This window comes from Sceloporus occidentalis, unplaced genomic scaffold (genome assembly GCF_023333645.1).
Source record: "Sceloporus occidentalis isolate IW3139 unplaced genomic scaffold, rSceOcc1.0.p SCAF_8, whole genome shotgun sequence".
NCBI classification, from domain to species: Eukaryota; Metazoa; Chordata; class Lepidosauria; order Squamata; family Phrynosomatidae; genus Sceloporus; species Sceloporus occidentalis.
The window spans coordinates 34,244,028-34,457,643 of record NW_028316988.1 but is presented as its reverse complement, the minus strand read 5'-3'; the positions used below and the strand labels follow the sequence as shown (position 1 = coordinate 34,457,643).

General features: G+C 43.9%; 3 protein-coding genes across 15 annotated transcripts; 1 reads left to right on the top strand and 2 right to left on the bottom strand.

The window, feature by feature from the left end:
- Positions 1–8,629: 8,629 nt before the first annotated feature.
- LOC149308651 (dedicator of cytokinesis protein 11-like) lies at positions 8,630–76,131 on the bottom strand. 4 transcript variants are annotated; one of them, XM_089536224.1, is made up of 55 exons: positions 76,003–76,131; positions 63,994–64,110; positions 63,044–63,133; positions 62,183–62,265; positions 61,367–61,436; positions 58,641–58,736; positions 57,694–57,828; positions 56,588–56,765; positions 55,585–55,664; positions 54,203–54,286; positions 52,755–52,895; positions 51,254–51,454; positions 49,819–49,941; positions 49,064–49,146; positions 48,237–48,359; positions 47,815–47,891; positions 47,508–47,698; positions 46,589–46,654; positions 46,265–46,357; positions 45,244–45,367; positions 44,848–44,969; positions 43,783–43,869; positions 42,769–42,858; positions 42,410–42,528; positions 41,970–42,039; positions 41,719–41,844; positions 40,907–40,978; positions 40,039–40,185; positions 39,546–39,629; positions 38,965–39,076; positions 37,685–37,723; positions 36,471–36,649; positions 34,792–34,908; positions 34,151–34,226; positions 33,611–33,720; positions 32,919–33,030; positions 32,249–32,315; positions 31,579–31,626; positions 30,991–31,133; positions 29,884–29,993; positions 28,781–28,918; positions 25,970–26,152; positions 24,769–24,882; positions 22,840–23,055; positions 22,271–22,328; positions 21,164–21,270; positions 20,473–20,595; positions 19,945–20,058; positions 18,858–19,004; positions 16,669–16,879; positions 14,731–14,921; positions 13,355–13,455; positions 12,719–12,857; positions 9,172–9,189; positions 8,987–9,073 (listed from the first exon to the last, which is right to left on the bottom strand). In XM_089536224.1, the coding sequence occupies exons 1-54, from the start codon at positions 76,117–76,119 to the stop codon at positions 9,184–9,186; spliced, it is 6,150 nt and encodes a 2,049-aa protein (XP_089392350.1). In that variant the 5' UTR covers positions 76,120–76,131; the 3' UTR covers positions 8,987–9,073; positions 9,172–9,183. The 4 variants fall into 4 exon arrangements, with proteins under 4 accessions (XP_089392347.1, XP_089392348.1, XP_089392350.1 ...); XM_089536221.1 differs by lacking the exon at positions 9,172–9,189 and having other exon boundaries at positions 8,630–9,073; XM_089536222.1 differs by lacking the exons at positions 9,172–9,189; positions 37,685–37,723 and having other exon boundaries at positions 8,630–9,073.
- Positions 76,132–78,647: 2,516 nt separating this feature from the next.
- On the bottom strand, positions 78,648–100,937 carry WDR44 (WD repeat domain 44). 3 transcript variants are annotated; one of them, XM_089536227.1, is made up of 21 exons: positions 100,783–100,937; positions 94,232–94,265; positions 92,418–92,492; positions 91,049–91,712; positions 90,742–90,869; positions 89,940–90,035; positions 89,214–89,350; positions 88,441–88,524; positions 86,824–86,930; positions 86,001–86,152; positions 85,728–85,866; positions 85,560–85,624; positions 84,257–84,370; positions 83,658–83,780; positions 82,826–83,017; positions 82,073–82,174; positions 81,338–81,453; positions 80,995–81,122; positions 80,555–80,686; positions 79,771–79,874; positions 78,648–78,805 (listed from the first exon to the last, which is right to left on the bottom strand). In XM_089536227.1, the coding sequence occupies exons 1-20, from the start codon at positions 100,860–100,862 to the stop codon at positions 79,780–79,782; spliced, it is 2,763 nt and encodes a 920-aa protein (XP_089392353.1). In that variant the 5' UTR covers positions 100,863–100,937; the 3' UTR covers positions 78,648–78,805; positions 79,771–79,779. The 3 variants fall into 3 exon arrangements, with proteins under 3 accessions (XP_089392353.1, XP_089392352.1, XP_089392354.1); XM_089536226.1 differs by lacking the exon at positions 78,648–78,805 and having other exon boundaries at positions 78,869–79,874; XM_089536228.1 differs by lacking the exons at positions 78,648–78,805; positions 79,771–79,874 and having other exon boundaries at positions 80,600–80,686; positions 80,950–81,122.
- A 3,024-nt stretch (positions 100,938–103,961) lies between these two features.
- On the top strand, positions 103,962–163,095 carry LOC149308649 (kelch-like protein 13). 8 transcript variants are annotated; one of them, XM_089536216.1, is made up of 11 exons: positions 103,962–104,116; positions 108,833–108,891; positions 113,776–113,847; positions 124,500–124,544; positions 125,208–125,321; positions 140,546–140,687; positions 144,161–144,293; positions 144,530–144,726; positions 152,641–153,436; positions 158,746–158,859; positions 161,344–163,095. In XM_089536216.1, the coding sequence occupies exons 2-11, from the start codon at positions 108,872–108,874 to the stop codon at positions 161,829–161,831; spliced, it is 2,121 nt and encodes a 706-aa protein (XP_089392342.1). In that variant the 5' UTR covers positions 103,962–104,116; positions 108,833–108,871; the 3' UTR covers positions 161,832–163,095. The 8 variants fall into 8 exon arrangements, with proteins under 8 accessions (XP_089392342.1, XP_089392345.1, XP_089392346.1 ...); XM_089536213.1 differs by lacking the exon at positions 103,962–104,116 and adding an exon at positions 107,680–107,768; XM_089536214.1 differs by lacking the exons at positions 103,962–104,116; positions 113,776–113,847 and adding an exon at positions 107,680–107,768.
- Positions 163,096–213,616: the final 50,521 nt, after the last annotated feature.

Sequence of the window (213,616 nt, the reverse complement as noted above, 5' to 3'; positions counted from 1 at the left end):
TGTGTGTGTGTGTCTCTCTCTCTCTCTCTCTCTCTCTCTGTGTATTTATATACACACAGACACACATATACATACAGTACACATGTTTTGACTCAAGGTTTTTAGATCCTAAGTCAAAACATCAGTCATATATATGTGTGTGTGTGTGTGTGTGTGTGTCTCTCTCTCTCTCTCTCTCTCTCTGTGTATTTATATACACACAGACACACATATACATACAGTACACATGTTTTGACTCAAGGTTTTTAGATCCTAAGTCAAAACATCAGTCATATATATGTGTGTGTGTGTGTATCTCCATGATGTTTTTGACTGTCCTCAGATCTATTTGACCCTGAGTCAAAATACCACACACACACATATATAAACATATACAGACAGACAGACACACATACATATATATCTCCATGATGTTTTGACTAAGTGTCTTCCAATGTATTGGACTCTGAGTCAAAATACCACACACACACATATAGATTGATAGACACACACACACACATATATGTGATGTTTTGACTTAGGGTCCTTAGATCTATTGGATCCTGAGTCAAAACGTCTCTCTCTCTCTCTCTCTCTCTCTCACACACACACACACATATCTCCATGATGTTTTGACTAAGTGTCCTCAGATCTATTGGATCCTGAGTCAAAACATCATATATATCTCCCGATACACACACACATATATATCCATTATGTTTGACTCAGGGTCCTTAGTTGTATATTAGGAGAAACGTGTAGATATGGAAACCAAGCATAAATGCCTGGGTCTTCTAAGGGAAAGTAAATGTGCCATAATAATGCCATATGAACATCCAAACTACTACTTCTGCACCATAAACCAATACTCTAAGTACTATCCCTGGTGCAGCCTCCTATTTGCTTGGAAGAAGAAGCCAAACTGGAGGTTTTCTGGACAGGAAATGCCTCATCATCATCCTCCTCCTCCCAGTTGCCTCACTTTGGAGCTGCTTGCTTCATCTCTGGCGGTGATGGAGTTCAAGATCGTTAAAGTTCAGCTACATTTAGCTTGGAACAAGGGCCTGTTGCGAGTCATTTTTATTGGTTATAAATCCTTCCATCCCATCCAAGGATTTTGGGGTTGTGTCCCATAAAGTCAGCGTAAGCCTGGGGATCAATATCAGTTTGTGTAGCTCTTGCATCTGTTCTTGGTGATTGGAAACACAACGGCTTGGACAGGTCTAACTTTGGTGCTCAGCTGTGTATCTTTACACTTTAAGGTCTTCTCTTTAAGCTCTTTCCATTCCTAGCCTTCTGGTTTCTTGACTGCAATCTCTGTTCTGATTAACGTTTGACCCAAGATGTAGGGACTCACTTTTATTTTTGTATTGTCCTACATTTTTCTTGAACCCCCCTACATTTTGCGACACTTTGTCCTCTTTTGCGGTCAGGACATCTGGTCATCCTGGATTTTGTGGGTTTTCTTTAACCTTCTCCATCAGAGAGCTCTGGTGCCACAACGAACTACAGATCCCAGGATTTTATAGGATGGAGCTATGGCAAATCTGCAGCGCTATATAAATAAAGCATAATACAGTAATAATATGGCAGTTAAAGCGAAGTCAAGCTGCATGAATTCTGCAGTGCAGATGCAGCCTAGGTTAACAATAATATCAACAACATAGTAATTGCCAATTGCCAAAGCTCCACAAAAATAAAAACCCCACACTTTTTCCGTAAACCTTTCTTGAGTCTTTGCATAAACTGCAAAATGTGCAGCTAATCCTCCTCCACTTTGGCGCTGGTCTTGAACCCGGGTCAGCTGCACCATGATCAGCCTATCTGAAACCCACAACTCTAGAAATCGCCAAAGCCCTTTGCCCACAACGTTCCTCTGCAACCCCAAGAAAAAAACCACAGGTTTCGGAACATGTCGACATAGGCACTTTGCACAGAGAGCTTTCCAAAGATGGAGCTATGACAAACGAACAGCATGAAGGCTCCTTCGGTTTCATTCAGTTCCACTGAGTTTTGTTTCAGAAACAACTCCTGATACGAAGGCTTATCTGCTCATCGTTGATTTTATGACTGTATATTTCCTGGCGTATTATTTGTATTAATTTACACTTTAATAGTATTGTTTTAACTTTGATATAGTAATACTTTATTAATTTTGTAATCTTGTTTGTGGTTTTAGATGGTGTGCCATAGGTAGGCTTTTTGTTTCCGTTTTGGATGGTTGTTTTCTCTCCTCTGTAAAGCACTATGTAAAGCCTATGGCGCTATACAAAGAGACATAATAATAATAATAATAATAATAATAATAATAATAATAATAATAATGTCAGAGCTTCATTAAGACACGCTGCACAAATTTAAGAGGCCTTATAGGATTACAAGAAACCCTTTGAAAAGTTTGGGGAATCACTGGTCTAAAGCTGCTTCATGCACAAAGCTCCATCTATCTCCACCTCTGCTTGCTCTGAAATTTATGTCCTTGCTTGGAAGATATATAAGGGAGAAAAGGAATTGCTTAAGACTCTTAGACTTGGCAGCCTTAAACTCATGCTGAGAGTTTTGCAATTTAATGGAGTTAAGCCTGCGCAGCGTACGTGTCTTTTTGCCAACCGCCAGGATTCGGTCAGGAGCATTAACCCCTGGATACAGTCTAAATAATTCTGGTTTTGGTCTAAATAATTCCATCGCAAGGAACGGGAGGGGATTTTTTTTGTTATCTTTTGAAGGAAGAAAAAAACACAATCCCTTGTTGGGAAAGGAAAGTCACAATCTGCATTTCCAGCTCCGCCAAAACAATCTGTGTGTGGGCAACGAAGCAATTGTGTTGTTCTTTTTAGGGTCATTCTTTGAAAGATAACCTAAAAGGAAGACAGCAGTTTCCTTTTGCTGCTTAATTTTCAGTTAAGAAAGATTTATTTTGTTTTATTTTCTGTTTGGCAGTTTAGTTATTTTTACAGTTAAAAAAGGGTCATTTTCCCCCCATTGCCCAGGCGAATGACCCAAGGGTTAGGCAAATGTGAAACTGGGAGAGTTTGATAACATACGTCCTGCACAGCGTTCCAAAGAATTAAGAAATCTATGGGGAAATATTTGCTTTTAAAAGGAAAATGGGGGCCCATGCACACTGCACCACTACAGCACTATTATGCCATTTTAGATTGCCGGTGCGATGCAGCGGTTTGAACGCTGGACCTGGGTTCGAGTCCCAGCTCAGCCATGAAACCCTCTGAATGATCTTAAGCCAGTTGCATACTCTCTGCCTCAGGGGAAGGCAATGGCAACCCTCCTTTGAACAAATCTTGCCAAGAAGACCCCATGAAAGGGGTATGCTACATAATATTAGCAGAAGACATTGAGGAATTGGAAGAGTTCATAAGGAAGGTGAAAGAGGAAAGTGCAAAGGCAGGTCTGATGCTGAACATAAAGAAAACAAAAACAGTGACCACAGAAGAAATGCACAAATTCAATCTAGACAACGAGGAAATTGAATAAAAAATTCCCATATCTAGGATCAAACAGTGACCAGACCAGAAACTGCAGTCAAGAAATAAAAAGAAAGCTAGGAATGGGAAGAAGGGCAGCTATGAAAGAACTGGAAAAGATACTGAAGAGCAAAGACACACAACGGAGCACTAAAGTCAGAATCCTCCAGGCCATTGTATTCCCCATCATCCCCATTTACGGATGCAAGAGCTGGACAGTGAAGGAAGCAGACAGAAAGAAAACCAACTCCTTTGAAATGTGGGGCTGGAGAAGAGTCCTTAGGATGATCCCATGGAGAGCCAAGAAGACAAACCAATGGGTTCTTGGACAGATAGGACCAAGGCTCTCCTTGGAAGCAAATATGGTCAAGTTGAGACAATCGTACTTTGGCCACTTCATGAGAAGCATGGATCCCTAGGAAAAACAATAACGTTAGGAAAGGTAGAAGAAAGAGAGGAAGGCCACAAAGCAGGTGGATAGACTCAATTGGGGGTTTGGGCAAGGGCTTGCAGGATCTGGGCAAGGCAATGGAGGAGATGGCTTGAGTCAAGACTGACTCAAAGGCAGCTAACAACAACAAAGTACCAATTCTTCTCTGCCCCCAGCTCTACTCTCAAGTGAATGCACATAGCAATGGGTGGTTCAGACCTTGGGGGACATCTGCGCTGTCGGAATAACTGAGTTTCACACCATTTTAACTGCCATGGCCCCATCCTACAGAATCCTGAGACTGGTAGTTTTGCAAGGCACCAACACTCTTGTAAGACTACAAATCCCAAGGTTTGATAGGACAGAGCTACAGCACTTCAGAGTGGTATCAAACTGCATTGCTTCCACAGCATAGGTGCACCCCTGCCCTGGATCCTCTCACTTTGAATAAACCCAGCTTGAAGGGTAAGCCAGCAATTCTGCTAATCTCATTGATTCGGCAGCTGTATGCCAGCAGGGACTAGAAATTGGATTTCGGCCCAAGGTTTTAAGGCAGTCTTTGGTTTTGGTTGAGTTTATTTTCCCCTTTCTCTGTTTGAAATGTCAGTGTTAAGTCTGTGTCAGCCTTTCCCACATTCTGATAGAAAAGCATGGGAAAAGCTAAAAGGGGCGAAGCATGGAGACACTTGGATGAAAACATGCTTGACCTGACCCAACTTTCTGACATTTTCAGCCACTTTAAAGAAACGAATCTTATTCCCAGAAGCCTCCTTCTCATCCGCTCTTCTTTTTCCTCTACAGAATCCTAATCTAAGTCCCCTTTCTCTGCTGTTTTTCCAACCCTCCTCCCCAGTTTCCCTTCTCACCCCATAGCTTTATGGAAAGACTTCATTTCTTTATCTAGTAGTCTGGCTAAACAGGATGCTAGCAGCCACTGAAAAATGGGCATCGTATTGAATCCAGTTTTGCTTTACTGGTCCCAAAGAAATACTTGTCCCCTGATATCCCCAAGCTAGCATGCAAATGGTTATCGGGCAATGCAAATGCCCTTTGAGAAAAATAGGAAAATAAATTAACAAACAAGAACGGAATTGTTATACATGAGAACCAGTGTGATGTATTGATTTGAACATTGGATTATGACTCTGGAGATCGGGATTCGAATCCCAGCTTGGCCATGAAAACCCACCGACAGTGAAAGACTTAGGTAAGTCATTGCTGTTTGGGAATCGAATTCTCGTCTCCAGAGTCATAGGGGATTTGCAAAGAAGGAGACTCAAACCACTACACCACAATACCCTTATCTAAATTGCAAAGACCAAAGATTCTGCCGGATGCAGCCATGGGTTAAAATGCAAGCATCACCCTCTAACTGTGTCTCATGTGAAAGTGTCTTAAGAGAGGTACAGACCTTACCCAAGCATAGGTCAGAACCTGCCCTTGTTTCCCTCCTGTGTTTGTATTGTCTTTTGGAAGAACACACAGATCTCCTTCACAAAACAGGCGAGGACAAGCTTTTGCTGGAACGCTATAGGAAAACACGCAGGAACAGGACAAACAGGCCTACGTCAAGCTTGGCAAAAGCATCCTCCTCTTGACACTCATCCCAAATCAACTCAAAGACATAGCCGTGCCAGTCTGTAGGATCAGTTATGTAGAGGGATCATGCAGCACCTTTGGGAATCACTGAAAGAAAGAAGTTTGGCATGAGCTTTCCTAGGCTTAAGTCTACTTCCTCAGATGCATTTATGTAATGTAATGTAATGTAATGTCCAAATGTATGTAGAGAGATCTTGCAGCACCTTTGAGACTCAATGAAAGAAAGAGGTTGGTGGCATGAGCTTTCCTAGGCTTAAGTCTACTTCCTCAGATGCATCAAGATCTCTCTACGTATTCATCCCAAATGAAGCCTTGCATGGCCCAGAGGTACAGTATATCACAGAATCATAGTGTTGGAAGAGACCCCAAGGGTCTTCCCATCCAACTCCCTGCCATCACCATCAAAGCATTCCAGACAGATGTCCATCCAACCTGTTTGAAAGCCTCCGAAGAAGGAGAATCCATCACCCTCCAAAGTGGCATCTTCCACCATCAAACAGCTCTTGCCATCAGGAGGTTCTTCCTAACGTTTAGGTGGAACCACTTTTTGCATCCATTGCTCCATTTGTGTCCTATTCTCTGGAGCAGCAGAAAACATGCTTGTGCCATCTTCAGTATGACGTCCTATCAAATGATTAAACAGGGCTTTCATATCACCTGAGATATATGGTCTTGAGCCATAGTCCAACACTGAAACCACTGCCCCATGTTGGCTTTCACTCAACTGCTAATCCCAAGATTTCATGGAGCGGAATCATAGCCATTGAAGTGGAATTGTAGTGCTATAACTTTGTAGTGTGAAAGTGCGCCAGGTTTTCAGCCTCTCCCCATAAGTACTTTGCCTATGTATATATACCCTCTTTACTTTATTATTAAGTTTAGAAACATAAGCAGGGTACCTTCATGCAAAAGGTGATGAGATTTGCATAAAGGCTGGCTGTGGGGTTTTTCTTCTCTTTCAGTTGTTGTTCCAAGGCTCATTATTCAAATAAAGGTGGAGAGGAACTGCACTTCCTGCTAGAAATGAATCAGTTCCTTTTATAATAACCTTCTTCTTCAAAGAAGGAGAAAAAATCCCAAGTACAAAATACCTTGTCAAAAAACAGGCAAGCGGTTAAAAACAGGTCGCTTCAGCCGGACGTCTTCATCGCGAAGGAGGACGAGGCGCTGCAAAACGTAGGAGAATGGAGAAAAATGTCAGACATTCCCAAAGAAAAGCCAAAGCACTCATAGAAACACAAATTCATTTCATGTTGTTTATGTGCAGCTATGTTGCATATACTGCATTTTATGATGTGCTCAGCTGTATTTTTCGGATGGAGTTATCTTTGGAGTTTATCACACTGGGGCTGATTTCAGAATTAAAGAGAGATCAAAGCGCATTTATACACATGCAAATGAAGTGAAAAGGGCGAGTAATTGCGCGAATGATTATCACATGCAATTGCGCAAATGCATTGCCGCTGAAATCCCGAAAGTAAAAAGATGCACATTAATGCTTCGTGACCTTAATGGCAGGTTTTGCACAACGTCGTGTGAAATCTTTTCAAGTAATTACACATTTTTTCCCCAGGATATTCACGGGATAAACTCCGGATCTCCTTCGTGTGATAGACTCCATTGTTCAAATGCCTTGTTGTTTTGCAATAGAGTTCTATAACTCTGAGCCAAACAAATGCTTAAAATTATACTTTGCTGGCAATAAACCCTTGACTGAATCTGCATTGAAGTTATTCCTTTCCTTTGTCCATTGTGCTGAAATTAAAGGGAAAACCCTTTCCACATCTGCATTGTGTCCTCAACCATTTCTCTTTTCTTCCTCCAAGCAACAAATGTGCCCCAAGCTCTGGGTGCGAGTCCTGTCTGCTGCTACTGGTCCTAGGGAAAAAAAGAACTTTAGAAGGGCCTTATCCCTCTATTTGCAACCAGAAAGTAGACCCATTTCTTGAAGTGGAACAGCAAACATGCTATGATTGATTGGGCTTCTTAGGCTGCATCTGCACTGCAGATTTAATCCAGGTTGACACCACTTTAACTGCCCTGGTGCAATACTATGGAATCCTGGGAATTGTAGTTTGTTGTGGCACCAGAGGTCTCTGACAAGAAAAGTCTCACAAAACTATACTTCCCATAGCACTGAGCCAGGGCAGTTAAAAGTGGCATCAACCTGGATTATTTCTGCAGTATAGGTGCAGCCTGTGCCATGCTCAAAATGGAGGACGCTTTGGAACTCCTCCTGGACGGAAGGTGGACATGTAGGACAGGTCCTGGAAAAGGAGGACCTGTTTGGTCACCCTGCATTTCAGTAGATTTAAGAGACATCTGGATTTATTTAAAAATTGCACCCGCTAACAATGTGGGGACTCTTTCCCAAGTTCTGGATGCATCCAAACCTAGCTAGAGATCAGATGCTTTAAGGAAACCATCAACTAAACCCACATTTAATTTCCATCAGTGCATGTAAATACAACCGCAGCTACTATCACTTTTTAGGACTTTATGGAAAACATGTAGAGTTCTATCCCCAATGCACTGAATTGTTCTTTGTCCTTCTCTCTCCCAAAGCCCATGGAAAGCAAACTAGGCAGAAGAAGCAAAGATAGGCAAATCTGGAAACAGGGGAAAGATATATACATATCCCCCCTGTAGTAAGAAAACTTTTTCTTTGGGCCAAACAAATTACACAATATACGTGTCGCAAGCTTTCAAAGCTCCACTGGCTTCTTCTTCATCAGCTTTCGCCTTCAAAAGCTTGCAACATGGAGCTCCAAAAGCTTGCAACATGTATATTGTACAATTTGTTTGGCCCAAAGGAAAAGTAGTTTTCTCAATAACCGATCCTTTTGGAAAGGCGGGATATAAATAAAATCTATTATTATTATTATATTGTGTATTTCAGTTGTCTCAGTAAAGGTATGCCTGTTCGGTGGATTTTGGCTATTATAGGATTTGCTATATAGGCAATAATACCCCTGGATACTCTTTCTACTTTACCTTTGTTGGTGGAAAACATAGAGATGGGACGAAAAGAGAGACAGACGGTCTCTAACTTCTGTTTTTTATGTTGTGCATCATGCACACATGTGCATACACACACACACACATACACATATACAAACTACAGCTTATTTACAACATGTAAAAAGAAAACATTTTTACACTTTATTATATTCCATTGTACAATTTTACACGGTACCATTGTCAAGCTCGGTCTTCAGTACTGTGGCTGGATAAATGCTTTTGGCGTCTTGTATATATTTGACAATGCAATGGAAAGGAAAGGGGACAATATATATATATACATATATAAGGCAGGGAGCTTTTTCCTGGCTGCTCAGTGGCTCTGCTTTGGAAATAAAGGAAAATACGGAGTGCATTGCATTGCTAGTTTGAAGGATAATATCATTCAGTTCCAAGTATTCCTGAGAAAGTCCTGCAAAATGTCAGCCGTTGCTCCCTGCTTTTAAAGGTCCGGTGTAGATCTCAGTGAGCCATAGCCGTCTCCCGAAGTCCCGCTGATGGCACAAAACACGTGCAAAGTGTTGTGCATCCACGAGGAATGGATGGTATCTTCCTGGTATATCTGAAGAAACCAAAAGCCAAGTTAGAAACGCCTGCCACGAGTCTCAGGATCAACAAGTTATTTCGACAACGTGAAAAGGAAATGTAGCGTGGCGTTACCTAACCTGGTCTTCAAAGCTGTTATTTTTTGCAAAGGCAGCATTTTAAAAAGAAAGGAAGAGACAAAGAAAAGGGGAAAGAGGAGTTATTCGGCAACCACAACACACACACACACAAATATGTACTATCTAGCTTTAAGAGTACATGAGGATTGCATTGACTTTCCAAAATTTTGGAGATGAAAACTGGGATCATGCAAGTGGCCAAGCAACACCAGAGTGTGGTCAAATTGGCAAATGTTATTCAATGAGGAAGAATACACAAAGTATTAGAGTTTGCAGCGGTTTGCTTTTGCGTGAGTCTACAAGGAAGGGCAAAATTCGTTCCCCTCGTCTGCTTTGGTATTCTAGGGGTCGTAATTGTAAGAATTAAGATTTTTGAGCTTTGGGAGGAGGAACGCATGCACCAATTGTGTCCAAGGAATGTTGCCATTTTATGGCTCTAATCCATTATTAAACTCAAGGGCTCAATGTTTATTTTTTTAAGGATAAAGAAAGCACTGTTAGATAATATATCTCCTTTGCCATCGATATTCAATAGGCTATAAATCAAGAGGTCCCAGAGGAATTCTTTGGTGCTCTGGTTCTTGCAAAAAGCTCCCTGCTATCCAAACAAGCGCAAACTTTACACACTCCAGAAGTGTTATTTGGAAGACGACTGTAAGCTGAAGAGCCAACTCAAGATGAACAGAAGCTGGTTTTTTTCTGGGGGAAAGATTTATGTTTCTGCTGCAAGTGCTTAGCAATGGTAAAACAATATTCATTAAGTGACCAGTCCTCCAAAAGGAATGGGACAAAATATAGGCGCTGACCAAGCAGGGGACTACAATTGTGTTGACCAGGGTTGGAATCCTTGCTCTGCCATAGAAATGCATTGGGTGACTTTGGGCAAGTCACATATTCTCAGCCTCAGAGGAAGGCAAGGGCAAACCTCCTCTGCACAAACCTTGCCAAGAAAACCCCAAGTTCATCTTAGGGCCGCCATAAATCGGAAACCGACTTGAAGGCTTTAATATCTTACATTTAATGTCCTCATTTGAAGCCATGATGTCTGGTCACCCTGAATCTGTGCAAAACATAGCAATGGGCTCTTGAGGATGTTTATTAAATAGAATAGGCCACCGTTCAGAAAATGCTGGACTTCATTTGGAAACTATGTTTTATGATTATACTATATATTGTAAAAATAAAGTCTTTTAAAAAAGAAAATGCTGGACTGCAACTTCCACCATCCCCTGGCCATTAACTGTGCCTGAAGAGAGATGATAAGAATTGAAGGAAGGAGCACTGAAGTACAGTTGTGAGTCACTTCAGGGATAACTCAGACCCACCTGAAATGAATTGGATTTTGCAGCCGAGCGGCTTTAGTTTCTGCATGGCAATCCCCATCTGTGGCTTTGTTTTCTCTGGGGGGGCTTGGAACCGCAAATAGCTCCAGGAAGGTACTGCCCCAGAGTTCCTGTTTTGCAAGCACAGCTCAAAGCAAGAACGCTGCATAGATCTCCTTTGGCACACGCCAAATTCAGGCTTTTGCAGATGGGGGAGTTTTGTGGGTTATACATGGAGTAGCTAGTAGGTGACTCTTATTATAAGGGACTGTTGTTGTTGCGTGTCTTCAAGTCGTTTCCAAATTATGGCAACCCTAAGGCAAACCTATCATGAGGTGTTTTTTTGTGTGCAAGATTTCTTAGTAAGTTTGCCTTTGCTTCCCCTCTCTGCGACTGACAGAGTGCGTCTTGCCCAAGATCACCGACTGGGTTTCCATGGCTGAATAGGCTATTGTTATAATTCTTAATTATGTGTATACAGTTTATATTTAATTACTTTGAAACAGAACTACATTTAATCACATTTCTGAATGCAAGTAAAATGATCAGGTCTCACTGTATTTTCCTAACCTGGCCAGCTAACAGCCCAGGATAAGAAGTAAAGAGAAAGACAAGTTTGGGGTTTTTTTTTTGGTTTTTTTTTTTTTTTTTTTTGCATTTTTGGCAAATAACAGAGTCCCTATTTGAATAATAACTGAATGGCAGACAGCTGATCCAGTCACCTGTATGCAAACCAAACAGCCAGACAGGTGAGGATGAACTATGAACGTGCTGCTTTGCAGTGTCTTCGAATTAAAGGAATTGGAGGTCTGGACAGGAGTGGAGGCCCTCCAGGTTTTAGTTTGAATTTTACAGGAAAAGAACAGACTTATATTTGTTTTAATCTTGTCTGAAAGGGACGTTGGTGCACAAGATACAATACAGTAGACCTCAACAAGGGTCACACTCTGGTTCTTTAATCTCCAAAACCCTGGAGACAAGAGTCAGACACAGTCTTTTTTTGGGGGGGATTGCAATCCCAGAATCCCCCAAGTGGCATGGCCATGTCCAGCTCTGGATAGTGGGAGATGACTATCAGTTGCACGGATTACAAAACAAGTGTATATCCCAAACAGGTAGGTGTCTGACCCAGTTCTCTGCACTTGTTCCTTGCTCATAGAATGGGGTGCCAGTGATCTCCCAGTTATCTCCTACCCATCTACTTGGTAGAGACCACAAAGGGGATTTCTCAGCTCCATTTGCAAGTGGCATAACATGGGCATTAGTGGGCACATGGATGATTTGGTGGGTCAGCATTAACAGAGCATACCAACAAGTGCCTCTCCTTTTCTCCCTACAACTCCCCCATAGCTTTGGGAAGGAGGTTTCTGAGGGGGCTCAAACAGCCATGGGGAATGCCTTCACCACTGCAGGGAAAATAGGTGCATTCAAGGGCTGGTTTCAGAATGGCTTACACCAACCCTTTCTCTCATGCTCACTTGCAGATGGAGCCCAACTTAGAATGGAAAGTTCTCACTTTGCAGTATGCATAATGTTCTCAGCATCCATGTGCCCACCAATGCCCAGGTTATGCCACTTGCAAACGGAGCCAAGAAATCCCCTTTGTGGCCTCTACCTTGATAGTGAAATGCAACTGGGAAGTTCAGGGGAGAAATTGGTTGCTAACTACCTCTATGCCCCATAGTTGCTTCACTAGAGAGAACATCATCCTCTGAAATCTGGTTCTGCTCCTGCATCGGTTTGGTTTTAGCCAACTTAAAATAAAATGCAAGCTAACCATGACTTGCCTCCTGGATCCTCTTGCTTCTGTCACCCTCAGCTTCAAGAAACCTTTATAAACTTGTGCAATGGCATCTGCCCACATCCTTCCTTCCTTCCCTGCCCTTCACCGCTACTTTCCGGCTCTCTTATCTCAGGCCAGAATTGGGAAAATGGCCTGGCCTTCCAAAAACTGTCAAGAGTGCAACTTCCACCAGCCTTCGCCAGACGATCCAAAGGCAAGGCAAGATAGGAGTTGTCACTTACACCCTCCTTAAGGGTCGCTTATTTCTGCCTCTTCTTTACTGGATTGTGCCAATGTTTCCTTGACAACTCTGAAAGCCGTCCCGATGGCACAGTGTCAATGCCACTATCTCTGAACAACAACCGAAGTCAAGGATTCTGGTCCTTTTTCCGAGTAATGTTTGGAGAGGCTTTGTTTGCCTTTGGATCATCCTGTACCTGTTCGTGGATGATGTCGGAAAGCTCTTTCGCCATGTCCCTGAAGTTGGACTTCAGCTCTTCGTGGTACTCTGCCTGGTCCTCTTTGATCAGCCGTTCGTTGAGCTCTAAGGCAATGCCACAGGCCTGGATAAACTTCCTGGAGAGGAAAGGAGGAGGACATGAGATAGATAGGGTCTGCCGTGCATCTGGCAGCTCTGTCCCTAGAAAGACTGAAATGACCTATAACATCTTTGGTCCAGAGGCCCATTCATACGACACAATGGACTATACCCTTATTCTGTAAACTGTCTTGAACCCTCCATTTTGGGAGAAACACAAGATTAGGGATGCAAAGGGATCACGTAGCACTTTTGAGACTAAATGAGTGAAAGAAGTTGGAGCATAAACTTTTGTAGGCATGGTCTACTTCCTCAGACACATGGAGTTAGGTGAAAGAAGTCGTAGCATAAAAGTGAAAACGAAGGCTTTCGTGGCCAGCATCCATAGTTTATTGTGGGTTTTTTGGGGCTCTGTGACCATCAGTTTATTCCTGATGTTTCTCCAGCATCTGTGGCTGGCATCTTCAGAGAATGCTGAAGATGCCAGCCACAAAGGCTGGCAAAACATAATAATAATGATAATGATAATACTTACCGGAACATTTCTTTCAATTCGTTCACCTTCTTGGCAGGATATTTGCTGGAATGCTTGTCGTCGAGGAATGCCCGGGCGTAGGCCAGAGGGCCAGCATTGACCTAAATGGCGGCAGGAAAAAGTGTTAGCCAAGGAAGAGGAGTACGACAGAAGAAAAACCCTGACGCGGGATCACAGCAAAGCCCTAGGCTGCTGCCACACTGCAGGAATAAAGCAGTTTGACACCAGTTTGACTGCAAATTATGGGAGTTGTAGTTCTGTGAGATATTTAACCTCCCCTGTCAGACAGCTCTGGTGCCCCACCACATTACAAATCCCAGAATTCCATAGTTCAGTTTGGTCACTGAAACCAAACTGGTGTCAAACTGCTTCATTTCCATTAGCCTAGTGGCCAAGTATATAACTCTGGAAAGCCAACCAAGAAAGGGTTTCACTCCATATAAAGCAGTTTCCTAGGCTCTTAAGGCAAGGGTGGCCAGCTGTTTTTGGGGGGTATCCCAGATCATTCCCTCCTTTTACCAATTTGGCAGAGTCAGTCCCAATTAGTTTTCAGTTGTCCCATTCTTTCATCTGCTTTTCCAATGGCCTAGTTGCTTTCTCCACCTCCAACTTTCCCCTCTGGCTTATTTCCATTGCTGCAAACACAGCTCAGAGTCAAAAGTAGTTTGCACTCTATGAACTCAACCAGAGGAACTGATCCTTATTTATTTTTTTTCTACATTATTTCTGCCCCTGACACCAAACTTTCTATTAAAGAAGTCCATGCCCAGGAAACTCATTTACTTCATTAAGTGAACTGTGACTGTATTTCTTGCACAGAAAATATTTCTTTCTAAAACGAAACCTGAGTGTGAATTTTGCACAGGCTGAATATCCCACTCCAGCATTTTCTGTGCAGAAAAAATAACATTTCTGCTTCCTATGCAGAAAATGCAGCTTTGTATTCATCATCATCACCATCATCATCATTACAACTATCATCCCACTTGTGGATTTCATTCAGAGCAAGTACTGAACTATGAATAATGAACAAAGAATGAAATCCCTAGGGGCAGCTGGTGCTCCTGTTTCAGTGGAGCGATGAATCCAGTCCAGATTTTCGTTTGACCTTTTTGGAAAATCTTCTCACAATAGGACGAAAATAGCTAAAATTGCTTCCTTTGAGCATGAATCATAACTCTAACAGGCAGAAAAGAGCCTCATAGACCCATGGAACAACTCCAACAACCTCATTGTTGCAAAATCTGGCAGGCTCAGCTCCATCTGCAAAGCCCAACCTGGCTAGTTAATGATTCCCAGAAAGCAAATTTGTCCCTGGGCAGGCGATATGTTTATTCCAGAAGTGAAAGGAGGATGCCACGGCTGGCGACACTTACTTGCACCGAAACGGAGCCCTGCAGCTTCAGCTGGAGTTGGATCATGTCCACATCGGGCGATGCGCAGACTTGCTGCAACTCAGCTGTTTTGGCTTTAATTTCGTCAGACGCCACGTCGATAGGCTTCAGGTTGACCTGTTGCTCGTAGCTGACGGGAATCCTCTTTTTGACATACGGGAAAGAGTTGGACGCTAGCAATAAAGAGGAGGAAAATGAATTGGCTGCCTGCCCTGGGATGGTCAGACTTGTTCGGCTCAGCTCAAAATAGATGAACCCATGAGAGTCTGCTTCATTTATTTATTCAGGGTTGGTTTTATTTTATTTTTTAAAAAAGGGTGGGGGCAAGGATGTCTATTAATTCCATATGGTTTCCAGCTGGGAACTCAGAGAAGCCAGCAGCATAAACATAACATAGGATTAAAACACTGGAAAGCATTACAGCTATGCAGTTAAAACACACACACACAAAATTAGAGGAATCCGGACAATCTTACTCATCGTAGCAGTAAAAATAAACTGAAAGGGAAGTAGTAGAAGCAAAAGCAGTAAAAATAAAATACAATAACGAGAAAATCTCCATAGGCTCAATCTATCCCAGTCAGAGCTTGGAAAAGTTACTTCTTTGGATAACTCTCAGAATCCTACAGCCAGAAAGATGGGGGATTTTGGCAGTTACAGTCCAAAAAGTAATTTCTCCAGGCTCTGATCCCAGCTTTCCAACAACCTAGTGCTCTCCAGACACAATGGAGCGCAACTCAGTCATGCTATCTGGGGCTAATGGGAGTTGCAGTTCAACTGCTATTTTTGTAGCCTCTGGGGAGAGAAGAGAAGCCAGCATCTGCCAGACTTAATTTCTTCTGCCATTCCTATCCCCTTTTCCCTTATGTGTCATAACAACAACAACAACAACAACTTTATTTACATCCCGCCTACTCTGATTAGGATCGAGGCAGCTTATATGTCTTCTTTAGACTGTAACCCTGAGGACAGAGTATTATCAAACTGTGGATTTGTAAGCCACTTGGACTCTCAATAAACGTATCTAGATAGCACCAATCTATACAAAGGGATCTTGTAATGCACATTTTTACATTCTGAATTTTAAATGACAGATTTTATATGTGGATTGTTTTATTAGGTGTACATCTTATTTGTCCTTTTAAACTGATGTGAGTTTTAACTGTTGCTGTTGTCCCTCGCCTCAATCCATGGGGAGAGGTGAATAATAATAATAATAATAATAATAATAATAATAATGCACACTTGCTGCAGCTATCTGTTTTGGCTTTAATTTCATCAGACATCACATAAATTGGCTTCATGTTGACCTGTTGCTTATAACTGATGGGAATCCTTTTTGACATCATTATCCCCACCATCATTACCATTACCATTACAGTTGGCCCTTCCCTTACATGGGGGATCCGTTCCAGCCCTCGCCGTGTAAGGGAAATACCGCGTAAAGTCAAGCCCCATTAGAAACAATGCGGCTCGTCCCCACGGTGCACACTTGGCGCACACTCCACTGTTTCTTCCAGGGCGTGGGAGAAGCCTTTCCGGTGCGGCTTCCAGCATATGCTGGAAGCCATGTATAGTGTGCCCATGTATGATGCGGGTGCACTGTGTTATTACTGATTAAAAATCTTTGGGCACTTAGCATGCACCCTAACTGTATGCTACTTTTTTGTGAACTGCACTTTACGTATTAACGTTACAGCAAGGAGACCCATCAACATAATGGGCCTCTGCTTTGTTCCCTAGAAATGTCCTCCATGGCCTTTGCTCTTTCTGTCCGCTTCTCCTTTGATTGATTGATTTTTTTATCAATACCATCAGCTGGTCTGCTCTGCCATCACAGCAGGGCTTTGTATTCCTGCATGCTTTCCCTTCCCCTTTGCTCTGGCCTTCCTCCCTGCTAACTGGAGGGACCAAACTCACTGGTGAGGATCATCCTCCTCTTGCACTGCTCTTCCACGCTCCCGTGTTTCTTCCCGGACAACGTGTACGGTGTCTCGAAGACAAACCGGTTGATATTGTGGCTCCTTTCGAAATCTGTCTTCCTCTCGGAGAGCTCCTTCTCGTCAAAGTAAGGCTTCAGGTAGGTCACTTGGATGTGCGCGTATTTGGGATCCAAGTCTTTGAGGTTCACCTGGAGGAAGCAATGGAAACTGGTAACAGGGAAGAAGTGTCCCAAACACAGTCCAGGCAACCAGCCAAAGTCTGATGGCTACACAGGTGACAGAGACTAACTAAGGAGCAAGCAAAGGCATAGAGAAGTTTATAGTTCAGCACTTACTTTACTCTAGTAAACACAAGCCTTAAGTCCCCAAAAGAGTTCATGCCCAAACTTCAAGTTCAGGAGAGTTCAGCAACATCCAAGTCAGGTACACAGCATCCAAAGTCAACAAACACAGTCCAGGTTGAGCACAGAGTTCAGGAACACAACAAGGAGCCAGGGATGCCAGTTTCTGACAACTCCTGGAGGTCAGGGCTGGTTATTCATAGAATTGCAGAATCATAGAGCTGGAAGAGATGCCAAGGGCCATCCACTCCAACTCTCTTTGGCCATGAAGGCAGTCTCCATCAAAGCATCATCCAGCCTCTGTTTAAAAACTCCCAAAGAAGGAGACTCCACCACTCTCCAAGGCAGTGTCTTCCAGTGCTGAACAACTCTTACTGTCAGGAAATTCTTCCTAATGTTGAGGTGGATTCTCAAATGATTTATAGATCAGCAGCTCATTGCAGTTGCTACTGAATTAACTGCTGCTTCCTATAAATCCTCTAAGACCTCTTCAAGCTCTCCTTTTGTGTCACCATTCGGCAAAGCTAGGTAGGGGTAAGTGGCCTTCTGTATCTGAATGGATAGGACTCTCTGCCAGAGCTGGACCTTTACTCTGGTCTGTCTATGACAGTGGTCCCCAAACCGTGCCCTTCAAGAGATTTTGGACTTCAGCTCCCAGAAGCCTCTGCCATGTTGGCCAGTAGATTCTGGGAGCGGAAGTCCAAAAACACTTAAAAAGCAGAGTTTGGGGACCACTGGTCTATGAGATATCTGGCTGAAGAACCTGCTCCTCATCTGGTTCAGCAGAAGGTCCCAGTATGTCCACTGTTTCAGTCTCTGCTCAGAGTCCATGTCCATGTTTTAGAACCAGGGCATGACAAAGAACATACTGGCCTTGTGACTTGTGGCATTACATTCTGCAATACTTGCTGAATTGAACACTATTTGTGTCTTAATATTTGCATTAAAATGTGCGATGCAAGGCCAGAAAGTGTTCTGTCTATTTGATCTTTATGAAACAAATTGCAGTGGTGGCCACTGGCTTCCAAGTCAAGGAAGCAGTGAATCCTATTGAGGGGTTAATAAGGCTTTAGCGGAGTTGTCCATAGTACTGGATGTCAACCCCAAATAGCCTTGGCACATTGGACAGCTCCTTTAAAGCTGAAAGCTGGAGTAGATCATGTCCCATTGAAGAGGCAGAGGGAACTGCCCTTTGAACAGTACTACAGGTTGGATCCCTGACTATGTGTGAAAAGCAGAACAGAGGAAAAGGAGAGAAGGTAAGGCTGTCCTATCAGATACCTTCAACATATTAAAATACATTCATCTATTAGTTTGGCAACCAAAATGGAAATCATAAGAAAACTGGAGTCTGGAGAATGGAAAGGTCCCTTGATGCATCATGGAAGAAGCTTTCAAGTGGTCTCCGGAGAGTTCAAAATATTTTTGTTTGCTCATGCAAGGCTTGCATGCCCAAGTTCTTTCATTTCACATGGATGTTAGGCTTCAATAAAGAGGTTGCTGTGTGGAATTCTTCTTCTTTTTTGTGGTGTAGGAACCTATCCCGATTCTTTCCATGCTATTTCTGCCGCTGATACCAAACTTCCTCTTCAAGAAGTAGTTTCTCAGAAAAAAAACATCCACTTTATTGAGGTATACCTATAAGTTACTTTTAAAACAAATAATAGAGTTATTTTTTTAAAAAAGTAGAAAAAGTAACTTTCAAAAATCTGGATTAGAGAAATAGCTATTCGGACAGTATCTCCATTCTTTCTTGAAATGCCTCTTCCTACATTTGCTGGAAATGAAAGCGGAAAGAAGGGAGCAGTATGTCTTTTAATGTCACCTTATTTGAATCCTGGATGATTTTGACGTTCTCGGCTCCAAATTTTTCCCCGTAAAGTTTCAGCAGCCGGAAGGAGATCTCCGAAAGGCCTGTGAGTTTGGGCTCCTTGTAGATATACTCTTTGCCATCCTCTTCTTCAAAAAACATCTGTTGTGGATCAGAAACGCACAACAAATGCAAACATGACCCAGCTGCCACACTGCAGAATTGATGCAAGTCAACATTGTTTTAAAAGTCAGAATTAATGCTGTTTGACGCTGCTTTAACTGGCATGGCTCCATCCTGTGAAATCCTGGGATTTGTAGTTTGTGGTGGCACCAGAGCTGTCTCTGCCAGAGAAGGCGAAATATCTCACAGAACAACAAATCCCAGAATTTCATAGCATTGAGCCGTGGCAAAATGGTGTCAAGCTGCATCAATTCTGCAGTGTAGATGCAGCCTTAGAAAGGGTTAGAAGTGGAACTGGGTTTCAGATGGGGAAGTCCCTTGAGCATTTGTCTTCTAGCAAATAATCTCATAACATTTTGACGGCAGACATGGATTCGTTTTAGCATGCGCTTTCATGGATTACAACCCCCTGTTCCAAATACATGGGATCAGATCCTAGGGCCAATGTGGCCAAGGGTCAATTTTTCACCTCTACCCTAAAATCATAAGTGACACAATGTCTCTTCCAGTTTCATTTCTTGCTTACATTTGGATTTGTTTCGCTTTGGGAGTTTAGGGACAGGGAACAGAAGGGTGGAAGCAAAACAGCTGTATTTTGCAACAGTTTTTAGTTGGTTTTTAAAAATAACCTAAGGGTGAGAAAAAAAATCTCACCAGAGAATTGCTTATAAAATTTTGGGGACTTTGGGGGAAATCCTGGAGAGTTTCAGAGGGTGCAAAGAAGGATTAGGGGTCCACATAATGTCCCATGAACCACACTTTCTCCTATTTATAGTGGTGGACCCCGGCACAAACTGGGGGGACGGCAGAAGCCACTTCCGAGCTGTTTGCAAACACATTCAGCCCTCTGCATCCATGGATTCAGCATCCACGGATTCAAACCCTCCTCTCCCATTACAAAATACTCCTGTGCGCTTACCTGCCCATAAAAAGCAACCCGAAAATAGGTGCCCAGCAGCCTTTTTTTGTTCTGCATCACTTCTAGGACTTTGGTGTAAGCTCCGTGGAGCGTTCTGTACATCTGGGTCAGTTTCTGGAGAAAAAACATACAGAGAGGAATGGGAAATATTTCAAAACAACCTCAACTTCCATTATAAAATGCAAGCCTCCTCTAAAGGACCTGTCGTCACAAACTGCAATCCGTCTGTTGACTCAACTTTTAGGGCATGGTTTCTAGACCCTTCCACCATTTTGATCACCCTCCTCTGGACATGCTCCATCTTATCCACATCCTTCTTCAATTGTGGTGCCCAGAACTGGACACAATATTCCAGGTAAAGACTGATCAAAGCAAATAGGCGCTACTGCTTCCTCTTATACCAAGTCTGACCTTTAAAGACAGACCTTTGGTAAACCTGTCAGATAGGGACTATCATCTACCATTGTTAGCTAATTCAGATCCTACATTTTCCTTGGGGTGCGATTAGGCCGGTTTCAGAGCCACTACCTCAAACTCGCGGCGCTTTTCGTAGATCGGGATGATCAGCTTGGAAATCTCTGCTATGGTTTCGTAACGCTCTGCTTTCCAAAGGCCTTCAACGCACTGTTCCAACAACTCCACCAGGACCTCCTGAAGAAGAGAAGGAGGAAAAAAAGAAAAGGAGGTGAAGGGAGCTTTGAAGGGATATTTACCAATGCAGAAGACAAGGGATAAGTAGGTCAGACCACTCCTTTGTTTGGGAAAAACCCATGTTGGTTGCATCCAAGAACTTCTCAAGGCTTCTTGGCACACTGCACATATTGTAACACTGGTTCACACCCCAGTCTCATGCGGATGCTTTTGGCTAGTTTATCATCTCTCCTTTCTGGTTCCCAGCTTGCATGGACCTTATTCCAAAACTCCATCCATCATTCATGTGGTCATCCATCCACCTTGGCTTTTGGCAACGTCTTTCCTCCTATCTTTGTCCTTCTATGTACTTAGCTAAAGCTGAACTTTAGAAAACCTTTGCATTTCTATAGCTCTTCATAAACTCTATCATCAGAGTGTATATTTCTTTAGACCAGTCTGGGAGAACACACTGACACAATGGTAATTCGACTGGGATTGCCTCTGTTTGTGGGGTTTTGCAAAATATTTGCTCTGAAGGAGTTGCATTCATAGATCTGAGGTTTACGAATCAACCCATCTCCTTTACCTCACTGTAATGGACATCCATCATCCCAGCGTCTTCTTTCATGGCTCCCTCTTCGTCAATGTTGGGTGTAATTTTCTTGAAAGAGGAGCATCCAGCAGGAAATAATTCTGTGCAATGAGAAAAGGTGTACCCTTGAAGATTAGTCCAAAGAAGAACAAGCTAGGAGAGGATGCAACTCTTTGCTTTTGCCTGAGCCTCCTGGGAAAAGAAAGGTTCTTTTCCCTTTCTTCCTTTCCCTTCTGGTGGGTTAACTGAGTGCAAACCACTTTTGCATTTCGAACTCAGTTTTTAGCAACTGAAGCAAACAGAAGATAAAGGGGGAAAGTGGAAGGAGGAGAGAGAAACTGGGACATTTGAAAAGCAACATTTTCAGAGATGAGACTATACATCATGTTTCTCTTGTTCTGCTTTGGAGGATGCGAGTTCTGCTGTTGGCTTTGCCAGGCTGGAGACAATCCCTGGGAATCTCATTTTGTTCCGCCGCAGCAAAAAGCCACAAACCACAGAGTTTGTTCCTCCTTCTATCCCAAGTCCATTGCAAGCTTGGCCAGGTCACCTTCCCTTGGTCAGGGTCCCACTTCTCTCTTTTAAATATCAAAATGTGTATATTTGGATTTGTAAACCCCCGCTCCCGTTGCAAACAGGAACAAAGAGCAGAAACAGTGTTCAGAAAGCAGAAGTACCAAAGCAAAGTATTAAGCCAGCCTCCCCCATCCTGGTGCCCTCCTTTGGGATTACAACTCTCATAAACCCTAACCACTGGCCATGTTGGCTTGAGCTGATGGGAGCTATAGTTCTAATTTCCAGGAAACATCAGGAAAAGGAAGGCTGTATAGTTCTCACAGGTTGGTCCTTCAAAATTTTGGACTTCAGTGTCCAGAAGCCACTGGTTAAGGATTATGGAAGTCCAAAACATCTGGAGGATCAAAGTTAGGGAAATGCTGCTTATTAGGATGCAAAAGCATGGGTCCAGGGAGTGTACATCTGGCCCATGGGCCACACTTTCCTCTGCCGCAAACTCACAACCACACAACATAATAATTGTCCTGGATCGTGAGATGTGTTTTCCCCATCCCACACCTTCTTCTGCGCATAAAACACACTTACTTTTCCGATGAAGAAACTCTGCCACCAGCGCTGCTATGTGGACGTAGCACATAGCTGCCTACAAAACAAGGCCAGAGTATTTAGTGCCGGACACAAATAAAGGCTGAATCTTCCTTATCCAGAAATTCCAACATCTGAAAATATCCCCAAACCTTTTTCATGACAGTTTCGCTTTCTGATGGTTCAGTGTACACAATATTTCATGCACAACAATATTAAAATACCATTGTGCATAGAATTGCCTTCAGGATACATTTATATGAAACAGAAATGAATTTATAGTGTTCAGAGTTCAGAGTCCCATCTCCAAGATCTATCATTATGTCTAAGACAGTGGTTCCCAAACTTTGGTGCTCTAGGGGTTTTTCTTTTTGGACTTAAGCTCCCAGAAACCCTAGCCAGCTTGACCAGAAATTCTGGGAGATGAAGTCTAAAATATCTGGATTACTGATATATGCCAAAACATGAAAAAAAAATCCAAAATCCAAATCACTTCTAGTCCCAAGCACTCAACCTGTCCCACTTCTCTCTTCCCTCCTCCTTCCCTCTGGTCCAGCCGAGGCCATCACCTCAGAGAAGTCTCCATTCTTGACATGGATCTTGGCCATGCTGTCCAGCCACGTCTTCCTTAGCTCCGGCGTACTGGCGTAGGACTTGGCCAAGCTGTACTGGAGGTCCACCAACATCTCCGGGTCCTTCTCATGCTCCTTCATCTGTGCTGTGGCCATCAAGACCGTCCGGATCTTCTTGGTCAAGTCTTTGACTTCGGAAGGAAAAGCGGTCGCCTGCCACACAAGAAGGCGAGCCAAGGTTGGAAACACAAATGGAAGCATGAAGGACCTGTTGTCAGGCTTCCCAAGGTTTTAACTTGAACTCAAAACAGGAGCAGCTATGTGCTGAGGGTCAGTTTTGGCTTCTCAGTTGGTCACACCAGCAAGCCTGATAATGTCCACAAGTGATGCTTTGGGCAATCATGGGTGCATCCACATCTGCAGAATTTAGCAGCTTGACACTACTTTAATTGCCATGGCTGTATGGTATAGGATCTTGGAAATTATAGTCCAGTGAAGTATTTGGCAATTTCTCATGTACTCCCCCAAATTACAGCATTAGACCTCTTTGGCAGACAATTCTAAGTATCTCACGAAATCTAGGGATCTGGAGTCTAGTGTTCTGCAGTTTCCTTCTCTATTACAGCATTAGACTCTTTGGCACTAAGTCTGAAGGACCTCATGAAACTATCAATCCCAGGTCCCTAGCATGGAGCCATGGCAGTTCAAGTGATGACAAAGTGCTATAACCATGCCATGGAAACCTTGTTATTGTTGTGTGCCTTCAAGTCACTGCTTACTTATGGCGACCCTAAGGCAACCCTATCATGGGGTTTTCTTGGCAGCATTTGTTCGGAGGTGGTTGATTGACTGATTGAAAATGGCTAAAAATTCTCAGGGGTCCATTATTCTTGCCAACAGACTCTTCCCAAATGTTGAGAGTCTGTTGGAAAGACCTTATGAAATCTGAGATTCACAAGGAAATGAATTTTGCACCAGAGACCAAACTAGATAGCGAACAGCAAAGCAAGGTGTGAGTCAGGACATACAGCATGCAAGAAGACATCGTCTCCTTATGCCAACGCTGCAGGCCAACACACCGGAATGGCCAGCATGAAAGCAAACAAGCAGGCAGGAAATTGCTTTTTTTCCTCTTTAAAGCAAAAAGGGAAAGCAAGGTTTTAAAAAGGAAATACCAGCGGTTGTTGCTTCCGTACACACAGAGTCCCTTTGCTAAAACACAGAGCTCAAGGTAACAGCTGAGTCTGCATTCATGCTCAAAACTAGGGATGGAAAAGAATATTTGCAGTCATTTGTTCTCAAGTTGCAAAACCACTTTCCCACAGCTGGGAGACTCTGCTGGAAAGAATGATCCATGGGCAAGAACAGGGGTAGGCAACCTTTTTGGGCCGGGGGCTGGGTTGCTGTCCCTCAGGCGACTGGGGGGGCCGAAGCCCTCCGGGGGCGGGGCCGCATGCCGGGGGTGGAGCTTCCACCCTCCGGGGCAGGGCCACATGCCGGGGGTGGAGCTTCCACCCTCCGCGGGCGGGGCCACGTGCCAGGGGTGGAGTTTCACCCTCTGGGGGCCAGGCCTCCCTATCTTTGCAGGCCCCTGACGGGGCCCCAGGCCCTGTCAGAGGCCGGCAAAAAAGCCTCTTGGAGGACCCCAGTGACGGCACCGGGCCATGGAGCCGTGGCACTTAAAGCTGTGTCAAACAGCATTATTCCTGCACTGCAGATGAAGCCTGGGTTACAGACTCTGTGCCAAAAGACTGGGTTCCAGGACTGAAACACCTCTCCTAAATTTGAGTCATTGGCAGAGCTTGCAGCTCACATATTTACCGTATGTGGCTTTGGCCTCACCTACTACTCAAGGGCTTCCCTCAAATATAATTTAGCCCTTGGCTTTCAGAGATGTTCCCCATCCTTTTATTAAACCAAACCTACCTTCACCGGCCGGTCGCTATTGGCAAAGTTATTGATAATTGACAGAGATTCCTGGAATCTCGAACCGCCGCTAAGTGCCACATCAGCAATCAGCTGGCTTACAGCAATAATGATCTAGGGAGAAAAGTGGGATATAAGTGCAATAAGTAAAGAGATCAATCCATCAGAGAATCAGATGGTTTTGGTATTGTTTCCAAACGATGAGTCGAAACCTGTATTCCTTAGTGCTTAAAACACCAACAAATGCTCATTTGAGTCCCTTGGGTTACATAGAATGACAGAATGATGCTTTCAAAGCAAGGTGTGCAATTTCTGTGTGAAAATCCAGGTCTCTCCAAAACTTTGGTGCTGAGAGCAATAGTGTGCTGCAAGATAAGCTCTTCACTAGTGTTACAATCTACACCAAAGAAGTATTTCATGTCTTTTTCTGAAGACACAAAGCATCACCTGCCAATCAATTATTTCCATCCAGACTATCCCATTTTTTATTAGGTTGCAAAATTTATTTATTTCTCCCACATGGAAATGTCTGCAATTTTTGGTATTACCGTTTTCCTAATTTGCACATTCATTTAGCACAACATATACTATACCAATGTGTGTTTCACTGCATCCTTTTTCAATTATGCACATTTTATGTCTTATTCCCAAGAAGTGCACCAGAAGTCTTGCAAATGCAAGACTTGGGGTCAAATCCCCAATTAGCCATAATACTTTTTGGGGGGCTTTGGTTCAGCACTGTCAAAGGATTGTTGTGAGGAAGGAAAAACCCATCCTATCCAACACCTTCACAGAGAAAAACCACAGTTTAAATGTAATTTAAAAAGAAAAATAAACCAGCTCTCCTTCCCCAAAGAAACAATGAATATCCTTCCAGCACATTTATCTCTTTTTAATTACATGCAGACATAATTATTTCTTTAGAGCATTTGATTTAAAAACATTGCTCGCTTGCCCTTTTGTTCTAAAGCAAGGGAGCAAACAGAGCATTTGCGGAAGCTAAGGCGCACAAAAAAGGAAAATACAGAAACCTCCAAACACAACAAAAGGAAGGAAATAGCCAACATCTTTTTTGTACGAAGTCTCTCTAAAAAGACTCTGCAAAGGAGTTGCAAGAAACATCACCCTGCTTTCTCAATTCCTTGGAAAGAGGGTTTGCTTCCGTCTCCCCCATTGCAAACCCACTTCCCCTTTTACTTACCTGGAGGTGTGTTCGTAAAAAGGTTTTCCGCTTGGTAAACTCAAAGTTGTTCCTCATGAGGAGGTAGAGGAGCGCAGAGGCTTCGTTTCGCGTGGAGCTGAGTTTGGAGGTGCAACACTTGAGGACCTCGTAGCAAAAGGTGGCACACATATTCACCCGGCCCTTGAAGAAAGCCGAAGGGAACTGGACACAAATGGGATGGCGGGGGTTAGAGACAAACACGTGTTTGCATGCATCACTTTTCTACCTGTAGAAAGAGGGCCTTTAGTTTATGGTGGATTTTTTGGGCTATGTGGCTATGTTCTAGAAGAGTTTATTCTTGACATTTCGCCAGCATGTGTATCTGCATCTGTATCAGGTATAAACTTTTCTAGAACATGGCCACATAACCCAAAAAACCCACCAAAAACTATGGAAGCCAGCCATCAAAGCCTTCGAGGGGCCATCATCACGGCCTCCAATTCTTCCAATCCTGATCAATCCTCTGCCTTCCCACTTTCCCAGCAGTTTTTCAAAACGTCCCAGTTTCTTTTTCTTCTGCCTGCTTTCCTCCTTCTTCCTCAGCACACTTCAGCCGCTGCAAACTGAGTTCAAAGTTTTATTGTTTTTTAATTTAGATTTTATTATACGCATTATATGTAAATTTTACTTTGTGTATTATCTGTTTTTACAGTTTTGTATTTTAATTGCACAACTTTTTTAATTTTGTATAGTCTGAAGTTGAGTCTCAAGTCCTTGCAAGGTAGTCTCAAGTCTGGGGGCCAACTTTTAATGCAGGATGCATTTCATTAGGCAATAGGCTTCAGGTGAGAGTTAAGGTCTGCTCAGAAGCCTGTCCCTGTTGCACATCACAGGATTCTTTTAAAGCCTATCTTTCCATGGCAAGCCCATTGCCTAATGCATTTGCCGTTCTCTTCCAAGAAATGCAGCCCTAGGGATGGGTCCTGCCTGCTGTTTTAAAGGGAATGGCACCAGCAAGTCAGTCACTAAAAGTATATCAGTCTCAAGTCAAGCCATAGTGTCACTTTTGCCAAGTCAAGTCCAAATCAAGCCATTGAAGCAGCTTAAGTCTAACTTAAGTCTGAATCAATTGGCTCATGTCTACATCACTGCTACTTAGCCAAGCCTTAGACAATTAACTGATTGTGGCACAAATGGCACTGTGCTTTTATCTTCATTACAATGTTGGGGTCAGAGCCTCTTCCTTGGGGACGTAATGCCCTCACTGGGCCCGCTTTCCCCAGAACTGCCTATATCACAGATGTGGAGACTGGGATGAAAAAAGAGAAAGAGAAACTGGCGGGTGAAGATTTGTGTTGCAGGAGAAATGTAAATCTGCCAGCGTTCCCTGAAATCATGTTTTGGGTTTGTTTGTTGTTTTAAACAAAAAAAAGTTGCGGTTGCTATTTGGAAGGAAAAGTGATTGGCAAGGGATCAGGCCAGTGTCATGCTCACATTGTGGGTCAAATTTCTTATCAGTTTCCTGTGAAAACCCACTCCCTTCTCCACCACAAGTTGTTATTTTCTTCGCCCCGGTCCCATTTGGACTTAGCAACAACTCTGGAGCACAAACAAAAAGTGAGAAACCTAGGCACCCTAGATGGGATTTATGAGCAAGAAGACAATCCAAATTAGCAGCTCTGGACTGAAGCCCAGGCAACGGCTTTCCTTCCAAATACAAGTGGAAATGTTAAGCTATCTCCTCCCGCCCAACCTCTGTAAAAAATATACATAATTAACATATATATCTGTCACTAGGTTACATGTCTTGGCTTTGGATAATGTTGGCATGCTTAGGCTTCATTTTCACCCACCCCACCCTCCAGCTAACAGTCATATGCTCCAGCTAACAAAAGTGTTTGCTAGAGAATACACATTCCCAGCATGAGGTCTTTCCCTCGGAGCATTGAAACTGGCCACAGAGTTGGAGGTGGAGATGTTGTCCTAGATATGCCTTTGCTGCCTTCCTCCAGGAGAGCTCTTCCGATGCTCCTAAGTGTACTCTGCCTACAGTGACACCACCATCCCCACACATGGAATGGTTCTATAATAAAGGCCGTATCCGATATTCTACATTGGCTATCTAGTTACATGTGCATAACTAAGCAACATCTACTGGCCCTAACACCCCTCTAGTCCAACTTAAGAGCCAGCAGCTACATCAGTAAAGGACATTTCCAATCAAGGTGCAAAGAGGGTGACAATCAGGGAGTGAGGAGAATGACCTATCCAATCAGGGTGCAAAGAGGGCGACCTTTCCAATAAGGGTGCAAGGAAGGTGACCTTTCCAACCAGGTTGCAAGGAAGGTGACCTTTTGAATCAGGGTGCAATGAGGGTGACATTTCCAACCAGGGTGCAAAGAGGGTGACCTTTTGAATCAGGGTGCAAGGAGGGTGACATTTCCAGCATCTTCTGACCAGCAAGCAAGGCTCTTGGTGAGGAATTGTGACCTTACATTTGAAGAAATGTGATCTTCCTTGAACCTTGTTCGGCAGCCAGCTGCGGGCTGTTAAAGTGGCCTGGGCACTTTAGTATTACATAGTCTTACAGTTTAGACTATTTAGGCTGGTGGCACACTGCAGAATTAAAGCAGCGCTTTAACTTCCATGGCTCGGTGCTTTGGATTCTGGGATCTGTAGTTTGGTGGAGGCATCAGAGCCATGCTGGCTTCGGGATTCTGGAAGTTGTAGTCCTAACCCCCCATCCCAGGTTTCCCAAGCTATGGTTGCTTGTTCTGAGTTTCCCAGACATATCAGAATATAACCATCAATTACATAATGGGATGGAAATTATTAAAATTGACCTTCTACCTTGTTGATGAATGATCGCAGCGATGCAAAGACATGCTTGAGGGCCGCTTCTGACTGTCCGTTTCTGAGAAAGGCAAGATGGATATCGAAAACCTTCTTCATCAGAGGATTGTGTCCGTCGTTGTTCAAGAGCTGGTTCTGGAGAAGGAGGGAGATGGTTGACTTTGGAAAGGCCAGGTATTATCCAAGGGGAAAAAAAGGATTAGCTTATCTACTCCTGAAAATAGGATAACATTTTCTACACTAGGCAAAGAAAACCCCAGATTTTGGTTGCCTGTTGACAACGCAGGACTCAATAATCACACAAGAGGAGAAACCAAAATATCTGTTCTCCAGCCATTGATTTTTTTCTCATATTTTGCATGGCCTGCTATGCATGGCACTGGGCAGGAAGAAGGGCGACTCTTCTTTGAATCTTGGCTTGTACTGCAAAATCGCAGGAGGTAGAAAAGGTGCCAGATCTTAGGATGCTAAACAAAAAAATTATTTTCTAAAACACCAGGCTTTTTAGGAAATAAAAGACCACCTGTTTTAGCATCCTCAGACACATCTCCTTTTTCTTTTGTGGAACCTGAGTCCAAACCGGAGGGTTATTGTTCAGACTTTAATTGAACTAAATTCTGTCTCATTATGGATTGCTTCCAATGTGCATTCACCATTTTGTCAGCTCCCCTACACAGTAACATATCAGCATCTCTTACTTGATGTGGACGTTCGGCAGCTGCCCAGTTCTAATTCCTGCAGACGTAAGTCCACTTAAGAAGATGTATGTCCCCAAAAGGAGTCTATCTAGAGTTCCCTGGTTGTGCTCACTTTGTACTTTTCTCTTGGCTTCTTACAGCACATTAGGGCTTGCAGATCTATCAACTGTCCTGACCCACTTTTCTTCAGTTCTAGCCCAGGGGACGTCTGTTTTGTTTTGCAGAATTTTGTGGTTAGTACAACTGATAGAACTACGAGTCCCGCTGGCCCCTAAGCAGCCAAAAGGACGGTGCAAAAATGAGACTTAGGACAGAATCTGGGAACGAAAAGACCCAGTGACGCCCAACAGCAAAGACAGGTCTGCTTAATAGAATTGACACTTGGATCACCCAAAGGTTTACCTTGAAGCACTGGGTGAAGAACGAAATGGTGTCCAGGACCGTCAGAGAAACTTCGGTCGCCGTGTTGCCCTCCAGCAAAGCCTGGTGCAAGATGTCCGCTTCGGATGAACCTGGGAGGAAAGAGATGCACAAAAATGGACACACTAGGATCACGGCTCAGTATTTACGCTGCACCAATCTAGCGGACAATGATAAATTATCTAAGTAAAGGGAAAAAACTCAGGATTCTTCAGTAGCATTTTTGCTGGTAACAGTTTCATCTGTCAGAAAGAAACACATCTCAGTGCTATATTGGATTCTACAATACTACAAATATGTGTATTTTATGTAATGATTGTGTTTTAACTATGTTGTGACCCGCCTTGAACCATGAGGAGAGGCGGGTAAGAAATAAAATTATTATTATTATTGCTATATTTCATTTATTATAGCAAATAGTCAGCAAAATAATAAAACAAATACAAACATTAGAAGACTGTTGACTGGGTATAATACATACATTTTAATTAACAGTGATGAAGTTACTTTGGGAGAAATTTGTGTGAGCTTATCAGCCTTTCTTCACGACTGTAATTTTTTTAAAAAAACTTCCAAAGTCATGCATTACTAACATTTTACTGATTTGTGTTGCTAATTTCATAATATTCACTGAAAAGATCAATGCTAATGCATTGATTTATGGATGAATATTAGCATCTCAGCTTCAGGACTAATACTGACCAAGTTTCTTGAAATGTAAAAATACTGAAAAGGGACATCCAAAACTAGGTCCAAAATCACACACTGCAGAAATAAATCAGTTTGAGACTGCTTTAACTTCCCTGGCTCAATGGTAAGGAATTCTGGGACCTGTACATTTGTGAGACATCAAGCCTTCTCTGTCTGAGAGCTCTGGTGCCACAATAAACTACAATTCCCAGGATTCCCCTAGCACTGAGCCAAGGCAGTTGAAGTGGTCTCAAACTGGATTATTCTGCAGTGTGTTTTGGACCCTAGTAACAGAAATGCAGCTTTTGTGATGTGCAAGGCGCCAGCAGAAACATCAGGAACCTTCTGGAAATGCAAGAAGAGTCTGTGCTGCAATGCCTACATTGTTTTGCTCCTTACTGTGATTCAATGTGAATGAGCTATCCAAGCTCCCCAAGTGTTGAAGCCGGGCCTGGATGGTTCCTGCCCTACTCCGCAGGGCTGGCATTGTCTGGGATTTCCGGTCAACGCCCATATGCTTTGAGAGCCAAGCATCGTGGACCCTGGGGAGCAAAGAGGAGGCAATGAAGAAGGAGCAGAGACTTTATAAGCATTGGAAGATGTCTTCTGCTGAGTTAGACCAGTGATATGCCATCCTATACATTAAGGTGAACACCTGCAGATGTTCTGGGGTCCCACCAGTTGTGTTTCCTACCATCTCTGGTTATACCCAGCAAGCAGGCGTTTTGGATTATCACCTGGGAGCATGAATCTCCATTTCTTCACTTTAATGCTTTTTTGCAAGTGTTTCTGGGCCAGTCCAATTCCTACTCCTGCTATGTACTTGTGTGAACTCATCCTATGAGTATAGGACCTCATTGCAGCCAAAATAGCTCTCCATCCATACACAAGTAGTAGGGGAATACCACCACCACCACCACCATTATTATATTTATTTGTATCCCCCTTTCCTCCCAGTTTTGCTTTATCATTTGTTATGAGCCATACCTGGCGATGTTTCTTTTCCCGACATATCTAAAGTGAAATAGACAGACTCTGGAACAAAAGAGAGAGATTGAGAGAAATCAGTGTAATGCAATAAGTGTCAAGCAAACACCTGCACTACAAATTTAAAGAATATGTTATTATTTGTATTAGTATTACTCCTATTACGAATATTAGTAGTATTAGTATTATATTAATTTATATCCCACATTCTCCCCAAAATTGGGACTCAAAGTGGCCAATCCAGGTGGATTTCAGCATCCTCTTCCTTCTGGTAGTTCCTTTATGAAACCTGGCAGCCTCTCACAGCTACTTTGCAATTTTCTTTTTTAAAATGTGAGTAAGTGTCCATAAGTCTCCTGTGTATCAAAGCTTGGAAAAACAACTCTCCAGATCACAGCTCCCATAATGCTGTATTCAGCATGGCCAGTGGCTATGTTGGCTGGGGGATTCTGGGAGCGGTAGTCCAAAACAGCAATTTCCCCAAACTCTGGTATTGCTTGGATTGGTTCACTGATTCCAAGACTGGGCCGTTTGCATCCTATTAATTCCACGATGGCATCTTGAAATCACAGAGTTTGATCATCCAGAGTGGAATTCTGTCTCCTAGGAATATCCAGTTTCCCCTCTAAATAAACATATAATAATAATAATAAATAATAATAAATCTTACTCTAGGAGAGCAAGGACGTTCATGAGATCCTGGGGCGATATTTTGTTCCAGTAGGTCAACAGCGTATCTGAGATTGGAAAAAAACACACAACACAGCTTGATTTCCTTCTGAGAATCATAGCATCACAGAGTTGGAAGGGATCACAAAGGCTATGCAGTCCAAATCCTTGCCGTGCAGGAATCGACAGTTAAAGCATCCCAAAAGACGGACATCCAACTTCTTATCTGAAAGCCTCCAGCAGAGAAGAGTCTACTGCTTTTTGAAAGAATCAATTCTATTGCCAAACAACTCTTGGTCCCATCTAATGAGAAAGGTCATCCTACTCCCAATGCTTGAAGACCTTAGGTTTTGTAATTCAGCTCAACTCAGCAGCAGCAACTGTCTTCTGTGTCAGTGGGGTGGTGAACTTATTTTGGGTTTTGGTCCAAACTTTAGAGCAGGAGTGGGCAACTATGTGAGGAACAGAGGTCAATTTCCCCCATTTTTCTGAGCCTAAAATCACATAAAATGTGGTCCAAATGCTCTGGGCACAAGGTCAGAAAAACAACCCTAGGGCTTCATGCTGTCCACAGCCCACACTGTGCCTATCTCTGGAGGATGAGGAAGAAAAGGAGGAGATGACAACGACCATGAGAAATCATATTTTAGGGGCATGCCAATGGGACTGACCTTCTGAAATCATTTTGATGATATAAAGATAGCAGATAAGGAGACTCCGGATCTCGTAGGGGTCCAGCCGTCCGAACTGGGAGATGCTACTCCGCGTGGAGCCCCTCCGTATCTGTTTCAAATAACACATGCCCAAGAGACGGGCTGGTAAGAAAAGATGTTCCAGAAGTCTAACCATGCTGAGATATCGAAACATAGGTTGTGGCTGAAGTCATGAGGGTCCCATATGGGGCAAGTGATATTTTTTGAAGGCCCCATAACTCCTTTGCTGAGACATTTGCTATAAGAGGAGGAATTGCAAACAGCAACCCATCTGCTCATCTACCTAAGTCAACAAGCAGATCACTTAAAACCAGTTATTTTGGCACATGAGGATGAAGAAACACCCAAACATATTTTCCCCTTTCTAGAAAAAAATACATGAATACAACATTTATAAAGTAACATTTGCTGCCCTTTCATAATACCCCAAATCTACTGCCTGGGGCAGTTGATTCAATCTGCTATACTCTTGTTGAAGAACACCAAAGCCTTCCTGATATTTTGGGGGTTTCCAAAAGGTATCACCCCAGTTTCATTTCTGCTTTTAAATGCATGGACCACACAGCACTTTTGGTCTTTCATTAAGGATCTAGCCAGGTGTGACAAAGTCTGTTATCTGAATGCTTTGGAGATGGAAAGGATGTTCTTACGTTTTCAGCACTGCTTTGGTCAGGAGACGTTCCTCCTCCTTCGGAGCAGAGGGAGCCTTTGGAGTCCTCTCTCTTGATGGAGAGGCCATTTTGCAGAGGGGTGCCATAAACTACAATAAAATCAGGATGGGATTTACCTAGGGTTCCCAGGAGTCAGGTTTTGTACAGGATTATCCAGTATTTGGGGTCATAAATCAAGGTGAACCAAATGCCATATTTAAGAGTGGGCACCTGCCAAGCCAGTGAGGTATAATGCTTGGTATTGGATGATGATGATGATTTATGGGATTTATATCCCGCCTTTCCCCAAAAAGGGTATTCAAAGTATTTTACAATAATTTTAAAAAATAGACCTGAAACATTAATTAAAGCGGTGCCAAACTGCATTATTTCTGCTGTGCAGATGGAGCCTATGGCTCATATTGGACCCAGATTAATCCTTCCTCCCAAACCAAGCAACTTACTCAAGTGGGCAAAAATGACATCTCTACTCCGACGGACCAGAATCAAAATGATCTGAACCAACATCAGGTTGCTTACGTGAGTCTTTATCAGCAAGGAGGCTGGACCTGTTCGAAGGTGATGTGAAATTGCACATGAATTCTTCTCGGGATGCCTGGAAAAGGGGAAAGAGAAGAAAGAAAAGAGTTTGGAAGAGGAAGAAGAGACCTGTGGGTGTCATACCTGTGGGTAACTCTCATTTATACTCATTGGACCCTAGAATCCTAGGGTTGGAAGAGATCTCAAATGGTCATCCAATCCAATCCCATTCTACAATGCAGTAAAACATAGAACCCTAGAGTTGGAAGAGAGCCCAAGGGATCATCCAATCCAACCCCCTTCTGCCATGCAGGAAGACATAGAGTCCTAGAAAAAACTCCAAGGGCCATCCATTCCAACCCCATTCTGCCATTCAGGAAGACAATATCTAAGTCCTCTCTGGGACAGATGGCCATCCAGCCTTTCTTTTAAAATCTCCAAAGCTGGAGATTCCACAACCCTCCGAGGCAGCAGCGCCTTCCACTGTTGAACATCTCTTACAGTCAGGAAGCTCGGGTGCCGCATCAAACTACAGTTACCAGAATTCCCTAGCATTGAGTACTGGTGTCAAACCAGATTATTTCTGCAGCCTACGTTTCCTATCTGGGAAAGACGAAAACAACGTCTCCAAGATGACTCACAGAAGTGGACATGGCGCTGCAAGAGTACAAAGTGTCCCGGCCGGCCAAGCGCTGGATGTTCTCCAAAAGGAGTCCGACCAGAGGCAAATACAGCTGAGCAATTTTGGCTTGCTGGTTCTGTAAGAGAAAGAGTGAAAGGAATGAAAATAATAATGGAAGAGACAGGAGCCAAGGTTTTAAAAGGGGAACGGTTGAGAGCCAAACCAGACATGTGATTTCATAGCTCTTCAGTGCAGTTTCCTTTTGGGAAGCAGGTTGAGAATGGATGGCATGAAGCCTTCCATATGTTGTTGTTGTTGGATTGCAACTCCCAGAATCCCTTGCCATTAGTTAGCATAGGCAGTCCAGCAACATCTGGAAGGCTATATGATTCCCCTCCATGGATTTATGGAGAGAGAAAAAATGCAATCTTTCTTCCAAGCAAAAATCCTAAAGAAAACACTATGTATAGCACCTTTGAGAATAAAATAAAGAGGTTGGCAACATGAGCTTTCGTAGACTTCAGTCTACCTCCTAAGGAAAACACTTCCTCTAAATCTCTTAATCTTAATTAATTAAGATTAATTAATTATTACTTATTTAATTAATTGTTACCCTTTTTTAAAAGATGTGAACCAGTTTTCTGGGTGCATACAGAAATGCTTTTACTTGAGTCCCTATACTGGGAGAAAGGAGGTATATAAATAAATAAAATCAAAACATAAATCAAAATAAAAGACTGCATTTTAGCTCCTTTTAATCCCTTCCTCCCTTAAATGGATGCTTCCCATTTGTTTTCATTGCTAAGGGCCAAGCTGGCTGTTGACTTTGCATCAGATAAAGGCATTTTCCTATTTATCATGAATCATAATAATGTTCTTGGAGGCCTCGCTATTTTCCTTTCCCTGTCCAGGCTGCTTGCAAAGATGGTCAACAAGTGGCATGACTAAAGGGTGGCCACCTTGGCACATATTGGGCAGACATTAAAAGCTCTATTCCCAAAATAATGGGGATGAAGCCAGTAAGGAACTGGTGGCTAGGAAGAGGCATGAACTGGTTGATCAGTCATCCATTTGGAGCATGAAAAGTCCTCCATTTGGAGTATGACTATGTAGCATGAATTTGCATTTATGCAAGGTGACCAAAAACATCCTCCTTTTCTAGGACACATCCTCCATTTCAACCTTCTGTCCACGAAGATTTGCAAAATGTCTTCCATCTGGAGCATGACTAAGAAGCATGAATTTACATTTATATAGGGTAACTGGGCATCCTCCTTTTTCCAGGACACATCCTTCATTTCAACCTTCCAAAATGTCCTGCATTTGGAGAATGAACATGAATTTCCATTTATACAAGGTGACCATACGTCCTCCTTTTTCAGGACATGTCTTCCATTTCAACCTTCTGCACAGGAGGAATTAAAAATGTCCTCCATTTTGAGCATGCCTGAGTAGCATGGATTTGCATTTATACAGAGTGAGCAGGCATCCTCCTTTTCCAGGAGACCAGAGCTCTCTGACAGACAAGGCTAAAATATCTCAGCAAACTAAATATCAGAATTCCCTAGCATTGAGCCATGGCAGTTAAAGCAGTGCTGAACTGCATTATTTCTGCAGTGCGGATGCAGCCTTAGAGGCAGAGACAGAGGGCAACCAGGATGACTATAAGGAATAAAACATTGCCTGAAATTGCTATACCTTATGCTGGTATCTGTTGTCAAAAGCGTGTTTTATTAGAAGACTCTTCAAGATGCTGATGGCCAGGAACCGGACGTCGTAGTTGTCCTGAAGGGCAACCAAGGTCTCTCTCAGGAGCAAGCCCACCAAGAAATGGTGGCGACAATATTCGTCCGACAAGCTGTACTCCAGATTCGTGTCTGCAACAAAAAATACATATAAAATATATCCACTGATAAATGCAATGCATAAAGGGGATTTGGGGATCATGCTGTGTTTGATGGAGCTTCCCTGGTTCTTTTATGTTACTCCCAAAGCCTGAAGATAATTTTATACAATTTTTTTTAATGATTTCTGTGCATGAAACAAAGTTTGGGTACATGAGAAAACAAAGGTGTCACTATCTCAGCCACCCATGAAGAAAGCTTTCTTGGGTTTTTAAGTCTTTTGGATTTCCAGATAAGGGAGACTCAACCTGTATAAATATTTGATAAGCCCCCTTGAGTCCCAGTATTGGAAAAGGCTGGGGTTTAAATCAATACAAAATTTATCAACAGCAACAACAGCCACTGCCTGGAAGAGGTGATTCTTGGGTTTTTATTTCCTTCTTGCTAGTAAAAAGACACAACCATGAGGCTGGACGATGAAAGGCCTTCAAAAACAATCTGCAAAGAGCATCTCTGTGAGGCTCCAGGGCTAAATTTTGCAAACTCTGACGCTAAAGCAATACCCAAATTGGACCACTGAACCCCAAGTCAAATGAATTTTCCTTGCAACTTCTTTCACTGAAGCATGGGTTATCTTTGTCCAATCTGAATATTTACAGCCACTGTTTAAAACAACAGCATTGGTCCACTCACAGTTAATCTCTTTTGTAAGACTAACCCAACTGTGATTCATCTAAGCACTCTCCGCCAACTAGCTTTAGGGAGCAATTTATGGAAAGCAGAGACTTGCAGCTGTCTTTGCACCAGATGTTCAAGCTCAGCATTCCCCCTTCATGTCAGCAAAAGCAGAAAGCAGCGGCTGATAATGTATGTTAGTTGATCCACAAAGTAAATCTCCTAAGTTTTTAATAGGGAAGAGGGTGTTGGATGTTGCTAACAAATTGATCTGTTGAGGAAGCATGGATGCATGGCATTCAGTGAAAATCTACCGGGTGCAGAAATGAGCCAATTTGAGGTTGAGGTTGATTTGGCACAAAGCGGTCCAACTAATTCCCCCGCTTGACCTACCGACTGAAGTGAACAGATCCAGAGCCAGGGAAAAGAAATCTAATTAGTGTGCAAAAGGGAAACAAAAAAGGAATAAATAATCTCTTTCTCTCTGTGTGTGTCAATATATGTGTTTGTGTTCCACCAGTTTAAGTTAACATGCAAAAATACATACACTCATAGGTTAGCACCTTCTTGGTCATTTCGCTGTCTATAATAAACAATTACACAACTGTAAATGCTTTCTCAAAATTTGCGCAAGCAAGCATCTGACATGTGCTTCTGCAACACTTTTTTCCTGTTGTGCAATGACATTTGGATAACGGTTGTGCCAGTATAAGTATGTTCTCAGACATTGTGCAAGAATGTATAAAGTAATTCCTTGTGCAACACCTTTTTTTCCTGGCTATGAAATAGTTAGATAACCAAGGGCAGTTAGGTAACCAAGGGTTGTGTTAGTGGAAGTATCTTCTTGGATGTAGGGCAAGAAGCTGTTCGATATCTCTTTGTGCCACGCTTTTTTCCACAGCTGTTTAACGGTTAATTGGATAACTGAGGATTGCACTGTTGCATCTTCTCAGATGTTGCACAAAGGTGTTGTAATCAATAATTCCTTCTGCGACACTTTTTCCTGGCTGTGCAATGGCAGTTGTGTCAGTGTGTCTTCTCAGATGTTGTGCAAGGATACCTTTTTGTGCAACACTTTTTTGCACGGTTGTCCAACAACAGTTGGATACCTATGGGTTGTGCCAATGTCAAAATCTTCTCGCACATTGTGCGAACATGTATGAAGTAACTCCTTGTGCAACACTTTTTTTCCTGGCTGTGCAATGGCAGTTGGATAACCAAGGATCGTGCAAATATAAATATTTTCTGGGATTTTGTACAAGGAGCTGTTCAGTACTTCCTTGTGCAACACTTTTTTCCACAACTGTGCAATGGCATCTGGATAAACAGTGTAACTACTTTCTGGAGGCTGGATCAGAAGTGAATCAGGACATAGAGACTTGAATCCTATTGTTAGCCCCAAAAGGAGTAAACCCACTGAGTCAATAAGATTTACATAAGTGCTGATGCATCATTCAACAATCACTGCAATGGTCCAGTTTATATGGGACTAAACAAGAGGATTAAGAACAGAAAGAGAAAATTGTAACACTGGTCATATGTCTTTGAAAGACTTCTTTAGCATCAATATTCTGGTTATCTGTGAGCAGGTCTGTTAATGGCCTCTGAAGCCTTAAAATAAGATATTATGAATAAATCATCATAAATTGTAAGCTGGCAGACAGGGAACATACCTTGGACCCTCTGAAGTTTCGGTTTGGCAAAGGTCATTGGCAAATTCAATGGGATGTAGTGCTCATGGTTACAAACTGTTTGCAGAAACTCAAACTTGTATTCCACCAACAGCTGGATGTGAAAGAAAGGGAGGAAAAAACCACAAGCAACATTTACACAGAGTTAACAGATCCCTCGAGTATAAACAAATATTAAATACCAAAGTCAGAGATGTTCACTGCATGCTCTATTTTTTATTTCTGTGCAATGATATGAAAGATAGATAGTAAAGAAAATAACAGAAATCAACTCATATGGCTCTCCATAGAAGCCAAAATGACTAAACTGTACAACTTTAGCTATATCATGAGACAAAATGGTTCAATGAAAAAGACAATAAAGCTTTGCAGGCAGAAGGTAGCAAGAAAAGAGGAAGACTGCATTATAGGAATCAAAAAGTTTGCAAGACCTGAGTAGGGTCTTGTTCATGACCGGGTGACTTGGAGGTCTCTTATTCAAAGGGCCAAAGCCAATTGGACAGAAAATAATCCCAAAACAGATTTTGTACCCCCATCACAGCTTCCAACGATCTAAGGATTACCTTGGGGTCTTTGGGGCTGAATCCAGAAATGTAGTCATTGATCAAGTTGAAGATATACCCTCGGTCCATGAAGGTCAGACATCGCTGTAAGAAGCATTGGAAAGAAATTGAACATGCTCCTTGGAAGATGCAAATTCTCCTCCTGCTGTAAGGCGGCTGATAGGATGTGACTTGCCAAAAGTTATCCAATGGGTTTCATGGCTGAGCAGAGAATGGTCTCCAGAGTCATAGTCGAACACTCAAACCACTAAGCCATGCTGGCTCACTTACAATAATAACAATAATAATAATAATAATAATAATAATAATAATAATAATAATAATGGGATTTGTAGTTTTGTGAGGCACCAAAAGTCTTTGGCAGAGGAGGACAAAGCCCTACAAACCCCAGGATTACACAGAATGGAGCTACGGCTCTTGAAGTGGTGTCAGGCTGCATTATTTCTACAGTGTAAATGCACTCCAAGCTGATTTTAAAGATAACATAACATACCTTCAGGAAACTGGCCAAGCTGAAATTGACGTTTCTGGACTCCTCCGGGATTTCGCTGTAGCGAATGTTGACATGAGGGATGATGGAAAGGAGGAGAGAGTGTAACGCGTGGTTGTAGGAGTCAGGAAATCGCTGAACCCTGGGGAGCTGAAAGAAGAAAGTGTGAACTGGAGCCAGAAATCACAAAGCATCACTGGGACAATGCCAGGACTTTTGCAATGGCGCATCCCTCTGAAAGTGTGCTACTACTGACGGTCACGCCATTGTTCCAAAAATTAAGATGAACTAGCAATGAACCTTTCTCACCCTTGTTATGGGGAAACAAAGGGGTTTATCACACTGGGGCTAATTTCGGCATTAAGAGAGATTAGAGAGCATTTAAAGCATCCCGCAAATAAAGCGAAAATGGTGAGTAATTTCGCGAAGGGTTATCACACGCAATTGCACAAACAAAGTGATATCTGAAATGTACTGTCGCTGAAATCCCAAAAGTAAAAAAGATCCACATTGATGCTTCTTTGTGACCACTTTAATGGTGGGTTTTGTGTGACGCCATGTGCAATTGTTTTTTGTAATCACGTGATTTTTCCAGGATATTTGCGGGATAAACTCCTGATCTCCTTCATGTGACAAACTCCAAAGACAAGGCCCACCTTAAATTTCTGTAGGTGAATCTGAGCTCCCATCTCTGAAATTTAAGGTGGGCCTTGTCTTTGTTTCCCCATAACAAGGGTGAGAACGTCTCATTGCAACTTCACCTGACAATCTGAATTTTATGAACGATGCTATGACAAATGCTACCTTCTGAGCCTGCAATAACCAGAATTGTACCAGAATTTTACCCAGAAAAATCTGCTTTTGTCCTTACCTTAATCTTGTTCTCCTCCAGGAGGTACATGGCCATTGACTTAGCCAGGGCTTCAAAGAAAAACCACGAATACTGGAAGAGATTAGTAGAAACAAAGTCATACGCTACAACAAGAAGAAGATATCCTGCAGACATGTTTGGTGGATTTGTCATGGAGGGGTGAATCCACAATCGGTGTTATGGTAGACCCCAATTGGATACCTAGAGATCTCCTGGACAACTCAATGCCTGTAAAACTAAAAAGTGGATTCTCCACTCCTCTAAAGCCATCAACCATCCTTGAAATCATGGCTACTCCCATTTTACAGGAGGCAAACTGAGATGCAGAGGTTTAGCCATGGTCATGTAACAGAGCTGCATCTGGTATTATTAATTTTGCAGTAAGGATGAACTTCTCATAACCAACCCCCATCCCCAAAACACAAAGAACTTTGGGAGGAACTCTGTTTTATTAATGGATATCAGCACAAATTACTATGGGACTCGTTTGGCTAGGGCTGTATCTCTGTGGCACAATAAGTGCAGTTTGGCACTGCTTTAACTACCGTGGCTCAATGCTATGGAATTCTGGGATGTGTAGTTTTGTGAGCTTCTCTATCGGAGAATTTTGGTGCCGCAACGAACTATGGAACCCATAGGATGGAGCCATGGAAGTTAAAGTGGTGTTAAACTGCATTAATTCTGCAGTGTGGCAGCAGCCGAGGTGGAGTTCTATAATGTGTTGCCTTCTTTGTACTGTTAACAGTTGAATGTTGGTGATCCAAGAAAATTAGTCAAAGACTAAAAATAATCCCCTCTTTGTCCTGCCTGACCTTCAGCATCTTATTGATGGCCAAGAAATCTGCAGATTGCTTGAGAATGGTTGTCATTGCAAGAGCCAAGATTTCATGAGTTGTCTTGTTCTGGGGCACGGTGGGCTTCTCCGGTCGGAAGCAATACTGCAAAACAAAGAAGGATGGGGGGCACATTTTCTATCACCCTTGGTTGGGTGGGTGGGGGGGTCCTCCAAGTCACAGAGAAGAAGGTTTTGAGATGCGAGACCCATCCACCCAACCCTGCTCACCTTGATGAAAGACCGCAAGTCGTGGTCAAGGCCTTCCTCGTGACATCTGGATACAATATGGAGGATAACCCTGTGCAACAAGAGAAGTGGGACTGATTGTACCCCAAGGACCAGGGGGTTGGAAAAGTTCCTTTTTTGGGACTGTGATTCCCAGAATCCCCTAGCCAGAATGGGCAGTGGTGCCATGAACACCTCCATTCCAGGTTAGGCCAACTTGTAATGGACATTGTTGACTCGATGTCTGGGGAGATAGACTAGATTTCAGGGGTGGGAATGCTGGGTGTTGTGAAGACCCCATTGGAAAAAGACATTTTAGTCTGGGTTTATTATCTGAAAAGCTGCATTCTCTCATAGTTACTAATTCATTAACAATCTTATTATTAATTAAGATAGTTGATGAGCCCTTTGATAGGTGACTCAGATGTGGCCGAAAAACTTACATGGTACAGTTGACAGCAATTTCCTCCTCTTGCGTCTGGTGGGTGAGGACTCTAAATAGCTGCGTGAGAATCACTGGCAAAAATTGGATCATTACTTGGATCTCCATGGCATGCAAACACTGAAACACATAGGTACAACAAAATCCATTTTGAGGTTGGAAAGGTACTGATGACAGGAAAAGGGGTGTTCGACCTTCTCCCCCCAGAACCCAAGATATGTTGAGAGACTACCACTTTCCCCTTCCACCAGTGAGCCATTGGATGCCAAGCAGTTGCCCAATGACACAGGCGCTGCCATTAGTCAAAGTACGCTTGGGTGGGCTATAAAAACAGGTGACCGAAAAGCCAGTGTCACTCACCTTTAAATGTTTCACAAGTTCCCCTGGGACTTCTTTGGCACCTGCCTGGATCGTCTGGCAATACTGGAAGAACTTATGGAGGTGGAGATCCTGAAAAGAACAGAGAAACGCAATGTATGAGCCTTTACTAATAATCTAAGCTAATAATCCATCAAAATTCCATACGTCCAAAGCTCTATGCATCCCACCTAGAGCCTTGGGGAGAGGCAGGTAAGAAATAAATTATTGTTATTATAACAACAACAACAACAATAATAAATCATCCAGGTTTTAGCCTGAACCAGGGTCCATTTTGACCCTGCACCAATCCAGAAGGTATACTGGTGCCCAAGTCACTGTCCTTTGGACACAATTCAAGATGGATGTTGATAAGCTGGAGCATCTCCAGAGGAAGGTGACCAAAATGGTGAAAGGTCTGGAAGCCACCAAGCCCTTTGAGGAGCACTTGAGGGAGCTGGGGAGGTTTAGTATGCAGAAGACAAGGTTAAGAGGGGACATCATGGCCCTGTTTAAATATTTGAAAGGGTGTCATACTGAGGATGGAGCAAGCTTGTTTTCTGCTGCTTCAGAGACTGGGACGAGGAGTGATGGGTTCAAGCTGTAGGAAAAGAGATGCCACCTGAACATTGGGAAGAACTTCTTGATGGTAAGGGCTGTTCAGGAGTGGAACATGATGCCTTGGAGGGTGATAAAGTCTCCTCTTTGGGGCTTTTTAAACAGAGTCTGGATGGCCATTTGTCAGGAGGGCTTAGATCGTGTATTCCTGCATGGCAAAGGGTTAGATTGGATGTCCCTTGGGGTCTCTTCCAATTCTATGATGCTATGACCAATGCAGTAAAGAATGCTACTATTACTTCCCTTAATCTAGACACTACACTCCTATTCACGAATACCGATCTTTGATATTCAGAGATAAATTAACTTTGAAGTTCCACTTTCCCCCTCTGATGAACAGAGTTTGACAGATTTGTTTTGTTCAAATATTTTTGGAAGTCAAGGCTGAGTCCTACTTACTTGAGTGTAAATCGTGGACTCCAGATGGAGTTTGACCTTAAGGAGAGATTTTGCCCCATCGACCCACTTGATGTCAACATTTGGTTGCTGCAAAAGGAGACCAAAAAAACGCATGTTTTTGAAATGCCCTCATTCAACGAAAGTGGCCCAACATCACAAAGCAAACTTGGCCCATTCTAGGATTAAAAGAGTCTTATGCAACACACTTGAAAGCAGAAATCTGCATGCACAGAAGACAGACCGAGAAAAGAAGTAGGTGATGGATACAAAGCTGACCGAACCCTCAATCAGCAGCTTAAAAACAGCAGTGTGTGACTTCCATCTATAACAGAGATTTCAGTTCTGAAAAGTGTATACTGTAAACCTGTTCATGAACCTCTTGAAGCTCATTCAGTCATGAATAGTCCCACAGATGACCAAATAAGCCACCATTCCTTTACTGCATTTCTGGACCCTTTCTCTCCTGATCCACTTATTAACTCCAGTTTTGGAGGTGCAACTGGGGAAATAACCCAGGGACGAGCCATGGTTCTGGCTTAAAACGTCACAGCAAAGCATAATTTAAACAAGGCAGAGTTCGTAAGCCAACACCAAACCATGGGTTGCAACTGGACTTTGCCACTAGCTAGCAAACCATTGTTTATTTGCAGAGATGGACAACAACCCAGAGTCCAACAAACCACAACTTCTTTGCAGGTCTGCAAGTATTTGCAAAGAATGACAAAATCCCAACGCCCCAAAACTCTGAAGTCAAGAAGGCGGCTGAACATGTGCAACCAGAAACATGACAAAATTAATGACTTCCCCACGTCTTCACTTCAGCCGGTGTGCAGAGATTGGACTTTCGCATCATTTGCAAAATATGTGTGCATCTTTGTGCATTCACACCCACAAACTGCAAATATAATGAAGTCCAAAATCATGCTCAAAAAGAAATGCATGACAGTGGATGAGCTGCACATCACCATAGTTCCTGAACAGCTCAATATAATGAGTGAATGGAAAATGCAGAGCATTGACATGGAATCCATTTGTGCCTCCAAATTCGTATATTAGTCTCCTTGCCTTTCGTGCCTCATTCTCCCCGACGTTCAGGTAGCCAGCAGGCAAATTGGCAGAAACAGGGAGGTGTTGTTCAGAGGTAAGGATCCGACCGTCCTTCAGCAAAGGAAGCCAAGAAAATCCCACTGAGGAGACAACAACGCACAGAGGAGAATGAGTAAGATTTTGGGGTTCTGGGTAGGATCATAAGGCAATGGTGATTTCAGGGAAACTCAAGGGACTTTGTCCAAGCACTTAAGATCTTATTATGTCTTGGCAGGAGCAGCTGGTGGGTTTTACATCACTGGGGCTGCAAATCTCTTCCAACCTTTAGTGGGAACTTTGAAGGAGATAACAAAGGTGCCCAACCCATTTCAGGACCTGTACAGATCAGTGTCTGGATTCAAGAGGCGAGCGTACCTGTCGTCTCGACGGTGTCCTGTTTTTTCGCCGTCCCCTTTGTGCTAATTTCACAGCTGACATGATAGAAGGTGAAAAGCAAATGATGCTTTTGATGGAGGTGGATTGGAAGCTCAATTTTAATCTACAATGACAGCATGAGAGATGGGTGCGGCATTTGCGTTTGCTGAAATGCACATTAAGCCATGCATTTTTAATATCTATATATATCTATATATTTATATAGATGGTGCTGGGGAAGACCAACACTGCTTTGGAGTCATGATCTCTGCTGACTGGCACCATTCCTTAAGTTCATAAACTCACTTTCTGTCCAATATCCAATCCAAACCAAATTCCCTTGGTCTTACCCCACATTGACTTGGCTTCTTGCTCTTATATCCCAGCTATCCTTTGCCTGTTACCTTCATTATAGCAGTTTAATTCCATTTTAAGTATCTTGACAAAATCCTGGGTTTTTGTAGTCCAGTGAGGCAGAAAAGCAATTGTGGCTGGAAAACTACCAATCCCAGGATCCCATAGGCTGTTGCCATGGCAGTTAAAGTGGAATCAAACTGCTATAATTCTGCAGTGCAGATCCCCCCCATCAGTACCTTAAACAAGTAAAAACAAGACTGCTTAAAAGCATTTACACCAGTTAAAGTCATGCATACATGGAGACTGGGATTGAACTAATTGGGTCCCAAAAGTTTTAAAGAAGAACTATGGCACCACCCTATTCCTATGAATGACTTCCATCTCTTATATCTGTATCTACTGTCATCCCTCCACATCTGTGGCTTTGACTTTTGCACCTTTGATTATTCACGGATAGGATTAATATGTTTATTATTACTTCAATAGGATTTGTAAATGGAACAAATTGCAGAATGGCAGCTCCGACAGTTATTTTATAGACTGACCCCGAAAGCAAATGCCCACATGTTGCTAGTTTTAGGTGCTGGATTATCACATCCAATGAAGCCACATTTAAATCTAAACTTTCAGATACAATGAATTAGAGCGTCTTAGTTGTCCTTACCTCGTCATAAAACTCTGGGTTCTGATTGTGATGTGACACGCAAGCAAAGGCACTCCAGGTCAAAAGCGGACCCCCAGGCTTTCCATAGAAGCACTGCAAGAGATAACATGAGATAACAGACCCATTGGGACCAAGGAAAAGGACAGTGTTGTGCAATAGTTGTGACAGGCTGCCACTCACACAACTCCCCAAGGTGTGTATGAGCATGCAATGGAAAAATCAGATGCACCCATGTCGCATTAACCAGGTACTTTCTTCCAAAGGAAGTCTTCTTCTAAGCCTTTGCCCAAGACCTCAATCCATGGATGCAGTTTGGGAATCTACCTTTAAAGCTTTGGCGTCCCCTTCATCAGAGTCTTTGAATTCAACGCGGATGGCGATGTTCCTCGCCTGGAATGGCAAAAAGAAGTTGGGGAGAAAGTTTGGACCCTGAACCAGGCCACATACTCTCAGCTCTAGAGAAAGGCCATAGCAAAACATCTCCGAATAATAATAACAATAATAATAAATCTTGCCAAGAGGACCCTTAGGCATGGTTACTATAAATCAGAGTTAACTTGGAGTCTAATTTAATACCCTCTTTGTTACCATTGAGAGCCAGCTTAGCACAGTGGTTTGAATGTTGGACTATGACTCTGGAGACCAGGGTTTGAATTCCTGTAATCCCCTCTGAAGAAACTTGCCAAGAAAACCCATATTAAGACAAGAGTGACTTGAGCCAAAACCATGCATAGGTTGAAATATAAAATATTAAATTAGCATCGATAAAAACAGCCAGGGTATTAAAAGCCATTGGACAGAGCTAATTGTTGCACAAGTGAAGATGTCATAGTCTTAATGCATTTTAACAGCAGAGCCACAAAACTAATTTTTATATCTTTGCAAATATAGTGGACCCTTCACACACACACACACACACACACACACACACACTCAGGGTTTGGTTCCAGGACCTGCATGAATACCAAAATCCATGGATGTTCAAGTACCATTAAATACAATGGTGTAGCAAAATGGTGTCCCATATATAAAATGGCAAAACCTCATATTTAAGCTGGGGATGGTTATGTCCGTGGATAAAGAACCGGTAAATATGGAGGGAAGACTCTAGCCTTTAGTTTTCCAGGAGCGGAAACAAGACTTTCCAGCATCCTTAGTACAATGACATTTTGCTACTGGTTTCGCAGTGGACCTCCTTAGACAAACACACACTCCTCTAGCAATGGAGTCTTTTCAAACTCACCTTGGCAAAGGTTTTCTGGCTGTCGTACTTTAAGTGCAAAGGGTAGATGTAGAGCTGGTTCTTGTAGATGGCGAAGGGGTGAGAGTACTTTGCAATGTCTGGGACAAACTCTTCCACCTCGACGGCAATGTCAGCCCCTTGGTCCTGCTTCTCGAAGGGTTTGATGGGAATATAAGAGGATGTGACACAATCTGGAGGAAAAGCAAAGGGCAGGGAAGCATGCAATCATCATACAATGCAACAAGTTTGAAAATGTAACACAGAAACCATGGTTTAGTTTGTAACTTTTAAAGTCCCAATCTCTTACTTGAGAAATCCAAGGGAACACACTGCAATGTAATATTTAACTGGCCAGGTATCACTTGCAGCTTGGTCTTTTCTGGTCTATATAAATAAGAAGCAAAATGACAAATTTTATTTAACTATTTAACTGTATCCCTCCTTTCCTCTGGCATGAGACCCAAGGCGGGTTATATTTAAAACAAAATATAACAGGGGGGAAATCATATTGTGCAGAAGCTGAGATCCACTGCTTTGGGCCGCTGTCCACTTGTAAAGTGTTGAAAGATGGGAAGATGTTGCTTCAGCCACGAATATCTTCAAAATCCTAATGTTTAGTGCACTTGCGTTAAAGAATTCAGCTGAGTTGGCTGCAAATAATGGGGAAAACATTTTTTCCAGGCTCAAGGATCATGACATTTTCCACCTTTGCCTTTCCAGAGGACTTACTTCTTATACTCTGCCAAGAGCTTGAGAAGATCCTCTGTTGAGAGTCTGCTACTGTCCTGCTTATAAAGAGGAGAGAATTTCCCATCTAGATCCAATGTGCCTTGACAGTCTTTGAAGACTGGTCTAGAGAGAAAGAAAGGAGATTATTATTGTAGGGGAGAAAGGAGCCAAGATCTCAAATAGCATCCTTAAAGTTCAAACTAAACCCCAGAGTGGACTCACTGTCCTACTGACATGGAAGCCACTGAATAGTATTGGTGCTGATAAAGGAAAAATGGATCCCCCCTATCCACACTGCAGAAATAATCCGGTTTGACACCACTTTAACTGTCATGGTTCAATGCTATGAGGTCCTGGGAACTGCAGTTTGTTTGGGCACCAGAGCTCTCTGACAGAGAGGGCTAAATACCTAAATACCAAACTGGAATAATTCTGCAATGTGTTTTGGACCTGAGTCTGCACATCTTTAGCAATCCTCATGAGTAATAATGATTTTTTTCCGCATGCTTCTAAGCTACTGAGAATTATTCAATATTATTCAACAGCAGGTAATTTTGCAAATCACAGAACCAGAAAAACTGCATGCAACCCCACAAGCTCCTCCTCCCCAAAAGAGAACCTTTGAGTGACACGGTCTGAAGTATGGGGTCAACTGTGCCCCTCCGTCTCTCCTTCCCAATGGGATCCCCTTAAATCCCATTGCTTTGTGGCAATGTCTCTCCGTGTGATGGATGCCTTGGCCTTGCTTTTATAGCCGCGTTGTCTGGCTAGATTGCATGCACAGCAAAGAAAGCGAAGTGGGCCAACAGCATCCAAAAAGCACTCACCGGGCGGCCCAAGCAAATGGCATCCTGTACTGTCCGAGGCGGCTGCACACCACTTTGGCAAGCTTGTGGACCTTCTGTGCTGTCTGCAAGGCAGAAAACAAGATGCCCATGGATTGACCCAGTCTAGATTTCCCAAGAGAGCAGAAGATCTAGCTAGCAAGGACCAGAAGAGACCAGAGTATCTAGCTAGCAAGGACCAGAAGAGAGCAGAAAATCTTGATAGCAAGGACCAGAAGAGACCAGAAGATTTAGCAAGCAAGGACCAGAAGGGACCAAAGGATCTAGCTAGCAAGGACCAGAGGAGACCAGAAGGCTCTCCACTGATCCAGAATAACATCTGAAACCAAGGAAAACATTGCACAAAAACTGGAAGTCAAAACAAGGGTACATCTAAACTAGGTTCAATATGATGCTCACCTATGGTGAGCACATAATTTCTTCCAGGTGAACTGACAGCACCTGGTGGTCCTTCCATGAACCTCTTTGGAAACACCATCACTACCTAGCATCCAGATATCATGGAAAACATTTTTGGATGCATTTTTGAGCTGTTCCCATTCTTCAAAGGTATGCATTCTTTGATGCATACAAAATGTACCAAAATTTTCGCAAACACACACATTCTCAAGGTGTTTTGCCCTGCAATGAATCTCGGAACACGCAAAATGGGTAATGTTGGCATGGGATTTTGAAACCATCCAAATTCTTTCCCTATCCCTAGTGATCTAGTTGCAACATGCCGTAACGTGGCCTACCTTCATGGGGTCAGAGTTCTTGATGTAAGGCTCCACGCAATGTGTGATGCTCCCTTGAAGGACCTTCTCCACCCGGGCGACGAGGAATATTTCCGGGTGAGGGTTTGTAACGGAGAAGACCCCCTTCGCGTAAAAGAGGAGCAGAGCGTCAGAACCTACAAAGCACATCGAAGGGGACTCAGGCACAAGGGAGCCTGCGCGAATCTGATAAAGGCGGGCATGAGAGAGCGAGGAAGTAACTTGATTTCCCCAATGAACTACTTTGGTACGTAGTTACTTTTTGTAATGAGTTGGAATATAAGCTTCTTTAAGAAGTCTGTAACACCCATGGCTGCCATTCGCTTCCTTCAATGGAAATAGCCTATTACTAATTCCTGACTTGGTCTGAAGAACAGGAAAGAAGAAATATTGGTCACACAGGTGGATCTCTCATATTGCATCTGGGAAGGACCTAAATTACAATGTCTTTTGCTTATTTCTCCAAAATCTCAACATGCAATATTTGAACTGGCCACCTGGGGGAGATAGAGACCATTCCCTTCATTTTTCAATGGCAAAAGGGTAACAATAATGCTAACTTCTTAGCAATGTGCAAATTCAGGAAATGACCTTTCTGGGCTGCAGGAACCATGAAATGATCTCATAGATGATCAGGGCAATGAGGAAAGTAACAAACTCCTCTTAAAATATAACATTCCAAGCTCTGAGATGAAATCTCTTCTGTGAGCCACTTTTGGGATTGAAATGAGAGTATTTTGGTAAAAAGACTCAGGTGGATGGCAAGTAGTCCAAGGCTGGGATTCAGAGGAACCACCCTGAAATGGGATTTGTTTCACAGCCTATTGCCCTTTTACTTGTTTAACCTTTATATATATATATATATATATATATATATATAAGTATAAGCATAACCACATAAACTTGTTAAACCTAATCTAAACACAAAATACATAAAAGAACTACAAACCCAACTAAACAACAAAACTAACACAAAGAATACCAGCACTATTGACTTCCCACCCCAAAAACTTATGGTTATAATCCACTATTGCTAGAGTTCTTTTATATGATATTATATTTATACATATAAACTCTAATTGACAAAACCCAAAACAGATGTATAGCACCAGTGGGGTTGCAAAAAGGTAATAAACAATATATGAGAGTCAGTGCTGTGTAGTGGTTTGAATGTTGGATTAAGAGTCTGGAGAGTAGGGTTCGAAACCCTTCTGTGAGATGAAAATCCATCTTTGGTGAATCTCACTCTCCCAGACTCAGAGGATGGCAATGGCAAACCCCTTCCAAAGAAATGTGCCAAGTAAACCCTGTGATAGAGTTGCCAAAAGTTGGAAAGGACTTGAAGGCAATGTCACACCAATAAACAGTTCCAGACCTTTCTTAAAATGGTTCCAAGATTTCTCTTTAATCCGCTTACTTGCTTTACGTAGCGCAAACGGGACTCCGTGATCCGGTCAAGGAAGTGGTTGTTTAGGGAATTGCCTCCGGGTTCCTGAGCCGAGAAATCGGGCAGCATCTCTCGGACAGGCGAGGGGTTCAAGTCGACGTGGAAGTCTGCCGAAATCTTGCAACAGCTTTTCAGATCGAATAGGGCAAGGCTGAGAAAAAATGGCTCCACCTGAATGACGCAAGGAAGGCATTTTTAAATTGACCTTTTTTGGTATAATAATGCGTTGTTAGTTAACTGCTGAAGGACCACCTCTTCTTACATTGCCTTTCCCCAATCTTATGCCCAGCAGATAGGTTACGACTGCAAATCCCCAAACCCCTCATCCAGCATAAAGTTACTGAAACACATCTGGAAGGCACTGTCATGCCCTGCTTCCGGAACATGGTTATGGACTCTGACCAGTGACTGAAGTAGTGGACATACTCAGACCTTCTGCTGAACCAGATCAGGAGGACGTTCTGGAGCTCATAGACCACCAGCCCCAAACTCTGCTCTTTAAGGGATTTTGGACTTCAGCTCCCAGAATCCCAGACTACTGGCCAACATGGTCAGCAGACTTCTGGGAGCTGAAGTCCAAAATCTCTTAAAGAGCAAAATTTGGGGACCATTGCCCCCAAAGGATTGCACTGCTGCACCCTTTCACTAGCTAGGGATGACTAAGATACTTCAGGTGACCAAGAAGAAGGGATGTCACTAGGGGAGTGTGGGGAGTGCAAGACCCAAGACTCTGGGTTTGAAAGGCCTGATGGCCAAGCAGGAAAAAGGCTTCCTGGCAAGACTCCTCGTTGCATGTCAAGAGGTGCCCAATGTGCACCATGGGTCCCATGCACATCGAGGTCTGTAATGCATTGGTCCTTTTATCTCAATTACTTCCTTCCTCTGCTACGTACAGTGATCCCTTCACATTAGGTGAAGTTAGGGGTGAAAGACCCTTGTAAATGTGAAAAAAATGCAAATTTAGAAAAAAAACACTATTCTTTTTATCCAAGAGAACACATTTCTAGGAATCTTCCAGTGTTACTTTGTGGTGAACACCCACCAGAAGTTGATCACAGAATCATGTTGGAGGACCTACGAATGCCTAGAGAAGTGTTATCCCTAAGAACGTCATGGTTCTCCAGCACAACTCTATGGTCAATGTCCAGCAGAATTGCCCTGGAGGACTTAGAGTTTCCTAGAGAGGACACATGGATCAAAACTGCAAATAATCAGATCTGCAAAAGTCAAAGCTGCAAATGCGGAGGGCCAATTGTAGTTACATAACAGCAGTCCTCAACTGGAGACGGACCTTGTGCATCTTCACAAATCTATTTCCTGCAGACGCAAGTCCTCTTACAAGCATGCAACACCCCAACAGGATTCTGGACTTTGTGCATATTTTTTACATCCTTTGATATGGCTGGTTTTGCAGATTTTCAAAGAATGTAAAAATCCCAAGGTGTCCCAAAGATGGCAACCTGGAACGTACATTTGTCAGCAGGTCCTTAGTTTGGTCATTCAGTTGTGCAACGAGGTTGAAAGTCAAGGTGTGACAGTTCACCAGGAAACGCTGGCTGCATTTTTCCTCAAACGGTTTCACGTCCGGCTCTATTCCAGAGAAATCGAGCCTCTAAGAAAGAAAAAGAATGACTGTTTATAGAAAGAAAAATGCTATAAATGTTTCTCAAACACTCATCTCCCTTCAATGTTGAGGTATGACGAAAGAAACCTTTGCAATGTGGTTTGATACTGTCTTCGTAATCTGAATCCGTCAGGATGCTCTATCAACCGTTTTGCGTTCTTCCAATGGAAAGAGAGAAAAATTTAAAGCATGTAATAATAATTTTAAAAAACCCTCAATATTTTCAGAAGAGGAAGTGTTGGGAAATAAATACAGGAACTGCTCTGGTTCTCCTCCTCTTGGCACAAAAACAAACAACCTCCGAGGGGAATTACAAACTGTGTATAAACTCACAACATGAATCTATTTTGCGTCGTTGGCTAAGAGGGAAAGTGTTTTAACTCCAAGAACTAACAGAAATGTTAGGGTTTTTTAACACGATGTTTTTAACTATAATTTTTAACACTATGCAGTTATAGCAGTTTGATCCAACTTTAACAGTTATGGTTGCCTCCCAATGGAATCATGGGGTTTGCAGTTTGTTGAGGAACTTACCCTATATACTCAACTATAAGTCAACCTCATATATAAGTTGTTAAGGGCAGATTTTGGGGCCAAAATTATGGATTTTGATATGACCCGTGGATAAGTCGAGGGTAAAACTTAGGCACATATAATGAAGGATGTCAATGACAAAGCAAAGGAAAACAATGCCAACGAACTTACAAAATTTCAGCAGAGATAACTATTTGTTCTCATGCTAAAGACTGGATGGATGAGAGAGTAGAAGGGGGTCAGTACTTCCAGGGCAGATTAAACTTGTCTTTCACCAGAGGATGGTTTTGTGTGTGTGTGTGTGTGTGTGTGTGTATTCATTTTGGGCCATATATTGATTCCCTTCCCCACAAATGACTAGCATTTTTCCCCAAGACAAAACAAAGGGAGAAAAGCAGCATTTTTCTTTTTAAGTAATGTATAGTGGAGTCTTCTTCTTTGGAGGTCTTTAAGCAGAGGCTGGATGGCCTTCTGTCAATGGGGATGCTTTGATTGAGATTCCCTGCATGGCAGAATGGGGCTGGACTGGATGGCCCTTGGGGTCTCTTCCAACTCTATGATTTTATAATTCTTTCTGTCTCCCTCCGCATCCCTTTCCCCCCCTTTTGCGCTATGTCCTTTCAACTATGGTGCCAGGTAGTGGCTCATTTCTGATATTTGGAAGCTGCTCTAGAAGTCTTTCGTTTGGTGACAATGTGGCAAAGCACACTACTTTTAAGTCATATGTCATTATAGGTCCATGTTTTGGAGCTCAAAGGTACCTGCACTTCCGGATCGAAAGAGAAGAGGTTCTGCCTCCCGTCATTTCTGCTGAGCTTGTTCAGCTGCTCCGTTTCCCTTCCATACTGAAACACAAAAAGAAAAAAGACTTGGCTCAGCGGAAGGCCAAAGGAAGGACAGTCCCTGACACTAGCAAAAAAATGTATTTTTGCAGGGGCTTTTTCTGGAAGCCAAGCAAGCACAGAATAAAGAGAAAGGAAACCAAAGGACTTTACTCTCTCTGCAAACTCTTAAAATGAAATTGGAGCAACTGGAGTGACCCCAGGTTGGAAATTCCCAAGTGGTAGATACAACCATTTTGAGGGGAAATGTCAATGGGACAATGCAAAGGCTGCTTGCATTTGAGGCTTCAAGAAGATGGTGGACAACCTTCTCCAATGGCTTCCAGATGTTTGGAGATGCCAACCCACTCCATTCAAACCTTCCTGACAACTTTGGCTTCCTTATGACCCATGTACCTATCATTTACACGTGAGGAGCTATGGGTCTCACTTTGTTGCGTTAGCATGCTGCACCGATCAATTTCCATCAGAAGTCATGTTAGAGGAATTAGAAAATGCCTAGAGAGAACTCTTCTCTAGGCATTTGTAGGTCCTCCAGCACAACTCTATAGTTAATTCTGCCAGAAAATGCCTAGATAGAAGACTTTGTCATTCATTTTAAGTAAAAGAAATAGCATTCCAGAATATACATAAATTTCATATTACATGCAGGGTCCTGGAACAGACCCCTTGCATAATATGCAGTTCAACTGTAATAAATGGGAATGTAATTTAAAATCTGACTCAAGTTCCCTTTGATTTAATTAATCTCCTCTGATTAGGATTAATAATTGAACTTTGATGACATCACCCAGAATCCCCTAGCCAGCATGACCAGTATCCATACTGGCTGGGGATAATGGGAACCACCATCTCAAAACAGTAACCTTTTAATGGTTTTTAGGCTGGTCTGGTTTTCTATGATTTTTTTCCCCCTTCCTGCTTCGAACTGACATTTCTAAACTGATGATTTTATCAGCTGTCTTGGAAAACATTTGTTTTAAAATCCAGAATTTAAGAGGGCAAGATAAAAATCTGTAAAAATTAAAAATGGCTGCTGTTTACAAGCACTGCTCCCAGCTTTCCATAGTAGCAGCATTTGCTTTCACTTAGAAATGGAAAGATTTGGAAGTGATGCTGGCAAGCGAAACAGAAGCAATCCGCCTGTTTCTCTGCATTGCTCCTGAATGGTATCTGGGTGAAAATGCAAAGGATGGACTTCCAAAACTGAGGCCCGGGGCTTGTTCCAAACCTTTCGCCTTCCCCAACCCTGTTCTCCCAGCTTCTCCGTGTCTGGCAGGGGCTCCAGACACCAAGACTACCTTCATGAGCTCCGGATGCATGCTTCGCTCCAAGCTCTCCAGGATGTTCTCCGACTTTCCCTGGCTGACGGTTTCGTCATCTGCAAAGTCACAAAAAGCAGATGTTGCAGCAGAGGAACCCAGCCAGCCCTTTCGGGTGAGGCTGTTCCCAGGAGCAGGGGAGGAAAGCAGGCTCCGTTCCCAAACATTGCACTGGAAAATTGGATGGGAATGGCTGGAACCGGGCCAAGCGTTTTCAGCCCAACCAGTGGGGGTCACGTCCCTGTCTCTGTTCTCTCTCGCACAGACAAATGCAGGGACACAGAATCAGCTTTCCCTCCAGTGATGCTGTTTCTCTGCTAAGTTTTGCAAGGCAGAGGGAACAACAATGCACCACTCCAAGGGAAAGAGCGGAGAAGGTGCATTTTTACATTTCTCATTTCAAGTCTAAGTAATGGGAAAAATTGGTGTAGTGATCGGAGCGTTGGACTAGGACTCTGGAGACCAGGGTTCGAATCCCAGCTCAGCCAAGGAAGCTCACTGGATGATCTTGGGCATAACAACAATTGCGCTGTATTTGCATGAAGAAACAAATCACCTTGATCTGAGCAGGAGACACATTACATGTTGCTGTGATTGGTTATTTATGTAGCAACATCGTGGTATGCCGGTATGGTGTAGTGGTCTGAGCATTGGACTGTGACTCTGGAGACCAGGGTTCGAACCCCAGCTTAGCCATGTAAACCCACTGGGGTGGCCTTGGGCAAGTCATACTCGCTCAGCCTCAGAGGATGGCAATGGCAAATCCCCTTGTAAGAAACTTGCCAAGTAAACCCCATGATAGGGTTGCTTTAGGGTCACCATACATTGAAAATGACTTGAAGGCACACAACAAGAATACGCATTTTCCAAGGTAGTCCTCATGCATGAAAATCTATCTTCCAGATGCTACAAGACATGGTTTTCTCAAGAAAGGAAGATTTATTTGCAATGGGGTTTTGCTGTATGGGTCCCCAAAGCTAACCTGGCAGGGCTTCCACCGCCTCCTTTTTCTCCTGCACCAGGCTCTCCGTATTGATCTGGATGATCTTCCGCAAAGTCCCCAACCATTCCTCCATCTCTGGTTCACTTTCGGCCGCCAGGTAGTGGCTGTACTTGTCCAGCATCTTGAGCTCAAAGGCGTTGCGCCGCATCTTCGGACACTGCAGAAAGAAACGCAAAACCAAGCAAAGCAAAAGCCAAGGTTCCTTCTGGAAGCCGGGAAGAGACACTGCAAAATTGCAAAATAAAGACATGGCCCTCATCCAACAAGTTAAGAGAAATATCTTGACCTTGGCTTGGCTTGAAGTCAGACAGCTCCATCCAGAACTCAAAGCAGATCTCTTTAAAAGACAGATCTACCCAGAACTCAGAGGGAATCTGTTAAAAGAAAAGTCTACCCAAAACTCATCTCTCAAAAAGAGATCTATTCAGAAACCAGAGGGAATGTGTTAAAAGGCAGAACTACTCATGGCTTGAGAGTAGATCAAAGGTGCATCTGTAATGCAGAAATAATGCAGTTTGACACCACTTTAATTGCCATAGCTCCATCCTATGAAATCCTGGAATTTGTAGTTTTGCAAGGTCTTTGGCCCTCTCTGTCCGAAGAGTGCCGTTGCCTCAAAAAACTACAAACCCCAGGATTCTATAGCATTGAGCCATGGCAGTTAAAGTGGCATCAAACTGCATTATTGCTACAGTGAAGATGCATCCTAAATTAAAACAGGTCTGCCTATAATCCAGAGCAGATCAATATATAGGCAAAGGGGGAGAAAATATAACATTTTTGGACAATGACTTCCGGAATTTTTCCCAGGTTGGGGGATTCTGGAAATTATATTTTCCCCAAAGATATATTTTCCAAAGGTTTGGTATTGACTGAGCATTAATTTGTAATCTAACTCTACAGATCTGATATGGGAAACATCAGAAGAAAGAAACAGGAGCAGATCCTTTCGGACGTGCCGCTACCTTCGGTTATTTTAATTGGCTTTCACAAATTTGTTCTAATGTGCTTTTATATTGTGAGCTGCCTTGGGTCCCTTTTGGGGAGAAAGGCGGCATAGAAATAAGATAAAATAAAGCAAATACCTGGACCACATCGATGCACGAATCCAAGAAGATACAGCCTTTGGATTCCTTGGAGGTCTTTTCATCTTTGTAGGAATTGAGGATATAAGAGCCGTCCGGAAGCTGTGTGAGATAAAAATACCTTCTCTTGAAGACCTGCAAAAAAGGATAAGCAAAAAAGCAACTTCAATAGTAGAAGATAAAATTTGCTCCTTTGACCTTACTTCACCAATTATAATGCATTCAGCTCCTTGATGTTTAGGAGCATCTCAGCCCTCTTGTAGTCTTTATTCATAATCATAAACCAAATCAATGTTAAAATTCTATTATCATTGGATTTTATTACTGTTATATAAGATTTATGGTTGTTGGGGAGGGAGAGGATGGTGGGATTATTTTTTTTTTATATTGTATGCATTTTATTTTATTATTATTGTAAGCTGCCTTGATCTACTGAAATAAAATATCATCATCATCATCATCCAATAATCATCATCATAAACCAATAATCATAATCCTAAACCAAATGACTTAAAAAAACCCCCATGATTTAAAGCAGCCAACAATGATCAAAAGTAAGGGATAGGTGATTTAATATGGGGAGATATAGCAGATTTAATATGAGGATAGGAATGTGAGCATTCATGTCAATGAGATGCTGAATTAGAATTAAAGAGAGAGAAATGTCTCACTGTCCCTAGATTGTGAATACAAACCCATTACTGCTCCTTGTCCACCAGCATGGTGCAATGGTTGGACTATGATGCTGGGACATCAGGGTTCGAATCCTCACTCGGCCATGCAAGGCCTATGGGAGACCTTAGGCAAGTTCCTCATCCTCAGAGGAAGGCCATGATGGCAAACCCATTCCCAAGAAACGTGCCAAGAAAACCCAATGATATGTTCACTATAGGGTCACCATGGGTCTGCCAGTCTTGCGCATCAGACACTTAGGAGAAGCATCTCACCTTCATGCTCACTGTGATGGTGCTGTTGACGTTGGCCTTGTAAAGCCATCCCTGTTTGATCACGCCGCCCTTCTGAGAACACAAAGACGAGGAATCCTGGCAGGAGGAGACACAAAAATCGTTACTGCTATTCAAAGAGGTTTTAAAAACACACAGCAAACCTCCCTCCCATTGCCTTTCTTTTAAAAATTGCATTAATGCACAGGGCGACACTAATGTAGTGCTAAATCAGAAAACCAAGCAGCAAAATGCAGTCCAGACGTTGCAGCCATAAGCTTTGAGAATAATTGCAAGGAAGTTGCTTTGGGTTGAACTTATACGTCAAATTGTATTTAATGGGACTTGAGCATCCACAAATTTTGGTATCCAAGCAGGATCCTTGAACCAAATCCCAGTGGATAAGAAGGACCCACTATATATTTATTTGTGTGTGTATGGCTGTTGTTGTTGTTGTTGTTGTTGTTATTATTATTATTATTATTGCTATTGCTAACACTGATCAGGCCTGGCTGCTTTAAACCAGGTCGGTTTAAACCAAATGACTTTAAAAAACGATTATTCATATATAGATATATATGTGTGTGTGCGTGCGCGTGCATGCAAAAAATCATGGGGTTTTTAAAAGTCATTTCCATACATATATATATATATATATGCATATGAATAATCATAATCATCATAATCATAAACCAAATGACATTAAAAAAACATGATTTAAAGCAGTCAATCAAAAGTAGAGGATAGGTGATTTAATATGGGGAGATATAGTAGATTTAATATGGGGAGAGGAATTTCAGCATTGTTAGTGGGAGTTGTTCCATGTCAATAAAATGGTGAATTTAGTCCAGATTTTAATCCAGGATTTGTAGGAGCTTTTCAGGATGCTGAACCCTTTCCAAATTTTAGCAAACACTGAGCCCATCCAGAACTATGATGCTCCTGGGAATTAGTATTTCAAACTGAGCAAACCCCAGATACTCTCATGGTACATGTTTCCTTGGTAATGTCTTCCATCCTGTTTGTTTCTGTTCCTTTCGCCAGAGATGCAACCCAGTGCTGCTGCTTCTCCATCAAAGGAGCCGGCAAACCGTACAAATTGGCATTTGGTCGCACAAAAGAAATGTTGTGTGTTATAAAAGCTACAAAGGCCAAGGAAGGCGACCCAATCACCAGATGCTCTTCTTAATTCTGGTTATTCCATGCTTCCAATGTGGGAAGCACCTTGTTCCCAACAACTGCATGGCCATGCAGTCTGCATGCGTATGGAAGGGCTGTGCTTGTGTCTATGCACAAACACAAACACAGACACACATTGATCTTTGCTTTTGCTTCTGCATATATTATTATTATTATTATTATTATTATTATTATTATTTTCTTATATCCCGCCTTTCTCCCAGCATAGGGACTCCAAAGGCATCCTTTGTATGATGCTATGTGAACTCACTGTGTGCAAAGTATCATGAAAACCCCCAAAACCTTTGATTTAAAAGATTCATGATTCACTGAAAAGATCTACAATTTGTGTGACCAAATTGTCAATTTGATGCCAGCCAGTTGAACAGACTGGGAATACACATTTTCAGTGCAGCAGAGAAATCCCAGACTAAATTCTGGCTAACTGGCACACAATACTTATACTTAAAACACAATTAAAATACAGTAACAGCGTCCCTATTCTCTCTTCCTTTCCCCTTCATCTCTTCAGTCTAGATGGAGCTAGCTATTAAATTTGGACTAAGCATGGAAACACTTATTCCCACAACTGGGTTTGTTTGTTTAGACTCTTAACTAGTCTGAACTTTAAAAGAGCTGCGCAAAGGTGGGACGCATTGCTGAAGAAACCGGCTAAGGCTATCTATGCAAAACAACTGCCTGTGAATTTTGCAGAGAATGGCCCCATACAGACAGGCCAATATAAAGCTGCTTCTGGTCACTTGGAGGTATGCTGTTTAAATTATGCATGTGTCCTAAGAGTCCAGAAGCCACGCCAAAGCCATGATCCATTCCTAAGGACTGGAGCGCAGCTTTGGCGCAGCTTCCAGACTCTCAGGTTGCATGCATCATTTAAACAGCATACCTCCAAAGTGACTGGAAGCAGCTTTATTTTGGCCTGTCTGTATGGGGCCAATAAGTTCCAAATCTTATCAAGTCCAAGATTCTTCTCATCAAAGTTTCTCAACGCTTGAGAACCATGGTTTCTAATGCAGAGATGGAAGTTACATGGGCCTCCCGAAGTTGCTGCAAGTTCAAGTCCTTGCAGCCCTTAGCTGGGAAAGCCAAAAGTGAGGAATGCTGGGGGTTGCAATCCAACAACATCTGGAGCACTACACAATTGTTTTTGTGGGTTTTTTGGGCTATGTGGCCATGTTCTAGAAGAGTTTCTTCCTGTCGTTTCGTCAGCATCTGTGGCTGGCATCTTCAGAGAAGTCCTTTCCAGGCAAGCATTCTCTGAAAATGCCGGCCACAGATGCTGGCGAAACGTCAGAAAGAAACTCTTCTAGAACATGGCCACATAGCCCAAAAAACCCACAAAAAACAATGGATGCCGGCCATGAAAGCCTTCGACTTCACACTACACAAGTATTTCAATGACCTGCAGGACAAATGTGCGGAAAAACAAGTGGGAGGCAAGGTGCGACACATGGGCACACTTGGTGCATGTGCCCAAGCAGAGATGTCACAACTGAGTGTGTTGCAATAGGCAAAAATCTCCTCCTCCTCACCTCGTCTTTTTCAAAGTCTTCGTCGATTTCGAACACGTGGCTTGGGATCTTGTCCGGCCGGAAGGATTTGCTGAGGAAAGCACATGACGGTCATTTAACTTGATTTATTCTAAAGAAGCAGAATAGTACCTGAGAGCATTTGGCACAAGATAACTGAATAATGAATGCATCCAAGAAAGTGCATCTAGAGACTGCTGTGGACAAAGAGGAGCAGCTCATTCACAGAGATGCAGCAATTGCTGAATTATTTGATTTTTAACCAAATATTGGAACCGTATCTGGAAGATACATAACCAGTGTAGCTCCTGACTCAGTTATGTAAAACCCACTGAGTGACTTTGGGTGAGTCACATACTCTCAGCCTCAGATAGCAATGACAAACCCTCTCTGATGAAACTCGCCAATAAAACCCTGTGATAGGTTTGCCTTAGGGTCGACTTGATGGCACACAACAACAACATTTTGCAAGATGTTACCAAACACAACGTTTTAAATTTTTTATATATGATCATCTTTTTGCAACAGGCTGCTTCTTTGACATTGCAAAAAGATTCTTAAGGCTGTAGTTATCCAGACTTCCCATAGAAAGAATCTTTATTTGTCTCTAATTCTAAGATCCCTTTAGTGATGCCATGCCCCAAAATAGTAGCCAAGACCTCAGTAGACAAATGCATTCTGAATTATTACAATGGTTTGTCTCTGTGAAGGGGAGGCTGACTGAACTGTATTCTAGGAACTTGTTGAGACGGCTTCAGAGGCACCCATCTTCTCCCCAAGAAAGAGAGAGAAAAGAGAGGGACGGGGAGAAGCTCTTACCAAGGCAACATGCGGAAATCCCCGGAGTAGTCCTCATATTTGTAGTTCACGATGTTCCAGTCTGAGCTGTAGCTCTTAATGCACTGAAAATGAAATTAAAATGCAGCTCTGTAAAGATGCTGCAGTGGCCCTGAGTTTGCAAGACCTGGGCTGCTAATAACACCATTTTTTTTGGAGATCTCTCATCCATAGGAATAACAACTCTTCCCATTGATATCCCCTGATTACATTTTCATAGAGCCATTGTGGCATAGCGGTTTAAGTGTTGGAATAGGACTCTGGAGACTAGGGTTCGAATCTCCCCTTGGCCATGGAAATCCATTGTCGCACTCTTTCAGCCTCAGAGGATGGCAATGGCAAACCCCCTCTGAACAAATCTTGCCAAGAAAAACCCATGATAGGGCCACCTTAAGTCAGAAACGACTTGAAGGCACACAATGACAACAAAAAACCTTCATACTACGCAGGAATTTTAAACTGTGAGATACACATTTTGCAAATTCAGAAATGCATAAATGCAAAATCAGATACAGGAAAACTGTACGTTGCATCCTCTGTATTTTGCATCATTTAATCTTTACCTTTAGCTCAATGCATTTAATCCCTAGCAGGTCTGAACACCTTTAAAGCCACTGTCAGTCTAAGAAAACAGTCTAAGGGATGTGCGAACTGTGGCCTTCTGGATGTTGTTGGACTGCATGTCCCATCAGCTCTTGCTCAGCATTTTCCAAGAATTAGGGATGCTGGGAGTTGCAACCCAACAAGGTTCAGAGGAATGCACAATTTCCGTTCTTGGTTGAAAAAGGAAAAAGAGGGGGAACTAGCCATCCTCAGAATATCCCAAGGAGGAAGGTTTATTACCTCTTGGACAAAGAGACTCTGGGCCTTTTTCAGAGCATCTTCTGGCACAGAAGACTGGACCGTCCTCCTTTGGCGATGAACGACCGAGACCTTGAAGGGGAGAGAAAACAACCAAGGAATTACAAAATTTGGATATCAGGTCCTGAAGGGACTCAGCACTGAGCAGCCCTGGTCCTGGAAACCGAAGCAAATATCTCATCTCCATCTTCAAACCAAAGCAAATATCTCATCTTCATCTTCAAACCAAAGCAAATATTTCATCTTCATTTTCAAATCAAAGCAAATATCTCATCTTCATTTTCAAATCAAAGCAAATATCTCATCTTCATTTTCAAATCAAAGCAAATATCTCATCTTCATTTTCAAATCAAAGCAAATATCTCATCTTCATTTTCAAACCAAAGCAAATATCTCATCTTCATTTTCAAATCAAAGCAAATATTTCATCTCCATTTTCAAATCAAAGCAAATATTTCATCTCCATCTTCAAATCACAGCAGGTATTTCATCTTCATCTTCAAATCACAGCAAATATCTTCATCTTCAAATCAAAGCAAATATTTCATCTTCAAATCAAAGCAGGTATTTCATCTTCATATTCAAATCACAGCAAATATCTCATCTTCATCTTCAAATCAAAGCAAATATTTCATCTTCATCTTCAAATCACAGCAAATAACTCATCTTCATATATGTGCATACAAAACATAAATGAATCTTGTGTTTAGAAAGACTTGAGTCCCGTCTCCAAGATACCTCATTAGGTGTATGCAAATATTACAAAATCTAAGCAACAACAACAATAATAACAATAATAATCCCAATTACTTCTGGTCCCAAGCATTTCAGATGAGGGAGACCCAACCTGTAATTGATTGATTGATTGATTGTATGGGCTCTAAATGTGTCTCTAAGTACCCGAAACAAAAAGGTAGCAAAATGATACTCACGGAGGCGTCTTCCATGGGGAACATGAGCAGATCCCGAAGGGGATCGCTGTAAATCTGCGCCTTCCTCTGGGAGATGACATTCTCGTAGTCCAAGGGTTCGATCACCTTCGTCTTCTCCTGGTGGGAGAACAATGCAAAACACAAGCAGGTAAAAAGAGGAAAGGTTTGCAAAGAATCAGGTTGCTTTCCTGTTCGAACATCCCAAACTTACAGAAACTGTCTTGTTGTTAACTGCCCTCGAGTCGATCGCGACTCATGGCGGCCCGATGGATGAGACAACAATCCTGGTCTAGCGATAGTCTGAGACTTACAATCACAATGCAAGCTATATATAATGCTCCCCTGCAATCATGTTACTCGCGGACTTCGGATCCATGTCCCTTGCTTATGTGCAAGGGACGAACGGAGGGAGAATGAATGGGGCGTGCGTCCGTGCCTATATTCAATCCAATGGGGCTTGGAATATGGGTGAAACTCTGTTTTTGTGAGGGGGTCTGGAATAGATCTCCTGTGAAAATGGAGGAGCAACTATAAGTACAATACAGTACAGTAAGATATATATAGTGGACCCTCACCGTACGCGGGGGATCCATTCTGGACCCCCCCCCATGTAAAGCGAATTCCGCCTATGCTTGAGCCCCATTCACTTGAATGGGGCTCGTGTGTGCGGTGGCACGCACGCACCCCATTCATCTGAATGGGACGTGCCGCCCCTTGCGCCCTATGCGCTCCCGCACGGCTTGAACACATAAGCTCAAAGCCGCGTATAATGTGGCCGCACTATATATATATGAGTTAAAGTATAGTACTTACATTGACCCATGGATAAGTCGACCCAGGTTTTTGGGTCAACGTTTTAACAAAAATTTCTAGACTTGTACATCGGTATATACGGTCGTAAGACATACTAATAACAGAAATATAATAAGGCATGTAGAGAAAATACTAAGATTCATAATAAACCTATGTAAAAGGGGTTTTTAAGGCTGAACCCTCATCTCTAGAGTCCTAGTCCAACACTCAACCAATCGCACCAACAAGGAATGATATAAATATGCACCTGGAAGTTTCTTCTGCCCAGATCAAGGTGGTTTGTTTCTCCATGCAAAGGTAACTCAATCATTACTTTAAAACACACACACACACACACACACACACACAATATGAACATATTGTTCATTTTCTGAATTGTGCCAACCCTTTGCCATTGCATGCAAGCAGCAGGAAAGAACAGTTTTGATCTAACTGCACCAGAAAGAGCTTAGTTACTCCTTCAGCTTTTTCTCTTATTTGACGAAATGGGCATTCTTAGGATTTTTGGAGATTATGAACCTGGAGAACGGAACGGATTTGCAAGTCCAATTAAGAGCCTGGGCTGTGGTTACCGAAGCAGTGGCCCTATGAGCAGTTGCAAGCCCCTCTGACCTTGTTTCTCCTGGTAACTTTTGCAAAGGGAGAGCAGAATTAAGGGAGTCACACACAGGGAATAAAAACCTTGGCATGGTCATGCCCCATTGCAAATGTCACCACAGTCGGTCCTTTGTATGGCTGAATCAGGATTCGAACCCTGGTTTCCAAAGTCATAATCCAACATTCAAACTGCTACATCATGCAGCATCTCAAACAGCTTGGACCTGATTTTGGAAAGACCTAGAATTTGGAAAGCGGGGTGTATGTGTGTATATGTAAGGTGACAAAGGAGTGGGTTCCTCTGCTTTGTTTTTGCAGCTGCGGTTGCTTCTTTGCAAGGCCCTCTGGGAGCTTCAGTGTTCATTTTTCTCACCCAAAGAGATCCAATCAAGCTCACTATTGCATTTAAATGAAGCTCCAGAAATCAGCACAAAGAAGGTGGGAGGAGAGAGAGCAAAAGAAGAGAGAGGCCATATGGCGGAAATGCTATGCGCCAATCTGCCACTGAGCATTGCAAAGAGGAAGCGGGTGCCACCGAAATGTTCTCTAGGTCTCTGGGGACAGGTTTCAAAACCAGGCACCCATGTTGCTTAGCCATTGCCGCTCTACCTGGAGTCTTTCTTGTCTTTGCTTTTCCCTCCCTCTCCCTTCCTAACATCTCTACACAATAAAAAATTTCTTGCCAAGGAATCCCTATTTTTCTTAGATCCAGCAGTGTCTCTGGGAGACCAGGGTTCAAATCCTTGCTCGGCCATGGAAACCCATTGGGTACCTTTGGGCAAGTCATGCTCGCTCAGCCTCAGAGAAAGGCTCCTCTGAAGAGACAGCGTGGTGTAGTGGTTTCGGGATTAAGACTCTGGAGAGTCCAGGGTTCAAATCCCTGCTCAGCCATGGAAAACCATGGGCAACCTTAAGAGAGTCACACTCTCTCAGCCTTTGAGGAAGGCAATGGCAAACCACTTCTAAATAAATCCTGCCAAGATGGTCTCACGGTCCATGGCAAGAACAGCCATTAGGTGAAATGATTTCCCCCTCGGTCTCTTCTCTTCGCCCTCTTTGCTTAATCCACAAAAGCAATTTCATCTCCCATGGCTGGAAGGAAGGCTGGTGTCTCAGTGCCTGGGGCTGTTAAGATCAAAATCCTTCTCCTTAATTAGCCTTTGCAGCATTACGGTAATGAAGGGGGCCAGCAAAAAGCCAAGAAGAAGGGCCAAGTAATTGCACTTAAGTGGAGCTCAAGATCTATTGCAGCTCCATAAAAAGCTTTCCTGCAAAGAAGGAAATGTGCTTTAGACACCAGTCATGGATGCACTGCAAAGCTGTCCAGTTGTGGTGGGTCTGGAGAGGGCCACATTTCTGTTTCTGGAGGCCACAAAGATTGCCAAAAACACCTCCCCCAAATGAAACCAGAAGCAGCCAGAAATCCAATTTTGATTTTGGAGGGGAAACCCCACAATTATACCTATGCCAAAATATTCTATCCCTCGCCTCATTCATTAATGAAAATGGGGACTGTAGTCAAGAAATCTGAAGATGACTAGGAAAGGCAGCTGTGAAGGAACTAGATAAGAACCTCAACTGTAAAGAATACCAAAGTGAGGATAATTCATGCCAACGTATTCCCAGTTTCCACGCATGGTTGGGATGAAGAAAGTTTGTTGTTGTCGTGTGCCTTCAAGTCATTTCCAACTTATGGTGACCCAAGAAGACAAAATGACTAAACTGAGGCTGTCGTACTTCGGATGTATCATGAGAAGACATGACTTGCAAGGAAAGACAATGATGCTCAGTAAAGTGGGAAGCATCAGGAAAAGAGGAAGACTGTATTACAGATGGATCGACTCAAATTAAGGAAGAAGCCCGGGCTGCCCTGAGTTTGCAAGACCTGAGCAGTTGAGGAGAAGGGGACTTGGGGGTCTCTCATTCACATTGGATGGCCCTCGGGGGTCTCTTCCAACTCTATGATCCTATGATAAGTAGATTCTATGATAAGTAGGCGTCGATTTGACTACAAGTGACGTCAAACCACAAATGTATGAATGCATCTGTTCTCTATTTAGCATTGGGAAATTTCCCAGCCCATATCTGGTGAGGAGAGGACCAAGGAACCATTCATCTCCATTTTAGCAGCTGATCCTTTTCCAGGAAAAGGTGCCACCCAGCTCTCCAAATGCATCTGGCATCTCAGTCAAGTGCATTTAGTCGGTAACGGGAAAGCAATTTATTCCTGGCCGTCTCTGTATTCCAAGGCGTTCCTCCCATCTCCAATTTGCTCTGGTTCCTTTTTGTGAAAATGCTTTTGAAAATGGACTCTCTGGAACAGCCTCATGTTTCCATCCCACAGGTACCCCAGTCTCTCTATGGGCAACCATCTGGACAAACAATTCCAAAAAGCCTCAACTATTGGGAGGAAGGGAAACAAGAGAAGCACCCTAAAGTCAAATCTGGCCTCAACATACTGTCAGATCTGCAGGACAGAAAAGGAAGAGGACTTCTGGAAGTTGTGCAAAATCACTTCTCCACTGTCACCCCACTTTTTCAGATGCTTCTGAAATGTCCCACTTTGCACCACCATTTGCATGCCCTCCCAATTCCTCCCAATTTGGCCAGGACAGTCCTGACTAATCTCCCGCCATTCCACTTCCAGCTGCTTTTAAAATGTCTGGGTTTCTCTCTCCTTTTCCCAACTCTGTCCTCAGCTTACTTCTTTTGCTGCAAAGCACAAAGACAGCTTGACTCCAATTAACTGAGGATAAGAGGAGGAGCAGAGTCTTGCCCTTCCCAGGAGGCTCAGGCAAAAGCAAATCATTGCAGCAATTCCTGGCTTGTGTGTCTTTCGTCATTTATAGCTTTTCCCACCTTGACCACACTGTGATGTTGCTGTCATATTCCCAAAGGCGAGGGCAACAGCCAACCCAGGTATCTTTCCCAGAAACCTGCATCGGCAGGACTCAGAGAATCTATTTATGGCTTGCAAAGCAATCCAGGCTTTAAATGCAGAGCAGGTGCCTTTCATGTCTTGCTCAACCTCCTCCTGGTTAATGTCTTCAGCCCTGAGATGGAGCCTCACCAATTTATGCAGACAGAACCCACCCTCCGATGCCAGACAGGCGCTGGCTAAGGAATGACAGGAGCATCTAGCTTTCTGCCTTCCCTGTGCAAGACTTTCCATTTCTCCAACGTGCAAAAACCAGAACCAGCCAAGAAGCTGTTTTCCCTGACCAAGCACACTTTTGCAGTCAACCAACCAGTTCTAGACCATCTCCCAAAAGTCAGGGATGGGAACTGCGGCATCTCTAGAAGATGCTCAACTGCAGCTCCCAGCATACCTCAGCATTGGCTAGCCTGGCTGGGGTTGCTGGGACTTGAGGTTCAACCACATCTGGAGGGCCGTCTGAGTCCTAACTTTGACCCCTAGATCCCCACAAGATATTGCTCTGGGAACCAAGCAAGGTAAGGAGGCCCTACTACAAAACCTCTGAGGCACAGCTGTGCCCTTGAACCCATGCTATTCCAGCCTCTTTGCTCTTTAAACCCAATAATATTTTCTAGAAATGCCTTGTACTTCCACTAGGAACATGTCTGGGCTGCATCCACACTGCAAAAATAATCAATTGTGGCACCACTTTAATGGTCATGGCTCAATGCTAGGGAGTTCTGGGATTTGTTGTCTGTGGTGGCACCTGAGCTCTCCGACAGAGAAGGCTAAATGTCTCACAAAACTACAGTGCCCAGAATTGCAAGGCACTGAGCAAGTGGTGTGAAACTGGATTACTTCTGCAGCGCGGATGCAGTAGGAAGACTTTCCTCACCCTGGATCCAAGTGCCATAATCGAAAGAGGCTTGAGGTTAAAATCCCAAAACAAGATTCTGGTGCTTAGGCCTCTTTGGCGTCACAAAGGGTGCACGAAATGCCATTTTTAATGTGCTCAGTTCCCCCTTGTTATCTCTGTTTCTGCTCTCACCTCACCAGATGGCACCCGGATCCGTAATTGAAAGTGGAGAAGGAGTCCAACTAAAGCAATTAAGTTATTAAGAGACTGAGGATTTCGCTCCAGGCATAGGGCAAGGTTGGCGTCTGAGCGGCTATTGAAACCCTCCATTGCAAATCTTAGATCGCATCCATCAAACAGGCCATTCGGGACTCGAACACAGGGCCTGTGTAATATCAGGGCGAGGCAAGGAGCCGAGAGCTCAGAGTTATCACAAGGGATGGAAACATTTGCAAATATATTTTAGCAATGGTTGATTTGTAGTTTTGCGAGATATTTAACCTTCTCTGTCTGAGAACTGACAACAAACTACAAATCCCAGATTTCTACAGCAATTGAAGTTAAAGTGGTGGCAAACTGGATTGTTTCTGCAGTGTGGATGCAGCCAGAGACAAGAGAGTTCCTTCTTAGTCTGCTTTGCACAACCACTTCTTATTTTTTAAAAGGGCTCCACTGCAAACCCAGGACTAATCGCTTTTCCATTTGCTCCGGAGTGGGATATTAGGAGTCGGAGCCAAGACACGAAAAGGATCAGAAAGCGGCTCCAAAAAGTCTGTTTGCAGAAAATAATCCCAGAACCAGCTGGGATGGGGATTTTTTTGCTGGTCTCTGGGAAAAGGGCATGGCAGGGATCTCACCAACAGGGAGAAAGTCTGCACTCAGCAGAATGGGGAAATGCACCTTTTTGGGCCATTTTCTAAGTTTGAATCTGCAGAAAGAGTCTTCTATGCATCTCCAGAATGCAAGATAAAAGAAAAACAGAAAAGAGGGGGAAATTGTGTTTCAGAAGAAATCAGCTGAAGGCCAACCGTGGGTCAGATGCAAAAAAGAATGGCTTCCATTGTGGAAGCAGCCAGAGGCAGAAAAATGAGGCAATTAATGGTGCAGACAGACAAAAAAATATACTGTAGTATTTTGTTCCTCCTTTAGAGCCAAATGCTGCTGAATGTAGATGTCCATGTGGCAGAGAAAGTTCCTCATTGAAACCCCATTTGACTTTCCCTTTAAACAGATTGCGCAGGCTTTTGAACTGTTTCCAAATCTTCCACACCTATTTGACCCAAGGTAACATGAGAAGAAAGTGTATACAGTGGGTCTTCCACCTTCACTGGGGTTTGAGGTGCAGGACCCCTGTGACAAAGGAAAAACCTTAAATACATTTAAAACTAGTTTTTTAACCTGAAGAAATATCTTTTTAGGAGTATCTAGGTCCTCTAGCGCAACTCTATGGTCAACATCTGCCAGAGGTTGACCATAGAGTCATTCTGGAGGATTTTCAAATGTCTCTAGAAATCTGTAGGTCAGTGATTCCCAAACCTTGGTCTTCCATGTATTTTGGACTTGGGTGGAATAGTTGGCCTTTGTGGCCCCTTCCAACTCTATGATCTCTGGGACCAGATGAGTCTCAGCCTTCCTCAAGGATTACACGCCGTAGGAAGGAAGGCGGAGAGGTAGAGCGAACACCCAGAGGCATTCAAAAGGAGATGCAAAGGAATAAGAGCCAAAATGGATAGGTCATTTTGCAGAAAGAAGGCACTGCAAAAGGCTGCATGCCCCCATTTTAAGGGGAGAGTCTATCTGCTCTTCTACCTCAGTTTGCATTCTTCTGGCACCGCCGTTTCTAACCGCAAGACGTTGCAGAAGCTTCTTGGGCTGGTTTTGGTCCCTGACGTTATGCTTCCGTGGTTTGCTTTCTGTTTCAAGATGGCCCCTTCAGGCAAAAGAGGAAATCTGCACTCTCTGGCTTTGCTGAGCAATAATAATGGTGTATCTTCAGGGCATGAGAGGGGTTGCCTTGGGACATCATGAGTTTTCTTGGAGATGGGGCCCAAGCCTAAACGCAAGATTCATTTCTGTTTCCTATACACCTTCTACATATTGCCCAATGGTCAATTTATACACAATATTTTAATCAGTTTTGTGCATGAAACAAAGTTTGTGTACACTGAACTGTCAGAAAGTAAAGGGGTCACCATCTCAGCCAACTCTATCTCAACCTATACAGTCGGCCCTCCATATCCATGGGTTTTATAAATCCACGGATTCAAGTATCCACAGATAGAAAATATTCCAAAAATGATGTCAACTCCAAAAAGTAAACCTTGATTTTGCCATTTTTATATAAGGGCACTGTATTACCATCCCACTGTATATAATGGGACTTGGGCATCCATGGATTTGGATATCCATGGGGGTCTTGGAACCATATCCCAGTGGATACAATAATAATAATGATGATGATTATGATGATGATGTATGGGCTTTGATTCTTGTTCATTCCTTCTCCACACCCTTTTGCAACCCAGACTGGTACTCAGAGGACTCTATCAAGCATGTCCCAGACAACCCTCTGGGCATCTCCATGTTTGCTGCCAGTGTCTCCTTTCCCGACAAGAGCCCCAGCATGAAGCATGAAGCCCCTCTCTTGTTTGCAAGGCCCTTCAACTTAATAGAGGTCATTTCCTTTGCGAACCGCTCAGCCTTGTTTACAAATCATGAACAGAGAGACCGTGACCAATTGCAGAGCAGCTGCTCAAGCCTGTTCTGGGTGTATTAGCTGAAAACCATGGACTGTGCCTGAACCGCTAGCTGCATTTAAAGCCATCGCTGTGCCATATCTTTCCCTGCTTTCTCCTTGCAGAAACATCCACAGGGCTGGTATTTAGTAAGAGGGAAGGTCCATCATAATGCCCATCCCCAAAGCGTGCCTACACTACGCACATATACCACTTCAACACCATCTTAAGTCGCCTCGAACATTGAGATTTGTAGTCTGAGGACGTATTTGGTATTCTGTGCTTGTTGTTGCGTGCCTTTCAGTCATTTCCAACTGACGGCGCACCTATCATGGAATTTTCTTGGCAAGATTTGCCCAGAGGAGGTTTGCCATGGCTTTCCCCTGAGGCTGAGAGAGTGTGACTTGCCCAAGGTTACCCAATGGGTTTCATGGTCAAGCTGGGAATCGAACCCTGGTCTCCAGAGTCATATTCCAGCACTTAAGCCACTAAACCATGCCACAAGAGAGCGCCAATCCATTTAACTGAACTACACATCCCAGGATCCCATGACAAAGAGCAATGGCAGGTTTACAACATTATAGTGTGGATACACTTCTGGCCTTAGTTGTCCATGCAAGAAGTTCAATTTGCCATAAACCCTTATGGGTCTACAGCCCTTTTCTTCAGATGCAACTCCAACAAGAGGCTTTTAACTGGAGAATTAATGCAGTTTGACACCACTTTAACTGCCATGGCTCCATTGTTATGGAACACTGGGATTTGTAGTTTGATGTGGCACCAGGGCTCTCTGATAGAGAAGGTGAAATATCCTACAAATCCCAGAATTCCATTGCACTGAGCCATGGCAGTTACAGCGATCTCAAACTGGATTATTTCTGCGGTGCAGATGCAGCCTCGGAAACTCTACTGTAGATGTCAATTAAACTTCTACCACGTTTCCATACAAATGGGTTGGAATTCATGGACGTTTACGCCAAATAAAACCGTTTCTTCTTTAAGGCAGCACACGCAACTCTGTTGTTTTTTCTTGCAATGGACAAACGCGGCGATTCCCTTCTGAAATTCTGTTATTAAAAAGCCTCTCGAATTGCGATGGCTCTGCTGCAGCTTTTCAACCTGTTGCTCCTGGCGAACGTTTGACCGCTCCAGCTGTATTTTGGCTTTATGTTGATTTTAGGTGAACCTGGGCAGAGTGTAAATAAACAGAGCAGACAATAACAGGAAGTCTTCCAGGGTTGATGGTTTTGTAGTTTTTGCAGCCATCTAATCCCTTGACGTCCAGTGTTTTGAGTTTGGCCTTAAAATAACAAAATAGCCTGAACCCCAAGAGAACACAAGGCTATGGGTTTCCCTTTTGCAGAACGATGAAGTCAATGCCCAGCCAAAATCTAATACTGCTGCTAAGCCACACCTTTTGGCATCCTGAGCGGAAATCGCATCCCAACTTTCGCGCCTCGCTTTTTCTATTTTTCCAGTCTGGTTTTCCTTTCGGAGCAGAAATCTGGACGATGAGAAAGAAAATGAAAGAGAGGGAAAGGAAAAATAAAAGCATGTGGGACACGGCGCACGCTTTGGAAGGTGGTCACTGGCCACCTCCACCAAAAAAGCAGCTCTCGGCCGTTTCTGAAACCATTTTTAATTCAACCCCCTGGAACCAGACAAGATCCTCAAGTATAAAAAACACAGCGCTGAATCCAAAGCCAGGGTTATCCATGCCATTGGATTAGGTTTTCTAAAGTATGGCTGTGAAAGCTGGACAGTGAAGAAAGCAATCTGGAAAACTGGTGCTGGTGGAGAGTTCCAGAGACGCCACAGATTGCTCAAACTACAAGTAAACAAGACCTTGGGCGAAGTCACATTCTCTCAGCCTCAGAGGATGGCAATGGCAAACCTCCTCCAAAGATACTTGCCAAGAAAACCTCATGAAAGGGTCGCCATAAGTTGGAAATGACTTGGAGGCACACAACAACAACAACAACAACAACAACAACAGAGTGCATCTGGATTGCAGAAATAATGCAGCGTGACACCACTTTAACTGCCATGGCTCCATCCTACATAATCCCGGGATTTGTAGTTTCGTAAGACACCAGCGTGCTTTGGCGGAGAAGGCTAAAGACTTTGTCAAACTACACATCGAAGCACTTAATACAGGTAGTAGTTAGAAGTAGAAAGTCTCTCTTAGGTGGTAGGCACACTCTGTCAAAAACAGCTGTAGCCTTAAGGAAGCGACCCATAACTCAGCAGCCTCTGAAAGTGAGGCCTGGCAGGACCCACCTTTGCTTTTTAAGAGACCCATCTGGGCAAAAGCTTCAGGCAGAAGTGTGCGAAGCTCTAGCACTGGAAAGGAGAAATAATGTTCATTGTGGGAAAGAGGGACACAGTCAGGGCTGGGCCTTTGCAGAAAGGGCAGGGCCCCTTCCGGAATAAAAATAAATACAAGCCAGCGGCTGAGCATCCCTGAGCATCTCAGCCCTTCAAGAACAGTACTGTTTCTAGCCTTTGGGATTCGAAATCAGGCAGCAAACAAATGGGAATCCAGTGGAGCTGGGAGAAGCAGCAATGGTTAGGTTTTAGTTGGGAAGGGAAAGGATGGCAAAAGGATGGAAGGAAGGGGTTGGGAACCCCCAGAAAGCAAACACACTCAGCTGCCCTTCTAAGGGTTAGGACTGGATGGCCTTTGGGGTCCCTTCCAAATAGTCTGACATAGGATGAGTCTGACTGTGGGTCTCAGCTTGGCTGTTTTGGCCTAGAACTGGACTCCTGGATCGTGGCCTCAATTCAGAAATGCTCAGTTCCCAATCCAGACCCCGCTCTTGTGAATGGTGAAGCCTGAGTCTCCCCAGAAGTGAGTTCTGTATCAGTCCCCTACACAAGCCCCTGTTGATTTCCCCAATTAAGATGGCTATGTAAACCCACAGGGCTGCCTTGGCCAAGTCACACTCTCTCAGCCCCAGGGGAAGGCAATGGCAAACCTCCTCTGAAGCAACCTTGCAGAGGGAACCCCATGATTGGTTCTCCTTAGGGTCACCAGGTCACAAGTTGAAGGCACACAATGATAACAACAACAACAATGGTATGAGCATCAATGAGAGACCAGGGTTCGGATCCCTGTTTGGCCATGGACACCCACTGGCCGACCTTGGGCCAGTCACACTCTCTCAGCCTCAGAGGAAAGCACAGGCCAAACCTCTCTGACAAATCTTGCCAAGGAAACCCCATGATAGGTTGGCCTTAGAGTGGCCATAAGTCAGAAGGCATGCAATAATAATAATAATAATAATAACAATAATAATAATGTGGTGTAGTGGTTTGAGCGTCAGTGAAACCAGGGTCCGCAATCCCAGCTTGGCCACGGACGCCCAACCTCTCAGCCTCAAGGGAAGGCCATGGCAGTCCTCCTGTGAACAAACCTTGCCAAGAAAACCCTGCAATAAGGTGGACACAATCTGCTGGCATGGGAGGAAAAGAGGAGGATGCCAACCAGGGGCCACCTGGGCATCTCTGAGGATCTTGGATCCCTGGTTGGCATTGCTTGGCGAGTAAGGAGGAATGAGATGGGTGTGTGCAAGCCCTTCTCTTGAGGAAGCCCCTTCTTCTTTGGGGGGATCTCCCCCAGAGGAGGTTTGGGGTGGGCTTCCACTGATGCCCCCCACTTCTGGTCCCCCCAAAACGGCTTCTCTCTCAAGACAGTTCCCTTAGTAGATTTTAAGACTAGGAAAGCTCCTGCTGCCAACTTCTTCCTTTCAGTGAGTCTCAAAGGTGCTACAAGATCTCTCTACAGGTTGTTGTTATGATGATGATGATGATGAATTCCCATTGCATCTAAATGCATCTGAGGAAGGAGACCCAAGTGTAGGAAAGCTCATCCTACCAAGGTCTTTCTTCCATTGAGTCTCAAAGGTGCCACTGATCCCTTTCTTTCTCCATGTCTTCCTGAGACCCCCTCCCAAACCAATGCCCCTTGGCTGCTCTGCCCTGCCCTGCCGGGAAGGAAGGAGGCCGGCCAGTCAGTCTCCCCGAGGGCCCCTGAGCCTGGGCAGAGGAGGGTCCCTGGACCCCCTCCTTCCCCCGGGATCCCTGCTGACCTTCCCCGGGGATCCTCCTCCTCCTCCTCGCACTGCCTCGGAGACACTCTGCCGGAGCTCGGCCGCCGTCCCTGGCTTGCTCAGCCGCTTGGTGAATTTGCGCACCTCGCTGGCCATGGCCTCCGCCGAGAGAGACACACCCGCCTCGGGAGGGATGGAAGGAAGGAAGGAAGGAAGGGCGGTAGAGAAAGGAGGAAGGGAGGAAGGAGGAGCCCTCGGAGGCAGCAGCAGCAGCAGCAGCAGCAGAGACAAAGGAGGCCGAGGGGGCGCAGCACTCAGCTCCTGCTGGCAGAGGAGGAGGAGGAGAAGCAGGGAGGAGGATGGGGACCTTGGGGAGGGTGGAGGAGAGGGAGAGGCTGGAGACCTCAAGAGAATTTGGGGAGACTGCAGGCCTTGGAGGCCTTAAGAGAGGATGGAGAGCTTCGTGTCCTGGTCCACTAGCCGGGAGGGAACCACCAACGGAAAATGCAGGCAGAGGCAGGGAATTGCAAGCACAGAATCCTAGAATTGAATGAGACCCCAGGAAGGGCCATCCAAGCCAACCTCCTTCTGCCATGCAGGGACTCTCCATCAAAGCATCCCCATTGACAGATGGCCACCCAGCCTCTGTTTAAGGACCTCCAAGGAAGGAGACTCCATCAAAATCTCCAAGGAAGGAGTGTGTTCCTTGCTGTCAGGAAGTGCCTCCTAATGTTGAGGTAGAAAGCGTGCCAGTGATGTGGGCGCCATTTTAAAAGCTTCTCCTCAGGAGACCAAAGGGACTGTGCCAAGCATGCCAGCAAGGCGGGTGCCATTTAAAAAATATATTCTCCTCAGGAGTAAAAGGGCACTTGACCTAGCGTACCAATAGAACAAATAAACTCTGCCAAGCACAGCCATTGAGGCAAGCAGCCATTTAATTAAAAAGGTTTCCTCAGAAAAGAAAGGGCCTGGCTAAGTGCGAAGGCGAGGCAAGCTGCCCTTAAAGCTTTTTTACCTCAGAATTAAAATTCACATTGAAGCACATGATTGTCTAAGAAAGCGCAGCACTTATTTTTTTAAAAAATATGGACAATGATGTTAAAAAAAGATTAGCACCAAAATGCAGATTGGTCCTGTCAGATAGAATTTTAAAGTCTGACAGGAAAATGAACCTCTGAAGAGTTCCTAAATGCTGCTAAGGATTTAGGCGGGAAACTGGCCAATAAGGCATTTGGAGAAGGGCTCATGTCTTTTTTTTGGGCCCACACTTCTGGAATTCTCCAGTCAACAAGGCTCAGTAGTTTTGGTGACAAGTTTCAGAATATTTCAGCCAATGGGGTGCATGACTAACGTGGACTACAACTCCCAGAATCCCCAGCCAGCATGGCCAATTGGTTTTGGACTGCACCTTTCCAGAATCCCCTCCCAGAATCCCAACAAGAAGTTTCCTCCAGGCCACAACTTCCAAAAATCCCACATGCAAGTGTTTGGGACTACATTAACCAGAATCCTCCTTCCCAACATGCCCAGTTATATTTTTGTTCAACTTTTTTGGACTACGCTGGATGGGAAAATTCTAGGAAATGTATCTTCCCCTCCAAAGTAACTTCTCTGCACTCTGCTTCTCTTGCAGAGACAACAGTGCAGCTTGAATTTTTGCAATGTTAAACTTCGGGTTCACTTCCGCAATTCAAGCTCTCCAAAGGAAATGTGTGTGAGAACGCAGATAAAACCACCACACCCTTCGACACGCGCTTCAGAGTGTGTTGTTAAAAACTGCTTTTGAACATTTTTCATATGTGCTAACATTGTTTTTATCATTGTACCTTAATCTTCTTTCAATGTATTTTTCAAACTGTATAGTACTGGTTTGCAATTTAACCCTGTTTTAATGTATTTCTGTCAACTCTATTGAAAACTCACTTTAACTGCTATGACAAACCTGAACACAGAGAGCCATCTGCTGGCAGAGACACTACAGTGGTACCCCGGGATACGAATGCGCCGCCTTACGAAATTTCCGGGTTACGAAAGAAATTCACTTAATTAATTGTTTCCGGGTTACGAAGGTTATTCCGGGTTGCGAAATAAATTTTGGTGCTTTTCGGCGCGATTTCACACGGAATCGCGGCTTTCGCTATTAAAGCCTATGGGCTTTTTCGGCTAGCGAAAGTTTCCGGGTTACGAAAGCGGCGGCGGAACGAATTACTTTCGTAACCCGGGGTACCACTGTATGCTGTTGTCTAAATGTGTGTTAATCCTTTGGGGCTTTATTTGCCCATCCATAAAGCAACAGAGAGACAGCGTGGTGCCGTGGTTTGAGAGTTGGAGACTCTGGAGACCAGGGTTCAAACCCCTGCTCAGCCATGGAAACCCACTGGGCAACCTTGGGCAAGTCACATATTCTCAGCCTCAGAGGATGGCAATGGCAAACCTCTGAACAAATCTTGCCAAGAAAACCCTGGGACAGGGTCTCCGTAAGTCGGAAATGACTTGAAGGCACACAACAACAAGAATAGCAAAGCAAGAGTAACTAAGTCCTGTATGCAATACCGATAAACAACTAGAAAGCTTAAAGGGAAAAAAATTATCATTGCAGTTTCTGGCGAAGTTATTTTGGTGACTGCCAAGAGAAAGAATAGAAGCTCCGGTTAGAGAGCCAGGCTGAGAAACATGCAACAAATCAAAGGATGCCAAGATTTCTTTCAATGACCCATTTTTAATGATACATCTTTTGTCTTTTGAAACAGAAACCATCAACAACACTTGGTGGGTTTCGGGCCCCCGCAAATGTTATTTCATTGGTATAATTTTTACGAATATTTACAAATTTCGGTTAGCTCTAAACAAAACAGAGGGAGAGAGAGAGAGGACAAAACCAAAACTAAATTTTAAACTACAATGCTTTAAAAAAATATGTAAACAGTTTATTTTACATTGTTGTAAAACATAAGAATTGTTCCTAACGCAGCTTAATATCTTTCTTTTTTTAAGGTGAGCATAACTCAGTGCTCATGGATAAGGAATGAGAATCTCTTTCATAGAAATATTGTGCTCCACTGTGCAAAAAAAAGGAGGAGGAGGAGGAGGAGGAGGGAAAATATTATATATTAAGAAAGGAATCTAGAGTGCACAATAATTAGAAGACAGCAAAATACCAAAATAAAAACCCTCCACATTATAAAAACATGTGACATGGTTGCAGCTAATCCATCCAAGGCAAAGGACTGGGAACAGCGCTGTGTAGGGATCTCACAAAACATCCAAGGGATCCAGTCACAAATTCAGCTCTGTTAACAAACCCCCCCCCCCTAAAAAAACCAAAATAGCAGTTTTGTTGGAGCGATTTGCTCCCTTAGAGTGGCACGGCATCTTTGCAGTACTAAAAACAATAAATTATTTCCCCTTGCCAGCCCCCTCCCCATCGTTTTCGGCATCGTAATAAATTAAATTTGGCTCCCAATTTGGTGCAAGGTGATATCTTTCCCCCCCTTTGCAAAGAAGGGCACAGAATATCTCATTGCCTCTTTCATGCAGAATCCTGCGCATGCCAACATTTATTTAGCAAAATAATGATTTGCAGGAATTCTGACATGAGGAATTTGGGAGTTTTTTTGCAATGTGGATTGCGCATTTCCCTTTCTATTCTAAAAAGCCCGGGGGGAGTTAACAGTTCAGATGCCGCTTTTTGGGGAGCTCAAACGGAGGAGCCCTGAAATGAAAGAGTTTAGGAATAAGCCAGCTTTCCCAACGCTGTATTCACATGATTCACACCGGGGTACCATTACAGAGAGGATCTTGAGTTACCCATCATTTTTAAGAGAGAGTTTTCTTCTTGTTAATGAAGACTTTGATGGCGCCTGTGAAATCCGCTGACAGGAGCACTTCTGTGTGATCCGTCTTCAGCGCTCCTGGAAAGAGTGGAGGGAGGTTGTAAGAAAGAGCCCCACACAAGAACCAAAATCGGGGAGGCAGAGTCGGGCAACTAAATGGTGGCACACTCCTTAGCAAGCCCAAACACCCTAATTTTCTTCTGCAGCCCTTCCCAAAATGGCGCAGGAACTGATGCTGTGTCACTTGTTGCCATTTTGAGGGACTGCAGAGGAAAAAGGGTATTGGGAGACAGTTCTGGGATGTTCGGCATCCTATGCAATCATGGGATTTGCAGTTTGAGGAGGCACTAGAGGTCTCTGATGGAGAATTCTAAATATCTCACAAAGCTACATCCCATCAGACCACCAAACTGCAAATTGAAGCCCTCCATATGTTGGTGGCTTGTAACTCCCATAATCCCTCTCCATTGGTTTATGTCAGCTAGGGCTACTGGGAATGGTAGGACAAATCCCAGAGGCCCACAGTTGTTCACCCCGAAGACTTGGGCTGCATCTGCACTGTGGAAATAATGCAGTTTGACATTACTTTGCCATTGCTCAATGCTAAGGAATTCTGGGATCTGTAGCTTTGTGAGCTATTTAGCTTTCTCTGTCAGCAAGTTCTGGTGCCACAAGAAACTACAAATTCTATCGGAGGGAGTCATGGCAGTTAAAGCGATGTCAAACTTGATGCAGCTCAGGTTTGAAAAAGCACCTACCAGAAGGAATGGGATCTGCTGATTCAGAATCCTCGCTTTTGGTTTCAGGCTCTTGCTTTTCTGACGTTTCTGAGGATACCATCAAGCTGGGATTTGGGGCAAAAATGGCTGATGTGACAACTGCATTGTGTGCTGGGAAAAGAGGAAAACCTGTCAGGAAAGCCACTCATTTAAGGACAACATGGGAGGGGAAAATGTGGAGACAACCAGCGGATACAACTGTGATCTTATGGAAGGGAAATATTTCACCCAGAAGTGGGGAATATCTGGCTAACAACTCCCATTAGCCACTTCACAGCAAGGGCAGAGGGAGGGGACAATCTATTCATGGGACTGAGGTGAGCCAAAACTACATTAGGAGCCACTTTCCCCACTCCTGGCACTTCTTTGGTTACCTCACTGAAAGGTAAGGCAGCAGCACTTCAAATATTATTCTTCACCTTTGACACCTTCCCAGAAGTCATTGCGGTCCCTCCGCACGGACGTGAACTTGCTCAAGTCATGGTAGGTGCTCCAGATGTAAACGTATTTATCTTCTGAGCCGCTTACAATGTATGTGAAGTCATGGCTGGAGAGAGAGATAAGGGAAGGAAGTGGGGAAAAAGAGAAAAAGAAACCATCATCTTCGGTTTTTCTTTTGCTATCCTCATCTCCCTTCCCTTTCTTCCCACAGACAAGAAGCGCACGGCTTAGAACAGATGACATCTGAGACTGGAGTCCAGGTCTATGAGTCCCACCCCAAATTTCTCCAAAAATTCAAGTGTCCATCAAGTCTCCCATTACCTGAAGCTGGCTTTGATCTGACTGCTGCTGTTGACGTAGCCCTTGTATTTCATCGACAGAGACAGGTCCCGCAAATCGTACAACCGGATCCGGGAGTCGTTTGATGTCACGAGGATCTGGAAAGAGAAATAAAAGCTTTTCCCATCAGCCAAGAGAGCTGAAGAGCTGCAAGTTAAGACAGGCACATGCGGTCTCAGATTCCATGCATCAAACTTGTCCATAAATCTCTGAAGTGACAATTACCAGAGTTCTGACCTACACTGCATTTGAGTCATCCAGTCTGCTCTCTGAATTAACACTGAAGTGGTGCAGAATATGGAACTATTAAAAATATTTTGTCCTTTTTTGGTAGAACTCTGTATCTATCTGTTTGTATAACATCTAGTACTGTGAGCTGCCCTGGATATAAATATCTTTAAGCGAAAAGTAAACAGAAGTTACAATGCACCATAGTTGTGTTAATCACAGTAGCTTAAGACATGACTTGCATGGCTCGGACCCATTTCAGATAAAGGAAACTCAACTTGTATTTTTTACTTGTTCGTCCCTAGAACTGCAACTCAGATTGGGACTGATTCAGAGCTTGGAAATTTTTCCTCGTTTTGGACCACAACATCCATGTATCCGCTGTACTTAACTGCTGGCACACCGCTGACAATAACTGGCTTCTGGAATGGCATGCCCAGCCCAATGAGCCCAGGTGGACTCAAGTTGGTAAGAACGTGAAATGGTTACCTTGTTTTCCCCCGGCAAGGGCTCAATTCCTGTGATCTTCCTTCCAACTCGATTCCGGCCTCTGGTTGACCGCACATGTATCTGCGTATGGTACTTCAAGTGCTAAAAAGCAGAAAAGCAGCAAGCACATTGATTTGCAGAGTCACAGAAAGTCAAAACCCATGAGGTCTACACTGTGAGGAGGTTAATACTGGGATGAGATACTGAGGCACCATCAAGGGACCGTGTTAGTGGTGGATGCTGGAGATAGTGCTAATTTCTTAATTCATGGGATCTTGAACCAAGGCAAACACACAGCTGGATGCTTCCCTGAAATCATGGGTGCACAACAGTGTGGGGCAGAGGGACCGATTTTCACCTCTAACACTCCTCATGGACTTAACCAACACATTTGGACCCTCTGGAATTGATGTTAGATCAAGGGCTGAAGGAAACAATTTTCTGCCAAATCACCACCAAAATAAAGGCTGCATTTACATTGTAGAATTAATGCTGCTTGACACTGCTTTAACTGCCATGGTTCAATGCTATGGAATTCTGGGATCTGTAGCTTTGTGAGATATTTAGGCTAATCACATTCCCTGTCTGTTTGATGCAGTTTTCACCAAATGCCCAAAATTTTGTGGAAGAGGATTCAGGAAACAGGCCAGAGGTTTCAGCGGCTATAAATGTGGGGTTTGGGGGACAACCACATATCCTCACTCCCTCTTTAAGTAAAATGCCTGATGTTAATCTGCAGTAGCTAAGGCTCACCTCTGTGTCATAGAAGATACACCGGCCATCATATGTACCGATCACAGCATATTTGCCATTCTGACAAAAGTTTGCTGCCGTGATCAGCTTGGTCTGTCCATCAACTTCATTCCACAGTGCCACTTTTTTGTCAGGAATGTTCCAGAGTCTGAGTTTTCCGTCCAGTGAACCACTTAAAAAATATCTGTCATCCTAAAAAAAAAACCCCAAACACACACAATAAAATCAAATAAAAGGAGAAACCATAAAGAAAGGGCTATCAAGAGCAATCCTTTGAAGCCTCCTATCTGCTGGCTCATCAGAAATAGGATAAACAATTAAAGTTGGGACAAACCATCAGGAACACTCAATATCTAAATTCTAGTGCAAAATCTCAGGCACTTGAGTTCTCACCTTTCCTGTATTCAGATAAACTCTGAGGGCAACAAGAGTTCAAGACCCGTGAGCTTGCCATTCACCCGACGCTCTCTGAAGCGCAACTCATACATTCACATCAGTACTACTTCTACCATCCTCATATACACACAAGATGCACCCTGAGAATTTTTTTTGGTTTATCTGCTTCCTGCACATGAATCCATGTTCATGTTGATAAGCTGGAGCATGTCCAGAAGACGCTGACCAAAATGGTGAAAGGTTTGGAAATGATGCCCAATGATGAGTACACAGGGAGTACTTTGCATGGCTGTAATAGGGTGAACTGGATGGCCTGTGGGGTCTCTTCCAACCCCATGAATCTATGATTCAATTTCCATTCAATCCATATTTAACATTCAAAATTAGGTTAAAAACCAGGTCAGCCCCATATAGAAAAAAGAAGGAAGCTGCTTACCCTAGGATGGAAGGCGATAGCTGTTACAAAGTCAATGTGCTGGAAACAGCAGAGGCACTCTCGCCTGGATATGTGCCAGAGCCTGACTGTTTTATCCATTGACGAAGAGAGCAGGAAGTAATTCTGGAGGGGATCAAAATGGCATGAATTATTTCCGAGATGTGTAAAATGCGTACGCTGAGTGTGCCAACTGCGAATGCGATCTACTGCTGAGTTTTGTCTGCTTGAAGCAGCAGACATCTCTCTCTGTGCTTCTATATCTACACACACACACACACACACACACACACACACACACACACACACAGACTTATATGGAGATGTGTTTGTAATATACCTCCCATGACCTCTATAGGGCCTCGGGGGGGGGGGGGGGAGATTGATTTTTTTTGGGGGGTGGGAGAAGGTGTGGTAGGGATATGGTCATCCAAAGTCTCCTCAGGGGTCCACCCTTCCACAGTTGCCCACTCCTGTTGTAGAAAAAACACTCTGGTCCCTTTTGTACTACACAATTATAACTTTAATTCCACAGTCAGTGACCTAAACACAATCTGCAACCAACTAGATGAAATGTAACGACAACAACCAGGCCGTCTTACTTTCGACCAGGACAAGTCAAGCAGATCTGCTGTGTGCCCTTTGTATTTGCAAAAAGGCCGCTGACGAAATGGTGTGTTTTTATCGTCTGGGTCCTCGTCAGTCCCGCTGCAAACCTATCAAGCAGATACATGAGAATGAGGAGACAAGGCAGGAACCCAAAGTACTGAGTATGTAACTACTTTTTTTAGGGCACAGCAGAGGATAAGTAATATTGGACTTGTGGTTCAAATAAGTAACTTTTTAAAATCTGTAGTGCACAGAAATACCATACTAACATTGCTGGCCATCAAACTTGATCAGCCAGAAAAAAAAATATTGAGGGTCTGGGACTTTTGGAGTGTCCACACTTTTCCCACTTGTCTACACCATTGGGAAACCCTATACTCACCCCACAGTTTCTTCTGATAATGCTACACTCACAGTCACAGATCGGAATAACCCAGAAGGGCAGTCCTACAATCATCATGTGTCTTATAGTGCAGAGTATTTCTGGCCATGTGGCTGTGTCCTCGACACTGAGCCAGATTTTCCAAGCAAACCGAGGGGTAAAAGGCAGTTCTTTTTTCCCTGGATTTTCAAAGAAAAGCCCTGTGTTGACTGCAAACCCTATGAGGGGAATACAGGATTTCCTCCTGGTGTAGACAACACCTTAGAGATTCAGGGATAATACACTCCATGGTCCCACACAACAGCATCTGCTATAGGCATGAGTTTACCCACAAGAGGAATAATAAGAAAAAATGGCAAGGTGACTATACAGAATCCTCGACGCATACTTGATTTCCCGCACAAGCCACTTCCCTGGCCCAGTTATCCACCTCACCTTTAAACAACACTGAGGAAAGTAATTGTTCCCTTTCTAGGAAAGTAGGTAGAGAGTGCTGCGTTTAATTACTTCCAGCATTCAAATCCAAACTCATGCTAAGGGTGCAGTGTTAATCACCTACACGCCGGGAGGAAAATGCGAAGATAGATTTCTTGTTAATGACCTAACTGACTTTGCTGGGGTGATTCTCTGAGCTTGCCCTCTTTGCCTGCAGGCTATGTGTATGAGGTATATATGAAACATAAATGAATGTTGTGTTTACATTTCAATCTTATGTCCATTATGAATATGAAAATATTCCATTTTTTAAAAAAAAAAATCCCAAAACCAAAACACTTCTAGTGTCAGGCATTTTGGGTAAGAGAGACTCAATCTATATAATCCAAACTACAAGGAACACTTGGAGGGGGGAGCATGAATTGTCCCACAGTCACACAATCTCATGGATGGGGAAGTTTGAAGGGGTTCCAACTCACCCCCATATCATTATCTGACTTGGAAGAATTCAGACTCTCCTGAGATGGAGACGGGGACACCCGGCCTGAAATATAAACATGGAAAAGTAACATAAGAACAGACACTTTAAGAAGAAGTGGCTGTTTCTAGCTGCCCAGGGGAGGACCAAAGTGGACAGAAGGCAGTACCTTCTGTGTTGTACTTCATCCGCATGTTGTTGAAATAGTCAAAAGCGTTCTTCAGCACCCAAATCCTCACTACATTGTCCTGACCCGCTGAAGCGAGCAACCGGCCACAGTGGGAGAACTTCATTGTCCACACGGCACCCTGCCGAAAAAGAATTGGTCACCCAGTAGGTTTTTATGGTCAAGAAAGGATATGAATCCTGGTCTCCTGGATACAACATTCAAATCACTACAGTATGCTTCGTATATGTTAGTAAACCCGAAAGAGGCACTTACCATGTGCTCCCCACTGAGATCCTGAACAACTTTAATTTGCTCGAAGTCGTATGGCCCCTTGAAGCCATGCGCTGCTTTGAATTTCACTGGCCGGGTGTAGGGCATTCCTTCATCGTCACTTGAGGAGGGGTCATCTTGGTCAGTATGAAAGACTGAGCAGGAGAGAAATCAACAAATCCACAGTCAGAGCCCATCGTTCACATTTCTATCCTGCCTTGACACTTTGGTAAAACTCGAGGCTCAGAAAGAGAACTCACAGCAAACACAGCCCCAACATCAGCTCTAGAAGCTGTGCTTTGTTGTTGTTGTTTGCCTTCATGTTGATTCCAAACTATGGCAAACCTACCATGGGAGTTTTCTGGGGCTCAAAGTGTGTGACTTGGCCAGGTTCACACAGTGGGTTACCACAACCAAGCAGTGAATTGAAACCTGGTCTTCAGAGTCATGGTACAACACTCAAACTTTTACACCTTGCTGACTCTCTAGTAATCAGGAAAATATGTAACAGACTCCTGCATTCTAAGCAGGGACTTCAACCTTGAGCCATAGCTTCTGCCTTGCACAGGCCATTTAAATAAATAATCCCTCTGTACAGCTGGCCAGCCTTCTGTTGGTTGCATGGCAGGCTGTGGATGGGAGAAAACACTCACCTTTGGGCCCTTTGGGGAGATTGGCAGAGGTGAGGTTCCAACCACAAAATTCAATCTGAGTAAAGCTAATCCAGAGAGAAAATACCCAATCTCCTCCACCCCATCCAGGGCTACAGTCATACTAGATGCTCCATGTGCCCTGCAACTAAAGATCCCCTTCTCTGCCCCCGAACCTTCGTCTCGAACGCTCTTCACTTTATTCACGGCTCGTTCTCCATACTCTTCAGCTAGGTGCCGCGCCCTCTTGACGGACTTGCCCAAGAACTTTTTCAGCTGAGTCCTTTGGAAGAGGGAGGAAAATGGAAATATAGATTCCTTTGATGGCTAATAGTGAGCAAAGACATCTGACAGCTCTAATTCTGCCTGAGACTGTTCGCATGGCTTGCTACCTGACATATAACACAGCTGCAATTCAGAGCATTTATTTTTCCCTTCCTGCTTTTAAGTTTTGCTGAAATATTTATATCCTGCTGTCCTGCAAAACAGAAAGTAGACAGAGGAGAGGGGGGAAAGAGAGGGAGGAAGCAGATGGAGAAGAGAGGAGAAGTGCTATTCCACTGTTTCTTCTGAGACCAGCTTCCTTTGGATCTCCCTCAAATATCACCCAGCCACCAACAGCCATTCCGATGCGGGCTTCCTGCTGTGCTTCCATCCAGCTGGTCATTGTGAGGCCTAAGCTTTTTTCTCCTCTTCCCTCTCCATCCCTTATTCCTTATGTATGGTGTCTTTCAACACAAACCACACAGGGCCAGGAACTGTCAAGTTACTTTTAACCTGCATGGAAGCATTTTCCGACACACGGGGGTGTATCCACACTGTACAATCGCAGCACTTTGAGACAACAAGGTGGTTTGTAGTTTCGCTTTGAAGTGCTAGCACTTTCTGGCAGAGGATTCTAGACTGCCTTTCCTTAAACTTCCAAATCCCAGGATTCCAGAGGATGAAGCCATGGCAGGCAAAGTGGTATTGAAATGCCAACATTTTGCAATATGGATGTCCCTTGAGCAGTACTGAATACTCTATACCAGGATGAGCAAAGTGTGTGTGGCCATGTTGCTCCAAAGTGTGGCCTCAAGATTCCTAAATCCTCACCCCTAATTTTTAAAAACATTATCCAGGTGATTTTTCATCCAACCTCTCCCTAATGTCGCTCACTCCCTGTTTCTTTCTCAACTGATTCTGGTTTTATTTCAAGGTATGTAGGAGGGGACTTGGGAGCTGGGGATTAAAACTGCTGTGCTTCAATGCAGTTTTGAGTGGTGCAAAACGCTGGGTGAAAAAAAATCATCTGAAAAATATGTATTTTATTTTTTAGGGAGCCTGAGGGCTATAGCACACCAGTGGGACCAGACAGATGAAAACTGACCTCCACTGCCTCTGCAGTTACCCAACACTCCTGCTTTAAACAAACAGTGGAATAATAAAAACAACCCAAAGCTCATCACGGTAAAATAGGAAAACGTAACAAGACCAAGCCACAAGTGAAACAGCAATGAAATGGCAGCCATGAAAAATATTCAACAGACCAGCTGGGCAAGACGAAGGTGGCCAGCAAACCGCATTTACAGTGTTTATGCAGGAATAAGGGAAGAGGATTTTGACTGAGTCAGACTCTTTTAGCCCAATACTCTGACTACTCACAGGCAGTGACCCTCCTGATTTTCAGACCAGTCTCTTTTCTTCCAACCCTACCTGGAGGCAGCTGAGACTGAATCAGGCATACAAAGGAGGGGCTCTACGCAGCCTTTCCCTTCCAGAAACCCCGAAGATAAGGGAACTGGGAGCCTTACGTCTTCTGCTTTAAGCGCCCTCCGTCTGTGTCGCTTTGCTGAGACTGCATCTTGTCTTCGTCATCTGACTGTGCCCCCTCATTACTGCAGAAAGGCAAGATGGCATTAAGTTATTGTTATGTGCTTAATGGAACAGAACCCCAAATGGATGCAAGGACACCCCTAGGCATGTTGGTGGAGGACTTTGGAAACCATAAAGCCATATGAGAAGTGGCTTAGGGAGCTGGGTGTTTAACCTGGGAGAGATGGTTAAGGGGTCACATGATAGCCATGTTTAAATATCTGAAAGGGTGTCATAGTGTGGATGGAGCAAACTTGTTTTCTGCAGCTCCAGAGAATAGGACACAAAGCAATGGAGTAAAGCTACAGGAAAAGAGCATGGAAGAATGGGTTTGATTGGATGGCCCTTGAGGTCTCTTGCAACTCTTATGATTCTATTACATTGGAGGCAGGGCCTTCTTGGTTGCTACTCACAGGCTGTGGAAAGCCCTTTCATGGGAGATCTAGTTGGCCCTCTGTCTGTCCTCTTTCCCCCTACAGGTGAAGACCTTTTTATTCAGGCAGGACTTTGAGGTTTAAGTGATGTAGCAGGACCCTGTGTCAAATGATGTGCTATATTTTTCCTTTTATAAGTAATTATGTTTTAAATGTGTTTTTCCCTGTTTTAACCACACTTTTCAAAATATCACTGTTTAAGTGATAATGGCTGGGGGATGCTGGAAGATCTAGTCCAGAAAAGGAATTTTTCCAAACTCTAGCCACCCCATCCCCACCTGACGTATTCCTTTGTCCGCCTCATGATATGCAGCGTCAGGGGGTTGATACCGGTGGGTAGCTTCTCCTCAGCCAAACTCAAGGGGATCTCCTCTCCTGTGTCGAGGTTCTTAATCATGACACTGGCCAAAATTTCCTGTGGAAACAAGGGAGGGAGAGGTCATGGATCAGGGTCACAGATATGTAAGAGACAGAAATGCTCCACTGCCGGAAGGCTGTAGCCGTTTTGTGTATTTTGGATGTTAATTGCATTTTGCTGTATGGCCAACGCAACTACTCCAGATACGCTCTCATATGCAATGTCAAGTCCTTCAGTGTGCAGGGCTGTTTTAACTTGAAGTATGGAAGATGTGGGATTGTTAAGAGGGAAAGTCAAATGGGACAAGAAAAAAAATTACCAGACAATGGAAGTAGTGAACAGTTCACACTTTTGCAGGAGGCTTCATGGACCACAAAAGTGGGGTTCAGGGGCTGCATCTTCCCCACTCCTTGACCAAAGGGCCACAGAGATGGCCTTTTGAGGTCACATGCAGTCTACAGGCCTGTCAATTCCCTCCTCTATTACAGTCAACCTAGAGCTAGATGGATCAATGGTCTCATCTGGAAGAATTAAACTTTCAGTGGTTCTGATACATGTGTGATGTTTAGAACACAACTCCCCTGTTCTGTAAACATGGGAAAAAGTAGGAGCTACAATTCCACACCCCTGTTCCCCACAAGGATACCTCGTCTGTGAGCTCTCTGCCAGAATTAGACCTGGGTCTCTGAGGTCCAACCACTTCGCTTGTGACTGTCTGTCCATCCGCCGGCTTCCCATTTTCCTGCAATTACAAATGTTCATTCGCTTAAAAGTAGAAAATGAAAGAGCATACATTATTATTTCATTAACATGCCAGCACTGGAAACTGGGTCAAGGCACATCACGCACTACAAAAGGGTTCCCAAAGAGCAGCGTGAGTAAAACCCAGGTCAAAATCAACAGGGAAGCTTTTAAAGATTACCACAAGACTGAAAGCAAATGGACTGGACTTGTTAGGGAAATCTTGATTGTATCACTCCAGGGAGCTGGAGCAGATTTCTTCCGCCACTTAACCCCTTGTGAGCAAATCCTTTACCAATGAAACAATTTCTTGCACTTGGAAAACTGAACTGACATGGGAGAAGTGCTCTAGTCATAGCTTAGGAAGGCTGCTCTCAGAATCGCTCCCCACTTCCCATGAAATGCTTCTTTTACAAATTAAAAACCACTACTGGAAAACAAATGAGCACACCTCAATGCAACACACAAAAGACAAGATAGCAAACAGGAGCATGTCTGACCCCTGCTCATCCTTTTAGTGGATGCTCAAATCCCATTATAGACATTGGCATAGTAAATGGCACCCCTTGTAAAGGGCAAAAATTACTTTATGCAATTTATATTTTTTTGAATATTTTCAAGTTGTGGATGGCTGAATCTGTGGATACGGGGGGCAATCTGTACATTCCATGGGTCAGGTAGGCATTTCCAGTGGCCATTGCCCTTACTTGGGCAGTGACGATTTTGTCTCCGCTTGTTGCGCTCGCCAGATCCAAAGAAGGCTGGGAGTCTTTGGCCATGGATTCCATAGATACGTTGGGGCTTAAGAGGCCACCGGGAAAAGTCTCCCTGGAAACTAGAAAAAAAAATTGATGTATTAAAGGTAAATTGTTTATGAATTTGTAATTTTAATAATTTGTTATTAATTATTATTTTACCAATATGGAGAGCAATGGGATGGTGGCTAAACATTTACAGATAGAATCGAATCACGTTGCTCACAAACAAACTGCATGTAAGGAAAAAGAGACTTGCCTTCCAGTCCAGGAATTTTCTGCGTCTCGATTTCTAGATCGCTCTTTTTCTTCCTCGGCGGTGGGGCAGGTCGGGCGGGGGGCGGAGGTCTGGGAGGTGGGACCCCTGCCGGAGGGGGAGGTCGGGCAGGAATGGCCTTTTTTGTGCTGGCCACAATGTCAGGTTCAACACTGAGCTGCCGCGGGGGCTTGGCTGGTGGCATTTCCTCACCGGCTGAGAAATCTTTGGTGGGCAAGAGATCTGCTGAGGCTACTGTCTGGTGCAAAATATCTGCTGTCCTCCCATCAGGTGCTCCCATGCTATCAGTTTCTCCTTCTGGCTCATCGCCTTTGGTTTCCTTCAGTTCATGGGTCTCGCCTGTGATTTCAGATGACACCACTAAGCCTTCCCCTTCTCCATGCTCCGGTGTGTCATTGACAGGAGGCGGCAAGACCGGCCCAGATTCTGTCCTGTTGGCCACATCCTGACTCGATGGCACTTCATGATCTCCTTGCAATGTCGCTTCTGCAACCAACAGTTCAGGAATATGCTGGAGAAGGTCTGCTCCAGAAATCCAAGTATTTTCATGTGACGAGGGATTAGTCAATTCCTGTCCATCCGGGACTAAAGGATTGTCCTCCAGAGGATTTGCTTTCTGGCTTTCTTCTATGATAATGTCAATTATCTGAATGGGAAACACATGTGTCACAGGTAGGCAGTGAACACACAAGGCAAGGTGGGGGAGTTCAGTCCTTGGGGCCACACCGGGCCCTCCTGGGATCCCAATTCAGCCACCCGGATGGCTCTAATTTTGGAAAAGAAGGTGCAAGTTGAATTTGGGGCCCTTTCACATGGCACAATCGTAACACCTGGTCACCTCCCAGCACTGCAAGTATCAAAAGATTTGGATATGGTGGCCTATTGAGAGTGGGATTCCCAACTACTTCACTTGAAAAATGGAAATCTCTGTAAAGTTTAAACTTGGCATCTATGAAGAGATTAAGACTGGATTCTTATGTCCTGCTAGGGCGGTTATGGTCCAGTATCAGACTGATGGAAAATCAGTACAGGGAATGATAATCCCATTCTTTGGGAAATTTCTCAACTAACTGATGTTTAGGGCATCTCATGATCAACTTGGGAGGTCATGGAATAGGAAACTAATTTTGTTTTCACAGATATTGCTATGTCTTTGGGAAACAGCTGTCTCAGATTTCTTTTTTGCCTAAAGCATCCATATTAGGTACTGCACCAAAAAATTGCTCATGTGTAAAAATGAAAAAACCTTCCAGAAAGTGACATGGCTTTTCAGCAGATTTGCTAAAGGGATTTGTTACACAGCTCTTTTAAAACCTGCACTCAAACATTCTAAGTAACCCGCACTACAAACCTCTTTAGGGTCATCTTGCTTTGCTTCTGATGTTCTCGCCTTGCACTCTGCTGGTTGTGGACCACTGGTCAGCTCCTAGAAATAATCAAGCATAAGTAATTCTTCATCTAAATTTAAAAACTGGTCACAGAGCAGCAGATGGGTACATGGAGACTGCAGACATATGGAACAGGCAGGCTGAGAATAGTAAAGCTCAAGTGCCCACAAACAAAAGATCAACCTTTTGAAGGTTCCCAGACCAAAGGGCTACTTCATCTATCACCCTGATTACATCTACACTGCAGAAATACTGCAGTTTGACACCACTTTAACTGCCATGACTCAGCACTATGGAATCCTGGGGCTCTTAGTTTTGTGAGATATTTAGCCTTCTCTCAGAGCGCTTTGGTGCCACAACAAACTACAAATCCCAGAATTCCACAGTATGGCAGTTAAAGAGGTATTAAGCCACATTCATTCTACAGTACAGGTGCAGTCCTTGTTGCCAACAGTGGCCAGGCTAGACCAGAGCTTGGAAGAGTTACTTTTTTAGAAGACAACTCCCAGAATTCTCAAGCTAACATGCCCCCAAACCACATACTTCCAGGCCCAGTTCCCCATTTGAGGAACCACCTGTCTTGTTCTGCCCAAGGGGCATCTTTTCTCTTCCTATATTTTTATCTGGACAAATCATGGTCATTTTGTGTTTCACTCACAACTTTATTTTCTACATTTTACCAGCAATGGGTGGGAAGTGCCTTTAATATTTGCTTCCGCTCCTGTCTTCCGACGTGAGCTATTTTTGGATACGCATTATGCTTTTGTATTTGCTTTTTGAGATGCCTTGGACACTCGAAGCAGAGCGAGTGAAGTTCCTTAGGATAATAAGAAGTCTCTGTTTTATGCACCGAAGTAGAACAGTGCTAAGGCAACACTCCTGGGCCAAGCTTTCGTCCTTCCTCAAAAGGAGTCCATGACATCTCCTCCAGCCCATCTAAGTAAGCAGAAACAAGTGCTTCTCTCCTGCCTCTCCTTCCCTTCCAATGCGTACCAACTCCTGGCCTACTTAATGGTAGAGATTCGGCTCTGCTTGTCAATGTTTGTGGCGACAGCATGCTAATTATCTGCGTGGGAAGCAGCGGCACTGCCTCCATGTGCTAACTTTAGCCCTATGGTTTCACATACTTTCAGGATTTTCAAAGCAAAATGCTCTACCCCCCCTCCACTCCCTGTCGCCACCCCAAGAGATTTGGGGAACAAGAAGGCGAGAAGAGAGAAAGAAGAATGCAATTAAGACAACCGAGGCGCTCATGAAGTCTGCTTAGATCTGACACCAAAGTTACAGCAGCGTTCTAGTTTTGCTTAACGTTGCCACCACCGCCGTGTCTTCCAAAGGAATGGCAAGCAGGGGTGAAAGAAAGACAGGTTTGAAAATGCAGAAACCAAGGAGGACCAAATCGAGACCTGAGAGAGGGACACAGTTTCTGGACACATATCTCTCTCTCTCATATAACAGTGGTGGTTCCCAAACTTTAGTCTGCTAGGTGTTTTGGACTTTGCTTTCCAGAATTCCTGTTGGACAAGCTGGTTGGGGATTCTGGGAGTTGAAATTCAAAACCCCTGAGGAACAAAGTTTGGGAACCAGTGTATTATGACAGAAAAACTCAAAAGAGGATGGGAGGGAAATCTTCCCATCTGCCTCGCCTTCTCCATCTTCTACTTTCTACCTCAGTGCCGCAGGTTTGGCATCTTTAGCATGAGTTGGCCTTGTGGCTTTCAGTTTGAAGTCTCACCAGTTGCTTGCAATGGACAAACATTTACACAAAGAGACGCACCTTCGGTACTGGCAGTCCGACTTTGGTTGGTGACCTATTGCGAGTAGAGAGGACAAGGAAAGGAGGAAGAAAACAGAAGACGTGGCAGAGGTTAAATAAAATGCAAAGCCAAGCAAAAGGATTTAATACCTGTTACCAGTTCAGAAAGCAACCTGCATTTATTTCTCCCCCTTGGTCCTCCAGGGCAGTAGAGTTCAAATGCTGCCCCTCTAGGAGAATTTTTACACAAAGATTGGTTTCCCATGGATCCCTGAACAGATGCAAACTCACCGATGCTGTTGTTGTGTGTCTTCAAATCACTTCTGACTTATGGCAAACCTACCATGGGGTTTTCTCAGCAAGGTTGGTTCAAAGAGGTTTTTGCCACTCACTTCCTCCAAGGCTGAGAAAGTGTGACTTGCTTAAGGTCACTAAGTGGGTTTCCATAGTCAAGTGGGGATTCAACTCTGGTCTCCAGAACTCTAGTCCATGCTCAAACCACTAAACCACATTGACTCTCCATATAATACCCACCAGTGTGTTTTTCCTGTATTACAGGCTAGGCAAAATGAGTCACCTGCCCCTTTTCTCCTGTCCATTGAGCCCCACCAAGACACCCCCTTTTACTCAACATTCATAAGATAATTAGAATTGGAAGAGACCATAAGGGTCATCCAGCCCAACCCCCTGCCATGCAGGAATGTCTTCTCTATGTTATCCCAATTTGTTAAAAATTCCACAGAAGAGATGAGAATTGTACTGTTGCAGTGATAGGCAAACCTGTCCCCTCCAGAACTTTTGGATTACAACTCCCATCCACCCAGGCAGCAGAGTCAGGGATGGTGGGGCATGTAATCTTAAACACCCACAGAGTATGAAAATAGTTGCCTCTCCCATCCACTGGCCACAAGAACTCCACTCTGCTCCATGTCCCAAATTGTCAAGGGAAATGTAAGCAGACTGCAGGAGTGTCTCCCATCTCCTTTCCAAAAAATCAACACCCGCCCCTTCAGTATAGAAATGCAGGTCTCAAGTCTGCCATGTCCAAAGAATGCTGGGACAGCTCAACAACCTCTGGGGAAGCGCACAGTTCCCACCATTATTAAATCCACATCTTCAGAAGGAAATCACATTCCCCACATGCTTCAGAGAGCCCAGATACTTTGGCTTGACAGCAGATGGCTGCATTTATAAGTCACTCCATCTTCACAGAAACCTCCTAATTTAGGTTACTGACTGAAAAGCGCCAGAGAGGCTGGAAAGCGAAGGGAAGGAGGAGAGAGGGATTCACCACTGTGCTCCGTCTGGCGATTTCATTTGCAGCCCTCCAGCACCAGAGCTAAAATTAGCAGGGATTCTAGTTAGGAAGAGCAAGATGCATCTTTTGGATGGCATTAAAAAAGGACACCATTGCAGAACCATAGGTGCAATGGCTCTGCTTTGGATTTTAGTCCGAGTTTTAAGGAAAGTATCCAAAATGCTGATCCCTATCCTACTCAATCAGGTTTACAACATTATCCAACTCCTTTAAAGTTCAGAATAAACTCTAGTGTAGATTCACCAACCAGCCTCACCAACTGGGGCCACAAGCCAAATGCAGGACATTTTTTACTACTGTGAAGGGATGCAGTTAGATTCACAGAGTTAAAAGAGACCCCAAGGGCAATCCAAACCAACTCCTCCTTCTGCCATGCAGGAACTCACAATCAAAGCATTCCTGACAAATAGCCATCCAGCCTCTGTTTGAAGCTCTCCAAAGAAGGAGACTTCACCATTCTCTGAGCGAGCGTCTTCCACTGTCCAACAGCTCTGACCATCAGGAAGTTCTTCCTAATGTTGTGGTGCAATTTCTTTTCCTGTAGTTTGCATCCATTGTTCTGGGTCCTGTTCTCTGGATATGACACCCCTTCAAATATTTAAACAGGGCTATCATATCCCCTCTTAACCTTCTCTTCTCCAGGCTAAACATACCCAGTTCTCAAAGTCTCTCCCCAAAGGGGTTGGTGGTCTCCAGACCTTCCATCATTGTGGTCACCCTCCTCTGGACATGCTCCAGCTTGTCCACATCCTTTTTCAACAGTGGTGCCTGGAACTGGACACAGGAAGGATTATTCCAGGTAAGGCTGACCAAAGCAGAATAGGGTGAGACTATGACTTGCCTCGATTAGATGCTACAGTCCTATTGATTCAGCCTAGGATTGCAGAGACCTTTTTTCTCAGACGCTCTAAATCCACCTTGTTTTCTACCTTGCCTTCTGGGATATAGCAGAGGATGGATTGGAGAGAAGAGCAAAGGGTGGATGTACAGTCTGGAAAACAAAGGTCAGCTCAATAATACAATTATAATTATTGTTATTTACAGTTACAATGATAACATTACCAGGGATGAGCAGCTTCTCAGTCATGACCCTTATCTATTCACTGTTAGGGAAGGGAGGCAGAAACATTGTTATCACACAGAAGGCAAGGCATGTTTGGTTCTCCGGGGCTTTTATTTCATTTAAAACCTAGCCTTTTATAGCTTTTAACATTGCCATGGTGTCTAGTTGCTGCTAATCAGATGTGATACAAGTTCTATTGATCTGTTTCCAAAGGCAGGCCAAAATACCTTCCTTATTTACTATACTTGTCGCTGTTCTTTTTATAGAGTCGCTACGCCTTTATTTATAAACCATTTTGCATGTTGGTTTGGATATTAAAAAGCAACAACAAGAAACCAAAAATGTTTAAAATGGGATAGGAATCATGTGCCCTGCAACTCCCATCAGCCCCTGACCAGCACAGCTGGTGGTAGGGGATACTGGTAGCTGAAGTACAACATCTGAGGCCGCATCTACACTACAGAGTTAATGCAGTTTGATACCACTTTACCCACCATGGCTCAATGCTATGGCATCTTGGGATCTGAGAGATATTTAGTCTTCTCTGTCAGAGAGCTCTGGTGCCACAACAAATTACAAATCCCAGAATTTGATAAGGTGGAGCCACGGCAGTTAAAGCTGGATTAATTCTGCAATGTGGCAGCAATCTGGGGCAACATGATTCACACCCGTTTCAAACATACACACAGAAAAGCTGAAAGAGATTTAAGGTAGACACACAAAGGCTGAGGACCTATCCACTCCAGACTGTGTGTACTACAATTCTCATCCAAAGGTCAGAAATTGTGGGTTCTGTAACTGAAAGCATCCAGAGAGCTTCAAGCCACTTACATCGGTTTAGCCATCCTTGCACCCAAAAGCCACAAAATCTCCATCCCTATAGTTTCTGCACACTGGCACCGTGCCCCATGCCCCATATTTTAAGAAAAATGCAAGCAGACTGACATTTCCCAAAAAGCCCAAAACCTAATTTGCAAATGCAAACAACAACAAAAATTTGCTTTTCTGCAGCTTGCTAGCAGCTTGTATCATCTTTGTTTGAAGCCATGCAACTGAGGAGAGTCAATTAAGGGATTCTTCCTCATCCGCGGAGAGGAGGAGACCCAAAAGAAAACTTGTTCACAGCTCCTGCAGGGATCCGCCTCTGCCACCGTGGGAAATACAAGGGGACTAAGCTTTCCAAAGAGGCTGACGCCGCAGCCGTTCTTAATCAGCATTAGGCAAACAAGCCACAATGCACATTTTGTTAAAACCAGACGCCCAGCATGAGGTTTCAGAGCTGTGAAAACCCCCAAACATTTCCCAGACAACTGACAGAGTAAAGTGTTAGAATCTGAGAGCAGAATCCTGGTCATGCATTAAAGAAGTAGTTCCCAAACTTTGGCCCTCCAGATGTTTTGGATTTCAGCTGCCAGGATCCCTGACAGTTGGACAAACTGGTGAAGGCTTTTGGGAATTGGAAGTCCAAAACACCTGGAAGACCAACGTTTGGGAATCAGTGCATTAAAGGCTAGTGGTTGTGCCTTTGTTGTAGCAGACAAATCTGTGAGCTCCAAGCAGCCTAGTCCTCCAATATCTTGTGTACAAAGTGACCTTCAGGCTCTGGGTTCTCAGGTGCATATGAAGGAGGAATGAATGTTGTGTTTAGACTTGGGTCCCTTCTCCAAGATATCCCAGTGTGGACATATATGCAAAAAAGGAAAACCCCCAAATCCAAAACACATCTGGTCCCAAGCATTTCGGACAAGGAAGACCCAATCTGTAGTTATCAAGAAGACTCTAACGTCAGGAAACCAGACAGCAGGTGTTCCACAAACGGCGAAATTTACTCTGAAAGGGAGACTAGCATGGTTCGACGGAGGGACCAGTGCTATAAGAGGAGAGTTTGAATCCCGCTCAGCCATGGAAACCCACTAGGTCACCTTGGGCAAGTCACACTGTCTCAGCCTCCGAGGAAGGCAAGGGCAAACCTCCTCAGAAGACACCTTTCCAAGAAAACCCCAGGATAAGGTCGCATGTTGTAGTGGTTCAGGAGTTGGACCATAACTCTGGAGACCAGGGTTCGAATCCCCACTCAGCCATGGAAACCCGCTAGGTTTGCCCTTAGGCAAGCTGCACTCTCTCAGCGTCAGAGAAAGGCAATGGCAAACTTCCTCTGGCCAAGAAAACCACAGGAGAGGGACGCCATAAAGAACATAACAACATACAACATTATAAACAAAGTTGTAGGGACGCTTTAAATTCATTGGAAGTAGGGGCCAAAGAGGAAAAAAGCAAACCACCCTTAAGAAATTCTTAGGATTTTTGTTACTTGAAATGATCGGGGATTATAAGATCACGCATCTCTTCTTTTTAAAAGCCTGGGAAGATAGAAGTTCCTTCAGGCACTTTCTTTTGCCTACTAGCTTTCGGGGAAAACACAAAGCAAACTGGCCTGAGAACTGTTTCTCCAAAGGAGAACAGAACAATCTGCACCCTTAGCCTTCTCCAAGTTCAAGAGAAGGGAAACCCCAGAGGTATTTCAGTATCCAGCTGTGGTTTCCTCTTTGAAAAAGGCGACTTGTTGTGTCTGAGCTTAAATTTAATTTAATGCATTTTTTCCCCTTTGCTGGACAAGGAAGCTGCTGGTCTGAAGGCTTCCCGCCCTGGGCAGACGTGAATCATGGACGTGGAGATGAATCAATCGCTGGCTCATCAGGCGCCTTGGAATTTCTGAGGGGAGTCCAGCTGGAGAAATGGAGCACTTTGTCCGGCTTGAAATGGTCAAAACATGGCTCTGGAGGAGTCCGGCTGCGGAAAAGGTCTCCTCCATCCAAAGGGAAACTCCCTTGAATCCGCTCCAGCGGGAGGAAAGGGCTCCTTTGGGTTCACAAAACCACTTGCAGGGAATTGGATACCCAAAGTCCAGTTTGGGGTGTTTATACCCCGCTCTTCAGACACAGAGGCTCTCATTTCTCCAACTGCCCCAGGCCACTCAAACACAGCCACCCCTCCACATTGGTGGCTTTGGCTTCGGCAGATTTCATTATTTGATTACTTCTCTAGCAATCTCTAGGTCCTCCTGGACACTGGCCATAGAGTTGTGCTAGAATCCTAGAGAGAACACTCCTCTAGGCATTCATAGGTCCTCTCGCATGACTTTATGGCCAACCCCTGGCAGATGCTGACCATAGAGTTGCACTGGAGGACTTGGAGAGTCCTAGAGAGGACACTTCTCTAGGCATTCGTAGGTCCTCTAGCATGACACTATGGTCAACCCCTGGCAGATGCTGACCATAGAGTTGTACTGGAGGACTTGGAGAGTCCTAGAGAGGACACTTCTCTAGGCATTCATAGGTCCTCTAGCATGACACTATGGTCAACCCCTGGCAGATGCCGACCATAGAGTTGTACTGGAGGACTTGGAGAGTCCTAGAGAGGACACTTCTCTAGGCATTCATAGGTCCTCTAGCATGACACTATGGTCAACCTCTGGCAGATGCCGACCATAGAGTTGCACTGGAGGACTTGGAGAGTCCTAGAGAGGACACTTCTCTAGGCATTCATAGGTCCTCTAGCATGACACTATGGTCAACCCCTGGCAGATGCTGACCATAGAGTTGTACTGGAGGACTTGGAGAGTCCTAGAGAGGACACTTCTCTAGGCATTCATAGGTCCTCTAGCATGACACTATGGTCAACCCCTGGCAGATGCCGACCATAGAGTTGTACTGGAGGACTTGGAGAGTCCTAGAGAGGACACTTCTCTAGGCATTCATAGGTCCTCTAGCATGACTCTATGGTCAACCTCTGGCAGATGCCGACCATAGAGTTGCACTGGAGGACCTGGAGAGTCCTAGAGAGGACACTTCTCTAGGCATTCATAGGTCCTCTAGCATGACTCTATGGTCAACCTCTGGCAGATGCCGACCATAGAGTTGCAATGGAGGACCTGGAGAGTCCTAGAGAGGCCACCTCTCTAGGTATATGTAGCTCTGCGTCTTGAGGAGGGGCCCAATGTGGGACGTCTCAGGCCTCAATCCGGATTAAGGCTGTCACCCGGCAATCCCTGCAGCCCCATATTCTTCTATCAGGGCCGAGGAGGAGGAGGAGGAGGCGCGCCCTTTCCCCCTCCCCTCCCCGTTAATCTGGATTTAAGGCGCCCTAATTCGGATTGACTCCGGATTGAGGGGTGTGTGTGGTTGCACTCACGGCGAAGGGTGGTGTCCGGCAGCGAGGGCGTCCTCGGGGGCGTCGTAGAAAAGCTCCTCCGGGTCCGAGTCGGAGGCCATTCCGAGCGGAAGGAGTCCAAGCGAAGTCGCCGCTTCAGTGAGAAGCACAGCGCTTCAGGATGGGCCGAGGCGGGATTCTCGGGGGACGTCTCGCGAGAGCTGGGCCGAAGGGGGCGTGGCACCCCCAGCAGCAGCCGCCTCTGGGCGGCTGCTGCTGGGGATGCCACGCCCCCTTCGGCCCAGCTCTCGCGAGACGTCCCCCGAGAATCCCGCCTCGGCCGCCATTTGCGTGAAGCCTCTTTCTTTCCCCTCAATGTAATCCAATGCCATCCCAACTCCAACGAATAGTGATGCCTTTAAGGGAGCAACCGAAATGCACCACAGTCATGGGGCAAGCTTCCCAACCTCCACTGGCTTCTCTTTCAACAAGCAAAGGCGTTAGAAACCGTCTAGGCCCAAACTGGGCCCTTTAAGGGGATTTTGGACTTCAGCTCCCAGAATCCCATGCCATAGGCCAACACGGCTGAGGCTTCTGGGAGATGAAGTCCAAAAGCTCTGAAAAGGCACAGTTTGGGAAGCACTGGTTTAGATGCTATGGAGCTAGAAAGCAATAATAATAATAATAATAATGATAATAATAAGGTATTAGTTAGGATTGTTATTATTATTAAGAATTCTGGGAGCTCTAGTCCAGCTGTAATATTATAAAATAATATTAATAATATTAATACAGCTGGACTACAGCTCCCAGAATTCTTAACTAACTATTCTGAAATATTATAATTTAAATTTTATAAATATATATTATTATAATAATATATTATAATACTAATATAATTAACATGCAGTAACACTATAATATAATATAATCCCTCAGGGTCCACAGCAGTGGCAGTTGGAATGGAGGGGGTGTGCCCAGCGTCATCAGGGGCTAGCCTGAAGAAAGAGGCTCCTCCCTCCCTAACTGTCATCTTTCGGCCTCTGAGGGAGAGAGAAGGCTGGCCCAGTTCCACCAGGGCTAGCCTGAAGAAGCAGAGCCCTCCCTCTGGTCCATCTGCCTTGGTCCAGGCCTCAGAGGGAGAGAAGAATGCTGGACCTGATTCCCTCCCTCCCTCACCATTCCCTTCTCCTTTTGTGTCGTGTCTTTTAGATTGTAAGCCTGTGGGCAGGGAACTGTCTGTTATCCCCTCTATTGTAAACCGCTCGGATTCCCAGTGATTGGGCGGTATATAAATAAAACCTATTATTATTATTATTATTATGCTATTAGATAATAAGTTATAATTTCATATTATAGCTGGAGTACAGCTCCCAGAATTCCTAACTAATTACTGTATTCTGAAATAGTATAATTTTGATTATATATATATATATATATATATATAATATTATGATTATAATAATATAGCTAATATAACACAATAACATTAGATGGTTTAGAATGGTATGGAGCTAGCGTGAATAATCATACTATGTTACAATTTTATAATATTACAGCTGGACTACAGCTCCCGGGATTCCTAACTAAATATTCCTAAATGTTATAATATTACAATTTTAATATTATTATTATTATATTATAATAAACATAATATGATAAGAACATAATAAGAATATAATTACTACAATATTACAATTAATATATAATACAATATCATGACATTATATTATACTATAATAATATTAGATGTTTAGATGGTATGGAGCTAGCATGAATAACAATAATAATTTTACAATAATAACACAGCCAGAGATGCTGGAGAAAGGTGAGGCATAAACCCTTCTGGAACAGGGCCACATGGCCTGAAAAACACGATGTTCTTGGTGCTGTGTGTGCATTATTAGCCCGCTAGGGGGCAGTGTGCTTTCACTTATGTGTGGATTTGGAAACTTTTATTTGCTCTGAATGCATGTATTTGTTATAGTTGTTGCTGCCTGGCTTTTCCAACGTATGGCCTTTTCTCCCTTTGCCCTGGGATTCTAAACCAGCTTGTCTTTGAGCAGGAACCGGGGCGAGGGAGGGTTACATTGTGCACGTTGCAGCTGGGTTTTCATCATCCTCCTCCTCGCCCTTGGGCCCATCAGGCGCAATGGCAGCACATGCATATTAAACCCTGGACGTTATCCGAGGAGGGGAATTGGAAGTATGATCCAATGGCAATCTGAACGCAATCATGGGGTTTCACGTTATTGCGTGATAGACTGCCACACGCAATTTTGGGCAATGGGAAGCCAGTCTGAACGCAATTCGAATTCATGTAAATTTGCTGAACTTCCGTGTGATAAACTCCCGTCTTTGTTAGAGCAAGAAGAGCCGATTAATGGGCCCTGGCAGCACTGCGCCACTTGCGCTCAGTCGCATTGATCCGTCCTCCTTTGGACCCGGTTTGGGCCACGTATTTGCTACTAGCAGCGATCAATCATTGTAGTTTATATGCTGCGCAATCCTTAACCGCAAGCCGAGTCCTTAGCTCTGGGAATGACCGGTCGTCAAGGGAAGGTACCTTTCGCAGCTAAAACTCCCAGGGAAAGAGAGAGAAAGGGAGGGAAGCAGTCAGATTTCTTCACTGTCCCCCCAAAAAAACCACTGGAGAAATAATGCAGTTTGAGACCGCTTTAACTGCCCTGGGTCTGTGCCAGGGAATGCTGGGAACTGTAGTTCTGTGAGTATAATGCATCTAAATGCAATACCTTTTTCCTCACTGCGCAGGCGCAATAGTAGCCACGCCTTCTTCCTCAAGCTCTTTTTCCTCACTGCGCAGGCGCAAAAGTAGCCTCCTCCATCGCTCTCCTTCCCTACCCCCTTCCGCAGCTTCCTTCACATCACTGCGCAAGCGCACAAATAACCACACCCCTTTCCACTTCCACCCCTCTACTTCCTCCTCCCTCCGCCTCTTTTCCCTCACTGCGCAGGCGCAAGAGTAGCCACGCCTCCTTCCTCCTCCATCCCTCTCCGTTCCCTCCCCTTTCCTTGCCTCCTTTCCCTCACTGCGCGGGCGCAGGAGTAGCCTCTTTCATGCCTCGCCTAGTCGCCTTTCCCTCCCTTTCCTTTCCCTCACTGCGCAGGCTCACGAGTAGCCACGCCTCCTCCTCTTCTTCCCTCAGCGCGGTCCGCCATCTTGGTGACGCAAGGGGGCGTGGCGGGAGGGTCGGAGGGGGCGGGGCTCCCGGTTCCGGACTCGGGAGGACTTTTGAAAAGCTCCCGTCGCGGCGGCCGCTGAGGGCAGAAGGGAGCAGCCTCCGTTGGGGCCTGTGGTCGCCCTGCTGGCCGGGCCTCTGAGGCGGCAGCGAGGACTTGGCGGCAGCGACCGCGGGTGAGGAAGAGGAGGCGGGGCTGGGGGGCGAGAAGGGGAGCTTTCTGAGGAGAAAAGGACTCCTTTTGTGTCCCTCTCCGTGATTGGCTGGAGGAGGGAGGGGGTCCTTTCGGGCCGGCTTCGGTTATTGGTCGATATACAGAGAGAGCGATTTTGATTGGTCGGCGCGGCCCCTGTCCTTCTTTCGCCTGAGGGCGGGACAAAAAGGAAGCTTTCCCCTTGGTGATTGGTCGGGAGGCGGGCTCTCCTGATCGGCAATTGGCTGGCTTGTTATGGGCGGGCCTTTCTCACTCTCGCGTGCGGGACTTATGTTCTGAGGGAAAGAGAAGGGTCCTTTCTGCCTTCCTTTGTTATTTGCTGAGTGAGTTGTGATTGTGTGCCTTCCGGTTGTTTCTGGCTCACGGTGGCCCTTTCCTGGGGTTTTCTTGGCAAGGTTTGTCCGGAGGAGGTTTGCCATGGCTTCCAGTGTCTGACATTTAATAAGACTTGTTGCTGCTGTTGTGTGCCTTCAAATCACCCTTAATGCAATCCTGTCATGGGCTCTCTTTTTTGGCAAGGTGTGTTCCTAGGAGCTTTGCCGTTTCCCCTGAGGCTGTGAGAGTGTGCCTTGGCCAGAGTCGCCCAACGGGTTGAGAATCGAACCCTGGTCTCCAGAGTGGCAGCTCAGCAACTCCAACCCCTGCGCCAGGAATGGCGATGATGGGGGAAAGTGCCTCACTGAAGTCTACGAAAGCTCCTGCCGCCAAAGCCTTTCTTTGGGTGACTCTCAAAGGTGCTTTGGGATCTCCCTACGCACTGAATCTACAGACTAACACGGCTATATCTTTCAGTTCTTGCCCAAAAGTGTTTGGTTTTGCAGCGCTTGGTGTTGGGGGCTGTCGGTTTCCGCCGCTAGCGAACTCCTGTGACAATCGACGACGGTCTGGACGTGGGAGGAAGGCAGTGTGTCAAAAGGACAGGGAAGGATGCAAATAAGCCTGAGGGGAGACGTTTGAGACAGGCTCTGCTCCTACTGTGTGACATTTCATTGCCTGGCACGCTACGCCTGACAAGGCCTGGCCTTGTCTTGGCTGTTTGGCACAGGCTGCCTTTCATGGAGGCTTGACCATCCCCGCTTGGCAGGATGCAAGGGAGGGCTGACCTTTCCTTGCACTGATTTGCCACCTGCAGAGCCTGCTAGGAACAGGCGGGAAGGAGTCCAGTGCTTCTCTTTCCTTGCTTTAGGCAGTTTTCTTTCTTTCCCCGGGGGCCGCAACTTGAGGCGTTTCCACCTCCTTTGCACCGCTTGCCTTTGCTTCCTCATTTCTGGGTATGTTTTTGATAGGCTGTCTCTAATGGGAGCCAGCGTGGCATAGTAGGTTAACTGTTGGACTACATCTCTAGAGACAAACTCCTAGCTTGGCCACAAAACCCACTGAGTGATGATAATAAGAGATATTATTTATATCCCGCCTTCTTGAAAGGATCAAGGCGGATTACAAGAAAATACATAAACAAATACATAACGCATACACGACTCAAAATGACATATCCCCTTATCCATTGCCTTAACTGAAATACCAGCATCATAGATACAATTTCTTTGATGTTGGGGAAGTCGCATGCTCTCAGCTTCAGAGGATGGCAGTGGCAAAGGCAAACCCACTTGGAGCATAGCTTGCCAAGAGAACTGCATGACCCCCCTTGGGGTCACTGTAAGCAGGAAATGACTTGAAAGCACACAACAACAACAACAACATAATAATAATAATTCATTTATTTATTTCCCATGAGGAAGAGCAGGTCCTGTGCTGCTCAGAAGCTGTCTGAAACGGTGCAAAGTAGACAGGTTAATAACCTTGGTGAGGACTAGTCTGTCGAAATAGCTGTCTGCAGAGCTTGCTAAGTAAGTGGGATGCTGTGTGCATTCAGTCGGCCTGTTTAGCTTTCTTTCTTATCTTTCGGCAAGAAAGCTAAGAGTCTTGCAGTACAAATGCCGAAGTGTGTGCCGTGAACTGATAACTGCAACAAAGCTTTTGCTTCAGGCCAAGAGGACAGTTTCATTTCTCTCTTCCAAGTGGAGATCTGGCTTATGTAATGGCAAGAGGCAATAATCAACTGCCTCAGAAATATTGTACCCTGGAATTATTTAAACAGCAGCTTACAGGACTCTTTAGCAATATATATATGCATGTGTTCTTCCCTTCCCTGATTTCCATTCAGTGTATTGGCATTAAGCTGAGCTGCTGGGACTGGTAAAGTATTGTCTGATACAGCAACCCTATAATAATCCTCCCCACTCGCATAGAGATAGCTGGGAAGCTGGGGACATAAGCACTTTTATAATGTTAGCATGCAAGTGTGAATTACTTGGTTCTTTCCTTGTGAATTATTAATATCCTTGTTTTCTCCTGTGGTGTGACTTTTGATAGAATCAGTCTGGTAGTGATCGGTCTGAGACCCGGCTCGAGAATGGGAGACCTGGCTGCCACGCTTGTACGGAATGGATAAAGTTTAGCCAGTGTGGGTAGGAGATGAAGATGCACGCATGTCAAGAGGGATCCCAAAGCCTTCGTAAATTGGGGAAACAATATATTTGTCATTTGGTTAGGCTTGAAAAGATGGGTGGACAACTTGTAATGCTCCAAGTCGTGTTGAACGACAAGTCCCATCATCCCTTCGTATTGGCTAGGCTGGCTTGAGCTCATGGGAATTGCAGTCCAGCGTACAAAGTGCCACATGTTGCTCTCTGTTGCAGCAGTGGCTTTTCAAACCATGTTCTGGAGGAACTGGAGTTCCCAAAAAGATGGCTATATGATGCTGCACTATCTTTCCTAAAATATATTCTGGCTACTTCTGCCAATCTTCTGTAACAATGCATGGCTCAAGGAGAGTCTTAGACATGTGGACCTTATCTGTGCTTCATAGGTACTGGCTGTCTACTCAGAACATGCCTAAAATGTTTTGGGCATCTGTGAGTAATGCATGTGTGATACAAACGCCTTAAAATAGCTGGGCTTTACTATAGGAGAGGCCCAGTTTGCAGCCAGGGTTTTATATATTTCTGATTAAGTAGCAGTGTGAAGCCATGGGATCCAGAACTTGCCCACCTCTGACATACAAGTACAGTCAGGCTTCATGAAACTCTACTGTCCTCCAGTCCTTTTTAAATGTCATTTTCCCCCCTACTAGTAGACGATAGATAAAATTGCAACTGTGCAAAAAGGCCAGGAAGTCATTTTGGGTAAATGGAAGTCACACAGAGGTCTCTGCTGACAAGCAATGATGTATGCTGGCGAATCCAGCGCGGCCCTTGTTATGCGTTTACTCCATTTATCAAAGTGCCTGCAGTGAACTTGTTTTAGGAATGAGAGCTTCTGAAATAATTAAACCAGTTGGCTAGGGACTGTGAGTTAGCAAAATGAAACTGTTTGGACCCGTTCTCTCTTGCCTCGGCACTTTGGTGTAGGAGCTTGTTGGGAGTGGAAGTCTTGGCTTTAGCCTTGTTAAATTCGAGGTGGGTGTGAATGTGTTCCTTGCAGGTTGGGCTTTATGGTTGTTGTGTGTGTGCGAAAGAGAGAACATGCTGCTTAATGTAGCCTTACAAAGAAGTCCGCAAAGGATGCTAGCATGGTTGCTTGTCCACTCAGAATTGGGAATAGCTTGGCAAAAGGTACTACACCATAGTAGGTAAAACTCTTGTGCCATGCTTTGACTCCTCTGACTAATCATTGGGCTAGGAATTGTTGCAAACTGTTGAACTGCATCTGCCAGCAGCCTTTGCCCTTGGTTATACTGATGAGCAGGCTGCTGGGCATCCTAGTCCTACAACACAATTCCTACCCCTGTTTTAGACTCTGGTTACGTACTTCCATCTCTAGTTTTGGCTATAGTGACAGCCTCTTGCCCCTTCTCCATGTCTAGGGTGGCAGGTGCTTTGGGAAGGATAAAACCATAAGAAGTCCTTACTCCACTCGTTGTCATATATGTCCCTCAAGAACCTTTCTGTCTTGGCTGAGAATTGGAACTAGAGAATCTGTGTTTGCCAGTACTTGATGAAGATGGAGATCCTCTGGTATTGATGCCTTCAAGTGTCCTGGTCTCTGTTAAACCTTTGTTTGAGTGCCCATGTTTTTCAAATCCAAGCACCTGCTTTGAAACATATGGACTTAGCTTAGTTTCTGGGTGAAACTGAACACCTCCTTTTTAAAGGCTGTTGCTGAGTTTTGGTGCATTAAGTCAGAAACAGAGCCAGCATGGTGCAGTGGTTTGAACTTTGGGCTACAACTCTGGAGACTAAGGTTCAAATCCCTGCTGGGCCATGGAAACCCCCTGGATAACCTTGGGCAGGTCACACTCTCCTACCCTCAAGGAAGACAGAGGCAAGCCCTCTCTGAACAAATCCTGCCAAGAATGTCCTCTGATAGGTTTGTCTTAGGGTCACCGTAAGTCAGAAATGACTTGAAGGCACAGAACAATGACAGTGATGTCCCAAACTGTTACAACAGTCATGTACTCCCCTCTATCCCAATTACTACACATTTAATAACCAGATCCCAGGTGTCATTCTCCTGATGGCTCTTTCTAGATTCTGGAATTGCCAGATGAATGCAGCTTGGGGTCTGGTTATGAGATGCATTGTGTAGAGCTTGCTGTGTTTTGTGAAACTCTGTCAGAGATTGCCTTTTTCCTCCTCCTCCTGCTGACAGTTTCTGTCTCACTTTGTTTATGCTGCAGGTGTGCAAACAGCCAAGGAGTCATTTCAGTGTGTTGGAGATGATGTGGAGAGACACTCTGTGAGTAACTAAAGCTTTCTTTGTTACATAAAATGGTGCCCTGATAGGAATAGAGATCGATGCTGAAGCACGTATCTTGCTATCTGTGTGCCCTTGATTGTGCATTGTGTGAAAGCAAACTTCCCAGAAAGTCTTGGTTCGGTTAGAATAAAATCATGAGTTTTAAGGGTACTAATACATGAGTTTTAATGAGTTTTAAGGGTACATCATGACCCAATCCAAGAATGAGAAGAATACTCTAGATCAGTAGCCCCCATACTGTGGCATTTAAGAGATTTTGGACTTCAGCTCCCAGAAGCCTCAGCCATATTGGGCAATAGTCTGGGATTCTGGGAGCTGAAATCCAAAATCCCTTAAAGAGCACAGTTTGGGAACCACTGCTCTAGAGTGATTTTATGTGCTGTTGTGCAACAGAGTACTTTAAGCAGTTCACGGTATCCAGATGTCAATACAATAGCTTTAAAAACTTTAGCCCATGGCACTGTGGAAGCTACTGCCTCTCCTGCCCAAGTCTGTGGTGTGTTTTGGAGAGGTTTCAGGACAGTCTTGCCTTTGGACTTTCCTCCCAAAAGCGGTTGAGGAGTTCAGTAAAACTGGCAGCGCTCAGGCTTAACATGGTTTTAAGGTTGTAGTCTTGAGCCAAACTCTCTGGGATTATGCATCACTGAGCTCAGCAGGAGTAGAAATGTATAGGATTACATGGTAAGTGAAATCCAGACTCCAAAATGCACTGCCTTCATACTTTCTTTAGGCCAAACCAGTGAATAAATGTGAAGTGTAGATCTGTGTTTTTTGCATGTCAAAACGCATTGCTTTTCCTTTCTTTGGTGGGTAGTTTTCTGTCAAAAATAGCACTGTAAAGTTTTTTTGCCAAAGCTGATCAAACAGTTAGTTTGCTTTTTCTGTCACGGAGTTCACATTAGCATGTCTTGTGGCTGAGACACGCTTAAAATGTTTGGCTCTTTAGGGTGCAGTTGCCTGTGCACTCAGACTATGAAATGATCCAATTATAGCTGGGCACCAAAGAAAGGGGCTTTTGCCAGAACAAATGCAAATTGCTCTGCAGCAGCTGGGTTTCTTGAAAGCCAGTTTGAATTTAGAGGGTTCCATTTCGGAAGGTAGCTTTTAAAAAACATCAAAATAATTTGATTTTGCAGGATGCATTAGGTTTTTTAAAATATTTATGGTTGCTGGTGCTGCCATGAAATGTTCCGTCTTGTATTCTTTTGCAAGAGCTCATCAGTTTGTTAGAAAATGAGACTCAGCAGGAGGGTTGAGATGTTTTGACGTCTGCTTTCTGTCCTGGCTAAAAGACTAAGGCCTCATCTGGACTGCAGAAATAATGCAGTTTGACACTACTTTAACTGCCATGGCTCAATGCTGTGGACTCCTGGGATTTGTAGTTTGGTGTGCCACCAGAGCTCTCTGACAGAGAAGGTTAAATATCCCCAGAAACTACAAATCCTAGAATTTCATCACACTGAGCCATAGCAATTAAAACGGCGTCAAACCGGATTATTTCTGCAATGCAGATACAGCCTTGGAAATGTCTAAATAACCATCTACTGGAGCAACAGTCCATGTGTCTGAAGAAATGGGTTGCAGTCCATGAAGGTTTATGCCAAATAAAATAGGTTCATCTTTAAGGTAGCACACAACTCTGTTGTTTTTGCTTCCAATGGACAAACACAGCTGTTTCCTTCTAGAATGCTATTTATTTACTTTTTAAACAGTATCTCAAATTATTATAGCTCCGTAAGCTGCATTACAGCAGCCCTGTATGCTCTTCCTTGGAAGTCAGTCCAATTGATTTCAGTTATCAATGAACAGAATTGAGCAATCAGCCTCTCCGCTGCTTTTCATGGCTTTGACTATTTGGTGTCCCAATAAATAATATTGCTATATTGATTTTAAACTTTAAGACACTATTTACGCTGAGGTTACTCAACATTTTAGGCTTTTTTCTTTTAAGTCAAAACAGAACCAAGGCTTTTATTTTGTCTCAAATTTCACAGCTGGATTTACGTCAAGCGTTTTGCACTAGGCCAACTTCTTCAACGAAAAGGCACCTTGTGAAAGCTTTGATCCACACACAGCCTGTGTGTTGCATGTTTGGGTTTGTCAGCATGTATCAGAAAAACAAAAAGGAAAAACTGTATGTTGCTGAACAGGATCTGTGTCCAGCAACATGTAATTTTGTATTGTTTTAAATGAGACTTCCTGAGACTCAAGTGTCTCTCAGTTTTGCTTTATAGGGTATGTGTGCATTATTTGTTGGGTAAAACAGTGGATCCATGAGACAGTCTAGGTCTCATAGTGAGCCATTGGCTACTGCTCCCTGGAAAGTTTGTAGAAATAATTGTAGTCAATGGGCAAAACTATAGTACTGGAAACAAATAATTGCTGGTCCCTACATAGGTCTAGTTTAGGCACAGAAATTACAAGTTAGCTTTTGATTTTAAAATATGTATTTTGTCTAAAAGAAAAACCCGCTGCTTGTCAGAGCTGTATTAATCCATGAGGGATGTCTCAGTGGGCCATGTTTTCTTAATGCTAAAAGAGAGTAAGTTTGTCAAATCTTTGAACAGCATTGAACAGTCCTTCTACTGAAGCCCGTGTTTCCTGTGTTTTGTTGAACTTCTGTTTTAACTTGTTCTTGTTTTCATTGTGCCAGCTGCCCCAAAATCTCCTCCTGCTGGGCAGCCTATAAATAAAACTGTCTGGCTTGTGTGGTAGGGATGAGTAGCATGGCCATGCTGTGAAAGGACCTCCCTTTCAAACAGGTGTGCTAATATCATACCAGTGATCCTCTCAAGGAAAATTGTTTGACTGCGGAGCAGAAATATACAATGGAGGCAGTGCAGTGGATAGAATACTGGACGACTGAGGTCCTGTTCAGCCATGAAGTTTGTTAGTTGCTTTTGGGCAATTAATTTCTCTAAGCCTAACCTACTTTTCAGGTCTTTTGTGGGTTTTTTGGGCTATGAGGCCATGTTCTAGAAGAGTTTATTCCTGACGTTTCACCAGCATCTGTGGCTCTGGCATCTTTAGAGAATGCTGAACGTGGAATAAACTCTTCTCGAACATGGCCACATAGCCCGAAAACCCCACAAAAAACTATGGATGCTGGCCATGAAAGCCTTTGACTACTTCTCAGGGTTTCTGTAAGGACAAAAATGGGGAAACACCAGGTATACTGCTCTGAGTTCTTAGGAGGAAGAGCAGAAGGAGAAATTTAATAAATAGAAAGACATTTCTGCCAGCAGTGGGTTGAAGCATCTTACGCCACTATTGAATGTGATTTTTTAATTATTATTGTGGTGTGGCAGTCTTCACCAGCTTCCTTTTTTCTCCCTCTCCCTCCCTTCCACTTAGCTTTCTGGATCACATTTTTGCACAGCATAAAACAGTTACGCTGTACATCTGCTTGTGTGTGCTTTACCTCTCCTCCCAACACTAGTGGAGATCAAGGTATTCTCTCTGACATATAGAAAACAGCCTGTGATCCTGTGTTGGGTAGGCAGCTTTCTGGAGTGCTTTAGTTATATATTCCTGCATGGCAGGAAGTTAGAATAGATGGACCTTGCATTCCCTTCCATCTGTTAAAGACTGATTCTGAGTGCCAGTAAAAGGCAGCTGAGACAGGCTTTTGCCCTTCCATTGCTCCTCTTATAAGTGATAAAGAGGTTTTGTCTCAAACACTCATGCAAAACCCAGGGTGAGTTCCAAGTTATTGAAGGCAGAGAAACAAAAGCGCTCCGCTGGCTGTGATCTAGGTGCTTTGATAAGTTTCTTGTTGGGATCTGATCTCTCCTAACTAGAAGGGGCAGAGGAATTCCTTCAAATATTTTCAGCCATTCATGCAGATGAGCAATTGCATTTTATGACTGGGTCCCTTTTGTAGCTGCTCCTGACACCTGGGAAGGGGAAGGCAGGTGGAGACATCAATGGTTGGTCTGCTTTATCACCTTTTTTGAACTTTCGCCCACGATACAGGTGTTAATTCATTAAATGCATCAGCAGCAGAAGAGAGGACAGGTTCCAAATGAGTGCAAACACATTCAGACTTCCTGTGGAATATAATTTGGCAGGCTTTATTCTTTCTAGGCTACATGTAAAGGTGTTAGCAGCAAGCCAGGGATGCTTTGCTTATGGGAAGGATGGAAGGAACTGAGTTACAAATACCACATCTAGAGAGAGTGAGTCTGGGAAAAGACCTGTACACAAAAGCTCTTGGAGTAGCAAAGCCAGTGATGTTTCTTAAGGGTCGCCACAGGTCTGCTCTTTGCAGTAGAAAGGAAACATGATCAAAGGGCTTTTAAGCTGCTTCATCGTGTGGATTTTCAGCGCAGCCTAGGGAGCTGTCTCTCTTGAAGGATGACATTCTCTGATCCTGAGTGTTGACTCTTTCCCTGACATCATTACTCTGCTAAATGCCTGGTTTTTTTCTTTCCAAGGGGATTTTGGTTCTTAGAATAATCTTAATGTCGCAGGCCCTTTCAAGGCAGACGGAACACATTGCTATTTCAGCAGCTCTTCAGTGCCAGTCCTGCTTAAGAAGAGAAAGCCAAAGCAAGTCTCCCCCCCTCTCTCTTTCTCTTTGTAAAAAAAGGAGCAGTCCAGGGCATTTTGTGGGGCTTCATCATGTACTCCAATGAACAGCAGATCTTTTGTCCAGTATTTCCTAGTTCAAAAACAAAAGCCTCATTCTCCCGACCGAACAATGGATGGTCTTGGTAGTGTGACTGACATCATCAGTGATTAATGCCCCACTGCCATTGAGCAACCGCTCACATGACTGGTGAAGATGGCATGGTACATTAGAGTACCGTGCGTCCCTTTTGAAAACCACAGCATTAAAGTCTTATCTCCTTTGGTTAACAGGGGAGTTACTAACCTTGACGGCATGGATCATTCTGTGCTCAGAAGGGAGGTGCCATCAGTGCTCCATGACAGGTATGTGTTTGCCATAAAATAATTGAGTTTGAAAAGTTAATGCCATTGTCTAATGTTAACTGACCTTGCTTCCGAGACAAATCTCTGCTTTTCTTCCTTCTGAAGGCAAACAGTTCCATGGCCTATAATCCTCTTCTCTTCCTCTTTTTCTTCTTCTTCAAAGTACACAAACTGTGGCTTGACCTACTTCTCATTCTCCTTGACCTCACTTCTTGAGGTTTCGGGCATAATGGAGCTGGTCATGAAATGGTGATCACCAATTTGGGTGGTGGAAATTGGTTTTCCTTGAGCATGGAGCCTGGCATGGTCTCCTGACCTTAGGTGGGTGGAGGAACTCAGTAGAGAAGCTGCCCAGTGGTTTGGATCTATCCTCTGTAGACCAGTGTGTATGGACCCAAGACATGTTGGCATTTTGAGCATGTGGTCTTATTGTCTTGTTCCTGCCAAATCAATTACATTGCGTGCAGTGTTTGTTAAAGCCAGTTTGGCTCTGAAACATGATGGGGAGTTTGATGAGCTGATGGGTGAATCCTGGGTTTGGCACAAGAATCGAGGCACGGTCTAGTAATTTATAGGTCAGAAGAGGCTGAAGGTTATGCTTCCATCACTTTTAACATCTTTCTCTTGCCACATTCCAGTGTTGCCCTAGTATTTATTATCCAAATCTTTGACAGCCTCATTGGGAAAGATTCCATCTTTCCCTTTCCATTACACTGAAGATGCAGCTGTTGTTGCTGTGTGCCTTCAAGTTGTTCTCAACTTACAGCGACCCAAAGACAAATCTATTATGAGGTTTTCTTGGCAAGATTCATTCAGAGGAGGTTTGTCATTTCCTTCCCCTGAGGCTGAGGGAGTATGACCTGCCCAGGATCACCCACTGGGCTTCATGGCTAACTGGGAATCGAACCCTGGTCTCCAGAGTCATAGTCCAAACCACTGTGCCACATTGCTATTGTGCTTCCATTACTTCAATTTAGGATGCTACCAAAATTGCAGCTGTTGCTGTGTATAAAATGGTTAAAGTCCTCAAAATAGCCTCATTTGTGTGTTAATCACATCCTTTAAAGGCACGTGTTTCTTCCCCTTTCTTCTTCTTCTTCTTCTTCTTCTTCTTCTTCTTCTTCTTCTTCTTCTTCTTCTTCTTATTTCTTCAGCCATTGCTAACTCTTTACAGTTTTGAAATCTCATCTTTTGAGTCAGTCTGTCCTGAAGTTGCTTCTATCTGCATATGGTTTTACATCCCCTTGGAATCCATAGGTTCTTCAGCCCCCAAATAAGAGTTCTCACCTAAGAATTTTTCCTTCAGTCCCCAAATTTCTATCCTTGCAATAAATTAAAATTTCAGTTGAATGTTTAGCAATATAGCTTAGATATCCAAAGAAGAGGGGCAAGCAAAGTGACCAAGGGCGAACGTCGCACTGTCTGCAATGCTAGAAATTTGTGGAGTGGAGGAAAATTTTATTTTCAGAGGCAGGATTTTTATTTAGAGGGGCAATACCTTCATTTCCTCGCACCCCACTTCCCCTAGCTACACCTCCGTTTGGTAGCTGTACCTAGATTTTTTTTGACTCTGTAAAAACTGTGAAGTTGAAGGCTTTTATGGCCAGCATCCATAATTTTTTGTGGCTGTGTGGCCATGTTCTGGAAGAGTTTATTTAAATAGACACCCTAAAGCCTTGTCAACAACAGATCAACACACAGATTAACATGCAAATTGCTTTTTTTTTTTTTTGAGAGGTAAAGTAGGCCTATAGGCCACAGTAGTGGTCAACTCTTCAAATCAGTAGAGCCTTTGCATTTTGCTTTTCATATTTATCTCCTAAAATTAAACCTATTTAAAGCTTTACTGTCATGCAGTTTGTCCTGACCCTGTCTTGTACCATTGTCACTCAAAAGGACAAGTGTTCCAGCATCGTCCTGATTCTAGGAAGGCCTGCAGGGCTTATGAAATCTTGATGCGCTGCTTCGTAATAGATTAACCACTGATTAATTTTGTTTTACAAACTGCCTGGCTTTACAGTGAGTGAGTCATCCCATGGGAACAAAGTGGCTGTACAATTTATGGAGGGCCCTTTAGAAAGATCTTGAAGGACAGGACCTAATGAAGGCAGAGAACTGTGTGCTTCTTGCACTGAAAGGTACACATAATGTGCATTACACACATCTCAGATAGCTGTTCCAGAGAGGTAATGCTAGGTTGGTGGTTCCCAAGCCATAGTCTGCTATGTGTTTTGGACTTTGATTTCCAGAATTCCTGTTGGACAAGCTGGCTGGGGATTCTGGGAGCTGAAGTTCAAAACGCCTGGAAGAACAAAGTTTGGGAACCACTGTGCTTCTCATTGGTGTGTGTTGTAGCTGTGAAGGTGTGCCTAGTGGGCCCTTGGTATCCGCTGGATTTGGTTCCAGGATCCTCAGTAGACACCAAAATCAGTGGACGTTCAAGTTCCATTAAATACAATGGATAGTAAAATGGTGCCCCTTATATAAAATGGCAAAATCAAGGTTTGTCTTTATTTGAATATTTTCAAGCTGTGGATGCTAGAATCTGCAGATAAAGAATCTGACTAATACTGGCTTCCTACATTTCAGGTAATTTGTAAACCTAAGCAAGCTTTTTTATAGGACATTTTTCTGGAAGCTTTCAGTGTACTCCTGTTTCCACTTCAGTTGTAATTTTTCCCTGTAAAATCCTTGCTTGAAGTCGTAAACTGTTTCCAAAATGTACCTCAGGCCTCCACCCTGCGACTGCAGCCCAAGTTGGTTCATTGCATAGGCTTGAATAATTATGTACGCTTTTTTTTAATTAGACACCTACTCCTTAATTTACCTGTCAGATTGATGCTTGACTCTTGAGGGGCCCTGCCTTCCCTGTCAGATGGATAACATCATATCACCTGAAGGGTTTTCTGCGGATGTAGCTGTTAGTGGCAAGATGAGTTACTTCTGTGAAAGAGAGAGACCAAAGTGGCTGCTAGATGCCATCTTAATTTTAATAACTTTAATGGTAGCTTTCAGCATGTCAGTGTTGAACATTGCTGAATGTGTGGGGGTGTATTATCCTGGTTAAGGTTGCCCGAATTGGTTGGAGAAACCAGAAAGGAGGGTGGGAGGTGGTATGATAGCCCTGTTTAAGTATTTGAAGGGGTGTCATATTGAGGAGGGAGCAAGCTTGTTTTCCGCTGCTCCAGGGAACAGGACCCAGAACAATGGATGCAAGATACATGAAAAGAGATTGCACCTCAACATTAGGAGGAATGTCTTGACTGTAATAATAAACATTTGAAGAGATGTCATATTGAGGAGGGAGCAAGCTTGTTTTCTGCTGCTCCAGAGACTAGAACACGGAGCAGTGGATGCAAGCTCCAGAAAAAGAGATCGCAGCTCAACATTAGGAAGAACTTCCTGACAGTAAGGGCTGTTCGACAGTGGCATATGTTGCCTTGGAGGATGGTGGTGTCTCCTCCTCTGGAGGTTTTAAACAGGGGTTGGCTGGTCCCAGGGGATGCTTTGATTGTGAGTTCCTGCATGGCAGAATGGGGTTGGACTGGATGGCCCTTGGGGTCTTTTCCAGCGCTATAATTTGTCATATTGCTGTGTTCCAGATGGTTAACTACTTTGAACTCTTAAGGAAAGGGAGCAAAGGATATTTAAAAATGAAGAGTCTGTTTCCTTGTTGCAGTCTTGAAACCAGTGCTCCTTGCATCCTTGGGGGACTGCTTGAGCAATTCATTGCTATTCCCTCCTCCTTCCTACCTTCTGTTGTCTCAAGGCAGTCCAAACTTGTGTTCACGCAAATACTTTTCCCAGCATATTTTTCAAAAGCATCATGTGCGCTCTCTCACATAGCAAGTCACAAACTGGAAGGAGTCTAGTTCAGGTGTGGCTGGCATATTTCCCCGTTTCTTGTTCAGCTCAGTCACCAGTTTGTTTCATCTTACCAGCCATAAACATCCAGTGTAAGCACATATTGTTAATTGGTTCACAAAATCACCAGAAGGTGGCATTCCGGATTTTGAGTGAGCATTCCTTCAGATTCTGGGTCTTTTAAAACTTTATTTCGTAATTAAACGTTGCCCCAGTTGCTGCAGCGTGTGACAGTAATTTCTGCTATTGACATTCTTCAGTGAAGTGGGAGTTACATTGATCGGTTTTAAATTCTCATCTAATTAATTCCTGTGATCTTAAAAAGATTAAATTTAACTTTTCTCCCCCTGCAAACTGGGTCAGCAAGGAGCTGGATAGAAACGTATACTGTCTTGTATGGCTAACCACAAATGTCCTTCATTAGTTCAGTGGCGTATACGTCCTGAAAAGATATTATTATTATTATTATTATTATTATTATTATTATTAACCTTTATTTATGAAGTGCTGTAAATTTATACAGCGCTGTACATGCAATCTTTTTAGTTAGACGGTTCCTTGCCCTCGGGCTTACAATCTAAAAAGACATGACACAGAAGGAGAAGGGAGTGGTGGCGGGAAAGGGTAAGAGGTCCAGCAGTTCCTCTCTACCTCCGAATATACTTTTAAACATTTAAAGAGAAATTCTGTAATCTACATTAGGGCAGAATCTTTAATAGGTCAGCCAAAATGTCACCAAAAGATAATGTACAGGTTATCTGAAAAGCTTGGGATCGAAAGTGTTTTTTATTTTGGGTTTTTAAAAGATTTTGGAATACCTGTATTTGTATATACGTAAGCCAGTACGGCGTAGTGGTTTGTGTGTTGGACTACGACTGTGGAGACCAGAGTTTGAATCCCTGCTCAGCCAGAGAAACCCATTGGGTGACCTTGGGCAGGTCTCATGCTCTCAGCCCTAGAAAACTCTGTGATAGGTTTGCCTTAGGGTCCCCATAAATTGGAAATGACTTGAAGGCACATAACAGCAACAACAATTTAGATGAGTTCCTGCAGACTGTTATATTTTTCTGAAGAACGCCTTCCTATTTCTCCAAGAAATGCCTTGTACTTCATAAATAAATCTAATAAAACCGTAGCTGCGTCAAGCACAAAGCCTGGTTGTCGAGGTCTCATGAGTGACCTCTGTTTATCTTCTTGGCTTCAGCCTGGGAAAACATGCGCAGCTCAGTCCCCAAACACTAATAAATTCTCCCAAATGCTCAGAACACACTCATGTTTAAGCAACCTAGATGGGAGCATAGGAGATATCTCACTGTGAAGGTGTTATTTTCTCTTTCGCAGCAGGTACAAGCGGAACCCAACCATGACCCTGAAATATCCGCCCTACTTCCTTCCTCATTTAGCAGCAGAGCTGAGTGGAACTGAATTGTACATCTTTCTGATACTTAGCAAAGAAGACAAGTGTATCCTGGGGACGGCTGAATAGATACTGCTGATTCCCCCCCCCCCCCTCGTATGAGGTCTGGAAAGCATATGTTGAAGCTAATATTAACATGTGCCCCTTTTTCTTATATCCTTGAATTAGCCGTAAAATGTCCTAGTACATCCGGTCCTTGTGAATCAGACAATTTTGTTATTTAATGACTGCCTTATTAACAGATTGTGCGCTTGTTTAATGGTTATGTTTAGACTTAAATAGCAGTTGTGTGAGAGCCAGCGTGGCATAGTGATTTGAGTGTTGGATTGTGGGGACCAGGGTTCAAATTCACTCTTAGTGAGACTAAGCAGGTGGATTTTGTTCTAACTGGTTAGCACAGTGGGAAGCAGGAAGCTGATGACTATTCCCCAATTGGGACTGAGTGGACTTCTTCAGTCCGATGTGAGACTTGGCTCACTTGCTTGAGCTATTGGTGGTGTCACTAATTCCCTCTGGAGTAGCAGAACTCCAGGAGGGAAGTACCCATTTTGTACTAGCTGTGTGGAATTACACAGTTACATATTCTGCCTGATTCTACTGACATATTTGAATATATATAATATCGCTGGTAATTCTCAACAAACAAGGCAAAGCTGGTACAAGACACTCCTGCTCAACCAAAACATCCATGCAAAATGAGCTATACGAGGAGAGAGAATATTACAAAACACCTTGGACACTAAAAAAGTGCTACACATATGAATAATGAATTGCCTCTGGCTGCTTCTTCCTATTATACACCAAATTAGCAGATGCCAGAAGCTAGACCAGCGGCCTGTTGAATTTAAGTGATGTCTCCAGTAACAGACAGCTGCTCTCTGGGTTTCCAAGCAGGAGTAATTTCCAGCCCTACCTCGAGAAGCCAGGACCATCTGCATGCACACTATGTGTCCTATCACTGACTGACCTACAGCTATTTCCAAAGGGGTTTACTTCACAACAGGATCCTGATTTGTGGCAGGAGGACAGACTGGATGGTCTTCCATTCCTTTTCCTCCCATGGCCCTAAATAGACATGAAAGCCTCTGATGCATCAGCTTCGACAGCTGCTGGCTCCTCTTTCTCCCAGGAAGCAATCTGAACAGATGGTGCGCTGCATTTTCTACATGGCGCCACATCCCTCTACAATATACACACTCGCACAAAATTAACTTTGGGGAGGGGGAGATTGCAAACAACACCACTGTACTCTGTCATGGGCATTTTCATCTGCAGAGGAAACAAAACAGTTCACAGCAGATCTGCGAGCCGCACACAATGATGCCACTCAGAATTTCTCTTTGTCTTCCAGTGTTTTAGCATTTCAAGTCAAACATTTGAAGCAGGGGGCCGCATATCGCCCAGGAAGGGGCACATTTGGCAGCACTCAGGATGGAAATGGAGGGAATCCAAGCAAAGAGAATCATGTCTAAACTAGAACAGAGCCATGCAATGCTCAACAAGAGCTAGTGTGGTGGTTCTCGTACAGACATCCTTTATTGACATGGGAGATGTGGTGACTTTCAGACTGTACAAGAAATATGGAGAAATGTCACTGGAGGGATCTGAATGTTCCAGAAACCCTGTTCCTTCCTTTCAGAGCCATCTTTGTTAACCCTTGATGTTTGCATGCCTGGGCAACAGCACACATTACTCCTTTGCAGATGTTGTATCCATATATATATTTCCAAAACACTTTATCAGTTCTAGCTAAACCTGTTTGACTTCTTCAGTCTGTCTCCTAGCAAAAGAACTACGCTATATTTTCAAACAGCTACTTAGGAATTAAAATTCATATCCTCGCTGCAGGAGAAAGCAACAAGTTTAGTAGCACACGTACTGGGATCCCTGCAGAATGAAAGAACAGAGAGAAATTGCAGTTGTGTCTGGCCTGAATGCAGCTGTGTTTCAGCTTCTATTCAGTTCTGCCCGATGCTTTGGACTCAACAAATTTATACTTGTAAGATACCTAAGAGATCCAAGAACGTTAAATAGAAAGTATGGGAGGACACAGCATGAAGAACGGCTGCAAAGTTTAGGAGCAAATTCAGACATTACACTCATTTGCCTTTATTCTGTTGCTGTTTTTCTAACTTGCTGCTCCTACATGAGCATACCAAGGTAAGAAGTTGTAGTAGCTTTGGGGAAAACTTGCAAGAAGGCTGAATGTCACTGAATGCACATTGCAAAAATTAACACACCAAGCTATTACTTCTCCTCCTGTCTTATACAGTATTCTCCAAACTTCTCATATAACAAATATTTGGGAGGAAAGGATATGCCTGTGTGAAAACTTGTGGCATTTTAATCTGCTCCTGCAATGCCGGCAGCCACAATGCTCCATCCATCTTCTTTTCAGATCTGGCAAGCTCCATTGTCAAGAAATAATAAAATCATAGAAGGGGCATCATGGGCCATCCAATCCAGCCCCTTGCTCAATGCAGGATCTCCAGCTAAAGTATCCTCAGCAGGTAACTATCCAGCCTCTTTTTGACAATGTCCTTGGGCAAGTCACACTCAACCTCAGGGGAAGGCAGTGGCAAACCTCTGAACAAATCTTGCCAAGAAAACCCCATATGATACTCACTAAGGATCACTGTAAATTGGAAACAACTCGAAGGCACACATCAGCCAGAGAAAGAGACCCCACCACCTCTGTAAACAATTTGTCACAGTGCTGAACTGGCTCACTGTCAAAAAGTTCCTTTTTATGTTCAACTGAAATTTACTCTCCTGTAACTTAAAGCCATTGGACCTAGTTCTAACCTCTGAGGGATTAGAGAATAAGTCTGGACTCTCTTCTTTGTGATATAAATTTGATGTACAAATGCCCCACTGCACCCTCTTTTTCTTCCCCTCATAGGGCAATTACTAAGGATTTACTGAGGAACGCAACTACACGAATAATCAAATCCACAAATGACAAAGAAACATTTGAGGAAACACTTCTTTAGGCACTTTTAGGTCCTCCAGTGAATTCTATGGCCATCTAGGCCACTGAGTTGTGTTGTGAGATCTAGAGATTCCTAGAAAGATGGTCTTTCTGGCAAAAGCAAAGTGATTTTTTATTTGTGGGTTTTTTCCACTTTTCTTAAGGGTCCTGTGCTCCGAACCCCAGCAAATATGGTGGATCCGCTGTCGTTTGCTCTCTTTGTGCCCACTATAGCCATTAGGCCTTTCTCCAGTAACAAGAGGATAGATTGCACTTCTCTTTATCAGCTTCCAAACACCATGTAGAAGCTGTCATGACAAAGACCCTGGCTTGCTACCTCACCCCTGCCCTATAATGGAATATGTGCAGTTGCTTAATAGAATTAGCAAGTCCTCTTATTCTATGGGCAGCGAGTCTTGCACTTGCTTTGTATAGCCAGGTGGTGCTTTCGCTTGAGCAATTGGTGACCCGATTGCCCTTCATTTGTGTTAGAAATGGAAGGCATCCTCTGACTACTACCTTAAGGTTGTTTGTTAACCTTGATGCTATGTACATGTGTGTGTTGGGGAGGGAGATGTGTAAAGAATACTGATATGGCAGGTTGGCCATAAAGGTATTATGTAATGTGTAGATTGTAAGTTTAGCTGGTGTCTCCTGAGTACACAGCGCAAGGGATTTGTAGGAGGCGGCAGGGTCCAGTCTCTTGGGCTGCCTGTGCAAATTAGAATAGTTCATGCACTGTTGGTAGTGCATGCTTTAAAAAGTAGGCTTTGCTCAGCATGTAAATGTGTGGCTGCAGTCCAATTTCATGAAAACAGCCCTTGGTGTCAGCCGCAGACTTCACTATATGTTCTTGTATTGGTTATAGATCTGAACTGGTCTTATCAGCAAGACCAAATCACTTGAATTCTGCAAGATTTCAGGTTTTTCCCTTTAAACCTTTAGATTGAAAGATGGGAAATGGCTGAGTTGATGTGCATTTCTGACTTCTCTTCCCCCTATCCTTTGGATACCATTGCTTTGGAATATTTTGCTGGGTTTTTTTACCAACAGGCTTGCAATATTTCACTCTCCACTATCACCAAACTGCTGTTGGAAAGGGCTTCTCAAATGTTTGACGTATGGATGCCTGTCCTCCCTAAATTAGGATTATCGGGTGAACAGCTGAGCATCTTTTCCATTTGGTCCTGCATGCCGGTATCTCATCTGGATCTCAGCCCACGATTCCAGTTTTCAGCGCGGTTGGGGACTTGAAAACAAAACATTTAAAAGGCATGGCTGTAAACGAAGCCGAGCTGAAATAGAGTGACGATTAAATCTTTAAAAAGCATTTGGGCTATTGTTGCCCTCTCCCATTATATTTAGATTATTCTCAGAGGAGCTGTGCTGCTGAAGAGAAGTCTGCTCTGGTGGCATCCTGCCACAGCCAGAGGAGGATCCGCTCAGATCCATAAAAATCAATGCCGGAGTCTGCTTGCAGAGCTAGCCTTCCGATAGGCTTAACGTCGGTGCTTCTCTGTGGGCAACACACACCTTTACACCAGTTAAGTCACCTTCATCTAGGTCTGGAGTCCAAATCTCCTTGCTCTCTCTGTATTTCCCACACTCCTTCCTCTCTGGAATCAACTCTTCACGCAGCGTTGCTTTTTGCTAATGTGGATAAACGGTGTGTTTCTTTAAGTATGGTTTTCAACATGCACACACAGGCACACTCGCGCGTCATCCCTGGTCTGCCCCAGAGGTCACCGCCAAACAGACCACAAAACTGGGGAGGGGTGGCACCGTAATGGACACCTGCGCGCCCCACTGGTGCTGCTTCGTCAGGACTTGAGGCGGCTTGCGAGCTCTTGGGGAAGGGGGGCAGCTCTGTTTGATTGTTGGTCACGTCCCTGCAAGGACAGATATTAGCTGTGCACGTTGCCTTCCGTTTGCCTCCTGCAGACAGAAGACGGGGACCAATATTCCTCTTCCCAGAGCGTATTGTAAAATGCATGAGGCTTTTCCCCCTTGTCTTTGCCTGAAAGTCGCAGGGAGGATAAAATGAGAGCGCCTCGGATCTGAAGCCGCCTGGAAAGGATGTGCGATTAACCTACGGAAATGCATCCTTGCATTTTCCTTCCCTGACTGTGGATTAGAAAAGACTGACTTTTACTCTCCTAATATTTTTATTTTATTTTTTGAACAGACACACACACAAAAATTAAAAATAATATTATTATTTGCAGTGGTCTGCTTTTCCTTTTTTCTTTTCTCTTCCTTTTCCTCCCCATGATGGCATTCTTGCATTGTTTGGCTTGCAGAAAAGGAAAACAAGCTGCTCTGTTTGGTCACTGATCTGCCTCTCTCAGCCGTGTGGCCCAAGGCTATGCTGAGATTTCTCTCCCACTTGTATTGTTGCAGCTCAAAGGAAGAATGTTCAGAGGATGACAAGTGTATTCTGAGTCGGTATGTTCCTTCCTTTTCATTATGGAACCCGTCCTCCTATCTCTCTCTTTCTCTCTCTCTCTCTCTCAATCTCTCTCTCTCATTCCTCTCTTCCCCCACCTCTTTTCTTTTTCCTCCTTCCTCTCTCTTTTCTTTCCCGCTACTATTGGTCAGAAATCAGGTTAATAGGTACAGAATGTAGTTCAGTGCTGCAGTGTGACTGAAGGTAGAACAATAGCAGTACAAGGCTGTTCTTGGGGTGGGTGGGGAGGAGAAGGGGGTGGAAGCGGCAATATGTTTTTATAGATTAGGGCTGCATTGTGGTGGCTCCCCCTCTTTCTCCTTCCTTCCTTCCTTCCTTTCTTTCTATCTCCCCCCATCCCTTACCCTGCACGCTTTTTTCGATATATACTGCAGTCAACACTTCCCTAAAGAGGCAGCAGTCATCCCCGAGAGCTGGAGCGCTAGGAATTGCCTTTTGTCGCTTTTAGGGGAAGGCAGGGTTTAAAAAGGAGATGCCTTGCGGCCCCTTTTTCCAGATGGGGAGCCCTGGTTTGAGGTCACTGGCAAGCTCGCTTGGCTTGTCCTCAGCAGCGGCAGCCACTGTTGTGCCAGTAGCGTGTGTCTGGAATGGAAGCCCAAGTTGGTAGTCTGTTATGGAAACGCTGTTTGCTGTTATTGTAGTATCGTGGTGACCAACATGCCATTGAAATGGAAAACGAGTTCTCCTGCTATCTGGAAATTCCCTGTTCCTGTCCTTAAAACATCCAGGTCGTCGCCACTTTCTCCAGCATACATGTAAGTGAGAGAACTGAGGATACTTTAAGGTGGGCTTTCTTTTGTGAGATTACAATCACCTTCTCTTTCCTACCCCCTACCCACCCATCCATGGGCTTTTGGGTTTGGTGTATGTGAGATTTAACCTTCTCCCCCTCCTCTTTATTTTGTCGTGATGGTGACATTGGTTTCAGAATTCATTTTATTTCTAACCTGACATTTCTCTCCCTTTATAGAACCACCAAATTGTAAACCCTCCTTTCGTTGTTGGTTCCCCATTTCTTTTATCACCCCACCCATGGGGGATGTTGTGTTTTAGTAGCTCCTTTGTCTGGTGGGGGATAAAAATTGGAGAAAGCAAACAGATTTGGTCATATTCATAATTCTTTTTCAGTGCTCAGTGACAAAGTTTTGTGTGGCCATTGGTCTTGAATGTGGATTGTAGAAGAGTGGCTGGCACACAGCTCGGCTTCACAAAGGAATACATATGTAAAATGCCCACCATGGTGTCTGTTTCCATATTGTGTGTGTGTTCCCAACATTGTGAAATGGTAGGATTTAGCCTCACTTTGGGTTGCAATTTTTCATTCAAAAAACTGTCCCACAGTTATTTTGGAAAAATCTCAAAGCAGAAGTCAGCCATTAAAACATTGCCATCCCCGCAGCTGCTTAGGTTTGGCTTAGTATTGCTTCTTTGTAAAGGGCACTGTAGCCTTTTCATAGATGGGGGTCTGTGTTTTTGGCTGACATTGAGCACAGCACATGGCCTGCCAAAGACGAATACGCAGGCAAGAGAAGCGAACTTGGTTCTGGTAATAATCCTCATTAGTTAATGAGCCATGATATGACCAGCATCTCTGGCTCTTATCTATAAAACATGAAATATCAGCTCAGCCTTGATTCAGGCGACTTCCTTTAGGTGTTGCAGGAGAGAAATTTGGCATCTGGCTTTTAGCTTGCCTGTTTATCAGCTTAATTGATGGGCAAGTAACCCATTAAAAGGGCAAGTCTGCCCTTTTGTTAGAAGGTTAGCATCCATTTGTGCTTCTAACGCACCTGTTCAAGAAACTGACCAGAACAGTTGATCAGCCAAAATCTTGCTTATTCTTTTTTAAAAAAAGAACAGAAGCTGGTTGCACAGTTTGAAGACTTGAAGGCTGCAGCTGTCTTGCACAAATCCAAAGCTTGAAAGGAAATTGTAGGCTGTTAGGCTTTAACCTAGGAGGAGAAAGGATAGTTTTGTGCCAAGGAGCTTCAGAAGAAACCAGAAGACTGCGGGGACGCCTAGTAGTTGGTGATGCTGTGGATTTTTAAACATTTTCTGAGTCAAGTGAAACTCTGCCCCAGGCGGATCAATCTGGCCACCCCTTGTGCCATGGGAGAGGGCTGCTGTTGCTTTCTGTGGCCAGGAGCATTTCAAAAAGGCCTCGTGTTGAAAGCGCCTTGTGCTCAGCAACAGAGTGCCGTGGGGCTGGTGCATCCTCCTTCTTCCCTACAGCAGCCCATAAATCTTGAGTATTCCACAAAGTAGCTTTAATGGTCGAGTAGGTGGAGGAACCTCACGTTTTCATGTCAGGACTGGCTAGCATTCATCAGGGCATCAGCAATTACCTTTTAAGAGCAGGTCACAAGCCAAGTTTTAAAATCATACAAGAATTATGTACAGGCACATGTCCCACCGAACAGACACTGGTACTGTGTGTTTTACTTCCAGTTGCAAGTGGCTGGTGTCCTATTATTATTATTATTATTATTACTAGTATTTGCAAGACATCAGTTGACATTGCAGTGTTGGCTGTTAAAACTTTTATTTTGTCGAGCATACATTTTATTGGTATATCGCATTATGAGAAGCAGCTGCTGCTTGCCTTGAGCCCCTGGGATAGGGTGAGCTATACTTTGGAATATATTAAACCACCAACAGGGAGGATTATTCATATGCAGTTAAAATGCATTTTATTTTGGACTGATGCCATTTCCAAAATAGAAATGTAGTTGGGTGTTGTTTCATAGAATCATAGAGTTGGAAGAGACCGCAAGGGCCATCCAGTGTTGTTGTTGTTTAGTACAAAATATTTTGTAATAGAATTTCAGAACACGATGATGATGATGATGATGATGATGATGATGATGATGATGATGATGATGATGATGTATTGGATTTATATCCTGCCTGTCTCCCAAAATGGAAGATCTAGGAAGCTTTGGTACCTAAGTAGGACTTCAGTGATGACTACAGATCTGGTGCAGTGTGCCTTGAGAGGAGTTCACAGGAGTTCATTATGGTGTAAAATAGTCATACTTTCTGAGTTAGTGCCAAAGCACTGGTTGTCTTTAAGTACCTGTGCTTTGATGAATCCCATTCCTTGTCGGATTTTCTAATAGTCTTTAATGTGATTTAGAAAAGGGGGAAAGAAATATGAAACTCTTTTTAACACCTCCCTGACAAGATGATCAGGGATAAGACTTGCCTATCTATTTTAAGAAAAGTGTATGTATAATTTTTGCAGCTGTGCATGTATAGATTTGCCACAAGGTGAAGGAGTTGATGCAGGTAATAAGGGATCACTCTTGACTATTAAAGTGAGCAATAACTGCATTTTTTAAAAAAAAAAATCCTGGTCAACTTCTTGGTGAAAAGCTTGACAGGAATTAATGTGGGTATAGAAGTTTGCTTAGGAATCTCTGTATATGTAATTTTGAGAAGAAAATAATGGTCCTTGTGTGGAGTGAACCATGCATGTTGTAGCTTTGAAGCATGTTGTAGAGGTCCTAGTTTTAGTTGATAAAGAAAGGGGAAGAAACTTTGCTGGTCAAAACCTCAGCTTGACAGGCGGCCCGAGAAGACAAAAAAGAAGAGAGCTTGTTAAAACACACAACTCTGTGGGTTGGGTGTTATTTCCTCCTTGGAAGTCCCACCAGGAGGAGAGCATTCACATCTCTTCCTCACACCTACCGCAATGTGGGCTAGGTCAATGGGTTTAGGCAAATTATTTCTCCATAAAACAAGAGGCAAGCAAGAGGACCAGTTTTCTGGAGCCTCGGTTCACATGGCTCTCCAAGTGTCCACCTTCATTCATTGCCAAAAGTGGAGGACTGTGAATGTAAAAGGATTTGGAGGGGGGCTGGTGACTTGGGATGCAAAGCCAACATTTGTGGGACCCTAGCTAAGCAGTACTTGTGCAAATATTGCTTCAAATGTGATCCACAATTAAGGTGGTGCCAGGTCAAGGGTGTATGTGTCTGATCAGGGGCTGCAGGATGGTGAACCAACTGTTTCACTAAGTGGGACTAACCTGCTAAACCACTTTCTAAAGTTAGGAAGTGGATGCTGAAGTGTTATTCTCCTTGGGCCTCCTGTCCACCTCCAGCAGTTGTGTTTTCACCAGCTAAAGGGCAAAGTACCAGAGCATCCAGAGATGGCTGTCTCTCATAGGAGGTGTTGCATCCCACTTTGAGGATAACATATAGTGGGCCCTTGCTAACTGCTGCAGTTTGGTTTTAGGAACCCCTATGGCAGCGATTCCCAAACTTTCGTCCTCCAGGTGTTTTGGACTTCAACTCCCAGAAGCCCCAGCCAGCTTGACCAGCAGTCAGGGATTATGGGAGCTGAAGTCCAAAACATCTGGAGGACCAAAGTTTGGGAATCACTGCTCTATGGATACCAAAATCTGAGGTGGCTCAAGCCCCATTACATACAGTGACAAATTAAATTGGTGTTCCTTATATAAATTGTATTAAATTTGGAATATATATATATATATATATATATATATATATATTTTCAAGCCATGGATGGTTGAATCCATGGATAAGGAATCTGTGGATATGGAGGGCCATCCATCGATAAGAGCAAATTCTATATTGAGGGTTACCAGGTCTATTGTAGTTTAAAGGTTTCAAATCAGATTCTTGGTTTCTGCAGGACTATGATCCCCAAAGTTGTTAGTCCAGCTAGAATTAATTTACTGAATTGGTAGAGCTTGTTTGCTGCTGCGATTGTCTTCAGCTGATTTATGACTTATGGTGACCTGTCACGGGGCTTTCTTGACAAGATGGCTCAGAGTGGGTTTGCCTTTACTTTCCTCTGGGGCTGAGAGAGTGCAGCTTGCCCAAGGTCACCCAGTGGATTTCTGTGGCTGAGTGGAGATCTGAATCTGGTCTCCCAGTTTCTTATTCCAACACTCAAAAGACACTGCACCACGTTGGCTCTCTTCATGGTAGGAACCTTTAAAAAGGACTCTGACTCCAGAACAAACCTGGTCTCTTGCCTTTCTATGGAAGGAATGTGTCTTCTAGGAGTGAAGAAGAGCTATTAGTGCAATGGATCCTGCAGGTGAACTCTTTCTTTCTCTCTCCAAGGACAGAAGGCTGATAAAGTGTCTTTTGGAAGGCCAAGTTGCTCAAGCTCCTCTGGGGGTCTCTTGCAGATCTTCAGCCCCTGCTGTGGATAAAAAGTCCTCAGATGAGCAACCAGGGACTGGAGAAACAAGGTTGACTCTTGAGAGGCTGCTATCTCCTGATAGGAAGCTTGAATACCTGCTTGATGCGAAACCTCAGCAGAAAATGAGAGATTGCGTAATCATGGAGCCTCTCCAGAATTTGAGCATGCACCAGACCTCAAGAATGCAAAGCTCTTCTCTTACTAGGACCTGTCTGGATTTCTGGAAAGAGTATGTAGGGTTTAAAAAAAAGTCACTAGGGCCCAGAAGTTTTCTCTCTCCTCTTCCCAGCTGTGAATGATTGCTGGTTATGTTCCTGGAGGTTATAAACATATGTATTTATCTCAAGCCATGCATTATGGGGGTTTTGTCTGCTACTATTGTATGATGTGTGATGGAAGTTTTTGTCTGCTACTGCTAATGCTTTTCACGCTAATACTATAGCCACAATAAGTCAGGAAAGTTGCTGACCTCTCATGACCACACACCAGACTCTGGTGCTGTACTTCCACTACCATGGATTTGGAGGCAGCCGGCGATTAGGTGAAGCAGGGAATGCCTAAAACCAGTCTGGATGCCTCTAGGCTCTGGTGAGAAAACTGGCAAGGTGCAAATGCTGTCTCCTGGCTTGCCCATGCTCTTGCCTTGCAGTGGATCCAGTCACATTGGTGATGTAGCGATTTCTTCCCTTCAAGCTAAGATAAGCATTTTCTTCTCAGTAAGTACAAATCTTGGCACAGAGTCCTGCAGAATGTACTCTTAAATTTTTATTTCCATTTTTAGATATTTGTTCTTAACCCGTGTCTTCAAAGATAAAGGCTTCTAGTCAGCATGTTTCAGACCAAAGTGTAATTTCCTTTAATAGTTGAAAGGATACATCCTCCTCACTGCTCCACCCCATCGCAGCATATATTTTTAATTCTAGCCCAATGTGAGCTTCTCCCATATCGGTTTACCTTCAGTCACGAAATACCAGCGGAAGTAATCTATAGGAGGAGAGAGGGATGAGGTGGTGACTGTTGTCATGCTCTGGTTTGACACATGGATGGTATAGTCTCATGTGCACATCATCTTAACTTGGTTTTGTGTTTCATCATGAGAAGTAAGGCAGATTTCTGGGTCATGGATCAGAATGCTCAGGTTTAAAAGACCATCCAATGAAAAAAGAACTGAAAGTTCACTAAAAATAATAAATGAGGCCAAAGAGAGATGACATCTCTTCATGGCCCATCAGTGATTGAGATATGGGTGGCTGGAGTGCCATGAGGAGAGCCTTCTTTGTGCTCTCACCTATATGTTGCTCTTTTGCTTTGGTTTCAGTGAATGATGCAAATGGTTTGATCTTTCTTTATAACCGAAAGTTGGCATATAAGTATTAAGTTGGTAGCTGCTTATTGAAAATAATTCAGGGTTCCCTCACGTATTTCATAGAAGCAGCGATGATGGCGGCTGTGCAATGGTCCATAGATCTTCCCAGAAAACATACAGATCTTTCTGGGGGAACTGTGTGAATACCAGGTGCAGTACTAAACTCATCTTTTTGAAGAGATGCATAGATTGTGCTCATAATGTGGAAAGCAGACCTATGTACCATTTGAACATCTGCTATCATAGCTTCTCTTTTGCTTCTGAAACTGTCTGAAAGACCTAAATCCAAAGTGCACACTCTCTCTTGGAAATCAGTTCCCCTGAAGTGAGTGGCGCTTATTTGCAATTAAGTGTGTGTTTGTGAGTTTAAGCGTAAACCAGTTCACACCAAATCTGCTTCCATGAGTGTTCTTGAAAGCTGTAGGAAAGGTTCCTAATGAAGAGTCAGCCTTTGGGTGAAAAGTCTGTAAAAGAGATGGACCTTGTTGAGGGAGGGAACTTGATATGTCTGCAGAACCTGCTTGTTAAGAGGATCAGTTGTTGGTGGTGAGAAAGGTTCTCCTCTGCTTGGCTGATCAGTGGATGGTGGACACTACTGACCTAGAAAGGTAAGTGATCAACTATGGTAAACAAGGCCCATTGAGGTTCTACAACCCAAAGGTCAACCATGTGTCCTCTGTCTTTGTCCCTTCTTCCCCTATTGCTTTTATTACCTGGGCTTTGATGCCTGGTTCTCCTCATATTGCATGTTTCTTAGAAAAGATAAACATGAGGGCAAGATGGACTTACCTAATGGATATGTCCTACATGCGGAGCTTTGCTGAACATACAAGTGGAGTGATTTGGCTGGCTCAGTTTAGTTTGTTACAGATCTCAGGTGAGCATCTTGTGTTGTGAAAGAAAAGTTCTCACCTGTAATTGACGGAGAGGAATATGGAATGGCAGAGGGGGATCAGCTAGCCATAATGTTCCATTCAAGGTATATGCCACGGTGGTTTGAGCTTTGGACTATTACTAGGGAGACCAGGGTTCGATTCCCAGTTCGGCCATGAAACCCACTGGGTAACCTTGAGCAAATCATATGCTCTCACCTTCAGGGGAAGGCAATGGCAAATCCACTTGGAAGAAAACTTGCCAAGAAACTCTGATAGGTTAGCCTTACCTGAAAGCACACAACACACGGCCATGTTTCTCAATGACTTGCTGAACCCTTTCCGTATCTCTAGCTGCTTGTTTAGTATTGTGCGGGCCTCATTTTGTTTCAAGGCAGAAATATAAAATTATGGATGTTTTTATCACAATAACCATCTGCCTGTGCTCCTTAACACCTCGAGACCTAATGTGTGCCGATGTTCTTATGCGCACCCCGAGCAAAAACCTGGTGGATTTCATCCTGACTGCATAATAAACAATATGGCTGCTTTGCCACATAAACCATAATTTGCCTTCATCCTTCCTTATGAGTGTTGTTTTCCTCTCGTTGTTGTTTTATCCCCCCCCCCTAAATAGTTCCTCCCCATGTTGGTAGTAGGCTGCTGTTGGACTTCTCCAATGTGACCCTGAGAATTTGGGAGACAGAGGTTGTGACCCCAGGAAGAGAAGATAAGGAGGAGGAGTGCTGTGCCAGCCAAATAATGGCCTTTGCTTTGCCCATGGCAAGGTTAAAAGAACAGGCTCCTGATCGCTGAGCTCTGCAGGCAAGCGCTGTGCCATAATTGCTCTTGGGTTTAGCACAAGCCGTATTTTCTGGCTGGGACCGTGAGTCATCCTCCTTTTCCAGGGAGAGAAGCGCAGCAAATGCCCAATTAAGAAAGTGGCTTCGGAAATGCTGATTCCAGCTTTTCCTTCCCTGTAATCTTGTTGGCCTCCCTCCTGTCTTGTCAGGGCACTCCAACGGAGTCTTGACTTTTGTCAGTTAGTTAAAAAGAGGCATTAGAAAAATAAGAAAAGCCCACACAACATCCCTCTATATTTGAAATATATCATGGCCAAATTGACTTGCATCATAATTTCTTTCCTGTTCGGATCTCTTCTCCAAAAGCAGCTTTTATCTGCTTTTGGAGAAGATGTTTATTCTCTCTCTCTCTTTCTCCATGTATGTGTATATATGATGTATAGGTGCTTGTTTCCCGGAGTGATTTTTGCTTGCCTCTGTCATGTGGTGTGAAGCTACTAGAAGTAAGAGCTGGCTTTCTGTCTTAATTAAGCATCCTGCAGCCTGACCTTCCAACTTGCCGCACCAGCAAACAAATGTTTATGGTGCACCGACTGCTGTGTCGCAAATTTTGATGCTGTGCTTGACTTGTAGGCAGATGCTCCTTTTTGTCTCATCGGGGCTGGAGTTTGTAATTTCACCTGAAGACACAATTCACCAAATGTGGAAGCAGTATCGAGTCAATCTGGGCCTAAAATGAAGGGATGGGGCGGGGGATCTTTGTAAGTCCCCCCCCCCCATAAAGCTTATCCACTGGATCATGTAGAGCAGTGTTTCCCAATCTTTGGTGGTCCAGATGATTTGGACTTCAGCTCCCATAATTCTTGTCTGTTGGCCAAGTTAATAATAATAATAATTTGTTTTATTTATATACCGCTGTTCCAAAGATCATAGCGGTGAACAGCAAGTAAGCTAATTAGCAAGTAAGCTAATTTGCCCCCAACAGTCTGGGTACTCATTTTAGCGACCTCGGAAGGATACAAGCCTGAGTCGAGCTTGGGCCCTTTTGCTGGTCTTGAACTCGCAACCTTGTGGTTTCGAGTGAATGGCTGCAGTACAGGCATTTAACCACTGCGCCACCAAGGCACCGGTTGTAGAATAATCACAAGGACTTGTGTGTTAGGTACAACCTTTCCTCCTATCATTTTTCTCCTTCCTCTGTATCATTGTCAGTCCATCCAATTCAGATAAAAAGCAAGACAAGCAAGGTCTGGTTGAGCCACTAATGCTCAATTGCTTGAAGAAATGAGTCAAAAAAGACAAACTTGCAAGGGGAATACAAGAAAGCTTTCCTCCCCACCTCTGACTGTATAGCTTGTGCCTTGTGTTGGCCTTTGCTTGTAGTAGTTCTGTGCATTCAAGTTGACTTAATGGGAACCCTATCCTAGGTTTTTCCTGGCCAGACTTCTTCAGGGGAGATTTGCCATTGCCTTCTCTTAGGCTAGAGAATGTGGGACTTGCCCAAGTGGCTTGGGAGTGATTTGAACCCTGGTCTCCTAGAATCCTAGTCCAACTTCCAAACCCATGGTTCCCAAACCTTGGTCCTTTAGATATTTTGGACTTCAACTCCCAGAAGTCCCAGGCATTTTGGCCAACAGTCAGGAATTCTGGGAGTTGAAGTCCAAAATATCTAAAGGAACAAAGTTTGGGAATCACTGTGCTACACCATACTGGCTATAAAAAAGGTTTTTGTTTTTTTTAAATGAGATTTATCCAGAAGAGGTTTGTTGTGGCTTTTCTGTGAGTCTGAGAGAGTGCGACTGGCCCAGAGTCATCCAGTGACTTTCTGTATCTGAGCAGAGATTTGAACTCTGGTCTCTTGGAGTCTTAGTCCAACATTCAAACCATGACACTATGGTTTGAACAAATTCTGTTGGCATTTACAAACCCCAAATAACTCTACTCAGACTCTGGATTTGAGATTTGCCTGACTGAATTCAGCAGTTTATGTGACTTGTGGTGTGCTTTTCTCAGGTAGTTCTTGCTAACATGTTCAGAAATCGAGAGGAGACAATTCACCAATCCAAACGTAATGGAAGAGAGAAAGTTTGCCCGTGTTTAGTGAGAGTCGTCTGCAAAATTTCCTACATCATTAAGAGTACTTTATTTTGACGTGAGGAAAGAGGAGTGTGAATAATAGCTTATTCTTATTTCTTCTTTACTTCAGCGATCATTGCTCAGTCTGGTGGTATTCTTGCGTTCATAATGTACGTTTTCATCTACAGTATTCTGTATGTGTAAGTGATAGATTTGTAATGTGCTCTTGCAACAGTAGAATATGCATAAAGATCTAACGTAGCTTTATAGTAAAGTGAACATGTTTATCTTCTCCCTTAAGTCCCTTCTTTCCCTAAATAAACCCCAGGCTAAAAACCAGCTTTCTTATAGTGTGTTCAGCAATTCTTATATTTCTGCTCAGGAGTATACAGATGCAAGGATGGCGTTTCCATGATATCATTATGCAGATACACCTTAAGGCAATTCCCTTTCATCCACAAGGATGAATTGCATGAAGACCTTGTATGTCTTAGTCCCACTGATTTTAAATTTAGTCATGACTGACTTGTCCCATTGGTGTGACTCAGTCTAGATTCAATCCGCTGGGTTAAAAATTGGCAAAATGAATACTGTACAGCACTGTTCCAATGGAGATGGCATCAGGAACAATAGGGGCAACATTGTTTGGCAGTTGTAATTTGTGATTTACAAACTTGTCTTCCTTTTGTGTCCGTTTTATATTTAAGAAGGAGCACAACGTGGTCCTTGCTGAAAACAAACATATATACATAAACTACCATGGGGATAGTTAAATAATGACCACAGAGGAGTTGCATAAATTCAGTCTAGACAATGAAGTAATGCAGTGGGCTCTCTACATTTGTTGAGGTTAGGGGCACAGGACCCCCATGAAAGTAGAAAAATGGCAAATAAAATACACTAATTTTTAATCTGGGAGATCACCTCTATAGAAACTCTAGAAGCGCAACTCTGTGGTCACCATCTTCCAAAGGTTGACCATAGAATCATGTTTGGAGGACCTACAGATGCCTAGAGAAGTGTTTTCTCTAGTAACCTCTAGATCCTCCAGCACAACTCTATGGTCAGTTTCCAGCAGAATTTCTCTGGAGGACCTAGGGATTCCTAGAGAGAACATATTAATCAAATTCGTAAATAATCAAAGCCGCAAATGCGGAGGGCCGACTGTAATCAAAAGAGTTCTGTAATCAGAAGAGATGGATTCATCATTGACCAGAGCAGAGATTGCAGTCAAGAAATCAGAAGAAGCACAGTACATTTATATACAGATCATTTAATATATGTCCAAAGGATTAATTTGTGAAATTCACACTCTTTTGTGGAATTCTGCTTTCCTGGTGACATAGTAAGTTGGTTACTTTTCTGGAAGTTACTTTTCTTTTTGAAATGTTATGATCTGTCTTTTATTGCCCTTTGTCCCTGGTCCCCGCATGGCCAAGAAGGGGAATGGCCTCTGCCTGCGTTGAGATTCTTCCAAGTTTACAGTGATTCCCAAACTTGTATCCTCCAGATGTTTTGGACTTCAGACTGTTCGCTATATTGGCTGGGGCCTCTGTGATCTGAACTCCAAAACATCAAGAGGAGTAAAATTTGGGAACAACTTGCGTCAGAGCAAGTGAACTGCAACTGAGACAAAATGTAGGCTTGTGACTCCACCATCATCCCTTTTCTTCTCCTGTAAGATTTTTTAAAACATTGTTTGCCTGATGAAGAAGCCAACGGAGACTCAAAGAGCTGCATGATGTATTTTGTGCATTTTGGTTGGCGAATAAAGGCTCTGCTTTTCTGTGGATTTTGGATTTTGCCGTATCATTATATAACAAAGCATAAGCCCTAGGTAAATATTAAAAGTGCCCTGTTCCTTTTGGGGGGATTTTTGTCTCACTGTTACTGCAAACAGAGCTCACGTCTCATGTGCAGATGTAGAAACAAGATGGAAAAAGGTCAGTGTTGTGTACTGATGGCACAAAGAGGAGTCGCATAGGAGAAATTCCCAGTAAATCTGTTTTTTTCTAATGAACAGAGTGAGGCAAGCACTCAGGTTTTTAAAAATGCTGCTTTTTAGGGACAGGATGTGCTTCTTAGAAACAAACTAGGTGCATGGATGTTCACTCTCCACTCCTTGGCCTTGCCCTGCTAGAAATATAGATCCCGTCCTCCATTTTGTAGGCTTTCCACTGGTTCAGAAGAATACTGAATGACAAACCTATTGTGAATGGTTTGTCAAGAATTGCCATTATCTATTTTTATCGTGTTTACTTTAATAGTAGCCCTGCCTTTGACAGACCTTTATGCTGATTAAAAATCCAACCGACTGCCCTTAAAAACAACAAAAATGTAATGGCATCTATTGATCAGAGCAGTGGAATTAATTAGAAAGTGAATTATCTTTCCTGCTTTCTAGAATTCCTGGTAGTGATACAATGTGCTCACTAGGAAACACTAATCAATATATTTGCATCCATTATTACTTAATTAATTGTCACACTTGGCATGCTATCATTAATGAGCACAAATAAAAATGCCTTTGGTGACTGTGCCCAGTTTGCCTACCCTTTCGGTGGACTCATTAGATTTTTCTTCTTCTTCTTCTTCTTCTTCTTCTTCTTGGATTCAGAATTGACCTAATCAGGTAGCTTTGGGGGGAAATAAAAAGGAAATGAGTTTTTGGAGTACTGATGTATTGGATCTGCAATTGTTCAGGTATGAGTCGCTGGTAATTCAGGTGCCTGTTAATCTTCCTGTGTGTCCCGGCAGTGGCTTACATAAAGAGACCAAGCAATGGGTTTTCATTTTGGGATGTAATTTCTTCTTCCTTTTTGAAACATTACATACATACATTAAAGCTGGAAGAACCTTCTAGGTATAACCTTGGAGTTTGTATGTTTTCTGTTGGGAGGTTTCTCTACTATGCGTGTTCCTCTGGATGGCATTGGGAAGGATGCTTAAGTCTCATGAGATGGCAGTTCATGGTTAATTTGTATCCTGAAAGCTAGTGTTATTTTAGGGATTGGGTCCCAGTTTTGGGAGAAAGTTGGTTATAAGGCTAATGCTGCTGCTGCTGCTGCTGCTGCTGCTGCTAACAATGATGACAGCAATAACATGAAAAATAGGTGGTGGGGGGGGGGAGGATTTGATTAAATAAAATATATTGATGGATAAATAACGCAGTCCAGAAACCAGAAGAAGACTAGGACTTAGAAGGGCAGCTATGAACGAACTTGGCAAGATCCTGAAGTGTAAAGATATTTCATTGAATACTAAAGTTATACGATGGTCCCCACCATTGTATTTCCCATTCTTATGCATGGCTGGGAAAGCTAGACAGTGAAGAAAACTGATAGGAAAAAACAACAACTCATTTGGGATGTGTTGTGCTGGAGAAGAGTTTTATGGATGCCGTGGACTGCTAAAAACACAAATAAATGGGTCCTAGAGCAAATCAAACCTGAACTCTCTTAGAAGCCATGGTGACTAATATTGTGCATATTGTGAGAAGACATGACTCAGTAGAAAATACAGTAATACTGGGAAAGGTAGAAGACAGTAGGGAAGAAGGAAGACCCCATATTACAGATGGATAGACTCCACCAAGGAAGGCACAATGGCTGCCCTGAGTCTGAGAGACCTGAGCAGGATACTTGAGGATGGGGGACTTGGAGGTCTCTCATTCATAGGTTGAAGTCAGCTTGACAGCAACAAAAAATGAATAATAATAATAATAATAATAATAATAAATGATTAGTCATCATAATTATAATTCCCAGTGCGTACGTTGTGTTTTACTGTACCTGACAGCAACCCAAAGTTTTGCTCACCAATGAGGTTTACCTTGAGCGTTGTAAGTCTTGTCCAAGAACTTCAGTTTCCCCAAGCAAACTCTTTTTCATTCATCCCAGTCCAGTGGACTTGAAAACCCAGTGGCAATCAAAATTATTTTGAAGGTTTCCAGCATATGCACAAAGCTGGGACGCTGGGGGAGAACTCCAGGCTAGAACACCATGCCCAGACATGTTAGTTTTGGGGGGTTTTGGGGGGGGGAGAGGGAGCCAATCCTTTGAATATCTCTTCCCTGTTGTAAGCGAAAGGTCTACAGCCCAGCCACAGGTGTGTCCTGCCAGGCTGCTGGCGGGGTTATTACTGTCATGTATTTAAGTCTTTTGTCAAACAACATGATTCTTTTTCCTGGGAATGGTTACCGACGAAGTCGTTTTGCTTGAAGCCATATTAAATCCGGTGTTAGAAGGTGCTGCCTCTTCCCTTTCCTCAGCACAAATTATAGCCTATGTATCGTTTTTTAACACATGCTTCTTTCTGTTGGCTTGTTACCGATATGATAAGGCAAGTCTGGAGTGGTTTTGAAGCGTGCTGTACACCTTAATAAGACGCAGGGCTGCTTCAGACGTTGAGCACAACCTCTAATAGCCGTCGTTCAACCGATGCACTCATCTCTGCGTTCCCCTCCCTTATTTAAAAAAAACAACCTTTTCCTAACAATTATTTCCTGGCACGAATGTAGCGTGGGAAGTAAATCCTTGGATTAGGATTGTGTAGATGGTTTATGCAATTAATCAAGATGTGACATGAGGGTTTTGGGGGGGGGGGTGCTGGGGTTAGCTTTTGCTTTGTTAATGGCAATGCACTGCACTGCATGCTTAAAAGGACATCACTTTTCACAGGCTCCCATACACAGGTAACTCGGTGGCCACATTTTTTTAATGGAGACTTGCTAAACACATCCTGCATTTGTACACTGTTTGTTCTGTGTATTTCACACCTGTGTTTCCAACCTTTGTTTACTGTGTAGTCCCAAATATATTGTCGAGAGAGTTTTTTTTAAAATGGCTGATCCTTCACCAAATTTATCTGTGGCTTTGACTAATCCCTGAAAAATTTTCGCATTTCAGAAATTACTTTAAATAGATGTGTTCTCCCTTGACTCAAGGCAAGAAAATGTCGGCCCAAGCACATGTTCCCAAGAATTGTGTAAAAACAACTTCCTTTCAGTATGTGAACTGGGTTTTCGCCACACAGATATAAAAGGGATTAAAGTTAAGTTTGCTTGCATTGGGGGGCAATTTGCTATTAAAGGGATTTCTGAAACAGATTTTGAGGCCAATGTTTTATCTGCATGTTAAGAGTCAAGGTACCTCTAAGTGAACATGACAGTTGTGTTTCTGAGTGTTATGAAAATCAGTTGATAGCTTTACACATCACAGGATGCATGGAGTAATGCACATTCAAAACCATATGTAAGCTAGTCCCAGTGAGCATGCTTTCCACTGGAAGTTGTAACAGGTACGAACACATAATTCACAGTTTAAGAACAGGTAGTAGTTCTGCATCTTGTAAAGGCCTCCACAGCTTTCTTCCCCACTGCTCCTAAATTCTGCATCTTGGAAACAGACTATATGTGCAAGGCGAGTTAACCATGGCAAAAAATAAATATAGTTGTAGTTTTTTTAGTTTCTTGGAGCAAAGCCAGAAGTCAGAACTAACCATGATCATGCCGCATTTCAACATTTAATAACTGTGTATCAGATATCTGATCCAACTCCTATCCAGAAGTCTCTGGCTTGACTCCCAAGTTAGCCTTCCATTAGTGGTTGTCGTTCACATGGCAAGGGGGGATAACAGGGATTGGATTTTGGCTTAAGGGTGCTTTCTTCTGCTTTGCCTTCTAGATCCCTGGTTGAAGAGGAAGACCCTCACATGAAAGTCTCTCTCGGGAGCAGCGATATGGGTGTGTCTGCCCATCTGCAATCATCAAAGACAGGGACCACCAGGTTTTTCACCAGCAACACTCACAGCTCCGTAGTACTTCAGGTAAGGGAACACCGTGAACTGAACTGTCAGCCACATGTTAGTTGTGAGAGTTCATTGTATGGTCTCTTTCACGCTACACATTTATAGCATTTTGCTACCATTAACTGCAATGGTAACATCTGTGAAATCTTAGGTTTTGCATTTCAGGGAGGGACATTTGGAATTGCTAGCCAGAGAACTAGTTTATAGCCAGACTCCAAGCCACAGGATTCCATCAAAGGCAGCCATGGCAGTCAAAGTGGAATCAAATGGCTGTAAGTGTGAATGTCAATGGGATTCATCCTTCCCCTATTAAGTCCATTTTGGCAAAGCAGTTTAGAGTCATTGCCGTGTTAATCTGGAACATCAGTATGCAAAGGGATAGTGTAGCACCTGCTGCAAGATCCCTTTGCATATTGGCAAAACCATTGCAGACTAAGCCACTGAGTGGTTGGAAATTAAGTGCACAAGTGTGTCTACTTGTTAGCTACTGAAACCCATTGATTCGTCCCCTCCCTCTCTTTTCCCAATTAAATATTCTCATCAGATCAGTAACAGTATCACAACACCTGGTTTTCTCTTGCAACTGAAGGGAGACCACAGTGCAAGCTTCATACTGTGCAGAGAGAGCAAGAGAGAGACCTTTTATGAAGAGTCTAGTTTGTTTGCCTACAAGGGAATTGGTTCAAGGAAATTTGTTGGGGTGAAACTGCCTTTTGATGTTAAAACATTTTGTTCTTCCTCCCCCCCCTTTTTTTTGGGGGGGGGGGTCCCTTGGCTTGGAGCATGTTTCAATGGGCAATACAGTTTCATTATCTATCAGCACACTGTGCTGGAGTCCAGGCGCATCCTGTGCACATGGTTGGAGTTGGCCATCTGCTTCTGATGCCATGCGGTCTGCCAGTCTGTGACTTACATCTGAAATGAGGCCTTGCCATACACTGCAGCTGTAAAGCTTTATTTCTTCCACCTCCAGTGGTTGTATGATGGAGGCGGAGAGGTTGGGCCATATTGATAATGACATCTGCTCATGGAATTGTGCTCCAGAGTAAATTTCAATTTGGGCTCTGTGGATTTGGAGCTGAAAACAAAATGTTGCAAAGAGGAGTCTCCTAAATGTTTTAGGGGTTTAATAATATTGATGGAGCCCCATCCCATGGGAGGCTTGGCTGGTCACTTTCTCTTTTTTGCCAGCAGGCAAAGACCTTCCTATTTAAGCTGGCCTTCAACTGGTTGGAGGATGTGCTGTGGGTATGCTGCTTTTTAGTAAGGAACATGTCTTTGGGGCATTTTAAATTAATATTCTAAAAGTCATGGTTTAATTGGATTGCTTGCTTAATAGAATCATAGAATCATGAGACCCCTTAGAACCATCCAGTCCAAACCTATTCTGCCATGCAGGAACTCACAATCCAAGCACTCCCCAAGAGATGGCCATCCAGCCTCTGTTTAAAGACCTCTAAAGGATGGTTTTTAAAAACTTTTCTACCACTTTGTTTTAACTTTTGTGTCTTAGCTGACATTGTAACCCTTGAGGAGAAAGGCAGGGTATAAATCAAATAAATAAAGGAAGGAATAAGGAGCAGTTTGCATTTTCATAGCGCTTTGGGGTGTTGAAAGAGGTTCATGTCCACAATCTCAGTCATTCTTACAGCAGCCTGTTAGGCGGGTTGCTACTGAAATCTTCTTGTATTGCAAATGGATAAGCCGAGGCTGTGATAGCAAGCGAGTAGCTTTTTCTAAATCCGTCTAGTCAGTCCACGGTAGAGACAAGATTTAGAGTGAGGGTTTCTTATTCATTGCTTGGCTGCCTCACTCTCCTCAGAACTAGAAGATATCTCTCATCTGTCTTAGAATTATCATAAGCAGTGGACTAGCGCAGCCAAGATCTGCCCAGCTGTACAAGCTGTAGCTGTATGCTGATCAGTATTCATTTTGTACATTCACTTCCTTGCCCTCTGCTTTCCTATTGTGCATCTCTTGCGTTTGATAAATTTGAGTCTCCTTGTCTGAATTTTTCATGTTTTCATAGCTTTTTAGGTCAGACTTGAATTAGAGAGAGAAAAGAAAGAAAAGATCGCTTTAAATGGGTTGTACCTGCATCAGCAGAAACGTACCTAGGAGTGTGATAATAAGCTTTCCACATTTCAGTTTACATCATGAATATTTCAGCATGCAATAATGAAGCACCACCATATCCCAGGATGTTGGTTATTGGTTGTTAGCCTGGTGTCGCTTGCAAGGAATGATGATAAACTTTTGATTGTGAATCTGAATTGCAGGAACTGGGTGAATCCAGATTATTGGGACTGGATAGATACATCCAAATGAGATCTTTATAGAACAGGTGTAGGCAGCTTTGAAAGGTTAGAGGACTTTGTTAATCCTCCAGGAGACACTGGGGTCCTTTGGATGTTCTGAAGCTTTAGATGCCATCAGAGCATCCTGGCCACTATTGAGAGATGAGAGGAATTGAAATTGGTTGTCTGGAGGGCCAAGTTTTCCCCAACCTGTCCTGTATGGTAGTTGAACAATTGTTAGTGGAACGAAAGGAGCATGGTTGGGCTCTTCCTTCAACTTTCCAACATCCTTTTTCATCCTTACAGAGCTTCAACATCAGATGTGAATTATGAGCCTGTAGAAAATGGAGAATGCAGTTACCTAGGGTAAAAGACAAGTATCTGTAGGGTAGTATTCTCCCATGTAAGCCTGCCTATGTTTTGAGATCTTTTGGGAAGACCTTTCTCTCCTGGTGGGAACATGAGAGAGGGTCTTCTCGGTGGCTGCTCCCAGGCTCTGAAACTCTCTTCCTTCAGATTTATATTATGGCTCTTCTTGCTGTCTTTCCACAGGCAGGGGAAGGCTTTCTTCTTTTGTTTTGGCAGGCTTTTGAAGACTTACTGTTCAAGGGAAATAGGCCTTGCATAATGTACAATATTGTCTATTTGTTGTGTACTTCTTAACGGTTGTTTTTAACTTGTTTTAATTTTATAGATTACATTTTTTAACTTTGCTATGAGGCAAAGTTTTAGCTTTGTCTGTTTTAATTATTGTAAGCCACCTTGGGTCCCAAACTGAGAAACAGGTGGGATATTAATAATAGCAGTAACAAAAACAGGGTGGCTTGCAGCTGCTTTCATGCTCAAAGGAAGTCTTTCTGTCTGTCTTGGTAAGCAAAACCGATGCCCTGATAACAACCATTGCATTCTTTTATGGAGAAGGGTAGTGGTATATAACATCCTTCAGTGGAATAGAACAGCTCCTTTTTCTTATTCTCCTTAAAATTAATAGCTTTTGAGCAACAGTGGTTATGCTCCAGCTGAGCATGATGTGATTCTGGGCGATGGGAGGGGAGCAATTCAAGAACCATGCAGTTTCGGTCAGGTTCCTGTCATTATCAAATTAGGGATGGGCTACTTCAACAATTGGGAAGTGGCTTCTGTTTTGTGGTAAATAGATGAGCGGAACTATTCATGTGGTCTTTTCTCTTGTAGGGTTTTGACCAGCTGCGAATAGAAGGTTTGCTTTGTGATGTGACCTTAGTGCCAGGCGACGGTGATGAAGTGTTTCCAGTTCATAGGGCAATGATGGCATCGGCTAGTGATTACTTCAAGGCCATGTTCACAGGTACAATTTATGGGGATAAGGCACACTTCTGCATGTGAGAACTCATGTCACCCATGAGTGCGTCCAGTATGAAATACTTTCATGGGATATATTTGTCCAGTATAATATATTCATTGGTGTTCTGTGCAGCTAGCGCACATGTGTCGAGCATGTTTCCCTCTCTCTTTGGGCCAAGATACTTTTCAGGGCAATCTCTTTCAAGCTTTAACCATATTTTATCTAAACTTTGTTCTCAGGTGGGATGAAAGAACAAGACTTAATGTGCATTAAGCTCCATGGAGTGAACAAAATAGGTTTAAAGAAGATAATAGATTTTATTTATACTGCAAAACTTTCTCTCAACATGGACAACCTTCAGGATACTCTAGAAGCTGCCAGCTTTTTGCAGATATTGCCTGTATTGGACTTCTGCAAAGTGTTTCTTATATCTGGGGTAAGGACGTCTCGGGTTATTGCTCAGTTCATTGTCCTGTGTGTGTTTGTGTGTGCGTTGGCATCCCAGTAAACTGACAGCTTGAAAGATTCCCCCAGCAATTCTGTTTGTTGTTGTGTACCTTCAGGTTGACTCCTACGTATGACAACACTTATTATATGGTTTTTTTTTTGGCAGGATTTACTCAGAGAAAGCTTGCCATTGCCTTCCTCTGCATGAATATAAAGCTGGAATATAATACTGTATATTGATTGTATATGCTTGCATGGCAGGGGCTTACACTGGATGGCCCTTGTGGTCTCTTCCAACTCTATCAATCTGTGATACTGATGTTGGTGGTGGTAATACAGTGGGCCCTTGGTATCTGCTGGGGTTTGGTTCCAAGACCCCCCATGAATACCAAAATCGGTGGATGCTCAAGTCCAATTATATACAATGGATAGTAAAATGGTGTCTCCTGTATAAAGTCACAAAGTCAAGATTTGCTTTGTGGAATTATATTTTTTAAAAATATTTTCAAGCCATGGATGCTTGTATCTGTGGATAAAGAATCAATGGTTACAAAGGTCCATCTGTAATAATATTAATACTTCTTACAGCACCTGATATTCCTTAGTTTTCTTCTTTCCAAGTACTAACCAGGTCTGATCCTGCTTAGCTTCTGAGATCAGAAAGGATCTGGGGCCTTCAGAGTATTTACGTAAACAATTCTATTGCAAGAGTTGCCATCAGAATAGTTCCCTAGCTGACTTGGCTTACCACAGGTTTCTACTGTAGAGGAGATGGATGAGACCAGCTGGGACTGCAGATGTGTTGGATGATCTTTTTTGATGAAATATAGAGAGGTTTGGCACGCTGGTCAGCTGTCCGCCTTTTATTTGAATGTGGTGAGACATTGCAGGGATGCTACCATGTGGAGGCCAACATCTATTGCCTTGCAACAGCTTTGCTAGCAGTAGTCCAGGAGTTGGGGCAGCTTTTTCCTTGTATCCCCCACTCCGCCAGAGCCTTGGTGCCTCTTATATCAAGACAAGCATTTTCAGAGCCTGCATTTATGATTGCAGCTGGACTCAGCACTTGGAGGTGCAGTACAAATTTGTTTGCTGTGCAATTTGGGCGAGAGCATCTTGTGGTTACATAAGGCCCATTATCTCTGATTCATGTGTGTGTTTTGGTCAGGGAACAAGGGCTTGAAGTCATGCTCTAAGAGACAGCGGCTTGTGTGCTGTTTTGCAGGATTACTCCCAATATTCCATACCCTCACCAAATCAATCAAACAAACAAAAACCCTCAATGTGATACTGACTTTTATCATGTGACTGCTAAAATATGACACTTCCAGATTATGAAACCACTGCCTTAAGACCAAGGAAGGGAAGTGAGAAAAAAACTCCAAAGCATCCCAGCTCCCAAGGCTGGATTTTTATTTTTATTTTTAAAAGGCTGGTGGAGCAGTTTTGGTGTTGAAGGTTGTGCATGAATGTGTCACTTTCCTGTTCAAGATAAGGAATTCTAAAACCAGTGTTCTTTAAGTCCCTGAATTTCAGATTTGAGGTCAGCCCATTATCAGTGGAAGAAATAGAATTCCAGTCTTGGGATCTTAGCTGAAGGCAATGATGTCTAAATTCTGGATGGCTGGACACTGGGGTCAAGGGGACCGTCAAGAGGCAGAGGAAGCGCCGAGTAGTTTATCCCTGGGTTTAGCAATGAGGATATAGGATTATCTGTGTGTCGGTTACGCTTGCAAACCCATTAACTGCTAGCATCTCCTAAATCCTCTCCTTTTTCATTTCTGGTACTGCCGCCTCCATTTATTTCTCACAATTTTCTGGCTTCAGCTGTGTTATTTGGAGCTGCTGTCATCAGCTACTCCTATCTCCGGCTTTTCATTTCAGTTGCAGTAGCTGAATCTGACACTCCCTGCCATCTTTCTCTGCGTCTTCCGAGCTAGGCGGCCGAATGGTTTCGGTCACATTACATGAAAAATATATTTAAGTTTCCAAGCTTTCCCCTCCACTCTTAGTTCTTCAGCAACAAGAAAGGGAAGGCCACAGTGGCAGAAAATAAACCCCATGAAAATAAACCTGCCTCTTAGATTGTGGGTCCTGGTGCATTTCCAGGCAGCTTTTGTTTTCTGCCCATGTGCATCACTTTGTGGGGAAATATGTGGCCCTCACAATAGGAATGAGTGAATATTACTATTCTCCCTGGACCCAAAGACATGGGCAAAGGGGTGCTGGCACCATTTTTTTCATGCTGTCGCAGCCAAATTGTCTGCAGTGTCTGACGCTCACTGTGCAAAATGGATGGGAGAGTGAAAGCTGTATGTGCTCTCGCTGCTGAACTTCATGAGCAGGGATGTTCCATAACTAGGGTGCAACATTGGAGAAGTGCTGAAGTGCTGAAATGTCCTTAATATAGTTCCCCTACTGAAGGGAAGGAATGTCCTTCCAGTCAAGTTTAAATCTCAGGCAGGTAGGTGCATATACGCTCCTTCAAGTATCGAGGTCCCAAGCCATTTAGGGCTTTAAGTGTCATTTCCAGCAGCTTGATTTGAGACTGGAAGGTGTCGGCAGCTGGTGCAGTTCCTTTAAAACTGGTGCTCTATGGGTTTTTGCATGATGTCCCTGCTAGCCTGCAGTCGAGCTAGCCCAATTTCCCCCCTGGATGTGGTTTTTTTTTTCTCCCAGCCTGGGACCTAAGCCAACTCACAGCATAGATTCAAAGGAAATATAGCTAAAGAACCGGTGGTTATAATAAAAAGTTAACATGCAATTAAAGCATCCTTAATTGGGAACAGTTCAGAAGCATTCACCAAATAATGATGAGAATAAAAGCACAGCATGCATGCATACCCCATTAGAAGTCCCTTCAACAACAATGAAATAATAGCCCAAATCTTCCCTTTGTTGGGAGGGGAACAGAGAGAGAAGGGCAGGTTAAGCTCTGGTGGGACAGAGTCCCCTAGCCTGGGAGCAGCCACTAGGAAGGACCTCTTATATACTGTATCTTCATTAGACATGCCTTTGGTGATGGTGGGACTGAAGCTAAGCCTTCCCACAGGGATCTTAACATTTGGCCAAGCACACATAGGCAGATGTGGTCTTTCATATAACCTATGCATCTTGGGCCCAACCTTCCCGGTGCAATTGCATTGCCCCCTTTACAGAATGTCATGCAGATGGTAGTAATAGTGGCAGAGATGGTCCTAGATGCATTTCTAGTTCCTCACATTTAGCCCCCTTGTGTTTTCCCACTGTCATTTCATTGAAGAGGACTCCCCCCCCCCCCCCCCACACACACACACCTTGCATTCAGGAAGGGAGGACACAACAGATGCATAACACTTTTGGTTGGTTAATTTTCAAATTCTTCTATCTGGATGCACCCCAAAAGCAAAGGCGGGGAAGGGGAGGTAAAGAAAGAGACAGAGACAGATAGATGGAAGGTATGGGGACAGCCAACCAAGAGAGTGGTGATTTTTATTGTTTTTATTGTAAAAGGTTTTTAATGTTATGTTTTCGTGATTTTATATTGTTTATATTGTTATATTGTTACATTGAATGTTGGAAACCGCCTTGGTCTTAGAAAGGCGGTATACAAATAAAATTTTACTTACTTACTTACTTACATGGAGATTTTTGGATAAATAGGATGGGGGGTTGGTGCAACAAATTGTGTTTATGCACAGGGTGATATGGAGCAAAGGCTGGGTTGCAGAGGCACTTCTAGGTGGAGGTAGTATGGACAAAGATTTGAAGGCCTGGGAAAGAAACAGGGAAGAGTTCGTGGAAGTTATTTTTTTTCAGTGGGTTTTTCAAAGTCCTTTTTTCAGTCTGCAAAGAATTCTAATGTTTGCTTTTTTTAAAAAAAAAAACTAAATCACATTTCACCCCCTCTGTGGCTTCAACATTACCACATATTTTATGTCTCTCAGCAGAAAAGAGTGCAACAGGAGAGGGGTTAACAAAAATTGGGAATGCATCAAGATTTGTGGTTGTCCTAGACTGTTCACCTGGGATGCAAAGAAGAGAGCTAATTGCAAATAGATTTAAAACAGAGCTAAAAATAAATAAATAAACCCCCAACAAGATGTAAAAATCAATCTTTTGGTAACTGGGACAACAAAAGGTGTAAAAATACACCACACTAAAATTTGACATTTCACAGGAATCTTCCTCAGGCAGAGATGATAAAATATCATACAGGGGAAATAAGGTAATGATGTTGTGGTCCTAGTATCTACATTCCACTTTGGATGTTACAAGGAAAATACGTAGACAGAAAGTGAGCACCTCCCCATGTGTGTGTGACCTAAGGCAATAAAACAGACGCAAGAAAATTTGGCTTCTCTGTTTGAAGCAAGGAAAGGAGACTGCTTTTCTCTCCAGTTAATGATGCAGCCTTCTTATGTGGCCTAGAATTGCCAAAGTAGCCTGGTGTGAAGTCCTGTCCTCTGTGCCGCTCCTCTCCATCCATCTACATGGTTGGTTTGAGCCATGCTCAGTTAACCCTGTAGGCTCACCGATGAACCATCAAGTTGTTTTGGAAGGATCTGCATCTATCAGCCACTCCAGAATAATGGGTTACCTCCCCAGCTAGTGTTTTCTCTGTAAAAAGTGAACATACGGTCCATATATCTTCAGCTCTTGGGACATTAAGAGTGCAATCCTGTACTTGTCTATTCAGACGTAGGCCCTTGTGTTCAGAGGAACTTACTGAGAAGGAAGTGTATATAAGATTTCTGGTTAAAAGGTCCTTAGGAAATACCGTACATGCTCGACTATAAGTTGATCTCATGTATAAGTTAAGGACAGGTTTGGGGGCCAAAAGTATGGATTTTTATATGACCTGTGACTAAGTCGAAGATAAAACTTAGAGGCATGTCTCTCAAAGGATGCAGAGGATAAAGCAAAGAAAAACAATGCCAAAGAAATTACATTTCAGCAGTTATAACTGTGGTCACACTAGAGGCTGGTTGGATGAGACAGTAGGGGATCAGTGCTTCCAGAAGAGATTATACTCTTGCCTTTCACCAGGGGATGGTTTGAAGAGGTAAAGTCTAATACATACATTGACTCGTGGAAAAGGCAACTCAATTTTTGGGGCTTAATTTTTTGACCAAAATCTCTTGACTTATACATGAGTATAGCCTCCCAGTGCATCTTCACTGAATTCTGCTGGTGAGGCCAAGCATGTGCAGACTTCTGACATAATAACAGTCCTGAGTCATAATTTTTTTCCAGCCTTCCCATCTCTGAGAATCCTTGTTAAGACTTCCTGCTATAGCCCTGTTTTTCTTTTATAACTATCTCCAAAAACTGAATACCAAAATACTTAACAAAATAAAAAATCCTGACAGGATTCATAGCGGTTTGACTAGGACACTAGAAGACCAGGGTTCAATTCCCTTTTTGGCTAAGGAAACCCATTGGATGACCTTGGGCATTCTCTTCGCTTCAGAGTAAGGCAAGGGCAAAATCTGAACACATTCTGCCAAGGAAACTTGTGATAAGTTTGCCGTAGGGTCATTGTAAGTCACAAATTACTCGAAGCCGCACAACAAACATCACCTGACATACAGTTCACTGGGGATTGTGGTACTAAATGCAACCTTATTTGATTCAGTAGTAATCACACATTACTTGTTGAGAAATGTGTGATTTTGCCAACAGCATAACACACAAGATTATATAAAAACTGTAAACCTTAGTAGTTGCTTGGAGGGACAGCCAGTGGAAAATGAACATTTCTAAGCAACTATGTTCAAGATTGAGGTTTTAGCCATTAAGACTCTGTAACACAGCTTGGCATTTGGCTAGAACACCAAGTCTGCATAGCTAGCTAAACTAAGAAGATAATCTAGCGAGTAAATGCTCAAGGGCAAGGAAAAAAATCAGTTCATTAGCTTTTGGTTTGTGCGTATCTCATGAGCAGTGGCCAATAATAATACAATAATTTACTGGGAATCTGTCAGCTGGGAATTGGAAAACTAACAGGGTATTGCAGTACAGAAGATGTCACCTAAGGATATCTCCTGTGCCATCACGAGCTTCCTTGCATTCAGTCCAAATTGTACCTTAAGTATATGGGATTTTAAGGAGATGAAATAACTTCCCTAGACTCAAGATGATTTGGGACTTGTCAGAGGACCTGTGGGGGGGGGGGGGAAGTATTGGTGCAGCATGGGTTTTTAGGGTGGGTTTCTTTTTGGCAGTACAGAAGTGCTTGTGATGGGTTTTAAGGGATCATCTTGGGATGACCCATGCTAAGTCCCACTCCAGATACACAAGGGGCTGTCAGGTTCTTGAACTCATGATCCCTCATGATCATGAGGGAATCTCCCTGGAACTGGAGGAAGCAAACAAACAAAATGATGAACCATGGAGGATGGTGACTGATGGAGGGTGGTGGTGGTGGGGGGTGTTTTTAGAATCCAAGTCTGATTTAGCTTTCACCCTGGGCAGGCAGAAGAACAGACAGAGGTGGAGGGTGAGGCATGGGATGTGCTTCAGTAAGACACTTCAGACAACCCAGAGTTAAGCAGGCAAGGTTCCTAAAAGGCTCATGCTCTCAGGATTTTGACTATGGTGGCAGTACAGGAGAAGGTTGTGCACGCTAAGTGCACACTGGTAAGTTGCAGTGGCAAGATTTTGGAGGTGACCTCTGAATTGTTTCCAGTGAGATGGATATGAGCAGGAAGAGGGGCAAAGTAGAGAGTAGAGAAAGCAGCTTGTTTTAGAAGAAGTGTCAGTTCTGGGACTCATTGGAATCATCATCTTGGATTCAAAGACATAGCCATATCTAGTCTGGAAAATCAGCATGCCAAGGGATCTTGCAGCTCCTGTGAGACTAACAGAAAGATCAAAGTTGGTAGCATGAGCTTTTGTAGAGTTGAGACTAGTTCCTCAGATGCATCTTGGATGTCAGTAAACACTCTAGTGCTGACAGCCATTTTGAGCAAAACAGGATTAAAGTTTAGGATTTTGATGCTCCTCCCTTTATAATTTGCTACTAAAATCAGGCTTCTGCTTCCTTCCTGGGCCTTCCTGCTTCCATTTTGTCTTCTTCCCTAGTAACCTAGATTTCACAGGGATCTTATTGGCCATTCCTGGAAACAAGATGCTGGATACATCTAGCCTGACCCAGCAGGGCAACACTTAGGATTTGACAACCTGTCATGTATGTCAGCTCAGTGTTATTGGCAACATTTCTCGAAGATTAATAACTATGCAAGCCGATACAATTTTGTACATGGGCTGGCAAAGTGTGTGTGATTTGCATGCAGAAGATCCCATATTCTGTCCCTGGCATCTCCATCAAATAGAGCTAGGAAGAGTCGCATGGACCTTACTTTTGTGGCTCTTGAACTATGTGTGGAAACATATGGAAATACCCTTATTCCATGCATACAAACACTCCAGAGCCCTGTACTACTCCTAAATACCTCTACAAAGTTATGCATTGTTACTTTCTGTCACCATTTTGAGCGGAACTGCAAACGGAAGTATCAGGGCTTGTGGTGTGATCTTCAGAGAGATCTGGAGTGGGGAATCGGTTGCTGTCCCCTTTGTTGCCCATCCTTGTGTAGCTAGTATGGAACTAGATAGATCAAGGTTGAGGCTTGGTTGTCAGCAAGGCAACTTCTCATTTGCCCATGGTGCTTGTTAGTTGGACTTGAACAGACAAAGTGCTCATGTCTCTTCAAAATCCGGCTGGGTTTGCTCTAGCACAAATCAGTTTGGAGACACATTCATGTTCCTGGTATTGCTTTGAGTATGTGCTGGTATTTGTCAAGTCCTTCCATTACTTTGTTAGGCTTAACATAGGTTACCCAGCATGCCTGAATGAACATCAAGACAGAAATTCAAAGAGTTTTGATCCATCTTTCCCTCTCCTGTGTTGCCATAATAGGTTTCCCTAGAGAACTGTGTCGAAGTGGGCCGGATTGCCAATACGTACAACCTTACGGAAGTAGATAAATACGTGAACAATTTCATCCTCAAGAACTTCCCGGCACTGCTTAGTACCGGCGAGTTTGTGAAACTCCCCTTTGAGCGCCTTGCCTTTGTCCTTTCAAGTAATAGCCTTAAGCACTGTACGGAGCTGGAGCTCTTCAAGGCCGCCTGTCGCTGGCTGCGCTATGAGGAGCTGCGCATGGAGTGCGCTGCAAAGCTCATGAAGAACATCCGGTTCCCTCTGATGACTCCACAGGATCTCATCAACTATGTCCAAACTGTGGATTTCATGAGGACTGACAACACTTGTGTCAACTTGCTCTTGGAAGCTAGCAATTACCAAATGATGCCCTACATGCAGCCGGTCATGCAGTCAGAAAGGACGGCCATCCGATCGGACAGCACCCACCTGGTGACTCTGGGGGGAGTGCTCCGGCAGCAGCTGGTGGTCAGCAAGGAGCTGCGGATGTATGACGAGAAAGCGCACGAGTGGAGGTCTCTGGCCCCCATGGATGCACCCCGGTACCAGCATGGCATTGCAGTGATCGGGAACTTCCTCTACGTCGTGGGCGGGCAGAGCAATTACGACACGAAAGGAAAGACGGCGGTCGACACCGTCTTCAGGTTTGATCCTCGGTATAACAAGTGGATGCAAGTGGCTTCTTTAAATGAAAAGCGAACCTTCTTCCACCTAAGTGCCCTCAAAGGACATCTGTATGCAGTCGGGGGTCGAAATGCAGCTGGTGAATTAGGTAAGTCATCACCTTGTCCCCTTTTTGTCCTGGAATTGAGCAAATTCTGTACTGTCGTAGGTGTACTTTAAGGTAACTGCAATGAACTTATGTGTACATCCCTGTTGTCTTTAGGAGTGGGATGTTGAAAGCAAAATGACTGTGGTCTGTTGATGTGATCTTGCTAACTGTGGCTTCTGTAAATGAGGGGAACTGTACATCTTGCAGTTTTAAGATTCCTTGTTCTGGTCATCTGCCATCTCTGCCTCTCGAAGTGCGGAGCCCAGGTGATCCTGTTCTTCTTGAAGCACCATCCGCCGCTGCTGGATAATGATCCTTGCTTAATGTCTTCCTGCTTAATGCATCCATGTCATTTTCAGTTCTTGTCCTAAGCAGTAACCTTGAACATTATATGGGCTGTTAAATAGTTATGCTGATTTTCTGTAATGAGCTCCATGCAATTGTATGAAAAATCAGGTTCTAGCGAGCTATGCTTCTTATTTGGAGGCTAACATGCTCTTTCTCTCCCTCCCCTACTCCCATGTTAATTGCTTTGCAAGCTGTTTTTCACATTTATTGCAACCTTCATAGATATTTTCAGCCAAAGGGTGAAGAATTGACACAATCTTCGCTTTCTGCTCTAAAAGAAATAGCTAGAAGGGAGGGAAATCAGTGGATTTTCATTCTGTTAACGTTGCAGGAGTCTCGGGTTTCACTTTCTTGGTGCAAAAGCACCCACGTGACTCTCCTTGACGTGTTTGGATGCAGCTGGGAGAACCTTGCAATGAAGTGCATTGTATTGTCTTCCCTCAGACATGCCTTTCATCAGCCTTGGTCAGAGGGCATTGTTCCTTCTGTCACTTGGAAGATTCTCTTTCCAAATGAAGCTGGGGCATTTGCTTTCATTTAGAACCAAGGATTTACGTTGTTTTTAAAAAGATTTCCCTGCCAGTTCAACTCACTTTTACGCCATGTTTTTTGTGGTGGTAAGAATCCCGTGGCATATAAGGCACAGCTAAGTTTGCCTGGCTTGGGCCAGGCTGGAAGTGACCGCAGATACTATGCCTGAATGGCTACACTTGAATAGCGATAGTATAATTGGGAGAGGAAGAGATGTGCCAGAGGAGCCCCAGGAATCCTGCAAGGCATTAGACTTCCAATCTGGTGCAGCACAAGAATACAAGGTCTGTTTCATACATTAGCCAACTTCATGACTCAGAAGAATCGGCATATGTCCCTCTCTATCGCCATGCACGAGTGTGGTGTGCAAGGCCTGATGGTTCGTATTCTTTTCTCTCAAAAGGGGATGAGAAGAGTCAATGGAAAGATGGTATGAACTGGGTTTCCAAGCAAAGTCTCTCACATTTTGAGATATGGGATGGGATATGGGGAAAGCCAGCTCAGTAAGGATGTGACTTGGTCTACTTCCTCAGACGTAACAAAAGCTCATGCTACAACTTCTTTGGCACAGTTAGCTTCAAATGTACTTTGCCCATGGGGTTTGGGTTGAGGTGTTCAGAGGTCTTCTTTACTTAGCTTCATCAGTATGGCTGCACCAAGTGGTCCTAGATTCTTCACCAGACCAAGATGTCACCATGTTAAAGCCCCCATTTTTTTCTGCAATAAGATCAACTTGATTAACTCACATAATTTTGGCAACTGATGACAGGTGAAGCATTGGGACGACTCGGAAGCAACCAAACTGGTTGGGGTTCACCTGTTGGGGAGTGACTTGGGGTGAGCACATACACTTTGCACCCAGATATTACCAGATGCAGTCCTTGGCACTTTCTCCAGTTTAAATAGGACTAGCTAATGAAAGACCTGGAGATCTGGATCCAATGTGATGCATTCTAGCGCAGACGATGGTAGTGTTCTGCTTTACCCTTAGGCTAGAGTGGACACTGCCAGTGAATTGCTGTTTCAGATATCTCTTGGTCACATTTTCTGTTCAACTGTAGTGGGTACCATCATTCCTTCAACCCCTTCTGAAGAAACTTGTCAAGAAAACCCCAGGGGAGGTTCGCCTTAGGGTCGCCATAAGTTGGAAATGACTCGGAGGCTTGCAAACACAAAAATCCTTCCTGTATCCAATTGGTTTTGTCTGCGTTCTTTGGTTGCTTCTCCTGGGTAGTGTAGCCCCAGGACTTGCTGCACCAGAAGTCCTTCGAGTACACATTCCTGGCCAGGCTTGGTGCCTATGGATATGTTCGGGTTTAGCTATACAAAGCAGTTTGTCTGGGGTGCGCTGAAAGGTTGCTATAGTCATGGAAGGTAGGAATGGGTGGTTAGTGGGTTTTCCTTGTATAAGGTAGCTTTGAAATAGCCAATGCAAGCATCTACCATGGTGTCCTGAAAATTTATTTAGCCATGTGAGCTAATTAGGACTGATTGATGATGATGGAGTAGAAGCCTGACGTTCTGTAGCCCTCTGATGCCCAGAGGTGCATTCTGAAGTAATTCTGTATGCAGTTGACCTTTGGATAATGAGTAAGCACACAGGAAGAATGAGATGGTTGTATAAAACTTGTAGTCTTAGCCCCAGACAGGCTTAGGACAAATACCACTACTCCAAATTGCTCATGGGACAGCTGCCAGGTTGCCTTTTGTAGAGAGTTGAGACTCTTGATTGATGTTTCTTTATTTTATTGAGGAGAGAGAACCAAGTGGAGCATCTTAAAAGACACAGAGAAGAGCTAAATGGGGCACCTGACATTTCTGAGAGCAGTCATTCCCAACTGGTGCTCTCTTGATGTGTTGGACATGCTGGCTGAAGATGATTGGATTTGTAGTGCAAGACATTGGGAGGGCAACAGGTTGGAGAAAGCTGGTTTAGGTTGCATCCGCACTGCAGAAATAATCCAGTTTGACACCACTTTTAATATTAAAAATAGTTTACCATAAACAAAATAGACATTTTTGAAAACAAGAAGTGGACTTATAGCTATTTTGGGCTTTTCCTTTTATTTTGAGGTGGTCCATGTGACCCCCAGATAGTCCTGGGATATAAAATATGACCCCTATATCTGCTGCAGTCACCCACAGATTTAGGTGCTGCAACTAGTAAAGCATGCCCATAAAATCTAGTTCAGATTGCTTTATCTTACTTAACGTTAGAGGACAAAACCTCAGAGAGTAAGTTTGCATAACTTTATAATTGCAAATCTTAAATAATTTTTAAAAACTCATTCCTAAAAGCAGCATCAGCACTTAAAAGACTAAGCAGGTGTGTGTTCAGCCTCTCTTTCTACAACAGAAAAAACCCATAAGAAACCTTTCAGACTCACTGAAAGAAAGACGTTGGCAGCATAAGAAGCAGGCTTAGAAAAATTCCTTTGGTTTTGAACTGCATTTCCATAGACCCCCTTTTTGGGGGGAGGCGGGTTCTTCTTCCTTCTCCCTTGTGTCAAATAAATGAATTAAAATGACGAGTTGTGGGCCCTGTGCCTGGGATGTTCCCATACAAACCCCATTTGTTTGATTTGATCGTGAGACTGTTTTGCCGAGACTGTGTGATGCTAGATTCGTGATGTGTGGGTGAATCCATTTTTTGTGCATGTGTTGTTCTGTGTACCATTGGTTGGTGACTCAGATCTGAGTATGGGAACATGCACCTTTTTGGGTTCAGGAGATGAGAGATGAGGAGAGAAGCTCTGCTTTTCATGCTTTGTCTCATATACATGAGTGAAGCAGGCAGACGTTGAATGGTGGTCATAAAGATGCAAAGCTATTATCCCCAAGATAAGCAGAGATGTGGGGTGGAAATTTATCAATGCTATGTTTTTCCATGGACCACATATCTGTTTGCATTTATGGTATTTATCAATACGTGTCAGGACTGTTGTAGTGCAGTCAATCAAGTGGTTGTTAGATATGTACCTATAAGTCATTTCTGATCCCAAGGTGAACCTATGAAGGGTTTTTCTTGGCAATATTTCTTTAGAGAGGAGTCATTTCATGGGTTTCATGGCTGAGCTGGGAATCGAACCCTGGTCTCCAGAGTTGTAGTCCAATGCTCAAACCACTGATCAAATTAGATGGGCTAAATATAGGATATGATTTGTTTTTCTAAGAAGGCGAGCATTGGCAAATCCTGGTGCAACTGAAAAAATAATATATGATGTCCTCTCCCTGTGCACAGTGCACTTGGCCTCTGGCTGAGTCCGGACCAGACTCACATCCATCCTTTAGTGAATCAGAAATGTTCAATTAGGACCAAATCAGACTTGTGTGTGTGTGTGCAAGAGAGAGAGAGAGAATGAGAATGAATGAGTGAGTCGGAAACTGCTGGACCAGTTTGCAGGCCCTATTATGTGGCTGGCTGGAAGGTCTTTCCCTGGTCAGGTTACTATTCACAATACAGGTTGAGTCTCCCTTACCAGGAACTCCGAAATCCAGATATTCCAAAATCCAAAACATTCTTCCTGGGTAGCTGAGATAGTGCCCCTTTGTTTCCTGATAGTCCAGTGTGCACAAACTTTGTTTCGGGTACAAAATTATTGAGAATATTGTATAAAATCACCTCTAGCTTTGGCTATAAGGTGTATACGAAGCATAAATGAACTTTGTGATTAAACATGGGTCCTGTCTCCCAGTTATCTCAATATGTACAGACAGTTTATGCAAATACAGATATTCCAAAATCCAAAGGAAGTTCAAAACACCTCTTATACCAAGCATTTCAGATAAGGGAGACTCAGCCTGTACACAATTATACCATTATGATACATTATGTACAATGGTGGCATCCTATGAAATCCTGAGATTTGCAGTTTAGGCAGGGATGTTTGAATTACCAGGTAGAGAGTCCCAGGATGCCACAGCAGGTAAGGTGGAAGCCTAGTACTATCATTGTGTAGTGTGAATGAGCTCCAGGTCCAAGCATCACTACTACTGTCTCATCACTACCAAGAAGGTAGAACAACTAGCAAGAGCAACAAACTGTCTTGTTCCAGCCTCCTACTGCTAGTAGGGGAACCTCTACTACAGTGTGAGATTCTTAGTTTGTCCCTCCCATCCATCTCCCTCCACCCAAAGAATATTGTGTTTTTGGTAAATTTGTCAGAACCATTTTGTCATGTTTCAATTTGGGACGCCAGTCGCCAGCAGCATTGTGCAAAACTGAGACTTGTGTTTGCTGGCCCCCCAAAGCGGGTCATTAAGAATATTTGCCTACCTCTCAGGGCTGGGGTAAAGACCACTGGTGTATCTAAGATGCGGCTTTAGCCTCCCCTTTCTGACTGCCTTGCGTGAGTGATCTGGGGAATTGAAGAGAGAGGAATCCTAAGACGGATGGTGGCCTCACTTTGCTTTCCTTGTTTTTCCAACAGCCACAGTGGAGTGCTACAATCCGAGGATGAATGAATGGAGCTACGTGGCAAAAATGAACGAGCCTCACTATGGCCATGCTGGGACTGTGTACGGGGGGCTGATGTATATTTCAGGTACGCTGTCCTGTTGCTGACAACATACCCCTTCCAAACAGTGTCCTGTAAATCCCCATAACCTTATAACCTTCCTACCCAACATTCTCGGTAATGTTCTTTTCCAAAATCAGCTTCTGCTGGCATTTCATAAGCATCATTTCCTATAATTCTCCTGCCCCAAGCTGTTCCAGTAGGATCATGCTGCTAAATCTCCAGCACTCGTTTTAGATACAATTGTCTTAGCCAGTAGGTTGTCGTCTTCTTTCGAAACATCCTCTTTAAGGAATGATTTGTGGTTGTTTTCTTTGAAACATTTAGAGGTGTGTTTTTAAGCAAATTGCAAATCTGGTCTCCATGCTGCCTCTAATCCTACAAGTGTCTCTATTATATATATTCTTAAAAACCTCTTTTCAACTGGGATAGGTTGTATGCTAATGTTATGAGAAATGCTGCCTCTTTTGAGGACAGCTAGAGGACTTTGAAGTCTAACCAGGGACATAAATAGTGGCATCTCTCAAATGCCTAGTCAAAGAGATGGAGAAATCCATCTGCAGAGTCGGTCCGGTTTCCGTTTTATCTGGTTTGGCATTAAAATCTTCAGGCTTAAAGCATCTCAGCTGAATGCAGCATTTTTACACTGTTGAGTCCCCAAAGAATTGTCCTCTCCAGAGACAGGGCTGGAAGCAAGAGTAGCAAAGGTCTTTCCTGCTTCATCAGTATTTGGACAGACGGTGTCCCTGTCTTGGAGCAAAGCATGTCAGGAGTATTGACTGAACTTGTGCTGCCACCTCTTTCTAAATACCCCCAAAAATGAAACAGGAGAGACTTTTGCTGCTCTGGCATCCAGCCCTCTCTGGAGAGGATAATTCTTTGGGGATTCAACAGTGTAAAAATAATGCACTCAGCTGAGAGGCTTTAAGTCTGAACATTCTGACTCCAAAACGGAAACCAGGCTGACTCTGCAGATGGATTTCTCCACCTCTAGCTGTCTCTCAAAAGCGTCCGCATTTCTCATAGCGTTAGTATACAACTTATCCCAGCCGCAAATATTCTTTTCAAAATATGTAGGAGACAGATGTAAGATTAGAAGCAGCATGGAGACCACATTTGTGATTTCCTTTAAAACACAGCACTGAAGACATTTGAAAGATGCCACCATTTATGTCCTTGGTTAGACTTCAGAGTCCTCTGGCTATCCTCAAAAGTGGCAGCATTTCTCATAGCATTAGTATGCATCTTATCTCAGTCGAAAAGAGATTTTTAATGCCTCTGCTTGGATTTCGAAGAGGGAAATGCCTCCTCCACATCATGTGCGTGTGGCTTCCAACATTCAAATCTAGGGATGTGGCCACAGCATGGTGATGGGACTCGTGCCTCACATACCGAAGGTCCCAAGTTCAATTCTTGCCATCTCCAAGCTAAATGATCTGGGATAGCAGGTGCTGGGAGAGACCCTTCCCCGCCCAAGATCCCAGCGAGCTGCTGCCATCTGAACTGGATTAGAGAGACCCATGTCTGACCCTGGAGAAGGCAGCATATGTACATTCAGAGGCCAGAGTTTTAAACAATATGTCTCTCTGGCGCTAACTCATCAATCTACCATGCCCATGGGATTATAGGGTTAGAATTAAGAATGCAGACTCTTAATTGCAGACCCTTCGCTGTTTTAGAGAAATGCGAAATTTCCAGAGATTTTGCAGCTATGTGGGGGGAAAAGCTTCCCCCCTTTTTTCTCCCTGGATTTTTTTTAAGTGGAAAAAACATGCAATATTAACTACCTCTTTACAGATTCAAAGCACCTTTGTTACTGTAGGAATGTAAAATACAATATATATTTATATAACTTGATCTGGCACAAAATTATAATGTATTACAAGTACAGATTAATTGAAATTACTTTTTTAAAAATGTCATTTTTTGCAGCAGATGGAACTAAAGGGTCCAGGACTGTAAGGAGCACCTGAACTCTAAGAAACTTCCTTGCTTTTGCCAGCTTGAGGAGCAGGCAAAAATCCCAATAAAGACAAAACAACATTGGTTAACAGAAGAAAATTATTTTGTCTCTACTAGTTCTCCCTATTATTGTCAAGAAAGTAGGAACTATAGTGATTCAATACCATACAGTCTTAGATAAAAGTCTTCCTAAATGTGAACATATTTGGATAAACTTGACTTTCCATATTCTGAACGTGATCATTTTATGCCAAACAAAAGCCTATGCAGTATAATGAATATTTAACGTTCTCAAAGTAATGAAATGGCATCCAATCTGTGAAGGGGGGGCTAATATTGCATTTTCCAAAAATTCTGTTCTCTCCCCCCCCCCATGAAAAGGGGGAGTATTTCCCATGGCTTCCAAATTTCCAGAATTTTCTGCATCCCTAGTTATTCGATATCCTTGTTGTTTTAACTACAGTGTTTTCACATACTTCAACCTGCAGTTGTCAATCTGATTAACATTCATTCCATCCTGTTTATTCTCTCCCCTCCATTCCTAACCAGGAGGCATCACTCATGACACTTTCCAGAAGGAACTCATGTGCTTTGACCCTGACACGGACAAATGGACTCAAAAGGCTCCGATGACAACGGTCAGGGGCCTTCACTGCATGTGTACTGTTGGCGACAAGCTTTACGTAATCGGTGGGAACCATTTTAGAGGCACCAGTGACTATGACGACGTCCTCAGCTGTGAATATTACTCGCCAACCCTTGACCAGTGGACACCAATCGCCGCTATGCTGCGCGGTCAGAGTGACGTCGGGGTGGCTGTGTTCGAAAACAAAATATATGTCGTGGGTGGGTATTCTTGGAATAACCGTTGCATGGTGGAAATAGTCCAGAAGTACGACCCGGAGAAGGATGAGTGGCACAAAGTCTTTGACCTCCCAGAATCCCTTGGGGGGATCCGTGCCTGTACGCTGACAGTCTTTCCTCCGGAGGACAATACGGGGTCGCCTTCTAGAGAATCTCCCCTTTCGGCACCCTGAGAGAGAGAGACAGAAATAGAGAGACATCCTGCCGGACTCGCCACGTCGTCGTTCCAAGACTGTTGCACTGCGTCATGGGTTCTCCTCTTATTTGTCTTCAGTAGCTATCTACCAGGCTTAACCCTGAAGCAACTGGCACAGTGACAGGTGGGGTGGGGCGGGTGCGAAATAGAAAAGAGAGACGGACTTGCGCTCATTGGTCCAGAATGTTTCTCAAGCGGAGGAGGAGGAGGACAGTGGAATGTGCGGAACAAAATATATATATATATATGTTCCTTTGAAGCCAAAATGCTTAACAAATGAGGAAAGCAAGGTGTCTTAAAAAAATCCTATATCTGTCTGTCTCCGCATTAGGTACATTGGTGGCGTTGTGTGTTAGGTGCGAAGCGAATATGCAAGTGGGAAGCCCAGTGAGTCGGTGAGGGTGTGTGTGCACATGTGCAAATGCAACCCATGGATGGGGGGGACCTTGTTTGCTATGCCTTGGAGCCAAAGGGCTGTCTTTTCCTTGGTGCACCTGTCGGGAGAGAGGCAGCCTCTACCAGTGCAAACCTTGGCAACTCTCTGGCCTCAGCTACCTCCCTCTTCCCTTGGACTTCTTTGTTTTTCTGACTTTGATTCTTGGGGGGGGGTGGGTTAAATTTTTCAGAGAATATGACAAATAGGAGAAACCCAGCCATTTTGAAGCAGGTAGCAGACATACGACAGGAAGACCCTGAATGTATAGGCCAGGGTTGTTGGGTTTGTTTTTTTTAAAAAAAGAAAATAACCTATTAAGATCCTCCTTTTTTTTTCCTGGTCCATAAAAAGAACGGAAACATGTCTGAGGTTTTTAAACTGTGGTTCTCCCCCTTTTCTTCTCTCCTCTTCCTCTCCACCATAAGAAATCCTGATTCAGCTCAAGTCACGATGGCAGCCCGAGGCGTTCGTACATTCGTGCAATTGCGCCGTGACCCAGTTGGATCACCTGCGCTGGATTTTCAGTAGACAAGGGCTAGAACCTCTTTAAACTTAGGAAGCCACTCCAAGTGTGACCGAAACGGTCCCTTTTCAGATGAAATGTTGAAATCTGCCTTCTCCAACCCTCTCCCAAACTCCCGTCCCCAAGTATCCTTTGGTTGGGTAAGAACTCTTACCTCTCTCACACCTCTGTATAAAATCTCAGTTAATACGGTTATTTAGCACAAAACGCAGCTTTGAAGAGAGAGCTGCTTTTGCTCAGAGAATTCAGATTACCGTGTTCCTTTTGTTCAATAAAATCTTTAACTGCAATTAGTTGGCTGGGTTTTTTTTTCTTACGCGCTCTTCCTCCTCCAAAGAGGTCTTATTAATGCTGTCTTCTTTTCTCTCCCACCCCCCTGTTGCCAGGTAACATCTGTGTATATTCTTTGTGTGTGGGCAGCCGCAACCTGCTGGGAAGCCAGTTTTGCAAGAGCTTCTGGAATGGGGAGCTTGACCTACTTTCTCCAGAAGCTCCCCTGGGAAGCCCCAGCAGAGTCCTTTGTGAATTCGGTGTCTGCAAAGGGTGTATGCGCGCACCGTTGTGCCTTGCGTGGTTCTTGGCAGAGAGAAAGACAGAGTCCAAGAAGTGTTCCCCAACAGTCAGGTGGAAGAAGGTTTCTGGAGCCCACTTTGAAAGGGGTTTGTCCCTCGAGGCATAGGATAAGAACAGCAAGGAGTCCTCCGGATACAGCACTGTAAGCACGATGCTCATTTGGCAACCTTGGGATGAGAGTGCAAGGGGTAGGCCAAGGCTGTGTAAAGGCTGGGAATATTTCCTATGGGCTGCACCCACCCCACCCCAACAAACCCAAATACCTCTGTTTTATGCTTCAGTCCCTCTCCAAATGGTGACAGGAGGTGATATGGTGCTGCTTCTTGTTGCTGTTTTTAGAGGGACTGAAGAGGAAAATGGAGATATTTAGAGTGTGCTGGTGGGATGGGTTGTATTTGCATGTTTTCACAAATTTGGAGGACTTTTTGCATAGTTGGGTACAAAGACTACACTGAATTTTTAAAACAATTGTTGGGAGGGTGCTCAAGGGACCTCATGTTGCCCACAAGCTACACGTTGCCCACCCCTGGTTTAGCCAAGAGAGGTGCAGGATGAAATCTCTACAATGCTCACAAGGTGAGCTTGAGCCAGTTGCTTTGTCTTTCCCTAGCTGAGCTCACAGATTACTTTTATCCAATTAACATTCTGTCTCCCCTCTCTTGGAAGAGAGAAAGCAAGCATACACGATCCTGTCATATGCCAAAGAAAAGGCGTGTGATGAGTGGGTGCGTGTCGCTCTTAAAAAGGCGAGCGGGGTAAAACGAATAAAAAGAAATTCACAGAAACAGAGGGGGAAAGGTATGATAACTAAGGTTCCTAGGAAACCTTTAAAAGAAAAGTTGCTAGTCTTCATGATTGCAAAGAACATGTCTGAAGTCCACTTTTGGGCATCTCAGTTGCCAGAGAGATGGCTGAGTAAGTTTTCCAATGGTGGCTGAGCATTAATCCTGCATTAATTGTCTAGACTTCGTCTCTTTCCATAACTCTTATGGATGCTGGTATTCTTGCAACAGGGTTTGGTTTGGATGAGTTATCTCAGGTTCAGATGAGAGGTAGATGTCTCAATCAGATGTTAAAGCAGCGCCAACTTTGGTATTCAAGTACTTTCAAAAAACGATTGCAGGATAGAAATGAAGAACGGCTTTGGCACTAGATCTGAGAACGCCAAACACGAGTTCATCATGTGATACCGTTCAAGGACTCTCTTCCTTTATTTTCTTTTGACACTAAAGCAACGTTCCTAGAACATTGCACTGTCATCCCAGAACAGAAAGAGCTTTGCATGTTGAAAGCCAGTAAGTCTCTTGGCGTTTGTGCTTTTGGAAGCCGGCACCTGGGATATTGGAGATGGGTTTCCTGCCATCCGCCTTCAACCAGCCTCTTCAGAGAGCACTTCTCCACCTTCTGTTCTGGGTAGCTGCAAGCCTGAGCACTTGGGCTTTGTTTAGAGACTCTTGCTGCAAATCCTTATAAAGGATTCTTTGCAGAGAGAAAGAAAGTTCTGCATCTTCAACTCCTCTTCATCCCAAAGATCTCCACCCCAATCCTCAATCGACTTGGCCTTCTCCATTTGCCTTGCTTGAAGTCAGCAACAGGGAACAACTTTTGAGATGGATACAGAAATGGATTTGAAGGAGCAGTCATTTCCCAGTGATGAGTACGGCAGGCGCTTGGATATACCATAGGTGCTCTGTTGGCATGCCATGGGGGTTAAATTAGTCTGTAAACTCAAAAAAAGTCTCTCAAGAGAAGGATGCCATTTCTCTCTGTGTTAGTAACTTCTCAGAGGTTTTCAGTAACAAGGCAGATCCAGATCAGTAACCCATGCAAAAATATGTATGACCGGTGGGGTTGGCAGCACTGAGAGTGTGGGTAACACCCTAAAAATAAAACGTCTGTATGCATTTCTAAGTAGGTGCCAAATAGACCTCTCCAGGAAGAGCGGTCCATCAATCAGCCATGACCAGCGACTGGTGCCAAAAGCTTCTCTAGCCGCATTTGACAGGAGAGATGGCATTTCAGGAACTTTGCAGCTCATATTTCTCTGTCCGAAACATTTGTGCTGGAGATTTATCTCTCTTGATCTCACGACGGACCTCAATGCTTTGTGTTGTGTCAAGAGAAGCACACCTATTCCAGCAATCTTTCCAAGTAGCTGAGTAAAGTCTTAGACCAGCCTTCTTCAACCTCATGCCCTCCGGAAACTTTACTGACATCTCTCAGCGTTGGCTATTATTTTTTTTATTATCATTTAGTTTATTTTTTCACATTCTGCCTTTCTCCCAGTATAGGGACTCAATATAGGTCTATGCTGCTGGACATTTCATAATTATTTGCTCCCAGGTTGAGAAATGGATCTCCCCAAAGGCTGGGAAACCCTCTGGAGAAGAAGGATAAACTCATGAGAATTTTGCAATCTTTTCTCCTGGTATTTGAACGTCTCAAAGTGTTGCGGACAAATTGTTCGGCAGAAGAATGACATTGGTGTTTTTATGCAAACCTCATTTTCTTTACAGAACATGGATTTCTCTATGCAGAAAAAACAAGTTTTTTTCTCCATTAAATAATGGAGTCACTGTAACCCACCGGACTGTGAACGATCTGCCCATCCTTGCTTTAAACCAGAGATGGGCAACTGCTTAGCGGTCAAGGGCCAATTTCCTCCAACTCACTGCTCTCTAGAGCAAACCCAAATGCTTCCATTTTCCTCTGCAGCTCATCTCAAAATGGTGACAGGAACAGATGTCATGGCACTTTCTGACTCCATTTTGAGAGGAGCTGCAGAAGAAAACACATTTGAGGACATCACAGATGCTGGTGGTGGTGGTGCGGGTTTATGTGAGAGTGCTTTTGTGTGTTTTCATGCATTGGAGGGAACGTTTGGCATGGTCTTGGAGCAAAAATTGCTGCCAGCTGCACTGATTAAAAATTAAATAATGGATCTGGAGATCTTTGAGGTACTGGTGAGGGGCTTTAGAGGTCCTATGCAGCCTATAGGCCACACACTCTGCGTATGTGAGTGCATGTGTGTATATGCCTGTGTGCATATGCATGTATGTGCCTTCAAATCCCCTGTTGTCTTATGGCAACCCCTTGAGTTTCACAGGGTTTCCTTAGGCAAGCAATACTCAATGGTTTTGCTAGTTCCTTCCTCTGAAATAGGGCCTAACAGCACCTGGTATTTCTTGGTGGTCTCCCATCCAAGGACTCAACAGCCTTGGCCCTGCTCTTCTCCCAAGATCGCTATGCTTGCTTCTTAAATTGTGCATCCATCAGAATAGGCGCTCCATGGCTTTTCTTCCTCTTTCACCACCATGGGCTTCTTGGGAGGCCAGCTGTTCACAAATCGGAGCAATTGCATGGTGCAACTCTCTGGTGTCTTTCCAGCTCAACCGGCGTGTAAGGCTGTGCTTCTCCTCTCTGCTTCTTTGCACATTTCTGCCATTCCCAGCTGTTCTGTGTTGCCGAGGAGGGGGCTTCTCCGGTGCTGCGTCGGCGTAACCTTTCCAGCATTGCAGCTGTTTCGTGGGTGGCGTGGAGCGCAGCTGCAGGAAGCTTCCCGAGCAGCTGCTGAGACCTGATCTGGTTTCAGGGGCTGCAGGACAGAGTAGAGAAGAGAACAGGTTCCCTTTCCACGGATGCGTGCTTCCTTTCGGCTCCTGACCATTCCTTTTACGATTAGCTTTTTGTATTGATTTCATTTTCCACTACCACGAAATTAGTCCACGCAGTACAAATACACTTGTCCCTCCACATTCGCTGGGGTTAGGGACACAAAACTCCCGTGAACATGGAAAAACTGCAAATAACAAAAACACTGTTACAACTCTGTGGTCAACATCCAACAGACATTGACCATAGAGCTGTGCTGGAGGAGCTAACAATGCCTAGAAGAATCACTAGGTCCTTCAGTGCCACTTTTAATTAAAGTTGACCATAGAGTTGCACAGGAGGAGGACCTAGATATTCCTAGAGAGAACATATTAATAGAGGTGGTTTTTACCAATTCCTTCTCCGAAATATAACCTCCAGCGCCTGGTGTTTCTTGGTGATGGTATAGCCATCTAAGTCCTAACCAGGGCCGACCCTGCTTAGTTTTCATTGTCTAGTGGTTTGAGCATTGGACTACGACTCTGGAGACTAGAGTTCGAAACCCTGCTCCGTCATGGAAACCCATTCGGTGAGTTTGGGCAAGACGCACTCTCAGCTTCAGAGGAGGGCAGTGGCAAACCTCCTCTGACAAAACTTGCCAAGGAAACCCTGGGATAAATTCACCATAAGTTGTAAAGAATTTGAAGGCACAACAACAACATAAGAAGACGAAGAAGACAGCAGGTCCTTTACTCATTCTTCAAGAGGAGTGTGGAGCATTTTTCAGTCTGTCTGTGTTCTTTCTTTCTTTCTTTCTTTCTTTCTTTCTTTCTTGCAGAGTCTCTTTGAGAAGCGGAATCTGATTTTTGTGCTGTAAGTCAAAATGGTTTGGCAAATGGTTCAGAAATGAGCAGGTTGTCGGTCTCCATAACAACACCCGACTGCTGATTTCTCTGTCAATACGCACCCTTGACAAGAATATTCTCTGAAAACACACTGTGGGCAGGAACGCAGCTGATCTTTCGGATTTTCTGGGCCCTCGTCCAGAAAGCTCTGCACCAGTCATTGCTCCGTTTCCCCCAGAGCTGGAGCTTGAAGCGGCCTCCTGTTTTGTATTCTTGCAAAAGAAATAGCAAGTGCTCGACTCGAGCGCCGGAGGCAACATTGCCGCGCTGTATTTTGCACATCTCCTTCCCAATTTGGAGACAGCCTTCCTAGTTTAGCAAGAATGAGACAAAAAAGTGTGTACAGGAGTTGGTCCGAAAACACTTCTGCGCTTCAAATTGAGCCACTGCTTTTATAGCAACTTGGCCCAGAAGTTTGGTTCAATGCTCAAACCACTGCACCATGCAAGGCAACATGATAATATAATATAGTAATTAAAAAGGATAATAATAATAATAATTAATAATAATAATAATAATAATAATAATAATAATAATAGATTAATTAAATGCATCACAACGCCACGCCGGCTTTAATGGTGTCACGGCACAGGCCATTTTCCAAGCCACCTTTTCCGTAGCGGCTTGGCTCTGAGGTTTTGGTTCTGGACTACCATCTTGGTCGCTTTGTAGATCATTTGGAGGTTGTGTTTCCTCACCAGTTTCCCCATTCTGTCTTTGGGTTGTTTTCTTCAGTTGTATGGGTTTTTCTGGGTCTGGCAGCCCTTCTGATGTCTGAGCTGAAACAACCATTCTCCTGTAGAGCCCGGTCCAAGTGCTGCAATTCAACTTCCAGGAAAAGTGGGGTTCACAGATCCCTTTTGCCCAGTGTTTTTATTGTGTTTCTTTTTTGTTCTGGGAGATGGTTGGAGTTCTTGTCTCGGTATCTATCCGTACGTGTAGGTTTTCTGTATACTGTGCGGCCCAAACATTGATTCGCTTTGCAGATTGCAAGGCCTCTTTATTGTTCTGGAGGGAAATGGCAGACTGCTTTTAAAAAGCCGGTCCTGTGATTATCCTTAATGCCGACACTGGAGGAGAATCCGCACCAGGAACAGCAGCTGTAATAAGATGGAGGCTGCTCTCTCCTGCTCTTTGCTCACCCCTATTTCCCCAATGGTTTCTAGGGGCCACTTGGCAGGCTGGGCATTTCTGCCGTGGCTGCTGCATCTTCGATAAGGACAGAAAACTAATTAAGATCTTAGCCATTTCTTTGGGGACTTTCCTGCCGAGGAAGAAAAGGTGGCACAGTGGGGTTTTAATCTCTTCGCCAGCATCTCCTCCAAGGTTGCATTTTCCTTTTTCTTTCCCATAGTGACCCCATCTTGAACAAGGTTCACGCATTTCTTGCAAACCATTTTGTCTCTTGTTTTGGAGAGGACTTGGCTGCTGCTCCGTCTCTTGCAAAGGAAAAGATGCATGCAAAATGAATGCTATTAGTATCGATAAAATGGAACATTAGCCGATTAAATAAACATAATGAATTGTGTGGACTTTAGTCAATTAATTCCCTTGAAATGTGCATGTGAAGATATCAATGGGAAGAAAGAAGTACACTCATCCCTCCATATTTGCAGCTTTGATCTTTGCAGATTTGATTATTCACGAATTTGATTAATATGTTCTCTCTAGGAATATCTAGGTCCTCTGGTGCAACTCTGTGGTCAAGTATGGTCACTATTACTTCCCTTGATCTAGACACTACAGTCCTATTGATGCAGCCTAGAATCGCATTGGCCTTTTTAGCTGCCGCATCACACTGTCGACTCATGTCCAACTTGTAATCTACTAGCATTCCTAGATCCCTTTCAAACATATAAGTCTCCTTAAACCAGGTATCCCCCATCCTATATATCTGTGCATTTCATTTTTCTGCCCTAAGTGCAGTACCTTACATTTCTCCATGCTCAAAATCAGATTGTTAGTTTTGGCCCAGTTTTCTAATCTATTAGTGTCATTTTGAGTTTTGACTTTCTACTCTTGGGTATTAGCTACTCCTCCTAATTTGGTGTCATCTGCAAATTTGATAAGCCTACCTTCTATTCCTTCATCCAAGTCATTGATAAAGATGTTGAATAGCAAACTGGGTCCAGGAGAGAACCCCACTGGACACTCCACTGGTCACTTCTCTCCAAGATGAAGTAAAGGAGCATCCTTTGGGTTCGGCCAGTCAACCAATTATAAATCTACACTGTAGAAATAATCTAGTTTGACACCGCTTTAGCTGCCATGATGCTACGAAATATACTTTCCAGGGGTTAAGTTGGGTGCCTGCAAACTTGCCGCTATCTTCTCTATCGATCCGGAGCCCTTTCCTTCCGTCAAGAACAGAAGCCGGCGTGGGCAGCCAAAGAGCACTTCATCCCACCCGAAAACGGGAGCCAGAGCCATTAAGGCGCACCCACATCAAGGCAAAGAGAGTTTGCATGTGATTTAAACACGAGGGAGGATATCTCTCTGGGAACAAGTGTTCATTTCTTTCCAAATGTCACTCTAATTTTCTGCTTCGTGGGAGCAGGCAATCGCCGAGCGGGAAAGAGGAATTTATTTCACTTTCTTACCATAAATGGAGATAACAGATGCCTCTTCTTCAGGGATGTCTACCTGTCTCAAGGTGCATCCAATCCCAGGATTCTCTAGGATGGAGTCACGGCGGATAAAAAGTGGTGTCGAACTGCATTACTTCTACAGTGCGGCTGGAGAACTAATGCAGCCTGGCACGATTTTTAGCTGCCATGGCTCCATCCTACAGAATCCTAGGATTTGTTGTTTGGTGAGGGACTGGCATGCTTTGGCTGGTCAGTGGGTGCAACTGTACTTTTAGGGCCATTAATGAGGCAGCATGGCTTAGTGGTTTGATTTGATTTGGAAGGCTACATGATTCTCACCAAAGTCTAAAAAGAAATATTTCTGAGTTTTGGTACCATTGATGTTCAGGGATGCAAGCTGAATGTAAGGAGGCACGCATCAAAAGTGCATAATTGGCTAGCGAATATGCTCCATTGGCTAGCAAGAAGAGTCTCTTTGCTGGTCCCTGAGTACCAAAAGAGCCAGGTTTGGACCATGTCAAGTAGGGCTTTTGCTCATCCAGATGACAGTTGCAAATTCTGGGAAATGTTCAGTCGGCCATAAATCCGAGGCAATTATGGAACCACTTAGCAGCACTAAAACAGCCGAGGCTCTTCTGCATTGAAGGAAAGAGCTCTTGTTAATGGCGCATGGACTCAGGTGCTTCACATTAACAGTTTCAGCAGCACTTAGAAATCCGGGCAATACATTTTTCAAGCTCCCCATGATCTACCTCTGGACTGATGGGTGGGAGGTTCAACGGAGATACTGTATAAGAGATGATGACTTCTGTGTGTCACCAGAAAAGATGCTGAACATCACAACAGCATTCTTTAACCTGCGCTCAATGGATCCATCCTACCTTGGATACGTACCTGGATTTTGGCTTGTGGCTTGTTTCAACTTTTGTCTATTATACAGTCTGCCCTCCTTATCCACGGATTTTTTATCCGTGAATTCAAGCATCCATGGCTTTAAAATATTCCAAAACAATATTCCAAAGAGCAAACCTTGATTTTCCATTTTATATAAGGGACATCATTTTGCTCTGCCATTATATTTAATGGGACTTGAGCATCCAGGGATTTTGGAATCCACTGGGGATCCTGGAACCAAACACCAGCAGATAACAAGGACCCACTGTTATTGCAAGCCTTTTCTCTTTACAAAACCAAATATCCAAAATGCAATTGATAATTGATTATGATGCATTCAAAGTTAGACTCATCTGCTCCTTAGTGTTAAAAAAGAGAAAGCACATTTGTCTGTGAACGCGGTCCAGTCATTAGAACACAACTTTTTGAAAGAAAGGCAGAATCTAAAAACGAACAAACAGAACCCTCTCCCCCCAAAAAACCCAAACAAAAATTGCACAAAAATCCCAACTGCATCAGTTCCCGAACTAATATGCCAAAACTACCATTGCACCATCTCCATGTTAAAATCCGGAGAAGCTGGAATGGTTTCATCCAATGTGTTGATCCAAGCTGCTGCTGCTCTTGTTTACTATTGAAAGATCCAAGCCAGGAAAGTGTGTGTGTGTGTGTGTGTGTGTGTGTTTGATTTAATGTGAAGTCGAAGGCTTTCATGGCCGGCATCCATAGTTTTTTGTGGGTTTTTCAGGTTCTGAGGCCATGTTCCAGAAGAGTTTATTTCTGATGTTTCGCCAGCATCTCTGGCTGGCATCTTCAGAGGTTGGTATATGCAAAGAGGATTTGTGTCTGTTGAATTAGAGATCCATTGTTTGCTGGGGAAAACCCTGACCCTGGGTGGTTTTCATTTGCATTTGCAGGGTCTCGATTTTAGTGTTTTTCAGGACTGGTAGCCAAATTTTGTTCACTTTCAGGGTTTCTTCTCTCCTGTTGAAGTGGTCTTAGTGTTTGTGGACTTCAATGGCTTCCTTGTGCATTCTGACCTGATGATAGCTGTTGGCATGATCCAGAATTTCAAGTTTTTACAATAGCATTTTATGCCGAGGATGGTTTATAACGTGTTCTACAACGGCTGTTTTTTCTGGCTGATCCAGTCTGCAGTGTTTTTTGTGTCCCTTGATCCATGTTTGAACACTGCTTTTGGTGGTCCCTATGTGGACTTGTCCGACAGCTGCACTGTATGCGGTCAACTCCTGTGGCCGTGAGAGGGTCCCTCCTGTCCTTCACTGAGCGCAAGATTTGCTGGGTTTTCCAGGTAAGTTTGTAAACCATTTGGAGGTTGTGTTTCCTCAACACTTTCCCTATCCTGTCTGTGACTCCTTTGATGCATGATATGTTTTTTCTTTCTCTTTTTGCAGTTATTATGATTTTCTTTGAGCATGGCTCATGCCGTCTTTCCTGGGTTCATTTCGCCATTCCTTAGAGTTGTCGTCGTCTTGTTTTGGCTCAGGAACAACAACGGAGAACACTGGATGGCTGTCGTTTCAGGTTTGTGGCTGAAGCTATAATTTCCATTAGTAATTATGCATAATCCGGGGCCAGGCTGATAAACACACACACACACACACACACACACACACACACATACACATGCCCATATGAGATTCTTTGAAGTTTCCGTAACGGTGTCTCCAAACCTAGAATAATAAGGGAACGCATGATTTCTTTGATGTCCTGAAAGCCTCTGTCTAATTACGGCACGAGAAAGATTACGGAGTGCTTTCTTTCTGGCACTGCGGCTGCCTTGATCGAATAAAATGAGCCGTCGGTAATGCCAGACAAGACCCCACCATGTAAAAGATGGACCTGCCGAAAGCAGGGAGGGTTTAATTTTCCATCGGTTTGAGAATGGAGCTGGCCCTTGGCTTGGATAGGTTGACCTCCGGAGCAAGGTGACCAGATGTCCTAAGTGCAAAGGAGGACAAGACACTGTAGAATGGAGGACAATGATCCCCAAACTGTGCCCTTTAAGAGATTTTGGACTTTAGCTCCCAGACGCCTCGGCCATGTCAGCCAATAGCCTGGGATTCTGGGAGCTGAAATCCAAAATCCCTTAAAGGGCACAGTTTGGGGACCGCTGATGTAGTGCATTCAAGAAAAATGTCAGACATTCCCAAATAAGTACACTCATCGAATGGATGCTTCTTAGTCATGCTCCAAACGGAGGACATTTTGGAATGCTTCCAGGACGGAAGGTGGAAATGTAGGACATGCCCTGGAAAGGAGGATGTTTGGTCATGCTGCTCAGGAGAGAACATTCTCTGCTATTGCAAGAGCGTGAATGTGGTGCAGTGGTTAGAGTGTGCAACAGGAACTGGGATGCTGGGAACTGCACCAATTTTTTAACACTGTTTAATTGGAGGGTTTGGGGAATTGATGGGGGAGCTTTAAGGACTACCTTACAAGTCCCAGCTTGCCTACCCCTGATCTAAAGGACCAAAGTCCACTCCTGGACTATGCAGTGAGTTTCCATGGCCAAGCCGGGATTCGAACCCAGGTCTCCCAGTGTCCTAATCCGACACTCAAACCACTACGCCACGCTGACTCTCGGAGACGCAGCCCTCGGAGGATGCAAATGCTTGGCTGCAACCAGGGCCTGATCCACCAAAGAGTTTGTGGGCAACCGTCCAAAGATGATCTCAGGCTTCCAAGGAAAAATCGATTGGGAAGAGCCAATTCAGCACTCATCTTTATTGCCCCAAGGCTTTATTTATGCCTCTTGCAAGGGGTGAGAAGGCGACGTGCTTCATTAAAGTGCCTTCTCTTCCACAGTGCCAAGCACCTATTTGCATAATGATTTAATACCAGGGCTTGCTATTTTATTTTGTTTTTAATGTGTAGATATTAAAAGGCTGGAACGCTGAGTGATTAAAGTTTAGCCAGGGACAATGGGATAATTTAATTCGCTTAATGGAACCTCGCTTTCCCCCAAACATCGGCTTTCGGCACAGATTGGCCAAACGCGACGTTCTGATATAAGTGCTACCTGCGAGAGGAATTGGGAGATTAAATCCATCTAGGATAGGGTTTTTTTGGATAAGCGGAGCTAAGCTTGATGGAAAGTGGCTCAGGTAGAGAATGAGGATGGAAAGAAAACGTGTGTGATGGGGAGATGAAAGCAAGGGAAACATTTGGACATTTGGAGAACAGTGTGGCCTAATAGTTTGAGCATTGGATGACTCCAGAGTCCAGGGTTCGATTCCCATCTCAGCCATGGAAACCCATGGGTGACTTTGGACAAGTCGCACTCTCTCAGCCTCAGAGGATGGCAATGGCAAACCTCTTATGAACAAACCTTGCCCAGAAAACTCATTTATAGATTCACCTTAAGGTTGCCATAAGTTAGTAACAACTTGAAGGTACACAACAATAATAAAATCTTAGAAGTCACACTATCTCTGCCTCAGAGGAAGTCAATGGCTTTTACATGAGTATATACAGTAATCCAGTTTGAGACCATTTTAACTGCCCTAGCTCAGTGACCCTGGGAATTGTAGTTTTTTGTGGCACCAGAGCAATCTGAAGGCTAAATGTCTCACAAAACTGCAGTTCCCAGAATTCCCTAGCATTGAGCCAGAGCAGTTAAAGCAGTCTCAAACTGGATTATTTCTGCAGTGTGGAGTTACTGCTCCCATGGAAACAGAAGTCACCAGGTGCCCTTGAAACTAATGGTTCGGCAAGATGCTGTGCCATGTCCTGCAATGCAACATATTATTCTCTTCTTGCACCAAAGTAATGTCCAAAGCCCAAGAAATAGATAGATAGATATTTGCAATTTTTGGTTTGCAGAGAGCTGGTATGAAGCATTGGCAAGAGCACTGAGCCAGCAAGAGAAAAGGAAGAGTGCCATGGCTGATCTTCCCAACAGCAAGGTTTCGATAAAAACAGCCGCCTTCTTCGCACATTTAATGAGCTGACACTTGCTGTGGATTTCAGTATTAATTATTCATTTTCTGTCGGATTTTGTCCAAGAAGTGCGGACGGATGTGCTTCCATGGTGACTTAAAGGCCAGAGACGGAGTCCAGTTTGATCGGTGTTGGCTTAGCCATTGCAAACTGCACAAAATCTGAGACATTTCCCCTCACCCTTCCTTGTCCTAAACATATTAATGTGCATGTTTACACACAACAGTGCTTTGTTTCTCCCTTGCTCTGAGTAGCACCATCCAAACCAAAGCAAACCCACGATGATGCAGCGCCATTTGCCTCGAAATGGGTTCTTTTTATAAGAAAGGCCTGAGCAAATCCCAACGAAGCCGTTAACTCCAAAGGTTAGACTTCCTTTGCAATTTGGAAGTCATCTGTAAGTCGCTTCCTTCCCCCATTTTTGCTTCTTCTCCCTTCTGACCCTGCTGACAAACGCCGCCGAAGCCGTCGCCGTAAAGCTGACATTTCACATGGAAGATTGCAACTTTTATTGTGGCTTGATGGGGGAATTACACTGAGATTTGTGATCCTATTAACCCGTGACCCTGAGACAATTGGACTCGATTTGTTCCTCATTCTAATCTACAAAGTGCGAATGTCTCTGTCTTTCTGATCTGAGTGACATTTCAGCAGCAGCAGCTAAGAAATGAGATGGAAGTGGAGAAAAGTCTCCAAAGTCTCCCTTTTCCTACACACCTTCCAGCTGTTTCGGTTTGGCAGAGACAGTCCCGATCACTCCTCTCCCAGCCTACTTTTCCAGCTTCTTTTAAAATGTCCTGGTTTCTCTCCCTCCCTCCTGCCTTCCTCCTTTGACCTCAGTTTATTTCAATTAGACTCAAAATGCAAAAGTTGTTTTCACCTCATTAACTTAGCAGGGCTGAGAAGGGAGGAAAGGAAAGAGTCTTGCCCTTTCCAGGAGAACAGACCCCTCTCCCATTACATGAAGGGACTGCTGAACATTAGGACATGGAGGACAGGTAGGTCAAGATTGGGAAACTTTTATGATCTTTACGTGTTCCCTACACCATTGAATGTATAGGGATCATGAATGTGAATCAGTTAGCAATGCATAGAGAGATCTTGTAGCACCTTTGAGACTCACTAAAAGAAAGAGGTTGGCAGCAGGAGCTTTCCTAGACATCAGTCTACTTCCTCAGATTCATTTAGATGCAATAATAATAATAATTTGAGAGATCTTGTAGCACCTTTGCAATTAACTGAAATAAAGAAGATGGCAGCATGAGTTTCCCTAGATTTCAGTCTACTTCCTCAGATGCATTTGGAGCATAACTCTAGGTTATGGCATGCGTTCATAACCCCGGAAGTGAGTTTCAGCCCTTGTTATGCCACCTTTGGGGAAAAGGGAGGGCATGAATCAAGGAATGCAATAGAATAAAATAGGAGTGGTCTCTTGGCATGTCAAAGTCCATCCAGCATTTCCTGCTTGGTGCATGATGGCTGTTGTCTCTTGTGTTTTTGGGGTCCTTTGCCAAATGCCTCAATTCTTCTGCTCTGCACAAACGTCTCTCGTCCCAGTCCTTCAGTGGCTTTCTTTCCCATGCACAGCAGCTTCTTTGCTGGCCATCTAATCTCACCCCAAACCTCACTCTGGGCAATTCTGTGCTCATTAGGGACTAATTGTAGTCGAGGCGACGATGAGTTCGCGACACAAAATCAATTTGCACGCTCTCCCCGGCGCACCTGGTGGTTTGCTCTCGTGTGACCTGTTGACAGCAACTCTCTGCTGACTCCTTTCTAAAACTGCTTCTCGGGCAGCTTTCAGAGCAATAATCGCCACCGTCTTCAGCTGATAGGAAACGTTGCATGCTGGGGAAGAGGTGCGGAGCAACACAGCATGTGGGCTTGCTTTGAACAGCAGTGACAAAATGTTGCCAGGGATATCCGGCACTGTAAACCAATGGCTGTTGATAGGTGTTGTTGTCGTGCGCCATCAAGTTGGCTTTGACTTATGGTGAGCCTAGGAATCAGAGACCTTCAATAGTCCCAGTCATCAAGTCTTGCAAACTCAGAGCAGCCATGATTTCTTCAACCGAGTCCATCCACCTGTAATGAAATCTCCTGCTTTTCCTATTCTACCAGGCTTTATCGTCTTTTCCAACGATAAATGTGTCCCAAGTACAATAGCCTAGTGTCCCACCTTTCCCTGCGGAATGAGGCAGGTTGCAAGATACAAAATACAATTCAAAACAGAATAGCATACTTAAAATTATAAAATATACAATAAATATTCAAATACTGGGAGAAAAGCATCCAAAATGCTCATCCGTCTATTATTCTTTCCGATGGGAGTCTTTTGAACTGCTGGCAAAACACTTTTTTTTTTTTTGACCTGGGAACAAAAAATAATTGCAAACGTTCTTTCCATCTCTAGCTGAAACACATTTTCTTTGCAGGAAAACCACATTAATTTTCCATGCAAGTGAATTTTCACGAATGGTCTATTCTCTTGCAAAGAGGGAAGAAAACTACTGAAATGAAATAAGCGGAGACTGACATCCCTATGATCAGCGCACAGTTAAAAATGACATTGCGGTGATGGAAGTGTGAGATGTCTATTTTTCCACCCATCGCTTCTTTGCACCTGTCTCACAGGCCTGACCGTTCCAACCGTATTAATGGTGTAGCCTTGTAATCTCTTTTCTTGGCTGGTTCTTTATCCGTGTTTCCCAAACATGAGCCAGGAACTGTCGTGTCAGAAGCAGCTCCGAGTTGAACCCAGAAGACCTTTCAAAGCTTGCAGATGTTTTGAAGGATTTGCGCTGTCAGAAAAAAGGGGGCTGCTTCCAACGCTCTCCTTTGGCAGCTGTGGAAGAAACATATTCCTGTATAAGCTCAGTAACCTGGAAATGAGACACAGAGAGAACACGGCTTTCCAAAAGGAGAGCTGTAGCTCCGTTATAAACTCCCAGGTCGAAATCCCTGGCCTTTTGAGTTCAGTACGTTGCAAATGGCATGACTAGGAAAGATCTTCTTGAGAAGCCCTGGGGAGCCACAGCGAGTCACATCAGATAGGACAGGATTTCATGAAGCCATGCTGAGATTTGGCATTAGGCCACTTCCTAGCGATGATGTTATTTTAATGTCTCCAAAGCTCCAACGTTGAACAACGTCAGCAGTGGTTCCACCAGAACCCATTGGTAGCTACTTCTCAGAATCTGGGAAATATTATTTGTAAAGGTTACTTTGGAAATATTATTTCCAAGGCGAGACTTAAGTGTGGGTGACTTGGAATTGCAAGTGCATTGCAGGGTTTCATCCACGGCTGTCTTCATAACACCCTACAGCCAGACCTTTGCTTGGGTTACTCTCATGGATCCTCAGTCTTGATGCCAAGGTTGGTGACATTTTTGAGCTAGCAAGTGCCTCTTCCTACTCTAACCTTTCTTCCTTCTTCACCAAAGCAAACATAGTCCTAACAGTCTAGGGGTCTTTGTAGACCACAATGGAAACATGAGTCAACAGTGTGAGATGGCACCAAAAAGGCCAATGCAATTCTTGGCTGCAACACGAAGAATATAGTGTCCAGATTGAGGGAAGTAGTTGTCATTGTTGTGTGCCTCCAAGTCACTTTCGACTTATGGCAACTCTATTATGGGGCTTTCTTGGCACGATTTGTTCAGAGGAGGCTGAGAGAGTGTGACTTGTCTAAGGTCACCCAATGGGTTTCATGACCAAGCTGGGAATCCAACCCTATAGTAGTGCCACTGTATTCTGCTTTGGTCAGATCTTTCTGGGCATCACACTTCAAGAAGGAGATTGACAAGATGGAACATATCTAGAGAAGGTTTACCAGGATGATCAAAGGTCTGGAAACCAAGTCTTATGAGGAGTTGGGTATGTTCAGCTCAGAGAAGAAACGTCTGAGAGGTGACACGACAGCCATCTTTAAACATCTGGACAAAACCTCTTAGGTCTGCAGAGACTAGAGCATGAACCTATGGCTTCAAATTACAAGAAAAGAGATTCCACCTAAACTTTAGGAAGACCTTCTTTACTATAAGTGCTACTCAACAATGGAATGGGATTCCTTGGAGGGTGATGAACTCAGTTTATTTGGATGTCTTTAAACAGAGATTGGATGACCATCTTTTGGAAGCGTTTTAGTTTGTGTATATCTGGATGGTGGGACTTGGATTAGATAGCCTTGCAGCCCCTTCTGCGATTCTGGTATTCTAGTTCTCCTCTATTGTGGGCTCCCCCTTTTTTCACCAGCATCCCCAAACAGCTTGGCATTTCATTGGAAAGATGGCTTCTTTACTGTATGCAAATAATGCATAAATTATGCATGGGTAATTATGGATTTGCACATCCTTTTTTTCCTGCCTTGGCAAGCAGCCATGCGGAATGAGCGTTGTTTTAAGATGAGCACAAGACAACCCATTGATGGAGAGGAGGAGAGGCTTCTGTGCTCAAGTACAGGAAGCCTTTTCCGTGCCATCTCTGGGGGAGAGGCAAAGCAGTTCACTACAAAAGGTGCCCCATGCCTTTGCCAGGAGCTTTGGGTTCCCTTGGCTTATGAATGCTTAATGCTCACCTCCTTGCTGCTGGGAGAGTGTCATGTTGCTGAACATCAGGCACTTGTCAAACAGTCCTGAAGTATGAGTTGTCTTCCATGCCAACTTGAATAGAAAGAAAGATTTCTGTAAAGAGAGATTTATGGGACCAGCTTGAATAGAAAGAGAGATTTTCGGATCCTAAGAAATGGGTACCTGTGGGCATGCGACTGAGCAAGATCAAGGGTCATTTCTGGCTTACTCATCCATTTGAAGAAGTTGAAGGAAGTTTCTGAAGAGGATGAATTTGGTAACACTGAAGAGAGCATGCAATTTTGCAATGCTGCAAAGAGTGTAGGGACCGGCAAAATGAGAGGTCAAGACCTGGGTTTCCTGTTTTAAAGTGTGCAAGCACCCAAGATTGTACACCTTCCATATCACAGAGGAACTGGCTAGAGGAAAGCCAGTCCCAACCAAGGTGAAAGTAGGGACTGCGGAAGCAGCAGTGTAATCCAAACTGTCCAAAGTCAATTGAAGCAAACAATCTTGAGCTGAGTCTGGAACGGAGACGAGGCTTGACAGAGAGGTGTCAGTTCAGAGGTACATGCAAGCCGAGAATATCACGCCGAGATTGTCATTGACAGAGAGGTGGGATATAAATAATATTTGATTTTATAATTTATTATCACACAAACTCACCAGGAAGCTTTGGGTCCATTGTCCGCTGCACCACAACAGCCTTGGTTCAGCTAATTTGCAGCCAATCCTATTAATCCAGCCCAGTTTCCTTAAGGTAGAGAAGAGCGTTTCTGGACTTGGTGGACTGGGAAGTATTGCATCTCTTTTGAAATCAAAAACTTCCTCAGCTGTATTTATATCCGAATAACATGCACAGAATATACAAGAAATATACAAACCAAGCTAAACCTACTCTGAATCAATAAAGTACGTACAAACCAAGTATGTGCTTGGTTGGGGGTCAAGCACCCTCATTTTGCACCTGCTCCTGTAGCTGCTTGCCTACAAATGCCATTATAGTAGGCCCTCCACATTTGTGGCTTTGAATTTTGTGAGTTTGATTATTCACGGATTTGATTAATACGTTCTTTCTAGGAATCTCTAGGTCCTCCAGTGTGACTCTGTGGTCAACTTCTGCCCAAAGTCACACTGGAGGACCTAGAGATTCCTAGAGAGAACACTTCTCTAGGCCTTTGTAGGTCCTCCAGCGCAATTTCATGGTCAATGTCTGTCTGACCACAGAATTGCCTTGTTCTTCCAGGTAAAAATATTAGTGTTTTTCCCACTTTCATGGCCGTTCTGTGTCCATCGTATATACAGTACTTGCTGAGGGCTGGGGGAGAGAAGGCGAGTTCCCACCAAGAGAGCTGTGCATGTTTCAAATTAAATCATGCACAGATGAAGCTGTGATGCATTGCTCCCAAACTCCAGCGCTTGTAACTCCAAAAAACAAGGCCTTGCAACCCATCCCCTTGCTGGTCTCAGCCTTGTTCCTGAAGTCTGCCGTAGAGGAGGGCCAGTGTTTGAGCTGTCAGGGCTGAGATGCCGAGGGAGATCTCCCTGACAGATGAAATGCAAGGGCTCCTGTCAGCAATGGCTGCCCGGGAATTTACCTGAAGTTACGGCTGAATTAATTTATGTCATGTTCTATAGGGTTCAGATTCATACGCAGAGATTGGCCTTGGCACCTTGGCGCTCCTGTTTGCTTACGAAAACAAAGCTCTTGTGCCACGCGTCTCAGAGAGAAGGGGGTGACTGGCACATTTCGACATCTGAAAGGCAGCTCCGTCAAGGTGTTGCAAGGTGAAGGCAGTGCTTGGGGAAAGTTGCTTTTTTTGCTCAATAACAACTCCTAGAGTTCTCCAGTGAGGAAGGTTTCTGGGTCTTGCTCTGGAAGGAAGAAAACCCCCAAATGTTTCCAAACTATGAATAAGAGGGATTGTTGTTGTTGTTTATTTGTTTGTTGTTAACTGGCTTCAAGTTGATCTCAATTCATAGAGACCTTGTGAATGAGGGACCTCCTGTCCTCAACCACTCCATTCAGGTCTTGAAGTCTCATGGTCATGGCCTCCTCAATTGGGTCTCTCCATTTGGTATCTGGTCTTCCTCTCCCTTTCTATCATCTTTCCTTTCCTAGTGGTTCCTCGCCTTCCCTAGCATTAATGTCTTCTTTAGTGAATGGTGCTTTCTCATGATGTGGCCAAGTTCAGCCTCAGTTCATGGAGACCTTGTGAATGAGGGGCTGCCTGTCCTCAACCAAAGCATGGAGCCATGGCAGTTAAAGCTGTGTCAAACTGCATTAATGCTGCACTGCAGCCCAGGTCTGCATCTTCTTGGTTTCCAAAATGAGAGATCTGGTGCTTTCAGCAAATAAAGGCTAATGGAGCATTTGGTACCTCCAAATACCAGGCTTGGAAAAAGATGGTTGCAATATTTTATTGTATGTATACCCTGCCTTTCTCCCCATATAAGGCCTAAACTTTGTTTGTGGGTTACCTCTGAACAACACTATGGGAAGTCATATGCTGTCTTGGCCTGGCCTTTGGTCTGATCTGCCAGGGCTTCTCCTATGGCATTGTGTATTCTCATGCAAGGACTAAAAAATCCAGATCCGTCACACCAGCTTCTACACTGTCATCCATCCCCTTCTGTAGGTCTTTCAATGAAATTTGCTATATTACAGTCAGACCGAACCAACCGCTGAGAAAAGGTCCTCTAAGCCAAATTAACGGGTCGAACACAAATGCTATTGCACCGACGGAATTAAGTGCCACGAGGAAAATTGCTACTTGCAGCCTAATACCCGTCATTACTACATCCATCCCAATTAAGGCTCTGCATACAAATCTCTGATACGTACGTATTGCTCGGATATAACTTTTGCAAGGCAGCAAACGGAGGTCCACATCTTCTTTAAGTCACCCCAAGTCACTCCCTGTTGGCCTCTGGCTTTTAAACAGGTTCAAATCTGGGTTTTCCAGAGGCTAATGGGCGGAAACATCCAAAAGGCACCAAAAGACACTATGGCCTGTTACAGACAGGCCAAAATAAAGCTGCTTCGAGTCACTTTGCAGGTATGGTATTCCAATGATGCATGAGTCCTAAGAGTCCAAAAGCCACACCAAAGCTGCACTCCAGTCCTTAGGTCTATAACGTGGCTTTGGTGCGGATTTTGGACTCTTAGGACGCATGCATCATTGAAATACCATACCTCCAAAGTGACTCGAAGCAGCTTTATTTTGGCCTGTCTGTAACAGGCCTATTTTTAAGGTGAAAGGGACTTCTCAACATTGGCAGATGGGCTGTTCTTTATTAGCTGCCTCCTCGCAGGGGGAAGGTGCATGACTTTCCCCCATCGTTTATCATGGAAACATCCTGAAATACGAAGACTCTTACAAGCACAATGTCTGCTTAGAGGTCCCCTCCATGTGCTCAGAGTAGCTTTTTTCCTAAGCCAAGGATAGATTGCAGGCAGCCTTTATTTTTCCTGGGAGAGCTCAGCTCCAGTAACTGTCTCCGTATTTCTTTGCGCTTGTTCAGTATGCGCTGGATTGATATTTCCTGGGGATGCTCAGCTACATAGCCAGCCTTTTGCCAGGAACATGGAGGAAAATTGGAAGTTTAAACAGGGTTTATCCGATGAAAACTGCACAATTACTATTAAATCGCAATTAAGGTTTTCAGACACAGTGCAATAAAAGAGCCGTTATCCCGGGAATAACCAGGGAATAACCAGGTTATAAACAGCAACCAAGCATTTTGGGGATTTCCCCATGATCCAACTGGAGAGGTGGGATATAAATAATAATAATAATAATAATAATAATAATATATTTGCCTGTTTATTCACTGGTTGATGGCACTTAATAAATAAATAATAGTAAATAGTTTATTTATATTTCCCGCTTCTCCCTGCGGATCGAGGCAGGATTACATCCAATAAAATGAGTACAGATGCACCTACAAATACAATTACAATTAACAGTCAATAAATACTAAGATTGTAAGTAAAATTACACAGGAACCATAGCAGCATACTAATTGTAATCTAGGAAGTGGAGCATTTCATTTGAATAAAGCTCTTATACTGTTGCTTTTCAATGTGACTTCTATGGCTTTTCAATGAGACGTCGTGTGCAAAAGCTTTATCGCAAATGTGCGCTTTTCACGGGATAATCCCCGTTTATACTTGCAATGGTCCCCGTGTGATAAAGTCCTAGGCCTTTTTGGAGGTCTCAGCTCCCCTTTGCTTAGGTTTTGGGGTCTCAGGCCCTCTGCCCCCTTTTCAGTGTCCATGCCCTACTAACTCTCTTGGAAGAACTGGCAATAGCTTTCATGCCAAGCTCTTGCCTTTGCCATCCATGGGATCTTCTGGGGCTGAGAGTATATGATATGCCCAAATGGGTTTTCATGGCCATGCAGGGACTCAGACCCTGATCCTATTGGACTCATCAGCCTGGCAGATGCTCCCAACAGCAGCTTATAGCAAGATGTGGCAGCCTGGCATTTCGCGTGTATCCTGGGCTCCTGCAGTTTGTTTGACTGATGCCTGTTTTTTGATCTGCACCCAAATCAGTTCATGAGAAACGCAACTGTGCACCAAAAAGAACCTGTGCACCATAAAAAACAAACACAGGAGAAATCACAAACCCGCTAACAAACAATGCGCACTTGCTAATTGCCTGGGCTTCCGTCAGCTGAATTTCCAGATGCCATGGCTCTCTATCTATGTAAGTATTGCTGTCCTCTGAGGCTGAGAGAGTGTGACTTGCCCAGGGTCACATAGTGGGTTTCATGGCCAAGCAGGGATTCGAACCCTGTTTCCCAAAATCTAAACCACTGCACCATGGTGGCTATCTATCTATGTAATCTATCTGTCTATCTATCTATCTATCTATCTATCTATCTATCTATCTATCTATATTGGATTTATACCTTGCCTTTCTCCTGGATGGGATTTTCCTACAAATGGTATCCACACCGGTTAACAACTGTAAGAACTGGCTCCAATTGTCAATGCAAAATGTGAGATTTAGGTCTGTTAAATAATCTACGTAAACTGGTTCTGAGAAGGCCTAAACTGGGAGCCAAGACAGAAAACCCCAAAAGAGCTGGGAAATAGCTTCCTTGAAATGCTTTTAAAGAGGGGAAATTCAACATTGACAATGCGCCGTCTATTAGGAGACACTTCCCACTTTTGTATTACTCTCTGATAAGACTTGCTGATAGAGAAATAAAAGGGGCAACCTTTTTGGGAAAACGGAGTGGTTTTTCTTTTTTCACCTCCAAGCTTGGCTAATGCTTTGTGAATTTTAATGACACCTTTGCATTGTGCACAGCTCTTAAATGTGTTTAAATCAAAAGACTCTTTAAAAAAAATGCATACAGTTGAATTATAGCCATCAAATTAGATCAGACAAAATAGATCATCACAGGTATATCAGCCAGGCTACCTGTGGGTCCCTTTGCCACTGATGTCGGCTGCCTTGATTAAAAATTTAAAATGTTTCCCAGGCGCACCGCTGCATGCGCCACATTGGAGATGATTTACATATCCCCCCCACAGCGCTCTTGGCATTTCGGTTTCTTTTTTGCTCTCTCCTCGGCTGTTGGAAACCATCTGTCAAGGATGCGGCCGCCGGTTGCGGGTTCCAGTAAAGGGCATGTTGCTGCCACAAACAGGAGCCACGTCTTAAGCAGAGCATGCGCTTGGAGACTTTACACCAAAGGGAAGAAAGTGGGCACCCAATATAGGATTCACAGGTTTCCAGCTAAAGACTTACCCTGCAATGTAAGTCTTGCTATTGCTATTGACAATCTATCAAGGTGGTTTACACAACAGTATTAAAAAGCATTAAAATACAATAAAATGCAATACCCCATAAACCCACCCACCCGCCATAACCAATAATTCAAAACAATCAACAACAACAATGAAACAATGCATCATCTTCATTCCACCCCCTTTGTAGTTTTTAACATCATGCCTGATGAAGAAAAAACCAGTGGAGCTTTGAAAGCTTGCAACATGTCTATTGTGCATTTTGATTGGCCAATAAAAAAGGTATCACTATGAAGTCGAAAGCTAATGGACCTGGAAAACAAACCCAATGCGGAAAAGGTGCTGGAACTGGATATGTTTAGCTTGGAGGAGACTGAGAAGTGATGTGATGAAGGTGTCTTCAAAGAGAGGGAAGGCTGTCAAGCGGAAGATAAGGTAAGCTTGTTTGCTCCTGCTCCATCTAAACCATATGGCTTTGAACTGGGGTAAAATTTAGAGACATCACCATGGAATATCGGTATGCATGGATGGACTAGTTAATAGCTCCTTGTGCTTTGTCCCAGACTTAAGATCGGCATGTGATTTTGAGTGAACGCGTGTATCCGTCACCAACAGACGTCTTCCCCATCCTTCTTCCGAAAGGCTCGATTTGCCTCGTTTCATCCTGGCACGAGTGGCCAAAGTGCAGCCCTCCTCCAGAAAGCTCTGCCCGCCTCCATCCGGCTCTGCCTTGGCTTCCGTTTCATTTCCATGCTGATTGCTATATCCATTTCCCACAAGAGGCCTGGCATTTGCAAATTGAATTTGTCACTCTGGATTCATCAGATTACGGGGAAATGGAAGCACACTGCTAATACCCAATCTGTGGCAAAATGGATGTTTGCAAAAGCCGGCATTATTAAATATTTTATTTTCCTATTATTGGGGGGAAACGCACAGCGATGTTTGTGTTTTAATACCATGCGCGCACGCGCCTGGAGCCAAACTGATGGCCTACATAACAGGCTGCGACTGTTTTGTAAAAAATGGGAAATGACACAGAGACAAACAGGAGTCTGCGAATTGAATCACTCCAAAGTATTTAACCTTTTTTTCTCCCCCCAAAACGAGTCATCATGCTTAGAAACAACAATGGCACTACAGTGTTCTGGCTGATCCATGGCAGCTGGGAACGGCATGCGGTGTGCAGGGACGTAGCCAAGGGGTCCTTCCGTTAGATACAATGAATGGTACGCGCCACTGCCCTGCCGCGCCCAAGCCGCATTATAATGGTGGCACTTAGTCTGGACCCCCCTTCCCAAAATCTTGGCTACATCCCTGCAGGGTGTGTATGTGTTGTGTAGCCATAGCTGCCATTTCTATTGAGTTGTTTTTCCAGGGATTGCACATGCTGCAAGGTAGGGATGGTGAGCTTCAACTACCATCCCCGTTCCTGTCCTGTGCCTATAGGCAATAAGTGTCCAAAGAGACAGGTCTTTCTATGAGAAGAAGTCCATCCAGTCCAGGTCACGCACAGATAATCCAAGAAGATGAAGGGAGGCAGAGGGACAAGTCTCAGCCAATCCAGATTTCATAGCCAAAAGTCCCAGTATCAAAAGCCAAAAAAAGGATGCGACAAAGAGTTGGATGAACCATAGATCAGAATGGGGACTACAGGAAGTCAGAAGATGACTAGGGTCCCATTCCTACTACATAATAAACCAGTTTGCAAACTGGTTTGAAGTGGCTTAAATGGCCCTTGTTCACACTTGCACCGAATCTCTGGTTTGTTGAGGGGGGCCAGCGCTAGACCCATTTAAAGCACTTCTTCTGGATCCGCAATATTCCCCGTGTCTTTTGCGATATATCGATTCAGAGCGAGTATGAATGGAATGCGGATCAGTATCGGTTCTCGCGGTGCGGTCACCCCTATGAGGCGACTCCATGTTAAATCGATCAATTGCTGAATGTGAACGTGAAGTGGAACAAACTGGAATGGGTAGGTAAATCAAAAGCTCAAATAGTGTGAATGTCTATCCAGCACTAAATCGCGCCATCATTTTGACTCAAAAAACAATTTATTTTGTAGTGGGAATGAGACCTAGGAATGGGGATAGAGCTATGAATGCTATACAACTGACCAGAGAAGTTGGAATTGTACAAACCATTGCATTCCCTATTGCCACGTGCGGAGGTGAGAGCTAGATAGTGGAGAACATGGACAAGAAGAAAATCTTTGGAGATGTTGTGCTGGAGAAGAGTGCTGAGGATACTATGGAAAAACCATTTGTTGCCATGATTTGGGTGAAAGAAGACCATGGCTGGTGGGATCCATGCCTCTCTTCTTCCAAGAACCTTGTTTGCCTCCATTTTATAATCTGCTGGAGGCGACCTTTGAAGGACACGCAATCCAGCCCAGCAAGGCTGGCTTTTCTGGGGGTGGCTTGAGAGCAGACTGTATTGATTTACGGCGCGTCTCTTCATCTTCTGGGCCATTATCTTGGCTTTAGCCAATTGCAAGAAAGGCCACGTTCTCAATTGCCGGAGAGTCATAAACGGACGGTGCACCCTTTTCCCATTAATGTCCACTTCCATTTTCTTTTATGAGGGGCCATTAATTTGTTTATTTCTCTTCCCTCCATCAGGTTGCAAATTCCAGGGACCTGCTTCAGCCAAGCACCTTGGAGGGACAGCAAAACAGCGGAGGAGGTTGCCCTGTTACTTGTTTCCAATGACGAATCATAATCATGATGAATCTTTATTTGTTTTCCATTACATTACCTCAGGGAGCTTTTTGTTTGTTTGTTTTGGTAGGGAAAAAAATACATGTCTTCTGGATTTTTGAATGAAAGTCCAGGGTGTAGTCTGTAGCAAAACTGAATCCTAGAGTTGGAAGAGACCCCAAGGGTCATCCAATCCAACCCCATTCTGCCTGCAGGAAAGCACCATCGAAGCACCCCTGAGAGATGTCCATCCAGCCTCTGTTTAAAAACCTCCAAAGAAGAAGGCTTCACCATCCTCCAAGGGAGCATCTTCCACTGGCAAACAGCTCTTTACCATCAGGAAGTTCCTCCTAAGGTTGAGCTGGAATCTCTTTTCCTGTAGCTTGCATCCATTGCTCCAAGTCCTAGTCTCTGGAGCAGCAGAAAACAAGCTTGCTCCCTTCCAATATTTAAACATAGCTATGCTATCACCTCTTAACCTTCTCTTCTCCAGGCTAAACATCCCCAGCTCCTTAAGTCCTTCCTCATAAGTCATGGTTTCCAAACCCTTCACCATTTTGGTCACCTTCCTTTGGACACATGGCTCCAACATCTCAACCTCCTTTTTGGATTGTTCTGCCCAGAACTGGACACAAAATTATTCCAGGTGAGGCCAGAGTTACTGACTAAATGTATTAACCCCACTCTTGGACTATAGAAAAGATCATATGGGAATATGTTGTTCTTCTTGTTGTTGTGTGTCTTCAAGTTGTTTCCAACTTATGGTGACCCTATCATGGGATTTTCCTTTATTTGTTGTTGTGTGCCTTCAAGTCGTTTCCATTTTGTGGAAACCATAAGGTGAACCTATCATGGGGTTTTCTTGGGAAGATTTGTTCAGAGGAGGTTGCCATGGCCTTCCTCTGAGGCTGAGAGAGTGTGACTTGCCCAAGGGCACCCAGTGGGTTTCCATGGCTGAGATGGAATTCGAAGCCTGGTTTCCAGAGTCTAGTCCAACACTTGCACCAGTATGCCACACTGTCCTTCAATGGGAAGATACTGATTTGTAGCAATTCGTACTCTTCCAGATGTTGTTGGCCTATAGATCTCATTCCTACAGCTCTGCTCTGGTGCCACGATGGACTCCAAATCCCAAGATCCCATAGCATTGAGGCACGGTAGGTAAAGATGTGTCAAACCGGATTATTCCTGCAGTGCGGATGCAGCCTTTGAGACCAGTTTTTGGTGAACTGAGGGCTAACGGATGGCTCCCAGGCTCCTTGTGCATCGTGGCACAGTGTGTTGTTTTTGCTCCCAGCACAATTTTTACTCGGCTGATGAGAATGTTCTGACAACCCTGCCTTTTGCGCACAGAAGCGCCGCAGTCGTATGGCGTGATTTTCCGGGTGCGCTGACCCACTTTCTGAACGAAACAAAACAAAAACCACCGAGGCGGGAAGGAGGACTATTGTTCCAGCCCAGACACGAACCAGAGTGAAATCAAATCTTTTGGAAAGGGCAATGGTTTATTTCGGGAGCTGTATACTTAGGGCTGAAAAAGCAAGCGAGTGAATGATACCATTGACCGGATGAAACCTCTCTTCTCCATCCCTCCTTCCCTCCTTCCCATCTTCTTTTGTTATTTAGCAAAATGTCAAACTAATTTTCAAGTGAGGTTTTAAAAAAATATTTCTGGCTTTCCAGTTTTTACAAAAATAATAAATCCCTGTAAATAAAAGGTGATCGGAGTGGTGCAAAATACAATACGATGCACGGCTCCGACCAATGCATGCTCACCAAAGGTAAAACTATACATCAGCCAAACAAGGATGGACCCACCCAAAGAAGGGTAGGAATTACACAGGTGTTGTTGGACTACAACTCCCAGCATTCCTCACCCTTGTTTTGGGAGATGTTGGGGGCTGCAGTCCAAGAACAGCATCTTGGCCTTCCTTAGAAGGACCAGTCATTCCCTCCTTCCTAGCAAAGGTTTCCATTGAAAGGAAAGGTCAGAGGATGACCATAATAAGGTAAAGCCATGCAAAACGAATATCATTCAAATGCTGCAACTGCATTGAAGAAACAATGCAGTTTGACGCCGCTTTTACTCCATCCTACAGAATGCTGGGATTTGTAGTTTGTGGTGCACCAGCATGCTTTGGGAGTTGTAGTCCCCAAGAGGAACTTGTTCCAAGTCATTGTGTGTGTTGCGTCTCTCTCTTTCGGAAGGTGGGTTTGCATTTTCCAATTCCATGCCTTCCGCTTCGTGGTCCCAACCATCTTCCTATGGATTGACCCATGGACTTTCCCCTCCGCAGAGAAGTCCTTGGCCACTTTGGCATGCAACTTGCCGTCATTTGAAAAGGAGAGAAGTTGGACTCATTAAGGAGAAAGGTTTCTCTTGGCAAAAGCCTTAGTTCCTATGGTTACAGCTCTAAGAAACTGTAAAGCCAGGCTCTCTAAAGCTTCCAGGGCCCAGGAACCTGGTCGAGTGGGATGAATGCTAATAACTCGTTTACTTATGACGCTAATAATTAATCGGGCTCAAATCAGTGGACGCTGCCAAGCCTTCAAATAAAGGAGGGCATTTGGAGGTTGCGGCTCGCTCTTCTCTGTCCTCCGTTGCGCAGCCCTAATGTGGCAGTGATACATCATGGATATCATGTAGTGGTTTTATTAGTAGTAATACTGCTACTACTAACAAAACAACAACAACAACTATTATGAAATGCCCCTTTGGTTCTCTCCTGTCATCCTCAGTATGATATACCTCCCAGTCGCTGCAGAGTTGGCTTGCTCTCTTCCCGCAACAATACCTCTAGATGGCTTTGACTTTAGAGTAACTTCGGAGCTCCTTCACTTTTTCATTGAAAAACATCATAGGATACAAAACGATCCGTAGAAATATTCTCCAAGCCCAGAAGCATGGCCAGCAAATACCAGGTGCTGGATACCAGTGCCTTTATTTCAGAGGAAGGCACCGGCAAAAAACCACCTCTGAGTATTTCTTGTGTGAAATTGATGAGGGCACCATAAACCGACAGAAGACTTGAAGGTGCATATATACATATACATATACATATATATGCAGTAGTGCTTCCAAGGCTTTGCAGTTGTCTGGAGGGAAGACGAAGGAGGAATTGCCCCTGCAAAGCTTTGCGTTTCCTGTGTGTAATGCAGGATCTTGTCCTTTATAAATTTTATTATCATGATGATGATGATGATACATTTGTTTTGCGTTCTGCCTTTCTCTCAGTGTGGGGCCCAAGGTGACTGCGCAAATCAATTCCAACGGAGCGCAGCTCCAATCCATCATAGCATCAAACAAACCACGACAATAAAGCCGATTCAGTAATTGAATAACCGATTAAGACAGCGTTGAATTAAAAAACAGTTTAAGAGCACTTGGAGCATAACGAATGAGGAAGGAAAATGATGATTATATATATATATATATATATATATATATATATATATATATATATGGCAACCCCCCTGCCCTAATTAAAAACCCTCCTGGAGCCACCAAGGGACAGCGGAAAGCTTTGATGTCACGCAAACACCGTAGTTTAGCTGCAGGAAGAAACGTTAGGCAATGCTGCCCCAAGAGGGTCGTCGCAAAAACCCATGGCCTTTGGGTTGTTCGGAGACGTTTTGGTAAAAATAATAATGACAAAGATAGAAAAGAACAAGGAAAAAGACCGGCCGAGAGAATCTCACCTTGCATGGCGGCATCCACACTGCAGAAATAATCCAGTTTGAGATTACACCCATCCTGCCATATTTGCAGCATTGATATTTGCGGATTTGATTATTCACGGATTTTATTAATATGTTCTCTCTAGTAATCTCTAGAGGTCCTCCAGTGCAACTCTGTGGTCAACTTTGACTAAAAGTTGCACTGAAAGACCTAGAGATTCCCAGAGAGAACACTATACTAGGCCTTTGTAGCTCCTCTGGCGCAACTCTGTGATCAGTGTCTGGCAGATGTTGACCACAGAGTTGCACTGGAGGACCTAGAGGTTCCTAGAGAGGTGTAAAACATGGTGTTTTATTATTTACGATGTTTCCATATTCACGGGGATCTTGTGCCCCTAAACCTAGTGAATATGGAGGGACAAGTTAAATGCCAGGGCTCCATGCTTAAGGAACCTTGGGATTTGTAGTTTGTTGGGGTGCCAGAGCTCTCTGACGGAGAAGGCCAAAGGTTTCACAAAACTACAAACCCCAGAATTCTGTAGCATTGAGCCATGACAGCTGAAGTAGTCTCAAACTGGATTAATCCTACATTTGGATGCAGGCTAGTAAAGGCATACTGTGATTTAATTTGAAGTCTATAGGAACTCTCCATGGTTCTGATCCTTAGTTCCCAGATTGTTCCAGTCCCTTAGAGAGCTGGATTCAAGTTCAGGCTAAAAAGGTCCAAATAAGTTCATCCCCCCATGGACAGAGAAAGCCATGGGTCACCACTAAAATAAATGCAATCCTATTAAAGCCCAGAGCCTTGGCTTCTTTCCGGAGCGAAAAGGATGGGCAGAACCTGGATCCAAATCCTGGTGATATTGTTCCTCCTTCCTTTCTGCTCGGCTTGCTCTACTTTGGGGAGCCTCGTAAATAGAGCTGCCCGGGTTTTTCCAACACATTGCTCTGTGTTTCCTGACAGTTATTACCAACATTAATTCTTCCGATGCTAATTTCTATCTAGTCCTTATGAAAAATGCATTGCTTTCTTTTTTTCCTTCCGCCAGAGTTGGCGGCAGCACCGAGGTGCAATTGACGGCGAGGCCTCAAATGCCAGGAAAGACGTTTGGAGTGCCACAAAACATTTGCTTTTGGGGGGTTCAGGGGTCCCATTTCCACTCTCCTCTTGCAAAATGCCTTGCTTTTTAAGTAAAAGAATCTCTTGGTATATTCTGTGGCCTCTTTGATAGAGATGTTCAATAATGTGGTTTGGTGAACGAAGTTCCCAAATAGGTGTGGAAACTGCGGGAAGCCAAACTACCTTTTTAGGTGCAGATGCTCGGATTCAGGATGCAGGAATAAATTAAAACGGACAGAGCGACACAGAGAGACGCGTGTTTTGTTTGCTTCCACTGATCTTTTGGAGAGAGAACATCTTTCGATGAATATTTTATCACTCGTCTTTATTGGGACGCATCATCCAAGCAACAAAACACCTTGTTTTCCTCCCTTTCTTCTCCTTCTTTTTTCGGCTTTGTTTTTAAACTTTAGATAAAAGGCCGGATTCTGATCTCCTGGAGGACGGAAGGTTTTACTCAGTTGGTAACTTTTGGAAATGGCACTGTTTCGACTCTTTTAATTTGCTGACATGTCGAAGAGTAGGGTCAAACTCCTAGTAAGATCAATGGATCTGGACTCATCGTTACGTAAAGGACGGGAACGCGGAGTAGTCAGCAAGGGCTTTGTGAACCAACTGCGGAGTAAGTTCGATTACAAAAATTAAATATATATAAGTTAAAATCATAGTTCAAACCAGTAAAGAATCCCACTGAAACGTTAAGATAGTGTCAAACATACAAATGAATGCATGCATGGAAGGGGGAAATATAGATTTCAGTGTAAAAAAGGTATTAGGAACTGTAAGAGTAGTTGTGCGTTTGTGTGTGTGAATGCCCTTGACAGAATCCCAGCCAATGAGTGTGTATATATGCTCTCTCTCACACACACACACACAACTATTAGTGTGATTTATTTGCCATAGCACAACAGACATATTCTGCCGACAACAGCAGAGCTGGAGTTGCGCACAGAGCAACATTGCATGTTGTGGTTGTATGCTATGGTTCCCCATTGTGCATTTTGCATCATGGTTGTGCATTGCCAGTTGCATTATGTAGCGCACATAGTCCTTGGTGCAGGTTGTGCGGTGTTGTTATTCTGCATGAAGTTTATGGAGTTCATCTGCTGGCCCATCTATTGCATGCAAGTATCTACATCACTCAAAAGAAATGCTCAGTTCTGCACAAAATGGCTGTTGCAGCCCAGCATCTGGGATTCCCAAAGTGCAGTTTATCTCCGGTTCAGTTTTGGATTATCGATAAAAGGCATTTTAACTTACAGGTTTATAACTGAATAGTTATACAGACCAAAGCACTAAGAGGCTAGGAAGACCAATTTTCTTACGTATTATTCATTTAGGTTTTATTATAAGGAAATATTGAGCCAGACTGGTTTGTGTGTTGGACTGTGATTCTGGAGACCGCTTGGCCACGAAACCTTCTGGGCAAGTCACACTCTCTCAGCCTCAGAGGAACCTCCGCTGAAAAAACTTTCCAAGAAAACCCCATGATAGGTTCACCTTAGGGTTGCCGCAAATCGGAAATGACTTGAAGGCATACAACTTTTGCAGAATGAGTGCTACATCGTTTTATTGTGTCTGCACCTGCATCTGTTTTCCTAAGAGCCCAGGCTCAGGAGAGCTGAGATTTCGAAAGTGCTTCGTGCTTCCAGTCTTTCAAAGCATCTCTGCTACCTCATTCTTCTAATGGATCAATGCAGGCAATAACAACTCTTAAAAAGACACACCACAGCAGTTAAAACACATCATTATTTTTATTATTGATGATGATGGTGGTGGTGGTGGTGGTGGTGTAAGAATGAAACAAGCACAGATTTCCATCCCCAGAGAGGATGCAATACTGCTTTCTGAACATAAGGAGGGATAGCAAGAGAAGGGGCCTATATGGGGACTGACCCAAAGGGTACAGTTTGGTGATGCCCATCTTTTCCATGGGCGCACAGTGCGCAGAAAAGAGATCTGCCAGGCTTTTTTGGAAGCTGATCCATCTTGACAGTGATGTCGCAGTTGATCAGGTCACACCGCTTGAGACGCCACCGCCTGACGCAATGCTATCTGACAAGGCTTGATCCTCGGTGATATGCTGAAGGGGCATTGTTTTCCCTCTGCTCTGTGGGGATGTGGGAGGGAAAGGGACATGGGGAGGACAAAGCAGCGCACCATGCAAAGTATGGGTGGCTTTGGGACTGGGGGCTGCAAGGCCTGCAAATATGGCGCAGGGATGTGTTGCGCGCATCCCGAAACTCCTCGGGTCCTTCAAGAGGCAGTTTTTTACCAAACACGTTAATGAATAATAAATGGTGGCGGAATGAAGAAGCTGCAGAAACCACTTTAGGAAAGCATTTCTGGGCGCGCATGCCCTCCAAACGAAAAGCATGACATGTGCGGCCAAGCAATGACATAGTCTGATCGTGGTCAAAATGGCAAAAGCTATGAACATGGAAGAAAAGACAAGCTAGAAGAGGCTGCTGCAGTTTGCTTTTGCCTGAACTGACTGGGAAGGGAAGGATCCTGCCTTTTCCTCTCTCCCTGCTGAGTTGAGTTTAAACTACTTTTGCACTTTTAATTCAATTTGCTAATATTCATTATTGATGATCCATATGAGATTAATAATTTTCTGAATATTATGTTCACATAACGATTGCAGTTCTTAATTATTATTATTTTTTACCATTATTGGATTGAAACTTAAGAATCAGAAGTAGAAAGTACAGGGATATTTGACCAGGTAATCGAACGTTGTGAAAGTATCGATAAAAAGAATCTAAGGATAAACAAGAAGGATAAACAACTTTTTGGTTGTTTCTTAGTCATCTTGAAAAAGTAATTACAGAAATGATAGAGGTGATAAATTAATATATTCTGTAGGAACATTGAAGGGAAGGTACTAGAAAGATTACCGGTTCAAGATTTGATGAAATTGAAATTACCGTTTTTGTACTGTTAAAAAGAAATGAAAAATAATGTGTCAAATTAATGTTCAAATGACCAGTTTAATTAAAAGTTAATAATTCAATTTGCAGCATTGAAGTAAGCGGAGGATAAAGGAGGAAAGTGGGAGAAGGAAAAAGAAACCAGGACATTTTAAAGGCAGTTGAAAAAGATGGGATTGCAGAGGATTAATAGGGGCCATCTCTGCTAAATTGTGGCATTTGGAAAGTATGGGAGCATGCCTTTCCAAAGCCTCCCCCCCCAAGTTTTTAGCAGCCTGAATAGTTTTATGGCAAATGTGACTTTGGCAGATGGTGGCGATGTGATTTGTGGCTGGTCATTGGCCATAGCTAGCGTCACGTTCGATAGGAATGTCTCCCTTGGTTCCGATTTATAAAGAATAATGGCCATGAGCAATAAACACAAATCACGCTCTACGCAGGTATCCAAAAACGCAGAGTTATTTCGTAATTGGGTCCCTCCACATATTGTTGGAAGACTGTTTGGGGCATAGGCTGAAATAATGGGGAATGCATTGCTAGTCGGTTTGCAGGATCAGTTTACAAAACTATGGGACACTGATAAAGACAACACTAAATACAGAGAAGGTGAGGAATGCAAACGGCCTAAACCTTATTGCTGAAAGTGTTGCATAGTGGTTAGAATGCTGGACTATGATTCTGGAGACCAGGGTTAAATCCCGACTCGCCCATGTACACCCATTGGATGACCTAGGACAAGTCACTTTCTCAGCCTCCGGGGAAGGCAATGGCAAATCCCCTCTGAGCAAATCTTGCCAAGAAAACCCTATGAGAGCTTTGCCTTACGGTTGCCACAAGTTGAAACCACTTGAAGGCACACAACCAAATATTTCTTTGTCACTCTATACAGAAAGGCAGCAGGCAAGTCAAATCAATGCCAACAAGTTGAAAGCATTTAAAACAATGAAGATAATTTTCATATTGCGGTATAGCGGTTTTAGTATTGTGTGTTATAGTGGTTTTAGCATTGGTCTATGGAGGCAAGAAAGGGGCCGATATGCAATATGCAGCTCTTTGCAATTCACTATCAGGGTTCTGTTCTTCTGTTCCCTTTATTTACTTTAAGTATTTGTAAAGCTGCGTGTGCATGAAATTGCCGTTGTTGTGTGCCTTGACATCATTTCCGACTTACGGCAACCCTAAGGCAAAGCTATCATGGGGTTTTCTTGGCAAGATTTGTTCAGGGGAGGTTTGCCATTGTCATCCTCTGAGGCTGAGAGTGTGTGACTTCTTGCCCATGTTCAGCCAGTGGGTTTCCATGGCCAAGCTGGGATTCGAACCCTGGTCTCCAGAGTCTCATTGCAATCCACTCTCAGTGTTTCATAAGCCCTCTTCGACTAAGCTAAGTGTGTGCAAAGTTGTGTGTGTGTGTGTATGTGCCTTCACATTGCCAAGCTCAGGCAGGATCCGGTGCCTTCGGGGTATCCAGGCGTTGCTTTAATGCTCCTCTTGCTGAGATCATCTCTCTCCTTGCTGTGACACTGTTTGCGCTCCGTGTGCAGGCGCTCCCTGGAAATGGGGCTATTTGCATTCATAATTCCTTTCTTTCATTACCGAGAGGTGCACATTTATTTTCCCCTCCGATACAGACAGCGCTTAGCTTTGCAGGTAGATTTAAAGCCGCCTCGAGGCCTGTTCAGTGCCCACAAAACAGAAAAGAAAAGGGCAGGAATGCTTCCAAAGATCATTTGTACAAATTGTTTGCTAAGGGCATACTTTCCAGCACTGGAGGCTCAGAGCCAGAAGCCCATTAGGGCTTGGAATAGTTCTTTGTCTTGGGCTGCAGAACCCAGAATCCCCCAACCAGCCTGGCAGCTATATGGGAACTGTAGTCCTCCTCACAACCAATAAATTTACAGTTGTCCCTCCACATTTATGATTTTGACTTTTGCACCTTTGATTATGTGCGGGTTTGATCAATACGTTCTCTCTAGGAATTGCTTAGTCCTCCAGCACAACCACAGCCCTATTTTTCTTGAATATCAGTTACTGTGGGCAATCTGTGGTGGCATTTCTCACCCTCCGGGAAGGATATTGCAGGAGATCTATTGCCCTCAGTGCCATTCGATGAAACGCGGACACCATTGTGAAAGATTTCTCCCATAGGACCCTATTGCACTGCATGCCACATCCAAGGCAAGGAACATTTCCAAGAGGGTTTTTTGCTTCAGCTGCTGCAACTAAATGACTTGCAGCCTCACAATCTCCATGCCTCCTGGTTCTCTGTGTGGCATAGCAAGCAATATGGTTGGATAACAAAGAGGCAATTTCCCTCTTGCGGGAGAAGAGAAGGCCTCGGGTGTTTCCATGGGGCGGTGCATCTGGAGGGTTGACATGGATCCCATGGGTGCCAAACTGGTTGCCTTGGAGGGTTTGGATGCTCTACAGAGATGTGGAAAGCCTCTGTAGACTACAATGGAAAGGCATGAGCTCTCCCCTAAATACTGGGCTTTGGATTCACCTCTGGGATCAATGCTTCAGGGACCTAAACTATTTCATCCTTATATGTGAGGACAAATCGTTATGGCAGTTTTTGTCCTGTTAGTGGGAGAACACCGACATGCCTCTGCAGTATTCTTCCTGTATTCAAATGCACCAAAGTGTTATAGAGGAATTCTTGTGCAAAGTAAAGCACTTTTTAAAACAAAAAAGCATCTAGGGGTAGCCGTGTTGGCCATATAGCAAATCCAATAACATCCAAACAATGATACTTTTATCGGGACAACCAAAACGCACAATTACATGTTGCTTTCAAAGTCGTGCTGGCTTCTTCTTCATCGGGAACAAAGGAGAAAGAAATGGAAGATGTTAGTCATAGGTCTACATTTTTCTGTTTCTGGTCTTATGTTACCAATTTTGCTTTGGGCTTTTGGCCTCACCTTTGACTCTCCTCCTTTTCTTTTTTCCTCCTTTTCTTCTTCAGGAGGTCCTGGTGGATTTGCTGGAACAATGCACCGAAGGCTTTTGGAAAGCAGAACGTTATGAAACCATTGTGGAGATTTCCCAAGTTGATCATCCCAATCTATGGAAAGCACCCCGAGTTTGAAGTAGTGGCTCTGAAAATGGTCTAAATTCATCCTATGGAAAGTGTGGGCTCTGACTCCATGCATCTGAGGAAGTAGACCAAGTCTATGAATGCTTATCCTACCACATATTTCCTAGTTAATCTCAAAGGTGCTACAAGACCCCTTTGCGTACTGATACCCCAGACTTACGCAGCTACATCTCTTATTTTTAACCTTGGCCACTGTTATCGGAAGAAGGGCTTGGCCCAACATAGGGATAGATCCCACATTTCAAGGTGAAAGGGACCTTTTCCTACCCAGAAAGCGCAGATATCAACGCGGACAAAATGTCCAGAAACAGGGACCTGCGAATTAATGCTGTTATTTATAACCCGTCTCATTATCATCCGCAGCTTGACATCTCCGACGGAGGCTAATTTTTTAAAAACCATTTCCTTTTGTCAGGATTGAAAGGACCGACTCCGCGGCTTCATTTATGATTAGATTTAAACAAAGAGAAACCCCTCCACACCCCATTTTTGTTAAAAGGCAGCAGAAGAGCATGTGGGTGGCTGGAAGGGCAGAGGCGCATACGTTTTAAGAAATGTTTTAGTTGCGCAAACAATGAGCGAGGCGCTCTCTGCCTGACATGCCTCACTCGCTCATGCTAAAGCCTGGCATGCAAAACCCATTCATGTTCAATCGGAATGAACAATGAGGAAATTACATGCTTCATTCTCCTCCTTTCCATCTTCTTCTTTCTTTTTGATCTCCAATATTAGATTGCTATAATTGGGTTTCGTCCTCTTGCGCATCCACAATGAAGGCTCACGTCATCGCTGCAAAAGGAAGAGAAAATCCAAATATTGGGTGCCTGCTTTCTTGTTTTAAAAACCTTTAAACCTACCCCAGGCTGGGCATAGTGCAACCCTTGGGTCTCTTTATTTATGCCCCATGTCAGTCCTCCAAAACCATCTAAAGTCCACCATTTACAAACAAAACAGAACACTTTGGCATGATTCAGGGGTCATTTTGCCCTGAAAATCACACTCAAAGCCTCCCAATTTAATGAGAACATGCAAAAATATCCCACAGCTTTTGCACCCAAATACCTTTGCTTTTCCCTGGAGTCTCTCTCAAGTTGTGACTTGTGATCTGCCGCCATTTTGAGAGGGATTGCAGAGGAAATGGAGATATTTGGGTTTGCTGTTCATAGTTGCGTGTGGCCATTGGCAGGACTTGGACCCTGGCCCCATGCATAATAATAATAATAATAATAATAATAATAATAATAATTTCTTTATATCCCACCTCTCTATCAAAGATAATCGAGGCGGCTTACATATTAAAACTTCATCCAAAACCCCAACATCCCCGTTTCCCCCCTCCCCTAAAACAAGAATTAAACAATTAAACATTAAAATTAGACTTTTTTAAGTGGAAGAACAAACACGTTGTTTTGAAATGAGGGGATAAATGCACTCTATGTCTTCAAAATTGGTGTATTATTATGCAACTTGCTCTTTGGAGGCTGATGTACAACAAAATGAATATTGCTTCTTTCTAAATGAAAGAATGTTTTAATGGAAGCTATCAATGATGTTGAAATTTATTTTGGAAACAGGTCCAGCGTTTGGGGTGCGTCCTCTAAACTTGCAGCAGTCCCCAAATTTCCAGATGTTTTAGACTCCATCTCCCAGGATTCCTGACGGTGGTCCTAGTCATCTAGAGGATTCTGGGAGCCGAAGTCCAAAAACACCTGGAGGACCAAAGTTTGCGAACCACGAAATGAAGTCATGACATTTAAAGATATGATTAAATCTACATGATTAAAACATCTCCACTTTCCAACTTTCCTTGGCATGGCATTGCAGGTGGTGGGGAAGGCGAGAGTCACGCAAGCTGGAGACGGAGAAACAAATAAAGCAAATCAATTAGCTCCAAATACAACTGAAAAGAATGTGGCTTATTAGACACTGAAATTGGTTTAGTGATGGGAATGAAAATGAACTCATTACAACCGATGATAACGCTAATAAAGCCCCTTCTCTGGGGAGATCAAGGGAAGGCAAGGGCTGTAAATACAGCAATACCCCCCTTTCCCTCCCCAATTTGATTCCTGGTTGGAAAGAAGCCTCTTCTTCATTCTGTACATTAAGTGAAGCAAGGCATCTTGGAAATTTGTGGGGCAGTTGATCGGGGAAAGAGAGGGTTAAATGGTTTAAAAGTGCTGAACCTGTTTCGGGGAAAGGGTTTGGCACTTTGGAGAAGTCTTTGAAAGGTTAAAACCCCTAAAACCTGGAATGGATTCATCGCCTCACTGACATGGAAGCCAACATCTGGGGATGTCCAAACAACCTACAGCAAAGAGCATTTCAGGTTCAATTCAGATGGTGAAAATAATCCAGGATGAATCCGAGTTGAATCTCCATTTCATTTCAGATGCACCCAATTATGCTTTTGGGGGGATAGATGCAAAAAAGCCCATTTAACGCAGGATAATCAATACTGGTTTTTAAAAAAGACTTGCATCATTGGCAGTGAGACTAACTGATGTAAATAGACCCCGGGATAAAACTCTGCATGCCTTGAACATGCTTTGAATACATCTGGAAAATCGATTCCATTGTGAAGTTGGAGGCTTTTATGGCCGGCATCCATAGCTTTTTGTGGGTTTTTCAGGCTATGCAGTGGTGTTCTGGAAGAGTTTATTCCTGATGTTTCACTAGCATTAGCCACAGATGCAAAATGTCAGGAACAAACTCTTCTAGAACCTGGTCTCATAGCCCGAAAAAACCCACAAAAAACAATCAATTCTATTTTTATTCGAGGGTTAATAAGTGTGAGCGATCAAACTTGCAGGATACAGGATTCCCTACCTACAAAGAGGCCTGTGACTTCACTGGACTAGAGACATATTGGGTTGCAAAAGAGGGGTCCCTCTTCAGATGCAAATGGACTTTAAATTCCCTGAACTTTGCAAATCTGCTTATTGCCGCATGGCCAGAAAGAAGAAAAGCCTGCCTGCAAAAGATCTCCTCCCCATCATCACATCTTTACTGAGGACTGAAACAGCATGCAGGCATCTGACTAACGTCTCCAATTGTTTTCTTCTCCTGTTTGGTTTGTAACCTCTTGCCTGATGAAGAAGAAGCCCATGGAGCTTCGAAAGCTTGCAACACGTATATTGTGCATTTTTGTTGGCCAATAAAAGGTATCCCGCATAGTTGCGCTTAAACAAATGATGTCCAAATGACATCTAAGACAGTGGCCATGCTTGCCATCTATTCTTGAGACTCGGCACTTTGCTGATCCATCATTCGAGTTCTTCTTTGGTTTAAAATCCATTGTGAAGCTGAAGGCTTTCATGGCCTGCATCCCTAGTTTTTTGTGGGTTTTTGGGTCCATGTGGCCATGTTCTAGAAGAGTTTGCTCCTGACGTTTCGCCAGCATCTGTGGCTTTGGCATCTTCAGAGAAATCCATCATCGGAGGCCGACAGTCAATAATATTGATTGTTTTCCAGATCCTCCTTCATAGTTTCACAGCCTTATTGAAAAAGGGACAGAGCTGTTTGGGCAAATCATTGGCGCTTTGACACCTCCCTCTGTATCGAATGCTTTTCTTTTTTTGGTCCTGGCGATGAAAGGCTTAATTTAAACCTTCCCTGGTTTTTATTTGCAGATGTTTAAAGGCACCCGAGGGGCAATAATGCCAGCGACATTCTGGAGTTTTCCTTCCCACTGAGTTGGTTTCCATCGAACTCAGTCCTTTCCTGTGTAGTTAGTTACGGCTGCTATGAAATTAATTAGCTCTGTGGAGAGATGCAACGAGGCGAAGTTTCAGATTCTTTCCTTAAATATTGCTGACAATGGAAATATTAAATATCTGACAAGGAGTGTTGCTCACGCTCCTGGCTGGCATCAATTAAATTAATGTTTGGTGGCCAAAAAAACCCTGAGATAATGACAATTTGGGGAAGAATATCAGGGCCTCATTCCCACTACCTTTTAAATCGGGCCGCAAATCGATTTATTAAATGACCATGGTTCGCACTGAAGCAATTCGGAGAAGGGTGCCATGCACCAGACCCATTTAACTTGTGTCTTTTTGATGCTGATTTTTCCTGAGTCTTTTTGGCTAAATTGATTCTGCGCAAGTGTGAACCAGATGCGGATCGGAATCGATTTAAATCTGCCCTTCGGCCGTCTGGAGCGGGTCCATTTCGAATTGATTCGTTTGTCAATGTGAGCCACAAGTGGGTTGTTTTATTTTATTTCTGCAGCAAGAAAATGCAATTGGGGCAAATGTACTGCGAAATACGCTCCGCTGCCGAACCAATCCATCGATCCAGATCGCAAAGCGATTTATTTGTAAGTGGGGTTGCATTAACATAGGAGTGATACATTTTCCAAAATGCTATGCCAGATCAGACCCAGCGTTCTCTCTCCAAGAGGGGATGAGTAATTAGTTACAAGTAATTAGTTCCAGCTATGTTTCCATCAGGACTGTCAGATGCGTTGGCACTCCCATGTCTTGAAGGGCGTTCCATAGCCTTTCATGGTGGGAGATGCAGCTCAGTTATGTCTGGAGAACTACACATTCCAAACCCTTAAGGTAACTCAGTGTGTATATGTGTGTGTGTTTGTGTGAGTGTGAGTCCATCCCAGTCGCATGCTTTTGGCTAGTTCCACGGCCTCCTTTCCCATCCCTGCAGCTCCGCTCGGCTCGCCATTAGGCCGGGTTATTTCAGGTTTGCTCCATCGCATCGTATCAAGTCACATTAATCTCATTAAAAAGGGAAAAGCTGCAACACGGAGCCTTACGAAACACACTCTCCTCTTCGCTCTCCCGCCAAAAGGACACAGAAATTGCAGAAAGAAAGACAAGAGGGAGAAATTGCCTCCAAATAGAGCAAACATTTACAATATTTGTTGCTCTAATTCTCGGGTATTTCTTTTCGACATATCCAGACAATGCACTTGTGGTGCGCTGTCTGGATGTTTTCATGGTTTTGACTGGTTTTAACTACGCCGTTTCTAACTTACATTTTAATATTAGTCATATTTCATTTTTATTTTTACTTTTGTAATCAGGGTTTTAGCTCGGTCTTTTAAAATTGCCGTAACGCACCTTGAATCCCATTCTGGGGGAAAGGCAGGATATAAACCCTTGAAACAAATAAATGTTCCCATGATCCTGGGCTATTTCCTGGCAATTCCTGCTACCAACTTCAGTGTTTTGTTCATATCTTCTAGTGCAAGGGTTCCCAAATGTTTGTCCTCCAGATGCTTTGGACTTCAGCTCCCATAGGGATCCCAGGTATGGCGAAATTTTGGTGACCGTATCTACCAGCATTATTAGAGTTTGTACTAAATCCCAGAGCAGATTGACCTCACTAACATGGAAGCCACTAGCCATTGCAGCTTCCAGGTGAGACAAATGGCTGGAAATTGCAGCAGCAGCATGCTTCGGGTTCTCCCTCCTCCTCCTCCTTCGGAGGTGAGTTCAAAACTCAAGCGTAGACCCTGGAATCGCCTTGACAGGTCGGCCAGCTCTGTTGCAAAAACCTAAGTAGCTTTCTTCATGAAACAACCCTCTCTTTCTCTCCTGTCTCACCTCTTGGCGCATGTCGCGGTGTGCAAATCCAGGGCAAGACGGTTCTGCTCACATAAAAGTTTGATTGTTTTTTTCCCCTGGTTGCAAAGCTGGAGAGACCCTCCGCTTGAATGCTAAACGGGGAGAGGATCTTGGACTCTGTGAGGTGTTGATAATGAGATTTATTCCCCTTGCATGCAACTGCAGGTCTGGCTCCCCATTTGCTATTGCTGGCATCCTCAAGGGAAGGGTTATGCCTAAGGAGTCAGGTCAGGGACTGATACTACAGTAGAGAGGATTGCTTTGGGGGAATTAAATGGGTCACTCTGCTGTCTCTCTCAATGTTGGACACTCTGACCCAACTGGACACTCTGTGGCCTCAATCCTGTTGGTTCTTCCTAAAACACAGCCATGCGATCAATGGGATTTGCAGTCAGCCCTCCACATTGGTGGCTTTGACTTTGGCGGATTTGATTAACATGTTCTCTTTAGGAATTTCTGGGTCCTCCACCATGATTCTGTCCCGGGACAGGTTTTGCACCACCGGAAATGTGCTTGGGCACAGCGGGGAGTTGAACTCAATGGCCTATAAGAGCCTTTCCAACTCTGGGATTCCTAGGTGAGTATGGACACTATGAAACTACTCTTCCTCACACATGTAAGTCCACTCATGAAGATGTCAATCTCATATTGAATCCCATCTGGCAATAATAATCCTTGCGCAAGAGGGCAAAGTAGCCAAGGGTTTGCATTTTTAGCATCCATTCCCCTTTTCAGAGCCAGACAAGTTGGCAGTCCGCATTTGGTCTTGTGATAGGAAATTTCTCTTAGCTGTGTTATTTGCAAAATAATCCTTAAACCTCCAGATTTCACATGCAAGAGTTTGCTCAAGGGCCTCACCTGCTCATGTGCAACCTCATTTCATTGTGGCGTCTTATTCCCTTGGTGCACCACCCTTTCTTTCCATCATGGAAACATCTTATGCATGTTAAGCTTTTCCTTTTCTCTGTCCAAGAGGAACTCATTCATGAAACATTTATTTATGATCTGCCCAGGGAGCAAACAGCAGCAAATCCTCTTTCCATAGTGGCTCCTCAGCAGAGCTCAAAGAGGCCAAGTATTCCACAGCAATAACAAGATGGGCTTCTTTCTTCTGCAAGACTCGGCTTGCCGCAAATTAAATAAATGATGAATGTGATATTTCAAAGCCGGGTCAGTTCACCCAGATGCAACTGGAGGCAACTGGCTTCGATGGATGGATCAGAAACAGCATGCGTCGCATGAAGGCAGGAGCGTGGATGAAAATAGGAGTCAGGCTTCATGAAGGATCATTGCATTTATGCACCCAAAAGAAGCAGGAACTTTGCAATCTGCCCTATATTGTGATCAAACCATCGGTCCCAGGACTGTGGAGTTGGTACACCAAACATTTGTCTCCAACTCCTCCATTTTTCAACTGCCTGACCCTCAGTTTCTTTGCAAGTGGCAAATGTATATGAATTAGTAACACCCAGTTTACCATCGTAACATGGTTACTACCAGTGTGGCATAGCGCTTTGAAAGTTGGACTATGACTCTGAAGACTAGGGTTTGATTCCCAGTTTGGCCACGAACCCCACTGGTTTACGTTGGGCAAGTCACACTCTCTCAGCCACAGAGGAAGGCAATGGCAAACCTCCTCTGAACAACTCTTGCCAAGAAAACCCCCATGATAGGTTCCCCTTAAAGTCACCAGAAGTCGGAAACAACTTGAAGGCACACAAAACAAGTAACAACATGGTAGCACAAGGCAGTACATGACTACCACTGAATGCAACCGAAATGCACATAAAGCTGATAGAGCATAATGAGATATCATGGAGATATAATGGAGATGGTCTAAACATGAAATTCATTTATGTTTCATAGGCACCTTATAAACATAGCTTGAAGGTAATTTTATGCATAGTACATTTTAATACTTTTGTGCATGAGCCAAAGTTTGTGTCTACTGAACCATTCAAAAGCATAGGTCCATGTGGACAATTTTGGAGTATTTTGGATTTCAGATTTCCAGATCAGGAATATTCAGCCTGGACCAAACTTACTGTAGTAAAATGATAGCACAAGGCAATTCATCACTAGCACCTGAATAGCAACTTAGATTGATAGAACATTATATGTATATAAGGCAAATTCCTGAACAAGAGTTCAGAGTCTCTTTGCAGAAAAAAGGCTGTGTATAAATTAATGAAATCTAAATAACATTAAAGAAAGAAACTGTGCTCATTGCCGGTATCCTTCTGCTGTGGGTTCAAGGCACTGGCATTGATTTTCAAGGCTTTAATACTTTAATACTTGTGGGATTCCTAGTACATACCCTTTCCTGAGAAGAGCGGTCTTTTCCTGCCTCCTTACAGGGTCAGGGATTTGTTCTATGGAAAATCGTGGCACGTTGCAGACAAAATGCAGTTCATAGCATCCATTGCTAAAGCAAACGCAGAACATCATTTGATGCATTGATGAAGAAGAGCTGGGAACTACGTCTTCTTTCACCCTTAAGGTCACGTTTAAGAAAAGAAGACTGGCCTGGACTCCCTTGTGCCAAATGCCACAAGATATTTATGCCCATTGCATCCCATTATGAGTTTACAGCTCTCCAAGTTAATGAATTATGACACTACACCAGGCGGGCAATTGAACCGGAGGGCCATTAATTTGTTGTCTTACCAACAAGAGTCTTGGGGTGCACCTCTGCATGTGCCGAGCTGATGAGAAAGGGATAAAGCATGTTTCTGGGGATGGCTCCCTTTGGAAAAAACGGTGACGAAAGACTGGTCTGAGTTGCTCTGGGCTTGCCAATCCACCACATGAAACACGGATGGCCAACTGGCACACTTCTCAGGACCATTCTTGGTTATGTTTGTATGCCCTCAAGTTGTTTCCTACTGATGGCAAATCTAAGGTGACCTTTTTCGCATGGTTTTCATGGCAGGGGTTTGATCGGAGGAGGTTTGCCATTGCCTTCCCCTGAGGCTGAGACAGTGTGACTTGTCCAAGGGCACCCGATGAGTTTCATGGCCAAGCTGGGAATTGAACCCTGGTCTCCAGAGTCATAGTCAGAGTCAGAGCCGGGCCCTGGGATCTGGCAACCTTACATCCTTACAGAGAGAGACCAATGGTTTCTGATTTAAGTTTAAGAAGGATTAAATCATTTCTGTCCATATGTGTTCAAATGGGGGATCAAGGAGGACTTACACACACATACACCAACACACACACACACACACACACACACACTCCTTCTCAGTCCCCCTTTTGAAATTTAAAATCTGCACCCCCTTCCTCCTCCATATTTATGAGCGCTGACTACTTTCAAGAATGAGAATATATGGTTTAATTCCCTCTCCTTTAAGCAAATGGCTCACAGAGGGATTTGTGGGCCGCGTCTGAAAAATTTGCAGAACAGACGGCAGTCCGTCTTTCACAGGGATCCGTAAGTGCAAGCGTGGAGAAGTCAGGCGTCCGAGAGGATAATCGTGATCGCTACCAAATGGAGCTGTCTCTTGGGTTTTGGCATGAAGTGCCTTCATTGAGCATGTTCACATTTGTCCTTCACGTAATATGTCGTTCCCCGTTTATTTACTTGAAAAATTCAGCAACGTCTTTATATTTTTTGGTCTGACGGCTAGTGCATAATGGTTGCAGTGGCTGAGCGCTGGACCAGGACTCTGAGAGACCAGGTTTTGAGTCCTTGCTCAGCCATGGAAACCCACTGGGTAACATTGGGCAAGTCACTCTCTCTCAGCCTCAGAGGAAGGCAATGGCAAACCCTCTCGGAAGAAATCTTGCCAAGAAAACTCTGTTTTGATAGGTTCACCTTAGGGTTGCCATAGGTTGGAAACAACTTGAAGGCACGCAACATCAGCAACAACTTCTGCCACACTGCAGAAATACGGCAGTTTGACACCACTTTAACCGCCATGGCTCCATGTGTTGGGATTTTGAGAATTGTAGTTTTGTGAGACATTTAGTCTTCTCAGAGCTCTCACAGCGAACTACAAATCCCAGGACTCCATAGTGCTAAGCCATGTAAGTGACAATGGTGCCAAAGTGCCTTACGTCTGCAGTGTAGATGCAGCCTGGGATGCACTGACTTTTCAAGCTTTCACCCTGTTATTTTTGACTCTTTAGCCACTTTTGGCTGTTGCTTAAGAACCGTTTCAAGGCTGACCAAGTCAAGGTAAACATTTCAATGAGAAGGCAGAGGCGCTAAAGTTTCTGAGTTTGTAGGAACCGCAAATTTCCTTATGCTAATCCAGCTCATTCATATTAATGGCGGGGAGATCAAGGTGAGTCTGATCAAAATATGCGCTCGGTGTTCAATTTGAAGGTGGCGGTAGGGGGAGAGGGAAAGGCAGGTTTATCGCCCCAAATGCAACTTTTAATGGAACATTAATCATGTCAAGGCAGAAGGGCTTATGAAAATTAGTTTGAGGAATATTGAAGGCTTCATAAGGCAACTTTAGCCCAAACATGACAGGGGTTCATTAAGGATTTTTGGAGAATTAGCAAAGGATGGTGCCAGATACACAGAACAAGCTTCAAGCAAGCATCCTTTGCAAAAATGGAAAGAGATTTCAAGGAAAGGAGACCACAGACACATGCAGAAAATGGCGCATGTAGCAATCAATCTGTCCGATTAGAGACCTGCTTGAGCATTTGTTTTCGGGTTCGTTATCTTCCGAACCTAGAGCCAAATCTCTGGGATCTATTCTGCCTTATTCTGGTGGCCATGTCTCACATTTAAAAAGAAGAAAAGGATATTCTAGTGGTAGATAAGGTGGAGATGCAGTGTGACATGGTGGTTTGAGTGTTGGACTGTGGGGCTTGACAGACGGGCGGCTCAGCGCTGCCTGTTTTTGCCCCGGAAGCAGGCCACGGCAACCAGGCACCACGGCATGTGCATGGAGCAAAAAGAAGCCCTGAAAAGGGGCTTTTTTGTGCCATAGAAGGGGCGCCATAGCTGCCGCCACGTGACATGATGACATCCCTTTGCCACTGTATAGTTTGGATGCAGCGCCAGAGGTGCATCATCACGGTGTGCCCCATGTAAACTGGCATGCGCCAAGATGGCAGCCCACAGGTAGCAGTAGGGCTTTGAAAATGCGTGTGGAAGTCTATCACACAATAACGTTAAACCCCATGATTGCGTTTGGATTGCCATTGGATTATACTTCCAATTTCCCTTGTCTGATAAACTCCAAGGTGTGTGTGTTTGTATTTAGAGAAAAGAATGGCTGCCAAATGTTAATCTGACGCAGTCTGCAAATCTTTTGCAAAAGAGTAAACCGCACCAGGGACCTGTTTGGAGGCTTAGATCTCCCAGGGCTAACTGGAAATCACAGATAGCATCCTTTCATCCCTCTTGTTCCTTTGCAACTCCTCAAATTTAGCCCCTCTTTGGCAAAGGAAAAGGAAAGACCTTGTCTCTTTCCCTATTTGCATTCCAGCAGCTGTTTTGGGGGATGCAAAACTTCTGAAATCTTTTCCTCGGCTCTTGGGTTTTGTTGGTCTGTTTGCTTTCTCTCTGGTGGAAAGCAAAGGGCAGCGTGGAACCGGCTCGTTCCATTGGGACAAAGGGACTGGCCAAGGCAGCGGATGATAATCATAAGGATCGTATTAACAACAGCGAAGTCGACAGCAACGTTAATTCCCAAACAACCCCCTTTTCTTTGTTTCTTAAACATTTTTGGGTGAAGCATCTTCTTGGTTGCAGTGCTTTTTCATCCTCTTTGCTTACAAGAACTTCCTTTGCTAAATTTAAGTGATATATATATATTTACACACACACACACACACTTACATACACACACACACACACACACACTTACATACACACACACACACACACACACACACTTACATACACACACACACACACACACACACTCAAATGCACGACTATTATTCGCATAGAATAAAACAGCCACTTTCATAGAAGTAAGATATGAGTCAATGGTCTGATTTCCCTCCAAATTAAAACAGCACAGAAGTTAATTAGCTCTTGAGATTTGCTTTCAGGTCATAGCTTTTAGGAAAGAAGTGGCAGAAGCAGATGGAAATAATTCCCCACCGTTATTCATTCCCAGGTCAAATAACACATTTCTGGAGAATTAGGAAATGTTATCGGGAAGAATACGGAGCTGGTGAGGATTTTGTGCATTTCCTATTCCATAGTAAATGTTTCAACAGGGATTACTCTGCGAAGAAAGTGGTGGTTTTGAAACAACAACAACAACCTGTTTTCTGACATCTACGAAAGCTCATGCTGCCAATTTCTTTCTTTCAGTCAGTCTCAAAGTTGCAACAGGTGTGCCTTTTGCACGCTGGTTTTCCAGGCCAACACAGTTAGGTCTTTGAATCCAGTTGCCCAAGAAGTCAAAGTTAATGAGAGATGAGACCATGGCTGTATTCTGGAGCAATTGCATCAACAGACCAACAAGTCTTGTTTTCAAAAGAGCCGGCATCACGCACAGAGGCAAAGGCATAGGATTTTAAACTAAGGGACAGAAGAGTGCTCTCTTGAGCAATCCAGCGCCGGCAGATCATTCCCAGCCTCCATCAGACTCCAATGATCAACCCATTTGGCTACACAAGGCCATCCATACCAATCCATTGTGCGGCCCTGAGAGGTTAAGATGGGGATTTATTTGGACCATTGTGCCATTCCCCAAACGCTCCCAATCTTTAATGATTCTGCTTCCAGCCAAGCGGAGAGTCATCACAGGGAAAGAGATGTGGCAGTAATTCAAAGCTCATTGAGCGTTTTGGGGTTTTTTTGTTGCATAGGGACAAGAAAAGGAACAGCTTGGAACAATTGGTCTAGCTTCATTTCAGCCTCATTCTCAATGGGAGTCCACATCATCCATCTTTCCAGCATGTTGTTGTTGTTGTTGTTGTTGATGATGATGATGCTTTAGATTTTAGCCTGAATTTTAAAAATGCTGTCCAAGATGCTGAACTTTCTTTTGGGTGGGAGATATATCACTTCAGTATTTTAACCCTAGCCCTCCAAAAACTATCCATGGTGATAAACTTACTTTGGGAAGGGTAATGCTAAGCACTTTGGACAGTTCATTGAAAATTCAAGCTGAACTTTCAAGGTGAGATAAAATTAAAGCAAATTTCTCCAGATTTGCCCCCAGATGAGTCTGCAATGCAAGAAGGAGGAGTGAGGCTGCGTAAAAGGCCCTAGCTTGTTGCCAATCTTATGCCTTCCAAATGGGTCCAACGATTTGTTGTTGTTGCTGTTGTGATCCTTCAAGTCATTCCTGACTTAAGGCGACCCTAAAGTGAACGTATCCTGGGGTTATCTTGGCAAGATTTCTTCAGACGAGATTTGCCATGGTCTTCTCCTGAGGCTGAGAACTAGTGACTTGCCTAAGTCCCCTAATAGAGTTTATGGCTGAGCTGGACATTGAACCCTGGTCTCCAGAGTCATAATGCAAGGCTCAAGCCATGCTGGCTCTCTCCTATCAAATTCCTGCCATTTCAGAGATAATGGGAGCTGCTACCCAAGAGCTTTGGGAAGGCAGGAAGCCTCTTGCATGGCAGGGGATTGGACTGGATGGCCCTCCTGACTCTGTGTTTCTGTTATTCTTGCTCAGGGGACTCTTTGGCTCTGTTAGGCATGTGCCTTCCCCCCCTCCATCATCCCTTCCTTTCCCTGTCTCTGTGTTTTCCCCTGGACACATCAACAGCAGTGTGCTGGCATCATCGCTCTGGTGGTACGGGAAGTGGTTGCGGTTGCTAGGCAACCCCGGCAGGGCACCATGTGATAAATGTTCCAGGATCCTTTGGGGAGATTGAGATTGAGAGAGAAGGGGATGCATTTGCTCAGGTCTTCCGATGCCAACTTCTTTTAGGTTCTCCCAGGATGGACTAAGCTCTCGCTTTCCGCCACTCGACTCACAGAAGGGGATAGCTCCTTTTTTAAATATAAGAATTAATACTCTTTGTTGTTGTTAACTGCCTTTGAAACCTCCAATTCATGGTGACCCTCTGGATGAGATATCTCCAAGCCTCCCTTTCCTTTGCTGCTCTGCTTTGGTCTTGCAGATTCATAGCCATGACCTCCTTAATACAGTCCATCCATCTTGCATGCGGCCTTCATCTCTTTCTACATCCCTCCACCTTTCCTAGCATTGTTGTCTTTTCCAGTGAGTTGTGCCTTCTCATGATGTGGCCAAAGTACAACAACCTCAACTCGATCATCTTGGCATCCAGGGACCAAAGCATCTCCTCAAGGTCCTTTTGGCCCAGAAACTCTGCTAGGTTTGCAATGATTTTTAATGGGGTCAGGAGAGATCGGCCGTAAAGAGCCTGGGATGGCCAGCTGGTGAGAGAGATAGGTGACCCCTGCCCTCCGAATTAGCAAAAGGAGATGTGTCTCCTTGTCTTCCATCTCCGTTACATGGAGTTTTGCCCGAGGAAAAGTAGGACGAAGGCAGGAGCCAGAGAGGTGCTGACTTACCCCTGGAAGGAGGCTGCTAATTGAAACTATCTCCACGCAGTTAAATAATCAAGGCAGAGCTTAGTTTTAATGCAAGCTAATTCCCATTTAGAGTGAACTGATGCCAGAAGCCCCGTTTGTAGGGATAACCCCATTAAAGTTTTAGAGACTGCAGAGTTGAGCTGAAATGATTAATTTGCAGAGGCCCAGTGGGAGGAAAGCAAGCAAAGAAGGATGCAAGATGGAAGGGGCCTGGCTGAGCTCCCATCATGGCTCTCTTTTTGGTCTTTCTAGGGGTTTCGTGGGCCACGAAGTGGATGGAGCCAGAGTCTAGGGCTGTATTTGCACTGCAGAAATAATCTGCTTTGACATCACTTAAACTATCAT

Coding starts and splice junctions, on each gene's coding strand:
- WDR44 (XM_089536227.1), bottom strand. CDS start 100,862: ATGGCCTCCGACTCGGACCCGGAGGAGCTTTTCTACGACGCCCCCGAG. Junction 91,713..92,417: donor AGCAAGATGACCCTAAAGAG/GTTTGTAGTGCG, acceptor TTTCCCATTCAG/ATAATTGACATTATCATAGA. Junction 85,867..86,000: donor ATCTCAGTGGGGAGCACATG/GTAAGTGCCTCT, acceptor CTTTTTCGGCAG/GGTGCCGTGTGGACAATGAA.
- LOC149308651 (XM_089536221.1), bottom strand. CDS start 76,119: ATGGCCAGCGAGGTGCGCAAATTCACCAAGCGGCTGAGCAAGCCAGGG. Junction 44,970..45,243: donor GGACACCGTCGAGACGACAG/GTACGCTCGCCT, acceptor TTGTCTCCTCAG/TGGGATTTTCTTGGCTTCCT. Junction 42,529..42,768: donor AACTTGTGAAACATTTAAAG/GTGAGTGACACT, acceptor TATGTGTTTCAG/TGTTTGCATGCCATGGAGAT.
- LOC149308649 (XM_089536213.1), top strand. CDS start 107,718: ATGCTAGCATGGTTGCTTGTCCACTCAGAATTGGGAATAGCTTGGCAA. Junction 107,769..108,832: donor TGGGAATAGCTTGGCAAAAG/GTACTACACCAT, acceptor TTTATGCTGCAG/GTGTGCAAACAGCCAAGGAG. Junction 144,294..144,529: donor CTTCAAGGCCATGTTCACAG/GTACAATTTATG, acceptor CTTTGTTCTCAG/GTGGGATGAAAGAACAAGAC.